The 248,641-nt window shown below is 44.9% G+C and overlaps 1 protein-coding gene and 2 non-coding genes across 8 annotated transcripts; all 3 read left to right on the top strand.

The window, feature by feature from the left end:
- Positions 1-30,920: 30,920 nt before the first annotated feature.
- Positions 30,921-208,990, top strand: PTBP3 (polypyrimidine tract binding protein 3). Of its 6 annotated transcripts, none has more exons than XM_029053781.2 (14): positions 30,921-31,053; positions 107,247-107,322; positions 132,503-132,672; positions 133,912-134,058; positions 150,431-150,598; positions 156,303-156,413; positions 163,866-164,040; positions 194,774-194,851; positions 196,479-196,618; positions 201,547-201,580; positions 203,944-204,036; positions 205,731-205,947; positions 208,115-208,192; positions 208,404-208,990. In XM_029053781.2, exons 2-14 carry the CDS (start codon positions 107,298-107,300, stop codon positions 208,534-208,536), a joined length of 1,569 nt encoding a protein of 522 aa, XP_028909614.1. In that variant the 5' UTR covers positions 30,921-31,053; positions 107,247-107,297; the 3' UTR covers positions 208,537-208,990. The 6 variants fall into 6 exon arrangements, with proteins under 6 accessions (XP_028909614.1, XP_028909613.2, XP_028909615.1 ...); XM_029053780.2 differs by lacking the exon at positions 30,921-31,053 and adding an exon at positions 34,103-34,136; XM_029053782.2 differs by lacking the exon at positions 30,921-31,053 and adding an exon at positions 34,622-34,640.
- On the top strand, positions 89,247-89,384 carry LOC114807690. Its single transcript, XR_003755765.1, has one exon. It is a non-coding gene; the product is annotated as a small nucleolar RNA SNORA7 (small nucleolar RNA).
- LOC114807711 lies at positions 118,535-118,672 on the top strand. Its single transcript, XR_003755786.1, has one exon. It is a non-coding gene; the product is annotated as a small nucleolar RNA SNORA7 (small nucleolar RNA).
- Positions 208,991-248,641: the final 39,651 nt, after the last annotated feature.

Raw genomic sequence — 248,641 nt, 5'->3', positions numbered from 1 at the left:
CATAGTGAGCGCTCAATAAATACTACTGAATGAATGAATTCTTCCCCAAGGCTCAGTGAGCAGTCGATCAGCATGAAGTCGTGATTAGAGCACGGGCCTGGGAGTCGGAAGGACCCGGGTTCTAATCCCGGCTCCGCCGTTTGTCTGCTGTGTGGCCTCGGGCAAGTCTCTGCGCCTCAGTTACCTCATCTGTAAAATGGGGATTGAGACTGTGAGCCCCACGTGGGACGGGGACTGTGTCCAACCCCATCTGCTTGTATCCACTCCAGCGCTTAGTACAGTGCCTTAGTAAGCGCTTAGTAAATACCACGGTTATTGTTATTATTAATCTGTTGTAAACTTAAGCCCAGGGGATAATTTAGTATTCATCCGATAGTTTGGGAAGCAGCGTGCGTGGCTCAGTGGAAAGAGTCTGGGCTTCGGAGTCAGAGGTCGTGAGTTCGACTCTCGGCTCTGCCGCTTGTCAGCCGTGTGACCGTGGGCGAGGCACTTCGCTTCTCTGTGCCTCAGTTCCCTCATCTGTAAAATGGGGATTAACTGTGAGCCTCACGTGGGATGACCCGATTACCCTGTATCCACCCCAGCGCTTGGAACAGTGCCCTGCACATAGTAAGCGCTTAACAAGTACCAACATCATCATTATTATTATTATTAATCGTGGGAATCGGGCGATAATTTAGTAGTCAGTGGAAAGAGTGTTTTCCTCTCACTATGGAGCCAGGCTGTAGAGTGAATATAAAAAAGACCGGTAACGCTACATTTAATTGTAATACCTCACTACTGCCAACACCATCGTTCTCCCCACGACGCAGGCCTGCGACCTGGCTCTCGCCCTCTTTCAAATGGTCACCAAGTCCCGTCAATTCTTCCCTCACAACACCCGCAGAATCCTCCTCTTCCTCTTCCCCTCCCTCTTCTGGTCCAAGCGCTTGTCACATCCCGAATCCGCTACCGCATCGGCTGACTCGCGGGCCTCTCTGCCTCCAGCCTCTTCTCTCTCCATTCCCCACTTCCCTCTCCTGCCCCGATCGTGTTTCAACAGTTGCCCATTCCGTCTCTGCATCGAGTGGAAACCCCCAGCCAACGGCTACGAGGCGTCGTCCATCGGCTCTCTCCCCGCTACCTATCTTGGCTGCTCTCCCACCACGACCCAGCCCGCGCGCTCCGCTCCGCTAACGGTGGCCTCGTTCTCGTCTCTCTCTGGCCCCCGACCTCTCGCTCCTATCCTCCCTCCTGCCTGGAAATCCCTCCCCTTTCACGCCGAGGCGGCGTGACCTAGTGGAACAAGCACCTGGCTAGGAGTCAGGAGGCCTGGGTTCTAATCCCAGCTCTGCCGTCTGCCCTACCTCAGGCAAGTCACTTAACTTCTCTGTGCCTCGCTTTCCTCATCTGCAAAATGGGGATTCGATACCTGTTTTCTCTCCCCCTCTGAGTGTGAGCCCCATGTAGGACAGGGACTGTGTCCAAACTGATTATCTCGTATCGACGCCACTGCTTGGCGCATACGGTGGAAAGAGCCCGGGCTTTGGAGTCAGAGGTCGTGGGTTCGAGTCCCGGCTCTGCCACTTGTCAGCTGTGTGACTGTGGGCAAGTCACTTCGCTTCTCTGTGCCTGGGTTACCTCATCTGTAAAATGGGGATTAAGACCGTGAGCCCCACGTGGGACGACTTGATTCCCCTGTGTCTCCCCCAGCGCTCAGAACAGTGCTCTGCACATAGTAAGCGCTTAACAAATACCAACATTATTATTATTATTAAACCTACTAAACACACTAAACCTAAACAATTATTACATCTTAAGCCCTTGGATACTCACCTTACCCCATCCCTCCCTATAACATTTAATCACAAATCTTTCAACTCTTTTTGCTTCCCCCTACCTGTAATTTAGTGTCTGTCTCCCTCTCTAGATTGTTAAAATCCCAGAGGGAGGGATTGTATCTACTAACTTACTGTGCTCTCCCAGGGGTTTAGTACAGTCTTCTGCGCACGGTAAATTCTATCCTGATTCGTTTCACCATCATTTAAGTTCCCGGAGGAAAGACCAAATAGGACGGTTTCGATGGAAGAAAATACTTAAGCATCTGGAATGTTGGTTGCTAGACGTTTTGCTGAAAAAAAACCACCCCTCTTTTCTTTAATAAGGTGTACCTGATTTGCCAAAATGATTTGGTGAGTAAAATGATGCCTAATTGTTAAAATTCTTTTCCACGAAGCTCTGTCATCAGTCGAATCTGTCAACAAACAGGTTTGGTGTCATGCAAACGAACGCAAGTTGCACTCCTTTTAAGGAAATGACAGGCGAGTCAAAACACTGATACGATGAAATTTTTCTGCCATTTTGTAACTCGTTTTGTTTCCGCTAGTCACTCGCTTCCTCGCTAGTCACGTAGAGAAGCAGCGTGGCTTAGTGGGAAAAGCACGGACTCGGGAGTCAGAAGACGGGGGTTCCGATCCCGGCTCCGCCCCTTGACCGCTGTGTGACCTTGGCCAAGGCGCTTGACTTCTCCATGCCTCACTCACCTCATCTGTAAAATGGGGACCGCGAGCCCCACGCGGGACAACCCGATTACCTTGTATCCACCCCAGTGCGTAGAACAGTGCTTGGCGCGTAGTAGGCGCTTAACGGATACCATTATCATTGCTGTTCTTCCCGTTAATCCCTCCTTCCAGTTCTCCTCACCCTCTTCCGGCTGGTCAGCCCCACCACCCCCGCCCTGGGGCCCTCAGAGCGCCTCAGATCTACCTCTACCGTGGGTTCTGCCCTGCCCCGATTACCGTCCGTAGGCTCTGCCGCTCGCCTCTTTGGGGCCGGGGTACTCCGGTACTCTCTGCGATCCGGGCTGCAGCCCGCCTAACTCCTCTGCGAGCCGAGCCCGGCTCCGACTCGCTCGGCCTGCTTTCCTGCCGGTCGCGCCAAGCCGCGTCAGCCCACGCCACCCCCTCGCCCAGAGGACCTTCTGGGCTCTCACCTCGGAACGGGCCCGGTCTGCATACCCGTTCGGGCTCAGCGAGCCTCCTCGCTTAGCTGCGCTGTCTGGGTCAGCCTGCTCTGCCTTCCGCCTCGCCCTTCCAACCTTCCCCTCACCCTCGGAGGCATGTCTGTGCTGGCACAAGCGTTTAACCTGCCGGCCCAGGTACGGGGAGATGGGGAAATCGACACCCCAACCTGTGCTCCTCCCGAGCTAACCTCCTTTGATCTCAACCCTCCCACTTCTAACCCATTCACTGCCCGAGCCTTTCTCCCTCCACCCCTTGGCCCCGACCCCCTGAATCCCGGAATGCCTTCCCTCTCATCTTTGCCCAACTACCGAACCCTTCCGAAAGGATACTTCCTGCAGGAGGCATTCCTGGATCGATTCCCCCCTCCCCTTCAATTAGGAGGGAATTCTTGGTTGAGTCATTTACTTATTCACTCACTTGTGACTTTTCTTTATCTCTCTTCACGCGTTTACTAACTACTATGGCCTAGCCATCAATTCCCAGCTCCTGTCTCCATTAGATCCTCCTCCATTAAATTCCTGTCCCTTTCATTAAATTCCTTGAAGGCTTTTCATAATGGTGGTATTTGTTAAGCGCTTACTATGTGCACAGCACCGTTCTAAGCGCTGGGGGGATACAAGGTGATCAGGTTGTCCCACGTGGGGCTCACGGTTTCAATCCCCATTTTACAGATGCGGTAACCGAGGCACGGAGAAGTTAAGTGACTTGCCCGAAGTCACACAGCTGGCAAGCGGCAGAGCCGGGTTTAGAACCCGTGACCTCTGACTCCCAAGCCCAGGCTCTTTCCACACTACACCATGCTGCTGTGATTGTCAGTTATCCCTTCAGGTACACAAGACATCTATACCTTACTCTGTCCATACGTAGTGTGACATAATAACGTCTTTGCTTTATGCCGTGCGAACACACAATGTAACATGACAGTGTCCTCAGAAGTCAGTTTGAACCTCTGAATTTAGAAAATTTTTCCAGGGGACTGTCACCCGTCGCCGGGGACAGGTTCTTTTGGAATCGGCGCGGCGAGAGAGAGAGAGAGGCCGGGGATGGAAAACCTGAGTTTTGTATAGAATTTATGCCGCGGGGCGAATTGAATTGATTGATTATTTAGACGCGACAATCGGCCTTCCCTCTTGGAGCGAAATACGGTGTTAAAGCTTCCTACGTTCCCTGGTTCCTAGTACTGGGCTCTCTCCTCAGAGGGTATTCAGTAAATGCTGTGGATACAGATACCTGTTGGCAGTGCTGATTGTTAAAACGACTCGATCTTATTTTGGAGGCAGAACAAAGGGACCGAGGGAAAACTGGGAAAGAGAAGCAGCGTGGCCTAGAGGAACGAGCAAGGGCTTGGGAGTCAGAGGTCATGGGTTCTAATCCCGGCCCCGCCACCTGTCTGTCGTGTGACCTTGAGCAAGTCGCTTCACTTCTCAGTACGATGCCCGATACACGGTAAGTGCTTAACAAATATCGTAATTATTATTCTTTGGGCCTCGGTTCTTTGCGCCTCAGTTACCTCATCTGTAAAAACGGGGATTGAGACTGTGAGCCCCACATGGGACATGGACTGTGTCCAACTAGATTTGTTTGTATCCACCTCAGTGCTTAGAACAGTGCTTGGCACATAGTAAGCGTTTAATAAATACCCTTATTATTATTGTTATTATTATGATAACATCTCTAGGGAACTATACCTCCCAGAAGGTCAAAGACCTGCATTCCCAGGGACTCTGGGGTGGGAATCTTTAAAACGTCAAGAGGAGTGGTGCTAACCCTCCCTCTCTCTCTCTCTCTCTCCCCTGCTGTGAACATACCTTCTTTAGAAGTTTCCTGAAAAGTCCATTGTTTGTTTTCCCAGAGAAACTTTGGGATTGGGGTACTCTACTTAGATTGTGGTATTAACTTGGGTCCTGTTGTAGCTTTTCTCCTGCAAGATATTTTCACAGGTTGGCTAGCCAACGATACTCGCGCCTCTAGATTTTATATACAATACATTCCTGGCTGGGGCCACCCGCGCAATCTTTCCCCTCCTCCCCCCGACGCCCCACACTCCGGTAAGGTGACCAGTCCAAACACGGAGAGCAGGCCAAGTGGAAGGAGGTCCCTGAGTTGGGCAATCTCGACTGGGTCCGGCCTATCGTGGATGAAAAGTCCCCGTGTGCAAGATGGCGCACGAGCACTTCTCTCTCTTGTGGCCCAAGACTGGAGATGATAACGTCCCATTCAGAAGCTGTCACCCGGGATTCCAATCCAATGGAGTCCAGTGGGAAGCTGCCAACCGATTTCGGGGGGGGGGCGACGGGCATCTATCCCAAATGGCAGCACGCAGCACTTCCGCAATCAGTGACGGGTGAGAGGGGCGGCCGGCCGGAAGCTCGGGACCGCTGCTGCTCCGACTCTCGGACCCGCACGGCTGCCCGGAGTGACGAGGACGCCCGCGCCGTGACGCCTAGCGGAGCTCGAGGGTCGGGGGGCCGCCGGGATCGACACCCGTAAGTGTAAGACTCGCAAATTCACTAACTGCCGGCGTTACCTTGGAACGCCTGCGTTTTAATCATCAGAGCCCGGGTTAAGAGATTTACCGGCTCGTATCTCTGTCTGTCTCCCCCGACTGTTCCCGTCCCCTCGGTTCTCGAAGCGACTCACTAGCCCCGGATCCACGACACGCGGACCGTTGTTACTAGCTTATCTGTAAAAGTAGAAACTTCATGCGGTAAGCGCTGCTTGTCCCTGACCTTCATTTCTTTGCAGTGCATTTCTTTGCATGCATTCCCCCAAACCCTCACCTCCGCCGAACCTCCTCTTCACTCGAAGAGGCTAGTGGGGCAGATAAAGCACGCGGCCTAGTGGTTCAGGAGAGGAAGAGGGTCTTGCCTTTTAGGCCTTATTCCCTGGTTCTCTCCTCTCCTCAAAATCCCCTGTATCTCAAATAGCCTCGATGCTGCCTTAGCGACCGGACTTCGCTCAGGCGAAAACCAGCCATTACGGGATGAATGGCGGTGAAGCCCTGCATGTGCTAATAGCGGCTTTTGGCTTCACCACAATTTTAAGCTTGAACTTCGTAATACATAATAATCGTAATGCAGAAAAGGCTAAAGCTACACCCTTATTGCTGGCAAGCAAAATGGGCTTTTTATTAAGGGAAATCTGAATGGAAAGCTCACCTCACGAATCAGTCCCAACTTTCCACTGGGTTTGGGAATCTTCCTTTCCTCTCATCTTAGGCAGTGAATTAAGTCATGCTTTCCTCTGGAGTCATGCCCAAGCTTATACTGTCCTAAGTGCTTGGTAAAGCACTATCATTCATTAATATTGATCACTAACGTTTATTGTGGACCTACTTTTGTATGGCACCGTACTAGATATTCGGGAATATGCAAAAAACCGATAAGTGGAAGCTTGTCGATGCTCACGAGGAGCCGACCGTTAGGGTAGCTATTCATCCGGTTCTCTACCAGACAGCTTGGATTTGTGCTGGTCTGTCTTCTGTCAGGTACGGATATGGCACCAGACGTCTTTATGTCCAGTATTTTCATTTTAAGCGCCCAGCTTCTGCCCGCCTCGGATCCTATCGCCGCGTGCCACGGCTCGGAAGCGGCGCTCGTGTTTATGGGGATTTGGGAGGGGAACGCAATGGCTCTGGAGCAAGATGGGATGGCGGCGCGGGGGCTGGGGTCCACCCAGCAACATCCTGTAGATTTCCCCCAAAAGCCTGTCCCTGAGTCTTCATGACGCCGTGAGGTTACGTTGCATCGTGCAGTGTCTGTTTGCTGCTTTTGGGTTAGCAGAGCGGTGTCTGAATGAATGAATGGTAGCCTCTAATGTCGACAGTGACTATCCTGATATCCTAAGAGCATCTAGGTGTCTTTGGGCCCCTGTCTCTCCTCCACTCTCCGTCCCCACTCCAGCAATAGAAAAATCCTCAACATGCTGATGGTTTCAAAGGCCACGCCCTCTGTTTCGCCCTCTCTAGACTGTGAGCTCATTCATTCATTCATTTAATCGTATTTATTGAGCTCTTACTGTGTGCAGAGCCCCGTACTGAGCGCTTGGAAAGTACGATTCAGCAACAGATAGAGACAATCCCTACCCACCATCGGGCTCACGGTGTAGAAGTGAGCCCGTTATGGGCAGAGAATGTCACGGTTTATTGTTGTACTGTACTTTCCCAAGTGCTTAGTACAGTGCTCTGTACACAGTAAGCGCTCAATAGAGACAATCGAATGAATGCATGAATGAAAGTTTCACCCAAACTCCTCACCGGAGTTCAGGCTGTCCTTCCTTTCTTAGAAGGAAGTAGCGTGGCTTTGTGGAAAGAGCACGCACGGCTTGGGAGTCAGAGGACGGGGGTCCTAATCCCGGCTCCGCCACTCGTCTGCTGCGTGACCTTGGGCAAGCCGCTTAACTTCTCTGTGCCTCAGTTATCTCATGAAAAAATAAAGAATGCTCCCATTTTGGACTAGAAACCGACCGTTGCAGACAGGTGAAAAGTCAGACCTCAACTGCAAGGCCGAACCACTACTGTAGGGGAAGTAAGGCAGGTGGAAAAAATTTGGATGGAGTCTGAAAAGAAGAATCAATTCAGAATGCACTATATCATAGAAGAAATGACAGTGATTACCCTATTGTACGTAGAGAAAGGGCTGACCCAACGGAAAGTTTAATTATGGGCTAGGAATCAAGATGAAGTACCGCGAGGTGGCTAGAACAAATACTTCAGGGGTTTGGTTTTAAGATCTGTTATTTCTGGAACTCATTAGTGCTTTCCATTCTTGTTAACAATAAGTTGACTCGCAGACTCTTCCTCTCAACACCAGCAGACCTAGATAAAACTAGTCTCGTGCCCGTGATTGATTTCTCAAAAGAGGAAAATATACTCCGGCCATTGTGTAGTGATATTATTCACTCAGTGTCCACTAGATGCAACAAACTGTAGTGTCTTGTACTTTAACGGCCTAGATAGCTCCCGGGGAATTTTACACTTGAGGGTCCCCAGCTCTAACAACCGTTTCATTGACATGAAACTCAGACATCGACATGTGATTCCTACCCAACCAGTTCAGTTTTAGTTATTATTTCTGTGTCCTATTTCCTGAAATGGCCAGCTTCATACTTCTGCCTTTTTCTTCCTCTGGGGGTTTATTTTCAAAGTCAGAAGGAAGATTCTGTAACCTTCATGTTTAAATTCTCAAATGATGCCTTTCACACTTTCGGCTTTTCGGTCTTTTCAATCAACCAATCGATCCATCAGTCCATCCGTCGTATTTATTGAGCACTTACTGTGTGCAGAGCAGTGGGCTAAGCACTTGGGAGAGAACATTCATTCATTCATTCAATCATATTTATTAAGCACTTACTGTGTGCAGAGCACTCTACTAAGCGCTTGGGAAAGTACAATACAACAATAAACAGTGACAATCCCGGCTCACAACGAGCTTACCTACGGTCTAGACGGGGAGGCAGACATCAAGACAATTGAGTTGCCCACACGTTCCCTGCCCACTAGGAGTTAACTCTTTTGTGTCAGGTGAGAATTCTACAGGTTTTATGCACGTTATTACTCCGATTAAAAAAAAACAAACAAATCAGGCTCTTCCCTGACTTTTAGGACGATGCTCCGGAAAGATAGGAAAGATGGGAACGGGAGGGAGAATGGGAAACCGAAATGCCGGTGACAAAAATTCAGATGCCTTGGAAGGGAACTAAAGCCAAATCTTGGTCCATAAAATGCAGATCTCCTAAGTGGGCGGTGAAGTGCCAGCAGGCAGACACTGACTCTATCTCCCCCAAATCTGTGAAGTAGGATATACTCATGCTGGGCATTCAGACCTGCTGACATAGCACAAAGAAAAGGTAAAATGAGTTGCCAACCTGAATAATAAAGTAGCAGGGGGAAGGAACTTGCATAACACAAAGAAGAGAGGTAAAATGGGTTGCCAACTTGAATAATAAAGTAGCAGAGGGAGAGAAATTTCTGCAGGACAAATTCCAGTGTCAGCTACCAACTTTGAAATGCTGAGTGTAACATAATTCCGAAACTAACCCGCAATGGGTTGTGTACTGTGCACAAATTAAGCAAGACAAATGAGAATTTACTGCATTTCTTCATACACAGGCCAGACGTGATCTCACACGAGTCCAATGTGTGAGTGCTTTAATTACAGATAAATGTCTATGCTTCTCTTGCACAAGTGTGTGCAGCAGAACAATACTTCAGTAATTCCAAAAGACAGTATGTACAGTCATCACCGTTCATGGAACTTTTCATACTATGAGGAATTTGATATAATGATGGATATAAATGAAACGATAAAAAAAAGAAATGTGAAAGGCACGTCTCCATAAAAAAGGAATAATCGAATTCCTCTTCTTCGACTCTGAAAGTTCCCGAGGTTCTATTAACGGATAGAGATTATTTCTTATTACCAATTAAAGCTGCGTTCGAGGCGAATAGCCTCGGACAAAACAACGGTGGTTGTTTTCGCCAGTTATCTTGTTTTCCCTCGGTTCCAGGGTATCTCCTTTATGTTTGGCATGCATAGCAACAAATTGCTCAACTTTCATATTCTTTGTCCTTCTGAGTTCTTGTGACCTCAGTGTAGCGCTGTTTTCTCAAGGCCTATGATTCTCTCTGGATTTCTGGCCCTTGATCTTTCTTAGCCTGACGTATGCTAAATGCCTTTGTCCAGCCAACTAGAGACCTTGTGACCGCACTTCCTAAAGGCTACTCACCTCCTTTTTACTCTAACTCCAAGGAAAGCCTCACGGATTCGCCCCATTTATAAAGAGGCCTGTAGACCGGTCAAGTAGACCAGGACAAAGGCGTCAATGACTAACCCAGTTCAGGTCAAAAACTGCTTTGACTTGAATTAGTTTGAAACAAGAAACGCCTAATCAATCAATGGTATTTATTGAGTGCTTACTGTGTGCCAAGGACTGAACTAAGAGCTTGGGAGAGTAGGAGGCAACAGAGTTGAGAGACCTGTTCCCTGCCTACAAGGACCTTACAGTCTAGAGGGGGAGAGAGACATTGAAATAAATTACAGCCACGTACCTAAGTGCTATGGGACTGAAGGTGGGATGAATATGAAATGGTTGAAGGATACAAATCCCCGTGCAAGGGTGACGCAGAAGGGAGAGATAGTAGGGCAAATGAGGGTTTAGTTGGGGAAGGCCTCTTGGAGGAGATGTGATTTTAATAAGGCTTTGAAGATAGGGAGACTGACTGTCTGTTGGATATGGAGGGGAGGGAGTTCCAGGCCAGAGGTGGGACGTGGGCAAGGGTCGGTAGCGAGACGGGCGAGATCGCGATACAGTGAGTATGTTGGCATTAGAGGAGCGAAGTGTGCGGGCTGGGTTGTTAGTAGGAAATCAGAGAGGTAGGGTAGGAGGGGGCAAGGTGATCGAGTGCTTTAAAGACAATGATAAGGAGTTTCTGTTAGATGTGGAGATTCATTCATTCATTCAATAGTATTTATTGAGCGCTTACTATGTGCAGAGCACTGTACTAAGCGCTTGGAACGAACAAGTCGGCAACAGACAGAGACAGTCCCTGCCGTTTGACGGGCTTACAGTCTGATCGATGGATGGGCAATCCCTGGAGGTTCTTGAGGAGTGGGGAAACACAGACTTGAACTTTTTTTCTGGAAAGGTGATCCGGGCAGCAGCGTGAAGTAGGGACTAGAGAGACAGGAGACAGAGAGGTCGGCGGGGAGGCTGATGATTGCTGGGAAAGATGGGAATGTCAAAGAAGGAGCAGGAGAAAGGGAGGGCCTGGAGACAAACGGGGGCGACTGTAAGGAGATCACACCTGATGATTTCACTGTGGCCTAATGTACAGAGAACAGACCTGGGATTATCTGGGTTCTAATCCGGGCTCCACCACCCGGGCAAGTCACTTAACTTCTCCGTGCCTCGATTTCCTCATCTGTAAAATAGGGATTCGATCTCCCTTCTCCCTCCTACTTAGACTGTGAACCCCACGTGGGCCAGGGATGGTGTTTGACATGATTACCTTGGATCTAGCTCAGGGCTTAACACATAGTCAGCGCTTAACAAAGGCCACAGTTATTATCATCATTATCAGTAGAGATAGTGATAGTGGTAATAGTAGTGAAAACAAAGCACATGGCCAGGTCATTAGGAGCAGGAGATGGTGAGGGAGTCGGGGGACAAGGCCTTTGAGGAGGGAGAAAAAATCAGATAAGTCTTGCTGAGGTATTTGGTGGGGGGTAAAATCATCCAAATTAATTGCTGGCATAGATCTGACCTTAAATTCTAAGATGGCCAAATGCAGAGCATTTAGTTAGGCCATGCCTCTGATGATGCCGCCCACAACGATTCCGCACTTTTCTCATTTCTCGTTCCAGGGATCGTCCATCAAACTGAAAGACACCCACAAATTAAGAGAGCAAAATCATTTTTATGAACTTGGCATTGGTACAGAGGCCTTCAGCCTTTTTGCCCAAAACAAATTTTGGGAGCAGCTGTGCCATCCCATTGATGGGTGTGGAAAATCGCTTTCACTTGGTCTTTAATCTGGCTCTGATCATTGGGATCATTTCCAGGAAATACCAGGCCAGCGATTCTTTCCACTCTGCTGTGAGATTTTCAAAAGCTAGCATGATACCGAGATGAGTTAACAGGAACGTGATGTGGAAGCTCCATGAAATAATCCTTCTATTATGTTTGGCATTGATCAGGCTCTAATTAGTATTGAGGCTTGGTTGCCAACTTGGAAAGGGGATATTAAGAAATGAAGAGAGTACAGAAAGAGTATTCAAAATAATGAAAGCGTTGGAAAATAGGGATGTGAGGAAAAGTTAAAGCGGTAGAATTATTTGGTCTAGAAAATAGAAGGCTAAAGGGTGATTTAATAACCGTCTTTAAGTAATGAAGAGCTATTATTATGATTTAGATTACACATAAGAACTTCTGAACAATGAGAGTGCTTAAACACTGGTTCAAGCAAACAAGGGAGGTTGAGGAAACTCCAGCTTTGGAAATTCTAATGAATTGGATCAGCAACCATCTAGCTTGGATAATTTAGATGAAGAGTTATTATAATTATATTTGATGACATATGTTAAATGCTTATTTTGGGTAGAGCATGGGAATAAGTGGTGAAAAGAGGTACAAAGATAATAATAATAATAATGTTGGTATTTGTTAAGCGCTTACTATGTGCCAAGCATTGTTCTAAGCACTGGGTAGATACAGGGTAATCAGGTTGGCCCACGTGAGGCTCACGGTCTTAATTCCCATTTTCCAGATGAGGTCACTGAGGCACAGAGAAGTTAAGTGACTTGCCCAAAGTCACACAGCTGACAAGAGGCAGAGCGGGGATTCGAACCCATGATCTCTGACTCCCAAGCCCGGGCTCTTTCCACTGAGCCACGCTGCTTGAGTGAATGAAAGAATGAATGAACTGAAACCAGGGAGGTGAGCCTGCACACACATACATACACACACACAGAGGCAGGAAAGTGGATTCCCTGACACAGAAATGAGCGGGCAGAGAAATACTGACACAGCCCAGGTGAGGAGAACACTCAGGAAAAGCAGCCGTGGGCTGAAAGCGAGCTCGTTCCCAGCTGAAGCCAAGTCCAAAAACGGGACCACAGTGCCATTTCCTACCCCGAGCCAAGCCACGTTGGGTCCGTAATACTGATAATACTAATGATGGTATTTGTTAAGCGCTTTCTGTGTGTCAAGCACTGTCCTAAACTCCAGGGTAGATACAGGCTAATCAGGTTGGACATAATCCCTGTCCCACATGGGACTCACAGTCTTAATCCCCATTTTACAGCATGGCGTAGTGGATAGAGCACGGGCCTGGGAGTCAGAAGGTCAAGCGTTCTAATTCTGCCTCTGCTGTGTGACCTTGGGCAAGTCACTTCACTTCTCTGGGCCTAAGTTCCCTCATCTGGAAAATGGGGATTAAGACTGGGAGCCCCACGTGAGACAGGGGCTGTGTTCAGCACGATTTGCTTTTATCTACCCCAGCGCTCAGTACAGTGCTCTGCACACATTAGGAGCTCAGTGAATACGATCGAATGAATGAATGTATACAGGAGAAACGCAGAACACAGGGAACACTGTCAAAACCTATATTCAGAGGCAGGCCGGGGCTTCGCTAATCTCAATTCTTTTCCCCCCACAATAACACGGCTGGTTGAATCGGAATTGAAAGGGTTTCGTCCGATTTTTTCGTCCCATCGGCAGTGGAGAAAAGCAGGGCTGTGTGCAGCGTGGCTCAGTGGAAAGAGCATGGGCTTTGGAGTCAGGGCTCATGAGTTCGAATCCCAGCTCTGCCACTTGTCGGCTGTGTGACTGTGGGCAAGTCACTTAACTTCTCTGTGCCTCAGTTCCCTCATCTGTAAAATGGGGATTAAGACTGTGAGCCCCACGTGGGACAACCTGATTCCCCTATGTCTACCCCAGCGCTTAGAACAGTGCTCGGCACATAGTAAGCGCTTAACAAATACCAACATTATTAATGGGTCCAATCTTGTTTATTCTATGCAGCTATTCTTGAGGACTACAGAAATCTGGAACCCGGTGTCAGAATCCAATTATGATCCTTTCGTAAACACATCTAACTCAAGAGTATCTTTGAAAGTCCTTGAATCATTCACACTGAACTGACAATTAGCCTGAAGTGTAATAGAAGCTCAGAGCCTCCCCGGGGTTGCATTTTCCCAAAGAGACTCTTATCTCCTGTTACCCTTAATATGATTTAGGACAATAAAAGCCTTTCCAAAACAATTTTCAGCCCCAATGATGTCTTGCGCTTTCCCTGGTCTTTGGGATTATAATATTTCAATATTCCAGCATATTCCCAGGATTTCACTCCACATCCCTACAGTGAACTAGTGCCAGATTGGAATGTATCTGCCTGAAAAAGCCGAGGTACCAGGTTGTACCCGGAAAGGTTTAAGTCTAGCCGAAGATCTACATAGGTGACCCGGAGTCGAATGCTGTCACTATATACCGGAAACAGTAGTAGCAGTAATCCATCGTTTGTATTTATTGAGCGCTCACTGTGTGTAGAGCACCGTACTAAGCGCTCGGGAGGGGTAGCAAATGGAATCAAGAAGGCAGCCTGTCCTTCACGAAGCTGAAAAGCAGCAAGTGCTGACAAGTTGGAGGCCAACTTTTCATTTCGATGGGGGCACCTTGGGGGGAAAATGTTTGAGCCGGGGGAGGCGGGGGAAGTGTCTCTGGGGTTGACTTCCAGGAAGTGTCTTTAAATGGTGGCTCCTAAAGCTCCCGGCTGGATCTGGGGTCTCTCTCCTCCTTTTCCATTTCTTTCCTTGCACTGCTGTCTACTGCTATCGCTACAACCCCCACTTCATCCTGCCCACCCCTCCCCACCCGCCCCGGGCTGCCTGGGTGGAGCAGGTGGGGCGGAGGGGAAAGGCGGGAGTCCCGCATGTCTTCCTTGGGGTGTCTGGTAGCAAAAGGGCCTGGCCCTGGCATCCCAGGGAAAAAGAGACGGGCGACGTCTCCCTCTTGCCAGCTGAGGCTAAGGGGTAGACCTGATAGCTTGACAACTTTTTCTGGATCTAAGGCAATGGGGAAATCTTTGTAGAAAAAGCCAATGGTTCAATGGCTTTGTCTCCTAGAGTGTCAATTATTATTATTATTATTAGCATTATCATGGTATCTGTTAAGCTCTTATTATGTTCCAGGTACTGTACTAAGCGCTGGGGTGGATACAAGCAAATTGGGTTGGACACAGTCCCTGTCCCCCATGGGGCTCACAGTCCCAATCCCCATTTTACAGATGAGGTAACTGAGGACCAGAGAAGTGAAGTGACTTGCCCAGGATAACCCAGCAGACAGGTGGTGGAGCCGGGATTAGAACCCATGACCTTCCGACTCCCAGGCCCGTGCCCCATCCGCTACGCCATGCCAATCCCATGGCGGCGATAGCCAACTTCACCCCTGTGGAGCTGGTCCCTACACTCAGTTCTCTTTGCGGGAATGATTTAACAAAAATGAATCCAGGGAACTGAGGGGTTTGCAAATTGAAGATAAAGAGAGAGGGTAGAGAACACCAAGTGACTATACTGTTTATCACATAGAACGTTAGATCAAATAAGAAGAAAAAGGAGATGCGTCTTACTATGTAGCAACCGATGGTTGCTAACAAGCTGCATGTGAATTATGTTTTCTACCTTAATCCTGTTTTCTCATAATTTCCTGATCTTAAAGGGATTTATTCAGTGTCTTAAGGTATCCTTAGTCATTAAATCTTCTCCTTCCTGGAGAATAACCATGATAAAATATTAGACTACACGTTAATTGGCTGAGTCACCACTGCAAGGAACTTCACAATGTGTAAAACATTCTTAATAATGAAGGTAAAGTGGCAGCTGGGAAAGCAAGATGGGCAATGAACTGTTTAGGTTTATATGGAAACAAGTTCATTCTATAATAACTTGATTTGGTCTTTACTTGGAGATAGATACATTTGCCCAATATTGCCCAATGTTACTATAAATAATCATAATAAATAAGAGGGAAGCAGTGTGGAGAAAGGCTTTTTTCCTTCCAAGGCCCCACAAATTCCACCTCTTTCAGAAAGCCTTTTCAGACTGTGATTGGGCTTACACGGGCAGAGTGAAAGTGGAAGCAATTGGATAATTATCCAGATTGTTCTCACAGAAAAATTACCTTAGAAGAAGAGAGTTTACTGGGGCTCTTAATTAGCAAGACCGACTGTCTGCTTTGACAGAGTATCTGGATTTGAGGGTTAAACTTTGTTTTTCACCTTGCCTGAGTAGATGTAGACCGTGTGAAAGAGGGGCATGGTTTCTCATTATCTCCAAACATAAGCAACTTGGTCTAGTGGAAAGAGCATGAGACTGGAGTCGATGCAATTCTTTCATCCATTCATTCAATTGTATTTATTTATCGCTTCCTGTGTACTAAGCGCTTGGGAGAGTACAATATAAAAAACAGATACATTCCCTGCCCACAGTGAGCGTACACTCTAGATGGGGGGAGATGGACATCAATATAAATAAATTACAGATATATACATAAGTACTGTGGGTCTGGGGGGCGGGGGGCGAGAACAAAGAGAGAAAGGGTGAGGCAGAAGGGAGTGGGAGAAGAGGAAAGGGGGGGCTTAGTCTGGGAAGGCCTCTTGGAGGAGATGCGCCCTCAATAATAAGGCTTTGAAGCGGGGGCGAGGAACTGTCTGTCAGATTTGAGGAAGGACCTGGACCACATCCCACCTCTGGCCTGGAAGGCCTTCCCTCCTCAAATCTGACAATCACTCGCCCCTGCTTTAAAGCCCTATTACTGAGGGCGCATCTCCTCCAAGAGGCCTTGCCAGACTAAGCCCCCCTTTCCTCTTCTCCCACTCTCTTCTGTATCACCCTCTCTTTTTCTCCTTTCCCCCCGCACCCAGTCCCACAGCACTTATGTATACATCTGTAATGTATCTGTATTGATGCCTGCCTCCCCCCATCTAGAGTGTACGCTCACTGTGGGCAGGGAATGTATCTGTTTTTTGTATTGTACTCTCCCAAGCGCTTAGTACACAGTAAGCGATAAATAAATACGACTGAACGAATGGATGAAAGAATATAGTTTACATTGACGCCCCTCCCAAGAAGTGAGCATAGACCTGCCTGGTTCTTATTTATATTCACGTCTGTCTCCCCCTCCAGACTGTAAGCTCCTGGCGGGCAGGGAACGAGTCTACCAACTCTGTTAGAGTACAGTGCATTGATTCGGTGCAGAAAATAGCACTTGGGAGGAGAGAGCCACAGGAACAGAATGCTTAGAGAAGAACTTGTGGGAAGGCCCGTGGGAAGTGAGAAGCAGCGTGGCTCAGTGGAAAGAGCACGGGCTTTGGAGTCAGAGGTCATGGGTTCGAATCCCGGCTCGGCCACTTGTCAGCTGTGTGACTGTGGGCGAGTCACTTCACTTCTCTGTGCCTCAGTTACCTCATCTGTAAAATGGGGATTAAGACTGTGAGCCCCACGTGGGACAACCTGATTCCCCTGTGTCTCCCCCAGCGCTTAGAACAGTGCTCTGCACATAGTAAGTGCTTAACAAATACCAACATTATTATTATATAAGAATAGACCGAGGAAACATTCATTCGTTCATTTATTCATTCAGTCGTATTTATTGAGCACTTACTATGTGCAGAGCACTGTACTCTGTGCGAGTACAGGAAGTGGGAGTAGGTGCTGATTTCAGGGGCTGAAGCCGTTTTAGGGTATCAAGAGAAGAGAGGAGATCCAGGAACTGAGACCTGATAAGCATGGCTTGGCGTTAGCCATTGGCAAGGGTTGGCAGGAGTCAGTGGGTTGTCGGTGAGTTGTAAGCTCCTTGCGGGCAGGGTTTTCATCCACTCTTCTGTATTTGCCTAGGTTTCTTAGCTCAGTGCTCTCTGTTGGGGAATGAAAGTGTTAACATCGAGGCTCCCTGGGCGGAGATGTATGCATTCCTAAAGTAACCAGCTCCCCAAGATAAAGGCAGTAAAGCCTATTGTGTACAAAGCGGAGGGTCCCTCGAGACAAGGCAGGGAGCCAGTGGGAAATTGAGGAGGGGCCTGAGAAACCACAGAAACTTACCATCTGTTGACCAGTTGATCTAAAGTGCCCAGAAGCCAAGATGATTTTTGTGTCACAAGACGCTCGTTGGCATGGTCATGCCAAGTGTAAGTAACTTCCAAGTGCAAGCTACGCCTGCACAGTAATGATAACGATGGTATTTGTATTATTTGTTAATGAATGATTCTATTTAGTTGCCATTGTTTTTACGAGATGTTCTTCCCCTTGACTCTATTTATTGCCTTTGTTCTTGTCTGTCCATCTCCCCCATTAGACTATAAGCCCGTCAAACGGCAGGGACTGTCTCTATCTGTTGCCGACTTGTTCATTCCAAGCGCTTAGTACAGTGCTCTGCACATAGTAAGCGCTCAATAAATACTATTGAATGAATGAATGACTTTGTTAAGCGCTTACTACGTGCCAGGCACTGTACAAAACTCTGGAGACCGTGGCTCAGGCAATAACCTCAGCTCTGTTCAGGCTATCAATCTATCATATTTATTGAGTGCTTACTGTGTGCAGAGCACTGTACTAAGCGCTTGGGAGTATGGGATCTCTCTGGCTTGTCAGATAACCGGGAGAAAGTCCACTGCACTTGGACGGGGTCCTTTGATGTCAGGGGGGCAGGTCTGGGGAGGACTTTCTGGGGATTCTGGCTAATGAGATGCACACGATAAACTGTGATTATCCTTGAGGGCAGGGATCGCGTCTACTTGTTCTGCTGTCTTCCAAGCTCTTAGTACACTGTTCCGCACACAGTACGCACTCAAAAACTGCCACTGTTTGACTACGGATTAGAATGCAGGAGAGGGCCAAGGCTTGATCAGTTTGGATAATAATGTTGGTATTTGTTAAGCGCTTACTATGTGCCGAGCACTGTTCTAAGTGCTGGGGTAGACATAGGGGAATCAGGTTGTCCCTCGTGGGGCTCACAGTCTTAATCCCCATTTTACAGATGAGGGAACTGAGGCACAGAGAAGTTAAGTGACTTGCCCACAGTCACACAGCCGACAAGTGGCAGAGCTGGGATTCGAACTCATGAGCCCTGACTCCAAAGCCCATGCTCTATCCACTGAGCCACGCTGCTCTGATTGAGGTTGTTCAGAGAGGATGATTTAGTTCTGAGTTGAAGATTACCACCCCCCCCCCCCCAAAAACTGGCAGCAGCCTGCTTTAGAATACTGAAGAAAGAGTTGGGGTGGGATCTATCGATTACGCATAGGTGCCCGATAATAATGGGTAACAGGTAACATAATGGATAAACAAATGTTTTAAAAAGGGTATCTGTAAGCACTTATTCTGCGTCGAGCCTGTTTGAAGCACTGGGGTAGATACAAGATAAAAGGTCGGACGCGGTCCTGTCCCATGTAGGGCTCACAGTCCACGTCAGAGGGAAGAAGACTTAATCCTCATTTTACAGATGAGGTAAGTGAGGCTCACCCAAGGTCACACAGCAGACAAGTGGTGGAGCCGGAATTAGAATCCAGGTCCTCCGACTCCCAGGTCCGGGTTCTTTCAACTAGGCCACGCTGCTTTTCAATTAGAATGGCAGGGGCATTTGAGATCCCAATCTGTGCCTATGCCCCCTGATCCTTTTCTTTGTCCAGCTGCAGTGACAAGGAGGGTGAGGGAATTCTGGTCCCTCCTCATCCTCCTTTGCCGCTCATTCCTGAAGCACTCCAAGCCTAACATCTCCCTGGCCCTTCTGAAGTGACGTGTGTAGGAGTTTTGATCACTAACCAGTATCCTTGCTGCACTGGTATAGTAAATATCATATTTGCTTACGCACAGATATTTCCAAACTGCAAGAAGTCACAACTGCTAGAAGCAGCGTGGCCTAGTGGAAAAAACACGGGTGTGGGGGGCAGAGGACCTGGGTTTTATTCCCAGCTTGGCCACTTGTCTACTGCGTGATCTCGGTCAAGTCGTTTAACTTCTCCGTGCTTCAGCTTCCTCATCTATAAAATGGGGATTAAGCCTGTGAGCCCCATGTGGGACAGGGACTGGGTCCAACCTGATTAGCTTGTACCCTCCCCAGTACTTAGAACAGTGCCTGGCACTTAGTAAGTGCTTCACAAATACCATAAAAAAAAATTGATTCCAATCTTCCAAGAAATTCAAAAGGCTACACACATCATCCAGAGTCCTAGAGAGCTGCAATATCTTAGTGGTGGTGACAGTGACAATACGAAAGAGAGAGGGAGGAGGGAACGAGCACGTCACCGAGGCCTCCTTCACCCAAGAAACAGCATCCTCGCCGGGACGGGGGTTGTGGAGCAATCTCGGCTTGGTGCCTGAGTTACTGGGCAGGAGTTGAGGGGCCTAGTCGAACCAGACCATCCTGGAGAGATGCCAACGGCATAACCTCACACCCCTAACGGCCCATCTCCCCACCTAATGTTCACCCCACCGGCTAAGTCCTTCACCCTGCACCTGAGCTCTGCATTCCCCGCCCCAGTCAGCCCCAGCTGGGGTGAAGTGAGGCTTGGCACCACTTCTAGAGAATTCCTACCAGAATGCCTGTTCCCATCAGTTCCGGTTCAATTTCACTTACCCATCTTGTGCTAGGTTTCACCGGTTCATCACTGTGCCCTTTTTTCATATTTGTTAGTCCACTGAGTTGTGGCAGACTCAGGAAGGATGGGTACCCGCCTCCTTGGGCACAGCAGTCCACGTATAGCAACCCGACTCCCATTCCGCCCCGAATCCGGGCATCATGCCGTTTCCTAAGCTCCAGTCACGTGCTCAGAGTGGGAGGTGGGAGGTGGGAGGGCGGTGTTCATGAAGGAGGCAGTGAAGAGTTTTTTCAAGTGCTTAGTACAGTGCTCTGCACCCAGTAAGTACTCAATAAATATGATAGATTGATTTTCTGCAGGGGAGGGGCAGATGGGAGGGGAGGGCGAGAGAAGAACCCCTAAACCCGCCGAACTGGCAGTTGGCAACCTCCGACTCTGTCACCCAGCATCCCCTGGGTCTGAGCGGGAGGGGCCGGCTCGGCCCACAGCCCTCACGCGACCAGAATCGAGGCTCCGGTTCCACACAGGAAACGGCTGCCGCAACTCACGCCTGCGCTTCCAGCAGGCCGTGGGATGGCACCAGACATCTCCTTCCCAAATCCTCTCTTCCAGCTAAATTTCCCATCAGAATCGACCTGCAACCTTGGCATTATCCTTGGCTCCGCCCTCTCTTTCTATGCCCACATTCAGTCTGTCACCAAATCCTGTCAGTTCTTCCTCCACAACGATTCAAGACTCCATCCCTTCCTCTCCATCCAAACGGTCACCACGCCGGTCCCAGCACTTGACCCATCGCAGCTCGCCTACCGTATCAGCAGCGTGGCCTAGTGGAGCGAGCCTGGGCTGGAGAGTCGGAAGGAACTGGTTCTAATCCCGGCTCCGTCACTTTTCTGCTGCGTGACCTTGCTCAAGTCACTTCACTTCTCTGTGCCTCAGTTACCTCATCTGTAAAATGGGGATACAGACTGTGAGCTCCATGTGGGCAGGGCCTGTGTCCAACCCGATTACCTTGCCTCTACCCCAGCACTTAGAACAGTGCCTGGCACACAGTAAGCGCTTAACAAATACCACAGTTATTATTATTATCAGCCTCCTCAGTGGCCTCCAGTGGCCTCTTGTCTTATGCGGTTGAATCGTTCATTCATTCATTCAATAGTATTTATTGAGCGCCTACTATGTGCAGAGCACTGTACTAAGCTCTTGGAATGTACAAATCGGCAACAGATAGAGACAAACCCTGCCCAGTGACGGGCTTACGGTCTAATCGGGGGAGACGGGCAGACGAGAACAATGGCAATAAACAGAGTCGAGGGGAAGAACATCTCATTAAAACAATGGCAAATAGAATCAGGGTGATGTACATCTCATTAAACAAAATAAATAGGGTGATGAAGATATATACAGTCGAGTGGACGAGTACAGTGCCGAGGGGGTGAGACGGGAGAGGGGGAGGAGGAGAGGGAGGGGGGGAGAAGAGGGTTTAGCTGCAGAGAGGTGAAGGGGGGGTAGAGGGAGCAGAGGGAAAAGAGGGGAGCTCAGTCTGGGAAGGCCTCTTGGAGGAGGTGAGCTTTAAGTAGGGATTTGAAGAAGGGGAAAGAATTTGATTGTCGGAGGTGAGGAGGGAGGGCATTCCGGGACCGCAGGAGGACGTGGCCCGGGGGTCGACGGCGGGATAGGCGAGACCGAGGGACGGTGAGGAGGTGGGCGGCGGAGGAGCGGAGCGTGCGGGGTGGGCGGTAGAAAGAGAGAAGGGAGGAGAGGTAGGAAGGGGCAAGGTGATGGAGAGCCTTGAAGCCTAGAGTGAGAAGTTTCCGACCCATAGTGACACCATGGACACATCTCTCCCTGAATGCCCCGCTCTCCATCTGCAATCGTGCCGGTAGTGGATCCAGAGAGTTTTCTCGGTAGAAATACGGAAGTGGTTTACCACTGCCGCCAATGGCCTCTACTCCGTGCTAATCTTCCTCGACCTCTCAGCCGCTTTCAACACTGGAACACCCCCCACTGGACAACCCCCTTCTCCTGGAAACAATACCTAACCTTCGCCTCTTGTCCTCTCCTCTTCTCCTCCTCTCTCTCTAGCCACTCTCTCTCGGTCTCTTTCTCGGACTACTCCTCTCAGTCGATAAATCGATCGATCGATCAAGCGTATTGCTTTTCAATCAGTGGTATGTATCGAGGACTTACTGAATACGGAGCACTGCACTAAAAGCTTGGGAGAGAGGGTAGACACATTCCCTGCCCACAAGGGCTTGCAGTCTAGAGGGGGAGACAGACAATAAAGTAGATTACGGATACGTACCTGAGCGCTGAGGGGCTAAGGGTGGGGTGCATAAAGGGTCTTTACTCAATCCATGATTATTTATTGAGCAGTTACTATACGCAGAGCACTGAATTAAGCACTTTGGGAGAGTATGATACAATTGGCAGATGTGATCCCTGCCCACAAGGAGCTTACAGTCTAGGTGGGAATAAATGTTAAAATAAATGGGGAAACAGCAGAGTTTGAGGATATATATATATGAAAGTGTTTATTCATGCACCGTTAGCCAGTGTCCTGCCTAGGTAACAAAATTCTGTTCATTCATTCATTCATTCAATAGTATTTATCAAGCGCTTACTATGTGCAGAGCACTGTACTAAACGCTTGGAATGAACAGATCGGTAACAGATAGAGACAGTCCCTGCCGTTTGACGGGCTTACGGTCTAATCGGGGGAGAAGGACGGACAAGAACAGTAGCGATAAATAGATTCGAGGGGATGAACATCTCATTAAGACAATAGCAAATAAACAGAATCGAGGCGATGTACATCTCATTAACAAAATAAATAGGGTGAGGGAGATATATACAGGTGAGCGGACGAGTACAGTGCTGAGGGGATGGGAAGGGAGAGGGGGAGGAGCAGAGGGAAAAGGGGGAAAAGAGGGTTTAGCTGCGCAGAGGTGAAGTGGGGGGGTAGAGGGAGCAGAGGGAAAAGGGGAGCTCAGTGTGGGAAGGCCTCTTGGAGGAGGTGAGCTTTAAGTAGGGTTTTAAGGAGGGGAAGAGAATTAGTTCTGTGACACCTTTTGGCCCCAGTATTGCCAATGAAGATCTTTGGCTGTGTACAGAGGTGAAAGAAAGAACAATTCTTGCCTGCGCATTCATGATGTCATTCTCAGTCTCTTCAATGGGCTTCTCGTCTGCCTCCCACCCTCTAACTGTGGGAGTCCCTCAAGACACAGTTCTGGATCCCCTTCTATTCTTCATCTACACCCATTCTCTTGGAGAACTCATGCCCTCCCAGGACTTCAACTACCAACTCTATGTGGATAATTCTCAAATTTACATCTCCAGCCCTGATCTCTCTCCTTCTCTGCATTTCCTTCTGCCTTCAGGACATCGCTACTACCATGTCCCACTGACACCTCAAACTTAGCGCATCCAAAACAGAACTTCTCCTCTTCCCACCCAAGCCCTGCCCTCCCTCTGACTTTCCCATCACTGTAGAGAGCACCACCATCCTCCCTATCTCACAAGCCCGCCACCTCGGCATTATCCTCGACTCAGCTCTCTCATTCGAACCACACATTCAATCGGTCACCAAATCCTGTCAGTTCAACCTACACAACATCGCTGACCTCCCTTCCTCCTCTCTCGCCCCGCTCCGGTCTATTCTTCACTCCGCTGCCCGGCTCATCTTCCCGCAGAAACGATCTGGGCATGTCACTCCCCTTCTTAAACAACTCCAGTGGTTGCCTGTCGACCTCCGCTCCAAAGAAAAACTCCTCACTCTAGGCTTCGAGGCTCTCCGTCACCTTGCCCCTTCCTACCTCTCCTCCCTTCTCTCTTTCTACCGCCCACCCCGCACGCTCCGCTCCTCCGCCGCCCACCTCCTCACCGTCTCTCGGTCTCGCCCATCCCGCCGTCGACCCCCGGGCCACGTCCTCCCGCGGTCCCGGAACGCCCTCCCTCCTCACCTCCGCCAAACTGATTCTCTTCCCCTCTTCAAAACCCTACTTAAAACTCACCTCCTCCAAGAGGCCTTCCCAGACTGAGCTCCCCTCTTTTCCCTCTACTCCCTCTACCGCCCCCCCTTCACCTCTCCGCAGCTTAACCCTCTTCTCCCCCCACTTCCCTCTGCTCCTCCCCCTCTCCCTCCCCACCCCCTCAGCACTGTACCCGTCCGCTCAACTGTATATATTTTCATCACCCTATTTATTTTGTTAATGAAATGTACATCGCCTCGATTCTATTTAGTCGCCATTGTTTTTACCAGATGTTCTTCCCCTCGACTCTATTTATCGCCATCGTTCTCGTCTGTCCGTCTCCCCCGATTAGACCGTAAGCCCGTCAAACGGCGGGGACCGTCTCTATCTGTTGCCGACTTGTTCATTCCAAGTGCTTAGTACAGTGCTCTGCACATAGTAAGCGCTCAATAAATACTATTGAATGAATGAATGAATAAAATCTGTCCTTTCCTCTCTATTCAGACTGCTACCCTGTTAATCCAAGCATTTATCCTATATAACTTGATTACTGCATCGGCCTCCTAGGTGACCTCCCTGCCTCCTGTCTCTCCTTACTCTAATCCATATTTCAGTCTGCTGCCTGGACATTTTTCTTCAGAATCGTTTAGGCCATGTTTCCCCGCTCCTCAAGAACCTCCAGTGGTTGCCCGTCCACTTCCGCATCAAAGAGATGGGCTTTAAAGCACTTAATCCCCTTGCCCCCTCTACTTTTCTTCTCAACCCATTCACTTCACTCCTCCAATGCCAAGCTACTCACTGTACCTTGATCTCATCTGTCTCGCCGCCGACTTCTCACCCACATCCTGCCTCTGGCCTGGAACACCCTCCCTCCTCATATCTGACATACCATCACTCTCCCCACTTTGAAAACCTTATTTAAAAGCTCATCTCCTCCTTTCTTTCTTCCCCTCTAGGCTGTAAGCTCCTTGTGGGCAGGGAATAGGTCTCCCAACTGTTGTACTCTCCCAGCACTTAGTACAGTGCTCTGCACACAGTAAGCACTCAATAAATACCACTGATGGATTGATTGAGTCCTTTCCTGACTAAGCCCTCATTTCCTCACTTGGATTTGCCCCCTTTAATAATAATAATAATAATGATAATGTTGGTATTTGTTAAGCGCTTACTATGTGCAGAGCACTGTTCTAAGCGCCGGGGTAGATACAGGGTAATCAGGTCGTCCCACGTGAGGCTCACAGTTGATCCCCATTTTACAGATGAGGTAACTGAGGCACAGAGAAGTGAAGTGACTTGCCCACAGTCACACAGCTGACCAGTGGCAGAGCTGGGAGTCGAACTCGTGACCTCTGACTCCGAAGCCCGGGCTCTTTCCACTGAGCCACGCTGCTTGCTGTATTTATTCACCCCTCCCCCAGCCCCATAGCACTTATGTACATATCCATAGCCTATTTATGTATAATAATGTCTGCCTCCCCCAAGGATGACGATATTTGTTAAGCGCTTCCTATGTGTCAAACGTTGTTCTAAGCGCTGGGGTAGATACAAGCGCCGGGGTAGGTACAGGTTGGGCACAGTCCCTGTCCCGCATGGGCCTCACAGTTTTAATCCCCGTTTTACAGATGAGGTAACTGAGGCCCAGAGAAGTTTAGTGACTAGCCCGAGGTCACAGCAGACAAGTGGCGGAGCCGGGATTAGAACCCATGACCTTCTGATTCCCGGTCCCGTGCTCTATCCGCTACACCACGCTGCCTCTCCTTGCGGGCAGGGATCGCGTCTACCTGTGCTGTTGTATTATACTCTCCCAAGGGCTTAGTTTAGTGGTCTGCACACAGTGAGTGCTCAGTAAATACCATGGATTGAGTAATTGGTAATTTATTAGCTCCTCCCTTAGCCCCACAGCACTTATGTACATATCTGTGCGACTTCGGGCAAGTCACCTCACTTCTTCACTTCACTTCTAGAGAAGCAGCGTGACTCAGTGGAAAGAGCCCGGGCTTGGGAGTCAGAGGTCATGAGTTCAAATCCCAGCTCTGCCACTTGTCAGCTGGGTGACTGTGGGCAAGTCACTTCACTTCTCTGGGCCTCAGTGACCTCATCTGTAAAATGGGGATTAACTGTGAGCCTCACGTGGGACAACCTGATTACCCTGTCTCCACCCTAGCGCTTAGAACAGTGCTCTGCGCATAGTAAGCGCTTAACAAATACCAACATTATTATTATTATTATTTCGTCCCTCAGTGACCTCATCTGTGAAACGGGGATTGAGACTATGAGCCCTACGTGGGACAGGGAACTTGTCCAACCGGATTTGCTTGTATCCACCCCAGTGCTTAGTACAGTGCTTGGTGCACAGTAAACTCTTAACAGATACCACAGTTAGTAGTATCTTCCACAGAAGCAGTGTGGCTCAGTGGAAAGAGCAAGGGCTTTGGAGTCAGAGGTCATGGGTTCGAATCCCGGCTCGGCCACTCGTCAGCTGTGTGACTTCGGGCAAGTCACTTCTCAGTGCCTCAGTTCCCTCATCTGTAAAATGGGCATTAAGACTATGCGCCCCACGTGGGACAACCTGATTCCCTTGTGTCTACCCCGGCGCTTAGAACAGCGCTCGGCACATAGTAAGCGCTTAACAAATTAAAAAAAAAAATAGTATCTGTAATTTATTTTACTAACCGTCTCCCCCCTTAGATGGTAAGCTCCCTGCGGACAGGGAACGTGTCTACCAACTCGGCTGTGTTTTGCTCTCCCAAGCATTTTAGTACCATGCTCTGCACGCAGTAAATTCTCAATAACTACTATCAATTGGAGAATTAAAAAAGCCAGCCCATCCTTTTGGAAATGGTCAGAGCACAGCAGTAGCGTTGCCATCGGGCTTCGTTCCCAACTGGAGGCTTTCTGGAACGCTGTGCAACCTTCTCTAGGGCTGGGAGAGCCGAACAACTAGCTCCCAGATGCTCCATCGGACTCCTTTAGTCATCACAAGTGGCCCGGGAGGATTACAAACAATGAAGTCCCGCAAAAAGGTGGTTTCCCAGAATTGAAACTATGTGCAACTCAAAAGAGCTTCCCTGGGGGCAAAGAGGGGCAAGCGGAGAATGGGTGACCCCAGTGAGCTGCAGTTGGGAAACTGCAGACAAAGGCGAAGGGGGAAACGTTTTAAGGTTTCCAAACGGCAAAGCTTCGGACAATATCGCAGAGCGGGAACTTGGAGAACAGTGTGAAAGAAGGAGGGACAAGCATCGGGCACTTGAAACCCCTAACGTACAGCAGCGTGACGAGGGCCGATCTTTGCGCGTGTGTGGACGGAGCCACTTGTCAGCTGTGTGACCGTGGGCAAGCCATTTCACTTCTCTGTGTCTCAGTTACCTCATCTGTAAAATGGGGACTAAGACTGTGTGTGTGGACGGAGCCACTTGTCAGCTGTGTGACCGTAGGCAAGTCATTTCACTTCTCTGTGCCTCAGTTACCTCATCTGTAAAATGGGGACTGTGAGCCTCACGTGGGACAACCTGATGACCCTGTATCTCCAGCGCTTAGAACGGTGCTCTGCACAGAGTAAGCGCTTAACAAATACTAACATTATTATTATTATTACGCGGTTGTATCCGCAGATCCTGCGCTGTAGACCCACACGTGATCACGTGGCTTAGTGGAAAGAGCCCGGGCTGGGGAGTCAGAGGTCGTGGGTCCTAATCCCGGGTCCACCACCTGTCAGCTGTGTGACTTGGCACAAGTCCCTTCGCTTCTCGGTGCCTCAGCTCCCTCATCCGGAAAACGGGGATTAAGACTATGAGCCCCAACTGGCACAACCTGATTACCTTGTCGTTACCCCAGCGCTCAGAACAGTGCTTGGCACATAGGAAGCGCTTAACAAATACCAACATTATTATTATCTTCAGTCTCGGAAGCGCCTACAAGCGCAAAGGACTAATCCATGTGCATCTATCGCCTATATGGATACAGTCAGTCCCATTTAAATACTGCATTTAAATCTCTTAAAGGTTCTTAATACCACACCCCGAGTTTCTCTCATCTCCCTCATTATTTTAAAGACCCCGTCAGGCGGAAAGGGAAGATGGTTTTCCTAAACTGACCTTTAAGTTTCAACCGACTGCTTTCGCGTCCTTCTTTTTAGGTGCTTTCTACCTAACAACGCAGACCGTGGTCCTCGATTTCGCCCTCGATTGTGATCGGAGAACGTAATGATAATAATAATGATAATGACTGCCACTCGTCAGCCGTGTGACTGTGGGCAAGTCACTTAACTTCTCTGTGCCTCAGTTACCTCATCTGGAAAATGGGAATTAAGACTGTGAGCCTCGCGTGGGACAATCTGATTACCCCGTATCTACCCCAGCGCTTAGAACAGTGCTCTGCACATAGTAAGCGCTTAACAGATTCTAACATTATTATTATTATTAAGTGCTTGCTGGGTGCCAAGCACCGCGCTGAGCGCTGGGGTCGACGGAAGCAAATCGGGTAGGACCCGGTACTACTCCACCCGTCTCCAAAAGATTCCGTCGCGAGTTTCTCCGAACAAACTCAGATGAGAGTGCTGTACTGTTCTTTCCCAAGCGCTTGGCGCAGCGCTCTGCACACAGTGAGCGCTCAATAAGTACGATCGAGGAATGAATGAATGAGCACGTTCCTCGGGGATCAGAGGCAACGTGTACATAGTCTCAGAGAAGCAACGTGTCTCAGTGGAAAGAGCCCGGGCTTGGGAGTCAGAGGACGTGAGTTCCAATCCCGGCTCTGCCGCTTGGCTGCTGTGTGATCTTGGGCAAGTCACTTCACCTCTCTGTGTCTCAGTTCCCTTATGCGTCAAAAGGGGATTAAGGCTGGGAGCCCCACGTGCGACAACCCGATCACCTTGTATCCATCCCAGCGCTTAGAACAGTGCTTGACACATAGCGAGTGCTTAACGAATACTATTATCATTATTATCATCAGGGTTGTTTGCGTGGCTCAGTGGAAAGAGCACGGGCTTTGGGAGTCAGAGGTCATGGGTTCGAATCCCGGCTCGGCCACTTGTCAGCTGTGTGACTATGGGCGAGTCACTTCACTTCTCTGTGCCTCAGTTACCTCATCTGTAAAATGGGGATGAAGACTGTGAGCCCCAGTGGGACAACCTGATTCCCCTGTGTCGACCCCAGCGCTTAGAACAGCGCTCTGCACATAGTAAGCGCTTAACAAATACCAACATTATTATTATTGTCCGGTTTCCCGTTCCCATTCCGGAGCGCAGCTTTTGTGCGGGGAAATCTCCGTGACCCAGCCGATGGGAACTCCCATTCAGTCCATCGTATTTCTTGAGCGCTTACTGGGTGCGGAGCGCTGTGCTAAGCGCTTGGGAAAATACAAGCCAGCAATAAAGAGAGACGGTCCCCGCTCACCGCCGGGCTCCGCTGTCTTTAGAAAGCTAGAAAGCGGTAGGCGTGTGGCGAGTCGGGGCGAAATCACCCGGCCCCCGGCCCGTCCTTCTCTTGGGGACGGGGAGCAGGCCGATGGCAGAGGGATAGAGCAGGGCCCCGGGAGTCGGCGGGTCGTGGCTTCCGATCCCGACCCCGCCACTTGTCGGCCGTGCGACCCTGCGCAAGATCACTTGACTTCTCCGGGCCTCGGTCGCCCCCTCTGCGAAATGGGGATGAAGCCCGGGAGCCCCACGCGGGGCGGCCCGATTAGCCGGCATCGCCCCCCGAGCCGAACCCCAGCGTTATTCTTTTCAAGTGGCATCCACCCCGGCGCTCGCTACCGCGCCTGGCCCGAACGCCAGGGATTAAAAAGCGGAAGGTTCGGGGCGCGCGCGCGCGATCGCCCCCGACGAGGCTCGCGCCCGTGGCCCCGAGGCGAGCGCACGAAGCCGCCGGAGGCGCGCGTGCGCGAAGGGGGCGCGGGGCCGGGGGTGGTGGGGGGGGGGGGGAGATGGGGACGGCGAGGTGAGGAAGGTGAGCGGAGTGGAGCGGAGTCGCGTGGGTCGGAAAAAGCGGAGCGGCAGTAACGGCGCGCGCGGCCGGGCCGCGGCCAGGGAGCGCGCGCCCGCGCGCCCGCCCGCCCATCCCGAAGCGGCAGGGAGCGCTCCCTCTTCTCTTCTCTCCTCCCCTCGCCCCGTCCCCTCCCCTCCCCGGCCGCTTCCCGTCTCCGCCCCCCCTTCCCTCCGCCCGTCCCCAGCTGGCTCGGGGAGGGGGGGGGTGCTCGATGCCCGGGAGCGCCACCGATCGCACACTCCCCTTCGCTCCAGTCTCCCCTCCGCACTCGCCCTCGTCGGCTTCATTGTGAGGCCCCCGGCGGGCCGCGGCTCCCCCTTCCCAGCCCCCCGATCGCCCACTCCCCCATCCCCACCGGCCTCCCTCGAGACGCCCCTCCACTCCTCTCCTCTCCTCTCCTCTCTCCGGGCCATGGATGGGTGAGTACTTACCTCGAGCGACTCTTCGCCCCCGTTCCCTTTCCCTGGCCGCCGTTCCCCCCGGCCGGGGGCGGGGAGAGGGCTCGGCAGCCTCCCCGTCGTTCCGTCCCCACCCCCCCCACCCCTCTCGGGGGACCCACACCTTTCCGGGTCTCCTTCTCCCCGTCCCTTCCCCGCAGACGCCCCGCTCCGTCTCCCCGCTTCGGGGGACGGCCCCGCGGCCATCCCATCCCACCCCCGTTGCCCCGCAGCGGGGATGGGATGGGACCGGGGGCGGGCGGAACCTGGTTTTCCAGAACCTCTCTCCTCCGCCCTTCCCTCCCTATCCAGCTTTCTCTCCACCCTTCCCGGGAGCGGAGCGGGGCTGGGCTGCAGGGAGGGGGCGCCTCTGAGGCCGGGGGCGGGGAGGGGGGGGGCGGGCAAGGAAGGGAACGACCGAATGAATGCGCCGGCGAGGAAGGAGCTGCCGCCGCTGCCGCTCCTTCTCCTCCTCCTCCTCCTGCTCCCGGGAGGTAGGTTTGGCCGGCGGAGGGCAATTTCCGGGCTCCCGGGCTCGGGGGAGCGAGCAGATCGAGGCAGAGTTAAAAGCCGGTAAGTCCGAAAGGCGGAAGAACCGATCCGTTCCTTGCCCCCGCCCCCCCGCCCCCGCCGGCCGTTGAACTTCGGGGGCTTCGCACCCGGGCTCAAGTGCAAACGCTCCCTCTGTGTTTTCGAGGTGACCCGGGGGGGAGCCGCGGATCCCGAGCTGGAGTTAAACCCGTCTCTCCCCTCTCCCCCACCCCCCGCCTTTTCCCCATCACTTCCTCTTCGAAAATATGCGGGCTGTGTTGGGAGAGATGAAGAGGAGGAGTCCCCGACGACGCTGCTTGCGGGTGGTGCATGGGTTGGGTGCGAGTTTCGCTTTACGCTAAGGAGTTGCCGTTTACAGGGTAAAACGAAGGAAGCGGCCAAGTTCTTTCGAGGCTTTGGAGGCGAAAGCGATCCGAGCGGCGGGGGAAGGGGGGCGGAAAAAAGTGCTAAAGGGGGCGAATGAGCGCTCTCGGGGTGAACCGACCCGGACAAAAAAACGCACCCTCAAAATGGGCCCCGGTACTCCGCCCGATGTGCACGCTTTCGACCCCGGAGGGTGACGGAAAGGGAGCTCCTTCGGGTGGTCGGGGCGGGGAGAGGTGAGGCTTGCATCGCAGGCTTCATTTGATGCGGGAAGAACCAGGAAATGGATTTAGGGTCCTTGCCCTTAGGTGTAAGGATTGGTGGATCTGAGCGATACGCACCTACGCGAAGACTTCTTTGGAGAGGAGTGCGGTGGTAACCTGACTCGTGACAACTTTTCTGGGGACCGCAGATCGTATTAAATCCCCCCCCCCCCCATATCTCCCTCCGATTCCACCAGATTCGGGTGTCGAGGTTGCCCGGGTACGGTGCCACAGGTGGAATCTACTCCCTCTTGAGAAGAGGATGGCGAGAGTGTCAAAAAAAGACTGAATTTCGGTCCGTGCAGAAGAACGCCCCTGTGGTTAGTGTGAAAAAACAACAACAAAAAAAAACCAAAACACGAAAAACCCCAGCCGTGTCCACGGCTGATTAAACTTCATGTTCACGTTGTTCTACAAATGTGACTCATGCCATTGGGTAAAAAGTGAAATCCTTTCAAATATAAGCAAATCCTTCTCCCCTAAAGTGAATCTTTATTTAAATCTTGGGATCTTTGCTTTCATTTATTTGCATAGAGAATTCGCACAACGATCGTGCGCAGCTATGACAATTGAAGGGTTTTCTGGGGTTTTTTGTTTTTCCGAGACTACATTTTAGCATGCTGGAAGTAAGTCGGGATCGGGGTGGAATCTGGTTCCGATCTAAGAAAAAAAAGCCCGCACATTCATCACCCATGGGCGCCTCTCCCCACCCACCCGAAAGTGGGCATTTGTTTTTTGGTTAGAATCTGGTTAGATTTTTTTTTTTTTTTTTTTACTTTCAGTACTGCTTTTTAGGGACGACCCCAGTTTTGGTGATTTAGTTTGAAACGGCTAATTTTGATATCCCAAAGTGGAACAGATAGGTCGGCATAAACACTGTTTAAGAAATTAGGCTAACGTTGTTAGAAATGACTGCCCTGTGATGTAAAAAAAATAAATATTTGATAGGGAGATATTACAGATTCTGGTAAGAGATCAATCAGTAAAGATTCATTACCAGTTTATATCTGTAATCTGTATAATCAGCGCAAATAGGATTAGTTTTGGGTTTTTTTTCAGGGCTCTGGTCTCTTCGTTTATTTATTTCAGTGTCTGATCCCCCCTCTGAGACCAAGCTCCTTGTGGGCAAAGATGTTGTCAACCCAACTCCATTGTACTCTCCCAACTGCTTAGTGCAGTGCTCTTTATGCAGTAAGAGTTCAGTCAATGCCATTAATTGATTAGGAGACCAGTGTTATAAACTGGTATCATACATTACGTTGCCTGGGATGTGGATGCACGACAGGACATTCGGTTTGTGCGAATCTTTTATTTCAGATTCTCATCGAGGCAACTGGAGCGAAAATAATTATGGGATGACCTTTAATTTTAAAAAAATCGATTTTCATAGTGTTTTTTTTAGCCCCAATCTTTTGTCTTTTACTGTTTTCATGAGAGATGAAATATTTGGAGGTAGTAAAGTTTATGTCAAATTTTTTTTATTCACAGATGGCATATCAATATCAAGGTTCAAAGACCTTTATAGTTCTTTTTAAATCAGAGTAATCACTATTTGCTTATTTAGGACGATTATAAACTTCTTGTGTTTAAAGTACATAGAGTAAATTGATCTGTGGAACCCCTAATGTGTGCATAATTTATCTCTAAAGAGTCTGCAGGCACTATTAGTATATGACAGTTCTCTTATGGTTCAACAGATGGATTTTGAATGTCATATAATTTTAATTAAAATGGATTCACCCCACCCTCAAGGTGTGGTTCTGGCCACAGTGAGAATTTGCCCTTAGGGGCCTAATTAAGCATCTGTATTTTCCCACAGCCTGAAAAAGATCCTTTGCTTAAATCTTTGTTAATCTCCCCCCAAATTTGGCTCTGTGTCTGTATTTGACTGAAGATGCTCGCAGCGTGTCTTTCAAGTTGATTTGTAATCCTGTAATAATGATTCCAATGTCATTTTTCTCTTGAGGTTTGGGACAAAAAGTGACATTTAAGAGGAGGCCTCTATTTCTGTGAAATCCCAGCTTGAGGAGTTGGTTTTGATTGAAATTTTAAAGAGACCACCTCACCTCCCTAATTTGCAAGAGAGAAATTCTGCTCATCGGTTTTTCATTTTTATGTTGTGTGGAGCAACGAGTCAATTTAACCAACCCAATATTTCCGCTGGAGCACAATTTTTGCAATCCAAGGGCTCAGTTAAAAGGGAATTGGACTGTTTTTAGCCATTAAGGCTTAGATTATTTTGCATAGTGTATGTTTACCAAACCGTTCAGTAGTCCCATTTCCTTTGCATTACTATCCCACAACTCATCCCATTCTTACTCTTATTATTTCCATTGTTGTAACAATGCTTTTTCTTTCTTTTAACCTTATTTACCTCTGTCTTTGCAATAACTTGTTCTCTAACTTTGTTTTCCATTTTCTCTCTTCATTTTTTTTCCATACAGTGTTGTTACAGATCTTATAACAGTCGGTTTAAAGGTAGGAATCTTTTTCAATCCTTCCATATGAACTCTGGTATCCTCTTAATGACAGGCTCTCCTTTGGTGAAACCCTATCACTTGACGTTCATATTCATTGTCTATTTTATTGTGCTGTTTGTGTGTCAGCAGTGTCGGTACCTGTTTTCCCTCCTTCCTAGACTGTGAGCCCTGTGGGGACAGGGAGGGTGTCCAGTCTGTGTATCCTGTATCTACCCCAGCACTCAGTACAGCGCCTGGCACTTAGTGAACACAAAGAAATACCACAGTCATTATTATTTGAATATACAGGCTGCCGGCTCTTGCATATAAATGCTGGTGGAGGAGGGCCAAAAGGTAGATAAATCAAATCCTCTAGTAATCCGAAACCCTGCTTTGAACCACTTATGTCAACTTCCCCTAGTTAACATAACCTCTTTTACAAGTACTTCTAAAACCGGTTCCTATTCTCTTTCCTTCAGCCTTCTCTCCTGGATGGACTAATGAGTAGTGATATGATTAAAGGGTGAGTAGTAGGAGAGAGGGGGACCAAGGGGGTAGACGATTCCATAAACTGGACGATTGAGTCCTCCGAGGTAGTTTGTATACCCTGCAAGTCATTTTTAGCCCTTTAGAACTTTCAATAAAAAGCTAAATTGTAAAACTCTTTCTTCGTTCACTCGATTAAACAATCCTCGTGATGTCAGTTGATTAAAATAGAGTTTGATCTTTCCATTTCTACCTCATTGAAAATCACAACTGAATATTGCTAACTCTCTTTGAAAACCTTTTTTTTTTTAGCATTCCATTGTGGAAAAATTTCTAATTCATTTTAAGTGTGCTATTGTTTCAAGTAATGCAGATTGACAAATGTCAGGCTGACATTTCCTTTCCAGATGTTTTGTGAGCCTTTCAAGCTTATGATATTGTGAATGACTGTTGAAAGGATGCAAAACGGAGTGTTTTACGAGGTCCTTATTATCTGGGGAAAAAGGCATTAATACCAGAATTGCGAATTTATAGACCAAACCGTTGAAGACTTACCTCCTATTTAAGCCTAAATGGAAATGCATTAGCAAGTGGTTAAAATAAAATACTTCTACCCTCTGGCAGTCGAGTGCTTTTCTAAGGCCTATGCAGATAACATAGAGGTCTTGGTGTCAGATCTGCACTTTTCCTGTATCTCCTGAGGCTCTCTATAATTTGTTTTTGCATCTGTCTCCCCCACCAGACTCCTCGTGGGCAGGGAACTGGGCAGGGAACGTATCTACTGACTGCTGTATTTTACTCTCCCGGACATTACATACGTTGCTCTGCATACAGTAAGCGCTCAATAAATATCATTGACTGATTGAGTGGCACCTCAGCTGCCGTGAGGGAGAGGGTAGAGGAGAAGCATCTGCCACCTGCTTTGGAGCACTCAGATTAGCCGGTTCCCCTCCTACCTCGCGGATTAGGGTCCAGCGTCCACACTTGCCCCTCTGGTGCTGGCTTGCTCGCCGTGTCTCAATCTCGTCCGTGCCCCCGCCTTTGACCTGGAGCCCCCTCCCATTCCATATATGACGGACTTCCTCTGTCAGCCTTATTAAGATCACATCTCCCCCAAGTCGTCGTACATGAAGTCCTCATTTCCCCTATTCGGTCTCCATTCATTCGGTCATATTTATTGAGCGCTTACTGTGTGCAGAGCACTGTACTAAGCGCTTGGGAAAGCACAATACAGCAATAAAGAGAGACAGTCCCTGCCCACGACGAGCTCACAGTCCAGAAAGCAGCGTGGCTCAGTGGAAAGAGCCCGGGCTGGGGAGTCAGAGGTCATGGGTTCGAATCCCACCTCTGCCACTTGTCAGCTGTGTGACCGTGGGCAAGTCACTTCACTTCTCTGGGCCTCAGTGACCTCATCTGTAACATGGGGCTAAAGACTGTGAGCCTCACGTGGGACAACCTGATGACCCTGTGTCTCCCCCAGTGCTTAGAACAGTGCTCTGCACATAGTAAGCGCTTAACAAATACCAACATTATTAATATTATGCGCCTGCCTCTGCGCCTTTAGTCACTGGATATTCACCCCACCCTCGGCCCCACTGCACTTATTTACATATAATAATGATAATAATAAGGATGATGGTATTTGTTAAGCGGTTACTATGTGCCAAGCAGTGTTGTAAGCGCTAGGGTAGATACAAGGTAATCAGGTTGTCCCACATGGGGCTCACAGTCTTAATCCCCATTTTACAGATGAGGGAACTGAGGCACAGAGAGGTTGAGTGGCTTGCCCAGCAGACAGGGGCGGAGCTGGGATCCATGGCCTCTGACTCCCTTTCCACTAAGCCACGCTGTCCCTAATTTGTTCATTTTGATGTCCCCCCCGTCCCCCCTCCCGCCCCCCCCCCCCGCCTCTAGAGCGTGAGCTCCTTGCGGGCAGGGAACGTGTCTACTAACTGTCGTATCGTACCATCCCAAATGCGTAGCCCGGTGCTTTGCACACAGTGTGCACTCAGTAAAGACCATTGATTGGTTTATAGACTCTTCGATCAGCTGTGGTAAAGCTAGGCCAAAGGACTGAAAGTGGAGGAAGGCGTCTTACAGTTTCACAAAACTGGGGGAAGTTCGTATGGGCTGGGATCGAATCAGGTTTCCCGGGCAGCTCACATACTGCAACTAGGATGTCAATTTTCATGTCTTATTTACATATAGAAAATAATCTTGGAGTTTCTCTCAAAATATTTATCATATTTCTCCACGTGCCAGTTTTTTCTGCGTACTTGGGTTCAGGCATATTAATCGGTTAATCCGTCACTGGTACTTATTAAGCGCTTACTATGTGCAGAGCAATTTACCGAGTGCTTGGGAGGGTACAGTACAACAGAATTAGCTGACACGTTCCCTGCCCGTAATGAGCTTACAGTCTGGGGGGGTGGTATTTATTGAGCGCTTAACTGTGTGCAGAGCTCTGTACTATGCAGCTTGGGAGAGTACAATATAACACTGTTGGTAGACATGTTTCCTGCCCACGACGACCTTACAGTCTAGAGACTGTATATTTAGATGACATATGACCTACCTTTCAAATAATAGAACTGACTAATTGGATTCTAGGAATTGTAGAAAATGTTTACGTGACCTAGATGTGGAAGATGGTCGTCGAATGTACGACCGTTAATTCGTCCGGCTAAATTAATCAAAAAGGTTGGGCGCTCCATGTGTCGGGTGACCATTTTTCACATGGGTCCATTAAACTGGATTTTCATTCAGTCGTATTTATTGAGCGCTTACTGTGCGCAGAGCGCTATACTAAGCGCTTGGAAAGTACAGTTTGGCAACAAATAGAAACAATCCCTATCCAACAGCGGGCTTCTCTTATACTTAATTCTTACTGAAATGAATATGTTGACTATCTGAATTGGAATTTATGATGTTAACAGGGGTCTTCACCCCTAAATCCCAGGCAATAAAGCCTCCCCTCACTCCCCCGACCTCCCGCGCCCCAGGCACTGCAGGAGCCCCTGGAACCCGTTCAGCCTCCACTGGGCCCTAAAGACCTCCAGATTTTTTCATTCTTTTACCGCAGGTTTTGGGGCATCCTACTCACTGCCCCCCCAAGTCCCTGCACCTCTCTTGCTGCCACCGGAAGCGGCGTGGCGTAGCGGATAGAGCACAGGCCTGGGAGTCAGAAGGTCATGGGTTCTAATCCCGGCTCCTCCACTTGTCTGCCGTGTGGCCGTGGGCAAGTCACTTCACTTCTCTGTGCCTCAGTGACCTCATCTGTCAAATGGGAATTAAGACTGTGAGCCCTCTGCAGGACAGGGACTGTGTCCAACCTGATTTGCTTGTCTCCACCCCAGGGCTTAGTACAGTGCCTGGCACACAATAAGCGCTTAACAAATACCATATTACGGCTGAGCCGGGCGCCTCCCAGAGCTGGCTGCGGGAAGCTTGTGGACAAAAGTGCTCCCGCCCATGACTTCCCAGATCAAGTGTCTCCCCGCACCTGGAGTTTCTCCCCCGACCCCTACTGCAGGCAGACACCAAGAGCTGCTCTGTGACCTCGGGCGGGTCACTTGACTTTCCTGTGCCTCATTTCCCTCATCTGTAAAGTGGGGATTAAGATTGTGAGTCCCAAGTGGGACAGGGACCGTGTCCAGCCTGATTAGCTTGTATCTATCCCAGCCCCTATTACAGTGCCCGGCAGCTACCATTAAAGAAAATCTGGGATCGCTACAGTGTTTTACCTATTCTTAATAGGTAACAATCAAAACCGAGCTAGGTTCAACTGCTTTTCCCTGGATCTAATACCGTTGGCCTTCCGGAACCCCCTGTACCTCCCTGTTGGCGTCCTGGGGCTCATGTTCTTCTCCATCTCCGGGAGAGCAGCTCACTCCTCCCGAGTCCTGGCTTCTGGACTCCGAGCCTCCAGGGATCGCCTCCAATCCCTTCCTGTGCCCATCCAGAGTCCACCCCACGGGCTCTCCCTGTGTCCTGCTCTCTCAGGTCCACAGCTCAAGACGGCTGAAGATCACCTCTCTCCCAGCCTGCCCCTCTACTTCCTCCCCAATCCTTCTGTCCGATCGGTTTGGCTTTACGCTTCAGGGAAGGGATCCAAGGAGTGACTCTCCTCACTTCCTCCCTCTCCTACGCATGGGGTCCGGTGGAATCAATCGGTTGTCATGGAATCCAGGGACTACAGATAATCAAATGTTGGGCTAATCGGCTCCCCGTATTCATTCATTCATCCAGTCGTATTTATTGAGCACTAACTGTGTGCGAGGCAGTGTGCTGAGTGCTCGGAAGAGTACGGTACAACAACAAACAGACACGTTCCCTGTCCACAACGAACTCACAGCCTAGAGGGGGAGACAGACATTAATAAATAAATAAATAAATAAATAAATAAATAAATGGGGATCGGAGGGAGGATGAATGAGGGGAGCAAGTCAGGGCGACGCAGAATCATCTGGTAAGTGATTTACTGGAGCCGGAGTTGTGGAGAATCTCTCTTTACCTGACCCCTCCGCTGACATATGGGGAAGTGGTTAGGGTACCTGGGGGTCCCTTTAATGATGATAATAATAATAATGATGGTATTTGTTAAGCTCTTACTAAGTGCCAAGCACTCTTCTAAGCACTGGGGTAGATATACGGTAATCAGGTTGTCCCACGTGGGGCTCACAGTCTTCATCCCCGTTTTACAGTTGAGGTAACTGAGGCACAGAGAAGTGGCTTGCCCAAGGGTCACACAGCAGACAAGTGGCGGAGCAGGGATTAGAACCCACGACCTCTGACTCCAAAGCCCGTGCTCTTTCCACTAAGCCATCCTGCTGCTTTCTAGGGCTAGGTTTGGAGGGGAGAAGAGGAAGCGAGGTCAGAGATTTCTGACATTTGCTGCTCAAATGGATACAGCAATTGGGCAGCCAATAGCGAGGAGGATCAAAATGGGACAGTTGGCACTCACCGGAGAATCGTGCTGCGTGACCTTGGGCGAGTCACTTCACTTGTCAGTGCCTCAGTTACTTCATCTGTAAAATGGGGATTGAGACTGTGAGCCCCACATGGGACAGGAACTGTGTCCAACTCGATTTGTTTGTATCCACCCCAGCGCTTAGTACAGTGTCTGACACATAGTAAGTGCTTAACAAATACCATTATTATTATTATTTTTTTTAGTTCTCTTAAATCACTATTTAGTTGTGTTGTCCAGAAAACTGATGCCTGTTTGCCTTTTTTACGCTTATGTTGGTTTTGTTAAACGTGATGGAAAGGAGCAGTGATGGCATACAGCACAACAACTATATGCCAAGCCAACCCCCTTCACTCCCCACCCTAAACTTCATGAAATTGAAAGAATGCTGCATTGTCTGTTTATACAAATAACAGCAAAATAGGATTATGAAGGAAACAGATCCTCAGAAGCCATTTGGTGGTAAATTCAGCATAATTTTTACCATCTTGCTACTAACTACTGGTATTTATTTACCAACCTGACCACATTTTTTAAGTGCCCAGAGGGAGTGGATGTCTACTTCAAAGCTGTTGAGTATTCTTAGAACGATATTTATATTTGGTTCAAGGCCCTCGGAAGCCCTATCTTTATTGCTTTTGAAATCTCTTTTCTAGGATTAAGTAAATTATACCATTTCTACCAACAGTGGGATGTTTTCAGGGATTGGGTCTCTGTCCCCTTCTTGCAGTGTTTCGGTCACCGAGCCGTCGTAGAGTTCTGCCCTTTACGGATACGTATCGTGGGCCTTTCCCAGCAGCTGCTGTGGATGAGACTCCTGAAATGGTCCGGTAGCCATATGGGGTCCCAGTGGCTGTTTTGGGAGCCACAGGGCCAGTGAGGTTCTAAGGCTGGGATGGCGGAGGTGAGACCTCATCGTCCCTAACTAACGTGGCCCAACTCCCTTCCTCCCCCAACATTGCTTCCCTGCCCTTCTCCCCAACACCCTCACGGGAAAATGAGTCTCCGACTGTGCCAAGGGTGGGAGACCAGGTAGTTACCTACTTTAAGGAGGGAGAATCCAACCCACTTGATTGCGACTCTTCCCCTCCCTTGACTGCCAGCATTCCACCTGAACTTTTTCCCCCTTTGGAGAGGGGTTCCAGTTGGCACCCGGGCGGGTCGGGAAGGAATCGGAATCCCAGCTATGGGAGAAAGAGAACGGAGAGTGGGGAAGGACACTTCTCCACCTCCACTTTTCAGGCTGTGAGGGAACACTGTCCCAAGGTGATACTTTTAAGCAGCGTTAAAAAAAAACAAAAACAGATCCAGCAATAGAAATGAGCATAATTTATTCACACATACAGCGTCCCAGTTGACAAAGTATAGCATTGTCCTCAAAGTGTCTATTTCTTGGCTAGTATATTTTCTTCTCAATTCACTCATAAACCAAGGTGTGATAAGATATGCATATTTTATCCTTGCAGGCATGCATTTTGGTGTTGCGTGGGGGTCTAATTTATGCACGTAAACCCATAGGCGCATAATACCTTTTTCTGTGGTATTTGTTAAACATTTACTATGTGCCAGGCACTGTACTAAATGCTGCGGTAGATACAAGGTAATCAGGTTGGACAAAGTCCCTGTCCCACACAGAGCTCACAGTCTTAATCCCCATCTTACAGATGAGGTAACTGAGTCACAGAGAAGTGAAGTGACTTGCCCATGGCCGCACAGCAGACAGACGGTGGAGCTGGGATTAGAACCCAGGTCCTCTGACTCCCAAGCCCGTGCTCTTTCCACTAGGCCATGCGGCTTCTAGCTGTACTAAGTTGTACTTTATAGTCTGCTTTTGTATCTGAGAAGTCATTCTTTTTAAACAACTCCTTAGTCATAAATTATGAGTGCATGTTTTACATATCTGTTTATTAACAAAAGATTAGATATTCATGCTCAGTAGCCTAAATTGTGAAATCTATTCCTACGGGGCCATCCTTCATTTTCAAAGATGAGGCTCCTGACGGTGAGATCCTATCCGAGTGTTGCAAGTGAGACTGGAAGGAATGTGTGACCGACACTCCCTTTTGCATTATGTACGCGTTAGGATAGTTCCCTGTCTCATTAATCTCTTCGGCCCATCCAGGAGTTGTCCCTGTTTGTGAGCCTGTTTATCCCAATCTCCGGGACCCTTTGTTCAAGGAGAACGACCCCCTTTTCTGATCCGCTCCCCGCAGGGCTGGTCTGTCCCTTCCCGGTGATCTTCCAACTGCTGGCTGCTATTTCCTGTTGAGGTCGTGCTTCAGCTTTATCTTTCCATTGTTTATTCTGCCTTCCCTGCCCCTTTCAGTTCACTGTGGAGCAGCTGTTTGGTATCCTGCTCTAGTTTCTTTTTCCATGCCCAAATCAGCAAAGCGGTGTTGCCGTGAGTATCGCTCCCCTGCCGATGAGTTGACTGCGTGCCGGGACCTTGTCGGGACTGATTTTGCGCTGCCTTTCGGTGTTGAGTAGACAGCGGTGTCAGTGGTCCTTAGAGGACTCAAGAAGTCTATCTCCTCTTCTGAAGTCCAGCGTGGCCTCGTAGCCACGTAGAAGGTTAGACACCGCACAGATCCACGGAACCTCACCTCGATACAGAGCTTGGTGCTCTTTTGTCCCAGCGCTCGGTCATTCTGTCAAGAGCGATGGAGGACTGTGTCCTTTCCATTTCGCGCTCCTTCGTCTGTTGGTTCCGGCCAGTCTGCTGCCTGGGCGGCAACATTTGGTGACAACGTTAAGTGCCGTGTCGGTGATGAGAGTCTTCTGTTTGTGCGTAGGGTTTCCAGGATTCAGGAACTACAGACGTTTTGGAAGCGTTTTAGGGTTGTACCCCGGGCCAGATCAACTCCCCCCAGTGTTAGGGGCCAATCAGTTTTGTGAGAAGTTCCCCCCCCACGCCGCGAACATCATATATGAAGTCGTCATGTCACACAGCATGTGCTGTCATTGGGCAGCCGCAGTAGAACGAGAGAGGTGGTTCCCCTGGAATCTCCAGGACCTCCTTCCCCTTCCTTCTCTGGTAGATTACACCTTTGGGTGGGGAGTGGGGGTGCGGCGCTCCAGACCTGCCCAGATTATCTTTAAATTCCTGATTCAGAAGTTTCTGTCCCAGCTCACTCTGTGTGGTTCTTTTTTTTCCCAAGTCATTCATTCGGTCGTATTTAGCAAGCCCTTACTGTGTGCAGAGCGCTCTCCTGAGTGCTTGGAAAGAACATTTCGACAACAGATAGAGACAATCCCTACCCAACAACGGGCTTCAGTTTAGAAGTCAGGAATTTGGAGGCACGCCCTGGGACTGCACCCCCTGGAGACCATTCATTCATTCAATCGTATTTATTGAGCGCTTACTGTTAAGCTAAGCGCTTGGAAAGTACAATTCGACAACAAATAGAGACAATCCCTATCCAACAACGGGCTCACGGTCTAGAAGGGGGATTGTGCCAGGAGGGCAGGAGCTGCCAGAGAGTAGGGAGATGCAGTCAGACATGATGTTAATAATGCCAGGCACTACATAAGCACTGGGGTGGATACAAGCAAATCGGATCGGACACAGTCCCTGTCCCACGTGGAGCTCACAGTCTCAATCCCCATTTTGCAGATGTGGTAACTGAGGCCCAGAGAAGCAAAGTGACTTGCCCAAGGTCACACAGCAGAAAAGTGGCGGAGCTGGGATTAGAACCCGTGACCTTCTGACACCCAGGTCCCGGCTCTATCCGCTACGTCACGCCCCTACTGCCGGGTGCCACGGTCCCTTGAGCTGGGTAGGACAGGCTGACCTTTAGGTTCCATTGCCTTCTCCTGCTCTAACAATCCAGTTTCCTGCAGCCTGACCTTCCTGTTGCCCCCACCCCCGTTTCCTTCCACCCGAGCCCCGGCCACTTGTCTGCTAATCACATGCCCGGACAGGCCAGAGCTTCAGGACAGCAGGGATTTGCAGTGTGGGAGGGGAAGTGATTTCAGAGGGAAAGCGGGTTCCATCCAGCTGTGCATGAGGTCTGCTTTCGGAGTGGGCGTGGGTAATAATAATAATGTTGGTATTTGTTAAGCGCTTACTATGTGCCGAGCACTGTTCTAAGCGCTGGGGTAGACACAAGGGAATCAGGTTGTCCCACGTGGGGCTCACAGTGTTAATCCCCATTTTACAGATGAGGTAACTGAGGCACCGAGAAGTTAAGTGACTTGCCCAAAGTCGCACAGCTGACAAATGGCCGAGCCGGGATTTGAACCCATGACCTCTGACTCCAAAGCCCATGCTCTTTCCACTGAGGTGGACTGCAGCTCGTACGGCTGAAGGGAGAGGGCACGGTTTGGGAAGTTTGCACCCCTGGACTTCAGTCCCGTGTTAATATTGCCCTGGCTGTCCGATTTTCTTTTTTTAATGGAATTTATGAATCGATTGGTTCTCAAACACTGTCCCAAGCACAGGGGTAGATACCAGTTAATCAAGTTGGACATAGTCCCTGACTCACATGGGGCTCACACTCTAAGTAGGAGGGAGAACAGGTATTTCATCCCCATTCTGCAGATGAGGGAACCGAGGCACAGAAAAGCGAAGTGATTTGCCGCAAGTCACCCAGCAGGCAAGTGGTGGAACGTGCAGAGCCGTTATTTATTTGCCTTTAGGTGCCTTGAGGATGGTCGTCTTTAAGTAGCAGTTCCTGAATGACCGTCTCAAAGATTTTTAAAGCCCCTCGTAGCCCGTTGAACCGGTGGGGTTTTCTTGTGCATCAGAAGCCTATTGAAAAGATATGCACACTCGTGGATTCAGTCTCACATCTGCAAACCGAAGGACAACTCTGTTAGTAGGAGAGTTTAAAAAGGATTGCATCAACCACATAAAACTGCTTCACTCAGGAAGTGGTGGGGTTAGGGTCAAATGGGGTACCTTCCACTCGGATTCGACCAATTATTCCATCTTGGAGTAGCCTAAGGGCCTCGGTGTGTTTCTCAGGATGGCCAAATTTGCATAGCAATTTCCGGAGCCCCCGCTCCATTAATGGTGTCAAATGCTTTTCTACCGGTCGAAGGAAATACTATAGAGGTCAGTCAGTCAATCGGTCGTATTTATCGAGCGCTTACTATGTGCAGAGAACATTGTACTAAGCGTTTGGGAGAGTACGAAGGTCACGAGAAGCAGTGTGGCTTAGTGGAAAGAGCATGGGCTTGGGAGTCAGAGGGCCGTGGGTTCTAATCCCGGCGCTGCCACTTGTCAGCTCTGTGACTTTGAGCAAGTCACTTAATTTCCCCGTGCCTCAGTTACCTCCTCTGTAGAATGGGGATTAGAGACGGTGAGCCCCACGTGGGACAAGGGCTGTGTCCAACCCTATTCACTCGTATTCACCCCAGCACTTAGTACAGTGCCTGGCAAGTGCATAATTAAGCACGTAACGAATACCACAGTTATTGTTATTGCTATGGTTACAGTACAGTAGAATTAGCAGACATGTTCCCTCCCCATAACAAGCTTACAGTCTAGAGGGGGAGACGGACATTAATATGACATTTTTTTTAAAAAAAGATCCCGGGGTTGCTTTCTGCTGCACTTTTTCTGCATCTCATACCGCTTCTCCTTGCTGTAATTTGTTTTATGTCTGTGTGCCCCACTAGATAGCGTGCTTCTTGAGGGCGGGGGTCGAGCCTACCGATTCTGTTGTATCTCCCAAGTGCTTAGTATAGCGTTCTGTGCACAGTAAGCACAACATAAATACCATTGATCGATCGAATGAGTGCTCGAAAGATCAGATCTTCCGAGCCGCGTTTTGGTCCGATGCCAGATTGCGATTTAGGGAATGCCCAGCTAACTATGCTGTTGGTCAAGTGGAAAGAGCACTGCTCTGGGAATCAAGAGGCCTGGGTTCTAGTTTCAGTTTTGCCAGTAGCTGGTTTCTTTGGACAAACACTGTTTATGCACTTCACCGTGGGCTACACTAATGCCTTCCTTCGTGCTTGCTGCATTCCGTGCCCCACAGGGAACCAGACTGGCAGGGATAGATGAGACTAGTCAATTCCTCTGCACAGGTTGTCAGATTCTGAAATCTCAGGACCGAGAATTCTCTGTCACTCCTAATGGGAGACTCCATCATCAGGATTTTGGCCAGAATTTTTCCGGTAGTGGAAAGAAGTGAGAAGCCCCGGGGTTTTTCACAGTCTGTTCTCTGCCTTTTCTTCAAGGGTGGTATCGTCAGAGACTTACTTCTTTCGATTTTCATGAGTTGAGAAAAAGAAGCTGGTGCAGGTGAAAGGGATTACTGGGTCCTTTCTTGCATTCTGTCAGACGTGAGTGCTTTACCACTTTTCATGGCTCTGATTGCATCAACTGGTTTCCATGCTAGTGATTCGGGCAGTGCTTGGCCCGAAGTCAGCACTTAACAAATACCCGTAATATTATTATTATTAACAGCTTCCACCATGGTGGAGGAGGGGATAGTAATCGTGCTTAGTATGTGCCAAACATTGGCTTAGATAGAAGATAATTAGATTGAACTAAGAGTTCCTGATCCTTGCAGGCCTCATGGCTACAAGAGAGGGAAGGAGAATAAGTATTTTATCCCCATTTTTACAGATGAGGAAACTGAGGCATAGAGCGGTTAAGTGACTTGCCTGAAGTCCCACAGCAGCTAGCAGTAGAGCCGGGGCTCCAGGACTCCTGTGCTCCTTCCACCAGCCCACCCTTGCCTCCATGGGGCTGCTGGAATCTGTTAATCTACAACATTTAGATAAAATTCTCACGATCCAGACAAACACGAGTACCATATATTTGCATATTAAAGTAATTCATTAACCTCAAGGTCAAATATCCTTGGCCCTGCAAAGCCAAGGCACGTTCAGGAAGTCATTATAGTGTTTTTGCCTTTTATAGACGATGCCCTCTTTGTGATGAGGGTGGTTCATTTGTACTCCTCAGTGGTGCCCTAAGGCGTATGAGGGGCTATGTGGCATCTTTAATGTCGTGTAAAAGACTTTGGTTTAGTGGCCAGGGCGACCCTGGATCTCGTCAGCTTTCGTCACGTCTGTTTCTTAGTTTGATCTCGGTGTCCTGTCGCAGGTTTTTGTAGACTTCCGTTGGTTATGATGAGGGGCTGCGAGGTGTTGATGCATTTCTTATTTCGCTGCAAGCGTTTTTCTAATCCGAGCTTTCATCGAACTGATGTTGATGGTGCCACTCACTGCGTTGATTGCTGCCGGATAGCGTCTGACCCATTTGCCGTTCACGTCGTTACTTGTATCTGGGATTTCTTGTTTCAGTTAGGGCTGTGGTGATGTTGTTACAGAGAGCCTCGGATTCTCTTTATTCCCCCAGGAACTTGGTGTTCGACCTTCTTGGTAGTTAGGATGTTGCTTTTCATTTCATCAGTTGATAGCTGAAATTTGGAGCATGTGAACGGATCTTGTCAGGCGCTCAGCTCATCACGTAGCTGAAGTGATCTTTAAATGTGCAGCGTTAAAAATCTCACGATCCAGTCAGACGTGCATAGCACGTACTTGCGTATCTATATACTTTATTCATCTCAAAGTTAATTATTCCAGGCTCTGCATATCCAGTGTACTTAATTTCTTCACTCGTAACTATTAACACGCAACACAACTGTAACACAACAGCCTGCGATTCCTCACACAACAGTGGAGGGCCTGAGTCGAGATCAAATAATTGCGCATTCCTTAAAAGGGCACGGTGCTTACGGTACCGTAGATACTTTATTCATCAGCCAGAGGGTTAAATAGCACATAATCTGCATGCTTAGTCTACAAAATTTTGAATATACTCCTGTGATTAAAGTCACATAATTCGTCAAAATACGTACAGTTTATTCTGCGCTATTTACTTAGTTCTTCAAATGTAAGGCTAAATATTTCATGACCCACAAATTTAATTACAAGTCTACTCGTATATAATGCAATAATCAAATTTGCTTAATTTTTTATAGGCCTAGGCTATACTGATGCTACATATTTCATTTCCTGTCTTCTTCAGTTGCTGCAGTAGAATATGTGGAAAAGCACATTCTCTACCCAACATAAGGCAAGATACCCTGCGGCTTCACATTTAAACTTGCAGTTTATTCCTGTACTCTAGCATGATAAAACTTGCATAATTATTCACATAGACCTAACCTACACGGACTATAATCATTAACCAGGAGTTAGACATTCACGATCTGCACATTCATTTTTGAATGTATTTAGATGCAACATCTCCAAAGAACTGGCATGATTGAGTCACATGTATGCACGTATGCATAGCTAATCTCTGCCAAGCTCCCACGACTTTCTCAGCTCTTAACCACAGAGTGAAACATTTCATATTTTCATTTGTCACCTTTCGGAAAACTAAAGAGAAAAACTGAGAACACGGTGAAATGAGCGAGGGGGAGAGTGGTGGCAAAGATTGCGTTGTGTGCCTTGAAAACTTGCCACCGCAGTGTGTTAACCATAATCGTGTGCCTGTCTACGTGTCCTCTCTCAGATGTATCTGTACATATGTATGTTCACAGCCAATCCCTGGGCTATTACTACTTCCAACTCAAAGTAGTCGTTCATTCCTCGCTGCATCCAGCAGAAACTCCTGACCATTGGCCTTAAGCGCTCCCTTCTCCCACATTAAGGGCGCAAACTGCTCCAAGGGCTACAGCCGCCGACGGCGGCACAGGCTGCCGCTCAGATTCTTGAAAAGCAAATCCTGGCCTGGGTCTAATCTGGTCACAGGAGGCTGACAAGACCCCATTACTTTCTCAGATCCTCTTTTAGTGTGCACAGCATGGAAGTGCAAAAATGTTGTTCAGCGTCTGTTAGGTGCTATTTAGAACCCACAAAATATGGCTTCGGTGTCACCGTCAACTTGCATTCTAGGGGGCATGACAATATAAACCAGAAGTAGACATTTTTCAGATTAGAAACATCTTTAGTGTGGACTGCATAGGGAGAAGGCTAATGAAGCTTTACTGGAGAGGGCTGGGAAGAAAACCCGAAAGAAAGCAGAAATATCGAGTCAAGCTAGCCTGCTGTGGGAGCTGTGAAGGGAAGGAGAGAGATGGGGCAATCGTTTGAGGGGAGGGGAGATTTTAGTCGAGTTATTTGGAAGTTGAGGGGGAGTTGGGAGTGCTCGTAGAAGGAGAAGAGACTGACCATGAAAGATGGAGGGCACCTTGAAGAAGTGTCAAAGAAATAGCAAATATGCCCGTATACAAGTGCTGAGGATTGGCATAAATGCATAAACTCAAAAAGGGCCTGAAGGATCAACAAGAATCAGGGTATCGATAACGATTTGGGAAAGGTTTTGGGCAAGACGAGAATGGGGTTCAGCCAGGAAGCGGGTTTGGGAGGAGGGAGGAGTGTTCATTCAATAGTATTTATTGAGCGCTTACTATGTGCAGAGCACTGTACTAAGAGCTTGGGATAAACAAGTCGGCTCCAGAGTGTCAGCAGGAGAGTAGAAAGAGATCGCTTGCCCGAGAGATCTTAACCCGATTGTCCGAATCTGACGTCCGTAGGGGCGCAGGGACCGGGGGAGAAGAGTAAAGGACTGGGGATTGCCGAGAATGGCCTCCTCAGGCTCTTCCCAATATTATAAGAGTTGGGATAGCGCGGTTTGGCAGCAGGCAAGGCCCAAAGTTTCTGGGATGGATCCAGGGGGCCGCAGCGGGCCGAGCTCACGGCCTGAAGCTTCGGCTTCATCCTGGCAAGAGGTAAGGCCCCAAGCTAGGGATAGGTCCTGTGGTCGCGGCAGGCTGGCCTGCTCGGATGGACCGGCCGTGGTAGCAGGTGAGCAGATGAGACCTGGGGGTGTGTGTGTGGGGGGGGGTGGCGAAGGGGGGGGCGGTGTCTGGAGGGGGTGGGGTGGTGACACATAGGGTCCAGGGGCCGCAGCCTGTCCTGGTCATGATTTGGTAAACTTCAAGCATGGGATTGTGATTCATCTAGTCGTACCCTACCAAGACGAGGAGGCACCCATTCTAGCTTGAGGACGGTAGGTGCGGGACAAACGAAAAGAAACACAGCTTCCCACGGTTGCAGATTTCTAGAATTTGTTGCCTCGGGAAGTTTGTCATCCACCAGTGTCAGGACTTGGATAAATGAACGGGTCCGAAGTCCGTAATAGGCTAACTAGAGAGAAAGTTAGGGTGTTAAAGGAGACAGGTAAAGGAGTGTTAAAAGATACATCCCTAAGCATTATGTTGAATGCCAAGGAGGACGGCTATCACACAGTTCCTTCAAGCAGTCTGATACTACTAATGGAGATGAAATACGGGCTGTGTGGAACACTGGTCTAGTAAGTAAGTAATGGTATTTACTGGGTGCTCATTGTTGCGATGTACTATAATAATCATCGGGGAAGTACAACATAAGCCTGAGATGTGTTCCAAAAGAAGCTTATTCATTCATTCATTCATTCATTCATTCATTCATTCGTACTTACTGAGCGCTTACTATGTGCAGAGCACTGTACTAAGCGCTTGGAAAGTACAATTGGGCAGCAGAGGCAATCCCTACCCGAAGGGCTCTAGAAGGGGGATACAGACACAAAACAAAACAAAGCAAATGGACAAGCATTCTCTAATGGGGGAAACTAACATAAACGCATTTACAGATACAATAATCAGGATAAAGGACTATGTCTACAGTCTGTATTGAATTCTCCCAAGTGCATAGTGCAGTGCTGTGCACACCGTAGGAGCTCAGTAAATACCAATGATTGATTGAATATCCAGTTGAGTACACAGGTGCATATAAATAAACATGAGAAGCAGTGTGACCTAGCGGATAGGCCTGGGAGTCGGAAGGAGCTGGGCTCCGGCTCCGCATCTCGTCTGCTGTGTGACTGTGGGCAAGTCACTTAACTTCTTTGTGCCTCAGTTACCCCATCTGTCAAATGGGGAATAAGATGGTGAGCCCCATGTAGGGCAGGGCCTATGTCCAACCTGATTACCTTGGATCTACCCAGCGCTTAGTACAGTGCCTGGCACATAGTAAGCACTTAAACACATAAGAGCTAGAAGTAGCTGCTAGGTCTGTGTGACTCAGAGGTATTGGTTTGACCCAGTTCTTATGTTCGAATTCATTTCTTCATCATGAGCAACAACAAGACTCCTCTCAAATACGCACCTAATGGTAATGCAGCATATAACATGACCACTTTCGCTTCCAGGAAGAGATGGAGCATCCATTGCCATTTAGATTTAGAGGAGCCGTGGAGGAGAATCCGATTTTACGTGATTTGGCCCGCTCAGCGTGATTTCTGATCTTGGCTCAAGCTGAGCTCTGGCTTCCCAAACTGGCTTGGAACATGGGTCCAGAAGCATCATTAGATACTCATTGTGGTGTTTGGAAACATTTTAATTCAAAGTATTCTGCAGTAAGCTCAGTCTTAGAGTCTAATACAGTAGGATTGGAGTTGAAAATTATTCGTGTGAATTTCTGAAATGTTCACCTTTTAATTCTTAAAGTAGAATTTAAGTGATGTTTCCCAAAGAGAATAAAAACATTCTAACTGAAACCAGGTAGCAGAATTAATTCCTAAAGTTTCGTGGAAGTCAATAACGTGAGAAATGCCATGGCTGCCCCTAGCCCAGAATTTGATTTCTGATAGTGGCAACAGGATGCTTAGAGGAAGTGTGTTACCCACCTCTGCATCAAAGAGAAACTCCTTACCATCAGCTGTAAAGCTCTCAAGCAGCTCACGCCCTCCTACCTTACCTCACTGATTTCCTACTACAACCCAGCCCACGCTTTGCTCCTCCAATGCTAACTTACTCACTGTATCTCAATCTTGTCTATTTTGCCGCCGAGACCTTTCCCGCATCCTCCCTCCAGCCTGGTAAACCCCTCCCCTTCATATAAATAATAATAATGGTATTTGTTAAAACGCTTACTATGTGCCAAGCACCATTCTAAGCACTGGGGTAGATACCATGTAATCAGGTTGTCGCACGTGGGGCTCACAGTCTTCACCCCCATTTTACAGAGGAGGTAACTGAGGCACAGAGAAGTGAAGCGACTTGCCAAAGGTCACACAGCAGATAAGTGGTGGATCCGGGATTAGAACCCATGTCCTCTGACTCCCAAGCCCGTGCTTTTTCCACTAAGCCACGTGCAGACCATCATGGTCCCCACCTTCTAAGCCCTCCTAAAATCACATCTCCTCCTCCGCCTTCATTTCCCCTACTCCCTCTCCCTTTTGTGTCGTCCATGCATTTGGATCTGAACTCTGTAAGCCCATCATATTCTCTCCACCCTCAGCCCGACTGAACTATGTACATTTCCATAATTTATTTTAATGTCCGTTCCCCCTCCAGATGTAAATTCCTTATGGACAGGGAACGTGTCTACCGACGCTATTACAGTGTATTCTCCAAAGCACTTAGTACAGTGCTCTGCATATGTTAAGCGCTCAGTAAATAACCAATCAATGGTATTTATTGAGTGCTTACTGTATGAACAGCACTGTGCTAAGCACTAGGGAGTGTACTCTGTAATAGAGCCTGTAGTCTCGTCCCCTGCCCACCAGGAGTTTACCAGTGATTGATGGAGTGTCTTCCTTCATATCTGTCTTTGTGGTTGGAGACGTTCCACCAACCACGCTGAATTTTTCCCGCGGCATCCCTACATTTCCCTCTAGCGCTTAGTACAGTGCCTGGCACATAGTAAGCGCTTAACAAATACCAAAAATTATGAGCAAGTGATCCATGAATGTATCTTAGGAGTGGGCAAAAATGAGGAAGGCCTCAAAGAGAGGGAAAGAGGGGATCACGGGAAAAATAGGAGCGGAGAGAGAAGCAGAGTTTGAGTGGGGGAGAGGTTTTTTTCCTCCACTGCTGTTTTTTTTTTTTGTCCTTTGCTGCTTGGCCCCAGAAATTTTGGCAAGGTGAGCAGTGGCAGTCACGGCTTCCCAGCCACACACCAAAATTGCCTTTCCAGGCTGTGGCCGGGAGTTCCTTGCTGGGCTTTTGTGGAGCGATTTCAGAATCGTGATGAAGTTGTCGTGACAGTTAAATTTGTTAAGTAATTGCCTAGAGCTCACGTCTGGACCCTATTCTACATCAACAGCCAGACAAAGAAGTCCACCTACTAGCACTGATACTAGGCTCATCACAACGTAGATCGCCCGGCTGGGGGATAGATGGAGGTCTCATTGTTATCAGCCCGTGCTATGGGAAGCAGCGTGGCTCAATGGAAAGAGCCTGGGCTTCGGAGTCAGAGGTCATGGGTTCAGATCCCGGCTCTGCCACTTGGCAGCTGTGTGACTGTGGGCAGGTCACTTAACTTCTCTGTGCCTCAGTTACCTCATCTGTAAAATGGGGATTAACTGTGAGCCTCACGTGGGATGACCTGATTACCCTGTATCTACCCCAGTGCTTAGAACAGTGCTCTGCACATAGTAAGCGCTTAACAAATAGCAACATTATTATTATTATGTGGTGAGCTAAAAAGGAGGAACTGAAAACAAGGGGCCCCTCACAGGGTGGCAACCTGGAGAGTTTCCAGCACTCAACCAGTCTTGACTCTGGGAGGGAGAGTCAAGCAGAAGCATAGCCATTCCAATCCTAGCTTGGGCAGTGGCTAGCGAGTGGCAGGCCATCTGCTACAAGTCAAAACTCCCCTGTTCCGGGCAGCAGCGGCACGGGAGAGAATCGAGGGCGGAGACTCGAGTCTGCTATGCGGAAGGAGGCGGTGGTAAACCGCTTCTGGATTTTTACCAAGAAAACTCTACGGATCCACTACCGGAACGATCCCAGATGGAGGTGGGGCTTTCTGGGAGAGATGCGTCCACGGCGTCGCTGCGGGTCGGAGACGACCTGACGGCGTAAGACAAGAGAGCAAGGGGGCTGAGGAAACACTTGAAGGTTGTAATGAAGTGCGGCCTCAGACTACTTGGGAAACAGCTGTGGCAAATAGGCCAGCCTCAAGTGCTGCATTCAAGGAAGGAATGACTTCTTGTGAATAGACCATCGTAGGAGTGGGCTATGCAAATAAAAACATTGCCAGGTGCTTCAGAGAGCAAGCACGGTAGCACAAAGGACTTTTTTTTTCCATGTACGGAACTGTAAATTGGTCTGTTCAGCCACACATACTCTCGTGGGTAGTCTTTTCCATGCCATTGACTTTGGTGATATTTTTATATAGGGCAAATGTTTAGTAATTCAGTGCACTCTTTCTTATTTTGCGTTATAATGGACGGGTGAAGACTTTCCTTCTGGTAAATAGCATAAGACGACAATAGCAAATAGCACTTTCTGATTGCAAAAAAATCATTCTGAACTGGGTTCAACAAGTATTGGCTTAGTTTATCAAACCAATAATGCTACTTGTCAGATGCTCTCTGCCATTGACTATGTGGACCTTTTTGGGGCCTATCCCTGTGCTTATCTATTTAGTTTGTTGTCTTATCTCAATAACTCTTTGGCTCCTGTAGCAATATTTGCTAATTACACAATAGGACTACTTACTCCTCGACCTTGACTATTTACTGAGGGAGTGTTTGTGGAACCCTGATTCAGAAGGATCACTGAGTTGAGGCTATGTAGGATTGACTAACCGAAGCAATTAACCAATATTTCCCTCCTTAGAGAGGAACGTTGCAATAGCTTTATCCGAGCAAACGTCTCCCCTTGAATTTCCAAAGGGTTAATATAATATGGGGTTGCTTATTGATCCAGTTGAACAAAATTTGGCTTTATATTTTTTTTATCCCGAGTTGAGTTAGGTCATGGGATTATTGCATTATCATTAGTAGTTCTTTGGGCCTGGAAGATTGACACATCCCATTGTGTATGTTGGCTCTTATTCACCTTATTGAGGGTGAAAAAGGGGTCATGCCAGATGATCATTTGGGTGTGTGACTTCTCCCTAGGGATTTCAACTGGGCAACCTCCTTCCCCACCTAGTTTTTTGATGTTTTGCAGGCCAAGGAATTTGGCCTGGAAACTGGAGCCAACTTTTTTAGTCCCTCCTCCTATTTCCCCTTCCTTCCTTAAGGCCGCCCCCACCCCCCACCCCCCACGGTGTCATAACTTACACTTTGGAGCACCCTTCTTCACCAACCCAGAGTCGCTATGAATCAGAAACGACTCAACGTCACTTAGTAATAGTAATTTTCAGCAACTACAGGACTAGAGAGAACCAACTTCAGAGTACTGATTCCCCCCGACATTTTCCCCTAAAAAACCCCCTTTTTTATTTACTCTGAGTCGTTTGGTAAATACTTTGTATGTTTGTCACCCCCTGTTCCAGTGTAAGGCACCCCTGAAAGGCAGGGCATATGTCTCAGGTTTCTGCCGTTCTTTCCCAGGTGCTTAGTACAGTGCATTGTACCTAGTGGGTTCTTGAATACCATTACTACGTCAAACAGGGAATACTGGTATTGAGGGGGTCCTCAGCCCCTTGTTGTGTAATTACCAATTTTTTAAAAAGTATGTACTCAATCGCAAGCCTCTTTGTTTCCTGCCTCAGCTTTTTTCATGCACCTTCCAAACCTCCAAACCCTCCTCCTCCTCCCCGCCCCCCCCCCAAGGTTTCAGGCCAAACATATAAATATGTTTCTTTGTGGTTTCTTCCCTCCTTCCCTTCTCCTTTCCTTATTGCCAAAAGACAGGGTGGCTTTTATATTCCTTGAGGGTATAATTGAAATCATTTTAACTTATTTGCTTTCCCCTTGTCTACATGTTCTTCTCTTTGTAGTCCTTTAAGAAATAGGTCCTTTCAATTTTTCATTCTATTTAAAATGCGCTCTCTCCTCGAGGAGAAGCCTACCCAGATAGAACCCTGCAAAGGCCACAGATCTAGGCCAAGCCCTGCTGAGTCAAACACAGAAGTGCGGCCCGGAAACTGGCCTGAAACCAAGCGGGCCCAACTTCGCTCCGCATTTCAGGGAGGACACAGGAACTTCTGCACCTGCACCGTGCTATCCTCCTGCACGTGTGATGGCCTGTACCTGCCGCGCTGGCTGGAGGCTGCAATTGCCCACCTGGTCCAAAGCGACCCCAAACAGCCTACCGCACTACTTGCCCAGTCGGTTTCATGATAAGAAGAATAATAATTAGTAATTATGGTGTTTGTTAAGTGCTTACGAGGTGCCAGCACTATACTAAGCGCTGCAAGCAGATCGGGTTGGGCACAGTCCCTGTCCCACGTAGAGCTCACATGTCTCGACCCCTATTTTGCAGAGGAGGTAACTGAGGCACAGAGAAGTGAAGTGTCTTGCCCAGGGTCACACAGCAGATAAGTGGCGGAGCCGGGATCAGAACCCATGAACTTCTGACGCGCAGGCCCCTGCTTTATCTACTGCGTCATGCTGCTGCTCATCTGACTCCCACACCCGGGGTAAACTATCAACTACAGTGCCCCAATATCATAATGATGGTATTTGTTAAGCGCTTACTATGTGCCAAGCACTGTTCAGGGGATCAGTTCAGTGAACGTGACCACAGTGGTGCCTGATCTTCTGAATTGTGACATCTTGGACCTACCCAATAGTAGGAACAGGTTACATCCAAGGTCCTGGAGCCCGGTCAGCTCACCAGAGAAGCAGCGTGGCCTAGTGGAAAGAGCAAGGGCCCGGGAGTCACAGGACCTGGGTTCTAATTCCGGCTCTGCCCGTTGCTTGCTGGATGACTTTGGACAAGTCGCTTCACTTCTCTGGGCCTCAGTTTCCTCAGCCGCTCCTAATTAGACCGCGAGCCCCCTTTGGGAAAGGGACAGTGTTCAACCTGATGAATTCTATCTGTCCTAGCGCTCAGAACAGTGCTTGGCACTTAGTAAGCACTTAACAAATAGCATTAAAAAACAAAAGCTGTATTGAAGCAGCACTCCCAGGAACAAAGGGCCGGCAGGAAAGAGGACACAGAGACCAGCCTGACAGGTAGCCACTGAAAGAGGGGTGTGCTCTTTGGAAGCTATGCGAAGATCACGATGCCCGGGCCCGCTCACAAACAGAAACAAGCTCCACCAGCAGCCAGTGCATCAGATGGATCATCGGTTGCCCATCTGTCTTTTCTGCCACACCCTCCCACACTCTCAGTTGTGTCATCTTTGAAAAGAAAGGACAGTCGCGCTCCTGCTCTCTCTTTCTATGCACATAAAACGTATTAGGCTCCGGAAAGTATCTGCAGTTGACCATGCCAAAAGCTTAGGGAGTGAAAGGGGTGAGTCACTATCCCCTTTCTGCGAAGAAGGTAAACGGAAGGCAAACGAGAAAGCGATCTAAATCAAGCGTATAATTCATTTCTGTACTACAGTTCACGCCCCTTACACAGGGAGCTGATTGTTATTGTTTAGTGTGTGTGTGCGTGTGTGTGTGTATGTAAATGATCCGCTCTCCCATTTAGACCGTGAGCCTGTTTTTGGGCAGGGATTGTCTCTATCTATTGCCGAATTGGACATGCCAAGCGCTTAGTACGGTGGTCTGCACATACTAAGCGCTCGATAAATAGGATTGAATGAATCCGCACGTAAGTGTAGGCAAACATATAAGACCGACTTTCATTTTCAGAGATGATGCTACTGACTGTGTGGTCTTATTCATGAATGCGAGTGTGGCTCAAAAGACCTGCGTTCATTCCATTCATTCAATCCTATTTATTGAGTGCCTACTGCGTGCAGAGCACCGTACTAAGCGCTTGGGAGAGTCCAATGCAACAATACACAGACACGTTCCTTGCCCCCAACGAGCTCACAGTCTAGAGCTCTGTACAGTTTTATAGAGACCAACACACCCTCCCCCCACTGTTTGCATTGTTTATTGTTGTATTCTCCCAAGTGCTCTGTATACAGTGCTCTGGATCCAACGCTCAATAAATACGATTGAATGAATGCAGGTAAGGACAGGTGCTTGGTGTGCTACTGGGCTTATTCCCCCGTCTCTGTCTTCAAACCCGCCGCTTGGTGTACCAGACTTTGCAAAGCCTTTGCTCTACAGGGCAATTCTTCTCCTGATTGCTACCCACCAGACCGGTTGGTCTGTTGCAGTGCCTTCCTAACAGTCCATTGCAGCTCACGTTGTTTAGGCCTGTGTTTCACTTTATCTTTAAACTGTTTATTCTGTCCTCCTTGTATTCATGTGTCCCCATTCAGTTCCTCTTGCAGCTGCTGCTTGGGTGGTCTAGGATCGTCCATCTTCCTCACATCTTCCACCCCGTAGAGCTCTGTTGCCGTAAACGTCGCTTCAGTGCTCATGAGCCGACTGGATGCCAGAACTTCGCCGCTGGCACTCTCGTCCTGCCATTTGGTGTCAAGTAGGGTACTTTGTGCGTATGGAACGTGTCTGCCAACTCTGTTGTATTGTACTATCCCAAGCGCTTAGTACCGTGCTGTGCACGCACTGAGCTCTCAGTAAATGCGATTGATCGATCGATTGCATGGTTGAATAACTGACACTGGTGAAACTGCTCGAGGAGCTGGAAGTAGCTTCGGTAACATATCCATGTCTCGCAGCCATTTCATTAGGCACCATAATGGCTTTGTGGACCCTCGACTAGATGTGGAGCTTGATGACCCTTTTGACACCACACGCTCTCTTGTAGTCTGCTGGGGACCCTGCTGTCGTTTTCTGTTCTTCTGTTTTCTTTTACTTTGTCTCTTCCTGTGTTGTTTGGCAGTATACTGCCTAGGTAACAGAATTTCGTGAGTGCTCTAAGTCCTCTGTTGTCAGGAATGTCTTAGGTTACGTGTAGGCAGGTAGGCAGGCTTTCTTCAGATGTATTTTCAGTCCGTTGTGCTGCGCCGAGTCTTTCAAATGATTCATGGCCATTTGCATGTCTCTCTATGTGCCTCTAGAGCACAGTCAGCGGCAAGCAACGGTTCCTGAAACCACCGTCTCAAAGATTTTGGATGACGCTTTTAGTTGGTTGAACGGGCAAATTCCCAGTGGAATGGAAGTGTGTTCTGCTGGCTGGCTTACGGATCAATTGTTGCATCTTGACACACTGTAGCGTAGAGTAGGTTGAACAGAACTGGACCTATCACACAGTTCTGCTACACTCAGTCAATCGTATTTGTTGAGCGCTTACTGTTGGCGAAGCTAAGCGCTTGGCAGAGTACGGTATAGCAGACACATTCCCTGCCCACAACGAGTTTGCAGTCCAACAGCGGTGGAGAATGTCAGACTGATCACCTTCAACTTCGACTCTGACTTGATTAACCATCCTCTCACAGAGTAGCCTAAAGATCTTGGTGGATTTCTTAAGAGCCAAATTTTCTTAGCAATTTCCAGAGTCCTGGTCTGTTGGTGGGGGTCAAATACTTCCATGATAGTGTTTGGGATTTGCTAAGCACTTACTAAGTGCCAAGCATGCTACTGAGCGCTGGGATAGATAAAAGATAATCAGTTCCCACTTGGGGCTCACAGACAGGGTGGGAGGGAGAACAGCTATTACGAGGGAACTGTGGCACAGAGAAGTTAAGCGAATTCCCCAAAGTCACACAGCAGACAAGTGGCAGAGCCGGGATCAGAATCCAGAATCTCTGATGTCCGGGCCCAGGTTCTTTCCACTTGGCCACACTGCATTTCTCTCTGTAATCGATCAGAGATCTAGACGCTGCTCTCTCCACTTTTATTTTTAGTGCCGAGACCACTTTGTGTTTTCTAAGTATTCTAGATCTAGATCTTTCTGAATTTCAAGGATTCTATCTAGAATAGAATCAGTTCACTACACCGTGTTTTAAATAGAATACAGTGGTAGAATTAGAGAACATTCTTCTGACAATGTGGATCTGCCTGGATACAGTGAGATGCAGTGTGGGAAGAAACGGTTATACTCATGTGAGTATCATAATGCCAGTTTTCCTTAATGTGGGGTTTGTCAAGAACCTAATCCCTGCGTTCAAGAAAACTGACTGTATAAGGAGAAACATGAACAGTTCTTTAAGGCTAAAGAGTAAACAACACAAATTTGGCTTTGTTAAATTGGTCTGGATTTGACTTTCAAATTCTTTTGGAATTGATATCTGCCAAATTTTCCTGTATGAAAGAAATGGAGGCAGCTGAATTTGTATGTGGGTCTTTTATTCTGTCTTTTCAGTTGGAGTTCAAGTTCTGCTAATGGCAATCATCGAAGGGTAATTCTGGAGCTGTTGAGAATTTAGATTTTGTAAGTGGATCCGGTAAGGCACACCTACCTGAATAAAGGGATGTATCCATTTCTGGAGTATAGTAATCCATGACTACCCCGGGAAGAAACTAGAGTTAAAATTTCCATAATCAATAAAACCGTATTGATTTGATATCTGTCAATTCAATATTTCTACGTCAGTCATCCTTCACCCGACTAGACAGTAATGGTTGAATTCCTCATGTGGAAAGTCTGTGCTTCACTGTGGAAACTAGGATTTTAGGCTTCAGATGAACAAACATGATATATGAGAGAGTGCATACGCTGTCCTTTGGGTTCAAAGATAACTTGTGTGGGTGTGATTAAAAAGACCCGATGCGGAGATCGTTCTGTGTTGCCCTAAGTGTGTTTTCTCTGAGCTGTGCCTGGCTCTGGTCTTAAATCTGCCTATTAGCATTTAAAATCTTTCTAAAAGCTACGGTCAGGGAGTAGCCTTTTTTCCCTGATTGCCGCCTGCGACACCGGTCTGTCTGGGGACTAAGAGTCCATTACTATATAACATGGCTTAAAACTCTGCTCTCTTTTTTTGTCCCTCGATGTTCTGTTTTGTTCTCCTGTGGGTTTATGCCCCATTTCAGCTTGCCACAAACCAGCGGCTTGAATAGCATTCATTCTCCTCACATGCTCCAGCAAGGAAAGCAGAATACAGGCAGTGAATAGTGTTTTGATTCTGGCGAACTGATGGCTTTCCAAAAAATCTCATCAGAGCCATTTTATGTTAAATTTGGCTTGTAGGTAAGGTTGATGAAAGCATTCAAGAAACTGGATAAGGATAGTTGTGGTATTTGTTAAGCACTTACTATGCGCCAAGCGCTCTACTAAGCGCTGGGGTAGTTTCAAGATAATCAGGTCCCACCTATGGCTTCCACTCCAAATAGGAGGGAGAACAATCCATCAGTAGTATTTACTGAACGCTTACTATGTGCAGAGCACTGTGCTAAGCGCTTGGGAGAGTACAACACAACAGAATTAGCAGATACATTCCCTACCCAACTGGATTGAGTCCCCATTTCGCAGCTGAGGGAGGGAACTGAGGCATAGAGAAGTTAAAGTAACTTACACAAGGTCACCCATCACGTAAGTGACAGAGCTGAGTTTAGAACCCTGTGATTATAGAAAAGGTTGGAAACCCTAAACTTTATATCCTTTACTTTGGATGTCAGAGTCCCCCCCCCACCACTGTCCTTATCTTGTTTCAATTCTTTATCTTTATTTGTGCCTTTGGACAGCGGACTGTGCTTTTGCTTAGATAGTAGAATGAAGGGAGAGAACTAAACTGTAAATCTTTGGTTGTATGTAAGGAGTTGCTAGTGAGTCCATAATCTTGGTCTTCAGAGTCATTCTGTGGGAAGCAGCGTGGTCTAGTGGGAAGAGCACAGGCCTGGGAGTCAGAGACCTTGGCCTCTAATTCAGGCTCTGCCATTTGTCTGCTGTGTGACCTTGGGCAAGTCGCTTCACTTCTCTGTGCCTCATTTTCCTCAATTGTTAAATGGGGATTCAATTCCTGGTCTCCCTCTTACTTAGACTGCGAGCCCTGTGTGAGCCTCTTAGACCTTGTCCGAACTAATTAACTCGTATCTACCCCCGGGATTAGAACAGTGCTTGACACGTAGTGCTTAACAAATACCATTATTCTTCTTCTAATTATTCTATTAAACTGTAGAGTCTCTACCAAAGAATTCATAGTCGTTAGGGTAGCCTCTTGTGTATGACCCTCCAGAGCAAAGTCACAATCCTACAGAGATTCTGGGATGACTGGGATGATGTTCATAGAGTCTTATCTGCGAACTCCTACTCCATTGCACTGTACTGTCCCAGTTGCTGAGGGCTGTGCTCTCCACACGGTATCTGCCCAGTAAATGCTATTGACCGATCAACTGGCAGAATTTGCTGGTAGATTGGAAGAGTACCTGAGATCAGCTAACTGCTCCCTTGGCATGCCCTCAAGAAGGCAGCACAGGTTAGATTGAACAAAATGACATCCACTACCCAGCCCAGCTTTGATTCACTTTGATGGGGGAAAGGGCCAATTAAGGCACCTTTAATTTATTCAGTTGGCCTTACCACCGGGGGAAGAGGCCATTTGATCTTGGGTCATTTTTCAGGGTAACTTAGTAGGTGATGTTAAAAGTTTTAATAAAGGACTATGGATGCATATAATAATGTTGGTATTCGTTAAGCGCTTGCTATGTGCAGAGCACTGTTCTAAGCACTGGGGTAGGCACAGGGGAATCAGGTTGTCCCACGTGGGGCTCACAGTCTTAATCCCCATTTTACAGATGAGGTAACTGAGGCACCGAGAAGTTAAGTGACTTGCCCAAAGTCACACAGCTGACAAGTGGCCGAGCCGGGATTCGAACCCATGACCTCTGACTCCAAAGCCCGTGCTCTTTCCACTGAGCCACGCTGAAGTTCTGAGACTAGTCCTTGCACTATCTTTCCATCTGCCATGATGCAGAGGTCACGTCTGCTCTGCTGCATTTTGCGTGACGCTACTCCGGTGGTCGTACGCGGCCTAAGGAGAGGGAGGACGGGGAGGCACAGAGAAGTACAGGGATTTCCCAAGGTCACATGGCAGGCAAGTGGAGGGACTAGAACCTGGGTCTCTTGACTCCTAGTCCCGTGTACTTGTGTGGTCCCGTGGGTCTTCTGCTCCGCGGCAACTCTGGAGCACCATCTCCATCACTTTTGAACCTACGAACACTCACCCGCCGCACTTATGTAGATCCGTTTATTCAGGGGTACATTCGATTATCTATTTGGACTTCTCTGTAGATTCTACGTCTGTCTTCCCCATTAGTTTCAGCTCCTTGTGAGCAGGCGGTATGGCGCTCGTTTCGTACTTATCAAGCATTCAGTAATAAGAATAATAAGTAGTAGTAATAGTAGTAATAATAATAAACTCTCCCGGGGTGATCCTGAGAAGAGGTGGGAAAGAATACGCGAGTGAAAATCAGACTTGATCCCTGGTCCCCAAGGGGCTCGCAATCTAAGAAGAAAAGTCAGGGAGGGACCGGAGAGACACATAAAGCTAATGACGTAGTCGAAACACTAAAATATACACAGGAAAAAGAAAAACAAAAACAGGCAGGGAGATTCTCTGGTTAGAGGTGTGAAGAGAGGGATTAGTGAAGTTCCAGCAGCTGGACCTACCACAGAAGACATCACCTGTGAGTCATACACAACATTAAGTGGCAAGACAATATTAACACCGGAAACACAGCTTTGCTGGGTAGAGGTGTCTGAGGGTGACAACCAGAGGATACCCAAGCAGCTGCCGTATGGGGAACTGAAAGGGATCACATGCAAGTAGGGAGGGGAGAATAGGTGATTTAAAGACTTAGTGAAGCACAGTCTCAAATAGTAGACCAGTTTGATGGGCAGCAAGTGGGAGAAGGGATTGCTCTCCTTTAGCAAAGATCTTGTGGAGGTTAGGATTTCAAGAGGTGGGTTTGAATAATAATAATAATAATTATGGTATGAAGCGGTTACTACATGCCAAGCGCTGTTGTAAGCACTGAGTTAGATTCAGGGTAATCAGGTTGTCCCTCGTGGGGCTCGCACTCTTAATCCCCATTTTACAGATGAAGTAACTGAGGTACAGAGAAGTTGAGACTTGCCCAAGGTCACACAGCAGACAAGTGGCGGAGTTGGGATTAGAATCCCCATCCCCTGACTCCCAAACCCGCGCTCTTGCCACTAGGCCATGCTGCTTCTCTGAAGACAGAGAAGATCCTGCATGGGATCAGATGCATTTGTTCATTAAGAAACTCTCTGTGCGCCCAACAGAGAAGGGAATGTCAGTAATGACTTGATCTTTTCATCCACAAGCACACACATGCATGCATAGGTAGCAAAATGAATTGCTGCTTCTCTTTCTCTCTCTCTCACTCTCTCTCTCTCTCTCTCTCACACACACACACACACACACACACACACACACACACACACAGAGTGAGTTTTCCAAATTCTGATTCAAGACCTTGATTCGTTGCCAGTGAACATATTCTTTTAAAACACGGAATCCCAGCTCTGGTTAAACATGTTTCATAACTTGTTCTGCCTGGCGTTTATATTACCCTGTTACCATGGTCTGAGGAGCTACAAGGTGTTGACAGTGCATTTCTTACTTTGCTGTAAGTAGTTCTTGAAGTCAGTTGCAGAAAACAGCTGCCAACCCAATGAATGGACATGATTATAAATAAAATAAATCTACAGAGTAACCTTTTCATGATCTCTTTCTCTTGATGAGTAATTAGTTCTGTTCAAGGAGTTGGAAGAAGCAGACTTGTTAACTGCTCTGCTATCCTGGACATAAATGAGGGAGTGACTTTTGTGATCTCTTTACTAGAGAATTAAACAATCACTGTTCTAAGTGCCTGCGGGAGTACAATAGAGGATATGTTTTCTGCCCACAAGGCACCTATAGTTTAGTTGGGAAGGTGGACATAAAATAATTTACAAGTAGGAAGAAGGAAATCAATCAATGGTATTTATTCAGTCATATTTATCGAGCACTTACTGTGTGCAGAGTACTGTACTAAATGCTTGGGGAGTAATAATAATGATGGTATTTAAGTGCTTACTATGTGCCAAGCACTGTTCTAAGCACTGGCGTACATACAAGGTAATCAGGTCGTCCCACGTGGGGCTCACAGGCTACAGATCAGGTAACTGAGGCATCAAAAAATTAAGTGACTTGACCAAAGTCACACAGCTGACAAGTGGCAGAGGAGGGATTAGAACCCATACCTCTGACTCCCAAGCCCGTGCGCTTTTCACTAAGCCACGCTGCCTCCTAAGTACACTATCCTACACTCCACTACAGTGCACTAAAGTTGGTTAGACACGTTCCCTGCCCACAGGAGCTTACAGTCTAGAGGGGGAGACAGACATTAAAATAAATAAATTATAGGTATGTGCATAAGTGCTGTGGGGCTGAGGGTGGGGTGAACATCAACTGCTTCAAGGATACAAATTCAAGTGCCTAGGCGAGCGAGGTCCGAAGGAAAATGAGCGCTTAGTTGGGGAAGGCCTCCTGGAGGAGATGTGCTTTTAATAAGGCTTTGAAGGTGGGGAGAGGGATGGTCTGTTGCATGTGGAGGAGGAGGGAGTTCCAGGCTAGAGGGGGGATGTGGGCGAAGGGTCGGTGGTGAGACAGACGAGATAGAGGTACAGTGAATAGGTTGGCGTTGGAGGACTGAAACACGCAGGCTGGATCGAGGTAGGAATTCGGTGAAATAAAGCCGAGTGTCTTTATAGCCAGTGGTAAGGAGGTTCCGTTTGATGCCGAGCTGGATGGGCAACCCTGGAAGTTCTCAAATAGAATAAGATGTAAGGATAAGTGCTCAAATACGGATAGTAGGCAAAAATATACGTGCAAAAGTGCAGTGAAAAATAGTAAGGAGCTTGTGACCTGGGAAGGAGAAAAATTAATCTGGGAAAGCCTCCTGGAGGAGGTGGGATTTCAGAAGAGTCTTGAAAATGGGGAGACCTGTGGTCTGGTGGATTTGAAGGGAGAGGAAGTTCCAGGCAGGAGGAAGGGTGTGAGCTAAGGGTCAGAGGCCGGGGAATCGAGCGTGAGGCACAGTGAGAAGGTGAGCTTGGAAGAAATGGAGCGTGCGAGATGGGCTGTAGTAGGAGAAGAGATGGATGAGGGAGAGAATTTATGGAGTCCCCAAAGCGATTAGTGAAGAGTTGTGGTTTGATATGGACAGGAATGGGTAAGCAGTGGGGGTTTTAATGAGTTTTATAGTAATCCCTCAAAAGTTGTAGCTATCTTCAAGGTTAGAATTGACACACGCCAAGAATAGAGAAGTCAAGTTTATGATAGTGGGGGACGTGTTGTATTAGGAAATGAGAAAAACAAGAGTGAGTTGGAAATCTTAGCATTCTGCAAAGTCGAATTTATTTCAAGATTTTAAAGTGGATTTTTTCAAGTTAATATCTTCCTGAGAAGTGTTCAAGAATATGAACGCAGCTTTCTAAAATATAATCAATCATAAGGACTTCTACTAAAGTGTACCGGAGAAGTCATCATGTCCATTAAGGATACTAAAATATATGTATCTGTGCCATCTTTTGATAGAAGATTTCACTGAATATCGTAACTCATCTTTTATATAAAAACGGCTTTTGTAAAGTAATAGCATGGTCAATGCCTACATTGAAATTACATCACCAGATATATTTGCATCATGCCATTTTAGACATTACAGTGGAGTCTCCCATCATAAATAAAGGGTAAGCCTCAGGCCAGCCAGGAAGATTTCAGGGCCACGTGCGTAATGGAATTGATTCTGGTGCTGATCGATCGATCGACCAGTGATGTTTTTTGAGTGCTTACTATGTGCAGGGCACTGTACTAAGCGCTTGGGGAGAGTACAATACAACAATAAACAGACACGTTCCCTGCCCACGTCGGTGATGACGTGACCCCACCAGACTCTCTTCTACTTCAGGCTCCTTCACACCTCCTGGCACTGGTCAGACTTTGTGGGAGAGTTTAGACAATAGAGTAAGCAATTTGCCATGGCACAAACCAAGGTTTTTAATGCTGTATATAAGCAGAGGCTCTCATAAGTTATATGTCAAGCAGAGTGATAATGAGTTCTTGGGTGTCATGCAGAGACCATAAATTAGCTAATTTGAATGCGCAAGGAAATACACAAAGATTCTGAGCCAAATATATTTGTTGCAATAAACAATCACGTCACAAACATGACCTACAACCAAGAGTTACAACAAACAGCACTTCTGATATCTCTGAATTTTCACCTGTTTTCAGGTTTATCACAGGAGGCTTGTAAATCCGGTATTACAAACCCCCCAGGCCCCCTGCCATTTTCCTGTTTGACTTTTGCCGCTCAGTGTCTGTCTTGCCACTGCTGCTGTTGCTGTTCTCCCCCACCCCCCTACCCCCGTGGGCCATTGCTTTGCTGGAATGGGGTTGGTAGCTGGAGGTAGCTGGAGGGATTGCTGCTTAGAGTGGAGGCAAGGAGATCAAGGAGGTTGATAAAATAGTCTAGCATTACCACTGCGGCCCGGACCCCAATAATAGCAATCTGGGTGGAGCAGAATGGGCAGATGTGGGAAATGTTATTAAGATTTAGTGGAGGGACAGTCACTCCCTGCCACTTGGTAGTTTAATTATATGCACATTCGAGCCAACCCTGAAAAGGAAATTTACACTGACAGCACCTAATGAAGATCAACTCCATAGTGTCATCACTTGTATCACAAAATCCTTCATTTCTAAGGGGCTTTCAAGAACTGTGTTTCTTATAAATGCTCCTAATTTAAGCAAAGCCATATTCAACATGATTCAATTTTGGATGAAGTTTGTTAAAAATGAGTTTTCTGTACTAGCACCAGTACTGATTTTTTGCTAGTGAGTTTGTCTAAGCAAATTCAGGACTGCTTTTTGTTCAGAATTTCAAAGTCAGAGTGTGTCGATGGTGGGATTGCCATGCATGGATTCAGTTGTGTTTGATTTCGTTTTATTTCTACAAACAATTCATTATTAATAAAAATGAAATAATGGGAACAAATGTGAACTATTGACTAACTTGGGCTGAGATGATATTGAAACACTTGTGGTGCTCGGACAATTATTTTCTTTCAGACTCTGAATCAAGGTCCCCAGTTGATGGTCTTTTATCTTCCATTTCAAGGCTGCAAAATCATATCTTAAAACGATTTTCTCAAGTAATGTGATCATTTAGATGGATGTACCTTTTCTCGTATGCAGTTTTGTAGGGAGATACTATTGTGCTTAGAAATGAGCATAAACTCGGTTCTGCTGCGATGCATGATTTTACCACACATTTTGGCTAACCCTTTTGGGCACTTAGGGAACATTCTTCCGACAGCGTGAGCCTGTTGGCTGTTTGGCATGCCCCGTTAAAGGGGGAAACTGCTTGTGTGCATAAAAGCGCAGCACATTAAACTAATTTTGGTTCAAATAATTTACATGCAGTGTCCCTGAGAATTGTTTGTTTTGTGCCGCTTTTAAAGGTTAATTTGAACTAGTAGAACTATTGACTTCTAGGTCCTAGCCCCAGAGTAAGTTACTCATTTGCAAGTATGAATATGCTCCCCAGACAGAACTGGATTGTGATTCATTATTTTGGTAACTGGAAGCAACAGTAGGAGTTGTTTGACTTACCGATATCCAGGGACTTACATTAATACTTCTTGAGGTTTTTTGTTTTTGGTTTTTTTTTGCTTTTCCCCATGAAGTGAACATTGAACAAATATCTTGAATGTGATACTGAGTTATGGCTTGAGGTCATATGGTATTTCTAAGGAGCCATGGGTGGAAAATTTTGTGCAGTAGTCACTCAAGTTCCGGAGTGAAAGTGATATGCCATCAGTGGAAAGCAGTGTGATACTGTAGTAGTTGCTGCTTCCGATTTTCATTTTGGGGTAAATTACTTAATCAAGGCCTATCCCCAGTATTTTTTTCTCCAGATATGGCCTCCCAAAATGCCAGTACAAACCTGTCTAGCACCCTAGATTAAAAGAATGATAATAATGATGATTTGTTAGGTGCTTACTGTGTGCCAAGTACTGCGTTAAGCGCTGGGGTACATAGAAGATAATCAGGTTAGACCCTGTACCTGTGCTTCATTGAGCTCACAGTCTAAGAGAGAGAACAGGTATTGAATCTGCATCATGATGAGGAAACTAAGGCACAGAGAAGTTAAATAACTTGTCCAAAGTCACCCAGCAGGCAAGTGGCAGAGCTGGAATGCGAATCCAGGTCCACTGATTCGCAGGCTTGGGCTCTTTCCATCAGGCCACACTGCACAATTACCACAAGACTGCCTTCTTCATCTGCCTCCCAAACAGCTATGATCTTGTAGGTTCTGGAGGCATGACTTTCCGCAACAAAACTCTAGGCAGAGAAGCTTCAGAGGGGGCATTTCAGTTAGGGGAGAGGTCTCAGAAGGTTTTGTAGAAGGATCAGAAAGGCCTTAAGGATAACTGATCTGGGTTGGAGAGTTGGATGGAAAGCTATTGTTCTTGACTTATCTCTCTCATTCAACCCTTGCATTCAGTTTCTCACTAAATCCTAGTTCTACCTTATCAATCAATCGTATTTATTTAGTGTGTACTATTTGCAGAGCACTGTACTAACTACTTGGGAAAGTACAGTACAACAGAATTAGCAGACATGTTCCTAGAGCGGGAGACAGACATTAATATGAATAAATAAGTAATTTATATGTATATGTACATATGATTTAAAGATATATACTTAAGTGGTGTGTGGTTGGTGATGGGGCGAATATCAAACTTACAGTCAGGACTTCTTGAGAATCCCTCCTTTCATCTCCATCCAAATTGCTGCTGTGCTGATCCAGCCACTTACCATATCCCTCCCTGACTTGCATCAGCCTCCTCACTGACCTCCCTGCCTCCTAACTTTCTTTCCTAACTCCAGTCCATACTTCACTTTGCTGTCTGGATCATTTTTTTTTTTTGGAAAAAACACTCAGTCCCTATTTCCCCACTCTTCAGAATCCTCCAGTGGTTGCCCATCCACCTTTCCATCAAGCAGAAACTCCTTACCATTGGCTTTAAGACCGTCAGTCAGCTCTCTCCTTCCTACCTGACCTCACTGATTTCTTACTTCAACCTACTCGCTGTACCTCCGTCTCATTTATTTCACTTCTGAACCCTTGCCCACATCCTCTCTCTGGCCTGGAACTCCCTCCCCCTTCATTTTTTACACAACACCACTCTCTCCACATTCAGAGCCCTCTTAAAATCACATCTTCTCCAAGAGGCCTTCCCCAAGACCTCATTTCCCCTCCTCACCCTCCCCTTTGTGTTGCTTATGCATTTTTGACTCTGTACCCCTTAAGTACACACTTACGTAAATACCCTTATCCTCTACTATTTCCCTTCTCCGTAGTTTATTTTAATGTCTGTCTCTCCATGTAGACTGTAAGCTCCCCGTGGATCCTGTTGTATTTTCCCAAGCACTTAGTACATTTCTCTACACAGAGTAGGCACTCAATAAATACCATTGAGGGTCTGTCTCCTCTACTAGATTGTTAGCTCCTCCAGGGCAGGAATCATGTCTCGGTCAACTCCTTTGTTATTATACTCTGCCACATGCTGAGTACAGTGCTCTGCGCAAAGTACTTAATAAGTACTACTGATTGATTCATTTCCAGAAAGGCCTTGGTGCATGAGCTCCCAGAGGAAGCAGAAAAGCTCTGAAGGGTCCTGGTAGAAGAATGATAAGAAAGCTCATTCAGGGAGCTCTCTAGATAGCCCCCTACAAAGATGCAATATAATGATGCAAAATATTTTCTCATTTGTGCCAAATTTTAATGGGCACAAAGTGGGTGAATTCTTCAATTTTAAACTATCTGGGAAAGTCTACAAATATCTTAGTCTTTTTTTATCCTAAAGTTAGCAAAAAAAAAACCAAACCAACAGACAAAATTCATGAAAATTGCAGCCTTGGTTTACTTGCTGATCTATTTGGGGAACATAATAAGCAGTGATTTTCATTTCCTCTTTGCTGTTGAGCTGATTTTACCCAGAAATGAGTGTTTACTCAAGCCTCTAGCACTCTGCATCCAAATCCTTGTCCATTCTGAGGTCTTACAACACCTTAGGGCTTGGCAAATATTTTCTTGTTGCTGGAGCTCTTATTTCTGATGGAGTTAGGGTGATCTGTAAATCTTTGACAAATGGAAGTTGTAATACAAATAGATTACTTGCTGGAATAGTAATGCTTACTTTATTTAGCCAATACAATTACAGAAAATGCCCTGACCCTTTCGATTGAGTAATCTAGTAAAAATTTAACCATTTCATGGTAATTTTTTAATCTTTTGTAACTGATATCTGTCAGCCTAAAGATTAGATTTAGCCTATTTAGCAAATGGGCTATCAAGTTGTGGGTATGGAATTTACTCAAGAATTTCACCTACTATCAGTGATGGAGTAAATGTAGTCATGTGATACAATGTTTTTGGCCTCATTTTATGCATTTTGCAGATTACAGGTTGCTTATTGTTAGATATTTAAAGAACTGCTGTAAAGTGGAATAATCAATTTAACACTCTTCAAGTCTATTTGACAAAAATACGAGGTTTTTCCAAAAATATTTTTGTTAGCTGGGGACGTTAAGGAAGGAAAGTTTTAAAAATAGACCTTTAGCCAGTTCACTAGTGATCCTCTTCTTCAGTGATCTCCTTGTTGCCAAATCCCTTTACTCCATCCTAATCCTCCTCCACCTCTCAGCTGCCTTCGACACTGTCGACCACCCCCTGGAACCATTATCCAACCTTGGTTTCACTGACACTGTCCTCTCCTGGTTCCCCTCCTTTGGCCGCTCTCTGGTCGCTCCTTCTCAGTCTCTTTCATGGGCTCCTCCTCTGCCTCCCACCCCTTAACTCTGGGAGTCCCTCAAGACTCAGTTCTGGGTCCCCTTCTATTTTCCATATTCACCCACACCCTTGGAGAATTTATTCGCTCTAATGCCTTCAACTACTGGATGATTCCCAAATCCACATCTGCAGCCCTCCTCCTCTGCAATATTGCATTTCCTCCTGCCTTCAGGCCATCTGTACTTGGATGTCCCACTGACATCTCAAACTTAACACGTCCAAAACAGAACTCCTTATTTTAATTAATTAATTATGGTATTTGTTAAGTGCTTACTGTGTGCCAAGCACTGTCCTAAGTGCTGTGGTAATCAAGGTAATCAAGTCGTCCCATGTGGGGCTCACAGTCTTAATTCCCATTTTACAGATGAGATAATTGAGGCACAGAGAACTTAAGTGGCTTGCCCAACGTCACACGGCAGACAAGTGGTGGGGCTGGTATTAGAACCCGCGTCCTCTGATTCCCAAGCTTCTGCTGTTTCCCACCCAAAACCTGTTCTCCTCCGACTTTCCTATCACTGTAGACAGCACCACCATCCTCCCTGCCTCACAAGCCCGTAACCTTGATGTTATCCTCGACTCATATCTCTCGTTCAGTCTGTCACCAAATCCTGTCAGTTCAGCCTTCACAGCATCAGTAAAAACCACCTTTTCTTCTACATTCAAACTGCTACCATGTTAATCCAAGCATTTATCCTATCCTGCTGAGATTACTGCATCAGCCTCCTGGCTGAGCTCCCAGCCTCCTGTCGCTCCCCACTCCAGTCCCTACTTCACTCTGCTTCCTGGATCCTTTGTCTACAAAAACGTTAAGTCTATGTGTCCCCACTCCTCAAGAACCTCAGGCGGTTGCCCATCCACCTCTGCATCAACCAGAAACTCCTTACAATTGGCTTTAAGGCACTCAATCACCTTGCCCCCTCCCTCCTACCTTAACCTCCTGGATTTCCTACTACAACCAGCCGGCCCACTTCACTCCTCTAAAGCCAACCTACTCACTGTACCTCGATCTTTTCTATCTCACCGTGACCTCTGGCCCACGTCCTCCCTCTGGCCTGGAATCCCTTCCCTCTTCATATCCTACAGACGCTCTTCCCACCTTCGAAGACTTATTAAAAGCACATCTCCTCCAAGAGGCCTTCCCCGACTAGGCCATCATTTCCTTTTCTCTCACTCCCTTCTGTGTCGCACCTGGATCTGCCTCCTTTATTCACTCCTCCCGTAGCCCCACAGCACTTACGTACATATCTGTCATTTTAAAATTTATGTTAATATCTGTCTCCCCCTCTAAACTGTAAGCTCGTTATGGACAGGGAATGTGTCTACCGACTCTGCTAGAGCATACTCTCCGAAGCACTTAGTACAGTGCTCTGCACACAGTAAGCGCTCAAGAAATACAATTGATTGATTGATTGATTAACTTAAAAAATGAAAGAGGAACTGGAGCCTCGTTAACTCCCTAAAGGTGCTATTTTACATTCCTTTTTGGATGAATTCATTCTTCTTAAGAGTATAAATGCATTCCAAAAGGGGAAAAAACAATGTGAACTCAAAGATTAAGGTGGGCCAGTTGGGGGATTTGGACTGTAATAACGTGATCTCGTGATGGAATCTCCTGATGTAGACGATGAATAAGGCTTAGTCCTAAAACCTCAGGCGGAGAACGTATACAGAGGAATTTATTATAGTGCTTAGTGGTTTGCACCATGTCCCTCACACTCTTTTATCCCCTCCAAATCTGTTCCTGCCCGGGCAGTGGCCACAGTGAGTGAGTAGGCGGGCAGGGGTGAAATTCGTTGGATAGTGCATGCCAAGGTTTTTAATTACGCGCACAACCCATTTAAGGTCGAATTGACTGGAGCATAGTGCAGGGCTGTCGCTCCATAAACCAGCAGCTTGGGTAGCCGCTGTGGCAGAGTTGGATCAACCCCCTATTGGCACCCTGGGCTAATCGGTTTTGTGAGGCTCCCCCCACCCCCCACACCCCATCCCTGGGTGGTGCCAACCGAGAGAGAAAAAGAAGTCTGGGAATCTGGCTGCCATTCACTTGCCGGGATCGTCCCAGGTAGCACACCGAAGCTGCTGGAAGTGGAGGAATAATAATGTTGGTATTTGTTAAGCGCTTACTATTTGCAGAGCACTGTTCTAAGCGCTGGGGTAGACACAGGGGAATCAGGTTGTCCCACGAGGGGCTCACAGTCTTAATCCCCATTTTACAGATGAGGTAACTGAGGCACAGAGAAGTGAAGTGACTCGCCCACAGTCACACAGCTGACAAGTGGCCGAGCCGGGATTCGAACCCATGACCACTCCACTCCAAAGCCCGTGCTCTTTCCACTGAGCCACACTACTTCTCTAATAATAATGTTGGTATTTGTTAAGCGCTTACTATGTGCAGAGCACCGTTCCAAGCGCTGGGGTAGACACGGGGAATCAGGTTGTCCCACGTGGGGCTCACGGTCCTAATCCCCGTTTTACAGATGAGGTAACTGAGGCACAGAGAAATTAAGTGACTTGCCCACAGTCACACAGCTGACAAGTGGCAGAGCCGAGATTCGAACCCATGACTTCTGACTCCAAAGCCCCTGCCCGAGGAGGGAATGGTTGGAGGGGAAAAAGCATGCTCTAGCTGAGTGTACGTGTCTGTTTTTTTGGCAGGGGCCACAGTAGCCAATCACGAGACTGGGAGCCCAAATTTTGGGGTGTTTGAAGCCCCTGCGTTAATCCTGCCCCACGCTGCAGTGCTAGCCACTCGCACCCACTACTTGTTTTTCAGGATTCCTGCTGGTTCAGTCCACCTTGCAGGATGCCCTCAGCCGTTCTCTGGCCAGAAAACTTTAGCACTTTAGCCCAGCTCGCCTCTACTTCGGACTTTCGCGCCCTCCGGACTTGGGCGGGGGGGGGGGGGGGGTTGGACGAGGGAGAGGGAGGAACTCAGAGTTGAACATATGAATGCCATGATCGGTCGATCAATGGGATGTATTGAGCGCTTACTGTGTGTGGAACACTGGACCTAGAGCTTGGGAGAGCATAATGCAACATAGCAGATGTGTTCCCTGCCCACAAAGAGCTTACATTCCAGAGGGGGAGACGAACATTAAAATAAATTGTGGATAGGTACATAAACGAAGAGATCCCTCACCCACATTCTGTCTCCAGCGTAGAATTCCTTCCCTCTTCATATCGAACTATCCACATAAGGGAAGTAGCATGGCATATTGGATAGAGCTCGGGCCTGGGAGTCAGAAGGTCATGGGTTCTAATTCCGGCTGTGCCATTTGTCTGCTGTGCGACCCTGGGCAAGTCACTTCACTTCTCAGGGCCTCAGTGACCTCATCTGTAAAATGGGGATTGAGACTGTGAGTCCCATGTGGGACAGGGACTCTGTCCAACCCGATTTACTGGTATCCACCCCAGCACTTAGTACAGTGCCTGGCACATGGCAAGTGCTTAACAAATACCATAATAATAATAGTCATTATTATTGTAAGTGCTGTGGGGCTGAGCGTGGGGTGGATACCAATGGGGTACAAATCCAAGTGGAAGGGTTACACAGAAGGGAGAGGGAGTAGGGGAAATGCGAGATGAATCGGGGTAGGCCTCTTGGAGGAGATGTGCCTTCAGTAAGCCTTGGAAGGAGGGGGGTGTGATGGACAGTCTGACATGAAGGTGGAAGGAATTCCAGGCTGGAGGCAGGATGTGGGTGAGGGGTCGGCAGCAAGGGAGATGAGATCAAGATTCATTCAATTGGATTTATTGAGCGCTTACTATGTGCAGAGCACTGTATTAAGCGCTTGATATGGTGAGCAGGTTGGTGTTACAGAAGCAAAGTGAGGGAGCTGGATTGTAGTAGGACATCAGCGATAAACTGGGAAGGGGCGAGATGATTGAGTGCTTTAAAGCCAATGGTAAGAAATTTCTGTGTGACGTGGAAGTGGATGGGCAACCATTGGAGACTTTTGAGGAGCGGGGAAGCATGGGGGAAAAAAAGTCTTTTTTGTTTTTTGTTTTTTTAAAAAATGATCTGGGGAGCAGAGTGAAGTATGGACTGCCGTGGGGACAGGTAGGAGGCAGGGTGGTCCGAAAGGAGGCTGAAGTGGTGGTGGTCGTCAAGGTAGGATGTGATGAGTGCCTGGATCAACATAGTAGAAGTCGGATGGAGAGGAAAGGGTAGATTTTAGCGATGTCGTGAAGGTAGAAACAACAGGATTTGGTGACAGGTTGAATATGTGGGTTGAATGAGGGAGATGAGTCTAGAATAATCCCAAGGTTAACGGGAGGATGGTGGTGTTGTTTACAGGGATGGGAAAGTCAGGACGGGGACAAGGTTCGGGTGGGAAGATGAGGAGTTCTGTTTTTGGAAATGTTAAATTTGAGATGGCTGTGAGGCAATCAAGTCGAGATATCCTGAAGGCAGGAGAAAATGTGAGCGTGGAGAGGGAGTGAGGTCAAGGTAGGATCTCGTACATAGAACGCCATTAATCTTTTTTGGTTTTAACAGTTTTAAATATTTAAGTTAGCTTCATTTAGCACTTGCTATTTTTCTCATTTCCTTCAAAGAAACTTGCAACATAATTTTTCATTACCTTTATTAATATCTTCATTGTTTGAGGGCTAAATGCTGAGAGGAATCAAATGAGCCCTGCATGATGCATAAAGAATATCGGCTTTCAAGTTAAATAGTCCATTAATTAGTTCTGGCTTTTATGGAATAAAAGGTGGTGATCCTTAAAACATAATGAGAAAAGCAACCTTTTAATGTGACTATGGAGCATTTAAAATGTGAACTTTGAAAACCAAATGGATGAAGACTTTTTGAGAAGACATTAGCTCATGTCTCTCCACGATTCCCTGACTCTCACCTTCGTTTTCAGAGGTGAAAGATATGAGCATGAAAGAAAGTTACAGGCATTCCTTATGATACAGCTAGACTGTGTTCCTAAAAAAGTGACTCTGTTTTGGGGTACATTTTCAGCGTGGCCTAATACTTGCGTTACATAGAAAGCCATAGGTGCCCAATATTTTGAAATCTAGCTGTCGTCTCTGAGTGGAATAGTTTGTGCCAGTTTGAGAATTACATGTAGTAGACTCTTTTTCCTTTCGAGAATTTCAAAGAAATTACTGCTTTTCTTCAAAATAGCTTTCTACCAGTTGCAAATGGGACAGACATGTCCACTGTGAAGATTTGGGAATTAGGGTCTTGCGTATATGAGTTTATAAGCAGGGATCTGTCTGGGGGCTGGTTACAGGGACAGAAGATGAGGTTAAATTAAGGGTTGTTGTCGTCTTATGCTGGCGGGTCATGTCCAACCCATAGCAACGTCATGGACACATCTCTCCAAGAATGCCCCACCTCCATCTGCAATCGTTCTGGTAGTGTATCCGTAGAGTTTTCATGGTAAAAATGCGGAAGTGGTTTACCGTTGCCTCCTTCCGCACAGTAATAAATTAAAGGACATCATCTGTATTTGCTTCTTGTTAAATGTAACTGAAATAATCAGACAGTGGTATTTATTGAGTACTTATTGTGTGTAGAGCACTGTAATAAGCACTAGAGAGAGTACAAGAGCATAAGTAGTCACAATCCCTGCCCTCAAAGATCTTAAAAAGAAATCAGTGTTGGCCTAGTGGAAGGAGCAAGGGCCTGGGAAGTCTGAAAGTCAGAGGACCTGGGTTCTGATTCCGGTTCCACCACTTGTCTACTGTGTGACCGTGGGTAAGTTTATACTACATATATATATCGTGGTATTCATTAAGTGCTTACTGTGTGCCAGGCACTGTACTAAGCACTGGGGTGGCTACAAGCAAATCAGGTTGGACACGGTCCCTGCCCCACATGGGGCTCACAGTCTCAATCCCCAAGATGATGTAACTGAGGCACAGAGAAGGGAAGTGACTTGCCCAGTGTCACACAGCAGACAAGTTGTGGATTAGAACCCATGACTTTCTGATTCCCAGGCCCATGCTCTATTCACTCTGCCATGAAGCCTCTGGGCCTCAGTTCCCTCCCTCATCTGCAACACAGGGATTCAATATCCGTTCTCCCTCCTACTTAGGCTGTGAGCCCCGTGTGGGACTTGATTATCTTGTATCAACCCCAGCGCTTAGTATACTGCTTGACATATAGTAAGCACTTAACAAACACCACAATTATTAGTGAAATCTAGTGGAAATAGGAAAACAGTGTTAGAAAGTTGCAGTTAGTGTGAATATCTTCTCAAATTAACATAACCTAAAAGACAGATGCCATTCTGTGGCTCTTTCTGTTACCTTTTTTTTTTTAAAGGTTTCATGGAGTTTTATGTTTGTTTTAACTTTCCAGGATGTCTGTATGCCGCTATAAATTTTGGTGCTTAAGATGTGTAGCAATGGAAAGAGTTGAGGAAAATTATCAGTCAGAGGGGGCTGATGAAACTGATTGTAAATCTACAGCTCTCCCCAAGATTATATAACATTTGAAATATGAAAACTTTGTGACAAGGAGCAAGATTTTAAAACCTTTAAAATCAACTGTGTTTGCTGTTCCTGTGATAGTTTAAATGGGCAGTATTGCAACCTTCTTTTTTCAATTGTGTATATTCAGACTAGTTACCAGTTGTAATTCATTACGTTCTGGGTTTCGTTATTGGTTCCAAAGCCGTCTTTCTGAGGGAAGAAAAAAATCACTTGATATCTTCTTTATTGTAAAATGACTTTAATATCATTTTGCTGGCACTTGATTAATGTATTTTAAAGTTGTGTGTGGGAAAAAATATATTTTACTATTTTTTAATCTGAGTATCCTTGTCAAAAGCAGCACATGAGATGGAAAAGCAATTTTCTTTTGAAGGTGTAATATGTTTTTATTGGATCCACAGGTCTACTAGGATCTCCATTTCCTGTTTATGCTCTCTTGCCACTATCTAAAGATTTTTATAAAAATTAAAAAAAAACCCCAAATAATTTACATAACAGTGGCACTTAGCAACTGTAGTGGTATTTTGCTCTCTTAGGGCTCATTGAGCAGCGAAATGTTTTATAAACATTATCCCCATTTTCCTTCAGTCCTTTTATTGAGAAGATATTCAATAAATATTTAATGGTGATGATGATTCTTAAATCAAATTGGAGCTGTCTGGCGTGGAGAGATACTGTGATTTTATTTGCAGGTTTTGAGGAGGGAGAGAATGCATTCTGAATGGCATTTTAGGAAGATGATCCGTGGAGCAGAGTGTGGGGTGTGGGATAGACTGAATTGGAGAGATGCTGGAGGCAGGGAACTTTCTAAGGAGGCTGCAGTAGTTCAGCCCGGAGGTGATGCAGGTTTAAACCAGTTCGGGGAGGAGGGGGTGGGTCTAGGAAATGTGAGGGAGGAAAAAATGGCAGGATTTAGAGATGGGCTGAATATGGAAAATGAAAGGGAGAAGAGTCATAGACGACAGAGGTTGCAAGCGTCTCCAACAGGGACGATGGTGGCGTCAGTCATGATGGGAAAAGGAGAAGGAATAGTTTTAGAAGGGAAGATGAGGAGTTCAGTTTTGTACATGTCGAGCTTGGGGTGCCACTTGGTCATAATAATAATAATAATAATGTTGGTATTTGTTAAGCGCTTACTATGTGCCGAGCACTGTTCTAAGCGCTGGGGTAGACAGGGGAATCAGGTTGTCCCACGTGGGGCTCACAGTCTTAATCCCCATTTTACAGATGAGGGAACTGAGGCCCAGAGAAGTGAAGTGACTTGCCCACAGTCACACAGCCGACAAGTGGCAGAGCTGGGATTCGAACTCATGAGCCCTGACTCCAAAGCCCATGCTCTTTCCACTGAGCCACGCTGCTTCTCTGTCATCCATGTGGTGATGTCCTGGAATATTCATTAAAACAATTAAAGCAATTTAAAGTGGGTTAATTAAAAGAGCATCTCACCTTCAGAGCGTCTCCCCATTCAGAGTATCTCACCCCCCCCCCCGAAATTTAGCCTCTTTCAGTCGTTTTTCTTAATCTGGACTCTTGAAGAACAGTAATAGAAATAATACCTCTTCAGTGTGATTTGACTGTTAGCTCGTTGTGGGCAGGGGATGTCATTGTTTATGGTTGTGTTGTACTTTCCCAAGCGCTTAGTACAGTGCTCTGCACACAGAAAGTGCTCAGTAATTTCGATTGAATGAATTTGTTTTAACAACTACTTTTCTTCAACCCCCCGATAGTAGGTCAAAGGAAAGTAGAAGCTGGTTCCCAATGTGCATTATACATTGGGGTATCTATCTCACATAACAGATGGATCCCCTTTCTCTGTTTTATATTTATTTTGAAAGAGTTTAAGCGTCATTTTTGAGCAGCAGGATTTCACGTTTCTGGTGATTGCAGCGACAGTCCATTTCAACTCATCAATGCCTTCTGGACCATAAGCACGGTGTGGGCAGGGAACGTATCTACCAAGTCTGTTGTACTGTACCTTGCCAGGTGCTTAGTACAGTGCTCTGCACACAGTAAGTGCACAGTAAATACCATTGACTTATTGATTGTTAGAATCGGAAAACAGAGTTTTTCGAAGCAGCATGGCTTAGTGGAAAGAGCACAGGCTTGGGAGTCAGAGGTCGTGGGTTCTAATTCCGGCTCCGCCACTTGTCTGCTGTGTGACCTTGGCAAGTCGCTTAACTTCTCTGTGCCTCAGTTCCCTCATCTATAAAATGGGCATGAAGACTGTGAGCCCCATGTGGGACAATCTGATTACCCCAGTGCTTAGAACAGTGCTTGGCACATAGTAAGTGCTTAACAAATACCATCATTATATGAAAGTTTAATGAGAGATGTGGTTATCCCCTAGAGCCACTTTTTTCCCAAAGTTCTTCAAAATAATGCTAATTTTGAGGGAAGGCTTTTGGTTAAATGTTTTATAAGTTAGTGACTGTTTTGTAAATGCAATATTAATGCTATCATTGCTTAAGTAACATTTTTAGTTTAATTCTCAAATGAAAGGAAAATAAACACTTTCAGGGGCAAGTTTAATTTTTAAATACAGATTTCCATCTCCAACCCTTTATAGAAAGCACAGTTTTCTGTGTCTCTATCACTCTATCTGCCCTTTGGAGGCACACATACTCTTGTATAGCATTGTAACCACGGTACAAGGTAGGTGAAAATTATTTTCCACATTATTTTCCATCATATTTGCCACAGTTAGGGGAGACTTTTTGACCGTTACCCGAGGGTGACCCAAATCTTGAAATCCCTAACCCTCCAAGACCCATGGGTCTTTGTCTTACCAACCATAGTTTCACCAGTCACAGAGTCTGTCAGAAACTAAACATCCTGAGTGGTAAAGGAAAACTACGTAATAATATTAATTTGGATCCGGCCAATTGGAAATTTTGGATTTTGTGTGTGTGTGTATACTTACACATACACACCCGTTAGAGAATGCACGCATCCTCCTCACCCCCTCCCACCCCCAACCCCACATCTCTGTAAGAGAATGCATGGATCCTAAACCCTTTGAACCCATCAGGGATAACATGATGTTGTCATGGGGCTGAGCCAGAGGCTGGGAAGAGAAGTTCATGAGTTAGTGCTTAAGTATTAGGGAATGTAAGCTATGTGTTCATAGGTACTACAGAAGGTGGCCCTGAGGTGGCAGTTGGGGGGATATAAATCTGGGGAGTTTAGAAATTAATTGGGGAAATGTGAACTAGTGGAAAGACTACAGGCCTGGGAGTCAGAAGACCTGGATTTTGCTTCCAGCTCTTCCACTTGTCTGCTTTGTGACCTTGGGCAAGTCACAACTTCTCCTAGCCTCAGTTCTTTCATCTGCATAATGGGGATTTGATACATGTTCTCCCTCCTACTCTGTGAGCCCCATGTAGGACCTGATTATCCAGAATCTTTCTCAGCACTTAGTACAGCACTTGACATATAGCAAGCACTTAAATGATTATTATTATTATCCCGGAGGAGTCTTCAGCTGGGGTTTGAAAATAGGGGAGATTTGCGGTAGATTTCAGTGGAGATTTGATTTTCCCAGGCAGGAGGAGGAGTGCGAGCATGAAATTGGAGGCGGGAGATATGAAATTGAGGCACAGTCCCTAGGTTAGCTTGAGAGGAACAACGAGTCCAAACTGGGGGATAGTGGGAGAAATGGTTAAATAGGAGGGAGAGAGCTGATTGAGTGCCTTAAAGCCCATGTGGAGAGGAATAGCTTTGGAGGAGTGGAGAGATGCATGCAGTCTGATGTTTTTGAAAAATGATCTGGGCAGCAGAGTGAAGTATGGCCTGGAGAGGGGCAAGACAGGAGGCTAGGGGGTCAGCAAGGAGGGATATGACAAATGCCTGGATCAGCGTAGTGGCCATTTGGAGGAAGGAAAGATTCTGGAAATGTGGTGGAGGAAGAACTAACAGAATTTGGCAACAGACTCAATGTGGGGGTTGAAAGAGAGGGAGGAATCGAGGATAATGCCAAGGTCATAGACTTGAGAGATGGGGTGGTTGGTGGTGGTATTGTCCATCGTGATGGAAAAGCAAGGTAGAGGAGAGAATTTGGGAAGGAAGGTGAGTTCAGTTTTGGACCTGTTGAGCTTGAGGTGCTGGTGAGGTATCCAGGCAGAGTTGTCTTGGAGGCAAGAATGCTGAGAAGGAGAGAGGTCAGGGTAAGAGAGGTACATTTGCTGTTAGGCTAAGTAGGAAGGAAGAAGGAAAAGAAAGGGAGCCAAATGCATATTTAAATGTTCTTTGTTTTGGATCAGCTCCAGCTGAGCTGTGTCACCAGTCAATAGCATTATTGAGCACTCAAGAGCCAGCACCTCAGAAACAGATGCGATTACTGTTAAGTTTTTTTGTTTGACACAAGCCCCATATGTTGGTACACATGACAACAGGTTGCTGTTATCCGGATCATTCATTTAGACGTTGGTGCTCTTTGTAAGTGCAAATGGGTAATATTACTGAAGAAAAAACGGACAGATGTAAAGGAATCATTAAGGTAAAAAACCTGGAATTTTTTGAAATTGCTTGACATTTAAAATACATTTTATGTCAATCTTGGGGAAAAAAATCCTGATAATTACCTCTGAATAACGTGCATCTTTAAATAAAAGACAGTTAATTGAAACAAATCAGTGGCATTTATCGAGCACTTACTGAATGCCAGACTTTGTATTAAGCACTTGGGAAAGTATAGTAGTAGCAGATAGATTTTCCCTTCCCTCAGGGAGCTTACAACTTAACACGGGAAATGCCCCAAAATTATTGAGTAGTGATAGTATTTTCTAAGTGCTTCCTGTTTGCAAAACTCTGTACTAAACACTGGGAAGGAATACATAGGTGAGGATTAGACACAGTCTCTGCCCCTCAAGGAGAGCAGACGGGTGAGAGACGAGAAATGGAGCAAAAACACTAAGACAACGTAAAAGATGGGCAGATATGGACAGTGAAACCAAAAAGCCTTTGTAGTGTTGTAGCTACAGGAGCAGAATTTTCAGATTTAGCAGTAGCGAAAGCCTAAGGAAGAACAGGGATAAAGCAGAAGGCAGTACAATCCCAGGAGGATGAAACAGCTGAACAACTAACAGTGTGCAGTTAAATATATAAATAAATGAAAATATACTACGTACATGAGTGCTGAGGAAAGGAATAAAGTACATAAGTGCTAAGGGTGGGTGTAGGACTGACTCAACTGGGATGTTGTGAATCCTTGGAAGAGGTGTGATTTTGCGAGGGAGGGATTTGGAGATGAGAGAGCTGTGGTCTGGTGGATTTGGGCTGGGGAAGGAGTTTCAGACTGGGGGAACAGTTCGAGTGAGGGGATGGAAGTCAGGAAAGTTGAGAGTGAAGTACAATTAGGAGGTGAGCTGGGATGTAGTGGGTGAAGACAGCCCAAATATAAGATGGAGAGAGCCTTGAAGCTATTGCCCCAAATCCACATTCTGCTTATGTTTCTGGGTTAATGTTAGTGTCAGAGGGGAAACAGTCAAGATGAATGGAAAAAGTTGGAACGTGAAGTCTTTTGGTTTATGTTGGTAGAAGTGATCAGGCTTCACTTCCCTCTCTGTCTTCCTCTCCCCTCCCCCGTTCCCCACCCATCCACCTCAAAATGCAGTGAGTCAGTAGAGAGCCTTTTGGCAGTTTTCTTAACTGAAAATGTAAACCTGAGTATCAACTGTTTTAAACCCTGGCCCTTTTGGTAGAATTTGCTTCTAGCCCCAGAACAGGGCTCTGGCCCTGTAATGGTGATTAAGATTATTATCAGGGATGGAAAAATCCACTCTGGTGACTAAAATTTCACCTCAGACTCCTGAGCCATCACTGTTTCCCCAGTCTGATGTTTTCATTCAGGGCCACAGGTCAAGGCTTTCTATATGCCTATTTCTGTATTCCTTCTTCCTCTCCTCCCCTTAACCACTACTGTTTACCTAAAGCATTATTTAACGTTATTCATTTGTCTGGGGAAAAGTCTCCCAACCAGTCCTTCAATTTCCCTCTTCTAATTTCATTCCAACTACTCCGTGATCACCCTTTTCTTCATCTCCATGACTCTGCTAATTCTTGCCCTCTTGCATGCTCGGTCCATTAGATGATGATAATAATACTAGCATTTGTTAAAGCACCCAGCACCGTATTAAGCACTGGGACAGATACAAGATATTCAGGTTGGACACAGTCCCTGTCCCACATGGGGCTCCCAGTCAAAGGAAGAGGGAGAACAGATATTGAATCCCCATTTTGCAGGTGAGGAAACAGGTCCTTGCCCCAGGACACTCAGCAGGCAAGTGGAAGAGCCACGATCAGAGCCCAGGTCCTTTGAATCCCAGGCCCGCTCTCTTTCCACTGGGCCAAGTTTCTTCCCAGCAAAGATGACAGTGATGTGTAACCAACGCTGGCACCAAGGTTGGTGATTATCCTCCTCCTTTTCTGTTCATATGAGACATTGGCCCACTGTTTTCTCCAGCCATTACTGACCGCTCTACTGACTCCTCCTGCTAATCTCCTAATATCTGCCAACTCCAGCTGCAAGCCCCCCTGCCTCCCTCCCAAGAAGAAACTCCAAGCCACAGTCTAGCCCTCAAGTCCCGGCTTATACTGCTGCTCAAGGATCTTGGCTGTCAGGCTGCGCCACCCCCTTCTCTGGAGAGAGGAAGAAGCAGCCCACAAAGACTCTCGTCAAGGATGAGAGAAGTTGCGGGTGGGGGGAAAAGGGAAGAAAGAATGGAGGAAGAAAATTTGAGAGTAAAAATGCAAAGAAAATAGAAAAGGCATGGAGGTAGGGCATAACGTAAAAGTAGGACATAGAGTAGATGGATGGGAGAAAGTGGGTATAGAATAGGTAGGGGAGAGTGTGAAGGTGGTCAGTGAAGTGACCAAAGGACACTAGTAATCCCTCTGACTGAGTGCTCTGCACACAGTAAGCGCTCGAAAAATACGACAATGAATGACTGAACTATTCTTAGGGAAGAGGAAGAATGGTTGGTCTCCATCCTCTGTGTAATAACTGACTTGCCTTTTGGTCTGGCCTAAATAATTCAATAATAAGGAAAATGGGATTTACTTAGTGGACCTAAAAAAAACAGCCTAGGGTGAACCTCACACGTTATTAGTTCATTACTTCCTGCCTTTCTCCCCCTCCCCCGCCCTGGGTGTATAAGAGCTGGCATCTGTATGGTGATTACTGTCTTTAGAAAAAAAATTGCAAGTTAATAATGATTTTGAGTATGTATGTAGGTCTTACTAAGACAATAACATCTAGAAGTTTGCTATTAACTTGAGAGAAAAAAAAGACATAGCCAAAAATTTGCCAAAGCTCAACATAACTGCTTTATTCTAGAACCGTTATCATTAGTTTTGCATTTGACTGTAGTTAATTTAGCACTGGACTATTCCATTTCCAAATCTTTTCTATCTTCGCATTTTTACTCTCAAAATTATTTCCCATATTTTTCAAGTCATCCTAACTTCCTTTCTTTCCTTGTTCAAACATAACATATCCAAAACAGAACACCTCATCTTCCCACCCAAACCCTGCCCTCCCTGTGACTTTCCCATCACTGTAGACAGCACCACCATCCTCCCTGTCTAACGAGCCTTGGGTGTTATCCTCTGGTCATCTCTCTCATTCAGCCTACATACTCAAAATGTCACCAAATCCTGTCGATTCCACCTTTTTTATTTCATTATTATTATTTTTTAGTGGTATTTGTTATGTGTGTGTCAAGCACCGGGGCATTTACAAGACAATCAGGTCGGACCCAGTCCCTGTCCCACATGGGGCTCCCAGTCGACGTAGAAGGGAGAACATGTTTTGACTCTCCATTTTACAGTTGCAAAAACTGAGGCACAGATAAGTTAAGTGACGTGAGGATCTACCTATTAGTCCACCTTCACGACATCGCTAAAATCTGCCTTCTCCTCTCCATCCAAACTGCTACCATGTTGCACCACCTACCTATCTCGCCTTGACTAAAACATCAGCCTCCTTTGACCTCCCTGGCTCCTGTCTCTCCCCACTCCACTCCATACTTCACTGTGCTACCCAGATCATTTTTCTAAAAAAAAAATTCAGTCCATGTTTCCCCCTTCCTCAAGAATCTCCAGTGGTTGCCCATCCACCTCTACATTAAACCGAAACTCCTTACCATCTTTCTTTCATTCATTCATTCATTCATTCATTCAATTCAATCGTATCTGTTGAGCGCTTAATATGTGCAGCGCACTCTACTAAGCACTTGGAAGGTTCAATTCAGCAACAGAGAAAATCCCTGCCCAAAGCATTCAGTAACCATGTCCCCTTCTTTCTTACCTTGCTGATTTCCTAATACAACCCAGCATGCTCACTCTGCTCCTCAAACACCAACCTATTCACTGTACCTCAATCTTGTCTATCTTGCGGCCGACCTCTCGCCCATTTCCTGTCTCTGGCCTGAAATTCACTCCCTCTTCATGACTGACAGACCACCACTCTCCCCACCTTCAAGCCTTATTAAAATCACATCTCCAGGAGGCCTTCTCCGATTAAACCCCTATTTCCACTCGTCACTTCCTCTACTGCGTTGCCCTTATACTTGGATTTGCAGCTTTTATTTACCCTTCCTTCAGCTCCACAGCACGTACGTGCATATCCCTAATTTATTTTTAATGTTTGTCTCCCTCTCTAGAACGTAAGCTCCCTTTTTTTGTAATACTTGTTAAGTGCTTACTATGTGCCAAGCACTTTACTGAGCACTGGGGGAGATACAAGTTAATTAGGTTGGACACAGTCCCTGTTCCACATAAACTCATAACCTTAATCCCCATTTTACAGATGAGGTAACTGAGGCACAGTGGGAATCTCAAGCTTGAGATTCCATTTTAGTTGCTGATCACTGCTTAGTGTTGAGCAAAGTGTGCAGTCTTTTTTTTTTCTTTTGTGACTTAATCTGTAACTGGGTGGGCTGGAAATGACCTCCCTTCAAATTTCTTTTGAAACAATTTTTGTGCTACTTTAAAGCCCTTGGAAGTGCAGAATTACATATGAGTGGCGATGTCAGCAGCTGTCCCGATCAAACTAATCTACACATTTCTGAAAAACTAAGAACTAAGGAATCAGTTTGTTCAGGAGTATGTTCAAATGTAAGCTCTGAACGTGTGGGTTTATTCGACTCCAATATCTAATATTATCTTCATAAACTTTGTTGGGAAATGGATATTTCTTTTGACATTTTGATAGCTCATTACACTTGAGATCTGTGCTAAAAATGGCAGTGTACAACTCTTTCTATTAACAAATAGAGTAATTTCTCATCATAATCCATTTTTCAGGGCAAAGCTGGGATTTATGAAATAAGATATGCATGGTTGAAATGTTTCTATTTATTTTTGATACATAAATCCACCTTTAAGGTGAAGTTGCATGTTTTCAGATGTCTGGTCTGTCTCAACTTCCTCCCCTCCAATTCTTTCCCTGACCCCCTCTGAGCTGGCTTCTCCCCCATCATTTCACAGAAACTGCCTACTTAAAGGTCATTAATGATCTCCTTCTTGCCAAATATAAAGGCCTCTACTCCATCTTAATCCTCATCTACCTCTCAGCTGCCTTTGACACTGTTGACCACCCCCTTTTCCTGGAAACATTTTTCAACCTTTGCTTCACTGATACTGTCCTCTCCTGGTTCGCTTCTTGACTCTGTGGCCACTCCTTCTCTGTCCCTTTTGCGAGCTCCTCCTCTGCCTCCTTCCCCTTAACTGTGGAAGTCTCTCAAGGCTCAGTTCTGGTTCACCTTCTATTCTCCACCTCCACCCATTCCCGAGGAGAACTCAATTGCTGCCATGGATTTAACTACCATCTCGATGTGGATAATTGCCAAATGTACATCTCCTGATCTCTCTCCTTCTCCACAGTCTTGCATTTCCTCCTGCCTTCAAGACATCTCTACTTATATGTCCCTTGGACACCTCAAACTTAACATGTCCATAACAGAACTCATTTTCTTAACACCCAAACCCTGTCCTCCCCTTGATTTTCCAATCACTGTGGACAGCACCACCATCTTTCCTGTCTCACAGGTCCGTAACTTTGGCATTCTCCTTGATTCCTCTCTCTTGTACAACTCACGTAATCAGTCTGTCACCAAATCCTGTCCGTTCAACCTTCACAACATGCCTAGAATCCGCCACTTTCCCTTCCATCCAAACCGCTACCTGGTTAAGCCAAGCACTTAACCTATCCCGCCTTGATAATTGCATCAGCCTCCTCGCTGACTTTCCTCCCTCCTGTGTCTCCCCACTCCAGACCATACTTCACTCTGCTGCCTGGATAATTTTTCTAAAAAACCCCTCAAACATTCAGTCCATGTTTTTCCACTCCTCAAGAACCTCCTGTGGTTGCCCATCCACCTCCACATCAAAGAGAAACCCCTTACCATCGGTTTTAAAGCATTTAATCACCTTGCCCCCTCCTACCTTACCTCCCTGATTTCCTACTACAACCTAGCCTTTACTCGTCACTCCTCTAATGCCAACCTACTTACTCTACCTTAATCTCATGTATCTCGCCGCCGATCTCTGGCCCACATCCTGCCTCTGGCCTGGAACGCCCTCCTTCTTCACATTGGACACATCTGATCACTTTCCCCACCTTCAAAACCTTATTAAAGGTACATCTCTTCCAAGAGGGCTTCCAAGAGGTCTTCCCTGACTAATCCCTCATTTCCTCTTTTCCCACTCCTTTCTGTATTGCCCTAGCACTTGGATTTGCACCCTATATTCACCACTCCCCTAGCCTCATAACACTTATGTACATATCTGTAATTCATTTATATGAATGAACATCTGTCTCATCCTCTAAACTGAAAGCTCACTGTGGGCAGGGAATGTCTCTTCCAACTCCGTTATATTGCATTCTGTTGTATTGTATTATCCCAAACGTTTACTATAGTGCTCTGCACACAGTAAGCACTCAGTAAATACGATTGAATGATTGAAAAATCAACCTGAATTTTTATTGCATTATTTGAAGACAGGCTTGTAATTACACTGTACAACATTGTGATTTTTTTATATTAATATTTCACATAGCTTAAATTGGCAGGTGATATATCCCCCTACTCACAGTGGCAGTTAAAATTGCAGTTTGACTTTTGGTTGTAGTTTGAAGACTTACCTTTTTTACAGGAGTATTGAGAGGGTTGTCCGGTTAGGTGGTCTTTTAATTTTATCCTTCTATCTTTTGGATTTAGTATTTTCTTTAACTGAACAAAACAAGTGTGGGACAGGGACTTTGTTCAACTAGATTATGTTGTATCTACCCCAGTGCTTAGTACAGTGCTTGGCATATTGTAAGTGCTTAAGAAGTGTCATTAAAAAAGTTTTTTGCAAGTTCAGTGAATTTTATTCTTAGCAATTTGGTTGGTGGATGATTTAGTATAGTTCAATCCTCAGTCTTACCTTTTTATATCAGTAGATTTCCCAGACACAAGGGTTGGATTTATGAATAAGTAATATAAATCACGTTATTGATTTATTAATAAGTTCTGTGAAATAGTTCAACCAGCAGATGTTTACTGAGGCTCATGATCCAGGATGAGGCGGGGAAAGGGGGGGCGGTGTCAGAGAAGTGGATGGATATCTGTCTCTCCCTCCCTCCCCTCCCAGCAAATTTTCCCCAGGGGCAGCTTGGTCTGAAGTAAATGAGAGGGGAGTATTTCCTCCCTCCCCTCATAGGGTCACACCTGGAGAGTTTCCAGTACTCTACCGGTCATGACTACAGGAGGGAGAGTCAAGCAGGGGCATACCCATTCCATTCCTAGGTTGGGCAGTGGCTAGCGAGTGGAAGGCAGTCTGCTACAAGTCAAAACTCACCTGTGCTGGGTAGCAGCGGCGTGGAAGAGAGTCAAGGGTGGAGACTCAGGTTTACTGTGTGGAAGGTGGCGATGACAAACCACTTCCAGATTTTTACCAAGAAAACTGTATGGATCCACTACCGGAACAATTGCAGATGGAGGTGGGGTTTTCTGGGAGACACATGTCCATGGCGTCGCTATGGGTCGGAGATGACTCCACAGCCTTTCTCCCTCCCTAAGGTACCCAACCAGGGCCTAGTCCACCTGCTCTTGCTCAGTTGAAATCACGTGATTGATGGCCTGATGGACTTTCCCTTTAATTTTTTTTTTCAGACTTAGCTGTTGTTTTTAGGAAGACAAATGTTTATTGGGCTTCTAGCTGGCTGCCTTTTATGCTAGGCAGGGTCCTGATTCTGTTGGTGGTGAGAGGGGTGGCCTAGCTGCTCAGTCATGGGTTAGGGAATGGGAGGGGACTCCTCTCTCCCGATGCTGTAGGGCAAATCTGCCTGCACCTGGGGCTGCAAAACCAGAAGCCTGCCTCGCCCCCAGCCACTCTAAGCCCTGGATCTTCTTTCCTCAGACCTTGTATTGCAAATGAATGAACAGCCTTTTCATATTTCTATAGGAAACATAAGATATTACACTGTGGTTTATTATGTGAGAACACTTAATCCCTTGGAATACTATAGCAGCTATTTTTGACCAATTGAAAAGGTGAAATGAAAATATCAGGGTTCGTGGAATTGTTTAAAAAGGGCTTCGCTCTCATTTCTAAATTTAGGAAGAGAAACCTGAGTTGTGATTCACATTGGGTGGCTTTTAGGAAAACAAAGATGGTATCATTGATGTTTTTACAGTCTCTTCAAATTACACTGATTGCCTTCTCTCCACTCTCCTCCCCACCCTCCCCCACCCCCAAAATAATATTATTCATTACCCTCTGGGCTGGGAAAGTGACAGTTTGAGATGCTAATGCTAGTGAAATATAAGCTAGTGAATTTAAAATGTGAGGGAGAGTGAACACAAACTGAAAACATACAATAAAGGAAAAAATGAAGAGGTAGATTCAAATAAAACAAAAGGAGGCAATTAAAGGAAATATACGTGAGCGCTAAAGTGGCTGATGGGGTTGTCATGAAATGGGGAATGCCTCTTTGAGGAGGTGGCTTTTTGGGAGTGCTTTTAAGGTAGGGAGGGAATTGGCTTGGACAAGGCGCGTTGGGGAAGGAGGGTCCCTCATCAACCCTGTGGAAGTCACATCCCTTTAATAATAATAATAATAATGATAATAATTATGGTATTTGAGCACTTACTATGTGCCAAGCACTGTTCTAAGTGCTGGGGTAGTTACAGGGTGATCAGGTTGTCCCATGTGGGGCTCACAGTCTCAATTCCCATTTTATAGATGAGGTAACTGAGGCACAGAGAAGTTGAGTGACTTGCCCAAGGTCACACAGCAGACAAGTGGCGGAGGAGGGCTTAGAACCCATAACCTCTGACTCCCAAGCCCGTGCTCTTGCCACTAGGCCATGCTGCTTCTTTGCAGTGATTGCTGCCTGGATTTCCAGTTATGCAAATTTGCCACGCAATGATTCTATTTATTGCTATTGTTTTTGTCTGTCTCCCCCGATTAGACTGTAAGCCCATCAATAGGCAGGGACTGTCTCTATCTGTTGCCGATTTGTACATTCCAAGAGCTTAGTACAGTGCTCTGCACATAGTAAGCGCTCAATAAATACTGTTGAATGAATGAAAACCATCTCCCTGCTCCCGCCCAGTCTTCCACATTTCCCGGCTTCCAACTTTCCTATGCCCCCTTGGTTAACTCATACCCCCATCTTTCTGATTCTCCCCCACCCCGTGCCACCCCCTCTATTGTCCACCTATTTTTAATTTTTTTTTTTTAAGAGCTCTGACAATGCCAAGTTCCACTGCTCCTGACACCGTTTCCATGGCATGGGGTCCCCACTTTCTGGGGTTGTAAATCCAGGGGGCTGGGGGTGGACCTAGGCGGGATAGGAACTGGGAAAACAGGGGAGGGGGCAAGGAAATAGGTTCAGCCCTATGTGAGACAGGCACTATGCCTGCCTGGATTATATTGTATCTACCCCAGTGTTTAGTGCAAGACTTAGTACTTAGTAAGTACTTAATACCACACTTATTAGTATTATTATTCTGTGGGCAACTTCCTCCCCCTTGTCCGATTTCGAGCCACAGCCGTTCCTTTATCAAAACCCTCCTTGAATCCTCTATATCTAGAAAGCATTCTCAGACCAGGTGGACTAAGCGATGATTTGTACCTTAGAATGGTCATGTGTAATGTCTTAAAATATAAGTAGAGATTGTTATTTGTGTGTTCTCTATAGTGATAGTGCATCATGGGTGTGCAAACTTTTAATGCTGCCAGTATACTTATTTTTTGAGGTCTGTTGAAAAGCATGGGAGACCATGGGAGGAAGTATGGTTTCCAAACGTCTTTGACTGTAACCAGGGGCATACATGGCAGCTTCTGAATATCAGAGATTCCCTTTCATTTTCAATTTCTCTTTTTTTATTTTGCCTCTCCTCTCCATGCTCCCCCAGCCAGTATTGGGAGGGTGGGGAAACTGATGTATATATGCAGAGTGGATGATGCCCGGGACTAGGAGTTAAGAAGCCCTGACTGATTATTCACTTCACAATTCGCTAACGCTGTGCCCTTGGGAAGGTCATCTAATCAGAAGATTGAGGATTCGAGATCTATAGCCATTTTATTTCTCCCCCTCTAAAATGTAAGCTCCTTGTGGGCGGCTGTGTACCACCTCTGCCGTATTGTACTCTCCCAAGCACTTAGCACAGTGCTCATTAAATACCATGGATTGATCCATGTGAAAATGGGGATTAAAGTATGTCTCCTACCTCTCCTCAATGAGATGTTCCAAGTAAAAGATGTGAGCTTTTTTTTAGAGCTAGGAGCCATGTAAGAATTTATACAAGCACTTAGTACAGCCCCTACACACGGTTCTTGTCTTATGCAGTTGAGTCATTTCTGACCTATAGCGAAACCACGGACGCTTCTCTCCCAGAACGCCCCGCTCTCCATCTGCAGTCGTTCTGGTAGTGGATCCCTAGAGTTTTCCCAGTTAGCCCTCAGTAAATACCATTGATGACGATGTGGAGTGCCTAAGAGCTCTTCAGGTAGAATTAGTTTGCTTTATTTTTGGTTCCTACACACCTTTCCTGCAGGGTGACATTTTCTTAGGCAATAGCTAATGATTCTTCTTGATTTTAATTAAAGCCACCTTCTTCTAATCAAGGGGGATAGTCAGGGTACTATGGTGATAGTGATTTAGTGTTGTTCCGTACATTGCTCCATTTAATGATAGACTTACTCCCAATCAAAAGCTTACACAATGGGAGAAAATTATGCATTTTTAGAAGCTGCAGTAACTCTTTTAGGCAAACAGGGAACCCTAGCAAGTATTTAAGGAGGGGACTATTTTATTTACTGCATCTCAGTAGCTCTCCTAGTGGAATAATTTAGTTCAGCCACTATTTTTTCAAGTGGCAGAGAATTTTTCATATTGGATTCAATTCAATTCACTCATAGATTCTGATCTTTTTCCTTTTGTGAATGAGTCACATCGACCTTCACCTTTCTTTTCTTTAATCCGAAGTCAGAGGAGAAGTGCTCCTTGAGAATATGAAGTTAATTTAATAAGGTATTTGAGGAATTGTAGAAGATAGACAATTTTATTCTAGATTTTCATCAGGATTGGGTGGTTTTTAACCCCACATTTGGAAATGGATTATGCCATTCTCGAGTGAGAACATTGCTGCCATTTCTGTTAATAATAATTATGGTATTTGTTAAGCACTAACTACGTGCCAAGCACTCTTCTAAGCGCTGGGGTAGCTACAAGGTAATCAGGTTGCCCCACATGGGGCTAACAGTCTTAATCCCCATTTTACAGATGAGGTAACTGAGGCACAGAAAAGTTCAGAAGCTTGCCCAAGGTCACACAGCAGACAAATGACGGAGTCAGGATTAGAACCCACGTCCTCTGACTCCCAAGCCCGGGCTCTTTCCACTAAGCCACGCTGCTTCTCTAAAGCTGTTAGAACTGAAAGCTGGTGGTGCTTGTTATGCTACTTTTTTGTGACCCTGGAATTTTGAACTTGTTAGAATACTTTTGGAATGAGAAGGGAAAAAAACAGCGTGTGATTTTGAAGAGGGGGAAAAAATTCAGCAAAAAGTAGGTAATTATCCATGCCAGATGTTCACTCTAGTATCTGTTCCCAGTTGCCTTTGTGTGAGAATGAACCGGGAATCAATGGAAAAAAATTAAGAATTTCTTTTTCATTTTACCAAATGTATCCTTTTCTTCTAATTAGTGAATTCCTTTCTAAATTTTGTTTCTCGATGCTATGTAAAAGTTATTTTCAGGCCTAATTATTTCTGTAATTAACCAGAGGCCCTCAGCCACATGTGGCCCTTTTCTTGTTCCATATTACCATTTATTGCATCCCACTTAGGTCTTCACCCTTCACTCCTTACCTCACTCGTGACTTAAGTCCATTTGAAGAAAACCGAAATCGACAACCGGACATTTCTGATTTTCCTCTTGATGTTTTTGGATGAGGAAAACGCTTATTATTGATGTTTTCGGTGGGTTTGAGCAAATGCCCCTTGGTATAAATTTCTAAATAGGGTCGGTCAGGTGAGTTAATTAGCGTTTTAGAGGTGCCAGAGCTGCTATTGTACTGTGGATAGAGTCCCGGCATTGTATAGTTAGTAATTGTTTCTGGGATCTTTAGCCACTAGAGGGGGCGAAATTGTAGTTTGCTCTCAAAAAGAGTCAAATTCACATTATCACGGGACCTTACTCTGCCACTTGGCCTTCTGTAAAACCATCATATATGCCCCTCCTGCCACAATTTCTAATGAGAGCCATGCAGTGTCTGGTATTGCATTGAAATTGCTTCTTAAAACACCTCAGGTGTGTTTATATACGTATGGGTATATTCAGTTTTGAAACCTGTTGGTAGATCTTCGTCCAGATATTCCCCTCAGATACGCAGCTGGTGAAAGTCTTCCAAAGTCAGCTGTGTTCCTGAATCTTGATTTGCAAAAGATGTCAAATTACTCGATGATGTTTTATGTGCATTATAAATTTAACCATTGTCTTCACCTAATTTGGTGGCCCAGTGGCTTAAAGAAGTCTATCTAATCTCACATTGTTCACCTGACCGAATTTTTGAGCTGGTGGTTTCCTTAATCTTGTGTCTAATTTTTGCTTGAGTGCTGAATAAAATCATTTCTCCCCACGTTTACTATTTAAAACGTTTCCTCTTGGGCTCCTTAATTACGATGTTGTATTGCTTTTATCCGGTCGGCAGTATCTTGTTACAGAGCTGGACAAGTGTTTCAATAATTGATACATGAGACAATGAAGCTGGATGTATTTTAACTTAGCCAATGAGTTAACAGACATATGGAACAGCTGCTGCTTGTGTAAACCTTCAGCCATGTTTCTAGGGAGATGGCCGATCAACTTGTTGATCCTATGTTGTTGTTGTTTTTTTCCTTTGCTCTATCAAGATGCCTGCCTCCATTCATTTAGTTTGTTTGATGGTGTGTTGAAGTGACAGCCTTCTTTGTGTAAGGTTAATTTGTTTATCCCCAATACAGAACTTTTTTTATGGTTTTCTTCTCTACAACTTCCCCTCCTCCCTTGCTGCTTTGTCAGCCTACCTTCAGCCTTATTGCAGCTTTCCTTTATTTTCTCCTAAAAGTCTTCTTTTTCAGTACTTGTGGAATTCCCTTTGAGATACGGTTCATTTGTTCTGCTACTCTTTATATTGATTATGCTTGCTGAAGACTTGGCTGGTATTCCACTTGAGTTTAAAGGAGAAGTGTAAGATGTTTAATTTAGAGTTACTACTCTTGAATAAAGGTGAACGCCATAGGCCCTTGTTCATCCTGCTCTGTCATTATGTTAGAGAACAATTATTTTTAGAATTCCACGCTTCATTTCATCTAGTATCTCTAATCAGTTTTTCCCTGACCGTAAGAGAAAATTATTTAGTCATGAATTGAAATGTTTACATCATTCAACTTTAAATTGTAGATAGATTTTTGCTTCCGGAAATAGTTTAAAATTCAAGAAGTGACCTATAACTATAAGGGCGTGAGTCTCCTGTGTGTGTGTATGTGTGTACATGTTTGTGTGTATGTGTGTATAGAGCAAATGGGGCTTGAGACTGGGACAGAATGACATTTTATAAGGGAAAAGCATTTTGGTTTTGTTTGCAAATCTGTGTACTTGATTTTTAACCTTAAAATGATCAAATGTTTGTGTTTCTGTTAGCTCATTTTAAGAAAATAAGGCCTTAACACATCAATAATAATAATACAAAAGCTCTTTTGCCACCTATTTTATGTTTCCATTTTGGCCTTATTTATATATAAATTGTGGTACTTCTATATTCATATATGTAGTGTATATACATTTAGATATCTATCTATACACACATATAGCTACCTATTCTTGAGGTTTGATAAGCCCTGAATAAGAATGATGCCCATGCAGCTAGTCTGTTCTTAACTTCCAAAGGTACCGTTTGAAAATGAAAAAAAAAATCCAGCTTTTAATTCTTAAAATAGGGTAATTTGTTCTGAATTGTCTTTCCTGCAAAAATATGGCCACCGATAGGCACTGTCACTTTCTACAAACTAAAATAATTCCGATGTTTTGGACTGTAACTTACTCTGTGAGAATCATGCTTACTTTCCCGAAGAAGATGTCGGTTAGGGACTTGTGTTCTTAAAATTTGTACCATAATCACATTTGCAATTGTAATTTTTTCTGCTCTTTCCAGCCTGTATCATAGTAAGCATTTTTCGTATGTATAATTCTTTAAAAACCCACCAAATACGTGGATAGCCTTATTTTCTACCTGGGTAATAATGCATTTGTGCTACATATTCCTTGACACGGAGAAATAAGCCCTTTTCCTGATAAGTTATTAAGAAACCAGGCTCAAAATTAGTTATAATTTTTGACTTGAAACAAATTAAAGAAAAAAAAAAAGAAAAGCAGTTAGGTGGTCTCACATCTGCTACTTTTGTAATGTGTTCAATCATTACTTTTGCTGGGGAATGCTTTATTCTTTCAATCATAATATTGAAGAGTGATGGAATTGTGAAGGTTAATAATTTATTCTGGGAAATTCTCTGAGTGTGCCTTTTTTTTAACTTTTATAAAGGCAGACAATGAACATTCTGGCTTAAATGTTACAGAAATTAAAATAAAATCTATTGAATACATCTAAAGGAGAAGTAGCCCTCGATTTTTTTTCTTTGTAGTGAAATGTAGTTGAAGTAAAATGGAACAAAATGCAGCTGACTGCTTATTAACTCTAATTCTGAGTTTTTTTAATGGAGGTAATTTCATTATACAATATCACAAGCCTCAGTAGAGACAGGAAAACTCCACTTTTTAAAAATTGAAATGCTCATTTGAAAGCATATTCATATATACTTGCTCCCTGTCACATTAACAGGAGGGTCTCTCGAAGTGGGCAGTTAAATTGCTTGTTTAGGAAGGGGCAATTTTCTGTGGCACATTGCCTTAGAATTTGATTTTATTAAAGGTAAATGTATATGAGCTCTTAATGGTAGTGCACGTTTCATAATTTTTTTTTGATTTGGTGATCCAATGCTTGCTTCAAATATACTATGCAATAAATCACACATTTCAGTTATCGTCATGTGGAGGGGCCGACTGCAAGACAATTTATAATTGATAAATTTTTGCACAATTTTCCTGAACTTACTCTAGGGTGGGGAAGAAGATACTGTGTTCCCATGGGATCTCAGTTTGAAACCCTTCCTGAGCTCTTGGGAGGAGAACAAAAACAGCATACCAACCCTGTTATATTGTAGTCTCCTAAGTGCTTATTGCAGTGCTCAGCACACAGTAAGCACTCAATAGATACGATTGATCGACTGATCATAATATTCTTTAAGGCTGAAGTATGCACCTGCCTAAATTCTGGCCACTTACATGAAGTATTTGAATGACATTGGATTTTTTTTTTAATTTGAAGAAAAATTGGACCCTAATGGAAAATGCTGAAGTCAGGCTTAAAAGATACTTATCAACCAAGGTTACCAACTATTATGAATAGGTCACAGAGTCTTTAAAATTTTGAATGATCAGTTCAGAAGAGCAGTCATTTAGCTAAAAATTATCATCAGAGAAAAGTAAAATATCATTATTTTATTTTCTCCTTAATGTGTTTCCTTAACATGTGGTTTTGCAAGAATGCAAGTACTGCATTACAATAATAATAATCATTGTGGTATTTGTTACGTGCTTACTAAGTGCCAAACACTGTCCTAAGTGCTGAGATAGGCAAATACAAGGTAATCAGGTCAGATTCAGACCCTTTTCCACTTGGGGCACATTCACTAAGTAGGAGGAAGACCAAGTTTGAATCCCCATTTTCTGTGAGGAAACTGAGGCACCGAGACAGGCGACTTGCCCAAGGTCACATAGCAGGAAAATGCGGAGCTGGGATTAGAACCCAGGTCTTCTGACTCCCAGGCCCAAGCCCTTTCTGGAGAACTGGGCGTTGAGTCAAGTTTGGGCTTCTACTTTGAGTGGTATCTTGCAAGTTTTTTGCCCTGAGAATGATTATCAGTCAGGTTATTGAAATGCTTATAGCTCTTTAGCCAGGATTATAAAGTGGATATAGTATATTCCCTCTGCAATTCCAGTGGAACTGTTTTCGTCTTGCTTGCCTCAATGTGTGTTGCTTGATGGACTTGAATAGGACTTGTACAATGACTTGGTTGTTGTATTTTTCCTGAAATCTTAATTTTTGCATTCATTCAATGCTTGCACATGCATTTGATTGAAGATGCATTTGCTTGATTTTCCACAATTACAGGAATTTGACATTTTTAAAATTTTTGATAGTAGTCTTCACAATAGATATACTCTAAATGACTTGGATTAATAAAGAACGTTTCATATTTTTACAAACTTGCTGCTGATACTCTGTTCTGAACAGTGGGAGTAGGAGGAAGAAATCAGTCCTTAGAAATGCCACTTCTTAGTAATCCTGAAAACATTTTCCCCTCATATTGGAGCCCAGATTTGTAAAGTGGGTATAAACCAGGGGTACCAACTTTTTGTTTCTGAGTGTGGGGAAAACATTTGGTGGGGTGCCAGAGGCAAAACATTGAGGGAGATAGGCATTCAGTCAGTGATACTTATTGAGTGCTTACTGTGTGCAGAACACTGTACTAAGCTCTTGGGAAAGTACAACATTATAGTGTTGGTAGACACATTCCCTGCCCACAGTGAATTACAGTCTAGAGGGGGAGACAGACATTAATATAAATAAATACATTATGGGTATGTACGTACGTGCTGTGAGGCTGATGGAGGAGTGAATGAAGCGTGGAAATCCAAGTTCAGAGGAGACATGGAAGTGAATGGGAGAAGAAGAAATGAGGGCTTAGTCAGGGAAGACCTCTTGGTGATGTGTCTTCAATAAAGCTTTGAAGGCGGTGGGAGTGACCGTCTATTGGATATGAAGAGGGAGGGAGTTCCAGGCCAGAGGCAGGACGTGGGCGAGGAGTCGGTGGTGAGATAGACGAGATTGAGGTACAGTGAGTAGGTTGGCATTAGAGGAGTGAAGTTTGCAGGCTGGGTTGCATTAGGAGAGTAGCAAGGTCAGGTAGGAGGGGGCAAGGTGACTGAGTGTGTCAAAGCCAATGGCAATGGTTGGGCACGGGGTGGAGATTCAAAGTGTGGGAGAAGGAAAGTGAGGAAGGGAGATGAAGATCAAGGTTCTCACCGTGGCTATTGTGGTTTTCCTCACCTCAACCAGGCTCTCCAATCCCATGAAGGTGACTCATCTGCCCATCCCGCCCCTGTCCAGTCCAGCCAGGCATCTGGGTCTGGGAGCCCCCTTCACCCTCCACCATGCTCCCCCGAAACCTGTAGGGTTACACCTCCAGGCGGCTTCCCAGCCTGTGGTTAACTCCCGTGGAAATGGTGGCAGGTGCTGTTGGATATGGCGTCTCACTGTCAATCTCATGGTGCCCTCATTCCCTTTCCCCTATAAAGTAGGCCCATGGTGTTAACCACATGAAATTTTCCATGTATTCAAACGGTCACTCAAGCATTAAACCATCTCCGCAGACTGAGTAAAGCAATCCTCTGCGGAACGATCGGAAGCCAGGAGAAAATCATTTCCTGCCTTTTTGGAGAAGGTTAAGGTAACATTAAAAAAAAAAATTACCACAACAAAGTAACCTGTATATTGCTAAAGCCTTTGCAGTGTGGACATGGTCTGTGACTTTAACGGGAATTTTGCCAGAGTCCATTAATCAATCGAATACTGAAGAAGCTAGTTAACCTAAAGCAATTTTGAGAAATGAGGTAAAGCACACTGAAGGTTAATGAAATATAAAAGTCAGATTCACTTTCCTTGAAGGAAATAAAGCAATTAAAATCCACTGAAAAAGTCACAAGATAGAGAGTCTCAAGGACTGGAGTAAAGAATTTCACTTTTGAGGGAAGAAACATTTATTGTTGTGATGTCTTAGGCTAAAAACTAGTAAATATATGAGAAATTACTATTTTTTGTTGTTATTTTCAGATTGGGAAACACTTGCTAGAAATCATTAGCCCCCCTCCCCTTTTTTTTTTTTTGGATATTTAGTCTCTTGGAGCATTATTATTTTCTTTCAGGAACTATGATTTTTTTTTCTCTCTGCTAATGAGGAAGCCATCGTGTGAATAATTGAAATATAGTGGGACCATGCCATAGCACTTGCAATTCACTACACCTGAACTATGGAATCAGGACCCTACCAAAAAAGTTAAGTCAGTCGAAAGGAGGTTACTTGGTTTGGTTTTGTGCTTTACTCTGGTGCTGATGATTAGTATCTGTTCTACCCACAGAACGTTTTAGAACAGTTCGTGTGGGTACCTTTGAATCAAACAGGAGCTGAAAGAGATAGCGTGGTAAGAAAAAGGAGCAAGGCAATTCCTAGGGCACAACTCATCTTTTGAACTCAGAGTAGAGCCCAAAGCAGTACTATCCTTGCTCCTACTGCTCTGTTGAAAGTACCAGACTCTGTAACTATAAAAGGAAAATAGGGACATCGTTAAACCTTTCTGATTTTCTCAGACCTCCATAGCCAGTGGGCCCCTAGGCCAGTTCCTCCTGATCCAGGAACATTTTCCATCTCAATATAACTGTGCTCCTGAACAGCCACCCTACCCTGCGAAGACCTAACTTCTCCTCGCTACCAAAAGACTACCCTGGGGTTCCAAAAGGATTGTAGTAGTAGAAATAGTGGCCAGTGGTATTTATTAATCAATTAATGTTTTTTAATGAGCACTTAATTGTGTGCAGAGCACTGTACCAAGCACTTGGGAGATTATGATATAGCAGAGTTGGCAGACACGTTCTCAGCCCACAGTGAGCCTACAGTGTAGAGGGGGAGACAGACGTCAACATGGATAAACTACAGATATGTACATAAGAGCTGTGGGGCTGAGGGAGGGGTGAATAAAGGGTGCAAATTCAAATGCATGGGTGACACAGAAGGGAATGGGAGAAGAAGAAATGAGGGCTTAGTCGGGGAAGGCCTCTCGGAGGAGATGTGCCTTCAATAAGGCTTTGAAGATGGGGTGAGTGATTGTCAGATATGAAGAGGGAGGGCGTTCCAGACCAGAGGCGGGACCTGAGCGAGAGGCCGGCGGCGAGATAGACGGGATGGAGCTACAGTGAGTAGGTTGGCAGTAGAGGAGCCAAGAGTGCGGGCTGGGTTGTAGTAGGAGAGCAGTGAAGAAAAGTAGGAGGGGGAAGGTGATCGAGTGGTTTAAAGCCGACGGTAAGGAGTTTCCGTTGGATGCGGAGGTGGTTCGGCACCCACCGGTGGTTCTTGAGGTGGGGAAACGTGGACTGAACAGTTCTATAGAAAAATGATCCGGGCATTAAGCACTTACTGGGTGCAGAGCATTGTACTGAGTGCTGGAAATACACAGGTAGGAATTAGACATGACTGTCCCTCGAGGGACTCGCAATTTAAGAGTACAAGTGAGGAAAAGGACCCAGAGACAGACACATCAAGAATGACGAAACATTAAAAAGCAGCACAGACAAATAGGATAAAAGCAAAATCAGTAGGGTGCTGTGGTTAGAGGAGCAGAATTCCAGGCTCCTTGGGGCTCAGTGTTCAGGGCACACCCACAGCTATCTGTCTTCTGAGAGTTTTGTGGCAGCCTCGTCCTGTCAATATGCACGGGAACACCTTTTATTCCTGGCCCGGCGGGCACAGTGTATGCTGGGAGCTGGGACCCTCGATGACACAAGGAAGGCAGTGGTTACCGTGCTGCTTTTCTCTGCATCAATGGAGGGATCCAGTAGCGTGCAGGAGCAGCTTTTAGCCCCCTCCCCGTGGGCACGGGGAAACAGGGAGCCTGGTTGGAAAGGCGGCAGTGGAACCCTCGAGGTAAGGCAGCTGTTCCAAGGATGCTTTCCTCAGCAGGGATTCCTGTTGAGTGAGCCACCGTACCACGTAACAGGGCCCCATCGTAGAGTATAATCCCCAAACACGCAGAACTTTGTCGAAGAAATAAACAGCTCTGACAAAACTTTCCCCTTGCCACTCAGTGGCTTCACTCAAAAATGCGGAAGCCATTTTTGGAACACTGGCACCTCTAAATATGGCATGGATTTTCCCACAGCCAAACCACGGCTATAAAATCTCTGCCATTTTGGGCATTAGCACTCTTCAGTCTGGAATGATGAAGGCCGAAATATTTATGCAATCATGATGGCTGTGGAAGAGGAATGCACGTAATTTGATGTTTTCCAAATTCCATAAAACAGACCGAGGGGGTGCCCATCACAGTTTGAAGGTGACAGGTTTTAAATGAAGGAATGACTTTTTAAAAAATAATATTCGTTAAGTGCTTACTACATGCCAGACGTATTAAGCATTTGTGCAGATACGAGATAATCAGGTTGGTTACAGTCCTTGTCTCACATAGGGCTCACAAGATAATCAGGTCCCACATGGGGCTCACAGTCCAAGTAGGAGGGAGAATATTGGGATATTGAATCCCCATTTTGGTCATACTCAGATGAGGTGACTGAGGCACAGAGAAGTGAAGTGACTTGTCCAAGCTTACATAGCAGTCAAGTGGGGATTAGAACCCAGTCCTCTGACTCCCAGGCTCACCATTAGACTCACTTTTTCACTCAGTGGTTAGGGTATAGAATTTACCTTAGGAGGTTGTGCAGGCAAAATAGAATTCAGTAGGTTCAAGATGGGGCTATAATGAGTTCCTAGAGGAAAGAGGATATAGAGGGATGAATTAAGGATGGAGCATGAATGTCAAGAAGGGCAATCAACCACCTTACCATTCCTCGAAGCACCCTGTTGCTACATTTAGGGCTTACCATGTGCCAGGGACTGTACTAAATGCCAGGGTAGATACAAGCTAATCAGGTTGGGCACAGTCCATGTCCCAAATGGGATTCACAGTTCATATCTCAAGTGGGGCTCACAGTCTTGATCCCATTTTACAGTTGAGGTAACTGGGGCACAGAGAAGTTGTGACATGCCCAAGTAACAGCAGACAGGTAGAAAAGTCAGGATTAGAACCCAGGCCCTCTGACTCCCAGGTCCGTGCTCTTTCCACTAAACCATAGTGTTTCTCAGGTGCTTCATATTTATATTCTTCCTCTCTAGAATGTAAGCTCCCTGTGGGCAGGGAACATGTCTACTAAATCTGTGATCTTGTATTCTCCCAAAGTGCTTAGTACAGTGCTCTGCACATAGTAAGCACTCAATAAATACCATTGATTCTTGTATTAGGCTATAAAATGCAAAGTGATTGAGAATGTACTTTGTCAGCTAAGCAAGTGTGTGTTCTTCAAAGATTGAGCAATCGTCAGCGGGGCTGAGTTGACGATGGACAGGATGTACCCAGAAATGGTCTTTTGTCTGGAAAATATTTTCATTTAAAGCAAGATTGAATTGTAATCTTTGTGACCGTTATAGGAATTTTAAGGACATCTATTAAGTTTTGGTTTTATGTTCTTGTATGCCTTGTTGCTGATTTGTACTACTAACCCCAAGGAGTGATGCTTTTTTGTCTTTTAAACAGAAGACTCCACTGTAATCAATCAGTCAGTGGTATTTGAGTCTTTAGTGCATGGAGAGCATTGTACAATGGTAGATACGCTTCCTGCCTTACAAGAAGCTTGCAGTATGGAGGGGGAGATGGGCATTCAAATAAATTATGGATAGTGTCATTATTATGATGATATTTTTAATGGTATTTAAGTGCTCACAATGTGCCAGTCACACTCAGTCAAACGTATTTACAGTCCCAGGCACAAGGAAATCAGGTTGGACACAATTCATGTCCCATGTGGGACTCACAGTCTTACTCCCCATTTTACAATGAGGTGACTGAGGCCCAGGGAAGTGAAGTGACTTGCCCAAGGTCACACAGCGGACAAGTGGCGGAGCTGGGTTTAGAACCCAGGACCTTCTGACTTCCAGCCCCGTGCTCTATCCTCTAGGCCGTGCTGTATTTATGTGCTTACTATATGTCAAGCACAGCAAGTAAGTGCTGAGGTAGAGACAGGTTAATCAGGTCAGATGCAGTCCCTGTCCCCCATGGGGTTTGCAATCTAAAGGGGAGAGCAGCTATTGAATCCCCATTTATAGTGAGGAAACTGAGGCACAGAGAAGTGAAGTGACTTGCCCAAGGTCACACAGCAGGCAAGTGGTAGAGCTGGGATTAGAACCCAGTTCATCTGACTCCCGCCCGTGCTTTTTCCACTAGGCCTCGCTGCTTCCCTATGTGCTTAAGTGCTGGGAGGGTTGAGGGTGGGGTGACTATTAAGTGCTTAAAGGGATCCAAGTGCAAGGGTGATGCATTGTTCCTTTGGACAGGTCTGAAAGACTTTAATTTTTCTCTAAAGATAAAAGATTGTTAAAGCCACTTGCTCTATTGTTGATGTAGTTTTACAACCTGACCCTTGACAGATGTTTTTGGTCATACTATAAAGTTATTTAGCAAACTGTATTTCTTAGGCTTGTCGGTTCTGTGGATCATTCGATGACCTTTCTGCTGAGTGTGTTTTCCTTTATCTCTGCACTTGTCCAATTCATTCAGTCGTGTTTATTGAGCACTTACTGTGTGCAGAGCACTGTACTAAGTGCTTGGAAAGTACAATTCGGCAACAGATAGAGACAGTCCCTACCCAACAACGGGCTCACAGTCTACAAGGGGGAGACAGACAACAAAACAAGTAGACAGGCACCAATACCATCAAATCCAACTTCATATATGAGTTAATTTGCACTGAAGACAGTCTAGATATCTAGAACTCTTCGGCTGCTAATTGTGGTCTCTGCATACAGGGTAATAATAATAACTGTGGTTTTTGTTAAGTGCTAACTATGTGCCAAACACTAATAAGCACTGGGGTAGGTACAAGATAATCAGATCCCACATGGGACTCACAGCCTGAGTAGGAGGGCGAACAAGTAGTCAATACTGATTTTACAGATGAGGGAACTGAAGCACAGATAAGTGAAGTGACTTGCTCCAGGTCCCACAGCAGACAGATGATGGAGCCAGGATTAGAACCCATGTCCTCTGACTCCCAAGCCTGTGCTCTTTCCATTAGACCATGCTGCTTCTCAATCAATAAATATCATTGATTGATCATCTTTATAAGCAGATACCTTTCCCTAGAGAGTATAATGAAAAATGATAAAGTCAATTTGCTGAGGGTTTATTTCAATGCAAACATTAATAGAAGAGGAAAATTAAAAACTAACGAGTGACCAAAAGTTCCCTGGATATAGGAATGATCCATTTTAAAAAAACGTCTTGGGTCCTAAAATATCTTGGCAAAGCAAATTTCCATTTCAGTGGGCAGAGAATTATGAAGTACACCATGTCTTGTCTTATGCCGTCGGGTCGTCTTCGACCCATAGCGACGCCATGGACGCATCTCTCCCAGAATGCCCCACCTCCACCTGCAGTCGTTGCGGTAGTTTAGCCGTGGTGGTTTCTTGGTAAAAATATGGAAGTGGTTTGCCATTGCCTTCTTCCGCACAGTAAACTTGAGTCTTCGCCCTTGATTCTCTCCCATGCCGCTGCTGCCTGGCACAGGTGAGTTTTGACTTGGAACAGATGCCCAGTGACTAGCAAGTGGAAGGCAAAGCTAGGAATGGAATGGATAGGCCTCCACCTGACTCTCCCTCCTGTAGTCGAGACTGGTAGAGTACCGAGAACTCTCCAGGCGTGACCCTGAGAGGGGAAGTACACCTAGTCCTCCTGAAATGCAGGGGTTATGTTTTTGAAAGCCCCACGTTCAGGAAGACCTGTGCTGTAAGTACTCACCCCTGTCTGATGTCGTCACCTCAGCAACCTGAATCCAAATCAGGCTCATGCAATATTTCCCAATTCCCTAACAGCGTTCTGGACAAAAGGTGTAATCAATCAATCGTAATTTTTGAGCACTTTCTGGGTGCAGGGCAGTGTACTTAGCGTTTGGGAGAGTACAACACAACAATATAACGGGTACATTCCCTGCCCACAGCGAGCTTACAGTGTAGAGGCATAGTGAGAATTAATTAGGATTCATCTTATAGGTTTAGGCTGGAACAACTTTTCTTTGGAAAACTAGTAAACAAATGTGGTAGTAAAGCAGTGCTTGTAAGGTTATTCAGATTTTCTTTTTGCCATATCATTTAGCGCTTATAGTTGTTTCTATAGAACACCTTGCCTTTGTTTCTTGGGAACAGACTGATTTTTGTTGACTTTTTGTTTTTTTGTCACAACTTTCCTAAAATACAGAGTGCACAGCTTTCTTTTGTTACCTCAAACTTCCCACATAATGACTTCTGTAGCGAGTCAGTAAATAAGAAAGTGAAGTATATTTTAGAATGAAACCTGGCTTATGTTCATAGAGTAATTGTTTATGGTTGTGACTCAAAATAATTTTCTTTAATTTTTGAATTACATTTTTTTTTAGGCAAGTAAAGATATTTGAGGGGAGGAATTTTTGGCAAGGTTCACCAGAGTTTTATTCTCTCATGAATGCTCGCCTCAATCTAATTGCTTCTCCCAAGTCTAAAGTTAAAAAAAAATTCAGGCTATATAGTCACTCTCCTCATACCTTTTCAAAGGTATCTTAATTGTGAAAGTTGAATGAAGCAAATTTTGAAAAGGTAGTAGTGAAAATAATGTTTTGAAACATGTATTAAGGCAGTTCAGAATATGCCTCCTTAGTCTTCCTTAAATATGATCGAGTTGTGACCTGTAAAACTTTAGACTTAATCAGATCTGATGTATTGATTTTGGAACACTTTTTAGGATCTCCTTATTACTGGGCTTATAACATTTAAATAATAAAATAAAATAAATAGAATAAAAGATCATGGTTTTCTACTCATTTTAATTGCAATAATGTCATTGGGTTTTTCTTGTTGGATCAACTATCTGTTAAAATAAGCAAATTGATTAATTGTTTGGAATAACAGAACTCCTGTTCAGGAAATACCACCTATGCACCTGGAAATATAATGGACATTCAGGAATGTGAAATAACTACCAGCACAGGATTTTTGTTTGATTTCTTGCCTAGTAAAATGTTAGGGCAAAGTCTTGCTCAGAAATGTGTGACATAAATTTCCTTGGCAGTTTATGAATGCAAAATAGCAATATATCAGACTAGCACAATACAAGCTTCAGTTATTTTGGAATTACATATGGGCCCTCTTCCAAATCTTGTTTTTATTAACACTACTTTCCCTTTGTCTTTCAGCGGCCATCTGAGGAGCTTCTTTCTTCTGGTATCACTAACGGGCCCTTTACCATGAGCAATTCTACTCCAGCTACAGGTACGGCGAGAAGTTTCTTTTCCAAATCTAGCACATTTTCTTCGTACAGTGTGTCCTTCTGCAACCGGGAGTGTGTTCCTAAAGAACCCTGCGTTTTAGGAAGATCACATTACAGTCATCCACGATTCAGTGAGAATTAATGGGTTAGGGGATAGATCAAAGATACCAACAAGACGTATGTCTGTTTAGTTATGTCCACCCCTTTCAGAATGCCTTGCACGCCTTGTGATTTTACTATATGAAAAGTGATAACAAAGAAACACAAATTATGGTCGGCTTAGACTGTGAGCCCCACGTGAGTCGGGAAGTGTGCCCAACTTGATTAACTTGTTTCTACCCTAGTGCTTAGAACAGTGCTTGATGCGTAGTCAGTGCTTAACAAATGCAAGAATGATAATAATAGTACTGTACAGTAAGGCAGAGGCTAGGAAGCAAAACAGCATCGCACCTTAAGTGATACCATATGCTTGCGCTCATCTTTTTTCTTCCTACTCCATATCTCCTTGTGGACTGTGTTACACCAGAACAGAAAGTTACTGTGGGAATGAGGAGCAGCATGGTGTAGTGGTTAGAGCCTGGGCCTGGAAATCAGAACGTCATGGGTTCTAGTCTCAGTTCCGCCACTTATCTGCTGTGTGACCTTGGGCAAGTCTGTTTGCCTCTCTGGGCCTGTTACTCAGGGGTTGAGACTGAATCCCAGGTGGGGCAGGGACTGTGTCAAACCTGATTTGCGTAGTACAGTCCCGGGCATGTAGTAAGTGCTTAACAAATACGACAATTATTACTCTTATTGAATAGCATTCTCTAATTCTTCCATCATATTCTGTCCATATAGTGAAAACACGTGTTATGACATAGTTGTACTGTAACACGGTGCGGTGTAGAAGTAATAATGCTATTTATTGACTTTGTTGAGTGCTTCATACTGTACTAAGCACTGTGGTGGTACAACAGAAGCACAACACCTATTTCCAGAATACAAGGAGCTTACATGCTAATGGGGGAAACAGACATAGACTACTGAATATGTGTGTATTTATACCCAAGGTCAGACAGAGGATGGATGGAAAAAATCAGGGCAAGAGGGGGCTCAAGAGAAGATGGTACTGATAATTATTCATTCATTCAATCGTATTTATTGAGTGCTTACTCTGTGCAAAGCGCTGTACTAAGAGCTTGGGAGAGTACAGTATAGCAACAAACAGATACATTCCTGCCCACAGTGAGCTCACAGTCTAGAGGGGAAGACAGACATTAATATAAGTAAAGAAATAGAAAAATAAATCACAGATATGTACAGATACATACATACGTGCTGTGGGGATAGGAGGGAGGATGAATGAAGGAGAAAGGGAGTGGGAGAAGAGGAGAGGAGGGCTTAGTCAGGGAAGGCTTCTTGGAGGAGACGTGCCTTCGATAAGGCTTTGTGGTGGGGGTGAGCAATTATCCATCTGATATGAGAGAAGCAGCGTGGCTCAGTGGAAAGAGCCCGGGCTTGGGAGTCCGAGGACGTGGGGTCTAATCCCGGCTCCGTCACTTGCCTGCTGTGTGACCTTGGGCAAGTCACTTCACTTCTCTGGGCCTCAGTTCCCTCATCTGGCAAAGTTGGATGAAGACTGTGAGCCCCACGTGGGACAACCTGATGACCTTGCATCTACTCCAGTGCTTAGAACAGTGCAATGCACAGAGTAAGCACTTAACAAATACCATCATTACTGTTATTATTATATGAGGAGGATAGGCGTTCCAGGGCAGAGTTAGAAGTGGGCGACAGGTCGGCGGCAAGATAGAGGAGATGGAGGGAATTAGTTGGGGAAGGCTCATTGATGTTTTGGGGAAGTGAATTTAACTTGGTCATTTTACTGATTTGGAGAGTACCGACAGGCCACTGCCTGACACAGCGGGATAAGTCTGTTTAGTTTATCCGTGTGTGCGTATGGCACGCGTCTACAGCCGAGAGCTGTTCTTCATCTTCACAAACGGTGCTCACAGCGGCGAGGCCCTATCCCTCTGTGCCGATGTGGCGGAAAAAACTCGATTTGTGACCAACGCTCCCTTTGACAACGTGTGCACCTAAGTGTTTCTTTCTTCCTGAATGCATTTGTCCCGTACAAGGCCTCCTCGTCTCTTGGTATTCCGATCTTTGCGAGACCTTTGACCAAGGAGAGCCTTTGATCTCTTCTTATTGCTGTCTGCCAGTCTGAGCTCCTTGTTCTAGCGGTTTCTCAACCGTCCCCTGTTGCATCATATTTTTTGAGGCTTTACTTAGGCTTCACCATTTTAAATAGGTGATTCTGCCCTCCCGGCTTGGGTGTTAACTTAGGTATCCTGTCATCATCTGTTCTCTTCGCACGTCCCACTCAGTCAGTCAGACGTATTTACTGAGCGCTTCCTGTGTGCCGAGCACTGTACTAAGCGCTTTGGAGAGTACACTAACCATATCGCCCCCTCTAGACTGTGAGCTCACTGTGGACAGGGAATGTGTTTGAAGTTATAGTGTACTTCCCCAAGCGCTTAGTTCAGTGCTTTGCACACAGTAAGCGCTCAATAAATACGATTAAAAATAATAATAACCATAAACAGACACATTTCCTACCCACAACGAACTCAGATGGTGTCGCCGTGAGCGTTGACCGAGTGCTGGTGAGCAAATGATATTCTAGGCCCTCATCGGTAATCTCGTTCGGCCGTTGGATACCGTGTATTGTACTCTCCTAGGTGCTTAGTACATAGTAAGTGCTTAATAAATGCCAGTGATTGATTGAGGATAGTTTGTAGGTGAAGCTGGTGAAATCGCTCAAGAAGCTGGATGTGTCTTCTGTAGTAGGTCCCGGTTTCACCGCCACGTAGGTTTGCTCTCTAGGATCTAAACTTGGTATGGAAGCGTGATGCCTTGTGATCACCACATTCTCTGTCAGCCTGCCAACCTTTTTAATGCTGTTTTGTACTCCTTTCTCGCCGTCGGCGCCGCCTCGGATAACGAACTCCCAAGGTAACGGAATATAGTGACGGCATATAGTTCTGTGTTGCCGATGAAGACCTTCGGTGGTATTTAGGCTGCGTGCTCCCCTGTGCCTCTACCTCAAGAGCATAGTCATCCGCCTGCGGTAGTTCTTCAATGACTGATGCTTGTTGCTGTTCAACTGGAAGAGTTTTTGAGTGACTCCAAAGTCAAAATTCTCCAAATTCTGGGCTCTGCTTCCAAATCCCTTGTTGCGGCCTCAACTCTGACTCGCCTGACCGTACAATCGTGAAGTAGCCCAAGTGTCGTGTTGAATTTGACAGGACAACTGAATTCACTTAGCAACTGAGAGATCCCTGGTCTGTCGATCATGATGACGACTGGGGTATTCGTTAAGTGTTTGCTATGTGCCGAGCGCTTTAACTTGGGTTGATAAAGGCCAGACACGGTCCCTGTCCCATGCGGGGCTCACGGTCTGAGTAGGACGGAGAAAGGAATTGAATCCTCAACTTACAAATAAAGGAAACTGGAGCCCCCGAGGAGTTAAATGACTCACCCAAGGTCACGCAGCAAGCAGACGGCGGACCCGGGATTAGAACCTGGGTCCTCTCACTCCCAGACCCCGTGTTCTTTCCACTAGGCCCCACTGCTCCACAGTTGATGGGATCGAATTGTTTTGTACGGTCAGTGAAAGCAGTATAGCAGGCTTGGTTTTGCACTCGATACTGTTCCTCTCTCTGTCGTGCTGTATGCTCTGTCTGGGTATGCTCTGTTTTGGTCTGAAGCCACAATTACTGCAGAGGAATGTACTATCAATAGCTCTTAGATCAGCTAAATAATGAGTGATGAAAAAGCGATACACCTAGTCTTTCCAAAAAGCTTGCAAGAAAGAGACCTTTGGAAGCTCTGCTTATTTGATCAGTAAAAGTACTCAGTTTTTCTGTAGCATGGATGTTAAGGACAACCCGCTTTATAGTATATGTACCGGTGGGCGGGGAGGAGGGGCGCCATTCGCATCCACACCGTTATTCCTTTCAACATCAAGCCATGTGTTATCGATAGATAGATGCCATCAGTCAACCGATCGATGGTATTTACTGAGCACTGTGCTAAGCGCTTGGGAGAGGACACTACAGTCGGTAGACACGCTTCCTGCCCTCAGGAGCTTACAGTTTACTGGGGAAGACAGACGTTAAAATAAATTACAAGCAAGGAGAACAGCTAAGCATAAGACAGATTGAGTGTCTCGTAAGTACCCCGGAGCTTAGAACAGTCCCTGGAAACATATTAAGCGCTTTAAAAATACCACAATTATCATTATTATTAAGTGCTATAGGGATCGGTTAGGAACTAAGTTCATGGGAGAGGCCGAAAGGAGGGAAAATAGGGTGGACGGAGGAGAGTAAGTCAGGGAAGGCTTCCTGGAGGAAATATGGTTTCGGCAGGGCTTTGAAGATAGGGAGAGTGCTGGGTCTGTCGGATAATAAAAAAAAAAAAAATTGTGGTATTCATTAAGTTCATTCAGTCAGTCTTATTTATTGAGCAATTACTCTGTGCGGAGCACTGTACTAAGCGCTTGGGAGAGTACAGTACAACACTAAGCAGGCATATTCCCTGCCCACAAAGAGCTTACAGCTTGAGGGGTTCTGACAGTTAAGTGCTTGCTATGTGCCAAGCACTGAACTAGACATTAGGGTAATAATAATAATGTTAGTATTTGTTAAGCGCTTACTATGCGCAGAGCACTGTTCTAAACACTGGGGGAGATACAGGGTAATCAGGTTGTCCCACGTGAGGCTCACAGTCTTCATCCCCATTTTACAGATGAGGTAACTGAGGCACAAAGAAGTTAAGTGACTTGCCCACAGTCACACAGCTGACAAGTGGCAGAGGCGGGATAGATATAGGATATTCAGGTTAGCCTTTCTCTAAGTCTCACATGGGGCTCGCAGTCCAAGTAAGAGTGAGAACAGACATTTTGCAGATGAGGAAACTGAGGCCCAGAGAAGTTAAAGCGACTTGCCCGTGGTCACTCAGCAATCGAGGGGCAGAACCGGGATTAGAATCCAGGTCCTCTGACTCCAAGGCCCATGCTCTAGGCCACACTGATTCCCTCTGGAGGGAGGTATATGTAGGAGGAGGGAGTTCCAGGCAGGAGAGAGGTCGAGAGCAAGGAGTCAGGTGTGGAGTTACTTGAGGGGAGAGATGTGTGCAGAATGATTTTTTTTTGGAAGATAATCTGGGCAGCATAGTGAAGTATGGAGTAGAGAAGAGAGAGGCTGGAGGCAGGGAGGCCAGCGAGGAGGCTGATGCAGTAGTCTAGATGGGATCTGACAAGTGCCTGAACCAGTGTGGAAGCAGTTTGGATGGAGTTTTGGAGATGCGGAGATAGAATCGATACTAGACTGTAAGCTTGTTGTGTGCGGATGATGAAAAGTTCAGTTTCGGGTATGTTGAGTCGGAGGCGACGGTGGGATGAGAGGTAGAGAATGAGAATGGAAGTTATGAGATCGTTTCCTAGTTCCCTAGCAGCATTCGAATCCAAAATGGGAAGTAAAAACTTTTAGAAGAACTTCATGTATATTATGAAGGCATGTATGTTTTGAAGTTTTCAACTGTAGACAAATAGAAATAATATAATGCTTTAGTAGTTAGTGATCCAGAACACCAGAGTGCCTCCCAGTCAATAATTAACCAAGGAGAAGAGGTCAAACACTCAGACTGAACTCATTCATCAGACATTCCATGTAATCTTTAGCCCTAGCTCTTTTCTTAATCTTTAAAACTTCAAGTTAATGTTCATGATTTTTGAAGAGAATACGGCCTTTAACAAAAAATCATCTAACCCATTAGGCTTTCTTCTTTTGGTTTAAAGGACAGGTCTCTTTCGCAGATTTCTGAATGATCATTTTTAAAATTGGAAGAGACTAAATTCAGTGGGGCTTGTAGAAGTGCCTATTAAATTCTACATAGTGCTTGCAAGTAAACATTTTGTCTCAGAGAGAACCCCAGCTTTGTCATTAATAATAATAATGACAATAATAAAAGCCATTATAATTGTGGTATTTGTCAAGTGCTTACCTTGTGCCAAGGACTGTATTAAGCGCTGGGATAGATACAAGGTAATTGAGTGGGACACGGACCCCGTCCCACATGGAGCTCAGAGTTTTAATCCCCATTTTACAGGTGAAGCAACTGAGGCCGGGAGAAGTGAAGTACCTTGCCCAAGATCACACAGCCGACAAGTGGCAGAGCGAGGATTAGAGCCCAGGTGATTCAGACGTCCGGCCCGTGCTCTATCCACTAGGCCACGCTGCCTTCCATTAGCATATCAGCATCACTACCGGGTGTACCAGAATGCCTCGGCATGTGTCCACGGTGGTATACACTGATGAAACCCTGAACCACGGGGCACACACCAATGCAAGCCTGGCTCTGGGGCATCCTGGGGGCTCCCGAAAGGGCTTTCCACAGCCCAGTCAGCAAAAGTGGTGGAACTGCTCTCGGAGGGAGCGAGAAAGCCTAGAGGGGCTCAAATGCTTCCATGTTCCCACCACAGTCTTAAGCGTCTCCGAACAACAGTAAAGCCCCTGCCCCAACATCCTACTAATTTACTGCCCAACTGCTTTCCTTGCCTTATTCGCACCCAACCGTGTTCAGACTGGTGAAGCACAACTCTTAACGTTATATTCCAGCAAAAATCACTGAGCCATAGGTTGACCCAGACAGACGACCTAGGCTCGGGTTTAGGGTGGAAGTGACTTCCCTTGTTTCGGCCTCCTTGAATCGCCAAGCTTTCAGGAATGACGGAAGCAGAATCTCTTTGAACTTCAGACCGTGAAGATTAAACGTGGCCAACGGGCCAGGAGAACAGTTTTCTCATGAAAACCTTCAGGCCCTTGGATGCTTAGTACGTTTCAGAAGGAGATCCTGGTGGGATGGCTCCTGGTGGTTTTTGTATAGAAAAGTGCTCTAGAGTAGTAGAGCAGTAGAGTATGAGAGGATGGCTTATTGTCTAAAACCCGGGCCTGGGAATCAAAAGGTCATGGGTTCTAATTCTGGCTCCGCCACTTGTCTGCTGTGTGACCTTCTCTGTGCCTCAGTTACCTCATCTGTAAAATGGGGAATTCGACTGTGAGCCCCATGCGGGACAGGGACTGTGTCCATCCCGACTTGCTCCTGTCAATCCCAGTGCTTAGTACAGTGCCTGGCACATGGCAAGTGCTTAACAAAAACCATTATTATTATTATTCCCAAGGCAGTTGCATGCTTAGACCTGGCACTACAGGATAGCATCAGCACTCTGTGCCATTCACTGTGACCATAAATGGGTCCAGCACCTAAAACCCCCTGGGTGCACTTTCCAATAATAATAATAATAATTATGGTATTTGTTTAGCGCTTTTCTATGTGCCAAGCACTGTTCTAAGCGCTCGGGTAGATACATGGTAATCAGGTTGTCCCACGAGGGGCTCACAGTCTCAGTCCCCATTTTACAGTTGAGGTAACTGAGGCACAGAGAAGTTAAGTGACTTGCCCAAGGTCACACAGCAGTGAAGTGGCAGAGCCGGGATTAGAACCCACATCCTCTGACTCGCTCTTTCCACTGAACCACGCTGCTTCTCCAGTGTACTGCCCCCCTGCCCATCTGTTGCCCAACGACACCCCAGCAATCCCTATCACTACAATCAGTTCCTACTCACAAGATCTAGGTCTCAGGATCTAGGTTTGTCTGTTGACCCCAAAGCAGGCTCTTCATTGTATTCTGACCTAATCTTGAAGATTGATTAAATGGTGCTTTCTTTACTTAATGGCTCACTGAGAAGTAGAGAGGTGGTTATTGCCTGTCTACCTCCCCCAATAGAGCATAGGACAGGGAACATGTCATTTCTTTGTGTTGCACTTCCCCAGGTGAGCTGTGCATTCCAGCCAGTAAGGGCTCGGTAACGAGTAATATTTACTTACGAAAAAAATATTATGAGATTACAGCGTTCCCTTTCACCAATTGCATTCTTTTACCGAACTGCCCTTACCAGTGGGTATAGACGACGCCAAAACTGACACTAGACATACTCAGTAACTTATCATCATCAGGATATGTAGAAATCTAATCAGGAACTGTCACAATGGAGGCAGAAGGTACCTGCTGAAATTTGATCAGTGAAGTGTCACTGAATCTGTAGTTTTGAAAAAGTCAAAATTATGAAGAATTTAAAGGATAAAGTTTTCAGTTTAGGTTAATTTATTATTTGCGACTACCTCGGCACTTGGCGTAGCGCCCAGCACATAGGTATTACTGCTTAACAAATGCCGTCGTAGTAATGGTTTGTTATTCCTCCTTTCAAAGGTTAACCAGAAACTACAGTCCGATGGTGGAAAATAGGCTTTATAACAATTTTGGAAATCATTGCTGATATTTTACTGAAGGATGGATGGTGAGCTCGTTCTTTGGTCTCTGAAAGAATTCAGACCCTCGGTCAATTTCTTGATCAGTTGGGTTAGGGCCAGAGGTATTTTCCAATTTCTACTGTAGAATGGGGATATTTATTCTCCCATCTTCTCCCTGTAGGGATGTCATAACAACGGGCAGTTTAATGATTTTCAGGAGGTTCTCTTTTCTATCAATTTGACTACATTTTCTTGTCTTATAATGGTTAAAACATTTGAAAAAGTAAGAATTATTATAGCTGTCTTACTTTTTATCTGTACAGAAATTTTATCATCTAGACACCGAACACGATAGTTGTCAGTTTTTTTTTTCCCCACCAAAGAGAACGTTGTATGATGGAATCAGTCAGCAAAACCTATCGGTTGGGATGGCAACTGCAGAAATTACATTCACTCCGTCTTCTGTAATCTAACAACATACATTTGAGGTGAGATGTACAGTGGAGATGCAAGGGATTAAAAACGAAGTAGGCAAACTGGGAGGGGAATAGAAATCAGTTGGGGGACAAGGGTAGCAGAAATGGGAATAGGAGAAGAGAAAAGAAGGTGAGGCCCCAAATTAAATGGAGTGGATAGGAGAGATGTGAGAAGAAGCGGAGAAGTGAAAATGGATGTGCTAAAGGTTCTGATTCTCACTTGGTTGGGGAAGGTATGAGTCAAAGGAGCGCTCCGTGGCTCGGCTGTGCTGAGAGGGTGGAGGGATTCTGAATGCTAGGACCCCTCGGCGACACCCTGCTACTACTGGTTGGGAAAGATAGAAGGGGCAGACCCCCTCTGAAACGGCGATCGCTGTTTGTGGAGGGGGAGATCTGAGACTTTGGACTTCTTCCACTCTGCTACTGGCTCTGCCGGTTTTAAAGACTGCCCTGCACAAGACCGGTGAGCAGTCTTGCCTTCCATACTCGGGGATCCACAGAAACAGGCTTGCTCCCAAACCTTGAGAGCAATCGATCAGTGGTATTTATTGAGTGCATACCGTGTGCAGTGCACCGTATCGAACTCTACAAAAGAATCAGCAGACTATTCCCTGCAGACAGGGAGCTTAGAGTCCGCACGAGGAGACAGACATTAAAATAAATGACCGATAGAGCGGACGGATCTCCATTTCCGAGGCACATACGGTGGGGGAGACAAGCACATACAAGGGGATCCACACGCGTACGCACACAGGTAACTCAGAGAACCACGTTGGCACATATCCGCTGAGATAGAAAGGGACAGACTACTTGGGCTCTGATATACACTGGTGGACGCCCGGCCGGGCACTCTGAAGGTGAAGACGGGGCCCTCTGAGAATGATCCAGACGAGTGGGGGTTCAGGGAGTGCTAATGAAGTGTGAAGCAGCGTGGCTCAGTGGAAAAAGCACGGGCTTGGGAGTCAGAGGTCATGGGTTCTAATCCTGGCTCCGCCGCTTGTCAGCTGTGTGACTTTGGGCAAGTCACTTAACTTCTCTGTGCCTCAGTTACCTCCTCTGTAAAATGGGGATTGAGACTGTGAGCCCCACATGGGACAGCCTGATTACCTTGTATCCCCCCAGCGCTTAGAACAGTGTCTTGCATATAGTAAGCGCTCAACAAATGCCATCATTATTATTATCATTATTAATAAAGCCATAGTATGTTGAGGTAGAGTCTCAACTATACCTCAGCTTCTAGTAGACCCCAGACAATGCTCTCTGCATTAGGAGAGATGGTCTCTGCAGCATGGCGTTAGTGGATAGAGCACGGGCCCGGGAGTCAGAAGGACCTGGGTTCTAAATTCCAGCTCTGCCGCTTGTGTGCGATGTGATCCTGGGCAAGTCACTTTACTTCTCTGGTCCTCAGTTACCTCATCTGTAAAATGGGGATTAAGACTGAGTACTGAGCCCCATGTGGGAATTGGACTGTGTCCAAGCTTGTAGTTACCCCAGTGCCTGCTACACTAAGCACATAACAAATAAATACTATTAAAAAAAAATCCCCTACCCTTCCTGGTTATGCCACCTCATTAGCTTCTTCACTGTTCTTGTATTTATATGTTTATTAATGTCTGTTCACTTGTGTCTATTATTTATTATCTAATCTGAAGTCCTAGTTGTTAGCGCTTCCCGGTTGCTAGGCTGCCAGATAACACTGCTTCTACTGTATCAAGATTTCACTTATTGATTTAATAAGCTATCCATTTCCTGGGAAATTAAGCATAACATGTAATTTGCACTGCTGGTGTCAATGGTAAAATTTCTTAACTCCCGGCTTGTGTAGCATAATATTAATGAGTCGTTTGGTTTCTTTGAGCTTCCTTCTTTAATAGGAAAGAAAAGGTCGCTGAACAAAATAGAATCTATGTTGGGTGAAATTTAAAGGACCCCTATAAGACTCTTTCTTTCCCAATTTATAGAAAGACCCTCTTTTCAATTGCAGATGGGCCTTTCCTTATGAGAGGGGATGTAAAATATGATGATAATAATAATGATGGTATTCGTTAAGCACTTACTACGTGCCAAGCACCGTTCTAAGTGCTGGTGGGTACAAGGTAATCAGGTTGTCCCATGTGAGGCTCATAGTCTTAATCCCCATTTTACAGATGAGATAAATGAGGCCCAGAGAAGTTAAGTGACTTACCCAAGTTCACACAGCAGACATGTGGCAGAGACAATTGTCAGACAGTTGTCTGACAACGGGGCAGCCGCTTGCTAAAGTTATTTGCAACTAAGCGAATGAGAATTTGTGCTTGGCCACCCGCAGACACTTGGCAGCTGAGGACGTTACGGGGGGATGTGATTTAAGGAAGAAGCACTATTAATCAATCAGCGGTACTTGAGACCCCTCTCAGGATTGCACCTGGAGAGTTTCCAGTACTCTACCAGTCTCAGCTAAGGGAGAGAGAGTCAAGTAGGGGCATAGCCATTCCATTCCTAGCTTTGGCAGTGGCTAGTGAGCGGAAGGCCATCTGCTACAAGTCAAAACTACCCTGTGCCGGGCTGCAGCGGCACGAGAGAGAGTCGAGGGCGGAGACCCAAGTTTACAACGTGGAAGAAGGCGATGGCAAACCCCTTCCAGATTATGGATACACTACCAGAAGGATTGCAGGTGGAGGTGGGGCGTTCCGGGAGATATGCGTCCATGGACTCTCTGAGGGTCGGAAGCGACTCGGCAGCGTAAGACAAGACAAGACAAGTATTTGAGAATCTACTGTGTGCAGAGCACAGAGCCAGGTGGCTGGTAGACTACGCTAGAATTACAGGTACAGCACCAGCCATTGGGGAATTTATTTTCCAGCCGGGACAACAGGACACATAAATTGTTTACTGGTAGCGAGAGCAGGAAGAAAATCATATGATTCAACTGGTGATGGCAAGATGATGACAAAATGAACACTCAGTCCTTCCACGGGGCATATCTTCGCTGTACATTTTGGGTAGAATGCTGTTAGGGAATGGGGGAACATTTTTCTGACAGCGTGAAACAACGTGGCCTAGCGGAAAGAGCGTGGGCCAGGGAGTCAGAGGACCAGGGGTCTGATCCCGGTTCTGCCGCCTACCTCCTGCATGACCTTGAGCAAGTCACTTGTCTGTGCCTCAGTGCCTTCATCCACAAAATCGAGATTCAGTACTTAATAATGATACTTGTTAAGCGCTTACTATGTGCCAAGCTCTGTTCTGAGTGCTGGGGGAGATACAAATTAATCAGGTTGGACCCAGTCCCCGTCCCACATGGGGCTCGCACTTTTAGTCCCCATTTTACAGATGTGGCAACCGAGGCCCAGAGAAGTGAAGTGATGGGCCCAAGGTCACACAACAGACCTGGGTGGGGCTGGGATTAGAACCCAGGTCCTTTTGAGTCCCAGGCCCAAGCCGTATCCACTGAGCTCCCTCCTACTTAGACTGTGAGCCCCATGTGGGACCTGATTATCTTGGATCTATTCTAGTGCTTAGTACAGTGTTTAGCACATGGTAAGTGCTTAAATACCGCAATTGCTATTATCATTATATTACTAATAGTACTATATTATTATAGTAATTGTATATAGTAATTATTATATACTTTTATTGACGAGTCTATGCATAGAAAGATGGAGGAATAGTGTAAGAAAAGGTTGGAACAGTGCTAGTCAAGGCACTTGTATTGCAATCTGGACTTCTTCAATAATGTAATAATGTGAGGTACTGCAGTGTAAATGAATTATAAGTGAATAAATAAGTGCCAAGAGAAACTATTTGGGGGTATCCCAACCTGAGAAGCATTATGGTATCTGAGAAGCAGTAGGTGTAGTGGACAGAACACGTGCCTGGGAGTCAGACGGCCATGGGTTCTAATCCCAGCTCCACCACTTTGCTGCATGACCTTGGGCAAGTCACTTCACTTCTCTGGGCCTCAGTTACCTCATCTGGAAAATGGGGATTGAGATTGGGAACCCCACATGGGAACGGGACTGTGTCCGAGTTTATTTGCTTGTATGCACCCCAGCGCTTAGTACGGTGCCTGGCACAGAGTAAGAGCTCAACAAATGCCATTATTATTGGGGAAATTAGTTGGGCAATGCCTCCTGGAAGGGCAGGATATTCAGGAGGTTTTGCAGGTGGAGAAGGCTGTGGACTGGCAGATTTGAAAGGAGAGGGTGTTTCAGACTGGAAGAAAGGCAAAAGCAAGGGGTCGGTTGTGGGAGACACAAAGTAAAAAGATAATTATGGTATTTTTTAAGCACTTACTATGTGCCAAGCACTGTTCTAAGCACTGGAGAATGGGAATCTTGCATGATACCACTACACTAGCGACATGGTTAAGATGAGCTTGGGAGGAACAAAGAGCATAGATGGGGAATAACAGGTGAAGAGACCAGATCTGTAAGAAAGAGAGAGAGCTAGGGAAGCCCCCTTAACATCCCCGTGATGTCCCCGGGAGCTTCTGCTTGAAGAAGAGCTAAATGGGTAGCGGTATACTGAAGGTTTTTGAGAAGAGGAGGAACTTGTGCCGAGTGACATTTTCAAAAGATGATCCAGGGAGCAGAGTGCATGTCGTATACACAGATCTGCCAAAACATGTGTTTTCCTTCTGCCTTTTGGCTCGAGTGTTTTGGCGGGAGTGAGGAATTGTTCTTCCGTCAGCACCAAACGGTTTCTGATACAGCACAACATGGCCTTGGAAGGTATGGTTGGGTGCATACGTTGAGCAAAGGAGCAGTCAATCAGTGCTATTTATTGAGTGCTTACCGTGTGCAGAGCGCTGTTAAAGCTTTTGGGAGAGTACAGTACAACAGAGTTGGTAGACGTTCCCTGCCCACAAGGATCTTCTCGATTGATTCATTCATCTTTCTTTATTAAGCGATTACTGTGAGCAGAGCACTGTACTAAGCGCTTGGGAAAGTACAGTACAGCAATAAAGAGTGACATTCCCTGCCCACAAGGAGCTCACAGTCTTGAGGCAACATTGTTTGACAACAGCGTAAAAGGCAGCTGAATGTCAGAGAGTGAAGATTAGCCCATTGGACTTGGCAAAGAGGAGATCATCAGAGACCTCGGTAAGAACAGTGAGTGACCAGATCAAGGTGCGTTGGTGGAGAAATGGTGAACAGGTTGTATCCCCCTGCGATCTTCAAGGAGTTTGAGCAGAAACAGATGGATGGGGTGATAACTGGAAGGTACAGTGTGATCCAGAATAGGGTTTGGGTATTTTTTTTTTTTTTCAATAGGAGAGACTTGAACAGGTTTGAAAACAGAGACGAGTCAGCAGAGCAAGAGAGATGTTGAAGATGGCAGTAAGGCAGTGACGGAGAATGGGAGCAAGTGTTTTCAAAAGGTGAGAGGGGATGGGGATATGGGACCCAGCTGAGGGGATGGATTTGAAGAACAGGTGAAATAAGAGGAGAATCAATGCATAGTATGTATTGAGCACCCATTGTGTGCAGAGCACTGTACTGAGTGTTTGGGTGTATATAGTAGACATGATCCCTGCCCTCCAGGAATTTACAGTCTAGCAGGAGGGGCAAGTTCCTGACTGATGGTTTCAGTTTTTCCAACAGAGTAATTAGTGAGGTTTTCAGTGGATAGAGATGGAGGAGGTGGAGCCCCTGGAAACTTCAGAAGGAGTTAATGGCCCATCCTATTTGGTGGGAGCTGTGGGTGAGGTAGTCAGAGAGGGGAATATAGTATCGTTGCTGAATAAATGCGTGTGGAGTTATAGCAGTCTGTTTTCTGGATGGCCACCAGCAACACTCTGTTGTGTGAATACAGGGGTGGAGGAAGCAGACTTGGGGGGTGAACCAGGGTGATATATGAGTGACAGAATGACAGGAGAGCAAGAGAGTTGAATTCAGTAGAGAGGGTATGGATTTTACATCAAAGGAGGGCTGTGTTGGTTCGGGAGTCCAGAAAGAACACGATAGCTCGGGACAGGTGGAGAAGGGCCACGCTTTGGAAGTCTCACGGGGGAGGGGGCATGAAGGAGGTAGCAGGTTGGTTAATTACTGTCAGAGCACCTCAGAGTTACAAAGTTAAAAATGAGCAGTGTTTAGTGAGAAGGTCCATTGTATGTCAAATCCGGATTTTCCTGGTGTAGGGGGCAGCAGAAGGTCAGCAGTAGTTGAGGAATTTGTGGAGTAGTTGGCCAGGGGATCTGGTGGGTGCTGATGTCCCAAGGATCAGCATATGGAATGGATGGAGGAAGGAAAGAAAGGCATCAAAATCACTCGTAAATGCAGAGGTGGAACTAGGAGGGGTGTGGTGTTTCTGGGGGTTCTTAGCCCTACAAACCAGCCAACATAGGCATTTTGGGGAGCGAGAGGTTGAGAAGCAGCATGACCTAGTGGAAAGACTCTGGACCTGGGAGACAGAGGACACGAGGTCTAAGCCTGGCTCTGCCAACTGCCTGCTGTGTGATGTTGGGCAAGTCACTTCACTTTTCCGTGCCTCGGTTTCCTCCTACATAAAATGGGGATTCAGTCCCCGTTCTTTCCTCTATTTAGACTGTGATCAATTTTATCTACCCAGTGCTCAGTTCAATGCTGAGCACAAAGCAAGCGCTTAACAAATACCACCCTGACTTTTATTGTTGGGGAATACTGAATGGGGGCAGGGGTGAGTTGGGGGAAGGACGGGAGAGATGGAGCCCAAGATCCAGGAGTCCCAGGCTATTTGGTGGATGTGGAAGGGTTTTGGCTGGAGGTTATAATTGGGGAGGAAAATAGGTGGCAAGGCTGGGAATGTTTCCGGGAATGGGATGCAAATGGGAGGAACGGTGAGTAAAAAGTCCATTCCTGGATCTTCCCTCGGCACTGAAGCAGTTCTGCCACAGACCGAAGTAGCCTTTGTAGCATTCTGAAAGTTGTAAAGGCTGGCTTCCTCACCCAGCGCTCTTGTGGAGGGGAGGGAGGATGGAGTCCCAGCATTGGGATGGATGGAGATGAGTCCAAGCCTGTTGGGAAATATTCGCAGCAGAGATGGCAGTGGCTGGGGCCCTTTTGGCAACGTGGCCTAGTGGAAACAGCCTGGTCCTGGGAGGCAGAGGACCTGGGTTCTAATCATGGCTCCACCACTTGCCTGCTGTGTGATCTGGGGCAAGGCACTTCACTTCTCTGGGCTTCAGTATCCTCATCTGCTAAATGGGGTTTCAATACCTGTGCTCCCTCTTAGACTGTGAGCCCCATGTGGCATCTTATCTCTACCCCAGTGCTTAGGAGAGTGCTTGGCACATAGTAAGCACTTAATAAATACCACTATTATTAGTATTACTGGGCCTGGGTGCTTATTACCGAAGGAGTGGAAGACTGCAGTGTAGGAAGGAATCCTAGCGTTCGTCGCAGTTCTAGCAAGTCTATTCCTTGCCCCTTGACCCCACTCGCTATCAAATTTTGAAATCTTTGAAAATATCCCCTTACTCCTTTTTAATCAATTGATGGTATTTATTGAGCGCTTACTGTGTGCAGAACACCATACTAAGTGCTTGGGAGAGTACAGTACAACAAAGTTGGTAGACACCTTGCCATTTTAATGACTATCAAATCTCTCGAGTCGTCTGCCGCTTATTCTCCTCACAGGTTAATGTTGGGGAGGAAAACAATGAAGCAGAGCTTGGATACTCTCCATTGCCTTTAACTTCTACCTTGTCCTTAAGTTCTTTTCTAATGGAGGTTTCCTTGCCCGGCTGCAAGTTAGGAATGCCTGGGACCCAGATTTATTTTCCTCCATTGGAGGCAGTAAGAATTAATTGTGTGGGGGCTGGAGTCTTCTTTATTTTGCCTAACAAAGGAGAATTGGAATAGTTTCTCCTTTATAATGCCGTGGTGATTTTAATATTATGTGCTATTCCAAATGTTATTTAATTGTGTTTGGCTGGGTTTTTTTGTAGTTGTGGCTTTTCAAGCCCATTTTCCTAATAATAAATTTGGGGCCATTTCATCACACATCAACAGCTGCAACAATCCCTTGTGAACAGAAATGACTTTTCTTTCCACGTTGAGGGGGGCGGGGGGCGGGAGGGGGGATGGGGGCGAGAGAATGAGTGTGTGTTTGTGTGTGTGTGTGTGTCTGCTGTGGAAAAAGCCTTGCTCCAGGAATCAGGAGACCTGGGTTCTAAGTGCCAGCTGAACAAGTAAGAGAATGCCTGCTGGGGCTATGCGATCAGTGGGGGAGTTTCTGACCAAGAACCACCTGAAGTCTTTCTTAGATTGGGAGCTCTCTGAGGGACAAGGCCCATGTCTGATTCCTACCTGAGTACTCTTTCCCAACTGCTTAGGACACTGCTCTACCCACAACACAGTAAGTGCTCAATGAATTTTATTACTACCGCTAACAAAGCGCTGGGGTAGATCTCCGATACCGAGGTCCTACCTGGGGCTCACAGTCTAAGAATGAGGGAGTAGGATTTAATCCACATTTTACAGGTGAAGAAACTGAGGCCCAGAGAAGTGAAGTGACTTGCACCAACCAGGTCACACTGTAGAAAGCGGTGGAGCGGGGATTTGAACCCAGGTCGTCTGACTCCCAGGCCTGGGCTCTTTCCTCTAGGCCACATCGCTTCCCACCACTCCTGCTAATATTAGAGCATCCCCCTGGGGTAGAAGGCCCAGTGGGAATCCTGATAATTCTCTGGTGGATGTGAGTGACAGACTGCAGCAGCTGCAGGTAATTTGACTATAAATGGGTCCAGCGTCTCCGTGTGTATTTCACAACGTGCTGCGCCCTTGTGTGCCTACTCACGTATTCTCTTCCCAGCTTCAGGGAGAACATGACTGGCAGGAATGAGAGAGCATAAAGGGCGTCTCACACACCACTGTCACTACAGTGCTCTGCACACAGTAAGCGCTCAATAAATACAGTTGAATGAATGAATGAATATTGTGCAGGTTCTCAGGCCTGAAGTCTCAGAACAGAGGCTCGCCTCCCTCATGGGTGCATGTTTACGGAGAGATGATAAGCCCTGTCTGCGACTGGTAAGATATGCTCAACTTGGGCAGGCATCAGCGGGCGATTCCGGTTTTCCGAGTTCGTCACTTCCGCCACTTTCTTCCGTCTCCCTCGACATAAGGCTTCAAAGAGAGGGCAGTGCTCCCTGCTTTTCAGTCCCTCCTCCATGTGGAGCGATCTGGAGCCAGAGTCTCCCAAGATGCTCTATTTGTTTTGCATTTTCAAAATTAGAATTGAAGACATCTTTGAAGTATTTTCTCCGTCCTCTCGTATCGGCAGTGCAGTACTTTGTCTCAGGCCTCCCAAGTCTATCCAGGGGCACAAGTGACCGACTGATGACCCGAATCCTAACCCTACACTTGCCTCTAAAAACCTAAAAAGCGTGTCGTTAGTATTCGGCAGAGTCACTAGTGAGAGCAAAAAGGAAAATGAATTTCATAAAAATCTAGACACTGAAGCGATGCCAAAATCTGACAGACGTCCCCATGGAGGATTTTAACCCATGGGCTGCTAGCAGAACTGAAACGGACAAAAGTGATTGGACAATCTGGAAATGGGAAAGCTAAATCTTGGCTCCCTTTTTAAAAAAACAGTAAAAATAAAAAGAACCCAGCAGGTTAGAGAGGCATGAATTCGTCAAACAAAAGCTGTGTTGTGACTTCTAAGGTGATATATCTTTCTTTTCAGGTTTTGTTCGTCTTTGAGGTGATTGGACCTAACTTGATCATACTTTCTACCCAAATCATTTCTCGAACACTTCTTTCGGATAGAAGGCGGTAGTCACCTAGTGGAAAGATCATGGGACTGGGAGCCAAGAAACCTGAGTTCTAATCCTGACCCTGCAACTTGCCTGCTGTTTGACCTTGGGCAAGTCATTCTAGACTGTGAGCTCCTTATAGATAGGGAACGTGTCTACCAACTCCTGTTGTACCTTTCAAGTGCTTATTACAGTGTTCTCCACACAGTAAGCGCTCAATAAATACCATTAATTGATTATAGCAGTAAACTACACATTCTTGCAAGGATTCGTGCAACTTTCCTCCCAGGTTTCTTCTGAATTTTTTTGAATGGATGTCAGCTGATCATGCTGATCAGTTAATAGACTATTTCATCGATATGGTCTAAAATTTCCTGTGTGCTCATTGCAGGTGGATGAAGTACCTCTGACCTATCTGTTACAAAGAGCAGTTTGGATGTAGGTGTCTCCTAACATCTGACTCAGCTTTGACCAGATTAAAGAATTCATCGATCCTCTTGGTTATCTCTTTTCCATCCCTGAGTGCACGTTTTGCTTCGTGATCTTCAAATGCTCCACTGATTTCCTAACCTGCTTCCTGCTTTTGATGTATTTGAGGGATTTTTTTCATACTGTCTTTGGCATCCCTCATCAGGAGTTCAAAGAAACCCCTTCTGGGCTTACATAATTTTGGATATACACCTTTTAATTCAGGCAAAACCTCAATTTGGTTTGCAGTAGAAAGTTGGAACACAGCCACAGAAACAGGTCGGCTTGGTCTTCGGCAATCAGAAATCGATCAGGAATATTGGTTTCATTCATTCATTCAATAGTATTTATTGAGCGCTTACTATGTGCAGAGCACTGTACTAAGCGCTTGGGATGAACAAGTCGGCAACAGATAGAGACAGTCCCTGCCGTTTGACGGGCTTACAGTCTAATCGGGGGAGACGGACAGACAAGAACAATGGCACTAAACAGCGTCAAGGGGAAGAACATCTCGTAAAAACAATGGCAACTAAATAGAATCAAGGCGATGTACAATTCATTAACAAAATAAATAGGGTAACGAAAATATATACAGTTGAGCGGACGAGTACAGTGCTGTGGGGATGGGAAGGGAGAGGTGGAGGAGCAGAGGGAAAAGGGGAAAATGAGGCTTTAGCTGCGGAGAGGTAAAGGGGGGATGGCAGAGGGAGTAGAGGGGAAAGAGGAGCTCAGTCTGGGAACGCCTCTTGGAGGAGGTGATTTTTAAGTAAGGTTTTGAAGAGGGAAAGAGAATCAGTTTGGCGGAGGTGAGGAGGGAGGGCGTTCCAGGACCGCGGGAGGGCGTGACCCAGGGGTCGACGGCGGGATAGGCGAGACCGAGGGACGGCGAGGAGGTGGGCGGCAGAGGAGCGGAGCGTGCAGGGTGGGCGGTAGAAAGAGAGAAGGGAGGAGAGGTAGGAAGGGGCAAGGTGATGGAGAGCCTTGAAGCCTAGAGTGAGGAGTTTTTGTTTGGAGCGGAGGTCGATAGGCAACCACTGGAGTTGTTTAAGAAGGGGAGTGACATGCCCAGATCGTTTCTGCAGGAAGATGAGCCGGGCAGCGGAGTGAAGAATAGACCGGAGCGGGGCGAGAGAGGAGGAAGGGAGGTCAGAGAGAAGGCTGACACAGTAGTCTAGCCGGGATATAACGAGAGCCCGTAATAGTAAGGTAGCCGTTTGGGTGGAGAGGAAAGGGCGGATCTTGGCGATATTGTAGAGGTGAAACCGGCAGGTCTTGGTAACGGATAGGATGTGTGGGGTGAACGAGAGGGACGAGTCAAGGATGACACCGAGATTGCGGGCCTGCGGGATGGGAAGGATGGTCGTGCCATCCACGGTGATGGAGAGTATTGGTTTGGCACCGGGCGTGTGCAGAGTGTACTATACTCTCCCGAGTAGAAGAGAGGTAGTCAGATCCTTACTGTCAAGGAGCTCGCAGTTTAAAGGGGGTAAATGATCCACAGGTAGGAAGAATCGATCAAGCAGTCAGTGGTATTTATTAAGCTCTCACTGTGTGGAGAGCACCATACTAAACGCTTGGAGGAGTAAAGTACAACAGAGTTGGTAGACATGTCCTTCTGGGCGGACCAGAAGGAACTTAGAGGCCGAATAGATGGATGTGAGGAAAAGCAAGTGCTCAAACGTGGGCATACCTCCAGTTCTGATACATAAAATCAGGAGATACTTCATGCCCTGACGTTGCTCAGGATTCGCACCTCCTCCCGGCATCGCGTGCAAGTTCCAGGAAAGACTGTTTCCTCCTCACCCGTCTTCCCATCCCTTTCTCTCCCCACCTCCTAGCGTGTTGTTTCCCAATCAGTTGATCTCAGGCTTGGTCAAAGGCAGTAGGGATAGGGCAGAAATGGAAGGGGCAGAGATCCTTCCAGCCCCGATTCTACATGCCTTGGGCGGAAGCAGGAAAAGCCCACTTTTCAGCTGCTTTCCTCTCGCGGGCTTCACGTACACTAACTACAGCTGTGCTCTGGAGGCCCTTCTGTCATTCCCCGGTTCTGTGCTGCCTTCAGTGGGGCAGAGGAGGTGGGGGAAGCAAGGGTGTGGTGGGGAATCGCTATCTGTGATCACAGTTAGAAATGCTCCTGGGCTAAAGCAAAGTCTGGTCTCCATGGCAACTGAAGCCGAAAGGCAGTTTAATGGCAAGAAGGAACTTGGAACTGAGCTGACAGGACAGCAAGAGGGAACTTGGCCCGTTCAAACCGAACTGGCTTCCTGCCATTTGGGGCCAGGGGAAGGGGCCTAGACTCAGGTTGGGACCCACGAACCTTTTCCTTTGATGGGGGCAGCCCATGGCTCGAGCAGGAGCAGCACGGATCTCTGGGTGCATAGATAGGTAGGGTGTAAGTGGGCGCGAGAGGGCTCAGTTGTCATATCGGGGCTGGTTCTGTAACAGGAAATGAATAAAGTACCATGAAGTCTTTGGGAAAACGTATGGTGGTTCACAATACCCTCCCATTTTTGAGGAACGTGTTACTTAGGTGTCCTGGAGTGTGCCCGTAGTCGAGTGTGGAAATTGATGGGTCGAAACTGCTATGGGGTGGGTAGTTGGGACTGCTGATGTGGTTGTTGGGAGGAAATGACCTTGGGAGAAGAAAGATTCATTGGGGAATTCCTCATGGAAGAGGTGGAATTTCAAAAGTGCTTTGAAAATGGGGAGAGGAGAGAGGTTTAGCAGGTTCATGCGATCGTATTTAGTGAGCGCCTACTGTGTGCAGAGCACTGTACTAAGTGCTTGGGAGAGTACAATACAACAATAAGCATTTAGAAGGGGGAAAGAGTTCCAGGCAGGAGGATGGGTCTCAGCAAAGGGTCGGGGGTGGTAGAGTTGAGAACGAGTCACAGCCAGAAGGTCAGCTTGGGAGGAATCAAGTGAGGGAGTAAGAGGGAGAGGTGATGGAGCTTCTTCAAACCAGTGATCAAGATTTCCTGCTTGTTGCAGAGATGGAGGAGCAGAGAGATGTTAAGAGATGTTAAGAAAAATGATCTTGGAAACCGTAAAATAGGTATAGGAGAAGGGAGAGGCTGGAGGCAGGGAGTCGGGTGAAGCGTCTGAGAGCTAAGGGAAAGCTAAGCTAAGGTGGTGTCAAGAGGGAGGAATGGAAACAGTGCGGCAGAGGGCGATTTTTACACGCATGTGTGTGGAAGGAATTGTCAGTTATGCCTAGGTCTCCTCAGCCATAGGCATACTGGTCACCTCACCATCAGTAATGTCATCTTTGGACCCGAGAGACCAGAAATAGACTTGAGGCAGGTTGGTTCAAAAAGAGGTATCGAGGCTAGTGGGCATTTTGTAATTGTGTGAAAGGCTGGCTTCAAATGATGATTGTGTTGGAAGCCAAAAAATCATATTCTTCACCCTGCAAAATATATTTGGTGTCTCTTTTATGGGGATTAAAGGAAGACTGTTGAAGTGCTGATGAGGTTTCATCATCGTTCCAGTCATGAATTCTGTTGCCATTTGGATAAATCCCCTTGACAGTTGAAAGTCAACATGACGGAAAAGTAAAAGTCATTTAAAAAAGGGTGTTTGGGGTAGGAGGTGGCAAAACTGGCAATATATTTCCTGGCTAAAAAATACCTCACAAAAATAAAAGCATCCTGGTACTTGAAGACCTGTCTCAGTAAAAGATGATCCTAATTGTGAGCCTCATGTTGTATGTTTGTGGGTGGTGTGTTTTTGTTTTGTTCTAAGGGTAGGCTTGAAAACAAAAAAGGCATTCGGTCGTAAAATCTGGATTAGGTTTTATAGTGTAGAATGTTGAAAGTGTCCTTACAGAAGCTATGAATTATTTGCAAGCAGTATTCAAATTTTAACAAATGAAAAATCTGGTTGCTTGAGGATACATGAGAATCTCCAAAAGTGAATCCTTGGAGCAGTCAAGTCCAAGCGTGACTTAACCATTTTTCTTCATATTGGCCGGAGTCACCACTGTGTTCTACCCCAAGAGTGGCCTAATGAAGAGAGCACAGGCCTGGGAGTCAGAAGGACCTGGGTTCTAATCCCAACTCTGCCACTTGTCTGCTGTGTGACCTTGGGCAAGTCACTTAACTTCTCTGTGCCTCAGTTACCTCATCGGAAAATGAGGATTAAGACTGTGAGCCCCACATGGGACAAGGACTGTGGCCAACCTGATTACCTTATGTCTACCCCAGTGCTTAGAACAGTGCCCGACACATAGTAAGCACTTAAAAAATACCGTTAAAAAAATCCCAAAACAAAAACAAAACGTTTCTTCGAATTTCATCTATTCACTGTAATATTCCATGAACCCAGTTCTCTTTTTCCAGAGCTGGATGTGGTGCTCTGTCAAACTCCCCTTCCCCCCTCCTTTTTTTTTTTTTTTAAACACAAGTGGTATACGCTTTCTGGAAGCCACATTCCTGAAGAAGTGGGTTGGATTTGGGATTTGTTAGGTTTACTAGACCTGACCTCAAGTCTTCTGGAATTTTGCATGCATGCCAGAATACTCATACCATCAGTGGATAGAGCACGGGCCTGGCAGTCAAAAAGTCTTGGGTTCTAATCCTGGCTCTGCCACTTGTCTGCTGTGAGGTCTTGGGCAAGACACTTCACTTCTCTGTGCCTCAGTTACCTCATCTGTAAAATGGGGATTGAGACTGTGAGCCAATGTGGAACAGGGACTGTGTCCAACCTGATTTGCTTGTAACCATCCCAGCTCATAGTACAGTGCCTGGCACATAGTAAGCGCTTAACAGATACCACAATTATTATTATCATTATTACAGTGCCCGGCACAGAGTAAATACTTAACAAATACCATAGTTATCATGATCACTGCTAAGCAAAGAATTGTTGTTTACAAAGGTGTTGAAAATTCAGTTGCCCGCCTAAAGGTGGTGTTGCTAAATTTTCAGATTCAGATTTCCAAATGATGTATTTCAAAACTGAGTCCGGACTTGTATGTATCTTGCAGGAATGGCTGTACCTCAGCCTTTTCTTTTTTTTTTTTTTACAAAAGAAATGCAACTTCGAGAAACTCCCGTGTACTGATTTGGCACCTCTTTCTCTGTGCATGCTTCAAAAGGCTATCTCTGGGACTCAATCAGGATCTGGCAGCCGTGATGCTGCTGGAGATTCTATAGGAGTACTGAGTTGAGAGAGAGAGAGAGAGGAGACCATCTGCTTTTTGTGTTCAAGCTGGCAAATCCATAATGCATAGGTGATTCACTGTAAATTACTTCTCATCCGAATCTCTTATTTGATTCAGAATTGAGGAGAAGCAAGCGCTTCACATTAGACGTCTCTTTAAATAGCTATTAGACTCTACAGTTAGAACACCTGTGTACAGGTGGGGTATGTCTTGCTCGACAGATTATCCTATAAATGTGGCCCACCTTGGCCAATTTATTCTGAACTACTATTGTATAACTGAGGGAAACTTCTGAATTTTAATTGTGGGATTCACACGAAACCCAAGTCCATACCGAGCTACAGAATGAATATCTTCATTCAACATTAAAAGAACACGGTGGTAGCCAAGTGTAATCACAGCTTGACTGTAAAGCCCATTTCATTTTCATTTCTTTGCTTAGTAAAGACTGTAACCTTTGCAGATTACCTGATTTTGAGAAGCCAAGGACCTTTCTACTTTGCTCAGAAAGATCCCTTTGGTTTGTGGTAGCCATATGGAAAAAAGACAGATATAGTCATAGGCTCCCTATGATACCAATGTTAAGTAGTTTCCCTTTCTCATCGTAGCTCTCAATTTTTCACTGAAAATATGGGGATGCAGATTCCCCATCAGCACTCCCTACTCTCTGTGTCTCCCCTCCGTCGCCATCGTCTGAGTCGGGGGAGAGACAGGTTGCCAATCAGTTTTATGCTAGCCTGAGGACAGCGGGAGCAAGCTGCCCCTAGGAAATCATCTCTCCATTCATTCCCTTTATCTTGGAGTACAAAAACGAAAAAGACACCCAAAATATGCCAAAAATGCATTATGAACATCGGTACTGTCAAATAACGGTAGGTGTGTTTGTGAGAGGGCTCGTATTTTAAAGCTGATGGTTGATTTCCACGTTGCTTTAAATGCAATGCTAGTAAAATAAACTCTTGTTAAAATTGGAAATTAAAAATAAAACTTCTCTCTTTTAGCTAATGGGAATGACAACAAGAAATTTAAAGGTGATAGAACTCCCTGCTCCCCTTCTCGTGTTCTTCATCTTCGCAAAATTCCAAATGATGTCACTGAAACCGAGGTCATTTCACTAGGTTTACCGTTTGGCAAAGTCACTAATCTTTTGATGCTGAAAGGAAAAAGCCAGGTATGTAAGCTTTAAACATTCCGGGGTCTTGTTTGTTGAAAAAGTTGATTTTGTTTTTGTTAAAGTATTTCCAAGTTCTAGCTTGTTTTGGGTATTGGCATCTCCCCCCCCCCCCCCACCCCATTATTCATTCATTCGATCGTATTTACTGAGTGTTTACTGTGTGCAGAGCATTGTACTAAGCTCGTGGAAAGTACAATTTGGCAACAGGTAGAGACAATCCCTACCCAACAATGTGCTCAGAGGATGCGTTCCTTTGACATGTAAAGATATTATGGGTTTGTATAATTTACTATCATTCAGTTACATGCATATAATGCAGTTTTCACATTCAAAGAGCTGAATATGTCTCTGAGAGGCAAGAGAGATTTTGTACCTATTGGATTATGAAATGTGCTGGATATGCAGGTGGTTTTCTTCTACTGCTGCCTCAGAATCAGAGCCACTTGTGTCTGTTTTACATCCCCCTTCCTGTTTACATCTCCTCCCCCCGCCCCTCCCATTTGCCCCTTCCCTTTTCATATCCATCCTTTCCAGTGGGTCTTGATTGCTGACTCCAAGATGAAAGTAATTGATTCAGAGACCCATTTCTTCTTACGAAATGGTGCGTCTTGTAGTCTAATAAAAAATGTTATCATAATTTCCAAATGAAGAACCTGAATCAGAGATATTACCCATGGTTACAAAAGAGTTTCAGATTCCCAGGCCAGCGTCCAGAGCACTCTATCATCTCTCTTTCCAGATGGATCTGTAACTGTGTACCAAGTGGTGCATTGTGCAGTCTGATGTAAAACAATCCTTCATTCCCACACCCTTCATTCAGGCCTTTTCCGTGATAGTCCTAATATTAGGCATTCCTGATCCCACTTTGCTGGACACACACAGACACCCCCCCCCCACCCCACCCCCCACCCCCAAATCCCCCTTGCATTTTTCGTTGAAACCCTGAAGCAGAGTTATGGCTAAGAACTGTTGAGTTCAGATGAGTTTACTCAGAGGAGAATGAGGAAATTAAACACATTCCCTGCCCACAACGAGCTTACAGTCTACAGATTGGGGATAGGGGAAATGTAGTATAAAAAAAATTGTATAAATACTGTGGGACTGAGGAGTATATCGAAGCGCTTAAGGATAGACAGCTAAGTGCATAGTTGATGGTGAGGGGAAGGCCAGGAGGGGAAATATCATTGACATTTCTTATGAACAAATGAGTTTCAAGTCACCGTGTGTTCATTACAGGCTTTCTTGGAAATGGCTTCTGAGGAAGCTGCTGTTACTATGGTGAACTACTACACTCCTGTGACTCCTCACCTCCGCAGTCAACCTGTGTTTATTCAGTATTCCAATCACAGAGAACTTAAGACTGACAATCTACCTAATCAAGCTGTAAGTATCTAAAAATTGTTCATAAGAATGCATTAAGTAATGAATGCTAATCTAAAATTAAGATTTTCAAGATCCAGTATGAGCTTCGTCTATCATCATCAAACAGCATTTATCAAACATCAACGTATGCCTCTCTTCCTGACCTGTGAATCGGCTCTCTTCACCCTAGTACTCCCCAGCTCGCTCTGTTTCATCTCCTAACTGTATTAACCCTGGACTCTCACCTCTGCCATCTCACTCATGCTGTTATTCCCCAAGCCTGGAATTCAATCGTTCAGTCAACTTTTTATTGCGAGTACTGTATTTGTGAATATTTTTATGTCTGTCTCTCTCCCGTTAGGATATGAGCAATTCTTTGTGGGCAGAGAGCATTCTGCTGGGCTTTCCCGGGAGCTCTGTACAGTGCACTGTACCCAGAGGGCACTCGATAAATACAGCATGGGGAGGGGTAAAATGATGAGGCTTCATATAGGATGTTGTAGGTCTTCAGTAGAACTCGGAAGAAGGGAAGGAGTGGGATTTGCCCACAGTGAGAAGTAGCAGACATTCCAGGTGGAACAATAATAATAATGATAAGTATGGTATTTGTTAACTACTTACTCTGTTCCAAGCACTCTCCTAAGTGCTGGGGTGAATACAAGGTAATCAGGTTGTCCCACATGGGTTTCATAGTCTTAATCCTTATTTTACAAATGAGATAACTGAGGCACAGAGAAGTGGCATGCCCAGGGTCACATAGCAGACAAGTGGTGGAGCCAGGATTAGAACCCCTGTCCTCTGACTCCCAAGCCCGTGCTCTTTTCACTAAGCCAGGCTGGATTGACAAGTGGGATAATCTCCAAAGCATGGGAGTCATACTTTAATCAATCAGTGATATGCATTGAGCACTTACTGTGTGCAGAGCACTGTCCTAGATGTTTTGGAATGTACAATACAACAGAATGGTTAGACGTGATCCCTACCCACTAGGAGCTTACAGTCTACAGGGGGAGAAAGATATTTAAAGAGATTAGCGGGAGTCGATCAATCAATCAGTGATATTTATTGAGTGCTTATTATGTTGGAGCACTGTACTGAGCGCTTGGTGGACATGTTCCCCACCCCATCAGACTGTATAGCTCGTTGTGGGTAGGGAATGTGTCTGTACATTGTTATATTGTACTCTCTCAAGCACTTAGTACAGTGCTCTGCACACAGTAAGTGCTCAATAAATATGATTCACAGACTGACTTACATTTCCTGTCTACAAGGAGCTTATTCTCTACAGGGGGAGACAGATTTTGAAGTAGATTCGGGGTAGAAGAAATAGAGTATAAAAATATTTAAAAGTGTAAAAACTGCTGGGGGGGACTATCACAGTGCCTGAGGGATAGATTACCACGAGCATAGTTGACAGTGAGGGAAGGCCAATGGGGAAACGAAGAGCTTAGTCTGGGAAGGCCTCTTCTGGCCAATGTGATTTTAGGAGCGTTTTGAAGGTGGGGAGAGGGGTGGTCAGTCGGATATGAAGCGGGAGGGAGTTCCAGGCCCGAGAGAGAATGTGGGCAAGGGTTTGGTGATGGGACAGGTGAGATTGAGGTACAGTGATCAGATTGGCTTGGGAGGAGGGAAGTGGGAGGGTTGGGTTGCAGTAGGATTTCAGCCAAGTAATGTAGAAGGGAGAGGACAGGTTTGCTGTGAGAGAGTAGAGAACTCAAGGTGAGTCTTAGCGGGTGAAAAAGCATTCATTCACTTGTTCATTCAGTCATATTTATTGTGTGCTAAGCACTGTACTAAGTGCTTGGAAAGTACAGTGAGCAGTTGGAGATGTGTCAGTTGATAGAATGCTTTGAAGCCTATGGTGGCTTCAGTTGGAAACTTACGAGACCAGACCACTGAAAGTTTTTGAGGAAGGGAGCCCGTAATCAGACCAACACTTAACAAAATGATTCTTACTGCTGTTAGTGGAATGCACAGGAATGGGAATAGGCTGAAGGCAAGGAGCAAAACCAAAAGGTCGTTACAGTAATTGAGTTCCAAGATGAGGAGTGTGATGGAGTCTCTCATTCATTTACAATGAACAAAGCCTCAGTCTAGGCATGAAGACTTTGGGATGAAGGACCTCAGAGAAGAAGTTGATGGTGTGTTCCCAGTGCCCTTTGCACATTCCTGTTGGGGCAGTGGGTGCAGTCAGAGCCGGGGTCCGACATAGTGTGAAGTGCACACATGAAATGTGCATACAAAGGCCATTTATGCACCAGGGATCGCAGCATGGTGGCGATTCTGTGCCATAACACCTTAGAACAGCAGGTGCGTTCTTTGCTGTCCATGTTAGCCATTTTCAGGAACTCTATTACACTGTATGCTCCCAAGCGCTTAGTACCGTGGTCTGCACACAGTAAGTGCTCAGCCATTGATCGATGGATTGGATTCCTGCTGAGTCCATCCACCACTCGTGGTTCTTTGGCCAGCAGTGGTAGAACTCCAGTAGCCATTTCCCTACTTCTGGCTATTTTGCTCCTGCAATGTGGTTAGGTGTGAGTGGAACTTTGAAGGGGAATGCTTACGTACGGAAGCTGTGGTTGTAAATACCAAAAGGAATGTGTAGATATGTGAAATGCTATTGAGGAAGAAGCCGTATTTGGGAACAGATTTGATGTTGGGAGGGGTAGCAAGAGAGCGTTCAGAGGGGTCCCAAGGTCGGATAGTGTGGGTGTCGATATTGAGGAGGAGTAGAGGATTCAGGAGAGTTCAGTTTTTGACCCTGTTAAATATGGGGGGGCGGGGGGGGGGCGGAATGGGATATGAAAGTGGGATATGAAAGTAGAAAAGTGTTTGAGGTCAAGGCCAGAGATAAATTATTTGAGAGAAGGCACATAACATGATGCAAATAGATGAATTCCCCAAGAGAATGGGCATGTAACATGGGAAAGATCTAGACCTGAGACTTGTGGGGTAGCCTCAGTTAGCAGATGAAAAGAGGAAGTGGAGCCAACCAAGGAAAATCAGAGAAGATGAGTCAGTATGGGTAGGAGCAAAACAAAGATAGAATTGTGTTCTTGAAACCTAGGTTGGCAGACTTTTATTCTGTCGGTTTTCCTCTTCATCACCAGAGATAGCATCGAGGTCAAGGAAAGATTGCAACCGAGAAGAGCTTTAGCCCAAAATAGATATGAAGATCTTTGTCATAGTGCTTTCAGGTGATTGAAGAGGGTGAAATTGAAATGCACGAGGGCTTAGAAGAGAAGGGTGGTCAAGAGGAAATGATGCAGTTGGTGTAGAAAGTAATTCAGAGGAGTTCATAGCCTTGAAAGGGGCACGGGATATCTGGGGAAGTCGTAGTCCCAAGATGACTTTTCAGAAGAGGGGAGATATGATCCCTATTTATTGGGAAGAGAGGAAGGAGCCAGAGAAGAGGGAGAGATTGATGATAGTAAAAAAGAGAGAGAAAGAAGAATGTGGGTGAGGTTTTTCATGAGCTGAGAAGATGGGATCTAAAATACAGATGAAAGGGTTGGCTTTCCCTAACAGAAGGAACATCTCCTAACTGACAGCTGGGAAAGAGGAGAGTCTGGTAGATGTCAAAGGGCATCCAGACATCAAGGTCTAGACATCAAAGTCGACAAATAGGAATTGGTGGGAGTCCACGGCTGGCCTCAGTCTTCTTGGTTAAATAGGTTACAAGGTCATTAAGGGTCCGTACATTTGGATATGAATACGTGTAGATTTGCACACGACGGCTCTTGCATTGGAGTGGTTCCGTTCCAAGTTAGCGGGAGTGATATTCAAAAACTCATTTAAGCACTTTGGAGATCAGTTATGGTATAATCTCTGCCTTCCTACTAGTAGCCGGTGCAGAACTGAATATTAAATTCTGCTGTCGACTCATGTTTCGTGGGGGTTGGAGGTCACAGAGCAGATTCACTTATCTCCTTTTCCTGTTTTCCTTTAGTGACAATGCCATCGAGTCGTGTTGGGTTTTAGGTCATCTGAAGATGATATCCGTGTACTTGGAATAGTCATTTATTTAAGAATGACCTAGGAGAAGCAGCATGGCTTCGTGGAAATGGGCCTGGGAATCAGAAGCATGGGTTCCAGTCCCGGATCTGCCATGTGTCTGCTACGTGACCTTGGGCAAGTCACTTATCTTCGCTGTGCCTCGGTTACCTCATTGGTAAAATGGGGATTAAATCTTACTCCTTCCTATTTAGACCATGAGCCCCAAGTGGGACAGGGACTGTGTCCCCCCTGATTAACTTAGAGAAGCAGCGTGGTAGCTTGGTGGAAAGTGCATGGGCTTGGGAGTCAAAGGTCGTGGGATCTAATGCCGACTCCACCACTTGTCAGCTGTGTGACTTTGGACAAGTTGTTTAACTTCTCTGAGCCTCAGTTACCTTATCTGTGAAATGGGGATTAAGACTGTGAGCCCCATGCAGGACAACCTGATTACCTTGTATCTACCCCAGCACTTACAGCAGTGCTTGGTTCAGAGTAAGTGATGAACAAGGACCATAATTATCTAAGAAAAAATAATTCTGAGTCCATTGTGCTTATCTTCTCATGACACAACAAGTGAGGATGACTTGTTAATGTGACTATTTCTATTTCGGAATATTTCTACTGCAGCAGTAATCAATCAATCAAAGATATTTATTGAGCATTTACTGTGCACAGGACACTCTATTAAGCACTTGAGAAAGTACAATACTACACGACTGATAGACATGATCTCTGCTCACAAAGACCTTACTCGCTAGGGGAGGAGCTTACAATATACAGAATATATTAAGCACTGTACTAAGCACTGGGAGAGAGTCTACAGGTGGCAGTTAGATACAGACTGTCCCTCGAGGGGCTCACAATCTATGATGAAAGGAGACCACTTACTTCTCCTAATTCCATTCCTGAGCAAGGAACTCGCCCTGCTCTTTGATTGTGGCCATCCCACCTGTCTCCAGGCTCTTCTACTCCTGTTTCTCGATGTTTATTTTCCCAGGGAGCTGATTTTTTCACTTATTCAGGCCTCACATCTGCTTTACAATCATCTATAACTGGGATGATCCACCAGGATGGTCTGCTGGGATTTTAAACTCAAAATGGCAAAAATTGAACTTTTCATTTTCTCTAATAAACCTTCCCCCGACTGTCTCTCACTCTGTACAACACCACTATCCTCCCTGTTGCAGAAGCTCGCAACCTTGGTGTCATCTTCGAATCCTATATATTCTCTTACCTCCCATTTATTCAGTTTCTAAATCCTGCTGTCTCTTTATGAGCTCCTCCCTGGTTCAAGCCTTCCTCCCTCCTTCCCCCCATTCTGGAATATTTTGACAGCTTCCTTACTGGTCTCCCTGTCTCTAGCCCCTCTCTCTTTTTCAGGCTCTCCTCCATTCAGGTGACATGTCTGAAGAAAACCAAAATAATTATCAGCCTAAATATGGGACACTGTACACATACCCAAAGATTTTTATCGGCAGCATGATGTCGTCACTGAGTTATTTTACCTAGTCAATACACTATCAAAGATGCACAGGGAGGTTAAAAAATTAACAAGAGCCAATTTGACTTTCAACCAACACTGTAGACTCTAGACGTCTGCCAGTTCTGTATAGTACCGTCCCAAGTGCTCACAGTAAACACTCAATAAATACGATTGATTGATTGATTGATTAAGCAAATGCACGTAGGAGTCAGGGTGTTGACAATGGGGCATCAAGTTTCATATTCCATAGGAAGTCCATAAGGCTGTTGTAATTTCTCAAATTCTGTATGACTGAGACCTAGAACTACTATGGAAGAAATACCCGGCTCCTGGAGTAATTCCGTCGGAGTCACTCAAGACGTACACTTTAACTTCAGACGGTAGGACGAGATGAGTTCAGTCAGCCCACCTGATTTGAAGCGGTGCTCGTAACAGTACAGCTTGGGTGGGCAACCTGTAGCTGGGGGCGTTGGATGACTATAAGAAAGAGACACCTAGGCCTTGCTCTAGAGTGACCTGGAAAGGACACGCAGAAACCTGGGCGGCAGAATAATAATAATGGTATGAAGTGCTTCTCATGGGTCAAAAAGCACTACGTATAAACACTGGGTTAGGGATAAGGATTGAGTGAACACAGTCGCCATCCCGCACGGAGCCTACAGTCTAAGAGGTGGAAAGGGCCTGATAGCATACCCTCATTTTATGTACGTGGTTCAGGTTGTGACTTACCTGAGATCATAATGTTAATAATAATTGGGGGTGTTCGTTAAGCACTCACTATTTGCCAAGTGCTATGTTAAGCACAGTGCAGTCAGATCAGACTTCTTCCCTCATGGGAACTCACACCGTCTAAAGGGGTAGAGGGAGAAGAGGTGTTTTGTCTCCATTATTTTACAAGTCAGGAAACCGGTGCTCAGAGAAGTTAAGGGACCTAGTCACGGCCACCTGGCAGGTCAGTGGCCAAGCTGGCATTAGAACCCAATGTAGCGTAGTGGATAGAGCACGGCCCTGTGAGTCAGAAGGTCATGGGTTCTAATCCCTGCTTCATCACCTGCCTGCTGTGACCTTGGGCAAGTCATTTCACTTCTCTGTGCCTCAGTTCCCTCATCTGTCAAACGGGGTTTGAGACTGTGAGGCCCACATGAGATAGTGACTGTGTCCAACCCGATTTGCTTGTGTCCACCCCAGCGCTTAGTACAGTGCCTGGCGCAGAGTAAGCTCTTAACAAATACCACGATTATTATTATTATTATTATTATTAACCCAGGTCTCCTAACTCCCAGTTCTCAGTCAGTGCCCTCCCCATCATCTTAAGAAGTATGATGAGAGAGCACTTAGGAGATGTCACTGCATCTCACTCTTAGCTATTGTTGGCAAAATCTAAGCAGGACTGGCTACTGAAGAACTTGATTACAGGTGTGCTTCCAGAACTCTGGTGTGGCTTTAGATCATAGCCTGCCCTAGCAGACATTATCTGTGCTGCAGATACCAAAGAGGGGCAGAAGACACCCACAAGACCTTTCTGCTGTCTTCCCGAGACCATGCAAGAAGCCTTGACACCATCAAGGAGCAGCATGGTGTTGCGGCAGAGCATGGGCCTGAGAGTCAGAAGGTCATGGGCTCTAATCCCGGCTCCGCCACTCGTCTGCTCTGTGACCTTGGGCAAGTCACTTAACTTCTCTATGCCTCATTTACTTCATCTGTAAAATGGGGAAAGAGACTGCAAGCCCCACCTGGGACAGGGGTCGCCTCCAACCCGATATGCTTGTGTTCACCCCGGCGCTTAATACGGTGCCTGGAACGTAGTAAGTGCTTAACAAATATCATTATTATTAATAATAATAGTAATAATAATGTAGGTTGACGCTCTGAAGTAAGTAAATTTGACTGACCCAAGAAATTAATCACAATCCGGAGGTTACTTCATGAGGCTATATTGTTCGTGTCCGGATTATGTCGTAGTCTGGTCTTGTTCAACTTATTTTAGGCAGCCATGCTGAAGAGTGCAACAAGTGAAGAGGTCATTGGTTAGAATCCATTTCTGATCCTCTAGGAAACTCATCCAACTCAGCAGATGGAGTTATAGGAACTCATAGGAAATCCTAGAGACAGCCAGCCATTCAGGAATTGCTATACATGGGTTATTATTTGAGGCAAACACAAGAAGACATGTAGGTGATTGTGAAACGCTTCACAGAGTTTGGACAGTGGAACAGACTGACAATAAATTCAGATGAAGCTAAGTCTACATGCTGGCTTTTCACCACGGAAACCCTATCCCGGACACTTCTGAAGAGCTTCATTGGCAACTTGGAGTTAAAGGGCATCAAACAATCTGCTGTCTAAGCAGTATGCCTTCCAATGATGCACTTATGGGGAATTATCTTTTCAAAAATGAGCTGCCTGCCCAATGAGGAGTGCCGGAAAGTCCATAAAAGAGTGACAGATCAGGTACAAACAGGATATTAGGCAGGCCCAAATGGAGTTTGAAGAGCACCTTAAAAGCAGTGCCAAAGACAATAACAAAAGGTTCCTTTAAATATATCAAAAGCAGGAAGCCAGTTAGGAAATCTCTGAGGCCACTTGGTGATCATGGGTTAGAAGTACACTCAGAGATGGAAAAAAGATAGCTGAGAGGCTCAGTGAATTCTTTAGTTCAATCTTTATTGGGAAAGAAAAATGTTGGAGAGTTTCTCCACCCCTAATTTTTTTTTTTTGTCTCAAACAAGCCAGAGGAATTGGACCAAGTGTGGTGACCACACAGGTTGTTTTAGACCAGATTGATAAACTAGATGTTAACCTACAAGGTGGTGAGACCAGATGGCGTCCACCCAAGAGTTCTGAAGAACTCTTCATCTTCATCACAGTCCCTTCTAGACTGTGAGCCTGTTGTGGGCAGGGATTGTCTCTATTGCTGAATTGTATTTCCCAAGCGCTTAGTACAGTGTTCTGCACACAGTAAGCACTCAATAAATATGATTGAATGAAGGAACCTGGAGGGGAAGCTACGGCACTTTTGGGTAGAGTGTGCGTCTGATCTGTACAACACTGTGCCAGAGCACTGGCTTATTGCCACTGCAACTCCCACCTATGAAAAGCATTCCAGCGGTAATCCTGGGAATTATAGACTGGCAAATCTCTGTTTTCTATGCCTGGCAAACTGGTCGAATCAATAATTAAGTCTAGGATCAGTGAGCACTTAGGAAAATACAACCTGTGGGGGGAAAAGACAGCATGATTTGTGTTAAGGGAAATTGTGCCACACTGATATACTGGTTCTCCGAAGGGGTCATCGAGCATGTGGATCAAGGGCAGCCGGTAAACACGATGTATTTAGATTTTCCAAAAGCCTTTCACTAAATTCCACTCCAGAAGGTTTTAAAATAACCTGAATAGCCATGGAATTAGAGGTAATGTTTTGTCATGGTTGGAAAAAGACTGAAAGAAAAGAAACAAAGGGCCACTTTTCAGGATGAAGAAGTAGAAATAGTGGTGTCCTCCAGGGAAGTGTGCTGTGACTCATCAATGCCCATGTCCATGGGCCTGCCCTAGTAAGGGCATTGCTTACATTCTTATGTTTTGAAGCATTATCATTTAGGCACTTCAGTTAATGGAATTGGGTACATTGTTATATTCTAAAGCATTATTGTCTACACACTTCAATCTGTGACCTTTGGACACTTGATATTCACCCCCACCCCCCACACCACAGCAATTATGTACATATCTTTAAATTATAGATTTTACATTATTTATTTATTCATATTAATGTCTGTCTCCCCTCTGGACTATAAGCTCACTTTGGGCAGGGAATGTGTCTGCTGATTCCGTTGTATTGTACTCTCCCAAGTGCTTAGTACAGTGCTCTGCACATAGTAAGCTCTCAATAAATACAATTGATTATCCTCACTGGTTTGCCATCTTCATGTATGTGAAGTCAGCACTCTATCTTCCTTTCTTTTAACTAAACGACCCTTAGCATTCCAGCCTTTCTCCATCGGTTCTAAATTCCAGCCCTTTTGTCACTCTTATTATCATTCTTTTTTAATGGTATTTGTTAAGCGCTTACTATGGGCCAGACAGTGTACTAAGCACTGGGGCAGATACAAGATAATCAAGTTGGACACAGTTCTTGTCTCACATGGGACTCCCGGTCTTAATCACCATTTTACAGATGAGGAGACAGAGGTACAGAGAAGTGAAGTGAGTTCCCCGAGGTCACACAGCAAATGGTGGAACCAGAATTAGAACCCAGGTCTTCTGACTCCTAAGCCCATGCTCTTTCCATTAGGCCTTGCCGCCTCTCTTACTCTCCTCCACCCACTTCCCCCCACCCCATTCTTTCATGCCCTTTTTTAAAACATGGAGCCCCAAACAAAGCAGTTTCTTCATTAGGTTCATTACCAGTATTTTAATGTACTAAAACATCATTCAGATGGATTTATATTGAGGTAATTTAAACCCAAGGCAATTTGGAAAGCAATATCTTACGGGCTCTGGATCTAAGAATCGTATCTAGTTCTTGTGTATAGTGCAATTTCCTGAAGAGGTGAACCAATGAGAAATCTCGTTATTTCTTGTCTTACAAGAAATACCTTTACAGGTAGTGAATGCTGTTGTTAAGTGATAATTTGACTACTTAAGGAAATTCAGAAGATAATTTGAAAAGTAGATTTCATTATTACCACTACTCCCCTCGCAGATATTAATTTTTCAGTTTCACATTTTGCCGAAGAAAATACTTCAGCTTTATCTCAGACCTAAAATAGATTTATCTATCTGTGGTTACCTTCCGTTCACTACCCCTTTTGGAATTATTAGGGAATTAGGAAATGTCCAGCAGCAAGCCAGCTGTCTGTCCTTTACTGATAATCCTGGAATACCATCTCCCCTGCCACATTTTTCCCAAGGGGGCCTCACCACCTCCACCTCCCCTCAACTCGGTCTGCTACTTTCCCCCCCGCAAAATACAACTTTCATATCGCCAAACCCCCTCCATCCCTCTCCTAGAGAAACAGCATGGCCTAGTAGGTAGAGCATGGGCCCGAGAGTCAGAAGGGCCTGGGTTCTAATCCTAGCTCCACCACTTGTCTGCTTTGTGACCTTGGGCAAGTCACTTCATTACTCTGTGCCTCAGTCTCCTCATCTATAAAATGGGGATTAAGTCTGTGACCCCACGTGTGACAGGGACTGTGTCCAACCGATTAGTCTTTATCTACCCCGGTGCTTAGAACAATGCTTGACACATAGCAAGCACTTAACAAATTCCATCATCAATCCATCGCCTTCTCTTCTTTGGGAAGCTTACATCGTTCAATGGCATTTATGGAGCGCTGACTGTGTGCAGAGCACTGTATTAAGCGCTTGGGAAAGTACAGTATAACAATAAACAGACTCATTCCCTACCCACAACGAGTTTACAGTCTAGAGGGACCACCATCCACTTCTGCCACTCACTACAATTAGTTGCAGTCATTTACTGCCCCTTTTAGTTCACCTCCAATTTTCTGAGTGATTTTGATGCCATTCGCACCTTGCTTCTCTCCTCCCCTTCGTGGCTTCTCGGGAATGTCGTTATCCATGTGAATGTTTCTGATTGTACCCCCTGCCGCCAGCTTTCTCTCACTCTTAAGCTCCTCTGGCCTCTTGCTCCACCTCGGCTACTCACGCATGTTGGATCTTATCATCACAAGCTCTTGCACCATTTTCAACCTCAACAACTCTGAAGACCACTCTCCGACCACATTCTCCTAATCTGCCTTCTTTTCCGCATCCCCATCGCCCCCTCAAAACTGTTTTCTCCCCACACTGTTCTCTCCCACTCCCTCCACTTTCCCCAAGCCATCCTGCCCCATTTGGACCCCTACCCAACCTCCCCTCTCAACACAAATCCATTCCCTCATCCCTCACTCCCCCATCCCTCTGTCCATCTTGCATGTGGCCTAGTGGAAAGAGCACGGGCCTGGGAGTCAGAGGACCTGGGTTCTAATCCCGGCTCTGTCAATTGCTTACTGTGTGACCTTGGGCAAGTCTCTTAACCTGTCTGTGCCTCAATTTCCTCAGTTGTAAACGGGGATTCGACACCTGTTCTCCCTCCTATGTAGACTGAGCTCCGTGCAGGACAAGGACTGTGTCCGACCTATTTAACTTGTACCCACCCCAGTGCTTAGAACAAAGTTTGACGCATAGTAAGTATTTAACAAATACCATTGAAAGCAACAACAACAACAGAAGAACAACCAGCACTGGATCACCTCCACAGATTCCTCCACTCATGAACTTGTGCAGTTAAATCTATTATATTGTACTTTCCCATGTGCTCTGTATGTAGTAAGCCCTCAATAAATACTATCGATTGACTGATTGTGCAGTAGAGAGCTGTTGGTGTAAGTGCAGTCACCTGTACTTCAAATTTACTTGCTATATCTCTACCCTCTCTTCCACACAACATTACTTTTCTTCCCTCGTCGACTCCCACGCCCATTGCCCCAACAAATGATTTCAACCTTTTACTCCCTCAGTGCCTTCAATTTCCCCCTCTCCTTCCCCTGATGACCTCGCCAGTGACCTTGCTGACATTCAAAACCATCAGACGTGAGCTCCTTAAAACACTTCCCTCACCTCCCCAGCTTATTCCTACTCTACCACCCTCTCTCTCATCCTTCTCAGTCATCTCTAATGGGAGATCTCCAATCTGCTTTTGAAATCCTCCTGCGCCTCTTCAGCTTCATCCCTTTATTCCTTTGTAGAAATACTTATGCCCACTCTTCTACCCTCCCTGACTTGCCATCTTCAGCTGCTCCCTCTCCGATGACTCCTTTCTTTTTGCTTTCAAACACTCCCACGTCTCCCCTATCCTAAAAAGACCTTCTCTGTACCCCACTACCCAATCCGGGTATTTTTCCATCTTCCACTTTCTGTTTCTGTCTTAAACTCTTCAAACAGGATTTGTACACTCTATCCTTCCACCTCCTCTCCTCCATGGACCGTTCTCTCCAAGGCCTTCGATGACCTCCTTCTTGCCAAATCTAGCAGACTCTACTGTGTTCTATTCGTCCTTGATCTCCCAACTGTCTTCGACACTACGGATCATCCCCTTCTCCTGAAAGCAAAGTCTAACTGTGGTTTTTCTGTCACAGTCTTCTCCTGGTGCTCCTCTTACCTCTATGTCTAATCCTTCTCTGCCTCTTTGGCCAGCTCTTCCTCTCTTCCCCATCCCCTAACTGTGGGTGTCCCTTGGAATGCTTTTCTGAGTCCGTTTCTCTTCTCTTATGATATTAAATCGTCTCTCGCAATCAATCAGTCAATCAGTCAATCCCTGTTCCCTCCTCCTTAGACTGTGAGCCCCTTGTGGGATAGACTGTGTCCGACCTGATAAAACTTGTATCTACTCCAGTGCTTAGAAGAGTGCTTGACCCATAGTAAGTGATTAACAAATTATTAAGTGCCGTCGAGTAGTTTTTGATTCATAGCGACTCCATGGATATACTTTCTCCAGAATGACCCGTCCTCTGCCATAATCCACAAACTTTCTAAAGGTTCTTCCGTTATCGTTGTTAGGGTCTCTATCCATCTAGCTGCCGGTCTTCCTCTTCCACATTTTCCCTGGACATTTTCTAGCATTAGCGTCTTCTCCAGAGAATTAGTCCTCCCGATTATGTGTCCAAAATATGCTAATCTAAGTTGAGTCATTTGGCCTTCCAAAGACCACTTTGGTTTAATTTGCTCTAAAATCCATTTGTTTTTCTTTCGGGCAGTCCATACTATTCGCAAAAGCCTTCTCCAACACCACATTACAAAAGAATACCTTTTAAAAAAAATCAATCGATCATATTTATTGAGCACTTACTGTGTGCAGAGCACTGTATTAAGTGCTTGGGAGAGTACGATGTAACAGAGTTGGTAGACGCATTCCCTACCCAAAGGAGCTTACAGTCTAGTGTCTCTCCCACCCATCTTGTTATTCACTCTCTTCTGCCACTATTCCCCCGGCTTGCACTCTTTGTTCATATCAAGCTAACCTAGTCACTGTGCCTTTTTCTCATCTCTCCCACCGCCAACCTCTTGCTCATATCCTCCCCTCTGTTTAGAACTCCCTTCCCTTTCATTTTGGATGGTCCACTGCTCTCCTTATCTTCAAAGCCCTTCTGAAATTGCATCTCCTTGGGGAGGCCCATTTTACTCTCCACAGCTGCTACTTCTTCTTGAACACTTAAGCATTCACAATCCTCCAGAGTATGTACATTTCTTATAGTCTTCATGATTTCGTCCTGTCTATAACTTACTAAGTGTCTGTCTCCTCCACCAGATTGGAAACCCCTTGAGGGAGGATTTCTAATTCTTTTGTACTCTCTCAAGTGCTCTAACCGTCCGTAGTAGACACTCAAATACATAAGATCGATTGATTTGTCTATCAGGATAGACTTGTAAAAATAATTGTGGTGCTGTATCAAGCGCTGGGGTAGATACAAGGTGTTCGTGTTGGACGTAGTCCCTGTCCCACATAGGGCTCACAGTCTTAATCCCCATTTTACAGAGGAGGAAACTGAGGCACAGAGAGGTTAAGTGACTTGCTCAAGGTCACACAGCGGACAAGTGGCAAAGCTGGATTAGAGCCCAGATCCTCTGGATCCCAGGCCCGTACTCTCTCCACTAGGCCGCACCACTTCTTAAACACACCCAAGTACTTCGTTCAGTGCTCTGCATGTAATAAGCACTCAATAAATACGATTGCTTGATAGAACCTGATGCGATATCAAGAGAAACTATTGTGGCGTGCACATCTATTGAAAAGCTAATTTCTCTCAGTGCTGGGTTTGATAAGAATGGAACCCCTGTATAATAAGAGAACTGAATAATAATAATAATAATGGCATTTGTTAAGCGCTTACTATGTGCAAAGCACTGTTCTAAGCCTGGGAATGTGTGTGTGTGTCAGTCTCCTGATGTAATTAGAAGGTAAATCTCTTCAACTCAAGATTGGCAAAATAAGATTGTTTAATCTATGATTACTAAATAATAATGTAGACTTTCTGTGTGTCCAAGAGGTCGAAGACCCCATTAGATTGTAATCCCTCCCAAGGCAGGGAACACGTCTCTTCCGTCTTATGGGGTCTCCCAAAGTGCATAGTACAGCGAATACTCTGCACACAGGAAGTGTTTAGTCTACTGCATTGATAGAAAACCCTTCACATCTGTTCTTTTCACCTTTCCTCATAGTATTTTTGTGATGAGGACAATGAGAAGGTGGTCTTAACCCCATTTAAAGGTCACTGCTTTAAAGATGTCGAAACTGAAATTTAGATCTCCACTCAGAAACTCACCCAAAGTTACACAGTGTAAAACCTGGACTCACTTTGCCCAAGAATTAATCCCAGGCTCATTCCTGTACACCATATGTTTTCACCCAAGGTTACAAGTTACAAGGTTACAAGTATTTCCAAATAGCCTAGGGGGGTTAGTCATTATAGCAGCTTCTTCTTGGGTGACATGCACACACACGCAGACACATTTTCATTTTATAAAAACTTAGATGTATTTATAGCAAGTAGCCTTTAAAAACAGAATATCCTCTAATATCGCCACATTTATTCATACCAGTCAACTTATTATCATTATCATTTGTGTTGTTTTAGGTCATGAAAATTCCTCTTGCCTGTTTGTTGATTGTGGGCAGAACCATACCTAATGTATTTTTGCCATTTAGGATTAGATGCCCATAATGTAGGTATATATGTATATATCTGTACTTTATTTACATCAATATTTGCCTTCCCTTCTAGACTGTGAGCTCATTTTGGGCAGGAATGTATCTGTTTGTTGTTATATTGTACTCTCCCAGGCACGTAGTATCGTGCTTTGCACACAGTAAGCACTCAATAAATATGATTGATTGAATGAATGAATGAATGAATGAATGAATGAAGTGCTGGTGCTGTGGAACAATCAATCAATCAGTCGTTTATTGAGCATTCACTGTGTGCAGATTACTGTACTAAACGCCTGGGAGAGTACATTATATGAGTTGGTGGAGTTGGTTTCCTGCCCACCAGGAGCTCACAGTCTAGAGGGGAAGACAGATGTTCAAATAGGTTACGGATATCTACATGAGTGCCATAGGGCCGAGGTTGGGGTGAATAAAAGTGCAAATCTGAGTGCAGTGGTGATTCAGAAGGGAGAAGGAGTAGAGGAAATGAGGGCTTAGCCGAGGAAGGCTTCTTGGAGGAGAATTGATTCACTGAGTCTCTGAAGGTAGGGAGAATGATCGTCTTTCAGATATGAAGAGGGAGGGAAATCCAGGCCAGAGAGGCAGGACTTGGGCAAAGGGCTGGTGGCGAGATAGACGAGATCAAGATGCAGTGAATAGGTTGGCGTTAGAGGAGCAAAGTGAACGTGCTGGCTTGAGGTAAGAAATCAATGAGGGAAGATGGGAGGAGGCAAGTGATTGAATGCTGTAAAGCCAATGGTAAGGAGTTTCTGTTTGACACAGAGGTGGATGGGCAACGGCTGGAGGTTCTTGAGTGGGGAAAAATGGACTGAACTGATCCAGGCAACAGGGTGAAGTTATAGCCAGGGGTGGGGAGAGACAGGAGGCAGGGAGGTCAGCAAGGAAACTGATCCAGTAGTGAAGGTAGGATAAGATAGGATAGGAAGGCGGAATAGGATAAGTGCTGTGGAATAGGATAAGTTTGGGTGGAGAGGAAAGGGTGGATTTTAGCAACGTTGTGAAGATAGAGCCGACGGGTTCTGGTGACAGATCGAATATGTGAATTGAATGAGAGAGATGATTTGAGGATACCGCTAAGATTAACACCATAAAAAAAAGGCAAACGTAATATTTTATTATCTGTTCACTAAATTGGCGCAGTATGGGTTGTCGAGTAAATCTGATTTTTGGTTTTTGTTCCTTAGCGGGCCCAGGCTGCTCTGCAAGCAGTGAATGCTGTGCAATCTGGAAGTCTCCCCACCCTCACTGCAGCTCCTGCTGGCGATAGTGGATTACTTCCGGGGCAGAGCTCTGTTCTCCGAATAATTGTTGAAAACCTCTTCTATCCTGTCACTTTGGAAGTGCTGTATCAGGTAAGGAAGGAGGATACAATTCATTCATTCATTCAATCATATTTATTGAGCGCTTACTGTGTGCAGAGCACAGCACTAAGAGCTTGGAAAGTACAATTCGGCAACAGACAGAGACAATCCCTCCCCAACAACGGGCTCACAGTTTAGAAGGGGGGAGACAGACAAGAAAACAAAACAAGTAGACAGGCATCAATAGCGACAATAAAAATAAATAGAATTATAGAAATTGCAATGTCAGTAAGCGACAGGTTGCTGTATTTCTCACTCTGAAACTTTGGAGGATGAAAAAGCTGGCTTTGGTAAACTTCTGTGGATTTAAGATTTTTCAGATTTGCTCTTCGGTTTAGCAGTGTCATTAATCAACCTCGCCAACAAGTCAACGCTTTGTATGCTGCCCCTCTCGTCTGTTGTTGGTACAATTTTTAATCCTATTATGAGGTCTGTAAGATTAAAGTTTTGGTAACTAAATAATGACAATAAATACTGAGAAATGTACTTTCTGGGGATTAATAAAGAGGAGCTGAAGCTGCAAAACTGTAAATCCCGGGAAATGATTTGTGCCAAGGAAGTAATTGCCAGTGAGGTGGTGGGGAAGCACCAATACAGACTATTAACTTGCCTCCGTGGATTCCATCTCTTGTCGCTGGGTTTTCCTGAAACCTCCGAACTGTTAAAAAGCAACCCAGAAGGAAAGGGAAGGGTATCCAGGTCTTGACATGTACATAGTTGCTGCAGTCCAACCCGAAATATAAGGCGGTATGTACAGGGCCTCTCTTGTAGCGAGAGATCTATGTGAGATCAGCATCAGAAATGCTTCAGATGCCTTGAAACAAAGCCCTCCTCTGAGTAGCACCGGATGCAATTTTATGTAATTTATTTCATAAACAATGAAATCACGCGGTGCTCCACTCCGATACCCCTGGTAGAAGAGGTCAGGAACCGGTATGAGTCACGGCCTTGTAGAAGAAGTGGAGCTACTCCACTTTAGGAGACAAAGACATTCAAGCTCAGAGAAATAAAAGGTTGCTGCTCTGAGCCATTCGAGCTTTTGGCTAGATTCCCTGAATCTGAGGACTACTACCCCAAGCTCCTTATCCCTGAAGGGTTGAGTGGTACAGCAAGAGTGACTGCATGGCATAGTGGATAGAACACGGCCCTGGGAGTCAGAAGGTCATGGGTTCTAATCCCGGCTTCACCACTCGTCTGCTGTGTGACCTTGGGCAAGTCACTTCACTTCTCTGTGCCTCAGTTACCTCATCTCTAAAATGGGGTTTGAGATTGTGAGCCCCACGTGGGACAGGGACTGTGTCCAACCGATTTGCTTGTGTCCACCCCAGCGCTTAGTACAGTGCCTGGCACGTAGTAAGCGCTTAACAAATACCACCATCATCATTATTCTTATTATCATTACAGGGTCCTGGGAATAAGGGTGGAGGAGGTGAGGGTATCCAGTGGTGTTCCAGGCAACTCTTCCAGTTGGTGGGGAAAGACTCCCACAGGGACAAACGCATCCTGGAAACGGATGCCTGGTTATTCCGTTAGCATTGAATAGAAGACATGAGTCCTGTGATTTTTTGCAGGGATGAGGCCATCCTGAGCTAGGACAGGATATCTTGCAAAAAAAAAAAAAAGAGCATCTTCAGGAGCAGGCTGAATATTTTAGTGAGGAGGGCTTAAAACCAGAATTGGCAAAAATGTATCCACTAAAGCCAAAAATAAGTAAAAGTTGCAGCGATCTGGGATCGGGGGAAACATAGGAGTTGTGGAAAATTCTAGTTAGATGACAGGGTAATTAGGAGGCAAGCAGAAGGAACGACCCATGATCGGTACACAAATGCCCGGAGCCTGGGAAACAGGAAGAACTGGAAGCTTTAGCTCAAGGTCACAGTTGTAATGTAACAAAAGAGAATCCCCATTATCTTCATCAACAGCGTTCACTTCGAACGAGTCCTTTAAATGATGTTGGGGATGATAGGAGAGCCAAAGCCTTTGGTGGGCAGCCAGCAGTGCAGGGGAGAAAGGAGGGCCGTGACTGCTGAAGCTGCGGTGAGGAGAGCTGGAGAGGGAGCCAAAGAGACAGTCCAAGGGAATTTGGGGAAGGAGAGGCAGAAAGGTGAAATGCTGGCTGCTAGTTAGTCAAGAAATTCAGGCAGTAGGGAAGAGGAAGGGGGTACATCTTTGCTCATCACGGATAGCTGCTCCTATTCAGAGGCCCCAGAAACAGGAGACCAAGAGATGGTGAGTATTTAGATTTAAGTGGAGGTTGAAGAGAATAAAGGCAAAACTATGGTAGAAGTAAGTACCTCATAGACCTCCAGAACAAGAGAAGCTATAGTGAAAAGAGCACAGGCTGGGGAGTTAGAGGAAAAGGGTTCTAATCCCGGCTCTTCCGGTTGCCCGCTGTGTGACCTTGGCAAGTCACTTCACTTCTCTGTGCTTCAGTTTCCCCATCTGTAAAATGGGGATAAAATGCCTGTTCTCCCTCCTTCTTAGACTGCGAGCCCCATGTGATTCGATGTGATTATTTTGTATCTATCCCAGTGCTTAGTACAGCGCTTCGCATCTAGTAAGCACTTAACAAGTATTACCATTATCATCATCATTATTATTCATTTAGAATAGCAATTCAGCGGGCCACAGATGGTCAGGAAAGCTTTTTGGATTGTGTTAAGGACAAGACAGAAAGTCAGAAACTAAAGGACTCAACCAAGGCAGACTGGATTCTTAAAGGAAAAAGGTGAGAATGAAAATAGGGATAGAGGGCTTGGTGGAGGCAATTACATAAGATGATTATATTCATTATCCTAAGTAAAAGGAGGAGAGAAGTCAGCAAGATACAGAAACTGGACTTGGGAAAGGCAAAATGTTTCAATTCTAGGTCACATGAAGGAAAGACTCAATGGAGAGAATTTTAACAATTGAAAGAGTCCATGAAAGATATAATCTATTACTGAAACTCATTATGGCTTTTGATTCTATTCCACATGGCATTCTCATTGATAGCCTGGGAAAATATGATCTTAACCATAGTGTTTGTTAGGTTGGTGTACAGAGAACTAATGGCTTGATGTCAGCCTCGGAGAACATTTTGAGAGGGTGTCTGTGAGGATCAGTTTAATATAGTCATAATATGGATGAAGAGAACAAACATGCTCATCACATTTGCAAATTGGGCAGGGTTATCAACACTGGGAAGACAGTAATGAAAGCCACAGCGGCCTCTTAGACAAATGGCAAGAATTGTTCCACAAAAAAAAAGATGAAATTCAGTGTTGACAAAGTAGTACACATGGGAAGAAAAACAAATATCATAGATAAAGAAAAGGCTGCTCAGAAAGCATAGAAAGACTTTGATATCCTAGACAACCATGAGGTGAATATATAGGCTTAACTTTCAAAGAAAGAGACTTTCCAGAGAGAGGATAGTAGAATAGTCTAGAAAAGTGTAATTTATCTGTATTTGGAGAAATTACTGTGTCATTTCAAATAGTCACAGGAGAATTAGCTTTGGAATGGGGATGACTGATTCCAGTTGGCAATTTGGAGTAAAGATAAAACTTTGAGGACTGCAGAAAATCGTGATGACTTGGAAATTTAGTCAGTGACCACTTGATTTAAATTTCCTAGGAGAGTATGTTGAGAGATCAAAAAACTACAGTTTATGTATTTCAATTTTTTGTCTGATATTGAAATCTCTTTAATGTTTTGCACCGAAGTAACGAATATAACAAATCAACACATCCTGCAACATCTTGGTAATAGCTGTGTATGATTTCCAAATCTTGCCGTATACGAGGTTCTAGTTAGACCTGATCGACTTAGAGCATGAGGAAAAAGTTAATAGAGTGGCATTAAATAAAGGGATCAATAGCGTTAATATTAGAACTCTTGGGATTTAGGTCTTCATAATCTCAGCTAAAATGTTAGTTGTTGCCAGGATTCTTTCTGTTTATTACAAAAATTTTTAATCTGGTAAGCCTTTTGTTGAGTGAATGCCAGTAGTCATAATCTTTATATCTATTTTTGCCAAGTTCTAACTAAAAAAAAAAATTAGCTTTCAGTGATTACTTTTACCATGAGTTTGATTTTAATGCACACTTAATCCTTTTTACTGTTTGAAAAAACAAGGTTAGAATAGTCAAAAGACTTTTAGGGTTTTAAAATTCCCCTGTGAGCAGGCAGATGGAGAATTTTCTGGTTAATTTCTGAAAACTCTCAATAAGCTTCCAGCGACCCATCAAAATTTGTATGATGGTGTAATCCGAGTAGAAATCTGTAGAGCTAATAAAATTATTTTAAAAGTCAAAACCTGAACTTTAAAAAAAACATTCTGGGGGAAGCATGCTATGCCCCTGGGAAAGAAGTGGTAAACTTACTACTTACAATGCAAAATTAAAATCAAATTATTTTTCTTCATGTCCCCTAAATAAATGGTGACGGCACCGTGAAGAAAGATATGAAATTGGAGGCTCACTGGGCGAGGTGAAGTTAGTACCAGTGTTTGAATGGAAAGGGGGAAAAAAAAGGAAGTGGGACAGTTTGCCTATCAGAGCACTTGGTGAAATAAAGTGGTGGTGTTTATCCTAAGTAACATATTGGACCCCCTAAAAGCTTGTGGATTGAAGTCAGGGTCTCCTGGAATGAAATGGGATGGTCATCTGCCTCGTGCCACCCTACTTTCATCATCAGTTTTATTCCCAGCTTGAATGTCTAAATGTAAAATTCTCGTGACTTCTTCAGGGAAGTGCCATCTTTTAAACGGCCTAGGAAAAATATTCTTGTGGGGAAATTGCTTGGTTCAGAAGCAGATGGTATAGCTGAATGTTTAAGGTGCCAGTCAACATCTAGGTGTTTTTCTTCAAAAGCCTGTCTAAAGTTTGCTTTCCTTTTTGTAAATTTGTTGAAGAAAAGGTGAATTCCTAGAAACAAGGTCTGTAGAGACAAAGGGATCGGCAACTTTTTTGTGCAGGGGGGCAAACACAATGAAATCTTTGAGCAGTGGGTGCACAAAGAGTCGATAAATCAATTTTGAACACGCATCAACATAGTTTCCTTCATTGGGAATCTAATGGTTTGAAATGCCTCATCTCTCTCTGTGTAAAGCCCACTTGGCCCCAACTCTGCCTTCGGGTTGGGAGGCCTTGTGCTACTCAATTTTATGTCCCCCTAACCCCCCCCCCCACCGGATGTGACATGTGACATCATGTCGTGTTTGCTCACGATATACGTGTTGGTATCATTGCATTGTGTGTCTGCTTCATAGCAACAACCGCTGCCGCCGGTGGGAGAGAAGAGGGGAGGGACGTAAGGGAGGAGGAGGGAAATCTGAGAGCAGTCTGACTGGAAGGCAGTGGCAGAGTTTAATCTTTTGTCTCTTCCCTTTCTTCCATTTCCTCTCTCCTCCCTGTCCCCTGACCTGTGACAGGTTTTGGCCATGCTGCTCTGACATGGGGGCTAGGGGAGGGCTTCCTAGGGCTGGGTGGTGGCTATCTAAGACCTGTTCCTGCTCCCTTCCTGGGTGGACTGGGCCAAGGATTCTTTGGTCCAAACAGAGCAGGGTGAGCAGTCCGAGCAGCATGAGTTTGACAGTATAAATGAAGGAAGACTGATGCATAGGCCCCTGCGAGTACTTAAAAGAAAAATTGTCACCTCGTTCTGAAGTAAGCAGTCATTCCTGATTTACCATGTCAACTATTTCTTTCAGATATTCTTCAAGTTTGGAACTGTCTTGAAGATTATCACCTTCACAAAGAACAATCAGTTTCAGGCTCTGCTTCAGTTCGCTGATCCGATGAATGCACATTATGCCAAAATGGTAATTATGCTCATGATTGTCTTAAAAATAAAATGTATTCACTCTTTAAGCATGTTTCTGCTTCTATAGTGCATATTAGAATTACTTCATGATGTTGCAGTTGTCAGTGCATAAAGCTGCTTTAGGTAATGTGTCTTTATATGGGTTACTGTACATCTTCATAGAAACAGGCTTATGTTTGCACTCGACAATATTTATTGAGTGTGAACCATATGAAAAGTACTGTAGCGGGTGCTTGAGAAAATACAGTAGAGTTAAAGACATGGTCCCTGCCCTTGAAGAGCTTATGTTATAATGGGGGAAAATGGAAGGAAAACATAGATACAACTGGAAATTGCAAGCGTTTGGAAAAATGAATACATGAATAATAAAGTACCCTTTTATGGTATTTTTAAGCACTTATTATATGCCAAGCGCTGTTCTAAGCACTGGAGTAGTTAGAAGGTAATCAGGTTGTCCTGCGTGGGGCTCACAGTCTAAATCTCCATTTTGCTGATGAGGTAACTGGGGCCCAGAGAAATGAAGTGACTTACCCAAGGTCACACAGCAGACAAGTGGTGGAGCCGGGATTAGAACCCAAGTCCTTCTGACTTCCGAGCCTGTGCTCTAGCCACTAGGCCACGCTGCAACTTCAGTGACTGTTGGGATGGTCTCATCAGGGGTGGTGGAAATTAGTTGGGGACTGCCTACAGGAGGAGGTGGGTTTCAGGTAGACTCTGATGTTCAGGAGGGATGTAATGTGGTGACTTTGAAGGAGAGGGCATTTCCAGGCAGGAAGAGGGGTGGAGCAAAGGGTTTTATGCAGGTGCATCAAGAGCAAGATTAAGTATGAAAGTTAGCTTGGAACAAATGAGGAATACAAACTGGGTGTAACGATTGAAGAGAGCCAATATGGAAGAAGGAGTTTGGAGTTAATGATCGGGGGGAGCATGGATTGTCTTCAAAGGTTTTTGATTTAGTGGAGTTATCTGGGTCACAGAGTAGAGTGAAGAGTGGAGAAATTTGAGGCAGGGAGACCAATGAGGAGGCTGATACACCAGTCTGATCTGATGATGAAGAGAGCTTGAACCAGGTTGGGAGCCATCTGGATGAAGGGAAAGGTGCAAATCTTGAAAATATTTTGGAGGAAAACTGGCAGAGTTTAGCCATGGACTAAGTGGGATCAAACATGACACCAAGATTTGTGAACTTCTGAGACAGGGAGGAGGGTGATATTTATCAACTGTGATGGAAAATTTCAGAGGAGGGGAGTTTAAGAGATAAAATGGGGAATTCAGTTTTTGCCTTGTTGGATTTAAAGTGCCAGCGGGAAACCCAGGTGGAGGTGGACATTTTCAACTCAACTGGTTTGGTTTTGAAGTCATGATGGACGCTGTAGAGTTTTCTGTTTAAGGGGTTTTGTTTTGGGAGGGAAAGAGGGAAGGAAGGGAGGTTTGGATTTAAAGCATCCTAAATGGGAAATTTTCAATGTGAACAAGGTACTTGGGGTATCTTTGAATTTGTTTCTAATTCCAACATACTTATACAATGCAAGAAATGTAGATTAATTGAGAGTTAATTGCATTTTCATTTTGTCAGAGATATTACTTTTGATGGCCGAAATTTCTCTTCAAAGCTGTAAATTAGGGTGTATTGCAAATTCCTACTGTTAATTGATAAAAGTAGAGTTGTATCTGCTCTTTTAAAAAAGAAATCCTTCCTTTTCTTTCAGCTGAGCCATTGAAATTGAGAAAATTCTGTTTCATGTTTTTTCTCTTAAATTAGCTCCCAGTGCTGTGAAACTTTCTGAAAATATTCAGTAGATGCATGTTTTATAAGCTAGATAAAGTTAAGATAGCAATAGTGCAAGCATGCTTTAGATTTGGGAGAAATCAGTAGGTGGCCTAAGTTTCCAAAGTTGTACTTTAATGACCACATAAAAGTGCTATTTGGACAAACAATAAAAAAAAAACAAAAACCAACTTTGCATTCCAACAACATGTGCTTAGAAACCCAAATCTTGCCTTTTCATTTCTCATGCCAAAACTTCTGTCTATAATGGAAATGTGATCTAAAAGTATAAAGGTCATTCATAATTCCTGTTTTAGTAATCTCCAATCTTGGACCTGCTTTGCCAAGAAGGAAACCAGATGCATTGTGAATTTTTAAGTTAGAGAAGGTAAATTTGCTTCCTTAAATCAGTCATTGGTATTTATTGAGCACTTACGGTGTGCAGAGCATTGTCCTAAACACTTGGGAGTGTCCAGTACAACAGAGTTGATAGGCACGTTCCCTGCCCGCAAGGAACCTGGAGTTTGGAGAGGGGCTGACCATCAGACTGTGGCCAAGGTAGCCAGAGACTGGGTAGCCAGAAATCTGCATTTCTCTACTGGCTCGATCTAGAAGGTGAAGCTTTTTTTCCCCTCAACTCAGGACATGGACAGTGGGGGATGGCGAACATAATTCCTATGTTTACACCAGGAAGAGGATTGTGAGGCTAAGAATGTACCATCCCCTAACCATTGGGATCCCTCAAAGTTCAGTTCTATTCTCCATTTACACTCTCTCCCTTGGGGAGCTCATATCCTTGCCCTCGGCTCCAGCTACCATCTTTACAGGGATGATTTCCAAATCTACCTCTCCAGCCCCAACCTCCCTCCTTCTGTATAGTCTTGCATTGCCTCCTGCCTTCATTTTTCTTCTTCACAGTTTTGCCACTTGCCTGCTGTGTCATCTTGGGCAAGTCACCTGACTTCTCTGTGCCTCAGTTTCCTCATCTGTACAATGGGGATTGAATCCTCCTCCCTCTTACTTACGCTGTGAGCCCCATGTGGTTCAGGGCCTGTGTCTAACCTGATTATTTTGTGTCTACACCAGTACTTAATAGTGCTTGGCACATAGTAAGCACAATAATAATCACCATCATCTCTATTTGGATGTCTTGCTGACACCTCAACCCTAACCTGTGCAAAACAAAATTCTTCACTTTCCTACCCAAACCTTCTTCTGTCCCTAACTTTCCCATCACCTTTGACAACAACATCACCCCCCCCGCCCTCCCGCCCCCCCCCCCCCCCCCCCCCCCGCCCCGACTCACCAGCCCGCAACCTCGGTATTATCCTTGATTTATCTCTCTCTCTCAACCTGCATATTCACTCAGTTGCCAAATCCTGCTGCATCTGCCCCTTCTCTCCAGCCAGATTGTGCCCAGACTGGTCCAGGTACTTGTCATATGTCTTGTTGATTAATGCATCAGCCTCCTCACTGACCTCCCTGCCTCCAGCCTCCCTCCCCCCAGTCTACACTTCATTCTGCTTCCCTGATTGTTCTACTAAAAAAAAAAAAGGTTCTGTGCACACCTCACTAAGCCTCAAAAAACCTCCAACGCTTGCCCAGGCTTCTCTACATCAAACAAAAACTCCTTACCATCGGCTTTAAGGTACCCAGCTCCTCTAATATTGATCTCTTCACTATACTTCACTCTCATCTCTCTTGCCATCAATCCCTTGCTCACTGTTTCCCTCCTGCATGGATCTCTCCCCCAACCCTTTCATATTGGACAGAACTACCACTCTCTCCATCTTCAAAGCACTACGAAAACACATCTCCTCCAGGAAGCCTGCCCTAACTAACCTTTCATCTCTCTGTACAATTTTCTCTTCCTTCTGCATCACCTATGCACTTGAGTCCACTCCTCCTAAGCACTGCAGTAAGTACTCAGTAAATGCAATTGACTGATGGATAGATTGGTTGTTGAACAAGTAACAACACGATTTGTCAAGATCCTGGAAATTTCAGCAGCCCTATTTTAGGAAAGTACTGGTCCGCTTGAATGACCGAATGGACTAGGATTGGTGTCCCTAAAAACATGAATAAAGGACAAGTCAACCTGCTAATATAGAAGGTTTAGACCTTCTGTAAAGTTCCCAATATGATGGCGTAAAAATGACTGATTTGTTATTTTCCAACATCCTGCAAAGGAATGTGATGCTTCCTTGAGTCTATTCCCAAGTTAGATGAAAGGATAAATGTGGATATCCATAGAAGAGCAACTGTTTAGTGTTATTATTTTGTAGCTAACACTTTTCTCAACTGTCTTGCCATCAGCTCCTTCTAACCTAACCTCGATTAAGGATAGGAATCGTTTCTCTTTGCTGTAATTGTCTGTTTATTTTTATTTTGTCTTCTGAATGTCCAGTGTATGTTATATAAGGAATTTCCACTAGGCCACGCTGCTTCTCAAGTATCATGTTTATAAAGTTATCGTAATTTCTAAAGTATATGTGCTAAATTTTCAAGAACAATCCAGCTGGTACAGGATTTAAGATTCACTTGGCTTTTTTATTCTCTGTTCTAACAATAGAAAGCTAGGTGTTTCTTTGACTGCAGGCTTAGGTTGAGTTTTGATTGCCAAGTGAGTTTAAGCACGTAATAAAGGAATCTTTCCTCGCATTCAAATTGATACAATAAATAATTACCATAATGCTCAAATGCACCTATTTCAGCACCTACACAGTAATTATAATCTTCAAATGCACTTATTTCAGCACCTACACAGTAATTATCATAATTCTGAAATGCATTTACTGCATTTACTTCAGCACCTACACATGCATGGTATTGTGCCATTTCATAAACCGTAAACAAATACACCACCTGCCCTGTAGGACACTACAATCTGAAAGAGCCAGCAAATCTCCTTTTTCATTTGTGGGACGGTGAGGGAGTGAAGGAAGAGGGACTGATACTTGGGAGAGTGACAGACAGAGTGAAAGACAGACAAGGGGCGGGAAGGTTTATAAGGTCATGAAAAGACACAGGAACACACGGTGGCCAGCAGTGGAAATAAGCCAGAATGCACTGGGAGAGAGCTCCAGGAAGAAAATGAGAACAGGAAGAGCTTTTTTGGCTTCCCCACGACTGTGCCGAACATCACAGGTCTAGATTGGAGGCCACGAGCAGTGCGAGTGCATTGCAGACCCCCCTCTGCTCTCTCAGGAGGCCCTGCATGAATCCACGGAGGGGTGGAAAGCAACAGTGGATGGGGTATTCGGGCGCAAATTGAAGTGGTGGCTGAGGGACGAGTCTAGGGTTATGCGGTGTGGCGGTTCTACAGGATAATCCCCTCCCCGTCTATCCAAGTACCCATTGCTGCTCCCCGACCCCCACCCTGAACCTGCTTTCTGGGGCAAGGAATACAACAAAGGCCTGCTTCACTCACTCCCGTCTCCTTTCTCCACCCCCTCCTGTCCTCCTGCAGCTGCCGTTGGGGTTTTCTTGGAGGGAGCCGGCTGGAGGGCGGAGATGTTTTCCAGGGATTAGGTGATCAGAAATATGTGGGGAGGAGGATGGAGACCTTGAGTCCGAGGATGAGGGGCTGGCCCTACCCCACAGGCCTTGAGCTATCCAAAGTGTCGGCTCGTGTTACCACTGGCTGTAGGTTGAGCTGCTCTGGGTGGGGAAGGGTGAAGGGGAGGCAGATGGGGATTTGCCCAGGGACGGGGGTCTCTTCCTGGTAGCTTTTGTCCCTTGCCTGACAGGTAGAAGCTCCTGCGAAGCAGGTTGTGATGACATTGCCATACAAACTAGAATTATTATTATTTTTTTTTACATTCACCCCCATGGGTGGTGACACCAGTGCACTAGAAGAAGGATGGTGGAAATGCAGGGAGAGAGAGGGGAACCAATTATAATTATGGCATTAATTAAGCACTTACTATGTCCTAAGCACTGGGGTAGGCACTTATTTATGAGATCACACACAGTCCCTGTCCTTCGTGGGGCCCACAATCTATTTTAGTCCCCATTTACAGGTGAGGAAACTGAGGCCCAAAGAAGTTATGCGACTTGCCCAAGGTCACACACTAGGCCAGGGGCAAAGCTGAATCTGCTGACTTCCAGTCCTGTGCTCTTCCCTCCATCCGTTGTTGCCCAATGGATGATAGGGAAACAAGTGAATAGAATAGCAGAAGAGTTGAAGGACATAAATAGATTGATAAGGAGAGAATTACTGCAAGAAGAAAGGAATTTGAGAGAGAGCAGGGAAGGACAAATATGGCATTCATCTAAATCTGCATGAGATTTGGCTTTTTCTGCTGGTGTGGTATAAAAAATTAATCTGAACTTATAGCTGGAAGTTTGGTGACCGATTGACCGTTGGTATTGAGTTTTCTCTCAGTTCTCATTAGGATTTTATCCTATGAATTGTTCTTCAGAAATCAAAATTTCTCAAATTCAGATGGGAAATAGGAATTAAATTTTACTTCCCCTGGGAATTGGGGGTGATTTTACAATTCTGTACATTGTGGATCATAGGTTGCTTTTGAGTTTATAATAATATTAATATTCATCAAGAATCTGTGTGCAGAGGACTGTACTAAGCACCACAGAGCGGGGGTGGGGTGCGTGGATGGATCATAGGTGAGAAGCAGCGTGGCTCAGTGGAAAGAGCACAGGTTTGGGAGTCAGAGGTCATGGTTTCTAATCCTGGCTCCACTGCTTGTCAGCTGTGTGACTTTGGTCAAGTCACTTAACTTCTCTGTGCCTCAGTTCCCCATCTGTAAAATGGGGATTAAGACTATGAGCCTCACATGGGACAGCCTGATCACCTTGTATTCCCTGCCCCCCCCCCCCCCCCCCCCGAGTGCTTAACAAATACCATCATTAATTAGACACAGTGCCTGGACCTGCAGAGGCTCACAATCTAAGAGGAAGCATTTGGGGAAGCATTTGTGAAAGACACAAAAGGAAAGATGAAATAATATAACTACAAGCAACATAAAAAAGACAGAGTTCAGAGGTTACTTTGACAGGAAAGGGGACTGGCCTCGAGCCGATGCAGCTTAAATCCCCAACCATTATTATTATTATTAATAATAATAATAATAATAACACCAGCAATGGTATTTGTTAAGCACTTACTTTGTGCCAGGCACTGTACTAAGTGCTGGGGTGGATACAAGCAAAATGAGTTGGACCCAGTCCCTGTCCCATGTGGGGCTCCCAGTCGTATTCCCCATTTTACAGAAGAGGTAACTGAGGCACTGTGAAGTGAAGCGATTTGCCCAAGGTCACACAGCAGACAGGTGGCGGAGATGGGGTTAGAACCCATGACCTTCCGACTCCCAGGCCCATGGTCTGTCCATTCTGCCATGCTGCTTCTCTATTCCACATGTACATGGTATGTTAGGAGTGAGCGCGTTAGCGGGGTGGCACGATGGGAAGATCCCGGTGGTTTCATTCGACAGTTCGGTTTATACAAGGCTGTTTTTTCTTGAGCTGTCAAAATATGCAAAAAAGAAATGCAGAACTTGAGGTTGAGAGAGTATATTGCACAGGAAGGGGAAAACATACTTAAATTTGAATGGTCGCCCTAAACATTAATTTTATGGTGAATACTAAAGCTAATTCAGTACGTTAATGTAATTTTGGAAAACCTAAGCTATTCTTGTGTGTTTTGTTTTCTTTTAATAGGCTCTGGACGGGCAGAATATTTACAATGCATGTTGCACTCTGAGAATTGATTTTTCCAAGTTAACTAGCCTTAATGTGAAGTATAACAATGACAAAAGCAGAGACTTCACTCGCCTTGACCTTCCTTCTGGTGATGGCCAGCCAGCCCTTGACCCTACCATGGCTGCTGCTTTTGGTAAGTAAGCTCCGCCCTTGGGTCAAATAAATTAGCTGTCCTTGGATATCGATGTTGGGAGGTTTACAGGCTTTACACTCTAGATTTTTCCAAGCTTCTTAAAGCAGAGCAAAAGTTCTGGATGAAAAATATAGGTATTTATTCAAGAGTTGATGACTAGAGATTTTTACAGTGAAAACCTCAATCATCAGAGGTAATTGGGACTATAGCCAGGCCAAGTCACCAAAAGATGAAGTCTCAAACAAACTGGGTTGAGCTTTTCCAGGCAGATTTGTGTCAAATACTCTTCAGTTCTCCAAATTTTTTGGGTTATCCACATTAAACTCAGTTGGATAACTGTTGACTTTCTGCTAATCAGTTTTCTACTGCAGTTGAAATTCTGTTATCTATTCATTTCCCAACAGTGGTGATAACATATTGCTTTGTGATGGTATATACTCTGTAGCAAGAACATTTGCCTTTTTACAGTTGGACAATAAAATGAATATTCAACAGAGGTTATTTATTTGAAGAGCAAGTCTGTCTGCAAGCAGTTTGGAGTTGTGAGCCTATTGGATAAGATGTTTTGAAGAATTGATTCATTTCCAATCTGCTATATTAAGAAAGTAAAGTTTAGGAAGTTAAATTGCTAACAACTAAATTAAAAGTCTGTCAGAAATTCATAACAGCTGAGGAATTCCGAACTTCACAATTGAGCAAATCTGCCAAATTAAACCTGTTATCTAGGGGAATGTAAGATCAGACGAAGAATATTCCTTTCCTCTCTTCAGTGTATCATCATCTTCATCATGAGCATCTTCTGTGTGCTGAGCACTGTACCAAGTGTTTGATTATGTGCAATAGAAGTAAAAGACACAGTTCCTGCCCTAGGAGCTTGAAATCTAGTGGGCAAGCAAGTGGATATAAAGAGTAAGAGCATAGATAACATAGAAACAAAAGTAAGCAATTAAAGGAATGATAAATGGATATTCCTATGAGTGCTAAATTGGCTGGTGGGGTGTTAAGACCAGAAAAGGTGGGTATTTAAGGGCTTTGAATGTGGGTGGGACACGGTTTGACACAGATCAGGGAGCAGTATTAATAGTATTTACTAAACATTTATTGCATACAAAGCACTCTGCTAGACACTGGGCAAAAGTACCCAGCTGAGAATTAGACTTGGGCTCTGGACCTCTGTGGCTCACCGTCTAAGAATAAGAGAGTTAGGTTTGGCGCTAGACCCCTGAGGAAAAGGTAAAACAGTAATAAGCAGATATTGAAATTTCCCCACCTGGCAATTGGTTACCTTCAGAACTAAGCAAGCCTCTGCTCTTGAAGCAGACTCTTGCAATCTTTCCATGTTGTGAAACTGAATCTTCAGATATTTCTTAAAATTCTCCACATCTGGTGTATTTTCCTTGAGATCACAGCAATCAGGGACGCCCAACCACCCTAAATTGTCAGACTCTGTTGCGTTGGCTTCAGAACACTGAGACTAGGTCTGTTTAGCTGTATAACACCATCCCGAATTTTGAAAAATCCAAAGAAAATGCAGAATTAGAAATTCCAGCCGTGTTCCAGATGACAGCTGTGTGAAGTCCCCGGTAATCATAGACAAATCAGAGTTCCCATATAGGATAATGGCCAAAGTTGAGATTTAATCAGTTATACACATCGGAAAGAATAGCAGCAGAAAATACAAAAGCTGAGTGCAGGGCTTGTGTTCTCATCATCACCTGTCCCTTTCCTGTCACCTTCTCCCCAGTATTCTTGGACCACTTTAAGGCTCCATACACTAACATTCTTTCTGTCAGAAAACAATAGTGTTACTGTAGTTCTAGTCTTCAATGTCAGTGCCTTTTATTCAACTTAAAAATCAATCAGTAGTGTTCATTGAATGCCTACTGTGTGCAGAGCACTGTACCTAGCACATGGGAACAAAGAGTATACAATTTAGCTGGGGAATGAAAGACCTATAATTTACAGGTAGGAGAAAGAAAGCCAAAGTAGCAGAGTTTGTAAATTGATAAGTACAAAAGGCCGATAGGAGGTTATGGGCAAAAGTGCCGAGAGATAGAGGTAGTTGCGGAAACGGAAGCCGAGAACAAAGAAAAATTAAGCAGACAAAAGCCTCTTGGAGGAGATGGAGTTTCAGAAGGGCTTTTTAGATAGGAAAGAGCTGAGATCTGGTGGATGTGAAGCAGAAGGGAGTTCCAGTATGGAGGAAGAGCCTGAGCCAGAGATCAGAGGCAGGAGAGTCAGGATCTTGGGAGAAGCAGAGAATTCATTAGCTCAGCTATAGTAGGAGAAAAGACCATTTTTAAAAAGTGCAACCTGTGTGGAAACGCATACGGAGCCCATCGACAGGAATGCCTCGTATAATCACTTCAAATGATTTATCAACCCATTCTTTAAACCTTTAATTAAAGAAGGTTCTGAAACCACCTTAGGGAAACCTTTGAGGTTTTTAACTAACATATTATATCTTTACTAATTTTAACCCAAATTCCTTTCGTGCATAAATCAGTAGTCATGAGAAAGCAAATGGTGATTTCCAGTCTGTGTTTCCTAACAATATGTTTAGTGAGTCGAGGGTGTCACCAGTGAGAAACAGAGCAGGATAACGTAATAGGATGTTACATCCTAAAATTTATTGTGTCATTTTTTCAGCCTCCCTACTTCGCTGACTCATGTTGAGTTTACAAGCACCAGCTAAAATCCAGATTCAGTCTGTTTTTTCCTCCCGTTCTACTGTTTCTTTTCCATTTTGTATTTGTGATTATCTTCCTTGTCACATTTATTCTTTCTAAATTTAATCCAGGCCATTTTGGAAATATCCTTGTCATAGCTAGGTTCGTTTCCTTTGTTTCACCTCCTCATGAAAATATTTTTTTTGTTTGCCAAGCATGACAACTGATTGGGTGTTTTTTAGAGATTTGGGCACAAGTGTTCTTGTTAGATTTCCCAACCATCCAGGTATGTTTTTTTCTTTTTTTTTTTTCCCATGTTGAGTTGATATGGTACTTACCTTTAATGAATAAAATTACATTGATTTCCTCCCCGCCCCCCTTTTAAATAATAATAATGGTATTTGTTAAAGTGTTTACTGTGTGCCGAGCACTGTTCTAAGTGCTGGTGTTGATCACAGGAAAGGTCACCAGGGGTGAGGTGCTACTATACTGACCAATTGTCAGTACATTTTTTTCGGCTATGCAAAACCCTTGTCTACACCCCAGTAAACCTTTGGGGAGACTAAATCCATCAACATAATCATTTCAAACAAATGTGAGCCGTGTGGCTAGGAACACATTTTTTAGTATCAGATTCCTAGGTTAGCCGTGAAAGTGACCATTCACATGGCTGTCCAAGGGCTTGGGAGGGAGTGTACATTTTGGAAGGAGTGTTTGGGTATGTGGGAGGGAGCATAGACACCCATTTCAATGGGCCGATGGCCTCCGTGAATCCGGCATCACGGGGTGACACCATTTGCTTCGCCCCACAGCTTGTTGGGCCGGGGGTGGGATGTGGGGGAGTGGAGACAGCCGTAGCTAGTCAATCTCATTCTTTGGAGTTGGCACAGTAGTAGAGGTGGAGGTAATAGAGAGGCTCCACCTCTTGTCGCCTGTCAACAGGAGAAGGAAGATGAGAAGAACGGCTTGGCTGTATATCTAGTTTTCACTTAGGGTCAGGGCCGTAGTGTGCGTGCAGGGGTCCGGGCGTGGATGGAGGTCTACTGGACGGGGGTGAGAATAATGGAGCAACTCCACACACCCTGCAGGAATGTGCAGCAAGTACCACTGTTAGGTCAAGTTCCAATCGTATTTATTGAGCGCCTACTGTGTGCAGAGCACTGTACTAAGAGCTTTGGAGAGTACAGTACAACAGAGTTGGTAAGCACATTCCCTGCCCACAACGAGCTCACAGTCTAGAGGGGGAGAAAGACCTTAATATTAATAAATTACTCATATGAACATAAGTGCTGTGGGGCTGAGGGAGGGGTGAATAAAGGGAGCAAATCAGGGTGCCACAGAAGGGAGTGGGAAGAGAGGAAATGAGGGTTTAGTCAGGGAAGGCCTCTTAGAGGAAATGTGTCTTCGATAAGGCTTTGAAGTTGGAGAGAGTAATTGTCTGTCTGATATGAAGAGGGAGGGTGTTCCAGGCCAGAGGCGGGATGTGGGAGCGAGGTCGGCGGCGAGACAGACGAGATCAAGGTGTAGTGAGTAGATTGGCATTAGAGGAGCAGAGTGTGTGGGCTGGGTTGTAGTAGGAGAGTAGCGAGGTGAGGTAGGTGGGGGCAACATGATGGAGTGCTTTAAGCTAAACATAACCAGTAGATCCTGGCCCAAGAATGATGGCGCACCAGGAAATGTGCAGCCCTGCAACAAACCAGGCAGGGGAGCGGCAAATGGGCTCCAGAGCGGGGGTGAGGAGAGCCTCTCGACCCCAGCCCCAAAGCCCTGTGAGGACCACAGGGGTGTCAGGGGAGGAGGTGGCATTCTTTTTGTACTTTTCACTTCCTCTTCCTTCCCCTCAGTTTCCCTTCGTTTCCTTCCTCCCCCCCCCCCAACTTCTTCCTTTCTTGTTTCTCAAGGCCTTGACCCCAAATTCGCTCCAGCGGTCAAAATGATGCTCCTGGGGAGGCAAAGGTGTGGCAAGGACTGTATATGGGAGGGTACAAATGCCTGTGGGGATGCGGCTTGTAAACGATTACGGGAGAGATTTTATGGTTGCGATGGGTGGAGTGGGTGTGTATATATGAGGGAGTGTGGATATATATGTTGGGTGGAGTGAGGCAGTGGGTGGGAGGAGGTCGAGGGGCTGTGTGAAGGCAAGTGAGAGCATGGGTGCATATGAGTCTGTCTCTTTCTATCTCTGTTCTTTTCTTGCCTATTTCTCCCTCCTAATCTTGAATCTCTGCCACCACTCCCATGGAAGCCCCACCTACTACAAGAAATTAATAGAGCTATCTCTATTCTCCAGTTCTCACCAGAGAGGGGAATGTGGGATTGAGGGGTGGGTTTGGATCCAAAAGGGACAAGGAGCCCACTTTGGACCCAGACCCAGACCCAGACCCAGATCCAGATCCAGGTCGCTGGAGGGCAGCAAGCAAGGTAAGCCACCTCTGTCTTTGTGTTTATTTTGTGTGGTTTTTTTTTTTTGAATGCCATGAACTTCCAGTGGCTTAGCCCAGAAAAGGAGGGCTTCTAGGGAAACGTGGTTGCCCTGCCCTTGGCTAACCTCTTGACTAACAAGGAGTCTACACCTCACATATTTTGCTTTTTTTTTCCTTTCCCATTCCTTCACTCTCTACACCTTACACTTCTGGGTTGAAACCCTTTTGATCTCCAATATTCTATAAGTGGAAGTGCTTCATTCACTACTGGTATAAAGACAGGATAAGGATCCAGCCAGTGTCTGTCAGAGAGGATCCAGAGGTATCCTTTCCCGGGACCACAGACCATACCAGGCTCCCCAGTGAAGACTCCAGTGATCAATACACCGTTGCCCCAACCAACCTTCTGAGAGGATGTGCTGTGATTAGTACTTTGGGACATCGGTTGCTGAAGATGCAGTAGTGCCAGTAGTGGTGCCATTAGGAATGAACCGCTACCCCCAAATCGGGAAAGAGACGAGGAAATGGATCCTAATCTGGAAAGTGGACTCACACTCACGGTTCCAAAGCCTGCACCCGAAATAACCTTAAGAAAGTGACCGTTGCGTCGTGGAGTATCAGGACGCTACAGGAGGAGAACAAGCATTGCTAAGAAAGAGGGACAGCAGTTGTAGCACGTGAACTGTCCAGTTACGGAGTCGACATCGCAGCACTAAGCGAAACTAGACTCCCGGACGAAGGACAGCTCACTGCAACAGGCGCTGGATGCACCTAATTTTGGAGAAGTCTTTCTTCCGAACAGTAGCTGTCAGGGGTTGGTTTTGCAGTCAGATAATTACTGATATCGGGCCTTGCACATCTGCCCATAGGTATGAGTGGCCTTCTGACGATGCTACACCTACCCCTGAAACAAAATGATTTTGTCGCCGTCATCATCATAGATCCCTCCTCCCCACTCAGAAACTGCACTGAAGAAGTTTGATTCCGTTAAGGTTTAGACAGACTCATCGCAGGAGGACCAATGTCCGACACAAGGTGATAGATGACTGAATGCTCGAGTTGGTTGTGTAGCCTCAAACTGGAAAAAAGTCATTATCATACTGGGGATTTTCAACCCAACCAGCAGTGGTCTATTTTTACTCCGGGAACGTGCCAGACACCATCCCGTGATGACCGATATCATCTTCCATCTGCCAAACAGAAAACATCCTGGATGTACCCACGATCTTAACAGTGGCAGCTCATCGACCACATCGTAACGCTACGGAGGTATCTAAAGGAAGTATGGCTCACAGTAGCCATGTGTGGAGCAGCGAGCGGGACAAAGCACTGTGTGATACCCTCTGAGCACACACTAACTTTACAACCATTGGATCAAAAAACGCCCTATAGATGACCAAGGCAGCTGAACGTTATACTCTTGCAAAATAAGGAAAACAAGGAGCACCCCAGCCAGTTATAGCAGCCCTGTTGGAACGAGGAATCCCTATCACATTATCCATTGCAAACAACAAATGGACGTTTCTCCTTGACACTGTCTACCAGGTAAATTCATCAAGATTAGTTTGATGGAAAAGTTTGGTTGATGAAAATGACTCAGGTGAAAAGACTACTTGCAGCAAAATAGATACTTTACCTCAGCACCTCAGGATTCAGTAAAAGGACAGGTTTGAAGAAGTCATGTTGAGATTTGCAAATCAAGTTAAGGAACATACATGCCTGACGCGAGAGGGGATGCCAGAGCGGAAGAGATCTACGGCTCTGCAGCCCGTCACTGAACAAGAACTTCTAAACATCATTAAAGAAGTTACATTCATTCAATCGTAGTTATTGAGCGCTTACTGTGTGCAGAGCATTGTATTAAGCGCTTAATTGCCCCATAGCATATTATCCCAGCACATCTGAAGAGCTAAAATGTCTTCATTCTCATCACGGGCAAGGCCGGCACCCCGAAGAGACGACAGCAATGCTTCAGTGTTTTCCTAAAGCCACCATCTATTATTGACGATGAGATCCTGCAAAATGTAGACAATGTACCAGTGTGTGAATACTTGGTACCTGTCTCAACTATCTAGGAAGACGCCCTGGCCAACAGAGCTATGAAAATGGCAGAGCACCTGGACCACAAAGTATTCATTCATGCAGTTGTATTTATTGAGCGCTTACAGTATGCGTAGCCTGAGAGAGTACAACAGTAAGCAGACACATTCCTTGCCCACAACGAGCCTACAGTCTCTCACTGAGATCTCCAAGCAAGAAGGGGAGACGCTACTTAAATACTTAGACCATCTTTTTTTCAACGTGTGGAGAACTGAGGCAATGCTGCAGAATCTTAAAGGTGCCATAGTCAACCAATCAATCTCATCACCATTTTCAAGAACAAAGGCGAACGCTCAGATTCCCCAACTCTCAAGGCATCCCGCTTTTGCAGTTGCAAACGAGAGGTGATGATCCCTTCCTCACAGGGCTATTTTGAGGATAAACTGACACAATTGACATGCAAAGACTTTTGAAGAATTAAAACACTGTACAGAATCCTCGATATGATTCTTATACAGTTTTCATAGATCTTATGGAAGCACTTGACACCATCAGTAGATTTGAAGGCTATGCATTGTTAAGTAAATTTGACCCACCTGAGAAGTTGCTTAAGTTTCTGAGCCTGGCAGATTATGTCAGAGTTGGGGATGCCTTTTTCATTCAATCGTATTTATTGAGCGTTTACTGTGTGCAGAGCACTGTACGAAGAGCTTCACTGGTGGGGTCTAGCGGGGAGGCAGAGTAGGCCCAGGCTTTTGCAGTTTTTTCAAAGCAGTTACTCTGGAAAATACAGAAAGGGACCTGGATATAAATTCTAAGCAGCATCCAAACCCCTCAGATGGTCAATCCAAAATTCGTCTATGTAGATGACTGCTCCTTAGAGGCATATATTATTACCACTGTCATTGCCTTTGTTAAGCATTACAATGTGTCAGGCACCGTTCTAACACTGGGGTAGATGTGAGTTAATCAGGTCAGTCACAGCCCCTGTCCCACGTGGGGCTCACAGTCTAAGTAGGAAGGAGAACAGGGACATACCCACAAAGACACAGAAGTGATTGTAAAACACTTGGACCGAATCAGTGTTTCAGTCAACTGGGGACCGGAGATAATAGTGAGGAAACCTGATGCAATGTTTCAGCCCGCACCAGGGAAACCCTACACACAGCTAAAGGTCTTCATCGACCACATGGAGAAAACTGCTATAGCCGATTGCTTTTCCTGGACATTAGCCAAAGAAAAAATGAGAGACAAGGCAAAAATAGAATCAAGAAGGTGAGCAGATCTTTGAGGGCCTCAGAAGTGTAATGCTGGCTGACTTTCTGTACTGCTGTTAGACTGGGATTTTCCTCCACAGATGCCACGTCGGGCTTTTAGAGTAATAGTAATAGTAATTACGGCAGTTGTTAAGCGCTTACTATGTGCCGAGCACTGTTCTAAGTCCTGGGATAGATACAAGGTAATCAGGTTGTCCCATGGGGCAGCTCACAGTTTTAATCCCCATTGTACAGATGAGGTAACTGAGGCACAGAGAAGTTAAGCAGCTTGCCCAAGGTCACACAACAAACAAGTGGCAGAGCCAAGATTAGAACCCATGACCTGACTCCCAAGCCCGTGCTCTTTCCACTAAGCTACGTTGCTCCTCAATTCAGACTCCTAGGACTGAAGCTCTGCTCACTTCGATACAAGTTTTTTGAGTGGAAAGTGAGAAAGATTGAAGACAGTAGAGTACCCCAAAGACTTCTGTATGAGATAAAATTGGATAACTGAAAGCCAGAAGGCCGAAGACATGTTTTAAGAATGCAGGAAAAATAAAAAGCCTCCAGCAATGTGGAATCATGACCTAAAGCTGAGACTGCTGTTCACTGTGATCAAGAAAGGAGTGGCTTTTTGGAGTAGATACCTTTGAGAGAATTGGGAGACAGAGGCTAAAAGGTGGAAACCAGGTCAGGTGCTGCAAACAAACACAGTAGCCCATCAAAGGATGGTGTTTGTGTTCAGGGCTGCAGATCCCCCATGCGCCTTTTCACCTGCATACGCACCCACAGGTAGATCTTTCACCATCAGTGGCGTCTTCTTTTTGGTACAAAGGATAGCTGTATATTCTCCAGTTTCTTTCCCTTGTTGTTTTTGAGAATAACGTATTTCGTTGCTAACCATTTTACAAATATTTTATTAGTAATTTGTGCTGTTTTCTTATGCCTGGCCCACATGCGAGTGTATGAACATAATCAGCAGTGCATCCATAGGAATGAGTTATTTAAGTGCCTGTTTTAGAAGAACACTCTCAGCCATTCCATTTATATATTTATGTATTTCACAGCACAGATGCTTGGGACAGCGAAGTTATTCCCAGGAGACTATTAGGAAAGATTCTAGGAAGTCAGGAGAAATTTTTTAATGTTATCAAATGTGTGTGTGTGTGTGTGTGTAGATATATATATATATATAGATATATGTGTATATCTATATATCTATATAAATAGAAGCTTTCTCTTTTCAATGTGTGCCATATATAGGTCGCTCTTGGTTGAGCTGCTTTGGTAGCTAATTTATTCAGACTTGGCGAGACATTCTGAGGCCAGTCCTGATAAATAGGAATCAGAACATCTCCCTGAGCCACAAGGTCTGCAGAAAATTTACACTAACAGATAACTAAATGCTAAATCTCAAAATCTAACTGGCCAGATTCAGTCAGTGGCCAACGTAGTTGCTACCCAAGCAGCTCCTAACTACCCTCAAACTTGCCACTAATACTTTCAGAAACGTTCACAAAGTGCTGTTCTTGGGGCTGTGACAGTGCTTCCTCCAATCGACTGAGTAACTGTGTAGGTCAGAGTAAATCACTTTGGGGCCTAGATTCATCCCATGGGTTGTACTTTACTCACCCTTTACTTAGAAGGACTCTGACATATTGTGTGGTAATAGGTGTCCAACCATATGTGGGACAGATGTGATGAGATATTTCCTTCCAAAGGCTGGACTACATTTCTGCAGTGGAAAAGGCAATCAGTGTATTAACTTCAGCTCTGGGTCACCCAATATCAATCAATCAATCAACAGTATTTATTGAGTGCCTACTGTGGTCAGACCGTTGTTCTTGTCACCTGGGAGAGTGTAATAAGACATGATCCCTGCTCTAAAGACACAATTATTGCAGGGGAGACAGACACAAGAAATTACAGATAGGAGAGAAGGAGTGGAAAGATGGATTTGTGGATGAGTACATGTGAAAATAGAGATATGTGAATCGATATGAAAAGAAAGGCTACCAGTGGTTTTGAGTGCGTAAGTGAGGAGATGGCACAGAAGTCCTGAGGTGGTAGTTGACGGTAAAGTCTGGAGAGAAGAAAAATTTAATTGTGGAAAGCTTCCAGGAGGAGATATGCCTTCGGTAAAGCTTTGAAGATGGGGAAAGGCTGACGTCTGGAAGATTTGAAGGAGGAAGGAGTTCTGGGCAAGAGGAAAGGCATCAGCAAAAGCTCAGAGACAGGAGAGATGAGAGCCAGACACGGTGGTAGGTGAACTTGAGGAATGAAGATTGTAAACTGGGCCTGTAGTGGGAAAAGAGTGTGGATAAGGAAGAAAGAGAGAGCTGATGGGGTGCTTTAAAGGCCAGGAGTTTCTACTTGATGTAGAGAAAAGTGAGTAACCATTGGCGGTTTCTGAGGAGTAAGGAGATGCGTATAGAACGGCATTTTAGAAAAATGATCTGGGTAGCAGAGGAGAGTATGTACTGGAGTGAGGAGGCTGATAAAGCAGTCTAGTTGAGATACGTTGAGGACTTGGATCAAGGTAGTGGCTGTTTGGATGGAGAGGAAGGAGCGAATCTAAAAAGAGTTGTGGAGGAAAAACTGACAAAATGAATGTGGAAATTGAAAGAGACGGAAGAGTCAAGGGCAATGCTTTTGTTATGTGCTTCAGAGGTAGGGAGGATATTGGTGGTTTGTTGTCCACTGTCATGGGAAAGTTAGGTTAGAGGACTTGGGGGAGAAGATGAGGAATTCAGTTTTAAACATATTGAGCCTAAGGTGCCAGTAGGACATTCATGTGGACATGTCCTGAGAGACTGGGGCTAGCAAGACAAATCTGGGAGTCGTCCACATAGAACTGATAGCTGAAGCCATGGGAGTGGATGAACTCCCCAAGAGAGTGAGTTCAAAGTGATAAGAGGAGGAGACCCAGAACAGTGCCTTGAGGGACACTCACATTAAGGTGGTGAGAGGTGGAAGAAGAACCAGAGAAAGAGACTGAGGAGTGACCAGAGAGAACCAGGAAAGAACTATGTTGGTAAAAACATATCTCAGTAGTTGAAATGGGACACTAGATCAACCTCAAAGGGATACAACCATAACATCGATAAAACAACTCAGGAAGAGTAATCTGATAAGTACTAAGGAATGAACAACTTCCTTGAACATAGGAGAATGACCAAAGACTCTCAGACCTGAAAATCTTTCCTAGGCATGGGAAAACCACAAAACCACCCAGAATACTTCCTGTGGACACACTGGACAATACTACCCATTTTCCATGCCATCTAGTTTTTTCAACTGTCATTTTGAAAAAAACACACACTCAATTTTCTGTGTGTCATTCTTACTACCAGGGTATACAGTTTTCAGTAGCTAAAGTTTTCCATGACCAGGGATGATAGCTGTCATTCTTACAACCCTCTGCTAACATGGAATCCATTGTTCATTAGCATTACACAGATGATAACTCAATCGTAGATGTTTCAGGTTCCTTGGTTCCATACCTGATTACTCCAATTAGTTTTTAATTAAGCTCACTATAGAATGCTAATGAACTATTGGTAGAGGTAAGGAGAAACACAGATTTAGTGTAGTCAGCTAGCACTTGGCTTAAAATGGCTTTTTTTTGTTTGGTTGGTTTTTCACAAACCTTGATTTTCACCCCGTGTGATAGAAGCCCAGCAATCCTTAATGTCCTTTAATACATAAACCCCTTGGCCCTGTTGACCTTTGAATTCAAAAATGACACCACTGACGGTGAATTTTATCTAAGGGTGGGACTGGCACTCAAGCTAATGCGTGTCTGAGAGTCCAGACCACACTGTGTAATATATATATATATATATATATATATATATATATATATATATATATATACACACACATATATATATATATACCCAAAAAAGTGGTCCTTGTGTTAATATGTTTGCTATTTGCAGCACCTGGTGCTACTTCCATTTTTTGCCTCTTTGCCTCAAAGTTCTCATGAAGCTTCTGCTCAAAAAGAATTGAATGTCCTTCAAAAAAATTCCCAATGACTTCTCATTACTTCTTATGAAAAATGAAAACTCTAAATTATTGTCTTCAAGGTTCTCCGTTAGCTGGCTCCCTTTTACCTGTCTGCTCTCCTCTTCTACTACAACCAGCTCCTGCTTTTTGCTCCTCCAAAACAAATCTTTTATCCCTCGTTCTCGACTCTTCTGCCTCCAACCGTTGATCATCTTTTTCCTTATTTGGAGCGCCCTTCCACCTCTTTTCCAAATCACATCCTTCCCCTTTCAAAGCCTTCCTAAAAGGTCACCTCCACCAGGAGGCATTCCCAAATTACTCTCCCAACTTTCTGGTCATGGCACCCAATCATGCCCCTCATCACTCATGTATTTATTTGTTTTATTAATTATTGATAACTATATTGTCCCTCTTGAATATTGTATATTCATCATTTTATGTGTACTGTCTCCCTCCCCATTATATTTTAAGCTCCTTGTTGGCAGGGACTGTGTCTTTTACTTCTTTTGTATGTTCCCCAAGCTCCAGGTACAGTGGTCTGCCCACAGTAGGTATTGAATAAATACTCTTTGATACTGATCAAAGAGACAGCAACAGTACTTCAGTGATCTCCTTAACACAACTTCCACCACTGAGGAAGGCGTTTTGGGAAGAAGAATTTACCTGCCAGTGTATACAGACATGGCTTTCACCCCAACACTTGATGAAATCACTATTACAGTTAGACCCATGGAGGACACACGAACTTCTACCTCGTCTGAGGTTTACAAGCAGAGAAGGGGATAATTCTGCTCCTACAACTGCACAGGCTCTTCCTCAGCGATTGGCTACTGGCGGTCATCATCACCACCTTCATCATCATTGTTGACGTGAAGAAAAGCAAGAATGCCGACTGGAAACGTGAGATCTTCCTGCCCTCCTTTGTGGGTGGAAACTAGCCAGAGTTCTCTTAGACTGAGTACCGAAGAGCAACGTTAACTGTACCCCCCGAGAATCACAGTGCAGGGACAAGATCAAGACCTTTCTATTGTGTTTGTAGACCTTACAATCTGAACTCTGTCAGCTACTGAAATGAGAAGTTTAATTGGATACTAAGATTATTTGCTCTGTGAAAATGGGAGAGGCTGTATCTCACCCTTTCCCCATTCCCCAACTTAGTAAAAGTAAAGCAGGGCTTCGTTTGGTACTATGAGATTTCAAAGATGCCACTATAATCATCATCTTCAAGAAAAAGTGGGGAGAGACCTGACTGGAAACTATAGAGGTATCGCAGTCCCTTCCATTGTCTGCAAGATTCTAGCCAGAATCCCCCTGGACAGACTACTGAACCGCACACCAGCTGAATCACGTTTGTGGCTTAGAAACCAAAATTCAGAGAAAGAAATACAATCTTTACGCAGCATAACAAGTACGGGAAAAATGCAGAGAACAACACTAAGACCCGTATCCAGTTTTCCTGCAACTTACGAGATACCGTCTAGATCAGGACTCTCACAATTGCTATGCAAATTTGGCTGTTGTGAGAAAATTCTCCTATCCATAGGTCTACCCCATGTGACCGAGTAGTCGTTCAATCAGAGTTGAAGGAGTCCTGTAAGCACCTTTCCCCATCCCATCAGAAGGAAGCAAGGCTGCGTGGTAGGTACAGCCCTGATCGACCTATCTTGTGCTGCCATGCTTGAGGATACAGCGAGGGATCTGGAAGCTGGAGTCAGAATATGCTTCTGAGCAACTGGTAAAACTCTTCCAGTTCAGCAAGCTAAGGACATCATCAAGTCTTCTAGGAAGTACTTTATGTTAACAATTGCCCGCTTGAAGCAAATCCGCGAGATGACCCGTAAATGGTTGTGATTCTCGTTGTATGTTTGGCACAGCTCTGTGGGCTGTCAATAAATCTAAAAAATATTTAAGTTATTTACGAGCCTACCCCTGAGAAATCCTACGCAGAACCCATTTTCATTGGCAGCCCAGAATTTGATGCTGTCACCAAATTCTGCTGCCTAGGCAGAATATTATCCATAGATGCAAAGAGAAACAAAGAAGTAGAAAACAGAACAGAAGGTCAACTTATCTTGGGGCAAACTGCCCAAGAGGGGTGACCATGGGGCATCGAGGTCTACACCAAGTTGAATTTCTATTTATTATAGTATCCAGTCTTCTGTAAGCCTTTGTGACCTGGACCTACGATTGAAGATAGATCCTGCTTCTTGAGTAGTCTCATCAATATCGCCAAAGTCCATACACAGTGTCAAATGATAGGACAAGATCGCCAACAACGAGATCCTGGAATGCAGTCAGGTCTCCAGCATTGGAGCAACGTGCACAAGAACACAGCTTTCCTGATGATGGCATAGGAGAACAGATGATGTCAGGATACCCAGTCAGCCACTGCTTGAACTGAAAAAGGGCACATTCAAGCCAGGAAGACTGTGTGTGATGGTCGTGAGCTGAGTGGGAGACCACTGCACCGTATGGACCAACGTGGCTGGAAGCAAACGGGAGATTGCGAGAGGTGTTACTGTTCTTGAGCAAAGTCATCTGGAAGATTGCAATACCAGGCGGTGTCAGAAGGCTGTGTATGACACAACCACATTAGCACAGCATGGACTAATTACACTGCATCCAAGAAGGAAAAGAATATCAGTCCAGCATCTTGCCGTTTCAGCCGTACCTGGGCACCTGATGAAATCCTCATTAGTAGCATTTACTTTGATAATGATGAATATATATATACACACACACACATGCACACACACACACACAAGAAAACACGTAGATATTATGAACTCCTTTTCAGAATCAGCAACGTGCTATGAACTGACAACCTGAAGAAGATCAAGGTTATGTACCAGCCCGCATCTGACCAACTCTATACATAGCCAAGGATCTCCATCTACAGCAGAGTTGAATGCTGACTCTGAATTTTGCTACCTAGGCAGAATGCTCTCCAATGATTCAAGAATAGACAGAGATAGAAAACCAAATCAAGAGGGTGAGTATGTCCTTTGGAAGATTGTGTAGCACCAATATGGTAACAAGATTCTGACCAAACTAAAGGTCTATAGAGAAAGTATAAATTATCCTATTTGTATATATGTATATATACATATATGTATACATATATATGACCTTATATTGTCTGTTGTACTCAAGAAGGCACCATTCATCATACCTTGAAATATGGGAGAAGACATGGGGCTGCCAATAATTCCATTCAAGTCCATGTCACAGGGCTCTCTTGCATTTGCAAGAGAAAATATCCCATGCAATTCAGATTTTCCTTTTTTGGGCTCCTCTAGTTATCTCCCAGTTTTCACAGAAACTCCTTCCCAGTAAACAACCCAACCTTAATTACACTGAACCTCCATTTGCCATACAAAATGCAAAAACTGCAAAAATGGCCCAGGCACAATCTCTATAATAAAAATATTCCTGGCTATTGCCAGGCAGCCGATATGTTACGTAGCTTCCCTCCCTCCTTGGCCTGCTTTACTGAGAGATTTGTTCACTTTTTCCACCCCATCCTTCCTCCCCCTTCCATTTCCCCGACAGGTGACGTTCACTTATGGGAGGAGGAAGGGGGATTCCCAGTATCAGTAGGACATGAACATGCTCTTCATTTTGGCCTCCAGTAGGAGTCATAGGGGTAGGATTATGCATTAGCAGACAGTTAGTACAGGTAAGGTTGCAATCACTGGCTGTAGAATAGTAGCATTAGCCTCTTCTCTGACCTTTCAGCCCACATCTTTCTTTAAAGCCCTATGTGTCTCTGATTCAGAGAAAAACTTTTCCCACTTGACTTCAGTGCTCTCCCCAACCTGGCCCTACCTTACCTATCTGCTCTCTTCACCTGCTATCTCCCAACCCACTGCCTTTATTCCACCCAAGCCAACCTTCTCTTGCTCTTGATTCTCCCGCCTCTTTTCCCTTTCTCACTCTATCTCCTAGCTAGGAACTCCCTCCTTCTTCACATTCAAACCCCTCCTATATTTCTCCAATTAATGTCTCAGCACTCTGAACAATATCCTTTCAGCCATCTCTACCACTTGTGGATTTGTGTACATCCTCCTTAACATGCATTTCTATAGGCTTTATACATTTTTGACCTCTCTACTTGTAAATATTGTTATGCTTTCCTCTCCATTATAGCATAAGCTCCTTGTGGGCAGAGGACGTGATACTTTATTCTGCTCTCCCCAAGCATTTAGTACAGTAAATGCTACTACTCCTTCTAAACTCAACTCTGTGCCTCCATAATCTCGCACTACCATCCCCCACATGTGCTGATGTTGATGTTGGAAATTTACAATTCAGGCCTATTTCTTCCACTTGAAATTTACCCTCACCTTGTTATAACTCTACCTTCTCCTATGCTCAGCAGTATGAATATACCTTCTTCATCGACTCCCACCCCTGCAGCCCTCACCAACTATCTGAGATCTTTAAATTTCTCCTAAAGTTCCCAGTGCCTTTCTTGAGTCCCTTCGTGGGAGCTATAGAAATCATCTGATGTGATCTTTCCCAAGCCCATCCCCTCCCCATCATTGCTCTTTTACTTTCAGGTTGTCCTCTTCCCAGCTGTCTCTCAAAAGGGAATCTCCCACCTGCCCTTAGAATCCACCTCTTTTCTCTCTGACTAGGACCTCATTTCCTCTCACCTCTTAAAAATACTTGCACCTTCCCTTATTGCCATCTTCAACTTCTCACTCTCCAATGACTCCTTTCTCTCTGCCTTTGAACACGCCCATGTCTCTTCTGTACTTAAATAGCCTTCTCTGGATCCCACTGCACCCATTAAGTCTGACCCTTTCTCTCCCCTTCCTGTCCAAACTCCTTAAATAGGTTATGTACTACCTCTTCCTTCACTTTTTCTCCTTCAACTACCTTCTTGCCCCACTGCTATCTGGTTTTCTTTCCCTGCACTCTATTGAGACTATGCTTACCAAGGTCTCTCATGATCTCCTAGCTGAGTCTAATGGGCTCTATGATCCTAACTTTCCGTGACCTGTCATCTACTTTTGACACTGTTGACCATTCCCTTCTCTTGAATACGTTATACAACTTTGGTTTTTACCAACATGGTATTCACTTAATTCTCTTACCTCTCTGATCATCCTTCTCAGTTATATTGCTGCCTTTTCTAGCGCTTCTCATTCTCTAGATATGGGTGCCCTAATAGGTTCTGTTCTGGATCCAGTGGCTCAAATAATAGCATTTATTGAGCCCTGACTGCGAGTAGAGTACTGTGCTAAACTTTTAGCAACATGCAATTACAATAGAGTTTGTAGACCTGTTTCCTGCCCACAAGGAGTTTAAAATATGTGGGAGACAGGGAATAAATTACAGATTGGGGAAGCAGAAGATTATATGGGTGATCAAAGGGGGTACAGACCTAAGTGCACAGGTGAGGCAGAATGGAGGGAGAAAACTGTGTGGAGAAAAGAGGTTAGGGATGACTTACTGGAGGAGATATGATTTTAGTAGGGTTTTGAAGAGGGGGAGAGTAGTGGTCTGTTGGATATGAAGGGGGCAGGAGTTCCAGGAAGGATAGATGATGTGAAGAAGTAGGTTGGTTTTAGAGGAGGAAATGTGTGGGCTGGGCTGCAGTGGGAGGTAAAGCAAGAATAGGTAGAGGGTGAGTTTTTGTTTAATGCAAAGTTGGATGGGCAACCCTTGGAGATTTGTTAGGGGTGGGGCTAAGTGACGAATGATTTTTAAGAAAAGCAATCAGGGCAGCAGGGTGATTATGGACTAGGGCGGGGAGAGGCTGGAGGGAGGGAGGTCAGTGGGGAGGCTGATGCAGTATTTGAAGTGGGATATAAGAGAAGGGATATGGAGAAGCAGCATGGCTTAGTGGAAAGAGCACGGGCTTGGAAGTCAGAGGTCATGGGTTCTAATGCTGGCTCCGCCACTTGTCAGCTGTGTAACTTTGGGAAAGTCACTTAACTTCTCTGTGCCTCAGTTACCTCATCTGTAAAATGGGGATTAAGACTGTGAGCCCCACATGGGACAACCTGATAACCTTGTATCTACCCCAGGGCTTAAGAACAGTGCTCGGCACATAGTAAGCACTTCACAAATACCATTATTAAATAAGCACTTGGACCAACATAGGTGCAGTTTGGATGGAGAGGAAGGGGTAGATGTTGTGAAGGTAGAACTGGCAGGATTTGGTGGCAGACTGAATGAAAGAGGGTCTAGACTGTGAACTTGTGGGCAGGGAATGTGTCTGTTTTTGTAGTGAACTCTCCCAAGCATTTAGTCCAGTGTTTCATACACAGTAAGTGCTCAATAAACATGACTGAATGAATTAATGAAAGAGATGTGTTAAGAATAATGCCAAAGCAACAGGCTTGTGAGACAGTGAGTATGGTAGTGTGGTGCAGTGATGGGAAAGTGAGGGGAAGGAGAGGATCTAAGTGGCAAGATGAGGAATTATGTTCTGGACGTGTTACGTTTGAGGTGTCGGCAAAACATCCGAGTAGAAGTACTCAGAAGCAGGAGGAAATGTGGGACTGCAGAAAAAGAGAGAGGTTGAGGATGAAGAGGTAGATTTGGGAGTCATCCACGTAGAGATGGTAGTTGAAGCTGTGGGAGCAAATGAGGGAGTGGGTTTAGTTGGAGAACAGAAGGGGACCCAGAACTGAGTCTTGAGGGACTCCCAGGGTTAGGGAGAGGAAGGCAGAGGAGGAGCCAGCAAAAGAGACTGAGCAGGGCTGGCCAGAGAGATAGGAGAACCACCAGGAAAGGAGAGTGTCAGTAGAGCTAAGGTTAGATAATATTTCCGGGAGAAGGGATTGGTGCTTTCAGTATTTCCCAGGTCTGTCCTTTCTTCTCCAACTAAACAGCCACTATCCTGGTTCTAGCTCTCATCCTCTCCCAAGCAGACAACTGAAACAGCCACCTCATCGACCTCCCTGCCTCTAGTCTCTCTCTTCTTTCCGATGTGTCTGACACTTAGCTTCCGGTATCTTATTTCTAACACATCATTCAATGCTAATGTCTCCCCTCCTCAAAACATGCACTGTGCTAAGCACTTGGGAGATGCAAGATAAAGGAATGACACATTTCCTGCCCTCAAAGAGTTACACTCTAACAGTCTTCTGCACATAATGGGCACTTAAAAATACATTTGATCGATTGATATATACAACTTTGTTCAGTGGACACTCAAATCCACTGGACACTCACATGCCGTGGGAAATCAAGTGCAATCTCTGGGTGGGGACAAACGATTTATTTGCTCTTACTTCTGCATTAGACCTTGCTGTGCCCTCATCCGGTTTGTTCACCATTGTCGAGTGAGGCACTCACTTCCACTGTGTGAAGTATTGGAGCAGAGAAAGAAGTTCAATTTGGAAATGCCAATTATTGAAGGTGTAGGAATGGGAAAGAAAAATTTCAAACAATAATAATAATAATAATGACTAGGGGTAGGGTGCTTTGTCTAGGAGGATCAGGACAGGGTTTCCCCATTTCCCCATTTCCCCAGAAGCCACTCTTTCCTGGGCCAAGGCAGTAGACAGATATGGAGATTGAGGAAAGAGAGCTTACCCTGTTTGTCGTCCTCCTGTGAGACTTGGCTATACTGGAGGCCGCCACATTTAGATTCTACAGCCACCTGTTTTATCATACAGAGAAGCAGCGTGGCTTAGCGGATAGAGCATGGGCCTGGGAGTCAGAAGGACCTGGCTTCCAAGCCTGGCTCCGCCACTTGTCTGCTGTGTGACCTTGGGCAAGACACTTCACTTCTTTGTGCCTCAGTTACCTCATCTGTCAAATGGGGATTAAGACTGTCAGCCCCAGGTAGGACAGGGACTGACTTTGTGCAACCCAATTTGTTTGTATCCACCCCAGCGCTTAGTACAGTGCCTAGCATATAAGTAAGCACTTCACAAATACCACAGTTATTATACTTAAACATTAAGTGGCAGAATAGGATCACAAAGAAATGAGGTCTTGTAATAGCCAGTCCACTAGCATCAAAGTAATGGTCCTTATACCTTACCTTTTTGGGGTGAGACATGAGGAGTTGAGCATGGAAACTTTAAACAAAAAAGGCAGAATAAACCATTTAAAAACACAGAGTGAAACTTCAGTGTGGCATAGCTGTGATGGATTGGGAGCAGGCGGTAAAAGATGGTACGCCTTGGAAGGCAGGGATGGGAACACCTAGAACAGTCCTCCACACACTCTAGACACTCAGTAAATACCATTGATTGATGAGATTTCACCACAGAGGGAGAAATAAAAACGGCACCAAGAACTGTAGGCTGCAAATACAATAGGATGGCAAGGGATAATGTTTGCAGGTACACCTTGCAACTGTGCGAGTGATTGTCGTCATGCATTGGTCTCACCAGCCGTACTGATAAAATCTCATCTTTAGGATCATCTTCAAGCATGAAGGCAGCTCTGTAGTCCTGTCTTCTATGTTCATTTGTTCATTCATTCATTCAATCACATTTATTGTTATCTCTATGTTGGAAGCCCCACCCCATTTGACGGCATTTTTCAAATTCCTTTGTCCAGGCTTCTGATAATGAAGTGGATTGAAACCAGGTCTTGATGCATCCATTAGGGGATATTTACCCACCCAGCATGGCACTGTCGTAGATAATTACTTTTTTCTTTAAGCCCTCAGATGGCCAAAATCACATTTTCCTAGGTCATGGATGGATTGAAAAGCCTTTCCAAAATCTAGAGAGGTTACCATGTTGTATACCTTGACTAGTACTTATGGTTTTTATCTCCTGCCCCCTGGGTACAATGCACTATACTGAGCTTTTGGGAAAGTATAAAAGAAAGAAGCGGCCCGTTCCCTGCCAACAAGGAGCTCTTACTCTAAATCATATCTCTCTTTCCAACAGTCACATTTTCATCAAATATATAAAGTAGCGTACATTCGAGCTTTGGATTTTGCTCATCTTGTGTTGTCAAAAGAAGAAATATGTATCTTATTGGCATCTGTCAGTATGCGGCTTTGGCTCCGTATTGCTTTTTGGAACTCAGGCTCTTAAACTTTATTACCAAAGCCCATCATTTAGAAAATCGAAACAGCTGTGCTGATATTTAAGGGTCCCTAGTGATTTAAATGCTTTTTGAAATAACATCCATGAAATGGAAAGCAAAAGCCAGCAGGATACAGAAACAGAATGGATGTTGGCAGTCACTGGCGGAGGGATTGCAAGCTTTCGCGAAAGGGAGGAGGGTGGTGTTATCAATAGTGTTAGGAAAGTGAGAAAGTGGTTCAGAAACATAGATAGGAAGTTCAGTGTCTGCCCGTGAATCTTCCAGGTAGAGGTGTTGTGGAGATGGGAATTTAGAAATTGAGTGAGAGTTCAGGGCTGGGAGTTTGGCGAGTCATCCCTTATAGAGGTGGCAGTTGAAAATACTTGAGCAGATGAGCTCCCCAAGAGAAAGCATAGAACGGAAAAAGTAGAGGATGCAACTGAGTCTTGCGGAGTGCCCACAACTTAAGGGTGAGGAGAAGACAGAGCCAGCAAAGGAAACTGAGGTAGGAAGAGAATCGAGATGGTAAAATCAAGGCTGAGGGAGGGGTGGTCACCAGAATCGAAGGCAAACAAGAGGTAGAGAAAGATCTGGGAGCAGAATAGAGGTTGATGGGATGGCAGTGGAGGCCTTTGCGAGAACAGCATCACTCGAGTGAAGAAGGTAAAATCCAGATTGCAGTAGTCTAGAAGAGCATTGGTAGAAAGGAAGTGGAGACAGCAGCTATATTCAGCCAATTCAAGGAGTTCAGACAGGAATGGGTACAATTTCATAGGGCAACAGCCAGATGCGGTGGGTTACAAGCTGACTTTTTCAGTTTGGGGGAGACTTGGACTTTTCTGAAGCCAGAAGGGAAGGAGCTCAGGAGAATGAGGAGCTGCAGATAGTAATGTGAGAGGGGAAGACTGTGGGAGCAAGTGTTCTAAAGAGGTGAGAGGGGTTGGTGTCCAAAGCACAGGTAGAAGGAGAGACTAGATTTTAAAAGTAGGTGGGGAAACATTCTTTGGAGAGTCAGCTGGGAAGTAGGACCATAGGAACATGGGAGCAGGAGAGCTTTTATGAGGTGAAGGGGGCCCTCATGTATCTGGTGTAATATTTTGATTATATTTAGAAAATCACTTAGCAGAAGAATATTCTTGATTTTGTAGATTTTATAGATGATGTGTGTGTGGGGGGGGAGGGGAAGCATTACAGTATTTTAAGAATCTGTAACAGAATCACTAAAATTCTGTGTGTGTTCTCTCTCCCCCCCACCCGCCCCCGCATAGAGGAATGCTCTTTCCTCTCAGTACATATGGTATCTGGATGAGTTGTTTGTGGACAGATCCACCTTGACCTCTCACGTTCTTGCCTTTTGGAATAATTTAAAATATTCTGTTTTCTAAAGTGTGATGGATGTGCTAAAATGCTTGGCGTTTCACTGTTGATTTAACATACCCCATTGGGAGTTGAGATCCAACACCGAACTATAGCAGTGCTTTGTTGGCTTCAGATTGGACCTCCATGTGTCAAACCATGTCAAAACTGGAAGATAAGGATAGCCACATACTTGGCTCGGTTTAGATTCAACTGGAGGTTGAGACTAAACCCACTAATGGTTCAGTTGGCCTGTCTGGAATTTCGGACCGAGCCGGAATCATTATGCTTATTTTGTCACGGAACCATGGTCGTGCAACTGCTTCCAGGATTTCTTCCCTGGTAATGGGCTCTCTGAGAATCAAGCCCTGTTTATGCCCCATGTTCCAGAAGTAAATGGCTACATTAAAGTCTGAGCCAGTCAATAATAGGGTCCCTTTAAGCCTTGAAAAAAAAGCAAAAAAAAATGATTGCACTTCTGGCCTCCCGGAGAACGGGATTGCCTCAGCAGGAGACCGAGTTGGTCAGCAGGTCCGCACTCAGGTTTCATCTTTCATCCTCTCATTCTCAAGGGAAGACTCTCACATTCAACATCCTTAGTCCCTCCCCACCCATACCTGTGGTGCACAATCCCATTCAAGTTGTGTAGAGCTGAGCTTTGTGAAACTAGCTATTTGTTTTTTATCCTCATCCTCATCAGTATTTATTCGTCACCCATGTGCGGAGTGGGGCTTCCAGTCTAATGGGGAGGCAGGCAGTCACAAATGATTTACCAGTAATGATGGCAGGCTCCTGAGCAATGTTTCAAATGGCAGTAGCAGGCATATGGAAATATTAAGAGATGATACAAAAGTGGAAAAACACAAGGAGTTCTCATGGTAGCTACTGGATTGATATATCCTAAGATGGTGGCAGTTAGTTGAAGAAAGTCTCCTGGAGAAGATGGGGTTTTGGAAGGGCTTTGAAGATGGGATGGCTGTGTTCAGGTGGAACTGAAGATGGGGAAGGAGTTCCAGGCAGTGGGAAAGGGCATGGACGAGGGATTAGAGACGGGAAGGTAAGACACCATAAAAAACTGAGGCTTGGAGAGTTTTACGTTCTCATCGTCATCAAATGCCGAATCGTTTCCAAGCCATAGCGACTTTATGGACTTTATCCGTAGAGTTTTCTTGGTAAAATATATGGAAGTGGTTTACCATTGCCGCCTTCTACACATTCAAAACTTAAAGTTTCTGCCATTGTCTTTGATCAACAGCTTTTCAGCTGTGTGACTTTGGGTAAGTCACTTAACTTCTCTGTGCCTCAATTATCTCATCTGTAAAATGGGGATTAAGACTGTGAGCCCCACCAGGGACAACCTGATAACCTTGTATCACCCCCAGCGCTTAGAACAGTGTTTGGCACATAGTAAGCGCTTAACAAATACCAACATCATCGTCATCATCATCCGCCTCTGACTCCTCCCCATGCCGCTGCTGCCCAGCAAGGTGAATCAACTTTGTCTGACGCTTCGGATTAGACCTTTCCATTATGGGTAATCCTGGCGAGGGACTCTCTCTCGGTGGCAGAGCTCTGAGCTTTATTGGTGTCTTCGTTGGTGTATGTAAACTCTCCTGCCATGATAAGGCATTGATTTATACATTCTAAGTGCATGATAAATACTGATATTTTATGAGATCGAGAAATCCAGATCTCTCGTGAGAGCAAATATGGTACTTGCTATTTGTTGGGCATTTCTAGACGGTGAGCCCGTTGTTGGGTAGGGACTGTGTCTATCTGTTGCTAAATGGTACTTTCCAAGTGCTTAGTACAGTGCGCTGCACACAGTGAGCACTCAATAAGTACAATTGAATGAATGTTTGATAGGCTTGAAATTTGTGATTTCCATAATTACTTACCTATAACAGCACGTGGGAAGCTGTAAAATGAAGGTGGCTTTCACAGACCAACCAAAACCATAAGGTACTTTTCCTTTATTGTTTGCTTTGTAAGGAAGAAGGGGAACCTTCTATTTGTGTTTACAGTTACAGATTTAAAAAGGAAATACCCTACACCACAGAATATCCTCAACTAGCTTCCCACATCAATTTTGAACTGCTCTTATCTACTTACTGTTTGTACATATAGTACATACAACTAGTTCCACTGGAATATATGCATATGTTTGAACTTATACTTCATACTAGTTGTATGTAGTATAACTAACCAGGTGGTCCTGGTGGAATAGCACACCATTCACCCAACTGTTACCTGTTCTTCCACTGTTTTCACCCGACTCCAGCTTAATCCTGTCTAACAGATTCCTTTCCAACCCAATTCTTTTTGCAGTCACTACACTTCAGTATTGGTAGTCCAGCTTCTCTGCCTGCCCATGATCCAACATCGCTAAAATCCTCCCTTTCGTCTCCATCCAAACTGGTACCACGTTGATCCGAGCACTTATCCTATCCCGCCTTTACTGCATCAGCCTCCTTTGCTAACTTCCCTGCCTCCTGCCTCTCCCCATTCTAATCTATACTTCACTCTGCTGCCCCGATCAAGAACCTCCAGTGATTGCCCCTCCACCTTGGCATCAAATAGAAATTCCTTACCATCGGCTTTAAAGCACTCAATCACCTTGTCCTCTCCTATCTTGCATCACTGGTTTCCTAGTACAAACCAGCAGGCTCACTTGGCTCCTCTTCCACCCAATCCTATCACTGTACCTCGATCTCATCTATCTCACGGCCGACCCCTCACCCCTGCCCTGCCTGTAGCCTGGAACTCCCTCCCCTTTTATGGCCAACGGAGCTTCACTCACCCCACTTTCAAAGGCTTAGTAAAATCACATCTCCGAGAGGCCTTCCCCGAATAAGCTGTCTTTTTCCTTACTCCCTTTTCCTTTTATAGCACCCTTGCACTTGGATTTGTACCACTTATTCACCGCACCCTCAGCCCCATAGCACAGACCCATAATTGATTTTAATGCCTGCCTCCCCCTCTAGACAATAAACTCGCCGTGGGCAGGGAACATGTCTATCAACTCTGTTATACTGTACTCTTGTACACGTAGTCCAGTGCTCTGCGCACAGTAAGTGGTCAGTAAATTCTTTTAGGGATTGATTGCTCCTACCCTAAAATTGTTTAATAGCACCTGCATTTGTCATACTGTAAATAGCTAGAATATGGGATTGGAAAATGAGGTGGGGAATGGTGGGAAAGGGGAGATATCTGACTTTGCTTTTAATTACAGCAGTATACGTGTATACGTTTTCAGGGTGAAAGCACAATGAGCTCAATTCTCTCAATGCCTAAATTTAATCCTTTGTAGTGAATTAGCCACCTGGGAAGGAGCATTAATTCTTACAGACAACTAGGAAACGATTTAGTTAATCACTGCTTCCACTGCAGAAATGTTCCAACCAGTCCCCTTGTTTACCACGAAATAAATTTAGGCATTGGGAGAATTGAACTCTGTTGTTTTCCTTGTCCTCACTATTTTGTTGGAAGCTGTCAAATGTGTTTTGTTTTTTAAGGTCTAGTTGCAATATTCTTTATTGCAATTGCAATATAAATATTGCCAAAAAATAATATAAATAATATTTATATTAGGGGAAGCAGCATGGCCCAGTGGAAAGAGCCTGGGCTTCGGAGTCAGAGGTCATGGGTTCGACTCCCGGCTCTGCCACTTGTCAGCTATGTGACTGTGGGCAAGTCACTTAACTTCTCTGTGCCTCAATTACCTCATCTGTAAAATGGGGAATAACTGTGAGCCTCACGTGGGACAACCTGATTACCCTGTATCTACCCCAGCGCTTAGAACAGTGCTGTGCACATAGTAAGCGCTTAAATACCAACATTATTATAACGTATTCTTAGAGGTATCGAGCAGCCGCGTAGCATAATGGAAAGAGAGTGGGCCTGGGAGTCAGAGGACCAGGGTTCTAGTCCTGGCTCCACCACTTGCCTGCCATGTGACCTTGGGCAGGTCACTTTTATGTTCCTCAATTTCCTCATCTGTACAGTGCGGATGAATTACCTGTTCTCCCTCCCCCCTTAGGCTGTCCACCCCATGTGGTACAGGAACTGTGTCTGACCTGATTATCTTGGATCTACCCCTGTCCTTGAACAGTGCTTGGCACTTAATAAATGCCTAACAAATACCGCAAATTTTATTAAGTCTCTGAAAACAAAGGGCTGTTTTGGCAGTAATACAATTTCATATTAGTGTAAATTCACATGATAATCATATCCTCTATCACTTTTTTATTTTCCTATTTTGCTACCTGTGATCATAGTACAGTGATCTTTATTCTCTCAAAAAAGGACCTCATGGCTTAGAGTGTCATACACTTTACTGCTTGAGGTTTTAATATGGTTTATTTATTTATTTGAAAGAATTCTTGAGAAGCATATATGAGTGTTTACAAAAAACTGGTTAAACTTGCCTTTCCATAAAGATATGAAATTATTTCTCTTAACTGATGATAATATATTTAAGAGAATGTAGTCTGTCTCTTTCGTCATCATAAAGAATGAGTTGACAATAGCTCGGCTGACATGAATGGCTCAAAATTCAGATAAACACGTATAAACAATAAACTCCCACACCGGAATCTCCCTAATTCTTTAATCCCTTAGTGTAATAGATAAACTAGGGCAGAATTCACAGGCCACGTGCACTTATCCATCACCAAAAAAACTTTGGTTAGCCGCAATAAAAAAATTCATTTAAGGAGAATTTGAACTTTGGTTCAGTGTGCTGTCCTCATTCCCCAGGTAAAATGATAGACCATAGTGTGAAGGAATTAAAGGGAGAGGCTGTGACCGCTCACAATTGTTTCTTCTGTGGATTTGCCTCACTGGTTTTTGCTCCCGATAGAGATTTTTGTAGTTCTTTTCCTATCACCCTGCAGTGAAAAGAACATTGCACAGAGAATCAGGAGATCTGGGTTCTAGTTCTGAGTCTGCCTGAAGCTGGCTAACTTGGGTGAAGAGCATTCATCTACTTTGCAGTATGCTGCACCCCTGCCTGTTTATGCGCTTGTTGCACTTGACCCAGCAGGACTATGATTGGCAGGAAGGGCTGGGTTAAAGCAGGGGCTCATGTAGTCTAGGTACCCCACTGAACATCCGTACCATGTGACTTCAAGCTACCATCACAACCCTCCTCCAAAAGCCTCCCTGTAGCACAGCCAGATGGAGCAGGCTTTCTCCCCTAAACACTCACAGTCCATCAATCAGTGGTATTTATTGAGTGCTTACTGTGTGCAAAATTTCCTCCCCTTTCTGCAGCTCTGACCTGTTGTCTGAGATATTTCTGCCGTGTTAATGGCAGTCAGGGTGGCCTGTGCTTGGACAAAGAGATGAGGGACGGAGCAGGATGAGGCAGTGGGAAGATTGTGCACGAGACGGCTTGGGACTGTGGCCGGAGCAGATGATCTTTAGGCATCTTTAGGGATGAAGACAGTGGATTCCATGGGTTGGCTGCTCATATGCAGCCCAAGGGAAACAACAAGGTCTAGCGGATAGAGCATGGGCCTGAGAGTCGGAGGAACCTGGTTCTAATCCTGGTTCCGCCACTTGTCTGTTATGTGACCTTGAGCAAGTCACTTCACTTCTCTGTGCCTTAGTTACCTCATCTGGAAAATGGGGATTAAGGCTGTGAGCCACATGTGGGACATGGACTATTTCCAACCTGATTATCTTGTATCTACCCCAGCGCTTAGTAAAGTGCCTGGCACATAATAAGCACGTAACAAATATCATTTAAAAAAAATAAAGAATGGGACACCCAGCTCTGCCCCCTGGTTCTGAGCCGGGGCAGAATTTTCTCTCTTTCTCCTTATCTCTCTCTCTCCCCCCCTCTCTTTTCTGTCCCTTCTCTCTGCCTTCTCATCTCCTCTTCCTCCTCTCTCCCTTCTTCCCAGAGAGCATCTCAAAACTCGTAACTCAGGGGAGAAAGTGAACAAGAGAAATGAACCTGGGAAAGAAATTTTTACTTTTTCCTCCAGAAAAGATTCAGGGCAGTTCTGTGGGAAGCAGTAGCCATCAGCGAGGTCTTCCTGGCCAGGCATGGAGCCTGAGCGAGCCCCTAGAGGAGATTGTATGTCCTTGGGGATTGGATATGCCTCCCTTGGCTGGATCCCCATGCAGTATTTTAGGGGGCGGAGGTCTGAGATTCTCGGGGAACTTTCTCTATCGCTCCACTCTGATTGCCCAATGATATCATGTGCTGCATGGCATGATGACTCATTCATTAATTCAGTCATATTTATTGAGCGCTTACTGTGTGCAGAGCACTGTACTAAGCACTTGGGAAAGTACAATACAGCAATAAAGAGAGACAGCCCTGCACCACATAGGGGCTTCACAATATTGATTAACTCCAGGCCCTGGCAGCAGTTGATGAGGCCTTGTTGACAGAAACAAGAGGCTATGAATGGCACTGACAACCACTGACACTATAATCAGTTCCTCCATAGAGAAGTGGCACGGTTTAGTGGATAGAGCACGGGTCTGGGAGTCAGAAGGTCATGGGTTCTAATCCTGGCTCCGTCACCTGTCTGCTGTGTGACCTTAGACAAGTCACTTCACTTCTCTGGGCCTCAGTTGCCTCATCGATTAAATGGGGATTGAGACTGTGAGCCCCATATAGGATAGGGACTGTATCCAGCCTAATTTTCTCGTATCCACCCCAGCGCTTAGTATAGTGTCTGGCACATAGTAAGTGCTTAACAAATGCCATTATCATTATTATTACTATTATTATTCATGCAGATTCTCAGTCCTGAAGTGGGAGGACTAAAGCTCACCCATCATTCCTGACCAAAAACTCCATCTTCACTTTCCCCCATAAACTGGGGCAACGACTGAATCAACAGGGCCTCTGTGAACAGTAAATTCAATTAGTCTTGGATTTCAGATATTCAGCTGGTTGCCTTCCAAGTAATTGTTTATGCCATCCTAACTGCTCTATATAGAGGCAGAGAAGTCACCAAGTAGCTATTTAGATTTCATCCTCTTTTTTAATAGGATGCTCAAAATATGATGAACATTGATTTATTGAGGTTTTCATCTAAAATGCAAATTATTTGAAGTGGACCCTTTTTGCATACCCAAGTACATGGTGTAGGAAAGGTACATTTAGTCCATCTTCCATATAATAAACTTCCCAGTTTTCAACAGAAATTAAATCATGGAAAAGTGTCTGAGGTACACTTAATCCAGGTAGTTATATACCAATAATTTCATGGCATTTGTGTAGCCAAATCATTTTATCTTTGAAGTATTGAACTTCCTACTCAGTGACTCACATAATAATTTCAGAGATGGATTTTGTTCGTTTTAAGCCTGTCTCAAACATTTTTTTTTGTATCTGTGAGATGACGTGTTTTCCAAATTTGATCAAAGGCTATTTCGTCTAACTACTGTATTTCTGTGAGCTGTGCAGCTAAAATCTGTCACTGCTGCGTTTCTTTGATTTGGAGGATAATTGACAAGAGAGAAAATATTTGCCAAACTTCAATTTTCATTCTGGCTAATCATAACCGCTTGACTCTTAATTGTGGGTGTTTTGCAGATATTTCTCACTTCTCTAGATGTAGTGATCTAACTGAAAAGAAAGTTGTTGGTAAAGAAAAATTGCATCTTTTCTGAGGATTTGGTATTTGGGAAATTCTTGAGAAAAATGCTGTCTCTTTACATCCCAATGAACAATGTTGCTAAATAAACTGTTTGGCCTGTTTCCTAGTACAACAGTTAGCTGCCTTGGCATATGTATTTTGTTAAAATTTCTAATACAGGCATCCTAATTTTGCAAAGTAAATTATGCTGTTTTTTCACGGAAGAAGATAGGAGCGTCAAGTGCCAGGTTTTATGTCATGAATATTTAGTAATAAAGCAGAAGCTCGTGAACCCTACTGCTCAGTAATTTCCTTGTTTGCTGATACTGTCACAAGTAGTCATCTTATATTTTCTCCATTAGGTGCACCAGGTATAATTTCTTCACCCTATGCAGGAGCTGCTGGATTTGCCCCAGCCATTGGCTTTCCTCAAGCTGCAGGTAAGTCTTGTTCTCAAAATGAATATGAAGTGTGTTTTGAGACAAAGCTTTGCACTTTCTACAGGTTGTCAAATAAAAAGAAACAAGACCCACCACAGTTAAGTGATTTAATAATGATATACAATAACCTCTTTTGGTCCTGAAGAGGAAGCATCAGAACTACCTTTGCAAAGCAACAAACCTTCCTTGTGACAATCACCCCCTCTAGGGAAGATTCCTGATTTGAGTAGGTTGAGGAGAGGATAGGCAGAGAGGGATATATGATTGTCTTTATTAACATTTTAGTGTCCACCCAGACAGAATCAGACTACCTCCATGGAGCAAATTGGGCAGACATTCATTGTTCCAGGCCACCTGCTCCTCTCTCCCCCACCTTCAGTCAACCAGTCAATTAATGGTATTTATTGAGCGCTTACTGTATGCAGAGCACTGTACCAGCAGAGTTGGTAGATGCATTCCCTGACCACAATAAGCCAGTGCCGGTATGGTCCGGGCTTCGTAATTTAACAGTAACTTGTTTCATGTATTCCTAATCTGCCCAGTTTCTTTAATGCAACAAATTGACTGAACGTTCAGGTTTAAAACAGCAGGACCTTTAAAGCAGCATGGCCTAGTGGAAAGAGCACGGCCTGGCAGTCAGAGGACCTGGATTCTAATCTCTGCTCCGTCACTTGCCCACCGCATCACCTAGGGCAAGTCACTTCACTTCTGTGCTTCAGTTTCCTCATCTGTAAAATGACGTTTCCCTCGTATTTTAGATGGAATGTTGGTATTTAGTGTAAGTTTGAAACATATCAGACATTGGAACTGCCAAACAGTTTATCACCTGATGGGTTTCGAACTTACACTAACAATGAAGCCAGTATATCGTGCTTACCACAGTGCTCTGCACACAGGCACTCAAAAAATACTCTTGGCTGATTGAGCTCAGAATGACAACCAAATTACCCAGGGCAGCTGAGAATCAGAATCTGGGAGAATGAAGTCATGGTCTGGGCAGCAGAATGTAATATAGGCTGAAGTGAAGTATTTTTAAGCTTTACCATAGTGGTGGGGAGGGGGCAACCGTGATCCCCAAAACCCGTGTTATAAAAATTTTCAGTACTGTAGAAACGTCATGTCTCTGAACATCCGTGAACAAGTGTAAAGCTTTGCTTATAGGCATTTCCTGTAGATTAAAAAATAGCAAGTGACATTAATTTCCTTTTTAATATGGCATTTATTAAATGCTTACTATGTGCCAGGCACTGGATTAAGCACTTGGGTAGATGTTAGCTAATCAGGTTGGACACAGCCCATGTCCCACATGGGGCTCAAAGTCTTAATCTCCACTTTACAGGTGAGGTAACAGAGACACAGAGAAGCTAAGTGACTTGGCCAGGGTCACCCAGCAGAAAAACGACTGAGCCGGGATTAGAATCCAGGTCCTTCTAGCTCCCAGGCCTGTGGTCTATCCACTAGGCAAAACTGTTACATTTTAACATTGTTTTGACATGTACTATCTTATTTTGCTTTCAAGTTTAGGTTTTTTTCTAAAAAAAAAAAATACATGTTCCAAAATTGTATTTTCTCTATTGTCTCAAGAAATGAAAAAAAAAATCTTTTTTTTTTCATTTTATAATTTAAGGTCTTACTGTACCTGCTGTTCCTGGAGCTCTTGGGCCGCTTACAATCACCACTTCAGCTGTTACTGGACGAATGGCCGTTCCTGGAGTTGCTGGTGTACCAGGAAATTCCGTTCTGCTGGTTAGCAACCTCAATTCTGAAGTGAGTTCAGTGTGGATGGGTGGTAAAATAAAATGCTCATTTAAGGTTTTCCTGGAGCCCAAATGAAACTGTTTTATAGAAAAAGCAACAAAAATATGTACTCTTTAAAAACCTGAATGTCAAACATTACCTTACAGAATTCCTAGTTTTAGTTCATGAATTTAATAATAATAATAATAATGATGGTATTTGTTAAGCGCTTACAATGTGCCAAGCACTTTCTATGCACTGGGGGAAATACAAGGTAATCAGGTGGTCCCACGTGGGGCTCACACTCTTAGTCCCCATTTTACAGATGAGGTAACTGAGGTACAGAGAAGTTAATTGGCTTGCCCAAGGTCAAACAGCTGACAAGTGGAGAAGCCGGTATTAGAACCCACGTCCTCTAACTCCCAACCCCTTGCTCTTTCCACTAAGTCACGCTGCTTGTCTAATTTCTAATTTCAAGAATGATTGGAAGCCAGATGATGAAGAGAGTAAAGAATGTTTCCATTATCATGTCAATTTTTGAGCTCAGAATTCCATGCATTGCCCTCAGTTGCTTGTGATCCCAGTGTTACTTGAAATAATTCAGAAATGTGATCCATTTTGTTATATTATTATCTCATTTTCCTGCAGTTCCTTATTTTATGTCATCTGAGTTTTAAAAATCTTAGGTAATAATCAAAATGCTTAATTTCATGGAACGCTTTCCCATGCTAACTGCTGACATTAAATTGCTGAGAATTCCCTTTAAGTAGACAAAACCGTGAAATAAATGGGCTTCGGAACCTTACAACTTCTTTCACCCTGGATAGCCAAACGTTTCTTAATGGTTCTCATAGCACCAAAATGCTTCCTTACTGACACCATATTCTCCATATGGTAGGTTAAGGATCGGTAAACTGTGCAGAAGAACCAAACTAAATGAAATCTGTGAGCGGATGATTCACAGAGAGTCAGTCTTAGAATGGAAGCATACATTAGCGTAGCTTACTTCATGGTGGAGGTATTATTGTAATTATGTGAAGTTAAGATTGTACTTACAGGATGGGTTTCAACTGGGACATGTTGCATCATGATGTCATGAGGCACGTGATAAAATGTGATGGTGTCACTCCGCTGCTTCACAATAACAGCTCTTGCTGCCAGCAAGGAAAGGAATGTGTAGAATTTAGCAATGTAGTGAAGGTAGAACCGACAGAATTTGGTGACGGTTTGAATATGTGGGTTAAATGAGAGATGAGTTGAAGATAATAATGTTGGTATTTATTCATTCATTCAATAGTATTTATTGAGCGCTTACTATGTGCAGAGCACTGTACTAAGCGCTTGGGATGAACAAGTCGGCAACAGATAGAGACAGTCCCTGCCGTTTGACGGGCTTACAGTCTAATCGGGGGAGACGGTCAGACAAGAACAATGGCAATAAATAGAGTCAAGGTTGGTATTTGTTAAGCGCTTACTATGTGCAGAGCACTGTTCTAAGCGCTTGGGTAGATACAGGGTCATCAGGTTGTCCCACGTGAGGCTCACAGTTAATCCCCATTTTACAGATGAGGGAACAGAGGCCCAGAGAAGTGAAATGACTTGCCCACAGTCACACAGCTGACGAGTGGCAGAGCCGGGATTCAAATCCATGACCTCTAACTCCCAAGCCCCTGCTCTTTCCACTGCGCCACGCTGCTCCTTCTATGGTTAGGGGCTTATGAAATAAGGATAGTGGTATTGTCTACAATGTTGGGAAAGACATGGGGAGGACAGGGTTCGGGTGGGAGGAGGAGGAGTCATGTTTTGGACATGTTAAGTTTGAGGTGTCGGTGGGACATCCTGGTAGAGATGTCCTTAAAGCAGGAGGAAATGCAAGATTGCAGAGAAGGGGAGAAGTCAGAGCTGGAGAGGTAGATTTGGGAATCATCCGCGTAGAGATACAATTGTAGATAGTGGTAAACCAAAATGATATGCAAAATACCGTGTGGAAACTCATAACCATGCTTGGCAATACTATGAGTTGGGGAGAGAAACCAGTAAGTTAGCGTCAATATTTAAACTTCTAGATTATTTCCAAGGAAAACCCAAATACTAATAATTATGGTACTTGTTAAGCGCTTACTATGTGCCAAGCGCTGTTCTATGCACTGGGGTAAATATAAGTTAATCAGGTCGGTCACAGTACCTGTCCCACCTGGGGTTCACGCTCTTAATAATGTTGGTATTTGTTAAGCGCTTACTATGTGCAAAGCACTGTTCTAAGCGCTAGGGTAGATACAGGGTAATCAGGTTGTCCCACTTGAGGCTCACGATCTTAATCCTCATTTTACAGATCACTGAGGCACAGAGAAGTTAAGTGACTTGCCCACAGTCACACAGCTGACAAGTGGCAGAGCTGGGATTCGAACCTGTGACCTCTGACTCCCAAGCCCGTGCTCTTTCCACTGAGCCACGCTGCTTCTCTTATCCCCCTTTTACAGATATAGTAACTGAGGCACAGAGAAGTGAAGTGACTTGCCTAAGGTCATACAGCAGACACGTGGCAGAGCCGGGATGAAAACCTAGGTCCTTCTGACTCCCGCCCCGTACTCTATCCACTAAGCCACGCTGCTTCTCCATAATCTGTATATGTTTTTGGATAGTATTTAGCAAGTGGATCTGAATTACGGATGTGCTGTTTCGTTCATGATGCCGTAGGTGTTAAAAGCAGAGAAGGAGGGACGAGTTTTTCGTAAAATAAAACTAGAAAAGGAAGAGTAAGCCTGTTTTTTAAATGACGAACCTTTAAGCAAATATTGGGTTCAACCAATCAATAGTATTTATTGAGTGCCTGAGGTGTGCAGAACACTGTTCTAAGCACTTGGGAGATTACAATAGGGTCAGTATACATGATCCTTGCCCTCAAGGAGCTTACAATCTAAAGAGAGAGAGAGAGACACTAAAATAAATTACAAACTGGAGGAAGTACTAGTGTTTAAAGATATGTACCTAAGTGTTTTGAAGGGAAGGATCAGTAGCCGAACGCTCAGGTGATGCTTCAGTGGCAGTTGGGGGATATAAGATGGGAGATAAGAAATTCTTCAGGGAAGGACTCCTAGAGAAGGTGAAATTTCAGAAGGGCTTTGAAGACAGGGAGAGCCATGGTTACCTGGCTGTGCAGGGGGAGAACGGTAATTCCAGGAAGAATGGAGGATGGGAGCACTTGGCAGTGGCAGAGAGGCACAATATGTAAGTTAGCTTAAGAGGAATGAAGGCTGCGAGCTATGGTGTAATGGGAGAGGAAAGTGGAAAAGAGAAGCAGCCTGGTTTAATGGAAAGAGCACTTGGGAGTCAGAGGTCATGGGTTCTAACCCCAGCTCCGCCACTGATCTGCTGCGTGACTTTGGGCAAGTCACTTGACTTCTCTGTGCCTCGGTTACCTCATCTGGAAAATGGGGATTAAGACTGTGAGCCTCCCCCCCCGTGGGGACAACCTGATCACCTTGTATCTACCCCAGCGCTTAGAACAGTGCTCAGCACATAGTAAGCGTTTGACAAATGCCATCATTATTATTATTATTATTATTATTATTAATAATAAACATAGGAAGGAGAGAGCTGATTAAGTGTATTAAAATCCGGTATCAGGAGTTTCAGCATGATGCAGAGAGGAATGGGCAGCCATTAAGGCTGTTTTTAGAATGGTAGAATGGTGTTTTAGAAAAACGACCGGCTCAGCCGTGTGAAATATGGATGGGAGACGGAGCTTGATGCAGTTGCCAAGCTAGGATATGACAAGGGCCGGGACTAGTACACTGGCTTGTTTAGCTCCACCCTAGTCTGTGACCCCCACATGGGTGACAGAGATGGTGTTCTGCCTGTCCATTTTGTAAGTACAGCTTAGTACGGTGCTTGGTACATAGTAAGTGCTTTAACAGATACCATTATTATCAGAGGAAGCGGTGAATTCTGGAAATGTTGTGAAGGGAGAACTGAGGGATTTGGGGTTGAAAGAGAGAGAGGAGTCAAGACTAATGTCAAGATTATGGACTGGAAAATCTTGGAGGATGGAGGCAGATGGCTCATTCTAGAATACATGCTTTTTACAGCCAAGTTAAGTCAAAACCACTGGTTAACTTCACAGGACACATCTTTTTTTTTGTGCCCGACTTGGGAATTTGTGGTTTAAGGGAGCAACATATAGTGAAATTTCTAATTATCCATTCAAATAATGGACAAGCAGCTTCAGCTAAAAGGGAACAATTTCTAATGGAATGGAATTTGAAGAGGAGTGACCTCAAATGAAAGAGCGGGGTTATTTCATTCTGAAATAAAATGTAAAATTTAATCTTAGACTCTCTGCAGCTTTGAATTCATATTTAGTAATAGTGACTGGGAGAAGTGTTACTCAGTGCAAAATAACCCACAGTTGGTTGAGTTACTTTCCACATAAATCATCTGTGCCTAATTGATTCAATCCCCAACTAATGACAGGTAAGAAAACATACAAACTGTATACTGTTATCAAATATAGTCAGTTTGGGAAAGGAGGTAACAATAATTTAATGCTAGATAACATTGAGTTTTATGCCTTGAAGAAAAATTTCCAAAAGTGTTTATCGGTTTTCATTTCTAATTGATCGGTTACAGTTGTGCTGTCAAAAGTTGCCTTAGGGTGTGTCTTAACAAGAATCGTAAAACGCACTTGGGCAGATTAGAATGATTTGGATGCTCACATAGCTGAAGTGAAAATGTTAAATTTGGGTAACTGAAGAGTAGCAACTATAGCATCAAGATCATTTTCTTGTTGTAAAGAGAGGAGAACTTTTCCATGAGAATCTTCAAGACCCATTGAGGATCTATCATTTAATTTGGGGACCTGCAGTATAGCTAAAATAAAGTTCAAGATATAATTTTAACATCTTTTGGAACGATTTTTGTTTGAGTGAAAATTAAAATGTGTGTTCCTTTTTACACAGGCTATCACCCCCCAAGGACTTTTTATCCTATTTGGTAAGTTAGTTGTCATTTCTTGAAACAGTGCTTTTTATCTTACTTGAAACAGGGAGATATTTGCAATACTTTTATTTTTAACCCATTCATAGTCAACTGATTTAATAACCATGAGATTTTGGGTTCAGATTCCAGAGACCATAATCTTTTTGGAAAAAGGTGCTTCTGTAGTTTTGGGGATGGACAAGTCCTAAAATACTTTGCAGATGTAAAGAAGACAACTTAAAAAATAACAGGCTTAGCACCAGTGGATTTTATTTAAATGCTCACAGGAACCTTACCAGCTCTAGTCTAGTCTGGTGAATTTTATAGCTTATTACATTAATGGAGCTGTAATTTAGCCATTTTGTGACTTCATTTTTAATGAATCTTATACAATATATTTTTTTCTAATTGTATTTAATCTTAGGAAAAGAAAGCAAATAAATGTGGGTGATGTAAGTAGGATAGCCTAAATAAAAAGTTACTATTCTTATTGCCACAGACTCCTTTGATGTTTGGCTAAGTTTTGATAGTTTCCTCCTTCCTTCATATCCCACAGCCATTCTCTCTTCACCGTCACAAGATTAATAGACTCCTGCTTTTTCAAACACTTTCTCTTACCCCAAAATGACTTTCAGCCTCTGTTCTCTTTCCCTCAAAATATTATTTAAATCCTTACCTATTCGCCTTGTTGCTTCTCCACCCTATCTAATAATAATAATGTTGGTATTTGTTAAGCGCTTACTATGTGCCGAGCACTGTTCTAAGCGCTGGGGTAGACATAGGGGAATCAGGTTGTCCCACGTGGGGCTCATAGTCTTAATCCCCATTTTACAGATGAGGGAACTGAGGCACAGAGAAGTTAAGTGACTTGCCCACAGTCACACAGCCGACAAGTGGCAGAGCTGGGATTCGAACTCATGAGCCCTGACTCCAAAGCCCATGCTCTTTCCACTGAGCCACGCTGCTTCTCCTGCTGAATGGGCACTTCAGATTTGCAGGGATTATTGGAGAATTTTGGCTTTAGGGCAGCACGGTCCAGCCCATAAACCCCCAATCTGAATGCAGGCATTTGTTTCTACTTCCCTTGTTCCAAGACAGAGAAGAGAGAAGAGCTGTTTCCACCCCCCCCCCCCCCCCCCCCCATTGAGGTTCTGGTGCCAGTTTTAAAGTCACCCAGCTTCATTCTATAAAGGGTACTGAATTCAGATCACTTGCAGACACACACATGGGGCTGTTGCGGTGATCACAAAGGTGTACCCCCATGATCAGAAAGATAGACACACAGGCACACATACATAGGATCAGGAAGGTGTCCAGCTAGACCTATTCAGCGGCGTGGACATTCGAGGCTAGGGAGGTTGATACACACAACCTCATACACATAGGGTCAAGGTAATGGACACACAGGCACAGGATAATTGTCAGGTATTTGTTAAGTGCTTACTTTGTACCAGGCACTGTACTAAGCGCTGTGCTTGATACAAGCAAATCGGGTGGGGAAGGGAAGCAGGCAAGGAATTATCATTATTATTATTATCGTCATCCACTCATTCCCGATTCATATCCATGGATATACTTTCTCCAGATTGTCCTGTCCTCTGCCGTAATCCGCAACCTTTCTAACGGTTCTTCCGTTGCCGTCGTTATGGTCTCTGTCCATCTAGCTGTTGGCCTGCCTCTTCCTTGTGAGATGGGATTAGAGGACACAAAACTTAGATAATAACCGGCTTATCACCATTGAACATAACATCCTGCTGAAGCTAGGAAGGCCAGGAGCTGGGCTGAGTTCACCTGTTCTGCCTGAAACCGGCATTAGGGAAGAGCCATGCATGTCCTAGGAGGACTGATACAACTTCTGCTTATCTCAGACCCACTTTTTAGCGGGTGGGGCGGGACAGGCAACCCTAAAAGATGTAGAGACAAAGCCAGTGGCTTTACCCTCAGTCTCATTTCGGTGAGGGCCATTTCCTCCCTCTTCCACCCCCAGAGTTGGCACCCCTGGGGTACAGTGCTATAGAGGAGGCATGAAGTTGACCTAGCAAAATTGTGTTTCTTTTCAAAGCTGAAATAGATTCAGGGGACTAGTTAGATTGGTGAGTTGTTTGTAGTTTCTGAATTCTTTTTATGACTTGGCCGAAGTGCTCTTTGTGAAAGTAAGTTGTAGTAAGTTCATTCCTGAATGAAGAATAAGCATTCAAAATGATTATTTTTAGAAAACAGTCTAGGTGTTCTGTACATTTGACTGTTCTGCTTTAAATCAGAAGCTAGGAAGCTACAAATTACCGGTTTGACCTTTTAGATTTGCTGTAGAACCCAAAAAAGGCAGTGGAATTGGACACAGATACCAATGAAAAATGATGGATTTTGACTTTTCGTAGGGGTATACGGTGACGTGCACCGGGTGAAGATCATGTTCAACAAGAAAGAAAATGCCTTGGTTCAAATGGCAGATGCAAATCAAGCTCAACTAGGTACTAATAACTGATGTCTATTATTGGCGAGAGAGAGAGAGAGAGAGAAAGTGTGTGCGTGTGTGTGTGTGTGTGAGTGAGAGAGAGAAAGAGATAGAGACAGAGATCATTGTGTAGTTCCTTGTGTTACATACTTACATTACAGGTAACATAACTTAATGTAGCAGTTACATAGCAGTAAACATTACTTATCTCTATTAACATTTTTAATGGAAGAGAATGTCCGTGTCACAGTGTATGCTGCTGTCCTTGCTGGCGTAAACTGTTTTTAAGACAAAAGAAATATTTTCCATGCTGACTTCTTGACTCCTTCCCTTTGTTATAAACTAGACCAGTAAAAATGTCTGGTTTATTTTCTCTTTCCTTCCTGTTATTTGATTGTTTAGCTTTATTAGAATCCCCTTTTGCAAATGCCCGTAGAACACTTTAAAAGCACCAAGACCAAAATAATGAGCAGACCTCTCCCATCACCCATAGATTTTTCGGAAACCATAGAGGGGCAAAACATCCTCTTCCTGGCCTCCCTTTATCCTGAAGAAGTTGCACACCTGCTCCTGGGGGACCCTCTTTTCCTGGGCAGGATCAGCATGCACTCCCACCCTCTTCGCACCTCCTCCAAACACTTTAAGGTGTGTTGAGGAGATGTTGCTGGAGGGGTCTGGAGAAAAGGGAGAGATAAAGATGTCCAGAAATGACTCTGACGTGGCTGCCTCCTGCCACCAAGAATCCCGATTCCATTTGACGCTAATTCCTAGATAGATGCCTAGGTGGCTGGGTGGCAGCAGTGAGTATTTATAGGTTTTTTTCCCATTTAAACAGATGCATGTTAAATCGAAACCTGTATTAAAATGGGATCCACTCATTTGTCCCATATCACGGGGCTCACGTTCTTGATGAATCCTGCGGGTTGAAGGAAAACTCGTTTTATAAAACTCACACCCTGACCGATGCTGAGAGCTTGCACACATCTGTTTTTTCTGACAGCCCGTGGTGTTCTATCACAGTCATGAGTTGTCAGAAGAATGCCCCCTAATTCCGCAATAGCATTCTCTTCAGAGTGCATCGTGAGAAAACATGCTGGAGAGAACTGACTGCTTGTGCTAGAAAGCTGCACTATTGCCAAAGCCCGGTATAAAAATAAAAAGTGTTGGCTTGAGAAGTGAGGAGTTTTGAAGCAGAATTTTTTTATGTTATTTTTGAATGCTGTCAGAGCAGTAATATGTTAGGGCCAGCCTATATGTTCCACCTTTATTAAGTGTGGTGCTGCCTAAACCAATAGTCTATCTCAAATGCATAGTATTATTTACTATGCATTTGATGCCAAAGAACCCATGTTCCTTAAAGGTTAGGACTTAGGCGAAAGATATAATGTCAGAATTGAGGGTTGACGTGGATGCTGATGTTTTTTGACAGCAATTGAACAGAATATTGGATAATTGCTAGAAGAACATATGGCTATTAAAGGATTTGACTTTCCCCCTCTACACTATAAGCTCCTTGTGGACAGACAACCTATCTACCAACCCTTCCAAGTGCTTAGTGCAGTACTCTGCACACAGTGAGCACTCAGTAAACACAATTGATTGATTACTTTCCACTGATATTATAAAAGGTCATTCAGGAAAGCAATGAGCAATGACTTTTTTCTGACGTCACATTACAGAATTTGTATTGATGGATTTTTGTCATTCTAGCCATGAACCATCTAAGCGGGCAGAGGCTTTATGGAAAGGTGCTTCGTGCTACTCTATCCAGGCATCAGTCAGTTCAGCTTCCTCGGGAGGGACAAGAAGACCAAGGTCTGACTAAGGATTACAGCAACAGTCCTTTGCATCGCTTTAAGAAGCCTGGTTCTAAGAACTTTCAGAACATCTTCCCTCCATCTGCCACTCTGCATCTTTCCAACATCCCGTAAGTACTTACTATTTGTTATTCTGTCGGGAAATCATCTTGACCAAACTTTTATTGAAAAAATTTTTCATTGGAGATAGGTAGTGAGCTCTGAATTTACTTGTGGGAGAGTTTTATGGATTAGTGAGTGATTTCTTTACAGGCCCTAATGTCCAAAATAGCCCCGGTTGTTGATGAGGCTAATGGTAATTTTCAGGAATGCAAGGACTTACATTCACTTGTTTCAGGGGAATTAATTATTGGATACTGAGGCAGGCAATTAGTTATCTTGCTGCTTTCGAAGGGCATTAAGTTACTGATTTATTTGCCCTATATCTACGTATTTGCCCTATATCCATTATTGTACAAACAGAAGAATTTAGCAAGCACAAGTCTCTGACACATGAAAGATGCTGTTAAATGTAATTCTGCCTGACACCAGCATGCAATTTGTTTATCAGTTTAAAATTGCTCATACCAACACTGGGCACCTCAGGCCGGTAGAATTGATTTTTTTTCCCCCCAGTTTTTCTGTGTGTGATGTTACAGTGCTATCATACCCTTAGAAGCCTCCTCCAAAACAAAAGACCCTTTCAGATCTCCAAACCACATTTATTCCGAATAGTTTGAAATATGTACTTGTAATAAAATCAAAATCTTACATCTTCTCCTCATTGAAGATGGTAACTGTGGGGATGAATTTTTTTTTAATGACTTGAAAATATTCCTGACCTACTAAAACGAAATGCAACTATTACTGTTTTTAACCACAAAATTGATCATTTTCTGAAGAAAAAGAGATAAGGATGTTGAAGTGAAATTGAATGATGATGATGATGATGATGATGATGATGATGATGATGATGATAGAGTCCTCCTCCGACAAGAATGACAAATGAGACTTGGAGACTGAGATCTCACCCAGAGGAATTGCCGAGTCCCCCTTTCACTGTCTCATCCCTTGCCAATCATAATCATAAAGCACTTTCTATGTGCCAAGCACTCTTCTAAGGGCTTGGGTAGATACAAGTTAATCAGGTTGGAGAGGTGGGAGTTGTGTTCTTGCAAAATCCCATGCTAAGGAAAATTTGTGTTGAGAAAGCAGCATGGCTTAGTGGATAGAGCATGGGCCAGGAAGTCCGAAGGACCTGGGTTCTAATCCCATCTCTGCCACATGTCCACTGTGTGACCTTGGGCAGGTCACTTCTCTCTGCCTCAGTTACCTCATCTGTAAAATGGGGATTGAGAGTGTTGAGCCCCATAGGGGACAGGGGCTGTGTCCAACCTGATTAGCTTGTATCTACCCCAGTGCTTAGAACTGTCATGTCCCTGCTGGGATACAAAGTACAGTGAACAAGTAGGAGTATAGCCCATTGCAAAAAACATAGGCAGTCCTCACCCACACTAGCCAGTTACGGACAAAATCGAGACCTAAAATCCAGGTTTCAGGATTCCTGGAACCCTGGTCCAACCTCAGAGCTATGGGCAAAGTACCCGAAAGATCTCTAGAGGGAGAGGTAAGTGCTTTGTTCTGATGTGTATATATATGTATATATATATATGTATTTATATATCTGATTCTGTTTATTTACATTGATGTTATTGATGCCTGTTTACTTGTTTTGATGTGTGTCTCCCCCCTTCTAGACTGTGAGCCCACTGTGGGCAGGCATAGTCTCTTTTTGTTGCTGAATTGTACTTTCCAAGCACTTAGGACAGTGCTCTGCACACAGTAAGCGCTCAATAAATATGATTGAATGGATTGAATGAATGTATTGACTACCGATGGAGAAAAAGAATGATTCTATAAGGCTCTGGACAGACCCATTGTGATAGTAAAATATTTGGCAAAAGCTTTATACTTTTTTAACTTCCTCTCAAACCAACATTAGGAATAACTGATTTCAAATGTAAGGTTGTCCTTTTATAATCCAAAACTAATTTAGGAATAATTTGTTTTACTGTTTGACTGTTCAATTTGTTTTAAAACTGGATTTGGATAAAATATTTTCCAAGTGATTGTCCATTTTTAAAGGTGGAGAATCATATGCATTGATTTTTACGGCGCTCATACTGTTAAATTATTTTGAAATTAGACGTGTTAAAGTAAATTCATGTTCTGCATGATCCCATGTTTAGGCTCTGGTAAACGAAATAATTATAATAATCTCGATGCATGTTTTCATAGACCGTCAGTTACCGTTGATGATCTGAAGAACCTTTTTGCAGATGCTGGATGTACAGTGAAGGCCTTCAAATTTTTCCAGTGAGTCTTTCTTTCCTAGCACTCTCTTAACAATTTAGTAATAAATTGTCAGTGAATGGTATATGTAGCTTCATTTAAACCTCAAGAATAAAATTTTCTGTGCATAATCTTTAGATTTAATATATGTGTCGATCAGCTTTTGCTTTTTTTAATTAGTTATTTGCCAGGTGGAATTGTTTGTAATAATCCTTTGTATTGAATTCAACTTCAGGAAAGATCGCAAAATGGCACTCATCCAGCTGGGATCTGTGGAAGAAGCAATCCAGGCCCTTATCGAGCTTCATAATCATGACCTTGGAGAAAATCACCACCTTAGAGTCTCCTTTTCAAAATCTACAATCTGAATTTTCTGTGAACTTTGCTTTTAAGACTGGACCACAGTTTCAATAAAACCTTCAGACACAGACTGAAGCAGTTTAAGACCAATTCTGCCTCTCTCACAAAAAATAACTCATGCTGAGTATGATGTTCAAGTGTATTCACACAGTAAAGAATTAAAGGGATAATTTTTTTCCATTTTTTTCCCTGTCAGCATGCAGTCAAAGGTTCATTATTTCTCCACACTATGGTTTTGGTGGAATTAGACCTTAAAATAGAAATATTTTTTCAAACTCCCTAGAAAGAATTTTGTTTGAGTTTTTGGTCTAAATCAACCTTACACACATTTCTAAGCCTCATTAGATTATAGTTCAAAAACTGATGGTGTTTTCGTAATATTTTGGGGGTGGTAAATATATTTAAGTTGAAAAATTTAGCCGCTTTTAGATGTCTCAACATAATAAACCCTAGTTCACACAAGTCTTTACTCTGTCAAATTTATTAATGATATCCAAATCATTAGAAAATTCAATTTGTTTCTGTGCAAGATTTTAGTTTATAGTTGATGCTGCCACCTCTGAGGCAACTGCTAGTCTAAAGTGGAATAAAGAATTAGATAGCTCTAGGCAAATCAAAATTTTCAGCATGCATGTCTGAAGAAAAATAGTTGCCATCAAGTAATGCTCATTTTTTTCGTCAACCCTTTGAAATTAATCCTCTGTCTTTTTAATCTTGTGTAATGGTTTATAAAAATAAAATTCTAAGGAAAAATGCAGTGCCTCTTTAGTCCCCAGGTAAAGTAATTCAATTGAATTGAGAGGGAACCAAAATCTTTTGAAGTTTGAGGTGATTAATTGGGGGAGTCATAGTTTACCTGATTTTCATATTGGCATTTTCATGTGAAATGATGTGTAATGTGATTTTGGAAAAGTAGAGAAAGAAAAAATGGTTCTGATTAAAAACTACTTTTTTACATTTGCTTTCAGAAAAAAAAAAGTTTACAGTCTTAAGAAAAATATTCAGGTCTATCCTGGTTTGACAGATTTTTAAAAAGTTATTTTTGGTAAAGTCTTCTTTAAAAAAAAATTAAACCTCAAGGGTTTTTTGTACCACTATAATCTGTAATACTTAAATCAGAATTACTGTGTATTTACTTAATTTCTTATTATGTGCCTTATTATGTGCTTATAATGATACAGTAGCTTAGAGTTTTATCTAAAGTGTCTTGAAAACTCTATTGTGGGCTTGGTGAGAGGTTTTTTTTTTTTCTTTAGGATTGAAAATGTTTTTTTTTTTTTTTTTAATGATTTTCTATTAGAGTCTGAATTCCAATTTCTGGTGCTTTAGTGCAGAGACAGGAATGGGGAAAGCGGGTAGTGGGATTGGAAATAACTCAGTACACCTCCTGTCAGCCTCTTTATATTTTATCTGGTAGCATTCAGTGCTAGTTGCCCAATAATGGTGTGTGTTTGGTTTAGGTTATTCTGGTTTTTCGGCTGTGGGTTTTGTTGGCTTTTTTATTTGTTTTTTTGGTTTGTTTTTTTCCTGGTATAAGGCACGATCCTCATTTCTGGATCATCTGGCCTTTAAAAAGTCCCCCATGTGAATTTGTCTCAGGATTCCTTGCTTTTTCATTTATTATAACTTTATTTCCAAATGCCCACCTGAGTGTAGAGAGTAAGGGGAGGTGTAGCCTTTGCTCTCCTTCTGTTGAATGTAGGACTGTGTTTTAATGTTGCTTCTGTGGTTGTTTAATAAGACATTTGTTTCTTTTAATCAAGAAGCTTATTTTAAAGTATTTCCTTTGCTATCTGATTGAATTTCAAAAGTAGCATTTCTCTCAAACTTAAGTATCACATTTCCCTACCCTCTTCATTATTTTAGATTTTGAAAGAAAGGTACAGTATTTTCAAGTCTCAGGATGAGGATCATCTGGACTTTTCCCTAAACATTTCTGTTTCCTTGCCATTAAACTCAACCAGTGATTTGAAATCACAGACAATCTCATCAAATGCTCTCAGTAATTTCTGGAGCAAAAATTCAGAGGTTGAGTATGAGCAAGATAGAAAAAATTTATCTCTGAAACAGAGCTGGAAGATTAGGAAAGAGCACACTTGGCACCAAAAAAATTGAAAATGTATTATTTTAGCATTTTGTGGAGATGGCAGGTTTAAATTAAGTGATTATTTTCATCCATATGTGAAGATTCTTTTCTCAGAACAACTGCTAAGAAGTGGAAAAGATAAACTATCAAACTACTCCAAATTTGCCTAGCCTTTCTGGTTCCACATGGCATCACAGTTCCATTCAAAATGATACTGGAGTCACCAGGGAGGCTTTGGCACTATCATTCAATTCCTGTGAAGTAAAAGTCAACTACCCTATTGTGGAAACTCTGAATCAATATAAATACACCTGACTTTATGTCTTAAATCCAAATGTTTTAGGAACCAATGTTTCAGGAAGACAGACTCCTCGGGTTAGTAACTTGGGTAATTTATGAAAACATTGTTCTCCTAACGTGTGTAAATGTAACAGTAGTTTACTGTTAGCAAAGGGAAAGTAACATGGAGTTGAATGTAATTCTGAAGCAGGGAATGGAAGCCTTTAAATCTGATAGAACATTGAAATCCTTTTATCAGGGATTTTGTGTGTGTGTGTTTTGTGTGTGTGTGTGTGTGTGTACGTACGTGTGTGTGTGTGTATATATATATATATATAATCCATATATATCTGTATGTGCGTACATAGTGTATGTTCAATACACCAATCTGATGTACATATGTATGCACATGACATACATTTTAAGTTTTTGACTCTGGAAAAGAAAAGTGAGTCTAAATTAAGATTTGGAAAAGTGGGTGTTCTTGTGTAACAGTAGAGTGTTTGGAAAATTCAGTGTGACCTAAAACTAGTACTAGTGTGTGGATATTGTCCTTTCGAGATTCTTTGTTGTTTGGTTTACAGAGGTCTTCAGTCTCTAAGTATGTTGGCACAGGTTTCTGTTAAAAAATAATAATGGGTTGTAGAAATTCTTGATTTATGTGGTATTGTTTGGAAAGGAATTTATTCTGTATTTTAATGCATTTTTCCTGGTGATCTGTGTAGTGTTACACTATTGGTATTTTAGTTGTGTGTACTAAAATTTAAGAACACGATCTCTCGTTTTCCCAGGACTCCTGCTTTTACCTAAAATGTAGAGACCTGAAATTTCAAAAATAGCAGTACTTTTAAATTTCGCCTTTAAGTCCATTCTCTCTACATTACAGTAACATTCAAATCAACCATCTCTTCCTTTGTAAAGTATTTATCTTTTGAACTCAAAAGAGAAGATGACAAACAGAAAACGGAACAGTCGTGCTTTCATTATTCTCCTTTGATTGGCAGCTTGCTGGAGAAGAGCAGAATGGTCTAAGAGCGCTAACAGATTGTAATCAGTCAAGTCTTCATCCAGCAAATGTTTCAGTTCCACTTTGACTTTACTAACAGAGAGAGAGATTATTGCAACATGGTGGCCTTTTTCGATCCAAAATGAAAAGTTTCCCCCTTTGGAAGATAATTTTCCCATGACTTTGATTGAACAGCCCTAATTTCGGGGGAAGGGAAGGGGATAAAGACTAGGTTTCACTCAGCTCCTCTTCTCCAATGGCATTAGAGTATCACCTTAAAGTTAATTTAGGATGACTATGCCTTTGTTGGTGCTTATTTTCTTTAAAAAATAGCATCTGGAGTTTAATAAAAGGTTGTATTAGTTAAACGGCTCCAGCTTTTATTAATACTGTGGTTCAGTTTACCATGTCCCATTTTAAAAAATGTATGCAGCAAAATAAAGTGACTGAAATTTCCTCCTGAAATCTAAAAGAGCAAACCCTAAATTTAGCCCCAGTCCTGCCGCACGTCTGTTTTCAATGTGCATTTTGGCTAGAAAGCTTTAGAGAATGAATGAATGACCATTCGTCTGACAACACGCATCCATTTGGATAGAGCGGTGGGCAGTCTTGAAAGAAACAGCTTGTGGGCGTGCCTGTGCACATGACATCAGACACAGTGGGCTGTTTTTAATAGTATTCGTTAAGCGTTTACTATGTGCCAGACATTGTACCTAGTGCTAGGGTAGACCCACGATAATTGGGTTGGACACAGTCCCTGTCCGACATAGGGCTCACAGTCTCCATCCCCATTTTTCAGATGAGGTAACTGAAGCACAGAGAAGTGAAGTGACTTGTCCAAGGTCACACAGCAGACAAGTGGTGGGGCCAGAATTAGAACCCAGGTCCTCTGACTCCCAGGCCTATGCTCTTTCCACTAGTCCAAGCTGCTTCCTCAACACAAGTTTTCTTTAGCAGGGGGTTTGGCAAAAACACAATTCCCACCTGGAAGGACAACTGGGTGTAATTAGAGTGAACAGTTATAATACGGCTCTCGGGGAATCTCTCTGTGTGTCTTTAATAGTGTAAAAACTGAAATTGAGAACTGGATGCCAAAGGAAGTTGCTTCAATTTGACAATTTTTTGCAAATAACACTTTCCCGTGACTAGTAAAATTAAGCCCATATCGTACCTATTATTCACATGCAATGAAAAGCGATAGTGACCCTTTCTGAATCTCCGTTTTCCCTAAGGCCACATTTCTCAGAGGCAGGCACTGCTGTACACTGTTCCTTGTTCTGTTTCCAAAGCAGAAATCAAAGTGCAACCAATTTTGCTCAAACGCTGTTTTCACTACACATTATGACTGGAATGTTTGTCTGACAGTGCGGACCTGTTTTAATTAATGCAGGGCACTTCAGTAAAGCAAGAAACATGGTGTGCATGTATGCAGCATGAGACACCATGGATACAAAAGTATGAGCCGGTTTTCGTGAGAACACAACTCTTGGATTTTAGAATTGGGTGTATCCGTGTGTGTGTGCATAAAATGCTGTGCACCACACAGTGGGTTTTGGTGTTGTGTTTGCGAATGAATTTGTCTCCTTATCGTTTTCTGTGAAGTCCCCCCACACCCCCAACTCACATACACACACCCATCTTTGACAACAGATTGCAAAAACAGAAATCTGGGAGCTCTTTTTCTTTCTTCAGAGGTCCAGATCTCTTCATTTATCAAAATTTCATCCAGTCTCCTATTTTCCAGTGTGTACTGCTATTTTTAAAACTAGAATGTGTGTGTGAGACCATATTCGAAGCAGCCATTTTTATTCACATCTTCTTTGTCTTAGTCTAATGAGAATGAAACTGCCAGACTAAAAATTTTCTACTGTTGCGCTGAAAGAAATACAATTCAGATTGTACAGGGTTTTTTCCTAAGAACAACAAGTAACATTTAAATGTCTTTTAAATGATCTGTCATATACAAGACTGTTCTCAATCTTTTTTTTTTCCAAGTCCTAAAATTTGGGAATTTTCAATTGCTTTCAGAAAAAAATTGACAACTTCTAAAATATTGATTATCAGGGTTTTATGAAGGAAGAAACCAAAACAGGACCAAAGTTTATGTGCCTTCAACAGTGATAGTTGTCCTTTTACGTTCCTATTTCAGTAGTACCTCGAGTCAATATTCTCGTTTTCAGTAAGTATGAGCGAAACGCAGTTTGAAAAGAATGTTGTCCCACTGGCTATACATGCACAGAATTAGGACCATTCAAATGGGGTCTCTGTTGTCTCGCCTTTACCCACGCAGAATTCATTGTCTAGCAGTGTGTGGGAAACCAAGAACAGACCTCCGGTCTTTGGGGAGGTCACGGTAACTTGGAATTTGAGATGGAGAGCCCAGAAAATAGAGCGGTCCAGTGACATTGGGAAGCCTAGACATGATCGAAAGTTTACTACTGGATAGGGAAGATCAACACCGTAAATAGTTGCCAGGTCTCGGATCTCTGCAGTACTTGGGCTATTAGTGGATTATTTAAATAGCCTCCTGCTTACTGCCATTTTCTTTACATCACCTGCCAATATCTTTTAACCCCGGTACCCAGATCCTTCGAAGGTTCATCCCAGATCTATAGCAGCACAAGTCACTAAGGTTGCCGACCAAACCAATTCTTGCACCAGAATGTCACCTCATTGCTCTGACCAAAGACTGTCTATCATGGTTTCACTGAGACATTCTGTTCTTTTTGTTTTTCATACTCCTGTCTGAAAGAAGACCCAATGCAAAGTGGCCCTTTTCTCCTGTTTGTATTTCAGTTGATCAGTGGACCACTTTGTGAAGAAATGGGAATGTAATGGGAATGAAATGGCTTAGAATGGGCCAAAGGGATAATGGATTATTTTTCGTACTGTATTTAAAAAAAAAAAGATGGCTAGGAGTCTTCTGACATCCTTTGATGATTTATGTGGTTTGTTCATTAAATCCCCCTTTTCCGTTTATGAGACTCACACACACAACCATGCTGTAAATATTTGTAACAACATTTTTTACCTGGCAAAAAAAAAAAAAAAAAGGTTTTTGGGAACAAGTTAAAGTATAAGTGGTTTTATATAAAATCCTCAATTGTCTTGTATATTTTGATAAGCAACAGTACCAGCTTTCATTTGTAAAGTAGTTTGTGGCATTGGAGGAAAAAGGTCTCCTTGTCTGTTCAGATGTGTTATGTTATAGATGCAAAGAGAAGATGAACTATTAAAGAAAAATATTTTCTGAGCGCCTAGTGCATGGTTAATTGAAGCTTCTGTATACTGCAGTATATTACATTTCTTTTTAAATTTGTGTAACTGCTGATTATTACTTGAATATCTATACTTAACTCTTTTCCTAACAAATCTAGTGTTGTAGCATGCCTTTTAATAAATGTCATTGCATCTGTACTCTCTTAAATTTTCTTGCGGTCTTGTCTGTTGCTTTGGGTGTCCCCTTCTCTTTATTAACTCTAGTGATGTCTTCTTTTCTCCTTTTCCCCTGGAGCTATCTAAATACCGTATTTTTAGAACATATAGAAAGGGGAGCACCCACATTCAAGGAAAATTTTCACAAACACCAGGCATGATACCATGTATAATACTTGGTATAAGAAAAAGTCCTATAAGTATATTATTGTCCTTTTATTTATCTTCCAGGCATTCCTCCATTATCTATGGGACAAGTCTCCTTTTCAAGGCGAGTCAATTTCCCATTTTCCTTTTCCATAATCTCAGCTTCAACCTGAGCCTCTTCATATAATCTTTGCCATTTCAGGGACATGATTTGATTAAAACCCATTTTCCTTTGGGGATGCCTATCCTTTTAGTTCCTATGATCTGGTGTTATCTGGGAGCAGTCAAGAGGAACAGCAAGGCCTCGTGGAAAGAGTACGGGTCTGGGTTCTAATCCCAGCTCTGCCACTTGTCTGCTGTGTGACCTTGGGCCAGTCACTTAACTTCTCTGTGCCTCGATTATACCTCATCTGTAAAATGGGGATTAAGACTGCGAGCCCCACGTGGGACATGGGATGTGTCCAACCTGACTGGCACGTATCTACCCCAGTGTTTAGTACAGTGCCTGCCACATAATGAGCACTTAACAAATACCATTAAAAAAAGAAAGGATGGAGGAAAGACACAATTCAATTCCCTTAACCGTTTGTAGCTTTGAAGACATCACAACTGTCTGGCCCTCTGCTTTGTTTTTTGAGCCAGATGATGGAGAAGCAGCGTGGCTCAGTGGAAAGAGCCCGGGCTTGGGAGTCAGAGGTCATGGGTTCTAATCCTGCCTCTGACACTTGTTAGCTGTGTGACTTTGGGCAAGTCACTTAACTTCTCTGTGCCTCAGTTCCCTCATCTGTAAAATGGAGATTAATAATAATAATAATAATGTTGGCATTTGTTAAGCGCTTACTATGTGCCGAGCACTGTTCTAAGCGCTGGGGTAGACATAGGGGAATCAGGTTGTCCCACGTGGGGCTCACAGTCTTAATCCCCATTTTACAGATGAGGGAACTGAGGCACAGAGAAGTTAAGTGACTTGCCCACAGTCACACAGCCGACAAGTGGCAGAGCCGGGATTCGAACTCATGAGCCCTGACTCCAAAGCCCATGCTCTTTCCACTGAGCCACGCTGCTTCCCAAACAATTAAAACTGTGAGCCCCACATGGGACAACCTGATAACCTTGTATCTACCCCAGCGCTTAGAACAGTGCTTGGCACATAGTAAGCACTTAACAAATACCACCATTATTATTTAATTTGGGACTGTTGAAGGAATCCTCCACATTTTCCCTCGCCTCCTAAGAATGAAATTGTTATCAGGATGAATCGGTAAGGAAGATCATTTTCTTACCTTTAATTAATACTTGCTTTAATAAATGTATTATACTTACCCAGCCACCTTCAAACTAGATTTAGACACTTTTTTAAAAAATAGCTTACAGTGTCTCCAGTATGAGCTAAGACTAAAGGAGGGCTATGCTTTATGGGGAGAATTAGACAAGTTTTATAGTAATGACAGTATTCTTTGCTTGATAAATTCCCATAAGGGTTTCCACAAAAGTATCTAGAGCAAGTCAAATAAGGGGCCTTGAATTATTGGCTAGAGAGTGGTTCATATTTTGTGGGTAAAAACAAAAACCTGCATACATTGGTAAATGAGAACATTTTCCAAGATCATTTGTAACCTTTGAAAATAAATCCACTCTATCAGCCATCAACCTGAGGAATGGCTTAGTGGAAAAGAGCACGGGGTTGGGAGTCAGAGGTCATGGGTCATGGGGCTGGATCCACCACTTGTCAGCTGTGTGACTTTGGGCAAGTCACTTAACTTCTCTGTGCCGCAGTTACCTCATCTGTGAAATGAGGATTAAGACGGTGAGTCCCACATAGGACGACCTGATAACCTTGTATCTACTCCAGTGCTCAAAACAGTGCTTGGCACATAGTAAACACTTAACAAATACCATCATTATTATTATTAAACAAGTGAGCTGAGCTTAAAGATGGTCATTTAAGTTGGTGAACCAGAAGTGCATTTTCTAACACCGTTTTACCAGCTCAAAGACAACGAGATTCTTGTGAAAGCCCTGTTTCCAGATTCTCCAAATCAATCAGTTGCATTTATTGAGCACTTACTGTAGGTACTAAGCCCTTGGGAGAGTGCAATAACACAAAGTTGGTATGCACATTTTCTGCCCACATCCAGCTCACAGTCTAAAGGGGAAGAATGTCTGCCTAACATTATCGAAAATAAATTACAGAAATGTACTTTAGCGCTGTGAGGCGAGGGTGGGGTTTATACCAAGTGCCCAAAGGATACAGACCCAAGTGCATAGATGAAGCTGAAGGGATAGAGAGTGGGGGAAAGGAACTTAATCGGGGAAGGCCTCTTAGAGGAGATGTGACTTAAGAGGCTTTGAAGGTGGGAGAGTGGTGATCTGGTGTATATGGAGGAGGAGGGAGTTCCAGGCCAGGGGAAGGATGTGGGAAAGGGGGTGAGATAGAGGTTCAGTGAGTAAGATTTTGCTGGAGGAGCAAAGCGTGCCAGCTGCACTGTAATAGGAGATCAGTGAGGTAAGGGAGGAGGGGAAGAGCCAATTGAGCACCTGACTGCCGACGGTAAGGAGTGTCTGTCTGGTGTGGAGGTGGATGGGCAACCACTGGAAATTTTTGAGGAGTGGGAGATTTGGACTGAAATAATCATCTGGGCAGCAGAGTGAAGTGTGGACTGGAGTCGGGAGGGGCTTGAGGCTACAACCCCCTCGTCTCCAGTAGGCCCCTCCCAACTCTTCCCTTTGAGTCACATAATTCCCACCCTTATCGTTCCCACCTTATTCTCCACAGATACAGCAGCCATTAAGGTAAAACCAAACTCAGTTATTCACTCAGTCATATTTATTGAAAACTTACTGTGTGCAGAGCATTGTACTAAACGCTTGGGAGAGTACAATGCAACAATAAACAGACACATTCCCTGCCTGGGGGGGACAGGGTGGTGGTGGGGGGAGAGACATTAATATAAATAAATTACAGATGTGTACTCAATCTGTGGGTGGGGACCTTACCTGTTTTAGTACAGTAGCACACAGTTAAGACTCAATAAATGCCGTTGATGAATCTCCAATCCAATCCAATCCAATCCAATCAATACAATCCAATACAAACGGGGGTTTCAGTAGAGGTACATCAGTTTGGTATCATGTTTACATCAGTTTGGTATCATGCTCAGGGTCCCATGCTGGACGGCAGTGACCTGGCTGGATTTGGCTCACCAATGGGATCTCGTGCCAGTCTGGATCTGGAGGACCCATTGAGGAGAGAGGTTTAGGATTTAACCCTCTGTCACGGGGGTGGGATAGAACCTCAGTGACCTTTGCTCTTCCCCCCTCCCAGGCCCAGAGCACTTACGTGAATTGTTCTAATCTTATTTATTTAAATTGATGTCTGTCTCCCTGCTTCTAGACTGTGAGCTCATTGTGGGCAGGGAATGCCATTGTTTTTTGTACTTTCCCAAGCAGTTGGTACACACAGTAAGCACTCAATGAATACAACCGAATGAATCCGCCCCATTTCCAGTGTTTCCCCAAGCAAGTAACCTAATTGATTCAGTCGTATTTATTGAGCGTTTACTGTGTGCAGAGCACGGTACTAAGCGTTTGGGAGAGTACAATATACCATAGTTGAGAGCTAGCTCTCTTTAGCTGGCGTGACTCAAATCCCTAGGGTCATCGTAAAGTCAGTCCATGAGGGGAGAAGGGGAACCTACGTGGCATTACATGTTCGTTAAATAGCTGTTAGTTGCAGGATTTCGACAGAGCTCTTCTTCCCTCCACAGGGAAGGCAAAGTGGGCAAACCAGCTCAGTACAGCAGGTACTGGAAGCACCCGTCTGATAGGTTTCCTTGCTACCATGGCGGAGCTGGAATATTCTAAAGGGAATTTACCCCGAGGCAAAGTAAAGGATCTGGGACATTAAAATATGGCCAGAGCAGTAACTCTCACAGTTTTCATTCCACCATGCTTCATACTTCTGCTAAAATAAGAAATATGGGCAGAGTTCCTTGCTGTTGAAAATAACTGTCCCTTTCTTGCTCATTTCAGAAACGGTCTAGTTTCCCTCTCCCCCCTCCACTCTCTCCCGCCCCCTCCTCCAGCTATGGTCTTATATCAAAGGTAGGGGCTACATGAAGGGGAAGAAGGGGCAGTCAGGGAATAAAGGGACAATTAAGGAAGCAGGGCAGAAGTGTGAATGGGGCAGCCGGGGGCTAGGAAGAGGTGTGCAGTGTGAATGTTGACATCACAGCCCAGAGGGGGGCGCTAATCAGTTTTGTGCTGCTCCTGCCTCTGGGATCCCTTAGGTCCCATCCAGATCCCCAGCTTGAGGACCCCTCACCCGGATGTCCACCGGCAGTCCTGTGCCTGAATCCAAGTAGACAGTCCTACAGCTCCAGAGAGTGCTCTTGATTCTGAAAAAGTGCTTTTCGCCATCCAACTAGCCCAAAGAAAAAGGATCACTAGTTGTTCACTTATCAGCTGTGTGACTTGGGGCAAGTCACTTAACTTCTCTGTGCTTCGGTTACCACATCTGCAAAATGGGGATTAAGACCGTGAGCCCTAAGTGGGACAACCTGATTACCTTGTACTATAATAATAATGATGGTATTCTATCCCAGCGCTTAGAACAGTGCTGGGCAGATAGTAAACGCTCAACACATACCACTGTTATTATTATTATAATCAAGTTTCCTCTGCACTGAGGGTGTGCAGCTGCCCTGTGGGCTTGCAGGTCGGGGAAACCCAGGAAGTTGAGCAGAAACTTTACCTGGGACTAAGGTTTCGTGGGGAGCTCAAAGTGTGAGGTTTATGAGGGGGCAGACCCAAAACCTTGGGGCAGATAGGGAAAGGGAAGAAGAAAAAGGAGTGGGGAAAAGGGTAGAGAAACTTAGCAGAGTTAGATCTGAACGAGCTCTTTGCCTTGATCTCTCTTCCCCTGGGAAGCAGCATGTTGTAGTGGAAAGAGAACAGGTCTAGGGGGTCAGAGGATTTGGATTCTAATCCCAGCATGACCACTTGCCTGCTGTAGGACCTTGGGCAAGTCACTTAACTTTCCCGAGCCTCAGTTTCCTCATCTCAAAAATGGGGATTCAATACTTGTTCTCCCTCTTACTTGAGCCGTGAGCCCCACGTGGGCTAGGGACTACATGGGCCTCTACACTGTAAGCTCGTTGCGGGCAGGGATCGGGTCTACCAACCTTGTTACATTGTACTCTCCCGTGCGGTTAGGAGAGTGCTCTGCACACAGTAAGTGCTTAATAAATACAATTGATTGATTTCCCTTCTACTTAAACTCTGACCCCCATGTGGCATAGGGACCATGTCTGATCTGGTTAACTTGTATCTAGCCCACTCCTTAGTACAGTGCTTGGCACATAATAAGTGCTTAATAAATACCACAATTATGTATTATTAGGGATGGCCCTGTTGATGATTAGAGCAAGAGACTAGAGGCCTTTGGTCTTGATTTCTGAGTATGGTCCATTATTGACGGGTGTGACGTGGCAATGACAAACTCAGTATTCCTAGCGATAAAGTGTGTTGAGATTCCCAACTGCAGAATATCAGGTTATATTAAGTTGGGCACTGCAACCTTCCCTCTACCAGAGGAGAATGGTGGCTGGACAAACCTCAAGTAATGGGGGTGTCAAAGGCCCAAATTGGAATGCCATTTCAATCCAAATCCTGTCTTTGTTCCCTCTGGCCAAGGAGCTGATACTGGGGCACCTGGGATTGAGAGGGATTGTGGAAGGGTGGGGGGGGGGGACAATTCCTGAGGCAGATTGAGGTACCCATACCAAGTGGATATAGGGAGGGAGACATACTCCTCAAGGAGTAACCCAAGGTTTCAGAACTCTGGACCTTGTCCCTCACTGAGTAGTTCCTGATGGACCTGAAACTGACCCAACCTTCCACCCCTGAGCTGGTTCTTCCCAGCTGGCTCTTAACTGGACTCCTCTGGGACCCTCAATTAGGATTCACCCCCCTCAAAGTGCCATTATTGCTGACTGGCCTTCAAAACTCATCAGTTAATCAATGAATGCATGGCATTGTAGATATAGCATGGACCTGGGAGTCAGAAGTTCATGGGTTCTAATCCCAGCTCTACCGCTTGTCTGCTGAGTGGCCTTGGGCAAGTCATTTCACTTCTCTGGGCCTCAGTTACCTCATCTGTAAAATGGGGATGGAGACTGTGAGCCCTCTGTGGGACAGGGACTGTGTCTAACCCGATTTGCTTGTATCCACCCAAGAGTTTAGTACAGTGCCTCGCACATAGTAAGCCCTTAACAAATACCATAATTACTATTATTATTTATGGAGCTCTTCCTGTGGGCAGAATACTGTACTAAATGCTTGGGAAAGTACAACGGAGTCGGTAGGCACATTCCCTGCCTACAGTGAGCTGCTAGTCTATAAGGGGATCAGACTTCAGAGGGTGAAGGGTGGCCTAAAGGGTAACCCCCGAAGCTGAACAGCCTGCCTTGGTCACTCATTTATTTCATGTCTCAAATGTAATGAATTGATTTTGATATAGTTCTAATGTCTGCCACCCTCTGCAGACTGTACCCTAACCTTCTCCACCTTTATTCTGTTCTTCCTAAAAGGGAGTTACCGGAACGGCCTAGAGTATTCCAGAGGTGTGCAGAGGGTCGGGACTGAGCCCTTTCTTGGGTTTTCTATCCCTTTCCTGACGATGCCCGGCATTCGGTTGGTCGACTAGGCTGCTGCCGCCCATTGATCTGATGATTTAAAAGAGCAGTCCACGATGACCCTGAGATCGCTTTCCTGAGTCATGACTGATAGCTCTAAGCCCATCATTGTGTATATTGGCTGCCTTCTACCCACATGCTTGATAGAGCTTCAGAGAGCTGTCAAGAGCTCCAGTGCGTTAAGTGAGACACAATTTCCCCTTTCACAGATCATGCTGCTGTCTTTTCCCCTACAGGTTGTGTTTTTCTAAGTGCTCGCTGATCCTAGACTTAATTATCGATTTGACTAGCTTGCCAGGCATAGAAGGGAGAGTATTTAATTCCCAGGATTACCTCTGGATCACTTTTTAAAATAACAGCGCTGGCAACGAATTAGTGCTCTGGCATAGTGTTTGTAAAGATAGGCTGGGCCAGATCAACTCCCGCCAGAACCAATTTTGGATCAATTTTGCAAGACCCTCCCCCTCCCCCTCCATACATACCACGTAGTGTATGATGTCATCAATGTCACATGGTATATGATGTCACTGTGCAGCAGAGCGGGAAGACAGCTCCCCTGGATTCTTCAGGTCCTACTTCCCTGTTCCGCTTTGACAGATTACACGGGAACCTGGAATAAGGACAGCACTCCTATGATATTTTTGTTTTAAGCTCGGAATTTCTGCCCCAAGGGAATTCAGAGTACTCCCTTTGCTCGCTAATTTTAAAACTACTATTTTAAGCTATTTATGCTGTCCACCTACACTGCCATACCCCCTCCACCTTATACCCACTCTAGTCTTTCAATCAATCATATTTACTGAGCACTTATTGAGTGCAGAACACTTTACTTAGTGATTGGGAAAGAACAATAGGACAATATAACAGAGTTGGTAGACACTTTCCCTGCCCACGATGAGTTTGCAGTCTAAAGGGGGAGACGGTACCTATGGGGTGGATTGGGGTGTGGTGATTAAAGAATGCAAATCCACATGCAAGGTCAACACAGAAAGGAGAGGGAGTAGAGGAAATGAGGACTTAGTCCGGGAAGGTCTCATGGAAGAGATGATTTTAATAAGGTTTGAAGGAGGGGAGAGGGATCGACTGTTGGATGTTAGGAGGGAGGGAATTCCAGGCCAGAGGCAGGATGTGGTCAAGGAGTAAGTGAGCTCTTAATAAATACCCTTCCTACTCCTCTGTACTTGGATCCACTTCAGAACAATTTCAGAACTATTCTTAGACTCGGCTGTGTTTGGGAAAGTAGCTGGGTGTGATGAGATGTGCGCCTTGACTTTGAGGAGTTCATAATCTAAGATGAAGAAAAGATTATTGCTAGAGAAGCGAAGCCTCTTTTGGCCTTGTTTTCCCGCCCACGCCCCTCCCCACACTGCCCACCTTTTAACATTTATCAGAACATCTCCTGAGATACTTCCTAACATTCTCTGCCATCTGCTCGATGCTGTCACGGCACATAAGGGGAAAAAGAATGAAGACTGCTGAGGCCAAGAAGCAAATCGAGATGATTCTACCCTGTCAACTTTACTGTTGTCTCTGCCACATCCATGCTCGTGAGATCAGCATTGCCATTACAGTTTGGCTTCTCATACCCAAATTCTTATCTCATTTTTTAAGAAATTAATTTTTATCGTTCAAGAAATAAAGAGTTGAGCCTTGTTGGACTTCTTGATGGTTTCAAATCCACAAAGCACCGTGGCTTAGGGGACAGAGTGTGAGCCTGGGAGGCAGGAGGGCAAGGGTTTTAATTCCAGCTCCATCACCTGTCTGCTGTGTGACCTTGGGCATGTCACTTCACTTCACCGTGTCTCAGTTACCTCATCTGTAAAATGGGGTTTGAGACTGAGAGCCCCATGTGGGACAGGGACTGTGTCCAACCCCATTTGCTTGCCTCCACCCCAGCGCTTAGTACAGTGCCTGGAACATAGTAAGCACTTAACAAATACCATAATTATTATTACTAACTAATAGGACTAGGTCAGAGCTAACATGTTACTTTTCTTATGATTCAGGAGTTGTAGTCTGAGCACTGGGCTCTCACAATGGCAACAGTCCTGAGCCTTGTTTTCATGAAGCGGGTGCAGGACAGGAGCTCTGAATAGCTGGAGGGAGCAGAAGCTGGAGGCCTTGGACAACTCACCTGGTAGCTAGCTGCTCCTCAGGGTCAGCCCGGTCACAGCCCCAGGCAGGAGGCTCTTCCTGAGTGGAGCTGGGTTGCCCATCTCCATGATGGCCACAACACTGGGTGTAAATGGTACCTCTGTGACCTAGTGGATAGAACCCAGGCCTAGGAGTCAGAAAGACCTGGGTTCTAATCTCAGCTCTGCCACTTGTCTGCTGTGTGATCTTGGGTAAGTTACTTCACTTCTCTGGGGCTCAGTTGCCTCATCTGTGAAATGGGGATTAAGACTGTGAGCTCCATGTGGGACAGGGGCTGTGTCCCATATGATTAACCTGTATGTACTCCAATTTTTAGAACAGTTCTTGGCACATAGTAAGCGCTGAACAACCACCATAATGATTATACCCAGACCCACACATGATCCCGAGCAGAGGGCAGTGCATGCCGGCGAACACCCCCTCATGCTCCCCCATGGAACTGGGTGGGCAACCGCTGTAGCCCAGACCTTCACCCCAGGGGTCTACATGGTGCTGACTCCCCCCCCCCCCACCTCCCTGGCAATAATGGGCCAGATGGAGCCAAGCGGCCCTGTGCCTTTTCCTGTAGCTTAAGTGACGGCAGGGAGAGCAGCCTGCATTGGGGAGTTTGGTAGGGAACTCTCCCTCAGCCTGAGGCTCTGGGCTCCAGACTCTCTAGTCCCTGGCTTAATCCATCCCGGCTTATCCTGTAGTGTATCTCAGGTACCGCAAAGATGATTAACGACGGAGAGACGAATACAGACCAAAAATTGAAACTATCAGGTGTGATCTCCCTAAAATCTCCAGCTCCTCTCTACTCCCTCCCTCCTCCTGCCCCTTCTTCAACTCTCCCAGCCTTCCCAGCAGAATCTCAAGAGGACATCTCCGGCCTTCTCTCAAAATCCACCCTCTCCACCTGCGCATCCGACTCCATCCCTTCTCGCCTTATCAAAACACTTGCTCCCTCCTTTCTTTCCTCCCTGACTGCCGTCTTCAACTGTTTGCTCTCCAATGGCTTCTTCCCCACTGCTTTCAAAACATGCTCATGTCTCCCCTATCCTAAAAAACCCCTCCCTTGACCCCTCAGCTCCCTCCAGTTATCACCCATCTCCCTCCTTCCATTCCTCTCCAAACTCCTTGAGCAATATTTTACACCCGCTGTCTCAAGTTCCTCTCCTCCGATTCTCTCCTTGACACACTCCAATCTGGTTTCCATCCTTTTAACTCCACAGAAACTGCCCTCTCAAAGGCCACTAATGATCTCCTTCCTGCCAAATTCAACAGCCTTTAACTCCATCCTAATCTTCCTCGACCTCTCAGCTGCTTTGACATCATGGACCATCCACCTTCCCTGGAAACATTATCCAACCTGGCTTCACTGACACTGTCCTCTCCTGATTCTCCTCCTCATCTCTCTGGCCGCTCGTTCTCAGTCTCTTTAGCGGGCCCTCCTTTGCCTCCCACCCTTTAACTATGAGTGTCCAAGGTTCCATTCTGGGCCCCCTTCTATTCTCCATCTACACCCACTCCCTTGGAGAACTCATTCGCTCCTATGGCTTCAATTACCACCTTTGTGTGGATGATTCCCAAATCTCCATCTCCAGCCCTGATCTCTCTCCCTCTCTGCAGCGTTGCATTTCCTCCTGCCTTCAAGACGTCACTACTCACACGTCCTGCCATCACCTCAAACTTGACATGTCCAAAACAGAACTCCTTATCTTCCCACCCATACCCTGTCCTCTCCGTGACTTTCCCATCACTAGAGACAGCAGCACCACCATCCTTCCTGTTTCACAAGCTCATAACTTTGTCATTATCCTTGACTCCTCTCTCTCATTCAACCCACATATTCAAACACTAATTCCTGTCGGTTCCACCTTCACGACATTGCTAAAATCCACCCTTTCCTCTCCTTCCAAACAGCTACCATGTTAATCCAAGCATTTATCCTATCCCGCCTTGTTTACTGCATCAGCCTCCTTGCTGACCTCCCTGCCTCCTGTCTCTCCCAACTCCAGTTCTTACTTCACTCTGCTGCCCGGATCATTTTTCTACAAAAACGTTCAGTCCATGTTTTCCGACTCTTCAAGAACATCCAGCGGTTGCCCATCCACCTCAACATCAAACAGAAATTCCTTACCATCAGCTTTAAAGCACTCAATCAACTTGCTCCCTCCTACCTTGCCTCCCTGATTTTCTACTACAACCCAGCCCGCGCACTTAGTTCCTTTAGTGCCAACCCACTCCCTGTTACCTCATTTTCATCTATCTCGCTGCTGACATCTCACCCACGAACTGCCTCTGGCCTGGAACGCCCTCCCTCTTCATATCCACCTGACAATTAATCTACCCACCTTCAAAGATTTATTGAAAGCACATCTCCTCCAAGAGGCCTTCCCTAAGCCCTCATTTCTTCTTTTCCCACTCCATTTGCATCACCCTGACTTGCCCCTTTTATTCACCACCTCCACCCCAGCTCCACAGCGCTTATGTACATACCTGTAATTTATTTACATTAATATCAGTCTCCCCCTCTAGACTGTAAGTGCATTATGGAATGTGTATGTTATATTGTTCTTTTGTACTCTCCCAAGTGCTTAGTACAGTGCTCTGCACACAGTAAGCACCCAGTAAATATAATTGAATGACTGAATGAGTAAGCAGTCAATAAATCCAATTGAAAATAGGAAATGAGGTGCCTCTATCCTGAGATCAAATCATCTGTATGAAAAGCCATCCAACTATATTGTCAATATGGTGCAAGAATGGCCACAAACCACTGCAATAACTTGTAGCATCAGCAGAAAATGTTTAGCAATGAATATATTCTATAAACATGAAGCAACCCTGCTAAACTTATTCTGTTCCTTTTCAGCTTAGCTGAGACTTGCCTATTGCCTTTTCAAAGAGCATTGGTACCTGAAAAACTGTAGTTCTAAAGAATGTTTCCATGGAGGAAGATGAATATCATGCAGTTGTCCTCCTCTCTCTTCTCTCTCTCTCTCTCAATTATAAATGTCCCTGTTCTTGGCAGAAATTCTTATTAACTCAGTAAGATGCAGTATTCAATCAAATGTAATAATTATAATTCTGCTATTTGTTAAACACTTACTATGTTCATCCAGTCATATTTATTTCAGACTGAGCTCCCCTTTTCCCTCTGCTCCCTCTAGGCCCCCTTCACCTCTCTGCAGCTAAACCCTCTTTTCCCCCCTTTCCTTCTGCTCCTCCCCCTCTCCCTTCCCCTCCCCTCAGCACTGTACTCATCTGCTCAACTGTATATATTTTCATTACCCTATTTATTTTGTTAATGAGATGTACATCGCCTTGATTCTATTTATTTGCTATTGTTTTAATGAGATGTTCATCCCCTTGATTCTATTTATTGCTATTGTTCTTGTCTGTCCGTCTCTCCCGATTAGACTGTAAGCCCGACAAAGGGCAGGGACTGTCTCTATCTGTTACCGATTTGTACATTCCAAGCGCTTAGTACAGTGCTCTGCACATAGTAAGCGCTCAATAAATACTATTGAAGGAATGAATGAATTTATTGAGCGCTTAGTGTGCAGAGCACTGTACTAAATGTTTGGGAGAGTATGCTATAACAATAAGCAGACACATTCCCTGCCCACAATGAGCTTACAGTCTAGAGGGGGAGACAAACACCAATATAAATGAATTACAGATATGTAATGCTCTGCCACTTATGTGCTGTGTGATGTTGACCAAATCACTTCACTGGGCTTCAGGTTCCTCATCTGTAAAATGGGGATTCAATACCCCCTACTTAGACCGTGACTCTCATCTGGGAGAAAGACTGTGTCTGACCTGATTATCTGGTATCAACCCCAGAGTTTAGTACAGTGCTTGGCATGTAGTAAGCGTTTAACAAATGCCACAATTATAATTAGAAAGAGCTACTTTGTCCAAAGCTTATCCTATCTCCTAGCTCTAAATGCTACTAGGACTGCAATTTTTTCCACCGTGTTCAACAAAAGAACTCCTCTGCTCTCAATCAACTCTTTCCTCATGTGATCTCCCCGGGCCCTCACTGATTATATCACTGTAAAAGGGCAAGGCCAACAAAATGTCCATGATATTGCTGCTCTGTGTGGATGCTCACAGTCTAAGGGGGAGGAGGACCACTCTATCTTATCTCCAATGAACAGATGAGGAAATGGAGGCCCCATGAGGTTCAGTGACTTGTCTGAGGTCACACAGCAGGCCGGTGGGAGAGCTGGGATTGGGAGCAGGGTCTACCTGACTCGCAGATCCAGACTCCATGAGGCCACGCCTCCTCACGTGAAGAATGACATGACCTTCAACAAGCTTCCCAACAACACGAAAGCTGCCCTCTCAGCTTCCTCTTCTTCCTAGTAAATCAGATCTGTTTAACAAAGTGGCCACTTAAGCTATATATAGAGGATGAAAAAGAAAATTGAAATCTTAGGAACTGGAATAGAACATCCTTATTCAAATGGTCACTTCTGCCTTCCAAGCTCCCCTCACCCCCAGCTAGACATGGAAACTCCCTTTTATCTTGAGAGGTGAAAAGACAGGACATTCCTAACAGAACAGCCTACAGAATCTCAAAATCTCTCAAAAAATGTTTTTATCAAGAAGAGTTTGTTCATTTCTGCCAGGGAAGGCTGCCTTCCCAACTAAACCCTCATTTCCTCTTTTCCCACTCCCTTCGGCATCACCCTTGCACTTGAGTTTGCACCCTTTATATACCCCTCCCTCAGCCCCACAGCACTTATGTACGTATGGGTAAGTTTTTTCTAATTTATTCATTCAATCCTATTTATTGAGCGCTTACTCTGTGCAGAGAACTGTCTGTCTCCCCCTCTAGACTGTAAACTCATTGTGGGCAGGGAACATGTCTAACCATTCTGCTACAGTGTACTCTCCCAAGTGCTAGTACAGTGGTCTGCACAAAATAAGTGTTCAATAAATACAATAGAATGATAGATTATTAATTTACAGCACAGTTATGGGGAAGGCTCAAATGCTTATTGTTTTTGTAAGAAAAAAACAGTGAACAGTTCGTTTTTATTCTAGCCTGAAATGTAACTGCTTTCTATAGACTATGTATGACTTTTAAAATTGTTTATTTTACACCAATGTCTGTGTCTCTTGCTGAGCAGCTGAGTCACACGCAGTGCGGAGAGGCGAGCCAGGAAAATCAGCAGGCCACTTGCCTCACCATTGTCAAAGCCCTCTTGGAAACCCACCTCCTCCAGAAGACGTTTCCCACCTGGCCCCTCTTTCCCTTTATACTCTCAGATTCTAAAACCCCTTAAAGGCCAAGGAGAGTGTCTAATTTCTATCTGTATTCTCTTTCCCAGGGCTTAAGCACAGTGCTCTGCACACAGTAAATGCTTCATAAATACTATTACTACTTCCACTACTATGTATATATCAGTATACACACTCCATTCATTTGTTCAGTTACACCAGCTATATTGATATTTTCCTCTTGCTTCCACGACATATATACACAATACACATACCACACAAAATCCACATCTGCCTATCCCTCCATTCAGCTCATAAACTCCTCAAGGGCAGGAGCCAGATCTTCTGTTTTAATGTACTCTCCTCATACAGTATCTGCACGCAAAAAGTGCTCAATAAATACTATTGAGTAGATGAATGAAAGTTCAAGTGTAGGACCTCCAGAAGCTACACTTACTATGCCGGAGATGGAAATCGTCGTGTGTCCTACCCGTGAAAGGAAATGTGCACAAATTCCAGACACAAGAGCCGTTGTAGGCAATTAGTTTCAGGCCCATGTTAATGGCGCCCTGTTCACAGCTGGTTCATTCTTATATTCAAACCTACTTCAGCAACTGCGTATTCAACTCTTGTAGCTCTTGTCCTATTTATCCTTTAAAAGCATGTGTTCTACAGAGTCAGCACACAATGTGTTCACGGAGCTGAAAGGAGAGCATACAATGTGTGTGCGTGTGTCTCAGGCAAATCCATACAGAGCTCCTCAATTAGAAAAGCCCAAAACAAAAAGGAAAACATGTAAGAGTGAGAGTGAATTTCTATTCTGCTGTTTATTAAATGTTTACTATACACTGAGTGCTGGGTTGGATACACAGTAATCAGATCAGACCCAGTTCCTGTCCTACACGGGGCTCACAGTCTAAGAGATGGGGAACATAGCCCCATAGGTAGACCTAGACCCAGGGAGGATATGTGACTTGTCCAAGGTCACACAGCAGGCCACTGCAGGAGCTGGGATTCGAACCCGGGTCCTCGGACGGCTAGTCTTTTGCTCTTTCCACCATGCTACACTGTCTCTCAATTGCTTGTGGATGCCTAATCTCAGTATCTGTGATGAGGTACCCATCATGTCTGCCCCTACCAACTAAATCCCCTAGACACACGGCCACGAAAAGCACCTAGTTACTGTAGAATCTCTCATGGATAAAAACTACACGGGCGGATGTAGAGCCCACTTAGGAATTAGAACTGGTGGGCTCCAATCATGAACCTGTCTCTGTTTCGGAGAACTGGATGATTGATTAGCGTTTGCAGGAACAACAGGATATAGAAATCAATTTAACAGGAATGTAGGGTGGGCTCTTCAGCTCTGTTTTCATTGACGATTTGTTTTAACTGTTGATCTCTTCTTGGGGCCACTGGGCTGTCTGTAGAATCGGTTGAAAGGCTGCCAATCCTTGGGGATTGGGTTGAATGCTCTGAGAATCTGCTGTCACTCCCACAGCTAAAGCTTGGGTTGGAGGGGAGAATGTCGGGGGAACAGGGGATGGGGCAGATCCGTGAAATGTGTCCAAGCAAGCTGAGTGTCCAGGAGTATTCTAACCCCTCCCCTTTTGCTTCCTACAATTTTAAAACTATTTTAAATTTTATAAGGGGGGGGGGCACAAGTCATGCCTGAATACTCACACACACACACATCCCCACCCAACACTCACCAGTCCCTGGTATCAACATGGCCCCTCCTACAGTTGCTTACCCGGCAGCAGAGGCTGAAACCTGGGTGGTGCTGCTGAATCCGGAAACATTATAGTAGCTACGCCGGATGTGCCCAGGATATGCCCAGGAAGTCGTGGTAGCAACAGCTGCTGCAGAGGAGGGGAGGCGGGGGAAGGAGGAGGCAGGGCAACCTCTTACTCCCTCCTCTATTTCTCTACTACTGCACTACCGCTGTTATGTCTTTCCCCACCACTCCTGCCAAGAGTGAGATCTTAATGGGTCCAATGGAAGCCTTTGGGGGGCATGTTGGAACCCCCCCAAATCTTGACTATCCTCCCTTTATATGGGATTATTTCCCTAGCTCCAGCCAATATTTCAGAGTTTGGGAATATGAAAATTTCCTCTCTTCAAACCTATTCTACTACTAGTAGTAATAATAATAATCACAATTTTGGTATTTGTTAGGTGTTTACTATGTGCCAGACACTGTACTAAGCACTGGAGTGGATACAAATTGGGTTAGACACAGTCCCTGTCCCACATGGGGCTCATAATCTCAATCCTCATTTTACAGATGAGGTAACTGAGGCAAAGAGAAGTTAAGTGACTTGCCCAAAGTCACACAGCTGACAAGTGGCGGAGCCGGGATTAGAAGCCGCGACCTCTGATTCCCAAGCCCGTGCTTTTTCCATTAAGCCACGCTGCTTCTCTCTCCACCCCAGCGCTTAGTACAGTGCCTGGCACGCAGTAAGCACAAAGTAAGCACTTAAATACCACAGTTATAATTATTTGTTCCTGGCTGAAGCTGCCCCACCAGCTCCATCCCAGAACTGGTCCTTTGCCCTGCTAGGGTGAAGAAGTATTTTTCCCCATCTCCCTCCTCATCCAAACTCCAAGCCTATCTGGCTCAACGACAAGTCAAACTTTTAAAGTCAGTAGGTGTGAGGCTCTAAAGCCCTGGGTCTAATCTCTTAGGGTACCTGCCCACCTCTTACCTCAGGCTTCACAGTTGGGCTAGGAGGAGGCTGGACCTTCCTCTCCCATGAGCTGCATATCAGGTAGTCGCCTCCTACCGCTGGAATTGGAGAGGTCCCCTGGCTTGACATCAAACTGAGCCCACAAGTACCCACACGACAGAAGTGAAGAGAGAGATTGCTCTCCTGCCGCCTGATATGCCTTTCCCGTTGAGCCCTAATTTTAAAACTCACTGTAGTTGAAAGGGAAGTAGAAGGACAGCAGGTGCTATTGCTAACATTCACCCATTAGCACCTAAGGACTTGTTAATATTTGCCTCCTGTTCACTCTGGGGATCTCTCTAACTGGGTACTGAGTTCCCCACCCATTAGAGGAGCAAGCATTAGTGCCTGGGTATTCCAGATCAGATGCTGCAGCTCTGGATTTTCTCTTTTGTCTTACCCCCCGCCGCCCACCATATGACCTTACCCACCCACCCCCAACCCAGAACCCCTCCTCATCCCCCTCCCCACAGGCCAGTCCCCCCTTCCCAATTCCTCTCCCTGATTCTATTCCTGTTATCCTGATCCAGCACCATCCACTGTCATCTCACTCCCATCCAACCCCTTCCTACCACAAGTGCAACCTGTGGAACCTCTCACCATCAGGAGAAAGCTTCCCTTTATCTTCAGCCTGACCCAAGTACACCTGGCTCTCCCCAGATGATAGTGTCTCCTCTGCCTCTCTTGCTGGGGTGGGGGGCTCATCTTCACCCACTCCCCAAGACCCAGTAGGAAAGAGGGAGGAGTTAGCTTCCTTCTTGCTCCCCAGTGCTGCTTTCACACCATACCACTTCCCCTGTCCTTCTCTTTCACTTCTTTTGAAGCCTATGCTATCCTTCTCTACCACCCATGCCATTCCAAGTCATGGTTATCTACTGACCTCTCTACTTGACAAAGATACTTCTTCCTAATTCACTCCCACACCCATTGCTCCACCAGCTGTTCCAGACCTATAACTCACTCCTCAAATCTCTTGTCCTCCCATCCCCACCATCTCATTCCCCTAATGACCAGGCCGCATGCTTTACTAATGAAATTGAATCCATCAGGTGTGATTTCCCTAAACTCTCTCCTGGTCTTCTTCAGTTCTCCATCTTCCTCCGCCCCCTTTCACTCTCCCATCTTTTCCAGCAGTATCTCAAGAGGAAATCTCTTGCCTCCACTCAAAATCTACCTCTTCCATCTGTGTTTCTGACCCCATCCTTTCATACCTTATCAAAGCACTTACCTCCTCCCTTCTTCTCTCCTTAACTGCTATCTTCCACCCTTCACTTTCCAATGGTTTCTTCCCTACAGTTTTCAAATATGCATACATATCCCTTAACATGGAGCACCCTATCTTGACCCCATAGTTCTCTCCTTCTGTTCCTTTCCAAACTTCTTGAGGGGATTGTCTACACCCAATGGGAGTCAGAGAAGGTGGGTTCTAATTCTGGCTCTGCCCCATATCTGCGACGTGACCTTGGGTAAGTCACTTAAGTTTTCTGTTCCTCTTTTTCTTCAGTTGTAAAATGGGGATTCAATATCTGTTCTCCCTCCGACTTGGACTGTGAGCCCCATGTGGGACAAGGACTGCATCTGACCCGATTAACTTGTATCTACCCCAGCACTTTGAACAGTGCTTGATGGGTAGTAAGCCCTTAATAAATACTCCAATTACTATTAGATTAATGATTCTTGTTGTCCCCATAACCTGAGGGTGATAAAGCATGGGATCAAACAGCATCCTGGGTATTGGGGGTAGGGGACGGGGGCATAGTGTTGATGAAGCGTACACTCTCTCCCAAAGCCTGCCTTTCCCCCGGGGTTAAAGTGAAAACTTGGGGCTCAGGTCTGAGAGCCAATGATCATCCTCTTCAGGGGTAATATAGTTGGATCAGAGTATCAGATGCTTAGCAGTCCACTGAAGCAGAATGGCCTACTGGCATGAGCCCGGGCTTGGGAATCTGAGGACATTAATAATAATAATAATAATGATAATGATGGTATTTCTTAAGCGCTTACTATGTGCCAAGCATTGTTCTAAGTGCTGGGGGGATACAAGGTAATCAGGTTGTCCCACGTGGGGCTCACAGTCTTAATCCCCGTTTTACAGATGAGGGAACTGAGGCACAGAGAAGTTAAGTGATTTGCCCAAAGTCACACAACTGACAAGTGGTGGAGCCAGGATTAGAACCCATGCCCTCTGATTCCCAAGTCCATGGCCTTTCCACTGAACCACACTGCTTCTCTCCCCACTTTGACACTTGCCTATGTGACCTTGGGCAAGTCACTTAACTTCTCTGGACCTCAGTTACCTCAGCTGTAAAATGGGGATTAAGACTGTGAGCTCATAGGGGACAGATCCAACCTGATTACCTCGCATCTACCCCAGTGCTTGGAACATAGTAAGCACTTAATAAATACTATAATTATTAAGGCTCCATCTCTAGGTTGACTTTTGAGGTCAGCAAAGACAAGTGGGAGACTCTAAATTCCCCATCCTGTGGCAGCCCGCTGCATATGTCACCCTTCATTCATCCTCCCTCTCATCCCCACAACACAGATGTATATAGCTGTAGTTTATTTATGTATGTATATTAATGTCTCTCTCCCCCTCTAGACTGGGAACTTGTGTGAGCAGGGAATGTGTCTGTTGTTATATTGTACTCTCCCAAGTGCTCAATAAATACCATTGAATGAATGAATGACCCCTGACTGGATAGTCACTGGTCAGAAGAAGCTTGTAGATCCACTCTATGTGCTCTTCTAAAAGAGAAGCGATTACTAGAAGAGACTCTTGGAGCCTCCTCGTGCTACCTGCCATCCGTCTGTGCTGCTAAGAGGTACACACCATTGTACTGACAGAAACATAGAGTCTCTCTGACTCGATCATAAACACAGCATTGCGGTTAAGAGCATTCGGATTCCAGTGACCTTTTCTCGCTCTCTAAATGTCATTGTCGTGTAAGTGTTCTAATTTAAGACTCCCTATGAATGTCCTCACCCGCAATTTACTGTTTTTCTGACTGCCAGTACCCTTAAAAATAATAAAGCTACAAGTAACCAAATGCCTGAAAGAACTAAAATCTATTATAAAATGAGGTGATCCTTCCTTTCCAAGAACCCATCCAAAGGCAACTTCTTGGAAATACAAGATCTTTGGTGAGTGATGCTTTTTGCAATAGTTGAATGATCCACTTGTCTCATAAGTTATGCATGTGGCCTAGTGGAAAGAACTTGGCCCTGGGAGTCAGAGGACTTGACTTCTAATTCCAGCTCTGCCACTTGTCTGCTGGGTGACCTTGGACAAGTCACTTAACTTCTCTATGCTTCAGTTCCCTCATTTGCAAAACAGGGATTCAACACCTGTTCTCGCTCCTACTTAGACTGTGAGTCCCATGTAGGACAGTAACTGTGATGGATCTGATTAACTTGTATCTATCCCAAGAAAATAATAATGTCGGTATTTCTTAAGCGCTTACTATGTACAGAGCACTGTTCTAAGCGCTGGGGTAGATACAGGGTAATCAGGTCGTCCCACGTGAGGTTCACAGTCTTAATCCCCATTTTACAGATGAGGTAACTGAGGCACAGAGAAGTTCAGTGACTTGCCCACAGTCACACAGCTGACAAGTGGCAGAGCCGGGATTCAAACCCATGATCGCTGACTCCCAAGCCCGTGCTCTTTCCACATGGGACTCGCAGTGAATAGGTTGGCTTTAGAGGGGCAAAGTATTTGAGTTGGATTATGGTAGAAAATCAGCGAGGTAAGGACTGAGAGAGTTAATTGAATGTCTTGAAGCTCCTTGTGGGCAAGGAACATATTTGCCAACTCTGTTATTCTAATCCTGGCTCTGCCACTTGTCTGCTATGTGGCCTTGGGTAAGTCATTTCATTTCTCTGTGCCTGTTACCTCATCTGTAAAATGGGGATTAAGACTGTGAGCCCTATGTGGATCGGGGACTGTGTCCAAACCGATTTGCTTGTACCCTTCCAGTGCTTAGTACAGTGCCTGGCACTTAGTAAGAGCTTAACAAAATACCACAATCGTTATTTTTATTATTATTACTCTCCCAAGTGCTTAGTACAGTGCTCTGCATACAGTAAGTGCTCAGTAAATACTATTGATTGATTAAAGCCAATGGTCAGGACAAGAATGGGTAACCATTGGAGATTTTTGAGGTGTGGGAAGATGTGCGCGGAACCCTTTTTTAGAAAAATGATCCGGGCAGCAAAATGAAGTACCGACTGGAGTGGGGAGAGATAGGAGGTCAGCGTGGAGGCTGATGCAGGAGTGAGTCGGAATACAACGGGCGCTTGGATCAGCAGGGTAGCAGGTTGGATGGAGAGGATGGGGAGGCTTCTGGAGACGGGTCCGTCGTGCAGCTGACACCGATTGGGCTTTGATTTCCGAGAGACATTTGTAAATGAAGTATTCCATTGAAACGCCTTTGGTTTTCTGAATAGCAGTAGCGTTAGTTCTGGGGAGCCAGTGGTGGCTGCCGAAGTGACAGAGCGAAATTTCTTGCCTTTTTTCTTTGGCTGCTGCTGCTCTACTTTGGACGGAGCGCCAGAGAAGGTTCACTTCTGTAAGGACTCCAACCAGAAGCAACTGGGTGGAGGTAGGAACAGCCCATATCAGTAAGAGCTGGTGTTGAGGAGCAAAGTGTGCAGGCTGGGCTACAGTGGGAAATCAGAGAGGGAAAGTAGGAGGGGGAGAAAGGATTAAGTGCTTTAATGCTAATGGAGTTTGATGCAAAAATGGATGGACAACCACTGGAAGTTTTTGAGGGGGAAGATGTGCACAAAACATGCCGCGTTCATGCCAGCACAAGCACTCCATGCACCAGTATGGATCCAGGGGAACGAGGATACGGATTTTGTACTGTCCTTTCCTCACCACTCCTCCCTGCTCCGACACACGGCTCCAGAGCAAGGGCGAGGCATCCTTGAAGCAGGTAGGGGGATTGGTGGCAAGTCAGTAAGGAGCCAGATCTCCACAGCTAACAGCAACCCCTTTCCCCCATCCTGCCTGGTGCTTCGGTCTCCCCAGGCAGCAAAGGTATTCTGGGGGGGGGTAGAGCATGGGCCTGGGAGTCGGCAGGACCTGGGTTCTAATTCTGGCTCTGCCACTTGTCCGCTGTGTGACCTTGGGCAAGTCACTTATCTCCTCTGTGCCTCAGTCAGTTACCTCATCTATAAAATGGGGATTAAGACTGAGCCTCATGTGGGACAGGGACTGTGTCCAACCTGATAAGCTTTTATCTCCCCAGTGCTTAGTTAGAACGCAGGTCATTCTGACTCCCAGGCCCGGGTTCTATCCACTAGGCCATGCTGCTTCCCTAATCCCAGTTCTGCCACTTGCCTGCTGTGTGAGCTTGGGCAAGTCAACTAACTTCTCTGTGCCTCAGTTTCCTCATCTGTAAAATGGAGGTTAAATACCTTTTCTCCCTCACTCTTGTGGGACAGGGACTATCCAATCTGATTAACCTTTGTCTACCCCAGTGCTTGGTACATAATAAACATTTAAATTCCACGGTTGTTGTTATTATTACTGGAAAGAAGGGTTTGGGATTCAAGTTCCTGTATTATAGTTTTCACTCATGGAAAAATGACAAATTTTTCAACTCAGGGTCTCAGAAGGCAGGAATCTTCCCTCTTGAATAGTGCGTGTTGGGTACCTCTGCCAGTTCAGTGCGACATAAAAGCTGTGGGCAAACTGCAGCATTTAGTCACTTAACTAACCTATTTGTGTTGTAAATGTCAAGGAGAATGAAAAGCAGAAATGAAAATGCATTGCCATAACCACGAAGCAAAAGCTAGAAGTCATAAATAACTTTGAGAGAGGAGCCTCAGTGACTTCCATGGAGGAGAATTTGGGTATCAGAAAGCCAAATCAATCAATTGCCAAAGCCAATCAATCAATGAGTGGTATTTATTGAGCACTAAATGTGTGCAGAGCACTATACTAAGCGCTTGGGAGAGTACAATACAAAAGAGTTAGTAGAAAAGTTCCCTGCCTACAACGAGCTTAGGATCTAGAGAAATCACTATCTGCCCAGCGTAGATAGTTGTCATGGACTATATAAAATGAAGTCCATGAAGACCAATGCAGGTGGAAGTTGGCTGGGCTATGGTTGAGTGGTTTTGCCAGGTCTGAGAAAACAGGGATTTGTTGCTAAATTATACTTTCCAAGTGCTTACAGCGCCCTGCACAGAGTAAGTGCTCAATAAATACGATTGATTGAATGAATGAATGAATTCTGTATCAAGCCCAGAGTATAAAACAGGCCCAATGTTGTTTCTGCATCCTAGAGTTGGAATGAGAACTTGATACACTTCTTGATGGAAACAGCATCGTCAGTCAAACGATCTACCAGTGGCTTTTATTGAGTGCTCAGCACTGTACTAAGCGCTTAGGAAAGTACAAACCTATAGAGTTGGTACACATTATCCCTGCTCATAAAGACCTTGCAGTCTAGAGGGAGAGACAGACATTAAGATAAATTACAAATAGGGGAAATGGCAAGGATAAGGATAACTTACCTTACCTTGGCAAGGATACCAAGGAGTGTAAGGATAAGTACATAGGTGCTGGGTGGCTAAGGGTATTGTGAGTATCAAGAATTTAAGGGTACAGGTCCAAGTGCATAGACCATGCAGAAGGGAGAGGGAAATGAGGGCTGAGTCAGGTAATTTAAGAACTGAATATCACGGAAGAGAAGCTGAGTGCTGAGTAAGAAACATCAGCGATCCTTAATAGAAGCTTTCAAAATTTTCATTGCAGAAAAACTCTCAACTGCAGCATGCCCTACTGGGAAAAGTGTGGTCCTGGGAGACAGAGGACCTGGGTGCTAATCCTGGCTCCACCACTTACCTGCTGAGTGACCTTGGGTGAGTCACTTCACTTCTCTGTGCCTCAGTTTACTTATTTTTAAAATGGGGATTAAATATCTGTTCAATCAATCAGTGGTATCTATTGAGTGCTTACTGCATGCAGAGCACTTCAGAGAGTACTGTGCAATAGAGCTGGTAGACAAATTCCCTACCCTCAAGGAGCTCATAGCCTACAGCCTCATGTAGGACAAGGACTTTGTCTGATCTGCATATGCTCTGTCTACCCCCGTGCTTAACACAGTGCTAGAAACACACTATTATTATTATTACTTTTATTATTATTACCCCAAATGTAAAGGGAAAATGAAACTGGGCTTTATTGAAAGGATCTTCCAAGCAGAACATTGGTATTTGTTAATGAACGGCGAACCCCTGGCTAAAAAGCATCTTACAAGATGAAGCTGGCAGTTGTGGGCCAGGATACAAAGTCTGGCTCAGCCGAGGGCGCTTGAGCCTCTGATTTACCTGTCAGTTGGGTCAGTCAGAAAGGAGCAGGGAAGGCTCATGCAGTTCTCAAAGATCGGTTCCATCTTAAATCTGGGCCACAGGTTAGAGTGGGGTTGAGAATACATGGGCTACAGGCACATGCTGTGCTACGTCTTGACATGGCTCCATCCCATCCCATTCCAAACCCGAAGAGCTAACATCTGTCGGGGTGGAAGCACTGTCATCAAAGTACATTCCGTACAGTATCGCATCCCTGAGCCAGCCGATGGATCAAGATGTGATTAATTCCCCCAAGGAACCGTATCGGAGGACCCTGTTGCAATACAACATCTAAGACGATAGCGACTTCAAGACCTTCTTGCCGAAATTTTCTAACTTGGTGTGTGGAAGGGCGGGGGACAAAGTCGAACTGATCGCTTGGAGAAGATTGTGATGCAAGGTCTGTGGAAGAAACCAGTGTTGCTCAAGGGAGTGGGGAGGAAGTGGGCCAAAGGTTTCACTGATACATTTCAACAGTTTGAAGGTGGAGAGGATGTCAACCGGAGAAATAGGCCTGAATGGCCTCAGGGGGATGACGGTAGTCACCGTTTTGAGGTGTCGACAACAAGGGAAATCGCAGCTTGAGAACCCAACTCCTTTCAAGTGAAGCCGAAGGTTAGCAATGAGCCAACGTGGAGATCTCACCTAAACTATGGGACAGAGACGATTAAGACTGTGAACCCCATGTGGAACAGAGACCGTGTCCAGCCCCGTCTGCTTGTATCCAACCCAGCGCTCAGAACGCTGCCTGGCACGTAGTAGCGTGGTGTAGTGGATAGAGCACGGGTCTGGGAGTCAGGAGGTAGTGGGCTCTAATCCCAGCTCTGCCACTTGCCTGTTATGTGACCTTGGGCAGGTCACTTCATTTCTCTGGGCCTCGGTTACCTCATCTGTAAAATGGGGATTGAAACTGTGAGCCCCACGTGGGACAGGGACTCTGTCCAACCCGATTTGCTTGTATCCATCCCAGCACTCCGTACAGTGCCTGGCACACGATAATTGCTTAGCAAATACCACAATTATTATTACATAGTAAGTGCTTAACAAATACCACGATTATCATTACTATTATTATTGTTATTATTATTATTAAGCCACTGAGGTCGAGTGGTTTCATTTATCTAAAAGCCCTGACACTGGGTTTCAGCAAAAATCTAAGACAGCAAAAGCAGCATGTCGTGCTTATTTTTTTCAATCCTTGATTGTTTCAAATTGCTGTACTTTAGCCCATCAAATTGCATTTTTTTTTTTACTCTTCCATAGACTACATCAACACATTTGTGTCAGAAAATGACAGCACCAGAGTTTTCAAATGAAAAGTCTCTACTGAGTTGGGTGGGGCCCAAATATAGCCTGAATCTGTGTTTCATGATAATCTGCCTTTTTCGGTTATCTGGGTCGGCTGTGCCGGATGTTAGTTGGGAATTTGAGAGTTTACTTCGAGTGGCTCCCCCCTCTTCTCTGCTGCTGGTTTCCAAATATCCCTATTCAGGGCTGCAGTTCTTTCCTCACCATTTAGAGTTCTTTCCTAGCTGCCCGCACATCTGAAAGTTTCAAACGGGTGAAGCGGCACATAGGAGGTTAATCATTCTTACTATAAACCGTATGCTTTGTCCCTCAGTGTGGTGGGTTAAACAGATGTTTCCCTTCTGCCTCAATCAAACCTCTGCCACATTTCCTGTCATACTTGCTTTTCTCTGGGGCCTTTAGTAAGGAAACCTCTTCTCCCTGCAATTCAAGGATTCCTCCCTGCCCCCTCTCGAGCTTTACAAACCAAGTCTGCCTGAGGGAGGAAGGTCAGACCACCAGACCTGGAAGTGGAAAGGAAGACAACATTACTCGGACAGTTGGAGCCAAAGTGGAAGTTACCCTGAATTCTCCCCTTTCCCTCTTCGGGTTCATGACAGCCCCGGCATCCCGAGACCGGCAAAAATGTGACTTCCTCCCGTCAGTCATGGAAAAGAACTTGAGCCGACATTCAGCCTCCATCTGGCTTGCAGCCTCCACAGATCTCAGACTCCTCCACCGTCAACTGGGAAAAAGAGCAAAGAAGGAATAATGGCAGTGGTCTGCTTGGGGAAAAAAAACCAGCAGATCAGGCTCAGCGACGGGGTCACCATAACTGACAGGGGTCACCATTAAAGGAAAAGACTGTAGACTTCATGGGACTCTTAGCTCTCAGTTCTACCCCCACTGGCAATCCAAGATAATAACCACCCACAGTAATGATAGCTTTGGTCAGGACAGGTGTATATTTTCAAAGACATTTTCTGATCCAAATGTGCTTTGGGGGCTTGCCCCAGGCAACCTGATGTCAGTAGTACTGCCTCATTGGAAGGCAGCATTTCAGACTTTTCTAGCCCCATTCCAGGCCTCTCACTCTGCTGTTATTCTGAATAATCCTCAGAGCAGTTGCCAGAATCTAGGCAGGCACTGGTAGTAAGGAGGTTTGGGGGCGAGAGGTAAGGGTTGGGGGTGGGTGCTACCGAGCCAACGAGCACCCCAAGCTGGAGTAGCTACAAATTGGATGGATTCAATCTCACAGCAAAATTACCCTCTCTGAAGCTGCTCCAGTTCCCCTTGTTTTGGCTTCTACTGGGCTGAATTACAACAAAAAAAAGTATCAAATATTCCTAGCCATCCTTAGCTAATGTGTAACATATTGTTTGGCTTTATGAAGACAAACCTATGGAGTCTGGGCTATAATGTGCATTTCTATGGGTAATTCAAGAAGACATGTGGTTTTGCCTGAATTATTTAGATTTTACTTTGGTCCTCTGCTTTGCTCTGCCAGTGAAACAAACTGACAGTACTGAAACCAAACTGAAATTTGTTTCAGTAAAAATAAGAATCTATATAGTCTGCACACTTATCCCCTCTAGACTGTGAGCTTGTCATGAGCAGGAATGTGTCTGTTCACTGTGAGAGTGTACTCTCCCAATCCCTTAGTATAGTGCTCTGCACACAGTAAGCGATCAATAAATATGATTGAATGAATGACTCATCATCATCCTCAATGGTAATTATCGAGTACTTACTGTCCGCAGAACGATTCAGAGCAGACCTGGGTTTAACTCCCAGCACCACCACTCTCTTGCTTTATGATCTTGGGCAAGTCACGTAAGCTCTCTTAGCCTCAGTTTCCTCATCTGTAAAAATGGGGATTAGATAAATTGTTATTCCCATGTGGGACAGGGTCTGTGTCCAGCCTCATAACCTTATAGCTACTTAATAAATGCTATAAATGATTAAATGCCATAATTAAATCGAGCCGTAGTCAATTGAAGCACATTTTCCCATAAGAACAATTATAATCAATTGAAGTAACATTCCTGACCCATCAACCTATTAATAGATGTACATGAAGACTCAGTTATTGCTAAGGGCAAGCGCGATCTAAAATACAGCTAAATGTAAGTGTTCTAAGTACCACTCTGAGGGCAAAAAGTCAAACAGGGATTATAATGTGAAACTGTCCTAAATGTCATGTGTCTTAAAGCACTGTAAATCAAAGGAAGAGGCCAATCAATCAACTGTATTTATTGAGTGCTTACTGTGGGTCGAGCCCTCATGGGAGAGTTGGGAGAGGTGGGCCGGAATCACTTACAGTTCTAGAGGGGTTCGGGAAAGGTATGGTTTCATGGATTAAATGTGGAAGTGTGCAAGCAGATCTCTCTTGAACACTTAAGTCCCCGGGTGTAATTTTGTAATCAGATGTGTTGTCTTTGAACCACAGGACAAATTCATATGCAAGAAGAGAGTTGGTACAAGAGCTCCAAAAACCAAGACGTAGGGGAACAATGTGGAACTCAGAAAGTAATGTGACCGAAAAAAAATGTCAAAAATCATATCTCATACACATAAATAGGACAGATGGTAATTAGCTGGACTTAGTAGCTAAACAAAGCCGACCATCACTGCATAAAAAGGCATGAGGACCTCACAATCGGTGGGGGACATGCTGGCTGCCATCATTATCATCTTGATCATCAATAGAATAATACTGCTCTGTATGAGCATGAGTTTGTGAGCACCAAGAGTCCTTAAAACACTCATACCAAAGCTTCTATGCACTGATGACTGTGCTTTGGAAGCACATACACACACAGGAAGATATAGAGACAGTAGGAGTAGTAATATCATTTAATTATCCATCGCCCCTAGTGAATGCAATTCATTCATTCATTCAATCGTATCTATTGAGCACTTACTGCGTGCAGAGCACTGTAATAAGACTATGCACAGATTCATTCATTCATTCAAACATATTTATTGAGCACTTTCTGTGTGCAAAGCACTGTACTTAGCTCTTGGGAGAGTACAGTACAACAACAAACAGATACATTCCCTACCCACAATGAGCTCACAGTCTAGAGGTGAGTATCTGAATGGCTTCTCTGAATTACCAAAGAGCTGTGGATGATAATTAGTCTGCAGGAGACCAAGTTATGTCCGAGCCTGGACCTGGTAAACCCTACACACCACCTAGGTTCAGTGGACAACGGCACTATAAACCAACAGCTACTCTCCGTTAAGCTGAAATGGGGGAATCATAGAAAGGATGGATGGAAAAAATGCATTTGACTGTACTCAGTGCTGGGAAAGACTACACAGGCAGGAATTAGACATAGTCCCTGACCCTTAGGAAGTTCACAATCTAAAAATAAAGTGGGGAGAGGGGACTGGCAACAGGCAAGAAAAGGGAAATCAAACAATAAAAACACTAAAACAGTGAAAAAGACAAATGGACAAAGTAGAAACCAAAAGGTCTCGGGGTGCTGCGGCTACAGGAGCAGAGGTTTGGATTCCTCACGGCTCAGAGACTGACAGTAACTGTGAGAGGTAGAACAGCCTCTGCAGCTTTCCCAGCATTCTACAGTTCATAGCGCTCACGTGCTTCCCCTGCTTTTGACCTTCTCGCCGCAGCGGTACAAAGCAGAATGGGAATGAGGCCTCGGAATGACACGATGGGTTTTAAAAGCACAGTGAAGCAAAACCCTCAAATGTTGTAGCCTAAAAAGTTGGAGGTTGGGAGACAGCGCCAGAAGTCTTGGGTGTTCAGCCATCTGAAAAATGGGGTGACTTCAGTGCAGACTTTAGGAATATTGTGACACCAAGTAGGAGAAAGGAGAACAGCACAAGGCGCTGTGGGTAAGAAATGCAACAGAGCAGCAACATGCACAGGATGAGGTAGGGATTGTCAGACCGGCATTGGTCTTTTCAGCCTCACCTTCACCCATTGAAAAAATGTCACCAATAATGTGATCTTTCCCACTTGACAGACAGCTGTATACTTATTTAGAAGACGAAGGAGTAGCCTCTGGATACCTGCCCTGTGGAAGCCTAATAAGCATTGAAAGTAATGAATGACTCTCGAGGCTTTCTTTCTATCATCCAATCAGTTAGCAATGGGAACAAAGTACTGTGGGGTGTATCCGAGGAAGAACAAGAAGCTATCAGCAATCAGATGATGACCTCTTGAGTGAGAAGTAAACCAAAGAGCAATGCTCATTTAACTCATTAATTTATTTAAGTTCTCTGAATCAACAGAAACTCCTTCCTAAAATCACATCTCCTCCAAGAGGCCTTCCCTGACTAAACCCTCATTTCCCCTATCTAATCTCCTCTCTTGTGTCTTATGCACTTGGCTGTGTACGCCTTAAGCACCCCTCACCCCACCCCTAGACCGCTTATGCACATATCCTTATACTCTATTTCCCCCATCTGTAATTTATTTTAGTGCCTGCTTCCCCTTCTAGACTGTAAGCTTCTTGGGGGCGAGGAAACTCTTAACCAGCTCTATGGAATTATACTTTCCCAAGTACTAAGTAAAATGCTCTGCACACAGTAAGGGCTCAATAAATATTACCAAGTGAAGTTCAAGGGGTTGGCCAGGAAGGATATTGAGAATAGAAGTTAGGCCTTCTGGCCCCCAAATCTATTCCTGGCATAATGAAGACCCATCACTAAGAGAAGGAAAAAAGCTAATGACTCAATTCTATCAAGCAAATCTTCCTACCGAGGTAACAGTGATAATAATTATGGTATTTGTTAAGCACTTACTACATGTCAGGCACTGTACTAAGCGCTGGGGTGGATACCAGCAAATGGGATTGGACACAGTCCCTGTCCCACGTAGGGCTCACGGTCTCAATCCCCATTTTACAGATGAGGTAACTGAGGCACAGAGAAGTGAAGTGACTTGCCTAAGGTCACACAGCAGACAAGCGGAGGAGCTGGGATTGGAACCCATGACCTTCTAACTCCCATGCCCGTGCTCTACCCACCCTGCCATCTATTCAAAGGTGTAATCTCTTGTCTCATTCAAGGTTGAACCTTGTCAAGCAAATGGAATACGGACAGGCTTCCCTTTTCCCTAGCAGGAGGTACATTGTGATTGGACAATTTTTCCTTTAGTGATTTCCATCTTGTATCCCCGTTAAGATCCTATTCCATTATCTAGAAGTTTAGTAGTTGGATAATATATTATTACCATGGAAATAATAATAATTGTAGCATTTCTTAAGCACTTACTATGTGCCAAGCACTGTATTAAGACCTGGTGTAGATCAATCATGTTTATTAAGCAGCATGTATTACTGTGTGCAGAACACTGTTACTAAGCACTTGATATAAGAGACACACGAGTATCTTGGTATAACAGAGTTATACCAGAGTTGGTAGACTCCTGAGTTGGTAAGAGAATTGGGGGAACAGTGGGAGAAGCAGTGTGGCTCAGTGGAAAGAGCACCGGCTTAGGAGTCAGAGATCATGGGTTCTAATCCCGGCTCCTCCACCTGTCAGCTGTGTGACTTCGGGCAAATCACTGAACTTCTCGGTGCTTCAGTTACCTCATCTGTAAAATGGGGGTTAAGGCTGTGTGCCTCACGTGGGACAACCTGATTACCCTATATCTACCCCAGCGCTTAGAACAGTGCTTGGCGCGTAGTAAGAGCTTAACAAATAGCAACATTATTATTGTTATTATTATCAGAGTTGGTAGAACAAAGTTCTAACAGAGTTGGTAGAACGTTCCCCGTCCATAATGAACTTACTGTTTAGATAATTAGGTTGGACACAGTCCCTGTCCCACGCGGGGCTCACAGTCTAAGTAGGAGGGAGCACAGATATCGAATCCCCATTTTACAGATGAGGAAAGTAAGGCGTAGATAAACTAAGTGACTTTACCAAGGTCTCATACAGCAGACGTGTGGCAGAGCCAGGATTAGAACCCAGGTCCTCTGACTCCCAGACTAGTGCTCTTTCCACTAGGCCACACTGCTTAGATAGTGGGCGGAAGTGCATCTTCGAACCTGGAATAGAAACCCTGCAAACAGCCCAAGCGGTGGTATTTGCCTGGTGGTGTAAATGATGACAAGTAGAATATTTGTCACAGCAAAATAATTAGTGAGACATTTTTGAAATCAACCGAAGAGGAGCAACCATTTCTTCGCTGTTACTTCTGCTCTAGGAAACATTATTGCTTTGGAAGAACCAGAAAGCACTTGTTAATTAAACTGATTTAAAATTGGCTGGAGGCTAGTATTTAGTCTACGTGAGCCACTGAACAGAATGTGTTCTGACATGTTTCTGCATTTCTATCCTCCACTAAGCACTATATAAAATGTGAGTCACATTAATAATGGGTGAGCGAGCCTTTCTCAGAGGTGAATTTCATGTATCTTGATGGGCCGAGGACAACGTTTACAGTGCCTTTTAAAATATATGTGCTGGAAATGACCCAAAGTTCCGCTTAATATTTTATGTGACGCTAAATGTCAGAAACTGTATGCCAAGTAATCTTGCCGGGGAAAAAATGTGATTTGCACATAATGACATTTATTCTGCTTCGTGAAAAGACAAAGAGGGCAAACACGTCTTGGAAAAAAAGATAAAATGCTTCATGCTGCTTGCTGATGGTTTTCAATTACCACCCCAATTTACGCACTTCAGGGATGGAGACTGCACAGTTTCCAAGATGCTCTGGGTAAATTCAATTACCTGAATCATCTTGGGCGTTCTCAGTTTGTAGAAGACAAACGTGGATGTAGCTGGGGAGTTAAGTATGTTCTTCTTCTGGGTGAAACATTTTAACATTTAGAAAGCAAGGGGAAACCTGCAAGAGCCAATTAAATGTGACTGGAAAAAGATGAAAGGCTCACTCTGCAAGTGAAATCCCACAGGAACTCAGACCCGATCCTTTTGGTTTGGTTTGTTTGTGAACCCCAGCAATTTGGGGTCAGCCTGGAAAAACAGGTGTGGCTCTGCTCCTCATCACCCCCAGTAATTGCCCAGAAAATGTGCCCTTATTTGGGAATAGGCAGATCAGGCATTATTGCTTCCACTCTTCCCCATGAAATCCCTGCTAATTGGATCTGATCTCTGATTTTTTTTCTGGGGGAGCTGGGGGGTTGGTGTAGAAGGTATGGTAAGAGTAGACTCACTACAAAACCCCTTCCTCCTTCTTCCCCAGCTGCCTCTCAGGTGGAGATCTCCCACCTAATCTCTAAATCTAACACCTCCATTCTGCGCGTCTGTCTTCTTCTTCTAACACACTTGCCCCTCCTATCCTCCCCTTCCTTATTCCTTTCTTCAACTGCTTCAATCTCAAGTGGCTCCTCTCTCCCAGCCTTTGAACATGCTTGGGTTTCCCCTCTGCTGAAAAGGCTTTCTCTGGATCTCACTGACTGACCCCTCCAGCTATCGCTCATTCTCCTTTCAAAAATCATTGGACGGCATGCACCCACTGCCTTCATTTCCTCCAGACCAACTCCCTACTTGACCCACTAGGGTCAGGTTTTGTCCCCCCTTCACTCCACTGAGGCTGCCCTCTACCAAGTCACCGATGACGTTCCTCCTAGCCAAATCCCGTGCCCCGTTCCAATTTGACTTCTCAGCCTCCTTCCACGTTGTCGACTACTCCCTTCTTGAAAAGCTAGCAGATCACCACTCTGCTGACGGTGCACTCGACTGGTTCTCTTCCTGCCCCTCTGCTCCTTC

This window comes from Ornithorhynchus anatinus, chromosome X3 (assembly GCF_004115215.2).
Source record: "Ornithorhynchus anatinus isolate Pmale09 chromosome X3, mOrnAna1.pri.v4, whole genome shotgun sequence".
Classification (NCBI taxonomy): Eukaryota; Metazoa; Chordata; class Mammalia; order Monotremata; family Ornithorhynchidae; genus Ornithorhynchus; species Ornithorhynchus anatinus.
Note: the sequence above shows the minus strand (reverse complement) of the source record. Positions and strands in the feature narration are given on the sequence as shown.

Coding starts and splice junctions, on each gene's coding strand:
- PTBP3 (XM_029053781.2), top strand. CDS start 107,298: ATGAGCAATTCTACTCCAGCTACAG. Junction 201,581..203,943: donor AGGACTTTTTATCCTATTTG/GTAAGTTAGTTG, acceptor GACTTTTCGTAG/GGGTATACGGTGACGTGCAC. Junction 208,193..208,403: donor AAGGCCTTCAAATTTTTCCA/GTGAGTCTTTCT, acceptor ATTCAACTTCAG/GAAAGATCGCAAAATGGCAC.